The sequence below is a fragment of the Natator depressus genome, chromosome 1 (assembly GCF_965152275.1).
Source record: "Natator depressus isolate rNatDep1 chromosome 1, rNatDep2.hap1, whole genome shotgun sequence".
Taxonomy (NCBI): Eukaryota; Metazoa; Chordata; order Testudines; family Cheloniidae; genus Natator; species Natator depressus.
The window spans coordinates 245,701,517-245,989,874 of record NC_134234.1 but is presented as its reverse complement, the minus strand read 5'-3'; the positions used below and the strand labels follow the sequence as shown (position 1 = coordinate 245,989,874).

Below are 288,358 nucleotides of genomic sequence, written 5' to 3'. Positions count from 1 at the left end.
TAGGCTCTAATTTCAAGTCTGTGAAAAGGCAAGTGATGAGACTTTTGATGCCACCATCAGTCTAAAAACATAAGTGGGATTATAATTTAGGTGCCTGTTCCATGCCTTTCAGCAGCTCTTTATTATTATTAAATATATGTATTATTGTAGTACCTCAGAACCCCAGTCATGGACTAAGATCCCACCATTCTAGGCACTGTACAAACAAAGAACAAAACAGTCCTTTCAACATCAGCTTCATTTGTAGGAGAAATCTGTTAATCTTTGCCTCCCAAAAAGTGACAGATCAGCGATTATGCCATAACAACTGAAAGGCCAACAACTAACTTTAACGAGGAAGTTACTTGGCTTGTGCAGTAACAATGGTTCTTCAAGATGTCTCTCTCTGAGTGCTCCACTTGTGTTTCTGTGCTGCTGATCAGAGAACTTTGACAGCAGTGTCCATTTGGCCCGCACAAACTCTGCTCCCTCCTCGTACCCCTGCCCCTCACGAGGCTAACCAGTGTGCACTGGCAAATCCCACTCAGTTCCTTCCCTATCGCAAAGTCCTTAACAAGAACTCCAAAGTAGAGGGGAGGAGGGTGGGTTGTGGAACACACATAGGGACACAGATCTTCAAGAACTATTGTTACTGCACAATGTGAGTAACTTCCTCTTCTTTTTCAAGTAGTATCCCTAAGGGTGATCCACAGTAGGTGACTTCTGAGCAGTATCCCCAATGGAGGGCTGGGGCTTCGGGGTCAAGTCTGTTACAGATGACAATACTGTGCAACTGAAGATGGCAACAGAAGCAGAATCGCTGGTAATAGTGTAATATTCTGTGAAGATATTTGCAGACTCCCAGGGTGCCACTCTATAGATTTCTGAGATAGGGACAAATTTGAGGAAGGCGATGGAGGAGGAAACCGACCTCATGAAGTGGGTGCAGATTCCGGATGGAGGTACTATGTTGTGAACCAGATAGCATTGTTTGATACAGTTTGAGACCCATTCGGACAGTCTCTGAGCAGATATCGCTTTGCCCTTAGACCTCTCTGCAACGAAAAGGAAAAGAGCTTAGGATACTTCCTAAAAGCCTCCGTCCTATCCAGGTAAAAGGCCAGGGTACTCCTAACATCTAGTGTATGCAGTATATACTCCCTGTTATAGTGAGGTGGGGTAAAATGTTGGGAGGTGAATCAGTTGGTTTATGTGAAAAGGGGAGGTCACCTTGGAGATGAACTTCAGGTGTGATCGGAGAGTGACCTTGTCCCAAAAGAATAGTATATGCAGGGGGGTTGCCATCAATGCTGCTATTTCCCCTATTCTTGCCAAGGTGATTGCCACCAGGAAGGCTGTCTTCATCAACAGGTATGCGAGTGAACAAGATGTTGATGGGGAGGACTATTCTGGAGGAGGAGCAGGAGTACAAGATATCCAGGAGCTTATGATGGGAATCTTTTACCTCCTCTAGAGATATCGGCAGCATGTCTGCTACCCTTCTAGCCAAATTCTGAAATAGCCCAAAATCATCAGCTAAGGATGGTGGAGGGGCCACCCCTGCCTCATTTGGGGAAATACAGATGTTGGTCCTCGACATGACTTCCTCCTTGAATCTGCCCTCCGGTTCCTCTATGATCTCCTCTGGAGGTTCGGCAGTTCTGAATGCCGTGGCTGAGGGGGAGAGTCTCAAGGGCTTGTGGTGAGTTACATGATGGGTGCCTGGGAGATGTAAAGTCTATATGCTGCCCATAGATCCCAGTAGGGCTGCTAGGGCAGTGCAATAGTGCGTGGTGGTGGTGCCCATGGCCGGCCGTACCATGGTGGCTGAGGAGCAGGAGGAGAATATGGACTGGGGAGCCCCAGGTTGATATCGGGCACCAAAAGGAACATGCAAGGAGTGGTCAGAGATCTGAGTCACCACTAGAGAGTGGAGGTGTGTGACACGCTGTCGGTGAAGATTACCATGTCCGGAGAAGACTCTGTACTGGAGCCCCAGCACCGATCAAGGGAGACTCTGGTATATCTGATACCATGAGTTTTCTTGAGTGCCAGAACTCTTGTGGTGCTGACCGAACCAGTGCCAATGGCAGTTGTTGGTGGGTTGGTCTGGAGGGAACAGCGGATTTTGGCCATGTTGAGTGCTCCGAGGCTGGGTGGCTCACTGTTAACAGTGCCAGTGGTGCTGCTCGTACTGGCAGCATCTTCTTAGTGGTGGATAGTCTGTGTCTTTGTCCTTCTCTACCGGTATGATTGGCTCAGTGCCAATGCCCATCAGGCCTTTAGACACATCAACAGTACCTGTCACTTCTGACACTCGTGAGCTGTGGGTACTGTGTTTGGACTGTCTCAGTGCCGACGATACTGAGCATGACAGCGATCTTTTTTGGCTGACTCGGGGCTTACGGCTCTCTTTTTACAAGTCTTACGTGAGGGGTCTGCGGCTGTTTTCTTTGACCCATAGTCCCTAAATGTCCAGGGCTATGTGGAAGATTTGTGCCATCTGGGTGACTCCTGGCATGGGTCCAGCAGAGGCTGAAGAGCTGCCGCCATCAGGATAAGTTTTTGTCTCAGCTCCCTGGCCTTCCGAGACCTGGGCTTGAGTTGCTGGCAGAGAACATGCTTCTGAGAAATGTGCCCTTCCCTGAGGCAGCGGATACAGTGAGAATGTTTAGCTGCTAGAGGGGTGGTTTCTTTACACAAGAAGCACTTCTTGAAGCCAAATGAGCCAGGCATACCCCACACTGGGGGGAAAGAGCCCTAGACAAAGGGGAACTAAAAGTCTTTTCTTTTGCGGGAGGAGGGGAGGAGAGAAAAACAAAGAAAATCTACAACTAAGAGAAAAAGGGGATTAACTAGCTATTGAAATGCTGAAGGGGGGAAGGAAAAAAAAAAAAGGATCCTCAAACGGACCGCTAATGGCTCCGTCTCTAGCCAGCGGCAGTTGAGAAGAAACTGAGGGGTTCGCCTATGTACGCCGGTTAGCCTTCTGACAGAGCATGAGGAGGTCACGGTGCATGTGCAGGCCGAATGGACACTGCTATCAAAGTTTTCTGATCAACAATGCAGGGACACAAGCACACCTACAGTGGAGAACCCACTTCTTCTTGCCTATTTCCACCTTAATTGAATTGGCTCATTAGCACTGACCCCCCACTTGGTAAGGCAACTCCCATCTTTTAATATGCTGTGTATTTATACCTCTCTACTGTATTTTCCACACCATGCATCTGATGAAGTGGGTTTTAGCCCACGAAAGCTCATACCCAAATAAATTTGTTAGTCTCTAAGGTGCCACAAGGACTCCTCATTGTTCAGACAAACAAGTTTGTTTACATTTGCAGGAGATCATGCTGCCCAGTTCTTGTTTACAATGTCACCTGAAAGTGAGAACAGGCATTCTCATGGCACCGTTGTAGTTGGCATCACAAGATATTTACATGCCAGATGCGCTGAAGATTCATATGTCCCTTCATGCTTCAACCACCATTCCAGGGGACATGCATCCATGCTGCTGACGGGTTCTGCTCGATAACAATCCAAAGCAGTGCAGACCGACGCATGTTCATTTTCATTATCTGAATCAGATGCCACCAGCAGAAGGTTGGTTTTCTTTTTTGGTGGTTTGGGTTCTGTTGTTTCCACATCAGAGTGTTACTCTTTAAGACTTCTGAAAGCATGCTCCACATCTCGTCCTTCTCAGATTTTGGAAGGCACTTCAGATTCTTAAACCTTGGCTCGAGTGTTGTAGCTATCTTTAGAAATCTCACATTGGTACCGTCTTTGCGTTTTGTCAAATCTTCAGTGAAAGCGTTCTTAAAATGAAGATGTGCTGGGTCATCATCCGAGACTGCTAGAACATGAAATATATGGCAGAATGCAGATAAAGCAGTAGGGGACATACATTTCTCCCCCAAGGAGTTCAATCACAAATATAATGAATGCATTATTTTTTCAAATGAGCGTAATCAGCATGGAAGCATGTCCTCTGGAATGGTGGCCAAAGCATGAAGGGGCATATGAACATTTAGCATATCTGGTACATAAATATCTTGCAATGCTGGCTACAAAAGTGCCATGCAAATGCCTGTTCTCACTTTCTGGTGACACTATAAATAAGAAGAGGGCAGCATTATCTCCCGTAAGTGTAAACAAACTTGTTTGTCTTAGCGATTGGCTGAACAAGAAGTAGGACTGAGTGGACTGGTAGGCTCTGAAGTTTTATACTGTTTTGTTTTTGAGTGCAGTTATGTAACCAAAAAAAAAAAAAAAAAATCTACATTTGTAAGTTTCACTTTCACGACAAAGAGATTGCACTACAGTACTTGTATGAGGTGAACTGTAAAATACTATTTCTTTTATCATTTTTACAGTGCAAATATTTGTAATAAAAATAATATACACTTTTATTTCAATTACCACACAGAATACAATATATATGAAAATGAAGAAAACATCCAAAATATTTAATAAATTTCAATTGGTATTCTATTGTTTAACAGTGCGATTAAAACTGCAATTAATCACGATTAATTTTTTTCAGTTAATCGCATGAGTTAACTGCGATTAATTGACAGCTCTAATTTAAACATGCCAAACACACTATTATATGTTGTAAATGAAGAGAAAAGAAAAAAATACAGGTGGAGCTAAAAGAATCATCAACAGTATTGCAAAACCGCTGATGGAACACTGAAAATAATTCAATAATGGCTACATATATCCAAGGGAAAACCACACTGCTATGTAATGCTACTGATTCTACAGCTGAAAAAAAACCCAATAAAATATTGAGTTGAATTGCTGAAGATGCCATCCATGAATGCAGACAGAAGCATGACAAGAAGGTCTCTACCCCCTACTCAGACAATGAAAGTAAGATAAAGATGACAACTTCTCAAGGTCATAAGTATTCAGCACACAACTTAACACTTAACAGTCCAAAAGCACATTACTGAAATTCAAAAACTCTTCTGTAATTCTAAATCAGTTTCATGCTTGGCTGACTGCAAAAGGAGGTCTGAGGCCGCAGCTTCCCAGTGACTCCTGGCAGAACTTTCACAATGACAGCCTTGCTATATTTGCATCTACCATTCACATGTCTTTCAACTTGTGCTAAGCACAAGCAAGACTTATCAAAACAGCATGTGTATTACAGAAGAGTCTCTGCAGAGGAGCACTATGCTTACAAAAGCAGTTGAGGGAATGAGAGTAGGTACTTTCCCAACCTGTTTTTAAAAAAAAAAAAAAAAAAAAAGAGTATAGTCAAAACTCATATCCCCATTCCTGAGCTTTGGCTTTATCATCAAAGAAATCAAAACAGCTAAGCTTAAGCCTTTTCAGCAAGCTTAGCGTGTTCTGCACTTCCGTCCTCAGGACTGCTCAGAAAATATTCTAGATCCTCCCTACAGTCACCTCCATCTCCTTTTTACCAGGATGGGATAACAAGCCACCTGCCCCAAACCACACAACACTTTCACTGCAAGATCAATACCTGGAATGGGATGTTTTGGGCAAACATTGCAAGGCTATTACATACCTTCCTCACTAGCGCTCATGGCATATGCACTTCGGTTTCCCTGTTATCCTACACAAACCCCTTTGTGGTCCAACGCTCAAAAGATCCCTACTCAAGAAATCATATCTTGCCAGTGACACTCCAGCATTGGAGTGAGTGAGAGAATTAGGTACGTGAGCAAATTTGGGACAGTTTTTAGTTTTAGATATTGGCCCAATTTGTTCATGAATGGATTTTTAAGATTTTTTTGTACATGTATCTAGAGATTTTAAGACATGAATATAAATAAATAAAATACTACTTTGATTTTCATTTGACCAACTCCTGTTTCCTTCTCTAGCATTTACCTGGGTAGTGCAATCAGGCTCAGATTCTTCTGAATCAGAAATATCAGAGTACTCTGAGGATCCATTCCTGAGTTCTGATTTCACACTTTCAAAGAACACTGGAAATAAAGGACAAAATTAGTTCTTAGATCTATCATTTCACATTCGTCTTCAAAAACAATAATCACATGTATTTAGTTTTCAACATCTGGTTTCAAAAGCCCCCACAAATGTCCAAAAATCAATCTATAAAATCTTATGTTATGTTATTTAGTGAAGCTGCCTTCCTTTTAAGAGAGATCTCTCTCTAGATGCCTTTACCCCAAATTACTGATATGTAGTCTCAATCTTAACTACATCTTAACAGTTTGTGTCTTGGAATTTCCTTGTTGTTTCTAATTAAAAGTTTCATACATGAAAACTAAACAAGAATCTCAAAGAGACTATTGCCATGTGATTTTTTAATGATTTGCAGATATGAACACACAGTTTAGGTTAGTCAAGACCAAAGAGGATTTCAGTCCTTACCAAGTTAGGTGAATGGGCAACAAAAATGGCAAATGAATTTTAATGTTGATAATAGTGAAGTAATGCACATGGAGGGTGGGGGTGGGGGGAAGAGAGGAACATACACCTTATAAGGTTCTAACTACCAACTCAGGAAAGGGACCTGGGTATCACTATAGACAGCTCAATTAAGACTTCTGCTTAATGTGCAACTACAGTGAAAAACAGTAAACAAAGTGTTAGGATAAACAACGTGATGGAGAACAATATGGAAATTATAATACCATTCTATAAAATCTATGGTATAGCCTCATCCAGAATACTGAACGTAGTATTGGTCAACCCATTTCTAAAAGGATATTGAAGAATTAAAGGGGATTCAGAGAAGGATGGCAAGAACATTTGGGGCATGGAAAAATTCATATGAAAAGACTCAGACTGTTCACCTTAGAAAGGAGACAAAAAGGAGCCAAGATAAATATACATAAAATAATGAATGGTCTAGAGAAGGTAGATCAGGAGCTTCTGTTCTCCCTGTCTCATAACACAAGAGTGAGGGGACATCTGACAAAATTAAAAGGTAGCAAATCTGATAAAAGGAAATACTTTATCATACAACATGTACTTGGACTATGGAACGTATTGCCACAGGAAACCACTGAGGCCAAGAAGCGATCAGACAGTTGGTCAACAAAAATATCCAGAATTATCATAGTTCATGCTAGCACAAATTTCAGAAGGGATATTAAACCTTATGCTTCAGGGCTTAAGCCAATCTAATTATGAGACCTAACGTGGGGGACATATCCTACATCTGCCTACTATGGAGTCCTTACATCTTCCTTGGAAGCTTTTGGTGCTAGCCACTGTTGAAGACAGGATACTTGACTACACAGATTTCAGGTCTGATCCAGTATGGCAGTTCCTATAAGCAGCTAGAGCACACCAGCCAGTTTTACTGCTCCTTTGTTTTGCCAGAGCAGTGCAAAGCAGCTAGAAGGTACATCCCAATTTCCTTCTCCCTCCTGTCTTTCAAATTCCCCATGCCTGTTGCAACTTTCTATATTCCCCTGCACACATCCCAAATTACCCCCTCCCCACCTGTCTTCCACAGACCTACTGCAGTTTCCCCCTCCCTGTTGCACCATCTACAACTTTCAGGCGCATGCATACATCCACATATACACTTCTTTACCCCTCCCTCCTGTTCGATCCATTGAGTAAATCTGGTGCAATGGATAGCTTTTGAAAACAAATTTAAGATTTTATTTTTTTTTTAAACTTTTTATAACTGAAAAGTTATCTAACAGCAAAAACTGGTGCATAAAATCTTCCTCAGAGAAACTCACAAAGAACTGCCCTCTTTCAAAATTGCCACCATCACCCGCTGTGAAAATGAAGCCAATCTGCCCCCATGGAAGACGATGGCTCCTTATGTTGTCAAGAGGCAGAAAGGAACATTCTGAGGAACAAGTGAATGGAGACAGTGGCCAATCTTTGCTAAGGACAAACTGTGGCCTTAGCCCCATAAGAACAATGGAAGATGACAGCTCTTTTAAAGAGGGCAATTTCTTCATGTAATTCTCTGCATGAGACTATTCTTTAGCTTCTGCATACAACTTCAGTTATGAAGAATAATGGCAAAAAATTACAATTTGCCTTAAATTCTTCAACTGCAGCCTATGCACAAAATCTCAATGAGTTTTAACTATAAGGGAAGTTCGAAAAGTCTATTATTCAGTTAAGATCACTCGAGACAAAGTCTGACACTGGGTGCTAAATTTCTTAAAGGACCCATTTTCAAATTAATTTTTATTCAAATTATTTACCAGATTTACTTGAAAAGTCTCAGAAAATTTATTCTTTACTCAAAGTAAGTGCTGTAATTTTAGGAAGGATAACCCTGTATTTTTCCATAATTAACAAAGAGGTAGAATTCCTGCTTTAAGTGAAAAGCGCAACTCAACCTTAAATGATGGAGGCACCAGTTTTTGGTTCATAATTATCTACATACCTACATATCACACACTTAGCCAAATGTACCTAAAGCAAGAATCATTTGGTGAAAAGCCATATTCCAGTTGGTTGATACAAAGTTCCACAGACAAGGTGCACAGTACAAGTGGACTTTGTTCTGGTCATAAAAGATGCGGAATTGTTCAGTTCCAGCAAAAACAAGCTTACTGTTCAGTGGTTTCTGGGCATCTGCAGTCCCTTGTCCTTCCAACCCTGAGCTCTGGTCTTCCATCTTAATAGTCTTTGTCTTTTTTGACCTTGTCCTGTCATCCTCATCCTCACTGTCTGCCGTGTAAAGACTTCGATCTGTAAATGGTCGTCGCTCATCTCTATCTCACAAAAAATTGAAATGTTACAAACGCTATTTACTGAATTTTATATTATTTACAGAGTCTTACATAAAACAGTTGTTCACATTCTTTATTATTTACAATATTCTCTTAGAGGCAAGATTCTCATTCTCACACTGTCTGCCCTTTTCTTCTCCTTTTACCAAACATTTTCCCACTGCATTCCCTCTGCAGCAACAGCCACATAGTTCCACATTTTACTTCCTTTTTTGTGTATCATAATTATGTCAGCATGTTTTGAGAAGATTTATTAGTACATTTATGTTCCTCCTGGAACCTGGACTCTGAACACATTAAATTTGACCCTATGGTATTTCTGATGAGAAATTTCCATTTGGAGAGTATTTACTTTACCCTTCTAACAAATCTGTGTATTTAAAAATATTCACAATTTGAAGTTTAATCAGATAACTGAATTTAATACTACCTAAATGCACATGCAAGACACTTCCTCTTTCTTTCCCTCCCACCATCCTAGTTCCTCTTTGCTTCCCCAGCAGTACAGCAAGCACAGAGGTGCTAGTGGATCCTTCTCCACTCTGCTTCCAGCATGAAGCCTTATGGTAAGTGTGAGGGAAGACAAGCTACCAGAAGTAGAAGGGAAGAACTCTGTCAAAAAATGAGACTGCGCCAATCCAAAATGACTGAACAAGTGATCAATAAGCAACTTTTTATACCTAATGATTCTTCCATTTGAAAGCAGAAGGCGTAGATCATTGTCTTTTGTTCTCCATTCAGGTACTGTAGAAGATGGCTGAAAGGGCTTGTTAAATCTTCCATTCAGTTTAGAGTTTGCTATGTCCTAAAGAACCAAAAGCAGGACTATTTATTATTTCCTCAAATGACAAGAGTTTACACAAATTTATTTTCTCTGGAATCCACAACAGCATTTCTCCCCAAAAGATCATAGTGAATATTTCTGATAGCCAGCAGAGGAAAGCTGAAGCTGGCTATCAATGGCTGAAGTGGCTTGGATAGAACAGGCTTGGATATCAGCAATACAGAATTGCTGGATTTCTTTTCCTCACCTGTGGATTTTTTCTGCTTATTATGACCACCCTCCATTGCTATATTCCAAACATCCTTCCAGACAAGTATGTTGCAAACTGCTTCCTCTAGAAGTTATCCTTGTTCTCGAATCATAGGAACAGCAACAGGGTGATGCAAACCAAAGGCTAAGTGGGCAATTGGTATGGCAACTACTACCTAGCCCATCGTGACAATCAGGTCCAGACACTCCAAGAGGAGGACAAGAAGGTTTAAACCCAACAAACTAAACAGTTAAACCAAATGATTACTATGCTATTTTACTATAAGAGTATATCAAGTAAGATCTTTTATGAAAGCTTGAATGCACTGAACTGAATAAGTCATTATGAACTAAGTATACAGGTTATGGTTATGAAGGGTGTATGTGTGTGTGTATAAAAAATTGAAACTAACTGTGGTGCAACTTCAGCAACACCTCCTCTGAGGCAGAGGGGGGCTACCTCCCCAAACAGATGAGCCTGACTTCAAGCACCTAGCCTTTGTTCAGTCCAGGAAAAATAATGAGACACCATCACAGCAAATGAGAACAGCTTAAAACCAAAAAGAAAACCCCAGTCTTTGGAAACTAAGCAAGGGGCAACTTTTCCACATTTGGGGGGGGGGGAGGGGGTGAGAGAGAGATACTAAAGGAGAAAACTCTGCAAATGCTTTTAAAATGGAAGAGGTTTGAACTAAAGAGCATCCAAAACTTAGATGAAAGTCTTTTTGTGGGAGACTGTTCATGAACGCTGGATCCCTCCTGTAGCTAGGATCTATGCTGGGAAACTTAAGAGAATAGGGTAACTATTATTAGACAAAAAGATTTTATCTAATATGAAAGTGTAAAGCCTGAGCTTGCATCTGTTTATTTTCTATGTAACTTGTACATGTTTGCTTTCCTTACTATTTCATCTTTGAATCTGTGTTTTTTCTATTAAATAAACTTTTTGTTTATTTTTACCCCCAAGCAGCTCTCTAATGTGCAAATGGTGTAGAGTATGTATGCCAAAATAAGCTAATAACTGGGGGGGCAGGCTTCATGCCTTGGGTGTGACACACCAGAGGGGAATGATCTGAGTATCTGGTATCTAAGAACTTATGGAGAGGATGTATTTGGGGAGATCTGGAATTGGAAGGTTGGTGTCACTCAGCAAAGAGTAACTAGGCTGATGAGAGCCAGGATGAGACCTTATGCTTGAGGCATACTGGTGTCAGGGAACTGAACCAACACAAAGGCTCCCAAAGTTACAGGGCAGGCAATAACAGAACCCCTTACTGGTCTGGGTGGACCCCAAAACATCACACCCACTAGCTGGTCTCTGCCAGTGGAAAAATCCCACAATGCCCAGTAACCTGCCCATAAGTTGCACTTTCTTCCTAACTCCAAGAATGGCTTATCCTCTGAAACAACAGTGTTTACATCCCTTTTAGAAAATACACAATTACATTAGATGAAAAACTATGTCCACAATTTCCATATAAATGGAGAAATATTTTTGAATCCTTCTCGGCTCTTTTTCAATTACATATTGTGGCAATGAGTTTCACAGGTTAATTATTTTACATATAAAAATTAAATTTAACTCGTTGCCTTTCAGTTTAATGGAATGTCTCTTGATCTTGTATTATGAGAAAACAGCAAATAAGAGCACCCAATTCACTTTTCTCCTTGACATTCACTGTTTTGCATACTTCTAACATACTCTCTCAACCTCTCCTGTCTGAACTAAATATTCCCAATATTTTCGCTGTTTTAGAAGACCTTTCATGCCATAATTATTTTTATCCTCTATCTCCTGTGTTTTGCTATATTCTTTTTGAGATAGGATGACCAGATCTCTATACAGTAATTTAGGTGAGAGTTATGTAATTTATACAGTGGCATTATAATACTTTTTTTATCCAATTTCTTATGTGATTTTTCACATCTTAATATATGCCTTAAACTTTTTATACATTCTAGTTTTTGTCTTTTATGTCCATGCAATGTGATACTTGCCTCCTCCCATGGGGACATCTCCAGCCTTTTGAGTACCTCCCTTGTGTGGAGCTCCAGGATATCCAGATTAGAAGGAACTTTGGTTGTATGATCTCGCAGTTTCCTCACTTTTCTTCTGGAATGGTGAGGAGAGGTTGCTTCATGTGAGGATCGTGAAATTGGGCACATACCAAGAATTCCCTGAGTTTTAACTGGTTTGCTGTTCTCCTCCTTTAATTGAAAACAAATATTTCAGAGGCGTCTGTCAGGGACAAGTCCACACATTTAATTAGGGTTTCCCATTTACACAAATGAATGAAAAATCATAAAATAACAAAACTGTAGGTCTTTTGGGGAGGTACTGTATTTTCTGATGGATCTGTACAGCATCTAGCAGGAGACCCCTCTCCTAATTGGGGCCTTTAGGTGCTACCACAACATAATCGCCTCCACATACAATTGTTAGGGCAGGCTGTTTGTAACAGTGGTCAAAATTTCAGATACAATGATTTTTCTGTTTGCCCCTGATTTTTCTGTGTGTCCATGATCCAACCCAACCATCCCCACAGCGCTCTCCCTTTAAATGGCATTCCTGTGATTTTACACATCATTTCCTCCTAAATCCGGTGACTCTTACTAAATTTACTTTTACTGTGATTTTAAAAAAAAAATTGCCATGACAACTCTGCTGCCTTAACCACTGTTTACACTAAAGAATTACAGGGCATATACCCACTACACTCTCCAGACCACTACTCTCCTTGGTTTCCAGCACTGCTCTCATCACAAGACTATGTTCATTTCAAAGAGACTAGGAACCCTAATCACTGAAGGGCTAAGTAGTAAAGTAGCACGATATGCCCAATACAAAATACAGAGAAGGAAAAATGAAGGAAAAAGAAAAGATTGTGATATACCAGACAAAAGAGCAGAAAATGTTCAAAAGAAATGGACAGATTGGGGAGAAGCAAGGAGACAAAACACTAAAATCTAAGAAAATACAGGGCTCTCAAATGTACAACACTACAACAGCATAATCTAAAAAAAAAAAATTGTAAATATTTAAAAACTAGAACTCTTAGAATTTTCACTTGCTTTTGAAAAGATTTAAGTTTTCTAAATTTTAAAATAAAGATTATACAATTTAAAAATTGCTATGTTTTTGGTTAATCGGAAATACTAGCAGTTAGACAACCGCAAAAAAAATTTTCCACCTGGCCTTCTACTTTCAAAAATAAATGGCAAGGACAATAAGAAAGTGACACTGCAGAAAACAAATGACACTAAAGTTGCAACTACCATAAAGCTATGAGGCTCAAAGTGATCAAGTATCCTTTTTGTAAATATGGCAGCTTTTAAAATAATTAAAGGATACAAGAGAAACACAGTAACCAGTAATGTCTTCCAGTCTTACCTCTACAGAGCGAATCACTTTAGAGAGCTCTTTAATGAGATGCCCAGGCCTAACATTGTCTGGAATTTCAAAGGCATGTTCTGTTACAAGCTGTATGTGAAAAGTGGAAAAAGATAAAATAAATTATACTAAGATAAAAATCAAGCCTACTATGAAGTAGATGAAACTATGAAAAGCCTAGATTCAAAGAAAATCTATTCAAATTAAGCCAGAGTACTTACTGGTAATAGTCAGAGTAGATTGCCAGTATGAATGAATATGCATGCAGGGGAATCCAGTCAGAACTCTAGAAAGCAGCACTACATGTTTGGTCTCAAGGATATTTAAGGGAGTGCAACATCATCAACTATCCATCAGCTCTTTCCATTTTATCAGAATCCTTAGCAAAGAATCTAAAGAAGTGGGGACAGGAAGCCATACTGACAAATCTATTTAACTGACTACTTGTACTGGAAACAACTTCTCTTTCTCCTTTGAGTATGGTCAGTATGGAACCCTACTTGGGGAGATTACTAATAGTAACAACATTAAAAGCAGGTGGGGTCTGAAGAGAATTCAGTTACATGAAGGTCACAGCACTAATTTGAATTGGGTCTCACATCTAAAAGACAAATCAAAAGCAATGCTGAGTAAATGCATGAATTGATCTCCAGGCAGCATCCTTGTATATTTCAGTGATGGAGCCTATTTTAAACCTAGTAGAGCATGATCCAAGGCCTTATGGTATTGAAAAGCCTGCAAGGCCATAATAGTATATGTTCACTTTAATCCATTTAGATAATATCTGAACATAGATGGGTTTTCCCCATAGGTTTATCTTCAGTCAGTATAAGCTGTCTAAATGACCTACATGAAGGCTTAGTTCTAGCTAGTTAACTGAGAATTTGCTTAAACATCTAAACTATATAACCTAACTTCTCCAAAGAGCCACATATAGGAAAAAGCACACCTATACAGAATGACTGGGATGAAATCAGAGACCACATTAGTTAAGAACTGATGCCTTCTTTCTTTACGAAACACAGTGTATGGAAAAAATCAGCCATCAGCCTGTACTGATTTTATATTCCTGGCACCTTTTTGAGAATCTAGTTTTCTTTAGATAGTTGGAAAGAGCAGACTCTCCTTTAACAGATGATGCAATACAATACATAGCTGTGAGGTTAAAGCTGTATTAATATCATGATCATTGATTTTATGGAAAATATTAAATTGACTGCTCTGCAGTTACTTACCAGTAACTGTAGTTCTTCGAGCAAGCGGTGCACATTGGGGCTACTCACTCCTTCCACCCCATCCCACCGGATGATTCAAGGGAGGAGTGGCCCCAAATGCCCTTCAGTTCCTTCCCTAATTTCACATTTATTTACTTGAGGCCTTGTCTACACTCGAAAGCATGTGCCGATACAGCTAATTCAGCAAACTCTAGTAGTGGAGACAGTTTATACCAGCAAAAGAATTCACTTGCTCGTATAGTTTATACCAATCCCCCAAGCAAAATAAGCTATGCCAGCAAAAGGACTTCTTTGCCAGTGTAACTGCATCTACACTAGAGTTATTGCTGGCATAGCTTTGTCAGGCAAGGATGTGATTTGTTTCACACTCCTAACCAACAAATCTATGTCAGCAAAACTTAAGTGCAGAACCAGACCTGAGACTCCAAAGAAGAGGGAAAGGTGGGTGGTAAGTATTAATATGCAGAGGCAACATTCGAAGAACAGTTACTGGAAGAAACCTCTTTCTTCTTTGAGTGGCCTTCTGTATACTCCCACTTGGAGTTTAGCAAGCACTACAACCCCCCTAGAAAAGTGGGCTGAGGCATTCTAGGTAAACAAGGATTGTAAATCTACCACACAAAAAACAAAAACAACAACGCATCCGCTGTTGATGGCAGGCCAAGCTAATATTGAAAACAACCACAATTTCACCCTCCAATTCTTTTCAACATTTCTATGCAGCCACTAAGTGAACCGGTCAGATGCATGGACTCAAGTGCCAGCAATATGCAGACGATACACAGCTCTACCTATCCTTCGCTACATATAACCACATTACCACCATTAAGATGACCCAGTGTATAGATGAGATAAGCTCACAGATGAAGAACAGCTGGCCGAAGCTGAATCCGAGCAAGAAATGGATGATGCAGGTGGACAGATGAAAACATACTAAAGATTAGATACCCACAGTGAAGTCTCTTTTGACCGAAGGCACACATCCACAACTGGTCAATTCACTCTGTAGTTTAGGATTACTCTTGGATTCCTTGGAGACACTAGACTCTTACACAGCAGTATCGTGAGTAGCTCTTTTTATCATCTCCAGTTGGCTAGCAGACCTCTTCCCATCCTGGCAGATGAGGACCTGCCCTCAGTTATTCACACCTTTGTCAACTCTCAGATGGAATAAGCATACCAATATATCTGGGCAAGAAGCTTTCAGCACTTCGGAAGCTCCAACTAGTACAGAATGCTGCAGCACATCTTTTTAGCAATACACGCTACTGTGAGCACATCAAACCTGACCTCTGCTCCCTACACTGGCTTCCCATAGAATAGTGAATTGAATTTAAGGTCTTGATCCTCATCTTCAAGGTACTCCATGGTCTGAGCCCAGGATATCTAAAAGACCGCCTAAAGCTCCAGGATGAAGGCTGAGGCGGACAACTTTGCTCCTCTCATGCAACGGAACTCTACACAATAAAGGTAAATCTCATCTGTGCAGGAGACAGACCTTTCCCAGAGACCACTCCAAAAAAAGTGGAATGAATTCCCCCAGGAACTAAAGACCATCACACATCTTCCCACCTTCCACTCCAAGTGCAAGGCACATTTCTGTGACCTTTCCTTCTCTAACATACATACCAACATGTATATTTTATAAAACCTTAACAAGACTGGCCCCTGCATATACTTTTCCCCCTGGAGAGGATAAGAGAACAAACATGTGACATTGGACATCTTGCTTAATACACTATTGGAACACACTCAGATACAACAGTGCTGAGTGCAGTAAGAACCTATATGGAATCACCTTTGTCTGGCTTGTCCTCATCCATCCCTCCACGAACACAAGTCGATGCCACAACATTCTGTTTTGTTACGAGCACGTTCTTTCTATTTCTGGCCAAAGTGTTTTGTCACAGGATTGGCCCAGCACATTTTCGGTATGCCCAGTGGTCGCTTGTGGTCTCTGGGGATTCAGTCACTGATGCAAGTTGTTCACCTATTGTCTGTGGACTACCTGACCAGCCCATCTCCTCTTTCTGTTATACATCGCCTGCACTACATCAGTCACCTCTGTATGCCTTCTGATCATCTCATTCAATATGTGATCATGGAGCGATACCTTACACATTCACCTTTCCATTGACCTCTGAGTGACAGTGAATTTTTCTTCCTCCGCTTTTGATGAAACTTGCCCACCCCGCCTGTCTCCTCCTACTGCATTCCCCTTCAAATGAGTTGTCTCTGTTCAGCTGCTGACCCAGGTAAATATATTTGTTGACCTCCTCAATTACTTTCTTGTTTACAGTGATGATTCCTGCTGCACAATGCTCATTCCGCATCCACTTAGTCTTCCATGTGTTCATTTCCAACCCGATATCATACGAAAGTGTTTTTAGTTGCTGCAATTTGTTCTCCAGTTCTGCGGTGTCCTTTGCCAATATTACAGTCGTCAGCGAAAAGAAGATGCATTAACTGTTCTCCGTCAATTCTGATTCCTTCTTCCCAGTACAATTTTTTGAACAGTGACTCCAGTACTACTGAAAACAGCTTCGGTGACACACTCATCTTGTCTGACTCCTCTACATATAATAATAATGCACGGGACATTGAATAATGTTATCTCTGTCGAACAACTGCAATGAATTTTTTCCAGCAGGTCAATGTACCTTGGGTCGATTCAGATTTTGTTGAGCACGTTTTGTACAGCTTTAATCTCCACTGCGTCAAATGTCTTTTGGTAGTCGACAAATGCAAGAAACAATGATACTTTGTATTCCTTGCATTTTTTGACGAGCTGCCTAACTGAGTGGATGTGATCAACTGTCGAATACCCTGAGCGGAAACCAGCTTGTTCTCTGCTTTCATGCATTTCAAGATCCTTCTTAACCCAGTTGAGTATGATGCAGATGAAGACCTTATAAACTTGTGAGAGGAATGTGATTGGATGGTACTTGCTCAATTCTTCTGGATCGTCTTTCTTCATCGACAGTATTGTTATTGATTTCTTCCATGCATCTGGAACACACTATGGATGTAGATGGTGAACCATTGCGCCAACGCTTTGAAGAGAGTATCTTCCCCTGCTTTGAGATATTCCAGCCAATCATCCTCCACTCCTGGGCTCCTTCCTTCTCTTTATGTTACGAACTGCGTATTCAATTTCTTCCCAAATAACGCCACAAACTTCTTCTGTAGCCTGCTGCCTTGACGGCGTACACTGGACACTGATATGCGAGGACTAGAGATCACTGTAGAATTTTGTGCATATTTTGTTCATCTTGCTCCTTTCTGACGTCCTTTCATCATTTTCATCTTTCAGGGCTGCTGGAATAACCTGTTTCAGCCTAACATCTCTTTCTACCTTCTTCAGACTCATTCTTTTTGGCCACCTCTCTCAATTTCTTCTCTTTCTAAATCCTCTACGTTCTAAATGCATATGCTCTGGCAGGTCTATATGGAATGGAACAGAGGAATTCCCAATTCCAATCTAAGAAAAAGGGAGTTTGTCAGGAACACTGGGTGGTGTTTGACCCTGAAGTGACCTCTCTAGCAGAACAGGAGAGGATGGATATTCTCCTTGGTAACAAAGAGATCTAGTCTGGTCATACTCTTTACACAATACATAATGGCAGAATGAGACCTAACGAAGACATTTGTGTTTTTGGTCGATGAGTCTCTGGTCTTCGTTAAAGGGAGGAATAGTTTCACGCTAGACAAATGGCATTCAATTCCAGAACCATAATGTGGAGCTTTCACCTCCACCAGAGTCCATAATTCTTAAAAAGGCTAGATAACAAGGTGAAGGTCCCAAGTCCGCCATCTGGAAATATTACTGTAAATGGTAAGGGATGTGAGAAAGGAATTCTCTGATCAGCATGTGTTAGATCACTGAAGATACAGAAAGTGAAGTGAGACGTAAGTGACTCAGGAGTAAGCAGCATCAATGAATCATGGCTCCCGTCTTCTGGAGGCTCTTTGTGTGGCCCGGGTAAAGATATCACCCAGTTACACTGTTAAAGAACCTGTTTGTGGACCAAAGTTTGGAGACACGCAAATACTCTAAGATGGATGAAGTCAGCATAGGAAGGTTCTCTGGTATTTTTTAAAGCACAGTTTTAAAAAGAAGCATCTCATGGACATTTGCGACTAGTTGGACTGATAAAGAGCTAGAATTTGTCCCCTGGAAAAGGTGATACAATCTCAATGTCACCTTACAGGTAGCAATCTTTATTTGCTGTGGCTGAGTAACATTATTCACTAACAATTCTGAAGAATTGGTACTATCTATTTGGGGTTCCCAACTGAGATTAAGAAGTTGAATGCCTTCCCATTGGCCATTGTTGCTATCCGAGTACTCAGGTACAGGTAAATTTAAAATAATAGGAGAAGATTTCTGAGGCATCTGTGCCCAAAGCAGATAATCTTTAGTTTATGCATAGGAGACAAAGACCAAGGTCTTCCTGGCCACCATAACAGAATAGGTTCTAGGACCAAAGTACCAGTTTTGCCAGCACAAGAGGGCCTAATCTGATTGGAACACAGACCTCCGGTGCTAAGGCAATGGGATTCCAGGAGTGGCTGCCAAATTTATTAATTAACTGATTTATTGCGGTTTCCTAGTGGCTCAAGAGATGTCACACCAATGATGTTGTTAGGATATAGGTATGCAGGCCTGTCTGCAAAGGCCTAGACTAAGAATTTAGGCTTATTCTTATCACTTAGCTAGTTATAGAGTTATAAAAGAAAGAATCAAAATCACTGTCTGCCAGCGTAAGGGCCTTCTCTTACTGTGAGTCTGAGGCCCTCTTCTTAGGCTAAGGCCTTTGGCTAAGCAGCAGAAGCAGCCATAAACTGGGACACGAATGGTCACATCCTTACATTCCAAACTAGTCACACTGAAATAAGGAGCTATTGGACTGTTACGAACACAATCCTGTCCTGATAATGCCTATCACCTCCAGAGAAAGGGAAGTACCCAGAAAATGTAAAAGGAAACTTAGTTTGATAGCATCCTGTCTGGCAAGAACTCACTTATCAATAGCTGGGATGTGAAATCCTCACTTCTCTACTGTTTTGTCATTATAGTTCCCACTTTGCTATTGTTTATTTGCATGGTCTCTGTCTGGTTCTGTGATTGTTTCTGTCTGGTGTATAATTAATTTTGCTGGGTGTAAACGAATTAAGGTGGTGGGATATAATTGATTAAATAATCACGTTACAGTATGTTAGGATTGGTTAGTTACATTTCAGGAAAATGATTGGTTAAGGTATAGCTAAGCAGAACTCAAGTTTTACTATAGTCTGCAATCAAATCATTCAGCAAAGGGAGGGAAAACAAGATCTCAATCTTTCCTCCCCCACACAGAGTAACTTTGCTAGAGGTGGGGCTAACAAATATAATACTTTTTTCAGAGGGGTTCCCAGTGTACTAATGTATTTAGGGTCTCCCCATATTCATTTCTGGATGGTTTAATCTCCTTTAGAGCACCTACAAGGAGCCATTTCTGTAGATAAGCTTTTAAAGGCTACTAGGTCTAAGTTACTGTGCACCATATGTGCAAAATGTGGAGGAAAACAAAAGCAAATTCTAAATCAGAATACATTTCTGCCAAATTCTGATCATCTCTGCAGTACAGAAGTGATATCAGTGGACACACAAAGTATGTTGTGCCAACATGCAATAATAATTTCACATGGGGAAACTTCATGTGATTGCCATCTAACTCCTTTATCATACACTGGAAAGAGAAAGCAGGATTAAATGCAATCGCAAGAGTTAAATATAGTAATTGGTCTATAATGACGGATAGTGTCATACAATATAAAACCATCTCAGACAGCTTTCCCCCAAACCATCCATCCATAATTTCTAGCAAGTTTTCCAATACTTACAAATGGATGAAAGATCTATAAAATGGCAATACACTCTAAAAGGACTCAGACTTTCATGTAGTTTTAAAATTAAAAACAATTCACTAAAACAAACGAACAAACAAATACACTTGCACTTACTTCTTTTTTCATCCATAACTTTAAAGCACTAAGTAAAGCCTTCACTCCTTGGACTAAGAAGTTCTGGGGCTGGAAACCATCTTCCCTCAGTTCTAAAAAGGACAGAGGTTTCAGTTTATAAGCATATTACAATGTAAAACCACAAATCAGGTACAGACCTCTCAACCCTTAATAAACCTGCCAATGTATTACACTACCAACAAAACATGCGACAAACAACTGAAATGTAGTACTCTATGTGTTTATGTACATCAAACCATAAGAAAGAATGTTTTAAAGTACAAAATCTGTTTTCAGGGATGGCTTCTTACTGCATGAAACAATTACATGAGTTTTGCAATGTGTTACAGGTTACTTAGGGCTGGGGGAGCAGCATACAACAGACTGCACAAATGGTTTAGAGAAAACATCCTTAATGACAATTTATGCTGAAACAATCTTTACTTTCTAGTTCAACACCACACAAGTGTTCCACATTTTTACTAGTTGGGGCTACAAGAGTGGTGTGAATGGACAGCCTCAATACAAAATGCCTCAATTAAATTCACCCACATAAAATTAATGCAATTCAAGCCAGCTGCCTTATGCCACCCCAAATCTCTGCCATAATCCCAATCAATGCCACACATACACACAACATTAATATGGTCTCCCCTGCAGTGAGTGGCCGCCCTCTTCTTCCCTTAAGGATGATGGCTGCTGCTGCTGGGGTGCAAAGACTCCCAAAGGCTGCTACAGCTCCTGGGGGCTGCAGCTCAATCTTTCCTTTCACTCTCTTCCCTATAGCAGAACTGCCTATGATGAAAGGAGAGCTGGCCAGAAAGACTCAGCAGGTTTTATTCCTCCTGCCCTGCCATTAACAGATAGAGTGGGTGAGGAAGGAGGTGGCTGCTGGGTCAAGACCTTCATGGGGAAGAAAGGAGCAGATTTGGCCTGGAGCTGCTGTGCTCTTTCTGCTCCCTCCTCCTGTGAATAAGGTGTGGGCCCAGTCATTGGCTTTTTCCTCTTCCCTATCTAAAAACTCCTTTCAGCTTCAAAGCAGCTCTGTTTCTTTTTTGTCAGGATGCTCTCTGCTCTTTGAAGGGTGGAAGTGAGGAGGAAAAGAGCAGGGGGGCCCAAAGGTGCAGCACAAACATCTCCCAGCTAGCCCACCAGCTATCCCTTGTAAAGGGAACCTGCCATAACCAGCTGCAATGCAAATGTATTCCATGACTGTGGCACTCTGTACCTCAAAACAGCACCCTGAAACCCCCATATTCACCACTATCATATAATTATGATATGTTACATACAAAGTATGCCTTGTGAGATATCATTTTAGAAGTCTTGATTTGTTGAACATTAATACCTGTTGGATTGTATGTGTTGTCATTCTATGTGAAGTTGTGAAGTTTTTTTATGTGTATGTTACTGAGGTATGTTGTGATGTTAGGAACACCCACCACCACCCTTTCAGGTACAACAATGGAGTAGCCCGATGGGCTGATGGCTCATTAAAAAGAATCTACTATCCCAGGAACTGTATACAATGGAGATTTCTCAGAGAGAGCATGTGGACAATGGAGAATGCTTGACCAATGGGGGAGGACCCCCACCTCATGAGGATAGATCTCTCCAGAAAACTGGAAGAAATTATAAAGGAGCGGAGTGACATCATGACTTGGCTTCACTGCCCCCGCAACTCAACACCTGAAAACATGTCTGGGGGACAAAGACTTTGAACAGGTGAGGGAGTCCTGGGCTGGAGGAGAATTCCAGCCTGTGTATTGAAGATCTGTGACCAGTTTGTACTCTCTATCAGGACAAGACACTGCTTGATTCAAATCCTGTCTAGTTTATAGAACTTAGACTGCAAATTTATGTTATTGCTTAGGTAACCAACTTTAATCTCAGTTTACTACTTATAATCACTTAAAATCTCTTTCTGTAGTTAATAAATATGTTTTATATTTGACCTAAAACAGTGTGTTTTGGCTGGGAAATCTCAACTCAAAATACCAAGGCTAGTGCATGTCCTGTCCACATTGAGGGAGATGCGGACTGGGTAATGAACTTACATTCATCAGGCTTCTGACCAGGACAAGACAGTACTGTTCTGGGGTGCAAGGCTGGGGAGCTGGGGGGAATTGGCTGGAGCCTCTCTATTGTTGGTTCATGAGTGGCTGGGAGAAGCATTCATGTAACTCTGTTGGGTGTGTCCCTGCCTGTGGATGTCTGTGTAAGTGCAGTACCTGCCAGAGGTTTGTAGCTTGTCAACAGCATCACAGTGTGAGAGGGATACCCAGGTTGGTGGGACAGAGGGCTCAGCGGTCCCACAGTTCAGGTTGCACCCCGGGAACCCCGTCACAATGATACAGTACAGTTGAGAGCTCTGTTTAGGAGAGCAATCAATGATTTTAAAGTTCTGATTGTGAAACAGATCAGTTTAATGCATGCTACAACACTCATAGTACCACAAAAGTACCTCTGTCCAGCAAATTGTACAAATTAGTTCAGCACTGAAACTTGGCATGAAAGGTTTCTGTTCAGATACTGATCTCGTTTTTCTAAAAGTACATTTTTATTGTCAGCAAATGACAGAATGAGCTTTATACATGAAGAATGTGACTCTCTCCAAGTCTTAAAAATATTGATCCATAAAGAGGCAAAAGATCAAAAAGAACCTCATACCAAATGGCACATTGTCCATTCATAAAAGGAATTTTATTGGGATGAGGTGGTTACTCACCCTGTGCATTAACTAAGGTTCTTCAAAATGTGTCCCCTTATGTGTCCCTCCAATGTAGGTGTGGCAGCGCCCCCTGCACCTGAGACAGGAGATCTTCATCAGCAGTGCCTATTGGACTGCACATGCACACCTCCCCCTTCTTGCGCTCTGAGCAGGATGTATATATAGCACTGTGAGGTCCAACTGCCCTCCAGGTCCTTCTCTGCCGCAGAGCCTATGTGTTGGCTCTGAAGAAGAGGGGAGGAGGGCAGGTAATGGAGCACTAATAGGGACACACATCTCAAAGAACGTCAGTTACTGCACAGGGTGAGTAACCTTTTCTTCTTCAAGTGATGTCCCTATGGATGTTCCACTGTAGGTGACAAAGAAGCAGTGCCCCTAATTGGAAGGCTGGGGCTTTGAAGCAGCATTTACTTCAAATGATAGAACAGTATGTCCTAGGAAAGTGTCTGCTGTGGTGTCGTGAGTAAAGGTGTAGTGATGGACAAAAGTGTCTGTTGATGCTCATGTGGCCACTTTGCAAATGTCAGCAATGGGAACATTACTGAGAAAGGCAACGAAGGTGGAAAGCGAACCGGTGGAATGTGCTCTATTTACAGTAGGAGGTTGCTGATTGTGTAGTTGGTAGGACAGATGTATACACTGCAAGATCCATTTGGAAAGGCATTGTTAGATAACTGTGTCCCTGGATCTTTCGGTCCGTGAAAAGAGTAAACGTGGTGATTTTCAGAAAGATTTAGTCCTGTCCAGGCAGAAAGCTAATGGCACAGAAGGCATAGAGTAGTGGTGCATCCCATGTGATGAGGAATGCATCTCCCAGAGATGTGTGTCCCAGTCCCGCTCTCGAGCGGAATTGAGGACAGTGGGCATTTTGTGGTGTGTCAAAAAGATCTATGGTGGGGAATCCCCAGCAGTTGAAAATGAGCTGAAGGATTAGTGTATCCAGTTCCCACTCACGGTCGTGGGAGAATCTCATGCTCCATGAGTCCGCAGTGGTGGCAGTGCTGGCAGTGGTAGCAGAGGTGGTGGCCAGGAGCCCCAGGCCCTTTAAATCACCACCGGAGCCCCGGGGCTCCCAGCTACTGCTGCCATTACCACAGCAACAACTGGTGGCAGTAGCAAAGGCTGGGAACCCAGGGGCTCCTGCTGCAATTTAAAGGGCCTGGGGCTCCGGCCACTGCCGGGCACCCCAGGCACTTTTAAATTGCCAGGCCCCGGGGAAGCCACCCCTTTTGGCCCTCCTCATCAGCGGCACTGCCGATACAGTCAGCTGTGTACTGGCTCTTACCGATATGCTGGACCAGACCGGCTTACTTTCACCTCTGGGTCTAGGAGGTTGAGGTGTAGGGTGGATTCGATTAAGGACCATCTGTCCTGCACTGTATGATTGTGAAGGTTGTTAGAATCATCATCAGCGCTGGTTGGAAGAAAGGATCCCTGACACAGATGTTCTTGGACTGTGTCCATCAGAGCAGTGAGTCCTTGACTCTCATCAGCATGGATAAAAGTTTGTGGAGGCTGCGTCTGTGAGGGACATATACTGTACGGAGCCATGCCTGAAAACACTGCATATGTAACCGTGCATGCTTTACCACAAAAGTGGCGGCTGCCATGTGGCCAAGTAGTTAGAGACAAGTCCTGGCAGAGATCTGGGGGCAGGCTTGTACTTTGGATATAAGATCCACTATAGTTGAGAATCTGAGAGGTAGAAGGAAGGCTCTGGCTTTTATGGCATATAATTGTGCACCAATGAACTCCAGTTGTTGTACTGGCATTAAAGTAGACTTCTCTAGGTTCACACAGAGGCCTAGATTCATAAAAAGGTCCATTGTCACCCGGATGGTGCGAAGAGCCTCCGTTTCGGACAGGGCCTTGAGAAGACAGTCTAAGTATGACAACGCCTTATTTCCTTAGGTAGGCAGCGACTACTGCAAGAATTTTGGAGACTACACAAAGGGCTGTCAACAGTCCAAAAGACATTACTTTGTACTGATAGAGGGCGGTGCCCATGGTGAATCGGAGAAACTGTCTGTGGGCAGAGTGTACTGTGATATGGAAAACCAAGTCTTGAAGTCAAGGGCGGAGAACCAGTCGTCGTGTTCCAGTGCTGGGATAATGGTGGAGGGGGTAAACATCTTGAAGCGCTGCAGTTTGACAAACTTGTTTAGGTTTCAAAGATCCAGGATCAGTCGCCAGCCACCGGATTTCTTCTGGGCCAGGAATAAAGGGAGCAGAAACCCTGTCCTCTGTGTTGGGAAGGGACCAGTTCTATGGCTCCCAGTTGCAGAAGAGGATTTATTTCTTCTCGTAGAAGGGGTCCATAAAAGGGGTCCCTGAAGAGGGATGGAATATCCTTTCCAACAATTTCTAGAACTCACTTGTCCGAGGTGATTAGGCTCTATGATGGAAAGAACGGAGCTAAACAGTTGCCAAACTAATGGGATGTTGAAGATGGTTGGTATGACTGGCACAGGGGGAGGCTTCTTGGGCGCTTCAATCACACCTTCAAAATTGTTGCTTGGCTGGAGGTTTGTGAGAGGTAGCCCCTTGAGGAGTGGCCTGTCTGCGTTTGGTAGGGGGCTTTTGTTGTTGGTGCTGAGTGTCATACTTCAGCTGGGGAGCGTACTGCAGTGGTTGGGATTGCAGGAGAAGATGATACTTTCCCTGGACATCTCCTCAGCGCAAGTGTGTAAATGTTAAGAGAGCGGAGAGTAGCTAGGGAGTCTTTAAGGGAGTGTAGGGAGTAATCCGTATGCGCTGCGAATAATTTGGGGCCCTCAAAGGGTAAGTCTTCTATTGTGGTTTGTACCTCCTTAGGAAAGCCTGAGAGGTGTAGCCATGCCTCAGGACTACAGCAGTTGGGATGGTGCATGGGGCAGTATCCACAGAGTCTAAAAAAGCTTGTAGGGCTATATGGGCCATGAGGTGTCCCTCAGATATACGTGCCTGGTATTGTTCTTTCTTGGTTTCAGGCAGGTCTTGGCGGAGTTCCTCTACCTTGGAGTAACTGAGGTAGTTGTACTTGGCCATAAGAGCCTCGTAATTCAATATGTGAAATTGGAACATGGCAGATGAATAAGCCTTGCATCCAAATAAATCTAATCGCTTCAGGTCTCTGTCCCGATGGGTAGATCAAGGTTGATATTGCTGTCTTTTTTCTTATACCCCATTAACTACTAGGGATGGGAGTGGGATGTGAGAAAAGAAATCTCATCTCTTTTGTGGGAACATAATATTTTTTGTCTGCCATTTGCGGTTCAGAGGGATGGACACCAGAGTCTGCCCGAGCACTTTCGTGGGATCGAGTCTCTCTGCTAGGTAGGGCAATTTTTGCAGAGGAAGGTGTGTGCAGGATATTGAGTAGTGTAGTTTATGTTGCTGATCTTTCACTTCTTCCAAAGGAATCTAGGGGGAGACTGCAATCCCGAGAAATAATTCCTGGAAGTGCCTGAAGTCATCAGCAGCAGTAGGAAATGGGGGCATGACAGCCTTATCAGGGGAAGAAGAAGAGAAATGTAGTCCTGGTGGAGCTTTGTCCTCGTGTTCTTCCTCCTCGTCCGGTACCAGGAGAGGTTCAATCTCTGGTGGGTGAGAGACTGATGGAGAAGGCAAAGGTGCAGGTCTCTGGTTCTGCTCCATGGAAGGCTTCCCAAATTGTGCCCTGTATGTTGCCCAAGGGACCCAATATGGCCAATGTGGGGGGAGCAGAACGCGGGATTGCATCCACAGTGGTCCATACCAGGGTTGTGCATAGTGAAGGTATCTAGATGAAGTTGTTTGTTCCTGTCTGGAATAAGAAGGCGCGATGGAGCCCTCTTCCTCCTAGTCGCTGGGGAAGGGAGGTACTGTCCTCAGGGGAGAAAGGGAGGAATGTCGTGAGTCTGGAGAGGAGGGGGGAAGTGAGGGAAGGTCATGTCTCCTGGAGTTGGTGTTTTTGCTTAGGCAATGTCATATGAGCTGCAGCCAAGTGAAATGACAACCACTGTGGGGCTGAAGTGAGGACACATTTTCAATACTTTGGCTTCAATGTAGATGGCACAGGCATCCTGCATGTAGTAGGCAAAACTGAGCTAGTAGAATTCAGCAGGAATCTTGGACTGTGTTGAAACAAGCAGCATCAAAACAGATTCCTAGTCCTCAAAACACAGGGCCTTGACTCTCACTTTTGCTTCCAGGATAAGTTACAGCAGTTGATTACATCAAAGCTTCAACAGAAAAAATGTCAAGAACTATAGGTTTTTTTGGGCAGGGACCTAGTCCTTTATTTACAATGTAAAGCAGATACCAGGCTTTGGGGTGCTATAATAATTAGTAAAAGATTTACTAGAAAATGGGAAGGCAAAGGAGTGGAAGTCTGATTACAGACCAAAGTAGAGTTGAGCAGCAATCACTCACAGGACCCCAGTCATAACTCCTTCAGGGAGCTTCCTGTCTGACAGTCACAAAAGAACTGGGTGGAAGGTGGAGGCAGCCAGTAATGTGCAACTGATCAGGAAAGTGCAGATGCAGTCCTTGTGATCTGATCTCCACTACACAGAGGACCAAGGAGGTCTAGGAAATGAGAAATCCTGGGTTCTGTCTCTTGGATCAGAAGGGCAAGAGTTTCCACCCTGAATGGAGTCTTGAGCACTGCCAACAGTCCAGATCATCAGACTCAGCCCTCTCACCTCCCTAGGCTTCAGAGCCTGAGCTCTAACCTGAGCCCCAACTTCAAAGTGTTATCTACACATCTATTTTTAGAGTGCCAGCGTGAACTCCACTAGCCTGAGTCTGTCGACCCAGGCTGGAAGGCTTTCTGTTGCAGGTTGTGTACACATACCTTCAGAGGATAGACAGGCCCAGGGTCAGGTAAAAGCTCCCCCACCCCCACCATCCACATCCACCCCCCACTTTTTTTTTTTGTTTTTAATTACCACAAAGAATCAGGAGCAGAAACTAAAGCCTCTATTCTGACTGAATGGGTGACTGTCTCAAGGGAAAAAGCTTTTGTGATACTGTTCAAGATAATGTTTCTTTTCACTAGGTCTTGAGAGGGGAAACCAGGAAAGTTAGTAGATTGGGATTTTTTAAATCTTTGAAGAAACCCTTGTTTGACATGGTAGTGGGTCAGGTTTTAAAGATGTTCTTGAGTCTCTTAGAGAAGATGATCCTGGGTAAGAAGGATTTGTCTGTGGAGAAGGTCTATCTGAGACAGCCCCTCGGGGTGGGGTAGGAGAATGTCCTAACCCCAATGGCATGAAAGGAATACTGATTTCCAGGATGACTGGAAATTCCAACTGTAGCAAAATGAATGAAGCTCCCCTAGCATTTCTAGATAGATTTAGTTAAATCTAAGGACTAACATATCTTTCAAAAATCTTCTACAGACTCAAAATAATTCACCCTCAATAGGGAGCCTGAAGAGGATTTCGCTTGGAAGAGGTGAACCAAAACCCGCAGTCACGCATTTACTTGTGCTAGGGTGTTAAAGACAGACTGACCTGCCAGAGAACTGATGTCATAAGAAGCACTGCAGATACAGCCTAATATCCTCCTGACAGAAGGAAGCTTTTTCTTAGCATCACTCTTTCCAATTGTAGTAGGATTTTTTTTTTTTTTTTAAGAGTATTCAAAAGGAGTGATTGATTGATAAGGCCATATGAGTTGACAACAAATGCTACTTCAGCATATAAAGTACTGGAGGAGGATTCAAGGCTCCTCTTAAAAACCTCTTTCAATCTTGCAGTCCACAAAGTATTGTGAGGATACTGCGTCATCTAATGGGGACGAGAGCTTGGGTAAAATTTTCAAAAGAGCAGACATAATTGAGAACCCTAAATCCCACTGCCTTTCAATGGGCTTAGGCTCCTAAATCATTTAGGTGCTTTTGAAAAACTTTACAGTTTAGCATAAGGGCCAGTCAAAGCTGAAGTTCAAGAAGGGTGAATCAATTTTAAGGACATGAGCAAAAGATTCCCATGAAAGGGGAAAATGTCAACGGAAGGGAATAAATGAAAAGAATGGACTTCGTAAAAGTGACACCTTATAAAGAAAGAAAGCAAAAAACTTAAAATGAATTTGTGCTGGCTGTGTCACTAAAAGTGGAAAAAGAAAAGGAGTATTTGTGGCACCTTAGAGACTAAAATTTATTTGAGCATAAGCTTTCGTGAGCTACAGCATCCGATGAAGTGAGCTGTAGCCCACAAAAGCTTATGCTCAAATAAATGTTAGTCTCTAAGGTGCCACAAGTACTCCTTTTCTTTTTGCAAATACAGACTAACACGGCTGCTACGCTAAAAGTGGAGTTTACTGCTTCTACAAGGCAAAGAGACGATCACCAGAAACAATATCCCATGTAAGTTACTTGAGCTCTTTAAAGAGGGTTACACTGGATCAAGAATTTCTTCTCAAACACTTAGTTACAACATATAAACACTTCAAGATGATAATGTGAAACCCTGATCTCTTGAAGGAGTCTCTTTGATCAAACTGAATCAAGAATCTCACCAAGACAGACAATAGGAAGAGTCTTACAGAGATACATAATGCATGATGTTATGTATCTTAAATGCTCAATATCTTTGGAAGATACCTCATTTAGAGTTGAGCTAGAGGAGCTGGAACACATTTTACAACCATCAGGCTTACCATGGTCCCTTCTCTCAGGGAGGAACTAATACTACTATGTTAGATTTAACCTTCCCAGTAAGATCGTATTGTCCCAGGATCTTAGATACCCAGTGTGTCCAAACTTAAAACTTAATACTGTTTAGAGAAATTTATTTTCACAGGCCAATTATGCTGTTGGCATCTGAAAAAAAACACCTGACATTGAGTTTCACTTCAAATGCTAAAAAAAAAAAAAAAAAAAAAATACCAGAGTAATCAATTTATACACCTAGGCTGAGTTCTACTGTTAGTCATTCTTCACGTCAATATGCAGATTTACCATTTACTGAAAGCAAAAATGATTAGATGAAGAACAGTGCAGCATTTGCAAAATCAAAAGAACAGATTTTGGTAAACAAATTATACAAGCTTTTCCCAGTTAGGAACTCAAGCCACACAAAAACTATGTTCCCCAGCTCACCCGACTTCCCCAGATTACGTATTTGTCATGAGATGGAGACCATGACCTTCCCAGTGTGAAAGAAAGCCAAGATGCTCAAAATCTTATTAAAACACGAAATTAGTTACCTTTCAAAGTTTCCAGTAAGTTTTTGGCCACAAACCAACAGATGGCTTCAAAGAAAGGGAATTTGAAAAGATCTGGGGTTTTTAGCCTTTTCTCCATTTCATAACACCTAAACAAATAATTTAGAAAGATTACTATATGTGTACATTTTAGAATTAATCAGTGCAATATCCAACTCGCACAATGTTCAGAAAAAGAAAACCAACAGTCCATGATAAACAAAACAAATCAAGTTCCACATACTCAAACCCCAACAAGACCACATTCGGACAAGACTGAACTATGATCTTATCTAATCTCTGACTATCAAGTCAGACTGCTGTGTGACGGTGCCCCCCATAAGGCTTTATGGAAATATGCTTATGTATATATGACATAATTAGAATATGTTTTATGCTACATATGCCATGGAACATATCTCTGTAAAGGTTATGATCTATTGAATGTATTAATCCTATTTGTATACATGTATCATTTTTGTATTCAAAGTTATGAATATTGGCTGTGTACTGGCTTGATTTTTAAGTAGCCTTTGTAAAGCATTTGGTCAGCTTCTTGAGAAAGGAATATGTAAATTAAGTGCCCAATCAAGAAGCACTTAATGGACAATGGATCTTGGAAGGCTCCAATCCACATAAGAAGTGTGCATGAGGATGTTCAAGGTAGCAGGTAAGCAATGGCTGCTGCCTGTAAAAACTGAGTCATGCATGGACATGTGACTTGCCCATGCGACTCCAAAACTCCATCTTGGAGCTGGACTTTGCATAGGAGAGAGGAAGGGGTCTCCACCCATAAGAGAAAGTCTATTTAAGCCCATGGGAGACCCCTCCATTTTGTCTTCAGCTGGCTCCAGAGAGCCTCTCCACCACCAAGGATACCTGAAAGAAACTGGAACAAAGGACAGTAACTACAGGGGGTGTGAGTGATTGCTGGACCCAGACTAGAAGGAGACTAGTCTGTAAAAGGAACTTCACTGGAACACCACTGAGGGTGAGATTTTGTCTGTGTTCAGTTTTCTTAGACATAGACTTGCATGTTCTATTTTATTTTGCTTGGTAATTCACTTTGTTCTGTCTGTTAGTACCTGGAACCAAATAAATCCTACTTCTTTGGGAGTTGAGCATCTGAGTGTTAAAGACAGGAACACTTCTTAAGCTGCTTTCAGTTTAAGCCTACCGCTGTTAGGGGACGTGGTTCAGACCTGGGGTCTGGGTTTGCAGCAGGCTAGTGGGTCTGGCTCAAACCAGGCTGGGCGCTGAAGTCCCAAGCTGAGAGGGCAGGGAAAGCAGGGGCAGAAGTAGTCTTGACACATCAGTTGGCAGCCCCAAGGGGGTTTCTGTGATCCAACCCGTCACATGCTGCACTTGCAAAAATAAAGTTGGACTTCATAAAACTAGGATACAAAACCAATGTGTAATCTTTTAACAGATGGGATTTAATTGGGATTCCACTGTAATAAATAAAACAGTATGTTTAGAATACAGCTCCACATCTTGGACAACAATCAATATAGCTGTCCTGACAGCAATCCTGACTGAAGGTTGCTCCTTCCATCTCAGGATTTCACACCTGAGCTTGACCAGTTTTAGCAACTTTTTTTTTATACTAATCTCCAAAGTAGAGCTTGTTTGATTTTAGAATGGAATTAAATTTGTGCAGACCACTCATTGGAGACTATTCTTGTTGAAGTGAAACAGATCAAAGTCTGCTTCTGGCACAATCTAACTAAAAAAAGTCAGCAATGTCCATTACCAGAGCCTGTCTCCATTTAATCCCATTTAACAAGCATGATGAAAACTATCTATTAAATAGAAGGATATGCTGCTTGTGGAGGAAAAAGGTATAGTCAAAACAGACAGATGAAACTAACCTGAGCTGCATGCCAATATTGAGGTTATGCAAAAAGTTTCCTCCAAAAGCCATACAGTCCTGAGATGTGAGCACAGCATGAATCCAGCCTGAATTGACAAAAAACATGAAACTTAATATACATCTACACTACAAAATATTGTACCTGGGTGTGGGCACAAAGATATCAGTTCTGTGTGTATACAAAGCCAGAGAGTTACCATTTGCATTTCAGAAAAATACAAGTTAAAGGGACATTATCAATCTGAAATCTAGGTTTGTTTGTGTTTTTTTTTTAAATTAATAGTAGTTAAAGAAGTTACACCTATTCAAGGCCTTTATGGTTTTAAAACCACATTCCTATTAAAAAACAAAACATTTTCGCTCCCTCTGCGCCCCTCTCCCCATTTGGTAAGTGAAAACCCCACAAACCCAAGGAAATTGACTTTCATGAAATAGACTCTACTCAAAGTAATCAAAAGAAAAAGAAAAAAAAAAACCTCTAATCTTTCAGTTCATTGTAATCTTAGGTGTTACTTGTAACAAACAAATACTTCTTTCTGAATGTTTTATCTAACAAGTAATTATAGCCCTATTTAAGTTATTCAGAAAAGAATTAGAAGGTACTTCCACTAATTATCCTAAATCGTAGCCATTATATAATAGCCCAATGAAACTATGATCAAATTAAAACCAAGAATAATAATTACTCTTACACTACTAATTTGTCATGTAATTGGAAGATTGTTCTCATAACACCACAATTTAATATGATGAGCACAGGCCAATAATATTGTACGTCTCTACCCAGCTACTACTGAAACTCAAATAACTTCAAATATGCACACAAAAGTATATATCTGTTGGCTTCTTACTTAAAAGTGGATATAGTTTAAGTTTCCCTTCAACAGCTTTAATTCAGGTAAATAGCATAAACTCATTTTCCTCTTCCCAAACCATTCAACTCTATAGATGTATATTACTGGTAGAATCAATTCAGCAAAGTTCAGTCAACTGTTCCCAGACCTGCTGCTAAATATTAGCCAAACAGTTTAATCTCCCCTAGTACTTATCTGTGAGCAACTTCTAATTTCAGGCTTTGAAGTTCATATCTGTTATTTGCTCCTTGTTCAAGAATGGTTTCTTGAACTATGTTTAAGTGATGACCTAGAACATACCCATTAAGCACTACTTGTCCAAAAGCAAGATTAAATTTGAATTACAACTCCATTTGTGAACATATTTTGGAGGCCACCTAACAATCACAGGAAATGTCCATTTGTACCTGGTCAGGGAGACAGTAATGGCCAAAATGTTGCATGTCCTTAGAAATATTAGAAGTGACTGGACGCCACATAAGAGGAAATATGTTTTAAATGTTTTGCTGCAGAAACAGCTGGCAAATCTCTATCCATGCCGGAAAGTTATCAAACTCTAATCTTGTCTTTTTCTCCTTAAACATTACTACTATGAATCAAGTAACAAAAACCCAAGTCAATTTCTTAAGAAACTTTCCAACTAGTTAAACATTTTAAAGGGCTGATATTTTGCTCTATTTGGGTACCAAATCCAAGTATTTTTAAGACAGACAATTTCTTCTTCAAACTTTAGGATATTTCTAAAAATGATAATTTAATACATATCTTTTGATATCCTGAATTTGCTGGTGATACAATATAAGTGCAAAAAATGCTGGGGGAGAGAGGGGGAAGGAGGTAAAATCTTACCTGTAGGAACAAATAAGGTATGTCCTTGTTTCACCACGCATTTATAACATTTGTCTACCTTATCCCCAAAATACACTTCACTCTGGGTGACAGAGGAACTCCAAGATTCATAGAGAGCCAGATTTTCATCAGTAGGTTTGATCAAGTAGAAGATCTTCTCACCCTGTACACAAAAAATATCCCATAGGAGGTATGGTACAACTTTTGAATCATTTACATGAACAGTATTATTGTCAGGCAAGCCCTGTTATCTAATAGTAATATCCTGTACTTCCATGTGAGTCTCCTAGGTTTTCCAACCCTCTATGTCACTCTTTGGTCTATCAGAAGCTAACCATGTAGTACATTCCACCCTTTTGGTGTTTTGGGACAAGGAAGGTGCCACATTAAGGAATAATTTATTAGTTCTGGTGGAAGTTATGTCCAGTCATCCTCAGCTACATGGTTGCTGCAATTCAGAAAGCAGTGTGAGCTAACGTTTAAGAAAAATTCTGTTTATCATTTCATTCATTTTCTCCTACAAAACGCTCAGGATAGCGTCCACCTCTCTGCCAGAAAGCGCAGATTGTCATTTTCATTCTAGGAGGTCAACTTGTACAGAGGACTGAACAACAGTGCACAGTCAGTAATCCTCCTCTGCCCCCTTCTCAAATTAACAATTTCATTTAAAATGCATGAGGAAATCGATGAACACAGGTTTCTTTTGTGGAAAGATATACACAGGACAAAATCATTTTCAAGTATTCAGGGAGCAAGGACCTTCTTACCCACAGAACATGGTACCAGACTGACGTGCCCCCAAAATCAATATGAAAATCAGTGTAGCTGTCCTGAACTCCCATCAAGCAATATTTCTGAACAAAAGGCTTGGGGAAGACAGAGTCATCTGGCCAGTAGTTTTCCACCCACGAAAGCTTTGTGGCAATGTCAGGGACTTCCACCAATTCAGACATCCTTAAAAAGTAAGTAAATGATGGGTAAGTGCAAGTAATGATGAGAGACATCTTTAAATGTTTACCTTCCCTAAATGTCCATCAAATTGTAAAAATGTTTATTTCTATATGATTCCATACTGTCCCCAAATCCCAACACAAAATAGTCTACTAGAGACCATTTCATTTATTTTAGAGTATTATTATACTTCTACATTTACCCTTTATTTTAGCAAAATCTACTTTCTATTTCAAAGGAGACCAAGTCAAGTTGTCTCAAAGTCATTTACTCACTTTGTGTCTGAAAACTCCAGACTGATCACATTTAACACTTTTGGTCGATCAGAATTCATGAAATACTTAATATAATTATGAAGCTTCATTTTACTGTCTGCCTGCCTTGCCACATCGATTACATCTATCACTTTGTCGCCACCTGTAAAAATAAGAAAATTAACATTTTAACAAGACATATGTTTAATATTTTCTGCAAGATAGGACAATCCATTTCTACACAAAAACTCCACTACCCAACCCTCCCCAAAACAAAGAGGGACAAGAGTAAACCAAGATCTTATCTAGATATAATTTGTTACTGTTACTTAATAATATAACTGAACCTAATCTAAAAATAAAATAAGTCACCACTTTGGTGGTTAACCAAAAGGAAAAGGAGGAACCTAACATGACTGTGGCTAGTTCATGCGCTTGGTTTTGTGGCTTCTGTCACCGTAAGGAAGAGAGGATAGGAGGAAGTTATCAAGAATACATTTATTTGTCTATATTTCTACAGTAGTCAACACCACAGTATCTGAGCACTTATTACTACAAATTTTCTACAAGCAATAATGAAGCTTATAGCCCTGATCCAGCAAAGGTTTAAGCATATGAATAACTAAGCATGGAGTAATCCCACTGGACTTCTTGCATGCTTAAAGTCAGTCATAGGCTTAATTCTCTGCAGGATTTGGTCCTGTGTCTATGTTTAGGGTTTAGTCCTTTCAAGATAGAATGCTAATGGCCATCTAACATCTGGAGTGTGGATCACCTTCTCTTGTTTATTCTCATGAGGTTTAGGGAAGAATGATGGAAGGCGAATAGGTTGGTTCAAGTAGAATGAGGAAGGTATTTTAGGTAGAAATGTGGAATGTGGTCTTAAAGGGACCTTGTCTTTGAAGAAGACTGTATATAGGGGGTATGCCATGAGAGTCCTTAGTTCTCCCACTTGTCACACAGATGACTCTGGATTGTTTGGCTTTTATCCTGTATATCACCCTTGATACCGGAAGAGTAGGAGGACACATATACAGGAGAGGAGCATCCCATTTGATGAGGAAAGCAGCGCCCATAGATCGGTGCCCCAATCCTGCTCTTGAGCAAAACTGCAGACACTCGGAATTCTGGGCTGTAGCAAAAAGGTCTACATATAGGAAATTCCAACATCTGAATATATTCTGTAGGACCAAGGTGTTTATTTCCCACTCCTAAGAAAATTTTCTGCTTAGTGCATCCACTGTGGTGTTCTGACATCCTGGTAGATAGGTACCTCATATGTTGATGTTGTAATGGATGCACCCGTTCCATAATCTCTGTGCTTTGCTGCAAAGGGAGCGTGACCTTGCTCTCCCTTGACAGTTTATATAAAACATGCAAGCAATATTGTCTATAGTACCTTTATGGTCTTGTTCTGATCAGAGGTAAAAAGCGTGGGCATGCGTTGCGGACTGCTCGTAGTTCCAGGAGGTTGATGTGTAATGTTGACTCCAAGGGGTACTCCCTGTCCTGGACTGCGTGGCTGTGCAAGTGTGCTCCCCAACTTAAGAGATGTGTCCATTGTAAATATCACTGACAGAGAGGCTTGCATGAAGGGAACTCTGCATATTGTGAGGTCGAGTCCACCATGTAGAGAAGTTTTGACTTTGAGTGGCACTGTGAGACGTTTGTTCAGGCTGTGTCTGTGCGGTACATATACTGTCCTGAGCCAACCCTGAAGACAATGCATATGTAGCTTGGCATGCTGTGCAACAAATATGGTTGCTGCCATATGACATCATAATTGCAGGCAGGTCCTGGCAGATGTCTGTGGGCTGGTTTGTGCTGTGGTGACCAGGTTAATTAGCGTAACAAATCTGTGTAGTGGTAATGAGGCTTTGGTCTCCAGTGCATCAAGGCGGGCCCCAGTAAATTCTAGTTTTTGTACAGATAATTTTTTTTTGCATGTTTATTTGTAATCCCAGTCGCAAGAAGAGAGCCATAGTCTTTTGAGTAGCTTCTAAGGTGTCTTCCTGGGATGGAGCTTTCAGTAGATAATCATCCAAGCAGGGGAATATCATGACCCCTTGCTTGCAGAGGTGGGCCACCACCACCTCAAGAACATTGGAGAACACCTGGGAAGCCGCAGAGAGGCTGAAAGGTAGCATTCTGCACTGGTAGCGATCTTGTCTCGGAACAAATCTGAGAAATCTCCTGTGCGACGGATGTATGGTAATGTGAAAATATGCATCTGGGAGGTTGAGAGCTGAGAACCAGTCCCCCTGTTCCAGTGTTGGGATTATTAGTTGCTGACGTGACCATCCTGAACCACTGAACCCTCGTGAACTTGAATTTCCTTAAGTCAAAAATGGACCTCCATCCCCCGCTCTTTTTCTGAGTTAAGAGGTAGTGGGAATAAAAGCCCTTCCCCTCTGTGTTGTGTCAGTACTGCTTCTACAGCACCCAAGTGCAGGATTTGGGTTTATTTCCTGTTGTAGAAGGTGTTCATGAAAAGGGTCCCTGAAAAGGGACAAGAAGGGAAGCTGGGTAGGGGGAAGGAGGTAAATGGGATTGAGTAACCAGGGTATTAGAAATTATCAACACATTTGTCCAAGGTGACGGTCTGCCATACTGGGTAGAATGGGATTAGACTGTCTCTGAAAGGATGGACAGTTGTTGATGGTTTCAGCATTTGGAAATGCAGGAGGCATCTTGGGCCCTCAATCAAACCCTCAAAATTGCTGTTTCAAGGGAGGTTACTGGGATGTCGATGGTGGAGATAAGAATGGTCTACTACCTGTAGGCATTTATGTTTTTGTGGGTCAGATTGTCCCTATGGTTGGACATGTGGCCTTGTTCGTTGTACTGAGTGGTATTTTCCTGGCTTCCTTCTTTGTGCAGGTGTGTAAATGCCAAAAGGCCAAAAAACAGTTGCCCTGGAATCTTTTAGGGTATGGGGAAAGTCATCAGTCTTGGCTGCAAACAACTTCGGGCCCTCAAAGGGAAGATCCTCAATAGTAGACTATACCTCTTTCAGAAACCCAGAGAGGTGGAGCCACAAAGCCTGAGGCATAACAATCACTAGCAACAGATTATGCGGCTGTGTCTGCCGCATCCAACGACACTTGTAAAGTTGTCCATGCAAGAAGATGGCCCTCCGAGATGACTGCTTTGAATTTTTCTTTTTTTTTTTTATCACCAGGGACATAATCAATAAACTCAGACATCTTAGAATAATGTATAAGATTATATTTGGCCATCAGTGCACCGTAATTGGCAATTCTGAATTGCAGAGTCGCTGACTAATAGGCCTTACACCCAAAGAGGTCTAACCGATTCCAGTCTTGATCGTATGAGGTGGTTCTGGAACTGATTTTGTCTGCTCAGTTTGTTCACAGCCTATACCATAACAAGCCGGTGGGGGGGCGGGGTGCAGCGCGGAGGGAGATGAAAACAAAAAAAAAATCCAGAAGGGTCGTACTTCTTGTCTCTGACAAGTGGGTGGTATTGTTGCGGGGGGCCTGCCAGATTATCTTGGGTGGATCCATGAGTGCCTCATTTATGGGGATCGCAATCTTCGATGAGGTTGATGTTTGTAAAATGTCAAACACCTTGTGCTGAGACTCTGCAACCTCTTCCAAGGGTATCCTGAGAGAGTAAGCAATCCTTTTAAATAGCTCCTGGAATTGTCTAAAGTCAACAGCTGTTGGGGGTGGAGGAAGCATGACTGCTTCGTCCAGAGAGGATGAAGAGATATTGGTCGGTAAGGTGACTTCCCGATTAAAAAAAGTCTCCTCTTGCTCTTCAGAAGTCTTCTCCGGAGGCTCAGAGGGTCCATGTACTGAGAATGGGGAGCATCTCAGTCTGAATTTCAGAGTGAGTGGCATTGGTGGCAGCATCCATGGATGTCCATACCACCAATGGGTGTTACCCCTGGGGTGATATGTGGGTTGTTCCCAGTTGACCTGGTCTGGTGCTTGTCTGAATGGATGAGAAGTAAAATGTTCCCTTCCTAATTGTCCTCCTCCACACTTGAGGAAGGAGGGGCCTATCTGGATGTGGGTGTAGACTGGCACTGTACCACATATGCCGGAGTAATATCAGTACCAAGAAGGGGAGATTCCAGTGTTGCAGAGATTGGAAGGGCCTTGTGGAAAAGGAATTGTTGCAGTACCACAAGCATCAGTTACCAAGGAGGACGTTGGTGGTGGTGCCGCTGAAGTTGTAGCAGTTGTTGGTTCTGATCTGGCTGTGCTATGCACTAGGTGATTGGTAGGTGGCACAACAGATTACAGCAATGCTAAGCTGCCCAGTGCCACACATTTAAGCGGCTCCATCAGGACCGTGGAGGAGGAGGTAAGCTTCTCTTTGCCACTCCTCTCAGAGGCCGCCCTCTTAGGGTCCTTTCACGGTACCAGCAGTATTGGAGGATCCCGCTCACTCGGAGGGGCTCAGCTGGACTGTGGTCAGTACCAAGAGTGTTGAATGAGCCGGGAGGGTGTTTCTTTTTAGCTGGTTCCCTAGTAGGGGACGTTGTGGCCTGCTTTTTGTCCACCTTTTTTGAGGACTTCCTCTTTGAGGGTGGTGGGTAATCTCTGCCAGAGGCTGTCACTGGGATTGGCGGAGACTGGTGTTCAGGGTGCAAATGGGTCAGGGAGTCAGAAGCCAAGTGCAGTGACTTTTCCATCAGGATAAGTTTCAACTTAAGTCCCTTGATTTTCTGGTGTGAGCCTTGAGGTTGTGGCAATGGTGGCACTTCTGAGGTATGTGTGTCTCGCCCAGACATCGGACACACTGACAATGCCCATCACTGACCAGGATTGCCTCCTAGCAAGAAAGGCATTGTTTAAATCCCAAGGATCCGGGCATGCCCATCAGTAGCCTTCCCCCCAGTGAAGAAGGTTAAAGGTACACTATACTATAAGGGTGAAAATGAAGAAGAAAATAAACGATGAGAGAGGAGGGTAGTTAGCCAACTCTAACTCTAAGAGGTAAACATGAAGCAAGAAAAGAGGCGCTACCATGGCTCCGTCTCAGGTCAAGAACAGATGAGAAGCAATTGAGGGCGGTTTGGTTGCATAGCGCTATGTAGCCGCCACGAGCGGCACGAGACAGGGAGAGCACATGTGTGACCCAAACAGGCACTGCCACTGAAATTCAGCAATCATTGGTGTAGACACACACATTCACCTAAAGTGGAGCACACACAGGGACACTCCTTGAAAAAGAGCCATGGAAACTGATGTGCCAATCTGAGTGTGTGGAAGTGGGGGGGAGGGGGAGAATTATCTTCTGCCCTGGAATAGCCAGACTTCCAAAATAAAGTCACAGAATTGTTGAAATGCCAGCTATTCTTCCGAGCAGCCATGAGCAATTAATAAGGGGACTGAGTAATCAGCATATAGTCAGGTCATTCAGAATACTGCACATAGTGTATTCTAGCGGAGTCTTAAAATACTGATAAGCACAGAAATCCTGTTTGTAGTACATTTCAACATGCTATCAAAAGAACAAAAGAGATGATTCTATTGGAATCCAGGAAGTGCTAAAGGACCTCCCCCCAGCCTAAGGGGAGGATCCACAGGACCTGGAAGCCAAATGATTCCGGGGGACAACTAATGAGATAACAGGGACAGGGGTGAGGTCAAAGGGTCAAATGAAGGAAACCTGATGGGGACACCGAGCAGAGAACCCCGGACAGCACCCACTGCTCCTCGAAGGCACCAAGTGCAAGGCGCACACACAAAACTCTTAGCTGTAGTATATTATGCAGCACATTCCACACTGCAGCTGGCTCAGTCTCACTGAACCACTGAAATACATATTCAGGTGGTCCTGAGGTGGTTAGAGACTGCCCAGCAAGCCTGACGGAAGACTAAATGCTCCTGCTGAAGCTATGGTGCTCCCTGAACTTCTCCCCCAGGGAGCAGAAAAAAAGCTTATAAGGGAAGGATCAGATAGACTAAGGAGCCAACAGTTTACAGATATGAGAGGTTTCAGAGTGGTAGCCGTGTTAGTCTGTATCCGCAAAAAAACCGAGGAATACTTGTGGCACCTTAGAGACTAACAAATTTATTTGTTAGTCTCTAAGGTGCCACAAGTACTCCTCGGTTTTTCTGCAGACATAAGAGGTGAGGAGGGAGGGAACTGATCTGACCCTGAGCTTTCAGTCTCCTCCTGTTCCCTTATCCCCCCCCCCCCCCAACTGTGAATATTTCTGCCCTACAGCTCCCACCCTCCCTCCTCACTTGTCTGAAATCTACTCTCTCTTCCTCTCCTTCCCTCTCAGGCTGCTCTGCTCCTTGGAGGGGAAGGGGCAGAGAGGAGCGGGGGTTCCAGAGATGCAGCAGTTGGGAGTCCCTGGACCCAAACAGCAGCTATAAACCTCCATGTATTAACAGTGTAGGTGGGGAGATTGTATTTTGGTGCAGTTCCCCCCCACCCCCAGAGCCACATAAGAAGCCCAGGCAAGGACCTTCTCCCCAACACCCCAGACACCCTCGGGACACCCTCACATATGCAAAAGCTTTGTTGTGCAATGCATCATCAGCAACAGATAATTGGTAAGTGTAAAACCCTTTAAAAGATGTTCTCACTGTGCGACAAACCATTTTTAAAATCTGTAACAAAGCCCCCCATCCCCATCACTAGACTACAGATTACAAAACTAGCTTATCTGATTCACAGTGTAAGAAAACATCCTCAAAAACCATTACAATCTGTTGCTTATAGTATGTCGCAGAACAAAATACAGCTGTTCAACATTTCAGTCATTTATCACACATTTTGATAGCTTGTGCCACAAGTTGCCAGGTGTGAATGTTGAGAGCTATGGGCATACAATTGTCATATGCATACCCATAAATGAAACCCAAATTTGTAGGTCTAATTTACCCTTGCCAACCTTCTGGTAAGAACTGTTCAATTTAGATTAGGCATATAGTATCCTTTAACTGTTGTAGCTTTGCAAATATTTATTGTATTTAATTCACTCTACGCTGAAGCATTCACACATATTCCAGAAAGTCCCTTACCTACATAGCGTTCCACATCCAGAACGGAGAAGGTAGGGGGAGGGAGTCTGAGCCCAAGACCATCTAATTTAGGAACCATAATAGGGACATCAAACCCATGTTTCTCCAGGTATCTTTGTGTCAGCTGGCTGCCATGCATTTTCAAAATGATTTCATCAGCACTGGGGGGAAAAAAATCAAAATATTAGCACCAAAAAACCAGTAAACCTGTTTGAAAGAGAAATTAACAAAAAAACTTTGGCAGGTTTCAACGAAACATCTTATTGGAGTTACATAGCTAATATAAATCAAATTAAAATAAGTGGATACAACTATATTAAATTAAGCACTCAAGGTGAAGGCAAGCCTGTTGATTACATTTAATGAAACTAAAAGACAACAAATTTAAAACCAATCAAGGAAGTACATTTTTATAAGCATAATTAATCTGCGGAATGTCATTGAAGACAAGAGTTTAGGAGGATTAAAAAAAAAATCACTTATACGGATAAGGACAACATTGATATATTAGAATAAAAAGCATCTTCTTTTAAAAGGGATATAAGTCATCATGCTTTAGAGAGTAAGCCAGCCCTTAACTGTTGGAATAAGGAAGAAATGTCTTTTATGACCAGGTTATTACATAACTGTGCACCAGGGGAATCTCTTTCATCTTCTTCTGAAGCATCTGGGACTAGATAAACCACTGTTCCGATGTTTGTGGTCTATGCTAGAGAGAAAATGGGAAGTGATTTCTGAGTCTCATTTCCTGGACCAGACAGGCTGAAAATGCTGAAGAGGCAACACACCTAACAATATGGGTTGGTAGTGATAGACTCCATAGGAAATTACACCCATGTGTAGTAATTTGATTGATGGATGCTACAATAAGGTGCCTTGAAGACAAATACATGGATATGAAACGCTGGATGAAAAAAAATAGATCTCAGACATGGAGGAAGGGTTTTTTGTGATGGTGGTGTTTTTGTGGAGGCATGTTAGGAAGACCTTTTAGACATGATCAATACCCAAGGTTTTTCCCCTTTTTGTGATTTGACTTCTAAGTTTCCATACCTTGGGAATGAGCGAGCCCGCAGTTGTTTAACAAAAGTCCGTGTTCCAGCTTGGACTGGTTTGGAACCATCCTCAAACTCTGTGTAGTCATGTCTGTGCCAGTTCCTCCTCTTCTTCACTAGATTTTTTTTTTAAAAGGGATTAAATTTAAAATTAGTCAGTGTTGATGGTATGGGTCAGACTGGCTGATGTTCCATCAGTGAACCAATCACATTAATTAGACCGACGGTCTATTTTTAATTCAGTTGACTTCATCTGTTGCATAAACAAAGAGTCATCTTTAAAATATTATGGTGGCAATAACAAAATATTAATCCTTTGCATTTCTATAGCTCCTTCTATCTGGGAATCTCAAAGCAGCGTCTGAATAAGGATTTAAAATTCAACACTCCTGTAATAAGGGAATACAAACACTAACAGCCTGAAGCTTGCCCAGAAAACTAAAGAGGAAGCCTACAGCAGAGCCAGAAATAGAACTTAAGGTTTCCTAATGCTCAGTCCTACATTTTAATCATAAGATCATCCTACAACTTCAAGATAAACTAAATTATTACTTAATATTTATATTACCATAGACCAATACATCCCAATAATCCTGAGTGGGGTTTCTTTTGATATGCTAGCAGTTGTATAAACATACAAAAATCTAGTCTTTGGCCATTATTAAATGGACTTATTTTTGGTTACTCTTCCCTCATCCACTCATCCTATCCCTCACCCCATTTGTTTGCCCCATCCACTGGTTACATCTTGTCTTTTAGTTTGTAAGCTCTTTTTGGTAGGAACTGTTATTTATTATGTTTGTACAGTGCTTAGCACAAGGGTTCTAGACCTAAGTGAAGCCTTTAGGTGCAACTGCAACATACAATCAAGCTCCAGATGGATGATTTTATATTAATAAAAACAAAAGGATAAATAGGTGTTCCTTTATGGTTTTGGGCAATTGACTTTGGTTCTCTTCTATTAGCTACATGGTATATTCATACAAAAGGCTTTAGACGTCTAGAGCTAAACACAAATGTAAAACTAGAGGTCCTCATATAAATTGCTTTGCCAGTTACACCATTACAAATAGCAGACGTTACTGAAAAAATTACACAAAGCCACAAAGGAATTATATGCAGTCTCCCACCTCACTTTTTTTGTTTTAAGAGAACTGAAAAACTGGCAAATTTACTTAATCTTAAAAGCTTCCCAGTTTAACATAGAATGATTGAATATCACCTGTCCTCAAACCCATTTAATACTTCCATGAATTACTCTTAATTTCTATCAACCACTTGGCACCGTAATTCAGACAGAATGTAAGGCTATTGCTTCCTTTAGAAGCAACAAACGTTCAACCATGAATTTGATGGCAAAGAATGCCAACACTTCATTAGCACTTTCTACCAACACAGTGAATATTGTGATTCTCTTTCACTCAGCTTCTATCATTTCAGAGGCTGTGAACCCCAAATAAATTCCCAACCAGGTGCCTCAGCAAAAAGTGTCATACCACATCAGCTTGGAATAAAACTTCAGCTGAGTTTAGCCCTAGTTGCTCACTACCCTTTTATTGATCTGCAATGTACAGTTACCACTTGAGGGAAGTTGAACAAAAACTTAAAACTCAGACTACACTTATTTTATTCTGATAAATTCTAAAACAAAAAAAACTATGCCAAACTGTGATCAATAGTATTTGATAGCTGCTAATAGACAGCTGCCCCCAAGATATATACTGAGACCAAGTGTGTAATGTAATAATTACTACTCTAGTACAGATCAAGAACTTGGTTATATCTGCTGAAAAGGAAAGAGCTCGGGTTACTAGCCTGCTTATACAAATGGTGTCTCAAAATTTGAGAAAAAAGCCTGGCTAACAAAATCTGACAACTAAACAGTTTTATTAATATGATAATATTATTGGATCTTAATTCAACCCAAAACAAATTAACCAAATATTCTATAATTCCAAATATTAAATAAATTTAGGATAAGCTCTTGTAAAAAGTTTATATTGCACCAAAGATTGCAATAAAACCTAGCAAGACTGAACTCTCAAATATAAAACAAAACCAAAAAAAAAAAAAAAAAAAAAAAAAAAAAACACCCACACCCCTATCTTCACTTTATTTTAATAAGCTCTAGTATTTTTTGCTGCTGGTTTTTCAGAATCACCAGCTGCAGTCCAGCACTGATTGACAGCTAATTAATCTATTTGCATCTCCCAGTCGTTATACATGACAGGTAATTATTCCTAATGATGTATTGTTTTCTGTAGAGGCAACAAACTGTGCCCTTTAAAAGACACTTAGGAAAATAAATTGGCTCAATTAAACATGTGATGTTTATAGTGACTTGCTAACCTGATAATCAGTGTTGTAGAGCTAGACTATTCAAATATTCAGCAGTACTTCAAGAATAATGAAGCCAAGTTTTAATAAACTTTCCAAACCTACTTCCTCAATCATAAATAATATTTGAATAATGCAGAGTACTAGCCACTAATTTGATTATGTGCAACATACAGCACTTCCACCAAAATTCATCTGTGATGTAATATACTGCAATGAAAGAACGTAGTAGTTGCATAATACATTTATTTTTACAGTGCAGTACATGTTTACAATCAGTTTTTAAACATTTGAGAGCTGGGAATTAATAATTTTATTTCAGTTAATTCTTTTTCACCACTTGGTACTTAGAGAGGAGGTGCACCATGCTTCCTTGAGCAGGAGAGAATATTCAAGAATACAAAGCAGTATGAAAAGTACCTTTGTATTTAACTGTCAATTATTTTCCATAGTTTGTAAAATCCAGTAAGACACACTAGAACAGTACACAATCAGATAAGAAAATAGGTAAAATAACTCTGTTTAAAAAACAAATTTCTTGACTTTTGTCATTTAGAATGAACATGCCATGTAAAAAATGAACTCTAAGAAGTGGAAGGAAAAATATTTGTCCCCTCACCAATGCAAACAAGAAAGTCCCTGCCACAATTACAACACTAGAAATGGATTAAGGAAATCCATTGGAGACGCAGAGATGTTTTAGGAAAAGGAGCAACAGAGAATGGGCCAGAAGTTTATTTTAAGAAAGTACAGGAGAAAGCATTATTTTGATTTAATTATTATTTTAATTACAATTTTTACATTCTGCACACCAGGCCAGTAACCACTTCTGAATAACTTATGTAAACACACCTTTACTATTCCTACCTGCCCTCCCCTCCACTTGCCTCTTTGTTTGACCCTTGCCTATTGTCTCAGAAAAATCACAATCTAGATTTTAGACAGGGACTGTGAGTGTTATTTGTTTGTACAATGGGGATTTAATACTGTTTGGGGTCTTTAGCTGCTACCACAACAGAAACAGGCTGACCTATGGGATTTGAAAGAGGTTAAAACAAGATGAAAATCAGTGTTGCCAACAGGCATGAGTGTTTTTCTTGGGAGCTCCTGATCCTGCAGTCAATTGACTACATGAGAGTCTCAGATAGAAAAAACATTCTAGCCCTCATGATAAGCGAGAGAAACTTGAAAACATAACCCAAGCGTAACCTAAAGGCTTCAAAACCAGTAGGCAAAGAATAAGAACTCACAATGTATTAATTTTTAAAATACCTCTATTTTTAAGCTACTCATGATTACTCATTTTTTAATGCCTCGGGTTGGCAATAGTGCAACCCTCAACTAAAACATATTTGCAGTGATCTACATGTCTACACAGCAGGAGCAGGAATAGAATATGGTGGCCCACATTTTCAAAAACATGTATGAAATATCTGATAAGTGCACAAGTCAAGCTGACATGTGGATACTCAAACTGCATACCCATAGGATGCCATACATTGTCAAGTCAGGAGCACACACTTGAAAGTTTGGGCTCCTACATATGTGGTTGCTCGGTGAAGCTCCTGTCTACCTGTTGCTTGCTCATTCAGCATCAGAAGTGGATTTAATTCTGGCTGAAGTGTGAAAATAAATTGAGTGATTTTCTCGTATTAGTAAATTTGATCTTTACATCTTTAAACTACACAGCAGAGTTCCTTTAGGTGCTGAAGTTGCCTTTATTAGCATAGTGGATTCTTTGGTGGGCCAGAAGTCAGCCTTAATTGACATTTGGTAATATGAAATTTGCTCTTTTTATACCTTTAGTCCTACAAGTTATATTGTTATGAACAATCGTGTAATGATTAGGTGGGAAAATATCCCTAACATATATACTCCCTGGAACTGCAATACAAATTCCTTTTAATCTGAACATAATTATGTTTAAGCTTCTTTCAAAACAATTTTGGAAAAACATATTTCAAGTAATAGGGATTATTATTATAATAAATACAAGTAATATTTCACACTTATGTAGCATTTCATATGCATGGAGCACTTTTGAAACCTTGCTTAAGGAACCCCATCATCCACACCGCCCACTTAAAATGTAGATGCTTAGAGTGTGGGCTACCTTAAAGGAACAGCCACTTCTCCGAACTGATTGCTCTTCAGTTATAACTAGGGTTGTCAAGTGATTAAAAAAATTGCAATTAATTGCACAATTACAAAAAATAATTGCGATTAATGGCACTGTTAAAAATAATGGAATACCATTTATTTAAATATTTTTGGATGTTTGCTACATTTTCAAATATATTGATTTCAATTACAACACAGAATACAAAGTGTACAGTGCTCACTTTATATTTATTTTTGATTACAAATAATTTGTACTGTAAAAAAAATAGTATTTTGCAATTAACCTAATACAAGTACTGTAGTGCAATCTTTTTATCATGAAAGTTGAACTTACAAATATAGAATTATGTACAAAAAAACTGCATTCAAAAATAAAACAATGTAAAATTTTAGAGCCTACAAGTCCACTCAGTCCTATTTCTTGTTCAGCCAATGGCTCAAACAAGCACGTTTACATTTGCAGGTGATAAGGTTGCCCACTTCTTGTTCACATCACCTGAAAGCGAGAACAGGTGTTCTCACAGCAGTGTTGTAGTCAGCGTCGCAAGATATTTACGTGCCAGATGCGCTAAAGATTCATATGTCCCTCCATGCTTCAACCACCATTCCAGGGCACATGCGTCCATGCTGATGACAGGTTCTACTCGATAACAATCCAAAGCAGAGTGCACTGATGCATGTTCATTTTCATTATCTGAATCAGATGCCACCAGCAGAAGGTTGATTTTATTTTTTGGTGGTTCGGGTTCTGTAGTTTCTGCATCGGAGTGTTGCTCTTTTAAGACTTCTGAAAGCATGCTCCACACCCTGGCCCGATCAGATTTTGGAAAGCACTTCAGATTCTTAAATCTTGTGTTGAGTGCTGTAGCTATCTTTAGAAATCTCACATTGGTACCTTCTTTGCGTTTTGTCAAATCTACAGTGAAAGTGTTCTTAAAATGAACAACATGTGCTGGGTCATCATCCGAGACTGCTAGAACATGAAATATATAGCAGAATGCAGGTAAAACAGCAGGGGACATACAATTCCCCCCCAAGGAGTTCAGTCACAAATTTAATTAACACATTTTTTTAAACAAGTGTTGTCAGCCTGGAAGCATGTCCTCTGGAATGGTGGCCAAAGCACGAAGGGGCATACGAATGTTTAGCATATCTGGTACATAAATATCTTGCAATGCCAACTACAAAAGTGCCATGCAAATGCCTGTTCTCACTTTCTGGTGACACTGTAAATAAGAAGAGGGCAGCATTATCTCCCATAAATGTAAACAAACCTCTTAGCGATTGGCTGAACAAGAAGTACGACTGAGTGGACTTGCAGGCTCTGAAGTTTTACATTGTTTTGTTTCATAACTGCACTCAAAACAAAACAAAAATCTTCATTTGTAAATTGCACTTTCACAACAAAGAGATTGCACTACAGTACTTGTATGAGGTGAACTGAAAAATACTTTATTTTGTTTATCATTTTTACAGTGCAAATATTTGTAACAAAACATAATATGCACTTTTATTTCAATTACAACACAGAATACAATATATATGAAAAATGTAGAAAAGCATCCAAAATATTTAATAAATTTCAATTGGTATTCTATTGTTTAACAGTGCAATTAAAAGAGATTAATCATGATTAATTTTTTTTAATTGCAATTAATATTTTTTAAGTTAATCGCCTGAGTTAACTGTGATTAATCGAAAGCCCTACCTTTAACATTAGAGCCAATTAATGAAAGCCCAAATCAAGATTTCAGCTCAAACAGAGGTGATGTGCTGAAGAATAGAGACTTCACCTATTGTGTCTAATAAATCTAGATTATTTACCCACTTGAAACAATGTGAAGCAATTAAGATAATTTTTACTCTACATCATCGTCTCTTTCAAAGAATTTCCAATGCAAAGTGCACCCTTATCCTTATGTCATATTCCTGTAGTGGCGATCAGTGCAGGTACTTGAGCTGTAAGCCCCTTGATATAAGTGAGGGAGATAGAAATCTGCTCTGGCCTAATTTTTAGGCCTGACCCAGACCCAAGCCCATCCAAACCAAGACTGAGAGGGTCAGGTCATTTTCCAACCCGACCCTTCCCCCAAAACCTGAGTCAGCACTGCCACCAACTCCTGCTTGTGGAGTCAGTTCTCCTCCTCCTGTCCATATAGAGTCAGTGCAGCAATGGATGAACAGCCCACTTCTGCAGTCTGCCACCCTCTGCTGTGTTGTGTATGGTGAGAAGTGCTGCAAGACCCGACACTTGTAGTTGGGTTTCACAGGGTTGAGGTTGGGGTGCAGGGCTCTAAGAAGGAGGCTGTCAGCTGAACATTCATGAGGCATACTTAAGTTTGGAACTTATCTCTCTCCTTGATTTGGTAGATCCAGGATTTATTAGCAGTCAAGGTAGATTACAAAGCCCATTTCCCTCCCCACCCAACCCCCCAAAACCTCCATCCATCCATATATCACATCACACTTTCAGAGACGGCGTGGGAAGAAAGTTGGAGGAGGTTGGTGGATATTTCCATGCGTTATATTGTATTTTGATCCACAGGACAGGTGCAGTGATGAAAGGTTAGAGAATTGATAACCACACCAGTGCAAAAAAGGCATTTAACAAGGCTTTTAGCCCCTAAACTAAACATTGCTAATCCTGAAGCTATTTATATGCTATACAAGAGATTAATTTTCCAAAACAATCAGGGCTGCAACAACTTTAACATCTCATCTCTAACGTTATTAATTGAGGAGCAGATGTCACACCCATACAGATCAGAAACACTCTAGAAAAGGCAGGCAAAGCTAGATTCTTAGCGTGTAATCTCCATATGCCATTCAGAGAAAGGTCGGTTACCCAACCTCTCAGCAATCTTTCAAATATCCTCGGGGAATTGGTGGGGAATCAATGCTGATAAACTCTTAGAATAAAATTCAAAACTCCACCCAAAACATTTCCCTAGGTAAGAGCTTAACAAGAAGAGGGTTAGCCTTTAAAAAACCAAGACCACACCATTATGTATGTAAGTGTTTCACAACATTTACTCTTTTCCATTCAATATTCTTTTCTCCATTATTAAAATGTTTTAATCATTACGCTCCAAGATACATACCTTTTTGCTCTCAGGGCTGAATGAAAAGGGAAGAACCTGCTCCATCCACTCTCGGCACAATTTAAATATGCTCACAAGAGGAAAACATATGCAGTTTGCCTCCAAAGAGGCTACTATTGTCTTTTGATAGTAATTTGAATGCTCTTCATATTCTTCAAAAACTAATTTAATCCCAAACTAGCCATTAAATTACAGGAACAGGTATTGATTTAATGATCCAGAGTATTTCATTTTGAACATTTTCTAGAGACCAAATAAAAGTCTAATAGGAGCCAGTTTCCCAGAAACCTAGGTTAAGAAATTATACAAACTTTACAGTATACAGGAGTCATCCCTTTGGGAGGAAAAACCCAAAATATTTAACACACATCACGTGGTAAGAATCAAACATAACAAAGTATGTTGTATACCAAAACTCCTGTGCGACATGCTGACAAAGTTCAAAAGTTATCAAGCACAGAAATCAAGCTCTGAGTCTAGGGAGTATTGGATGAACCCTGCAGTAGGATGAATTTATGAGCCTTTACTTCAAACAGACTATCTGATCACCTTTGAAACTCCTCCCTGCCCACTTCCTGTCTCAGCAAAATTATAATACAAACCCTGATATCTACCTCCCCTATTAATTTATAAAAAAATATAAATGTGTGATTAAACATGAACCCCACACATCCATCTTCAGAGAGCTGCAAAACTAGGGCTCTATCTTAATAATTCTGTTCTTGCAAAGAAATATGGGAATGACACTGTAAGTCAGTGTAACTGATCCCATAATAATATGGCCACATAGCATAATTTTAAATGAAATATTGCCAAAATTACCCCTTATCAAAATTTATTGTGTCACTTAATTTATAATCCATGAAGACCCAGTCAGGAGATAGAAAAGAAAAACAAAACCACAGAGAAAATGTGTGAAATAAATCCAGCTGCTCAGAACAGATTCAATTTTGCCAATCCATGACCAGAAATCCCTGTTTATCTGCAGGTGAAACATATAGAGGCGACCCATTGTATACAACCTTGAGCTTGGGAGGGTACAGCATGTAGAACTTGCTATCCTTTATTTTTCAGGGCTGAACCATAGTTCACTATTGGATGGGAATCCAGAAGACAACAGGTCATGCTGGTTTTCACCCTGCCTTCTTCTGGAGAAGAGATTGAACATTCAGGGAAAAATCAAGGAACTGAAGATGCCTTCATTGCCTACTAGCAGACAGACAATCTTCAGATTTTTGCTTTCTGTGTATCTTCTCTAACTCTTCAAGGTACTTGGTTGTTCTGGTAACCTGTGCTTTTAACTGGCTCAGCCCTTGGCAAAGATATGCGATGCAATCTACAACTACTATCACTAACTTAAGTTGCAAGTTCCCTGCTTTTTTACTTGCTCAGGAAATCTGTCCACTTAGGTTTGCAAGTAACCCGTCAAGGAACGAAGTGAAGTCTTTCATCTTTCCTCATGATCTGCACCACAAATGGATTTAATGAAGAGGGAATGGATGGAGAAGTCGTCTCTGCTGGCACTGTGTTTGAATGATGGTTTCTTTTGCAATTCCTAGGAGATTTAGGCTAATTCTTATGAGATTTAGGTTCACACAGGGATGTGTGGGGATTTGTTTATAAATCAGGAAGCTGGAATGGAGACAGGCAATGAGAAAAATTAGAAAGATGCAAGAGGATAGTGTGACACTGCACCCCATATTCTTCACAGTAATATTATATGATTATGTCATAATCAGACCCACTTTGGCCTTTGGGATCAAAAAACAGTGGGAGTAAAACTCTTTTCCCCTTCAGTGCAGAGGAACTTCCTTTACTGCTCCCACCTGCAGAAGGCCCTGCACCTCCTGAGCAAGTAGATGCTCGTGAGAAGGATCCCTGAAGACAGACGGGGAGGAAATAAACTGGAGGGTATACCTCCCTGCTACTGTGCTAAGGACCCATGCTCAAGCACACCGTCAAAATGCCTGCATATTACCCAGTTGGGTGCGGGTACAGCTCGAGTGAGCTGAGGAGCCCGGCTGATGGCCTTGCCACGCTTAAAGCCCCTGACCTTTTTACAGAATGAGACTGAACGGGAAGGACCCACAAAAACCTGTGGGACTATTGCGGCTTGAACTGCTTTCTCGTGGGCAACCAGGGTGTTCAGAACCACCAAGCATGAAGGGGCCCTAGAGTCTTTTAGGCCATGCAACTTGCTGTCTGTTCTGTGAACAGCACCAAGCTGTCGAAGGGGAGGTCCTGGATGGACTGCTGAACCTCTGCCACGAAGCCGGATGACTGCAGCGAGGATGCCAGCCTCATTGAAATGGCCGAAGCCATAGACCAGACCGCGGAGTCTGCCGCATCTGAAGCCACTTGTAGGGCTGTCCTGGCTACTGCTCTGCCCTCCTCCAGAACAGCCAGGAATTCCTTCCTGGGCTCCTCATGCAGCGACTCTGCGAACTTGGCCATGGACTGCCAGATGTTATAATCATAGTGGCCAAATAGGGCCTGATGTTTGGCCACTCTTAGCTGGAGGCTGGCCATAGAATAAATCTTTCTACCAAAAAGATCAAGCCTCTTCGCCTCCTTATTCTTAGGGGTCGATCCCAGTTGGGCTTATCTATCATGCTCCTTGGCTGCTGACAGTTCCAGTGAGCTTGGGGCGGGGGGTATATACAGGTATTCAAACCCCTTAGCGGAGACATAGTACTCCCGCTCCACCCACTTAGAGATGGGGGGGCAGGCAGGATGGGCTTTGCCAAGGGCCTTGCTCAGTTTCACAACTCCCTCATGTACTGGTAATTCCACCTTCAAGGCGGCTGCTGCACTCAGCACATTGAACAGGGAGTCTGAAGGCTCCACCGGCAACTCTGCTTCCAGCCTGAGGTTCAATGCCACCCTCTTCAAAAGCTCCTGGTGGGCTTTTGTGTCATCCAGAGGAACCGTGTGAGAGGGCCCCGGTATCGCCTTGTCGGGCAAAGATAATGAGGAGACAGGTACAGATGGGCCTGGTAACTCCACTGCCTCTGCCAGGGGAGCCTCAGATGAAGCTGGCTGTCCCTGGGGAGCTTTCTCTGATTCCGCTTACAAGCCAGGGGGTGGGAGGGAGACTGTGGCCGACCACCTTTCCGATGCCCCTGAGACCGACCGATGCCCCTGCAATGGTTGGGGAAATACCCCGGGGTTCCACAGACGTCAGGGGTTGGCCATGCCCAGGAGTTCCACAGGTGTCGGGGTTGGTCATTGGCCCTGGGGCCATGCAACCCCTGGGGGCCCAGAAGGAAATGCCGATGCCCCCAGCGGGTGGCCTTGGCCTGCGGGCAGGTCTTACTCCTCACTTTTAGAGCCCAAGGAAGGGGAGTCTTGTCTGGGGGACCAGAATGGGACTGATGTCGCCTGTCTACCCCGTTCCCGTCGGCTCTCTCCACGGACCTCTGCTGGGGAGCTGTACCAGGCCCATGTCTCTCGGTGCCATGATCGACACTTCACGCAATGAGAACGGTGCTGCTCCGTGGACTGGGAGCAAGAGGATCGATGTCTTAGAGACCATCAACGCACCCACGGGGATCTGTACTGGCAAATTGGAGATTCGGACACTCCAGGCGCCAGAGCTCTGGAGACGCCTCCAAGGGTCTACACCAGACAGCCAATGATCAATGCCAGTATCCCAGTGAACACTGCCTGCAGACTGGGGAACAATGCCAGGAACTCTGGCAGGTAAGCCGACCCACATCCAGGGGCTGGTGGCACTGTTCAGGAGAGAGCTGGTGGGGCACCCCCTGTACAGACGGAGACTGCTCAAAGGGTCCCAGGGCAGGTTTTCCCCCTTGAACAGGGCACCCCAGTAGCTGGCATGGACAGCACCAGAAGGGACAATATGTCTGTAGCAACCTAAAAGACCTCAGGCATGGACAGCACCGCCGAGTGCCTCTGCCGTTTTCTGGGGTGGCGGGCTGGGATTGAAGGGGGCTCGACAACTCAGAAGGCCACAGTCCAGAGAGAAAGAGCTGCCCCTTGTGGGTCTTTTATCTCCTCCAGCTCTCTCCTTCCCTTCATAGGAAACAGGAAAATGGCCTCTTCCGGCCTTTCTTTGCTTTTTAGCCGGTACCGGGGATGGGACTGTCTGAGGTTGGTGCCGGCGGCGTGCTCAACACCAAGGCTGCGGTTCTCAGAGCAGAGTCCGATCTAGTCGGCTCCGATGCCAGTGTGAGGGCTGACTCCATAAGGAGCGCTCAAAGACGAATGTCCCACTCCTTTTTCGTTCATGGCCTGAAGCTCTTAGATGCGACACTGGTCGCCCACATTGGTTCCCCCAAGCACTTTAGGCAGCTTTTATGGGGATCACTGAGTGGCATAGGTTTCTTGCAGCAGTCACAAGGCTTGAAGCCTAGGGACTAGTGCATGACCCATCCCTAGGCTAAGTTCTGTCCAGGATTAACCAACTATTACTAACTCTAACACTACTGGAACTATAATAGTATACAAGTTTTTAACAAATATATACAAAAAGTTCACAACTAGACACAGCTGAGAGACGTAAGCTTGCCAAGGCAAGGAGACGTTCAAGCACCATCATAGGCGGTAAGAAGGAACTGAGGGAGGGGGGAGCCAACAGCACCCCTTATACCACCGCATATGCACACCACTCCAGAGGGTGCCAGAGCCAGTCCCCTACGGATATCTCGGAGGGAAAAAATTCCGGCACTGGCGCGTGAGACAAGCACACACACCTACAACGGAATGGACATGAGCAATCACTTGAATAAGAACTCCTTGTTTTTATAGTGTGGTCCTTTAGGATTTTGTCAGTTTTCACTTCCCTGCTATATTCACCAGTGTCCAATGAAACCTGAGAAGAATGATGCACCATCGTTGCCTACACTCAAGTCACTTAAAAAGTCACCACCATCCTCTCTCCCCTACAACTCAGTTTTGTTTTCTTCAAACTCCAGTCACAATCCAAATATTCAGTTAAATTTCTCTGTGTTTGATCTTTAGTTGTGGTTTACATTTTTATGGGATAATGAGAGTTAGGAAAAAAGTCTGTAGGTGCTCTAACCCAATTTATCTGCTGCCGTGCATCATGTGAACCTCCCCAGACTACTTTTTAAAACTTAGAATTAGCCATAAATAGCCTGTTACATTTTGAATGTCCTTCCCAACAATTTTTTCCAGTTCCAGGTTGGGGACAGAATATATATAGTCATTTACACCCTTGATCTTTGTTTGAGCATTCAGTACTTACTTAAGGATGGTCCATGCAGAACTGCACAGTTGGGACAGTGGTACAGATCAATGTCAACAGCATGGTGCTCCTCTACTTTGACACAGCTGAAAAGAAAAATAATTGTTTTCAATGCTCATGAGAATAAAAAAAAAAAATCTCAAGAGTCCAAGCCCTTTTATTTTCCTCTCTATCACGCCCCCCTCCAAAAAAAAAAAAAAAAAAAAAAAAAAAGTTAAGTCTAGCAACATTTACCAGACCATACTGCAGCTCTATGCAGTCAGAACTACATACATCAAGACTCCACTCCAAAGCCAAACTATGTGTGTCACTTTCAGCATCTATACAGCTACTTTAAAAATATGCAAATGAAAGTTTAATTGGGAATACCATTAAAGTATCTGATAAAAAGTAACCAGATGGAAGTAAATTCCACAGTCTAACTACACAAATGCTTTGATCTTAATTACATGAAGCAGGGTGTGCAAGGTAATTAAAGCAAAGCCAGAAAAAATGTATTACTCAAGTCTAAGTGCTGATAGTTTACAGAAGACATCATGGAAGCTTTGTTGCTTCCCATGTGGCAATGCATGTCTTTGGTAGCATACTGTACATAAAAAAAAAATTTTAAAAGAACACAGGCCGCTATTCTCTCAAACATCAAAGGGAAATAAGGTATACTATTCATTTTTCCTCATACCCTCCCTTGCAACAGCAGTTAACAGTGACCACACTAAAGTGTATTCTTCTGCTCTGCAAAACATATGCATCCTTTTGAATAAACAATCTTTTTTTATCACGCTTGTTATAAAATACCTACAATTAGGCCAGTTAAAAATAAATAATTTAGACCAAATATTACAGCAGGTTACTTCCTCTCTTGGTAAGATTACACTAACATATATGGATGGCTATAAAAACCCAGCAAGGTTGGAAAAGGTCAGGTTTTTCTATTCAAGATAGCTGGATATGAAATGAAGTACTGATAGTGGTATTTTGCAGGTTTTGCATCACTAGAGATTAATGATTTAAAAAAGCAGTGTTCATATAGAATTTTCTCAAAACAAATTTTATTGTTTAAATACTCTTTTTGCTGAGAGGCATCCAACGTTTGACAGAATTCCTCTCTCTTCAAAGTATGTGACTTGTTCATAAATAATGATGAAAGATTAAAGAACGGTTTTTATACCATAAATAGGGCCCAACCAAATTCACGGTCCATTTTGGTTAATTTCACAGTCCTAGGATTTTAAAAATCATAAATTTCATGATTACAGACATTTAAATCTGAAATTTCACAGTGTTGTAATTATAGGGGTCTTGACACAAAAAGGAGCTGGGGTTAGGTTAGCTGCTTCTCTTACTTCTGTGCTGGTGCTGATGGCAGCGCTACCTTCAAAGCTGGGTAGTCGGAGAGCAGCGGCTGCTGGCTGGGAGCCCAGCTCTGAAGGCAGATCCACCATGAGCAGTAGCACAGAAGTAAGGATGGCATGGTATGGTATTGCCACCCTTATTCTGCGCTGCTGCCTTCAGAGCTGGGCACCTGGCCAACAGCAACCTCTCCAGACGTCCAGCTCTGAAGGCAGCACAGAAATAAGGGTGACAATACCGCAACCACCCTAAAATAACCTTGGGATACCCCTCCCCGCAGCCTCGTTTTGGGTCAGGACCCCCACTTTGAGAAACACTGTTCTCCCCTGTGAAATCTGTATAGTATAAACACACAAAGAAACGGATTTCACGGTCCATGACACGTTTTTCCATGTCCATGAATTTGGTAGGGCACTAATCATAAAAGTTTACCAAACAGACAAGACTGAACATTCATATTAATAAATCCAATGCAAACAGATAATTACCCGATACTATTGCCATGTAAATTAGACCCGAAGCCATAACAGACCCAAGGTCGACAGCAAATTGGTTAAAAAAAGGCAAAGCTCGCGTGCTATATCTGACTTGTCAAGAAGAGAGTGCTCTTCAGCAACATCCACTGCGGTCTAGGTATCTTTTATCACAAGTGTTTATATATGGTAGCATGAGAAGTCAGTTAAAACGTTTGTATTCACGGAGCACAATTAATGAACTCTGCATCAAAGTTGAACTGCTCTGCATTCAAAATAAATAGTTGTATTTACACAAATGTTTATTTTATTGTCTATAACAATACATTAGAAGTGGTCTAAAGATAAAATAGAAATGCTATTAAGTGTAACAAGAAAATATTAAATGCTCCCACTGACCACATAAAGAAAATTTATCATATATAACCTTTTATAAAAATATGTAGGTTTCATTGGGTAATTTCATAGCTATCAAAAAACTCCACAGATTATTAAAAGCTGATCTCCCCCACACCTTAAATTGTGATAGAGTTTTAAGACGGTTTCAGATAGATGTTATTAGGCACATTTTTTATTTTGATTTTTATTATAAAGGACAAACTTAAAAAAACCTTTAAACACACCATATATATTAAAAGAATGCCATGAAACTCTTTAATTCACTAGAATTGAGAGCCACAAGACAAACTCCTTCCAGACAGCATCAGTCTAAACCAAAGGCCAATCCGCCACTGACTATTGCCATCGAAAACTGTTCTAAGTGCATCACAAAGTATCCACAATCTTCGTACAACATGTACACTCAAACTTTAAGGTCAGAAGGGACCACCATGATCATCTAGTCCAGCGGTTCTCAACCCACGGTCCAATTAGCACACAGCTGGAGCCCACCCATGCTGCAGAGGAAGGAAAAGAAACCCATGGTCTGACAATCTGACCCAGGGGAAATTCCTTCCCAAACCCCAAATATAGCAATCAGTTAGACCCGGAGCATGTGGAAAATACCCACCAGCCAGACACCTACGAAAGTACTCCCTGTAGTAACTCGGGGCCCTCTTCATATAGTGTCCCACTGCCCGCCGTTGGAGATATTTGCTGCTAGCTATCGCATATCAGCTACCTGCCATTGTAGGCTGTCTCATCATACCATCCCCCTCCATAAATTTATCAAGCTAAGCTAAGGTTTTTTTTTTTTTATCCTCCACTACTCCCCCTGGAAGGCTGCTCCAGAAAGAAAACATGTACACAAAACATTTGAGGATACCAAACATTCAACCTTTTTTTCCCCAAGCCCCTCTCCTACTCAGTTTCTCCTCTCCTTTCCCATCCAAAAAGAGCTTTAAAGCTGTTTAGGACTAATATTTGACTACAGAAATGAAGTACAAAACTGAAGTTTCAAGGCAGTTAAATGGAGTCTCCATGAGGTGTTGGCAAAGTGAAATAGTAGAACTGTACCTGTAACAACTGATTACAAATATACCTTTCCACCACCACCAGTAATATAATCCTTTCAAAATAAGTAATATTAGCTACGGGGTTTATATAGAGGTTGTTTTGGGTTGGTTTGCTTTTTTGTTCAATTAAGAGAACCTTAAAACAAAATGATTTAGCCTCACATAAGTGTATAGAATGCATATTAAATAAAACTAAATTTTGAAGTGGCTTTAAAACAAATTTTAAAAATGACACCCCCACAGGATTTTCTCTCTCCAAAAGATGCTTTTATAAAATAGAAATAAAATCCCCATTTTAGCTACTTTGTGCTTGCAATAGTTATGTACGTGTTAAAGATTAATACCATACCTTTTTAAATATAAAGGTATTATTGCTAATTTTCAAACGATCACGAATCAAAACAAGTTCTACAAATTTACTATAGAAAAGGTTTTTCTATTAAACAGGTTGTGCAAATAATTGCATTATATTTTGACTAAAACATTGCCTACAGTTCCTATGCTCAGTTTTGTCTCGGTTGCACATGCCAGCTAAACACTTTTACATTAGTTGTACCTTTATTAGCAGTACAAGCTTTCAACTACTGCAAGATAAGCAAAGAATAACCCCTCCCACTCCTTGTCCCGAGAAAAGAATGCCAATGTGATCATTTTTATCAAGGGGAATGGGAGTGGAGATACCAAATCAGTTTGGAGATCCCATGGAAGTCTGGTTAGTCATTAATTCAAGTCAACTGTCTCCAAGTGTCAATAGGACACCACATAAGCAAAATCTGAAGATTCAGACAACAGAAAGTGCTAAAAATGTCACTGTCCCAACTCACCAAATGGCTCTGGGATATTCTGTAAGCAGAAAGTGTTCTGTTTAAGTCACAATTTGTCACTCCTTCAGGGAGCAAATTTAAACAATCAAAAGATTTTAGCGCTTGGGTTGCAGATGAAGACTGAGAAACAGATTGAAAATGTCATCAGATACAAACATTTCCTTCTGTAGAGAAAAAGCAAACTGAAAAAATGAACTGTATTTGAAGGCTAGTCTAAATAACTAAGACAGATCATTAATATTCAGAGAGTAAAACGAAGTCGTCATTTAAACCTTAGATCTAAGATAAAACTGACTGACAAGAAAGTAGCCTTAGATACAAAGGATCCCAAAGATGTTCGTTTTTATATCACTCTACTAAGAATTGACCAAACTGAATTTTCTTTTGTGAAAAGAGGAACCAACAGTCATCCATTATATTCCAGTGTCATTCTAATACTGCATTATTAGTAAACAAAGATAAGAATGGCCATACTAGATCTATCTAGCTCAGTATCCTGTCTTCCAACAGTGGCCAGCACCAGGTGTTTCAGATGGAATGAACAGAACAGGTAACCATCAAGTGATCTATCCCTTGTCACCCATTCCCAGCTTCCGGCAAACAGAGGCTAGGGACACCATCCCTGTCCATCCTGGCTAACAGCCATTGATGGACCTATCCTCCATGAATTTATCTAGTTCTTTTTTGAACTCTGTTATAGTCTTAGCTGTTACAACATCCCCTGGCAAAAGAGTTCCACAGGTTGACTGTGCATTGTGTGAAGAAACACTTCCTTTTATTTGTTTTAAACCTGCTGCCTATTAATTTCATTTGATGACCCCTAGTTCTTGTGTTATGAGAAGGAGTAAATAACACTTCCTTATTTATTTTCTCCACACCAGTCATGTTTTTAAATAGACTTCTATCATACCCCCCTTTGTCATCTCTTTTCCAAGCTGAAAAGTCCCAGCCTTATTAATTGCTCCTCATATGGAAGCTGTTCCATACCCCTAATCATTTTTGTTGCCCTTTTCTGTACCTTTTCCAATTTCAATATATCTTTTTTGCGATGGGGTAACCACATCTACACTCAGTATTCAAGATGTGGGCATACCAGGGATTTATATAGAGGCAAAATGATATTTTCTGTCTTATTATCAATCCCTTTCTTAATGATTCCCAACATTCTGTTAGCTTTTTTGACTGCTGCTGCACATTGAGTGGATGTTTTCAGAGAACTATCCACAATGACACCAAGACCTCTTTCTTGAGTGGTAACAGCTAATTTTGACCCCACTACTTTATATGTATAGTTAGAATGTTTTCCAAAGTGCATTATTTTGCATTAATCAACATTGAATTTCATCTGCCATTTTGTTACCCAGCCACCCAGTTTTGTGAGATCCTTTTGTAACTCTTTGCAGTCTGCTTTGAACTTAACTATCTTGAGTAGTTTTGTATCATCTGCAAATTTTCCCACCTCATTATTTACCCCTTTTCCAGATCATTTATGAATATGTTGAACAGTACTGGTCCCACTAGCAAGCCCTGGGGGACACCACTATTTAGTTCTCTCCGTTCTGAAAACTGATCATTTATTCCTACCCTTTGTTTCCTATCTTTTAACCAGTTACTGATCCATGAGAAGACCTTCCCTCTTACCCCATGACAGCTTACTTTGCTTAAGAGTCTTTGGTGAGGGACTTTGTCAAAGACTTTCTGAAAGATAATATTCAGCTCTTATGTTGACTCATTTGTTTCTTACACCTATGCCAAACTGCTATGAACTAGGTAAATAAGTAGTTCCTCATATAGAAAAAGCATAATTATAGAACAAACTACTCAATATGGGGCCAGTGAATATTTCTGCTTACATTTATCCATTGTCAAAAAAAATCTTTAAAGAGTTACTTACCAGTAACCGCAGTTCAAAAACATTGTATAGATGCACGCTTCAGGTGTGCATGAAGACAAAGAATTACAGTTACTTAAGTAATCCTCCTTTCTTCCCGAGAGTATAGTCTGAGATTTTTGGGCAAGAACAGTACCTTTTTTTGTTTGTGCAGCACCTAGCACACTGCAGGCCCGACCAGAAGCAAATACATTAGAACTATTAGATTCCCCATTACTGGAAAACGAACTACCAACTCGCAAAGAAGTAAGTCTGAGAAATACTACTTTATTAAATATTGCAGGATCCTGTAATGGGCATCAGACCTAGTTACCAAAAATGTAATGTGTGTGATAGTATAAACAGACCTCAGACCTGCTATGACAGATATCACTCAGACATGCTAAGGAAGTTGTCCTGAACCTGGAAAAGGTCTGGTCTCAAACCCTTAGCACTGTGTTACTTGCAAAGTCATAACGGGTTTCTTTACAAAACCTCCTCCATTTAGATAAACTGCTGAACAGACAGAATCAAAAGGAGGAAACTATGTGTCAACAATTTAAGACACAAGAGTACAAGTTCAGTCTATTTTAGATACTGCTATGGGCCCCTAATATCTCTAAACTATGTAGCTTTATCAGGGAAAGCAAGCATGGGAGCTTTGCAAAAATATAGGTGGATTTATAAATTGTTCAGAAGGATCAGCAGGCCTTCTGGTGCTCAGACATCCTGGTTGCCACCAGATTCAAGCTCTTCCATCCTGAACTTACATCCAGATTGTAGGGTTGCCAGGTGTCCATTTTTCGACTGGAACACCTGGTCGAAAAGGGACCCTGGCAGCTCCAGTCAGCACCACTGACCAGGCCATTAAAAGTCCGGTTGGCGGCACAGTGGAGCCAAGGTAGGCTCCCTGACTACCCTAGCTCTGCATGGCTCCTGGAAGCAGCAGCATGTTCCTGCAGCCTGTAGGCACAGGGGCAGCCAGGCAATAGAGACTCCACACGCTGCCCTCACCCAGAGTGCCAGCTCCACAGCTCCCATTGGCTAGGAACTGTGGTGGTGGCGCCTGTGGACTGGGGCAGTGCGGAGAGCTGCCTGGCTGCCCGTGCGCCTTCAAGCCAGAAGGACGTACTGGTCACTTCCGGGAACCACCTAAGGTAAGCACTGAGTAGAACCCTTTGCCTCATAGATGTTGAGGCAATTTGAAACTGAAGCACGGCCAAGGAGTATTCCTTCCTCCCCAGAAGGTCCAAGCACTTCCAGTTCCTATCATAGGCAGTGGACCTCATCTGGCTGTAGGAATTAATAGCGTCCATCACAATGGAGTTGGGTGAAGGGTGGAAGAAGAGGAATTCAATCTCTCTCACTGGGACATAATATTTTTGTCTGCCTGCTCTCAGGCAGGTGCCACCGATGCTGAGGTTTGCCAAATAGTTGTTGCAGGGTCCAGAATTATCTCGTTAATGGGTAGGGCAATTTTTGAGGAGGAAGATGGAGTATGTCAAGGAGATGATGGTGGTGCGTGTCCTTGACTTCTTCTAGTGGTATTTGCCACTCTCTGCCAGGTCCTGGAAGAGGTGAAAGTCATCCACCAGAGATGGTGGGGGAGGCATGACTGCCTCATCCAGAGACATGACAGGGTCAACCTCTTCCTCAACACTGCCCTCCTGTTCCTCCACGATTTCTTCTGGAGGTTCTGAAACTCTGGATACGGAAACAGAAGTGGTGCACCTCAAGGGTTCTTGGGTGGGCCTAAAAGCTCGAGAGGCATGGTAGCTATATGCAGCCCAAGAGTCCCAGTATGGCCACTGGGGTGGTGGTGGCACCGAGCTCAGTGCCCATGGGTGGCTGTATCAGGATGGCGGTGGTGGGGCCGTCCGAGAGTGTGCCTGAGTGCTCTGTTGATATTGGGCACGCTTGGGAGGAGTACTGTGACACCACCTCCTCCAGTTCGCTATCTAAACCCTCACTAGAGGGGGGAGGGGGAGCATGGCAGGGCAGTGGGGTAGTGCTGGGCAGAGCCGGTACAGAGAAGAAGAGACTCCAGTACATCTGATACACAAAGGTCCCTTGAGTGTCGGAATACTGGCGGTACTGACTCAGTGCCATTAGAGGTACCAGAGAGAGGTGGGGGAGGGATGAGAATCTCGCCTGTACCAGTTGCTCTGGTGCTGGATAAGGAGTCAATGACTGTACTGTTGGAGAATCGCGTACCAGCAATGACTTCTTAGCAGAGTGCTTATTCCTGTCCTTGTCCCTCAGCACCATTGACTCTGTGCCCGTGCCCATCAGGTTCGTAGGCTTGTCAATGGTACCTGCCACTGTAGATTTCTGCAAGCCATGGATACCAGGTTGGGATTGTCACGGTGCTGTCGGTACCAAGGAAACCAAGCGTGCTGGAAACAGTTTGTGGCTATCTCAAGGCTCATTATGGGGACTTCCCGCTCTCTTTTTCAACGATTTACGAGGGGGGTCAGTGACTTGTTTCTTCAACCAACAGCGTTTAGATGTTGAGGGCTGTGGGGAAGATGCATGTCTGCCAGGTACCTTGTGGCAAGGGTCCAGAGAGCCGCCTCCATTAACATGATCTTCCATCTGACCTCTCTGTCCTTACAAGACCTGGGCCTGAGATGCTGGCAGAGATCACACTTTTGCTGAATGTAGCCTTCCCCAAGTGTATGCACTAGGAGTGCTTGTCTGCAACAGGGATCGCCTCTTTGCAAGAAAGGCATTTCTTGAAGCCCCATGAACGAGGCATACCCCGTTGGGGAAAGGGTCCCCAACAAGGAGAAAAAAGCAGGAAAAATTATGGGTTTTTTTCTTTATTTGTTTTAAGAGGGAAAAGATAAAAAGGGAGAAAACTATCACTATAACTACACTAGGTACTAGGAGGCCAACTAACTACAGAAATGCAAAATCGAAAGCAATGGTCGTAATGGACTGTGAATAGCTCCGTCGCTAGCCAAGGGTGGTTGAGAAGGAACTGAGTGGGGTTAGCCCATGCATGCTGACTAGCCTCGTGGCAAGACATGAGGAGAGACAGCACATGTGCAGGCTTAACAGACACTGCTACCAATGTTCTCTGATCAGCGGTGCAGGATACAAGCACACCTACCGTGGAGCACCCATAGGGACAGTACTTGAAGAACCACCTTCTCTTCTGTATGCAGACCATGCTACAGTACAGTAAAACCTGCTTTAGTGACCATCTCTGAAGAGAGACCATCTGTCACAAGCAACTATTTGCAGAGGCCATGGAACTTTTCCCCCTATAATTTAACTATGAAGAAACTGTGAAGAGTGACCACCTGTCATCTGCAGCCAGCGACCACATTTTCTTTCTCCCTTCAGACCTGGGTGCCTGGCCAGCAGCCGCTGCTCTCTCCCCTGCCTTCAGTACTGGGTGGATAGAGAGCAGTGTCGGCTAGCTTTTTTCTGGAAGTCTTTTAACAGTCTTATAAATGTCTAAATGATTTGTATTCGGAGTACCACAGAGATCAACTCTCTTGTTTTATACTGCAATAGGGGGGACGCTGGGGGTGGAGGACTTGCAAGGGCTATAGCCACTCCAAAATTTTCCTTTGCCATCCCCGCCCCATAGACACCCCTCGCTGAACAAACTTTACGCAGAAGTAAGGGTGGCATAGTATGATATTACCTCCCTTACTTTTCTGTTGTTGCTGGCAGCTATAGGAGCTGATATGTACAACCTACTTGAACCACACAGTGGCCTGGGAGTGCCTGAGGATATGGCAAGGGATCCCAGACTCTCGTGCGTGTGGTGCAATCTTGCAGAGGAGGTGGAGCTCCTGGTCTGGCCTCCACTCACAACGCCTATTGCTCTTTGCACCGGCTCACTAGCAACCAGGGGACACACATTTAAACACCCTCCCTGGGAGGGAGCCACGCTGACTTGGACAGCTAAAGTGCAATAGGAGGTGGACCGTTCAGGCAGCGGAGAGAAGCTAGGTGTATCTCTTTGGAGCAGTTGGCTACACCCAGTCTCTGTGAAGGTTGTCAGAGGGGTTCCCCGCCTCCTTCCAGGACATCTTTGGGCTGGGTTTGGCTCCACTCTTGGGGGTATGGCTAAAGGTACCTGCCATAACAGGTGCTGGGGGAGGAGGAGAAGTTATGGCCAGTCCAAGGGAGCGTAGAAGCTGTGTGAGTCGGGGGGGAGGGGTCTGGATATGGGCAGGGTGCATGGGTTGGGGCTGTAGGCTCCGCGCCTTAAGGGACCTAGTTTCCGAGCTACATGATGGGCTGCGGATGTGGGTCTAGGGACAGGGATCTCAAACTCAAATCACCACGAGGGCCACATGAGGACTAGTACATTGGCCCAAGGGCTGCATCACTGACACCCTCCCACGGTGCCCCCGGCCCCACCCCCACTCCACCCCTTCCACGAGGCCCAGCCCTGCCTCTTCCCACCCCTTCCCTGCCCCCATTCCAACCCCTTCCCCAAATCCCCGCCCCGCCTCTTCTCCACCTCCTCTCCTGAGCACATGGCTCCCCGCTCCTCCCCCCCCGGAAAGCACTAAGCGTTGCCAAACAGCTTTTTGGCGGTGGGAAGCACCTGGAGATAGGCAGAGGAGTGGGGACATGGTGTGCTGGGGGGGAGGGGAGCTTGGCGGCCTCAGGAAATAACTCGGGGGGGCGCGGGGTGCTTGGCAGGCCACAGCAAATAACTGCGGGCCACATGCAGCCTGCAGGCCACGTGTTTGGACCCCTGGTCTAGGATATGCGGGGCTTTTTTGCAGAGCAGAGGGGAGGGGCATGAGTTGGCAGAGGTAGATGGGGTGCAAGAAGCACTGGAGTTCTTGTGAGTGCTGGGTGGGTATGAAGGGAACTGGGGTTCTCGTGGGGATGGGGACACAGCCACTGCTCTCCGGCCACCCAGCTCTGAGAAGGTGAAGTAGTAAGGGTGGCATGGTATGGCACTGCCACATTTACTTGTGTGCTGCTGCTTGCAGCAGCACTGCCTTTAGAGTGAGCAGCCAGACATCAATAGCTGCTGGGCAGATAACACAGCCCACAATTTTCTGTCTAGCACATCTCAGCTCACTCTTAGGTAAGATAACTGTCCATACGGAAAAATGGATTGAGAGGCAGAAAGCTTCCTTGGAGTCCAGGATGGTAACAGCAGTAGAGCCAAGAAAAACAGAGAGGCTTAGCAATTCCTTCATTTGTAGGGAAAGGTGAGAGCTCCTTCTCGTTTATTTATTTATGAATAAGGGTGAGTGCAGAATTAATTTATTCTGGGGTGTAGTTAGGATAAAAAACTCAATTTTTTTTGTTTTATTTAGGAAGCAGTCCAGGATGGATTAATTGGAGTTGTATGTGATGGAGAGAAAAATATCAAAACTGATTTTATTTGTGGGTGGTTAATACTGATTAGCATGGGGAGGAAGCTGATTTACTGATGAAGAAAAAAAAGACATGTCAATGCAAAGTAAAATGGCACCGTCTTTAAGGACACAGCTCTGCAAGTATATTTCATCCACAATATAGCAGAACCTCAGAGTTGCAAACACCAGAATTACAGACTGACCAATCAACCACACACGTCATTTGGAACCGGAAGTACACAATCCGGCGGCAGCAGAGACAAAAAAAGAAAGCAAATACAATAGAGTACTGTGTTAAACAAAAAGAAAAGGAGTACTTGTGGCACCTTAGAGACTAACCAATTTATTTGAGCATAAGCTTTCGTGAGCTTATGCTCAAATAAATTGGTTAGTCTCTAAGGTGCCACAAGTACTCCTTTTCTTTTTGCGAATACAGACTAACACGGCTGTTACTCTGAAACCTGTGTTAAACAAACTACTTTAAAAAAAAAAGTTTAATAAAAGATTTCACCAGGTAAGGAAACTGTTTCTGTGTTTGTTTCATTTAAATTAAGATGGTTAAAAGTAGCATTTTTCTTCTGCATAGTAAACTTTCAAAGCTGTATTAAGTCAATGTTCAGATGTAAATTTTTGAAAGAACCACCATAACGTTCTGTTCAGAAAAAAACAGGAGTTCTTGTGGCACCTTAGAGACTAACAAATTTATTAGGGTATAAGCTTTCGTGAGCTAGAACCCACCTGCTTGTAACTCTGGGGTTCTACTGTAGTAGGCTTAGGCTTTATCTACACAAAGAAGTTGAACCATTAAATTTTTTTTAATTGATTAAATTAAACTGATACAAAAGGCAGTATGGCCACTTCTTTTGGTTTAAATCAAGCCCTCTTTTGTTTACCTTGAGTCAACAGCTGAAAAGAAATAAACCTGATTTATGCCAAAATAAGAGCATCCACAGTGTCTTTTGCATAAGTTTAACTTAATCAGTTTTAAAAACATTTTATTTTAAATGGTGCAACTTGTGCATGTACATAAGGACTTAGTCTTCGAATTAATAGTTGTCAAGAAAGGTTTCAAGCCAAGGAAAGAGGAAAGAGTGAGATTGTGGACATGGGACAGAGACCAAGACATTGTCTACACATAAACTGTACCACTTGAACTACACTAGTATAGTTAAGTAAAATAAATCCCATCACCACTGACTATGGACACAGTTATGCCAGTACAAAGGTGCTTATTCCAGTACAGGAAGTGGCACTTCTGTATCAGTACAACTGTGTCCACGCTAGTGTTTATAACAGTATAGCTATGGCGGTTTTTAAAAAATAAACTAGAACCACTCATTGACAGTTATTCCAGTACAACTTTCAAAAGTGGACAAGGCCTGAAGGGATTAGCTTAAAAGGAGTACATGAAGAAATACTCTAACATTTGAGCTAACAGAGCACCTGCTAGTAGGCGGCTATCTTCTATGTGGACCAGCCACTAGAAGCATTTCATTGTCAAAAGAATATTTTTAGCAAAGCAAGAAAGTAAACTGGACAAGTGATTCATAAAATAGAATTTTCATCTCTTCACTGTTTGAAAAATATTGCAATATTTTTATCCTAGGATAGCTCAATTTGACCTAGAAATTCAAAATCGAACATAATCTATTACTCTGATAAGAACAAATGCATAGGTCCCAAATCTGTGGAGCACACCCGCGCCCCAGGGATGCACGGAGGAATGTTTGGGGGGTGCGGCTGAGGCCCAGGCCAGTCCCCAAGGGGCACTGACTGCCACCCCTGCACCCACCCCCCACTATGGCCCCAGCCTCAGCCCCCTTGCCTCTGTCCGTTTCCTCCCCCTCCCAGAGCCATGGCCCTGCTCCTGGCCCCGGGGGGCAGGCATGGACAGGGGCAAGGGCAGGGGCAAGGTAAAACGTTTGGGGACCACCAGACTAATGCCTTTGAATGTTTTTGAAATTTTACAATTACATTTTTGTATTATTTAATATATATGCACATCCTAAGCAAGTCTGTACGGTCCAACACAGACAGTCCAATCACTAACAACTTTGAAAGGTGATGTAGGTATTAATCATGGATTTCTAGTCTTTATTATGTCAGTGAAGAGTCTAAAGTTCACAGTCAAACTGAGCTTGTGGGGATTACAAGTGCCTAGGCTGCTACCCACACAGGTTTTTGAAACAGCAACAGTGTAAAACTGACAAACCAATAAGGGCTTGCCTATATGAATGGTTAGTTTGCAGCAAGCTAGGGTTTAAATCTACTCCACACTAGCCTCCCCACAAACTAAGTGTCCGTTTGGACCCTGCTGCCACACACTAAAAGTTCTGTAATGCTCTCTGATCTATTCCCGTTTCAAGCAGAATAGATTAAAGTGCATAGGAGAACTTCTAGTGCACTGCAGCAGGGTCCACACAGACACTTAGTTAGGGTGACCAGGTGTCCCGTTTTTGACCGCAACACCTGGTCGAAAAGGGATCCTGACGGCTCAGGTCAGCAGTGCTGACCAGCTACTGACTGTCTGGTTGGCGGTGCCGCACGGTGGGTGTGGTAGGCTCCCTGCTCGCCTCCACGCTGCGTGGCTCCCAGAAAGCAGCTAGCATATCCCCCATCTAGCTCCTACAGGTAGGGGTAGCCAGGGGGATCTGCGTGCTGCCCCTGCCCTAAGCGCTGCCCCCACAGCTCCCATTGACCAGGAACCGCAGCCAATGGGAGCTACGGGGGTAGCGCCTGTGGACAGGGCAGCGGGCAGAGCCGCCTGGCCGCACCTCCACCTAGGAGCTGTAGAACGGACATGCCGCTGCTTCCGGGAGCTGCTTGAGGTAAACGCTGCCCAGAGCCTGCATCCCTAACTCTCTCTCAGACCCGAGCACCCTGCCCCAGCCCTGATCCCCCTCTGCCGTCCGAACCCCTCGGTCCCATCCCAGAGCACTTCCTGCACCCCAAACCCCTCATCCCCAGCCCCACCCCAGAGTGCACCCCCAGCCAGAACCCTCACACACACCCCTGCACCCAAGCCCGGAGCCCCCTCCTGCATCCCAAATCCCTCATCCCCAGCCTCACATCAGAGCCCTCCCACACCCCAACCCCCTACCCCAGCCCGAAGTCCCCTCCCACACCCTGAACCCCTCATTTCTGGCCCCATCCCAGAGCCCTCACCCCCTCCCACACCCCATTGAAAATGAGAGAGTAAGTGAGGGTGGGGAGAGCGAGTGACAGAGGGAGGGGGAAGGAGTGAGCGTAGGGTGGGGCCTCGGAAAAAGGGCGTGGCATGGGCGGGGGCTCAGATGAGGGGCATGGCATGGGTGAGGCCAGAGTGTTCAGTTTTGTGCAAGTAGAAAGTTGGCAACCCTACACTTCGTGTATGCACAGGCTAGTGCCAAGTAGATTTACACCCTAGCTTGCTGCAAACTAAGCGTTCATGTAGACAACTCCTGAAGTTTCACTGTTATTCAAAGGGAGGACTGGTCAAAATTTGACAAATATTTTCATCAAGAACATGAATTTATTTTAAACTTTTGAATTTTTTCCCTCCATTATTTTTTAAACCTTGTAAAATTGCCCCTCCCCCTTTTCTAGTTGGGAAAAGGGGAATGGGGGGGGGGGAAGAGTGAGAAAAAGGAAAGCAGAAAGTTTGCATCTCAATTTTTTGCCAACAAAAATGAAAAATTTTGAATGAGACTAAAACTATTTTCTTTTTAAACATTTCAGAGCCCTATGGGCAGCTGTGAAATTGCCTAGATTAATGTAAGTTTCACTGTGCTAGTGCTTGACAAAGATATGAGCAACAACAAAGGTACTGGAGCTATTACCCTAGATCTATCTGATTTCCCTCTGGCACATTTTTCAATGTATGTCTTTTCGCTGTTCTTTCTAGATGTCCTTCCCAATTTTCACCTGCCATAGGATTCACTCCTATACTATTCCTCATTCTAGCCACTAAACATGATCAGCTATTAAACAGGCAACAGTTATATAAAAGTGTCATCACTGACAGAGTTAACATTCCAGTAAGATTAGTTGTCCTACACACATCTCGTTGTTCTGGGCTGTCTGCAGACTCAGAAATATAACATTGCATTGATTACACAGTTCATGTTAGGAAGGTACTCTTTGCAACCGTGAGTGCTAAAAACTCATTTTGAAAGCAAAAGCTTGGATTCCACAGAATCTGATATGTCATGGAGGCCACATATCCAAGAGGATGAATCCAACCCATGGTTTGACATTCGTGCCTTAGAGTGAGAGTTTGTCTACACAGCAATTTACAAAGCAGCAAGCTAGGGTGTGACTCTGTAGCACACCATCTTACCATGAAGTAGTGTCCCATATGGACATTGCTACAAGCGCAGTGAAAGTCCCACAGTTCAGTTTGGCATACTACTTTGAAGAGTAGTATGACACCAAACCATGCCCCAAGAACTTTTACTGCACTGTATAGCAGTGTCCACACAGGACATCACTGCACAGCAAGCTGGTGTGTTACAGAATCATATCCTGGCTTGCCACACAGTAACATGCTGTGTGGACAAGCCCTAAGACATGGCACATGATCTAACCCTCCACTCCTATGATACAGCCACTGCTTCCCACAGCACCCATTGGCTGGGAACGGCGAAATGCAGCCACTGGGAGCTGCAAGCGGCCGTACCTGTGGACACTCAGGTAAACAAAGCATCTCATCGCCCACCAGGGACCTGAACAAGCCACAGATCAAGTTTGGGAACCCCTGTTCTAGAATGATCCAGACCAAATCAAATCTGTCTTTAAAAAAAAAAAGGAACATGAAAAACTTCAATTCTCAATGTTTTCTTTCCCTCCCCCCAATTTCATGCATAGTGTTTTTAAGACAGCCTTAAAGTGAATAAAACAAAACACTAATGTAAATAGAAACAACATAATTAAATGTAGGAATAAGTTTAGCAGGCTAGCTGCCATCTGTCAACTGAATTTCAAATGAAAATAGATTTAATACTACAACATATTTAAAATTTAGAATATTTTGACTCTCTGCATTTGACTTTTACAATAAATGTAGAATGATCTTCTACAGAAGCTTTTTGCTTTTGTGGTAAACCTAAGCACTTATGCCCTGCAGAGCAAGAATGGACTCAACGTTTTCAGCAAGAAAATCTACTTTACTTAATGTCAAAGTAATGGAGAGAAAGTATTAAGTATTAATTCAATTCAAAGCAGAACTGACTTGGAAAGACAGAACTATCCATTTAAGCCCATGTTACTGGCATGAAGCAGAAACACATCCGAAGACACTTGAAACTTCTAAAATATAAGTTAGTTCTGTGTATTCATATGCCAATGACAGTATATGGAAAAAAGACTGGTAGATATGAGAAATGGTTCAACAATTTTAAATTCCCTAAATACTTCACCAAAACAACTTAAAAGTTCTTCCGTATCACTAAACAGGTCAGTGGCAATTTGCTATTGTCTCATAGCTGACTGGAATTCTGTTATTAAATGAATAAATTCTTTTTTAGACTGTGGAATATTACTTTTCAAGCCTGTGAACTGAATATATGGAAATCTTTACAAGTTAGTCAAAATGGTTTAGACATGGTTCTGAAAAGAAAGAACAATATACTAGAAAGTACAAGTATTTGTACAACAGGCAAAGTGTTTGTTTAATAAACATGTGCAAAGTAGGGTTGCCAACCTCCTGGTTTTGCCAGGAGTCTCCCAGAGGCTACTGAAGCCAAACCATGAGATTTTAGGTCACTAAAAGTCCAGCAGTGCTCCCTGCCTGCCCTGACCCTACACCGCTCCCAGAAGTGGCCAGCATATCCCTGCAGCCCTCCCCTCCTGGGGGGAGGGGGAGGGAGATCTCCACATGCTTCCCCCCCCCAGCCAAGTGCTGACTCCACAGCTCCCATTGGCTGGGAACTGCAGCCAATGGGAGCTGTGGGGGCGGTGCCTGCAGGCAGGGGCAGTGCATAGAGACCCAACCCGACCCCCCCCTCCCCCACGAGGGGTCGCAGAGACGTGCCAGATGCTTCCGGGAGCAGCGCGGGGCCAGGCCTTAGCCCCACTGCACCGCCAACTAGAAGCCACCCAAGGTAAGCATCACCCAGCCAGAGACCACACCCCCCACTCCATCCTGTAGCCCAGCACCCCACCTCCTCCTGCATCCAAACTCCCTCCCAGATCCTGCACCCAACCCCCTGCCCCAGCCCTGAGCAGCCAGCCCGTCCCAGCAGCCCGCCACTTCCCGCAGCTCCAATTGGCTGGGAACGGTGAACAGCGGCCACTGGCAGCTGCAGGGGGCCCATGTTTGTGGATGGTAAACGTAAACAAAATGTCTCATGGCCCACGAGTGGATTACCCTGATAGGCCACATGTGGCCCGCAGGTTGCCCATCACTGCTCTATCCTAAGAATTAAGGACCATCCAACAAGGGATCCCATTACGTACACAATTACGGACATAAAAAGATTGGATTCATTAAAAGAACAACACGACCTACATCCACGAAAATAAGAGCACCTTCACAAACCATAACTTCAGTTCTTCAGTCAAATTAATTGACAAAGAAACCAAACAGGAAGGTAATGTACTGGCACATTTTCTATGTAACTTATCTAGAGGGTGATGCAATACAAATTCTCTACTAACAAGTTAAATTTCATACTTAGCACTTTACAGGAACTGCCTTCACAAACTCACTTAACATTTTCTGTAAGAAGTGATTACCAAATTAAATTATGCTTCTTTATTTTTTCAAATGGGTACGCTAAACAGGCAAGGCTAACAATATGATTGATACAGAGCAATTAAATACCATATAGATTACAACTAAACTGCTTCAACCAATAATTCTAAAACAAACTCTTTTAAGCAGCATAGTATAGGTAACTATGTAAAAACCCATGCTGTTGTACAAATCCAATTCAGAAAGTGTCAAAAACCAGAAAATGGCTTAGAACTTAATTGGATAGTAACAGACTGAATTCCTGTAACAGTTGAACCTGGTAATATTCTAAACAAAGAACTCTCAACGATGCCTGTAGATGTTTCCATCACTTCACACTGATTTGAACATTCTAGGCTTCAGAGTGACAATCCTGGAATCTTTTTATTTACATAATTCATTTGTACTGTATTACATACTACCAACGTTCTAACAAACATATTATACAGTATGCTCAATATGTCCTGGCCTGATTCTAGTCTGGAAAACTGAGTTCTGTCTACCTAGATTCTCTGACAGATTTTAATTGGATACAGTATTCTTCACTTCCTGACCTAAACTTTGCACTGTTATACATTGTTAAACAGCAGCTATATTTCATCCCAGAACACTCAATATGGATAAATTGATTCCTATGTATACAAGATACTTTGATTCTTCTCACATGAAAGGCACTATTAAAAACTCAAGGTCCCTAACTAATCACCACCTACTTTAGCATAATGAAATCACCTTATTGTCCTCCCACTGTAATTTTAAGAATGATATTATAAAAACATTCACTGAAACAAAATGTTGACATTATTGTCCAATCTAAGGATTCAAAAATTATGAGTAAGGCTTCAGTCATGAGTAGCTTTAAAAAAAATCATAATTTAAAAAAAATAAACTTCAGAGTCTTTATTTACCTTCTGAGTTGAGCCTTCAGTGTTCACATTTTCAGGACCTCCCACCCCCAAAATGAGGGCTAGAAGTTTAATTTTTTTTAAAAAAAGGGAAAGTCAGATTCTCATTGTCACATGACTCAAGGAGCAGGGGCTTTTAAAAAAATCAAATATCAGAATTGGGAACATACTATTGATGTTAAGGGCAACATAATGCATTGCTTCCAAACACAGCACAAACTGGTGTTTGACCAATTTGTATGTCAAAGACAACTGCACTCTAAACAGATATCCACACAATTCCAAGAATTAGACTTTTCTATAGCACTCAACACTGTTGTATAGGAGCACTTCACACAGATTAATGAATTTATTCTGACAAGAGAAGCCATGTCACAGAAGGGGAACTGAGGCAAAGAGAACAACTTGTTCTCAGTTAGGAAATTTGTGGCAGGGCTGGAATCAGATACCAGATGTTCCGAGTACTAGTCTGAAGTGAGCTGTTAAAATGGGGAGGCTTGTTTTTAAAAAATTGTAAAGCCAACAGAAAAACAGTTTTTATTCGGGGGTGGGGGTGAGACAGACATAGCCTTTTTGAACTACAACAGAGTTGGGAGTTTCTATCTTGCTTCTGTGGAAATAGTGCTAAATTAGAGAAAATAAGTTTAAGAAACCTTCCCTCACCTTACTTTTTCCAGTCTAACATCAGTTTCCACAGAAAAAGTCAATCAGAACCTAAAACCAAAAACTCACTTGTTAACTACAGCAACAAATGTGGGAAATGTGAGTTATGAAAACTTAGCTGAGAGCCATAGATTTCTAAATTTAAAATTTAAGGTAACATTAAGGTAAAATTTAATTAAAATTAAAATTTAAGGTAACATTCCCATTTCAACAGGAGTAATTTCTGGAAGGGAAAATTACCAGTAGTTAATTTATCCTGCCCTCGTAATCACACCAGATACCCACACAGTTTGAACCTTTCCTGGCCAATTAAATATCTCCTTTCATAACTTTATTTGTAACTTTCTCTTTGTCAGCATCCATAAATTGTCAGAATGGACACAGATGAGCGTCCAACCTCTTTTTGAAAGCATCCATGACAGGCTAGAGAAGGAATGGTATTCCAAAAGGCACTTCCCACCACCACCACCTTGCATTCTGAGGGTGGGCCCTTCACACCAGACAGTGATTTCAGAAGAGAAAGTCACCATAACGTTCTCCCTGCTTAACCAAGAATGAAGAAATCTCATCCTCAATCTGCCAAATATTGTAATTAGCATTAACATCATATATCCTAACAGCCATGGGAACACACAAAACTGGTTTTGAGGTCGATATCGTATTAAATGAATGGTTCTGATAACATCTTAATGTCTGGTTTCAGAGTAACAGCCGTGTTAGTCTGTATTCGCTAAAAGAAGAGGAGTACTTGTGGCACCTCAGAGACTAACCAATTTATTTGAGCATAAGCTTTTGTGATGCATCCAATGAAGTGAGCTGTAGCTCACGAAAGCTTATGCTCAAATAAATTGGTAGGTCTCTAAGATGCCACAAGTACTCCTTTTCTTTTTATCTAAATATCTGGAAGCAGATATTTACCATCCTCGGACTCTATAGACTATAGTTACTCTAATGAATAATTTTTTTACAAGTTAGAATAAGTGCAATCTCTTGATTTAGGCTTAGACCTGAGAATTGATATAAGGAAGTCTTCTAAAAGGCAGAAGAGACCTTGAGGCATCTGCACTTTTACTAACCAGTCCTCAAAGTACAAAATACATGAACATTCTACCTTTTCAAATGAACTGTCACCACAGACACACATTTGGAAAAGACCGTAGGCATAACTGAAAACTAAATGGCAGAATTCTGTACTGGTAATAATTCTCACCAGAATGGATACGAAGTTACTTCTTTTCAACAGGTTAGATTAAATATGGAATTAAGTTTCTGAGGATGAGAACTGCAGATCAATGCTGCGAATTCAGAGATGACCAAAACTGAAGTTTAATCATTTAAAGTTTCATGTTATACCAAAAGTAATGTTCATTATGCATACAAATGGTGCTGTAGTTTTCCTCTTCATGACCCTCTATAACTCACTCACTTTGAAATAGGGTCACCGAGAATGGGTCTTCATTTGTGAAATTGTGAGCATTTTAAATAGATAAGGATATAAACTTCTAAATCTAAAAACAGACCCAGGAAGAAACACATTCAGTTGTAAAAGGCACCAAGCTTGTAGAAATAGGCATCTCCTTTTGGATGATCAACTAGACACTATTCAATACGCTTAACATTGAAAAACACAAAAGGATCTTCAAACAATTTCAAAAATCAGTTATATTCTGACTGTTTAGCAACAAAGAAGCCTTTCCCTCATAGTACAACCTCTATTATATGGCTTCAGAAATGGCAAATTTATTTCCTTAAACTGCTAGACTACAATAATTTAACCCTTAAATGCCAATAATTTATTTGCAGTGTTAATGACCACCTTGATCGATCAGTCCATCAGCCCTTACAGAGAGAGGGCCCGATCACAACACATCATTCATGCTGTTCTAGACGGTCCTTCAGCTACCCACTGGCTGGGCTGTCAGTAGCATTGGACACCTGACCAGCATAGCACACCGTAGTCCAGAACCCCCGAGTGATCTGCCAGCCTCAGCCTCCCAAGTAGCTGGGATTACAGGCACACACCACCGAGCCTGGTATTAATGACCAAGGAAATATAATGGTTCAACACCATTGTATGCATGCCCTTCTATATTAGAAAGGTAACCTACAATTTAACCCCTAAACTGTGTGGAGATTTGTGTCTATGACTTTATGTACAGCAAATGACTTGAGTTTTAATTTTGGTAAAACATGTATTACACTACCATATGCCCAAATCAATTGGGACGCTAGAAGGATAGCATACCATTTTCTGCTATTTTCTATATGCTATCAATGTTCCAATTAGTACCAGCAAGAGGCAGCTCCTTCACGATGCTGAATAACAAATTCTTCATGGCAGTGGTCTTGTGTGGAACCTTTTTTAAAAAAAAAAAAAAAAAAAAAAACTTACCATAATATTTCATTAGCTAACAGCCTTATGAGATGTGATCGGTCCAGAGGGGAGAGAGGTTGCCTTTCATGGTATCAGGCAAACACTGTACATCCCGATTTAAGAAGAAATTTTAAAAGAGCAGAAGATTCCTTCCCCTCAACCGTCCCCGACCCATTAAAAATTATAAATATCAAAGGGCCTGTGTATCAGGATGCATTGTTTAGCTTAATACAAATTTCTCAAACCAGGTAGGCAAAGGAAAGGTCCAATCTCACTGTGCTCTGAAAAATGCAGAGCAAATAAAATATTATTTAACAGATAGTAGGGCAGGAAGATAATTGGTGATGACATCAAAAAGCTGCAATTCCAAATCTAAACAGATTCTGTATGTGCAGGAGAATAAAGAGGTAATCACTATCAATTTGAAATCTAATCAACTAAAATAAGTAGTTTCAAACCCTACACCTTTTCTCAATCCCCTTGCTAATTTTTGTGGTTTTAGAACTACACTTTCCAATTTTCTCAGGTTTTTTCTGTCTTTTGCTCTTGTGTGAAAGGATCATATAAGTGAAGTCTGATTGAATTCTATGGTACGTGGTCAACAACAAAAAAAGGATTGAAATCATTAATATTCCTCACCCAGTAAAAAAAATTTACTAACATAAATGTTTTTTATTTTCAAACAAAACCTAAATGTGGGGCCTAAATCTACACCCAGCAACTGCTGTCAGAACTGCTGTCAGATTGTCAACGCACACTCCTGCTCACAACAGGACCACATGCTGGGGATATGAGAACACAAGTACACCTGCAATGGGCAAACAAACCCGATAAAAAGTTTCAGAGCTGACTATGCAACAGAATAATTAATTGATTTTTTAAATTTACTGGACACATAACTTTTGAGCTTGTCACTGCCTCCAGTGTCCCTTGAATCTAGAAAATTGAACTGAGCACTAAAAGAATGTGCTCGTTCTTACCATCCACATCCAGCAGAGGGACACTCGCCTGTCTAGCCTGCTTTACATCGTGAGTCTGTTTTTGTTAAACGGGGGTATTTAAATGTCCTGCTGTCAATCAAAACGCACTTCCTACAATCACAACCGGCTCCTCAGTAAATATCCCAGCTCTTGGTCTCTACAAATACCAGACGCCAAATGTGAACCAGGCAGCTGGGGTCAGAACCGAACAGCCAGTTGGGTCGCCGAGCCACCAACTTGTTTCTTTGTTTAAATGTCCGTGAATACCCTCCCCCCCCGACACACACACACACACACACCAGGCTGCCGCTGCTTCGGGCCTCTCTCACGCACACGCACAGTTTCCAAACCACACACGAGCCGGCCGCGGGCCGGGGAAGCCGCTTGGGACCGGACAAGAAACGTCAAACCCAGAAAAGGCAGGAACGGACCCCAAACACAGAGTGAGCCACGAACCCTAGGCACGGCCGCAGCCGGGAGCTGCCGGCCCGGGGCAGGCAGCTAGGGAAGAGGAGGTTATCCCTCACCCCATCTCCCCCACCAAGCGGCCGGCATCCCCCACCCATGCAGGACGGAGGCAGCCGGGGGCGGGGGGAATCCCCACCCCCACACACACACACATTTAGCACCCACTTTCCCCTCCCCCGGCGCGCTCAACTTCTGGGCAGCTCCTGCCCCCCGCTCTCCCGCGGCCCGAGAGCCCCTCATCTGTTGCTCCCTTTACTTTTATGGGTGACACCCCATCAGTGCCGGGCCGGGCACCCCGCACGCGGCTCTCCGCCGAGGCGCCGGGCGGGGAGCGGGGTTCTGCGGCTCGGTGGCATGGGGCAAGAAGGCATCGGGGGAGCTCGCTCGCTCGCAGCTGCCCTGCCAGGAGGTCCGGGCGCAGAGGCGCGAGGGGTCCCCGCCGGGGTCCGCGGCCCCCCATTGTTTCCCGCGGGCGGCGGTTGTTATTACCGGGGTAGCTGCCACCCCCGGGCTGTTCCCCTCATTCCTCCTCCTCCTCTCCCCCCCGCCACCACAGCCCGGGCTCTCCTCGCCCCGCGGGCTCCCCGGCCCCTACCTGCCGTGGAACCAGTCCTTGCAGATGTCGCACTCGATCATGAAGCGGCTCACATCGTAGGGCTCCCGGCACACACAGTACACGGGGGTCGCGGTCGCCGCCGCCGCTCCGGCCATCTTTAAAGAACTCACTGACTGAGCCACCCTCCCCCTCCAACAGCCGCCGCCAGCGGCACCAATAACAACAGCGCGCGCGCGCCACCCCTACGGAGCGCGCGCGCCAGAGGCGACACGAGAGAGGGCGCGCGTGCGCCCCACACAGTCATATAGCCAGTGAACGCTCCACCGCTGAGCATGCGCGCCTGGGAACTTGGCCTCCTGAGAGCAGCGGCAGGTCGAAGACGTACGAGCGGATGCGACTCTTGAGCGTGCCCGCCAGCCGTCTACGCTGTACTGGATGCGCGACAGAAAAGCACGTGCCACAACTCCCTCTGGAGGCGGAGCAGGCAGGCAGCTAGGGCACGCGCTCGCTCCTCCCCCGCGTGACAGTTCCGGGCGGAGGGGGGTAGAGAGGGGAGCGAAGGGTTCCGCGAGGACACAGAGAGAAAGAGCTCGAGCGCTGGGAGGGGGAAGAGCCGTCTCCCTTATGTAACCGAGCGGGGCAGACGGGACGGAGGGGGCCTCCGCCTCCCCTCTACGGAAAGTGCCGACAGCTGCCGGACTTGCCCGAGCTTCTCGACTTTGTTGTTCACGCTTCTGAATGACACGGAGGGATCCCCTGTCGCGGGGGCGGGGCGGCGCGGGGAGCTGGGCGGCGCGGGGAGCTGGGCGCGGCAGTGCCCGCGGCACCTGGGCATGGGGAGCCCGGAGGGAGGGTGCGCGGGGCGGTCCCGTGGGGCCTGGCGTTAGAGGGACATTAGGGCCTGGCGGCAGGGGACACTGGCTGGGATTTCCATGGGGCCTGCCTGGTGCAATACGGGACACATGGTGGCTGGCGCCCGGTGGCACAAGCCATTTGCTGGGAGTCCCATGGTGCTACGGGGACACGGGGGTTGGCGTGAGGCGGCACCGGGCGTCTGCTCAGAGGCCCACAGGGCACCACGCTCTGGGACTGGAGTTCAGCCCCTGGTCTGCAGACCCCTGGGGGACCGCAGATTATGGCTAAGATTTCCAAAGGGGTCCCCACCTCTTTTTGCAATTTTTTAGGGGCCTGCAAATGAAAAAAGGTTGACAACCACTGCGGCATGCAGGAGGGGTAAAAAACGATTTAAAAACAATAAATGAAACCCTTTTTTTTTTTAAATTTAAACTGGACTTTTATTTTGTTATTTTACATATTTTTTTCCATTTAAAAATAAACCTAATTAGAATGAAATCTGATTTTAATACAAAATATGTTAAGGCCTACACTTATTATAATCTTTTAAAACAATAAATAAAAAAATGCTGAATGCATGAGTCTGTATCAAACACTTTTCTGTTAAAGCCTTCTTTTCTGTATAAAGAAAGAGTCAGGAAAACATCTAATGTTTGAGATCAAGCTTTATAAGTATGGCACAATAGGTCACATTCTGTATTAAGGGCTTGATCTTGTCACTGTGCTACTGGGTGAAAGAAAAAGGCATTGGGACCTGACCTCTGACTACAGGAGACACCTTTATGATCTCATCAGGATCATCCATTGAGCTCACCTGGATGCTCTCCTGCTACTGTTTTATAGCTTTTCCCAATGTGACACCTGATTGGCTCAATACTCCCATTATGAATATTATGACTTCACCCACTTTCTCTCCAGCTCATGAAAAAACACTGATCTGCCCAGTAACTACCAGCCCTTGCTTCTGGATGGGTCTGGCCACTGCAAGCAAATGACGTTGCTCTGTTTCCATGCATGTGTACACAGAGAGACAAACAGAAATCCATTAATTTCTCAACTGCCTCCCTCTCAGTCTCCAAACAAATAAAATACTGTAGTGCAAAAGGTATGTGGGTTACACTAGCAAAAGTCTTGGATTGTTTCTTCTTTTGTTTTTCGCGGGGGGGGAGGTGGGATGTAACAATGGAGAAGGAGTAGAGTATGCAACTAGAAAGGAGCAACACTGGTGTCAAAGCAGGATCCTGTGGGAAGGGACAACATTCTTCAGAGTTCAGAGAGTAGCAGCCATGTTAGTCTGTATCCGCAAAAAGAAAAGGAGGACTTGTGGCACCTTAGAGACTAACAAATTTATTTGAGCATAAGCTTTCATGAGCTACAGCTCACTTCTCAAATAAATTTGTTAGTCTCTAGGGTGCCACAAGTACTCTTTTTCAGTCTTCAGAGTGCAGCCTCTAGTATTGATTTCAGTACCTGGGAACTGGTGGGGGAAAAAACTGCCATGGCTGTGGGTAATAAAAAAAAAAAAAAAAACCTATTTGGGAATGCTTTCAAGAAATCCTGTACCTGTGGGTAAAAAGAGAACACATGCCAAATGTAAACAGTGCAACAAAGAGATGCAAGCCCTGGTTGTCAGAATGAAAGAATAACTTTATGAAAAATACTCCTCAGAAGGCAATGACTTTGAAGAAAATGATGTGGACATATCTGAACAATCTGGATCAACTGGTTAGTAAACTTATTTTTCACCATTCTTATGGATTGCCTACCATGTCTCACTGAGCTAGTAAATGATTAAATGATTGTTATACATTTGTGTTTTGGGTGAATTATGTATGAATTTCAAAATGTTTGTGTTTAAAAAATATAATTGGTATGTTAGTTTGTAGGATGAGGATTTATCAATTACATTTTTACTGTCACTGCTGGCCTTGTGAAATGATTTTTATTGCTCAATATAATTAACCATCCTAGGTGAAGATTTCTGGTATAAAAGTAAAGTTTTATTAGGCATTTATGAATTTTAACATTTAAAAAAATGTCAAGCTGTTTGGTATGTTGGAGATAAGAACTTAAATAGATTCAGTTAATTATTATAGAATAATGTTTATCATTTAAATAGTGGTGCAAACAACTGCAGGAGGAGGAAGCTTTCCTTTACAATTTTTTTTAAAAAGCAGTGTACTGTGTAATACTCAATACATGAGTGACTTTTTTTACCATTTTGTTTCAGGGTCCAGCTTAGACAAAAGGGTTATGAACTGCCATAATCTGCAATTTCAGAGTCATCTATTGATACTAAACGGACAACAGACAGTAAATTACCAGTATTGTGAAGAAGGAAAAAAAAGACTTTTTGTCATCCAGTAAAACCATGGATGAGTTTATAATCAGGAGCAGCAAATCTAGAAGAAGATAATGTAGGGAACCTGAAAGATATATGGGTACAGTGCTCAATTGATGCATCTTCTAGCCAAAACTTAAGTACAACTCCAGGAGAAAAAGAAAGTAGTGTTGAAATTGCAAAGTACTTCTGTAACAGCCACTTTGCTTCAGCTTCCCCAAAGAGAGCAGGAGGAGCCAAACTAATTCTCCCCCAAGATGTACGGAGGAATTCAGTGATTGACTGTTTTGAGCTGTTTATTAAGAACTGGCCTATTCTGATGAAAATTTGTGAAGAAAATTGTGACAAAATAGATGGGACTATCATAGACAAAATAGTCAGCGTTGGACTAAAGAGAAATGTAGAAGATATGCTGATGATATTTTAAAGGAAGTCACACCACTGAACTGACTAAGCACCTGGGACCAGATTTCGTTGAAGTGCTAAATCAGCTTTTGCCAGCAATAGCTTTTCCTGCAGGCACAGAGAGAACATTTTCTTCATTTGGACTAATTCATTTCAAGTTGAGAAATTGATTGGGAATTGAAAAAAGCTGGAAAACTTGTCTTTCTCTTCCAGTCTATGAATAAAAATGAGGAGGAAGGGGATGTGATCTACTAGTTTTATAAGTCTGAAGGACAGCCTAAGTAACTTACATAACTGATGTCTCATTTTCAAGAAACTTAGGCAAGTAGGAACTTAAACTCCAGTCACTTTCACTTAGGCATATTTGAAAGTTTTCCAGGGCTGACCTGAAATAATCAATTTAATTCAATGACTACAGTTAATCCTGCTGCTCGTTTAATAAAGCACTTAGTTGTAAATGTGAAACTAAAAGAGAAGTTTATTTAAGGTTGTTTTGTTAAAGAAAAATAAATTTTATATGTTGTTGTGCGTTTAATTAAATTCCAGTTACCATCCTAATGCAGCTTGTCACAAATCATGAGCAAAAACTTAACTATCTAACAAATAAGAGATATCGTTCACTATTTTCTTGCATACTCAATATGTACAATTAATAAGAATCTGAAAAATATTAAGCTATATCACTACTTAAATAAATGTATATAGTGTACCTTCTCTGCCATGACAGGGGGATAGCCAGTCCAAATTTGAGTGAGTGACGTTGAGACCCAGAGCAAATCTATGCCCCCACATACACTTTAAATGGCACTCCGCAGCCAATGCTTTGTTGAAACGGTTGGAATGTCCATCCATTAGTAAATTTCATTCAGTTTGCACACAAGTCCACACTGGTTAAAAAACAACCCCTTTCCCCCCATGAATTTGAGCCTTAGGCATGGTGTCCTATTTGCCTGTGTGTTAATCCAAGTTTGCCTCTAGGGTATGGGTATATAGCAAATACCACACCTATTTAGCTGATTGGGAAGTTTGGAGGGTGGGTGTCCCTTCCCCCCAGTTTTGCTAAAATGAAACACTCCCAGTGATGAAAAGATTACCACCTACAAGCACTTTTTAGAACTCTTACACGTCTGTTAGAATTTGTTTGTTTAGACCATTATAATGGGAAATTGTATGTGGCGGGGGGGGGGGTGCATTAATTCTGATCATCAAACCAAAGCATTTGTATATGTGTGCCCTTTTCACTGGCTATCAAAAAAAGGAACAAACTTGATTTTGCTGGGTTTTAAAAGAACATGGAGGTTGAGTGTTCAAAATGTGTGTTAGATTGTAGGTATGCACCTGAAGCAGTTTCCATCAGAGTGAAGAAACAATTTCACTTTCAAAAGAAGGATACACATTTAACTTTTACTGTTAAAGTACAGCACAAAATAAAATTTCTATGTGTGCCTGTTTTAACAAGTCTGCTCTTTGTTTCAAGATGTAGAATTCAAAATGCATTTTGGTGACACTGCAACTTCATTGCATTGGAACATTGAACTGCAACTTGTAACATCAATACTTCTCAGCACAAACACCAAGATGTTCTGATATGAACACTTTTCTTACAAAGAACAACGTAAAGGTGAAAATCAATCACAAATGCTGAGAAGGGAAGTGAGATCTTCATTCTACTACAACCTCTTCTGGATCCTGGATTCATTTAAATGCAGGGAATGAGTTTGCTAAACAGTAAATGGACAGATAATATTGGGAAGGATAGGAACTGAAATTATTCTGACTTAGCTCAAGCTATTGCTGAGCAGAGAATGAGACTTATCTTCACAGAAGGCCTGAAGTTTTTAATGAAACATATGCTTTATAAGATTGCTACAAGCATAAAAATTTCTTCAAGGTATCTGATTCTCTCCTGTAGTATGTTGCATTTGGTTTAGGTCAATGAGCCAGAAGCACCTTACTTAGATACCACTGCGATATAAGAACCCACACAAAGACCTTGCAAATGCTGTTTGATTACTAGCATTGCCATCTTTCAGAATTTGGTTTGCAGTTAAAAAAAAAATGTCATACCTCAGTGGAAAATTTTTACCAATCTGAAGTAAAATTTAGAAATTTTAATGTTTTTCACATTAGATAAATTTGGGATTACCTTCCAAAACAAGCTGAAGGAACTACTGCTGAGGGAAGTTACAAGAGAGGGACACTTAAGTATTTTTCTGTGACAAAGAAAAATCGTTACAGCATGTGAAGAAAGTAAGTTCTTCCTTTTGAAATGGTGAAGGATTTCTCACCCCTTCGCCCCCCTACCATGTGTTTGAAGAAAGGGACAGATTGCTGTGATGTATTTGCATTTCTTTACATTGCCCAATATCTTCTCTATAAGGGAGCCATTTAAAATAGGAGGAAGTTATGGGACACAGTGGACTGTACAGTGTATGGTCTTGAATAAGTCTCAAAGAGGTAGCAACAGAAGAAAAAAAACTTTGAGTGAACCTATGTATAGCATGTTATAGTTATTCATTTATTTTGATTTTCAGCATCTATCTATGGCATTGGGTCCTTCAGAATATTTAAAACAAACTAGTTCATACAGTTTAAGATCTACAAAGCATTATTTAACTGTTGAATATTAATGTCACACAAAGAACTTTGTAGGCACATCAGTGATGTGAGTATATTACATTTCAAGAATATTAGTTTTCAAATAAAAAACAAATCTTAGAATCCCAGAAAATTCAGTTAAGGTTGCACTTCTCAAACAAGGCACCCAAACAACCGTCACTCTGCCCTCCCCTCCTCCCCCATACAGATGCCCTGTGAAAATCAAAAACTCATACTAGAGATGGAAAGTGGCCTGTCAGGAGCTGAGGGATCCAGAGGGGATGGGGAGGCATGCAGGAGCAATCAGTGGGACTGGAGAAGGGGAAGCACTAGCACTTACCTGTTTTTTCCAGTCAGTGAACCAACTGTTGTTTCCAGAAATAAAAGTGACTTCCGATGAAACATGTGAGGTTTGTCAGCTGCAGAAGCATGGGATGTTGTAATGCCTTCCCCTGTCTTCTACATCTTGAGCTGATTTGGAATATGATCTCCAATCATCAGCTCTTTGGGTATGGCTACACTAAGAAATTAGGTCGATCTTATAGAAGTCGATTTTTAGAAATTGATTTTATACAGTCGACTGTGTATGTCCCCACTAAGCACATTAAGTCAGCGGAGTGCGTCCTCAGTGCCGTCACTAGCATCGACTCACGGAGCGGTGCACTGTGGGAAGTTATCTCACAGTTCCTGCATTCTCTGCTGCCCATTGGAATTCTGGGTTAAGCTCCCAATGACTGATGGGGCAAAAACATTGTTGTGGGTGGTTTTGGGTACATGTCATCAGTCTCCCCTCCCTCCATGAAAGCAACTGCAGACAATCATTTCGCGCCTTTTTTTTGGGTTACCCATGCAGATGCCGTAACACGGCAAGCATGGAGCCTGCTCAGCTCACCGCTGCTGTTGCGAGCATTGTAAACACCTCGCGCATTATACTGCAGTATGTGCAGAACCTGGCTAAGAGACGGCAGCACAAGGATGATTGTGAGGAGGACATGGACACAGACGTTCCTGAAAACACAGGATGTGGCAATTGGGACATCATGGCGGCAGTGGGGCTGGTTGATACAGTGGAACGCCGATTCTGGGCCCGTCAAACAAGCACAGGTTGGTGGGACCGCATAGTCTTGCAGATATGATGATTCACAGTGGCTGCAAAACTTTTGCATGCGTAAAGCCACTTTCCTGAAACTCTGTGAGTTGCTTTCCCCAGCCCTGAAGTGCAGGAATACCAAGATGAGAGCTGCCCTGACAGTTGAGAAGCGAGTGGCGATAGCCCTGTGGAAGCTTGCAACGCTTGACTGCTACCGGTCAGTCGGGAATCAATTTGGAGTGGGCAAATCTACTGTGGGGACTGCTGTGATTCAAGTAGCCAATGGAATCACTGACATTCTGCTATCAAGGGTAGTGACTCTGGGAAATGTGAAGGTCATAGTGGATGGCTTTGCTGCAATGGGTTTCCCTAACTGTGGTGGGGCAATAGACGGACTGCATATCCCTATCTTGGCACCGGACCACCTTGCCAACCAGTACGTAAACCGCAAGGGGTACTTCTCAATGGTGCTGCAAGCACTGGTGGATCATAAGAGACGTTTCACCAACATCAGTGTGGGATGGCTGGGAAAGGTGCATGATGCTCACATCTTTAGGAACTCCAGGCTGTTTGAGCAGCTGCAAGAAGGGACTTACTTCCCAGACCAGAAAATTACCACTGGGGATGTTGAAATGCCAATAGTTATCTTTGGGGACCCAGCCTACCCCTTGCTCCCATGGCTCATGAAGCCATACACAGGCAGCCTGGAAAGTAGTAAGGAGCAGTTCAACTATAGGCTGAGCAAGTGCAGAATGGTGGCAGAATGTGCCTTTGGACGTTTAAAAGCTCTCTGGCGCTGTTTGCTGACTAGGTTAGAGCTCAGCGCAACCAATATTCCCATTGTTATTACTGCTTGCTGTGTGCTCCATAATATCTATGAGCATAAGGGGGAGACATTTATGGCAGAGTGGGAGATTGAGGCAAATCGCCTGGCTGCCAATTTTGAACAACCAGACACCAGGGCGATTAGAAGAGCACAGGTAGGGGCGCCGCTCATCAGAGAGGTTTTGAAAACCAGTTTCATGACTGGCCAGGCTATGGTGTGACAGTTGTGTGTGTTTCTCCTTGATGCAAACCCACCCCCTTTGTTGATTTTAATTCCCTGTAAGCTAACCACCCTCCCGCCTTCAGTCACAGCTGGCAAAGGAAATAAAGTCACTATTGTTTTGAAACCATGCAGTCTTTCTTTATTAATTAAAAAAAAGGGGAGATAACTGATAAGGTAGCCTGGGTGGGGTAGGGTGGGGTGAGGGAGGAGCGAAGGACAAGGCCACATTGCTTATTGTAGCCACATTACAAATCAAAACTGTTTGAATGACAGCTTTCTTTTGTTTGGGCCATCCTCTGGAGTGCAGTGGCTGGGTGCCCGGAGCCTCCCTCACCACGTTCTTGGGCGACTGGGTGAGGAGGATATGGAACTTGGGGAGGAAGGCAGGTGGTTATACATGGGATGCAGCGGGAGTCTGTGCTCTTGTTGACTTTCCTGCAGCTCCACCAGACACCTGAGCATGTCCATTTGCTCCCCCATTAGCCTCAGCACTGCATCCTGCCTCTTCTCATCGCGCTCACTTAATGCTTTCCTGGACTCTGCCACTGAAGGCCTCCATTTATTCAGCTGTGCCCTATCAGTGCGGGAGGACTGCATGAGCTTGGCAAATGTCATTGCAAGTGCATTTTTTTTGCCTTCTAATCTGCGATAACCTCAGGGACGGAGATGATAGGGGGAGTGTAAAAACATTTGCACCTGCGGGGGGATAAAAAGGGAGAGTAAAATTTAAGACGATACATTTCTGAGAACAAAAGGGAGACTCTTTCACAGTGAATCAAGCAATTCACAGCAGACAGCACATGTGCTTTAGGTACAAGGTCACATTTTGCCTTTTATATTGAGTGCCTGCCAGTATGGTGACACATCACACACAGCTGGGCAACAGAATTTGGTTTCCAGGCAGCCATGGTAAGCCAAAGGATACACGGGTTTGGCTTCTAATGCCTTCATAACATGTGGGAATGATTTCAAACTGCAGCACCCTCCTTTCCCATAGCAAGCAATGCCGGTTGGGTTTGCCATTTAAAAGGAGGGGCTGCAGTTTTTGGGTGGATGTGCAGCACGCATCTCCCCCCACCCCTCCACGTGGCCATTTGGGATGATCCCTTCACCCTTCCCTCTGCCGCGTGGCTATTCTCAGGGATGATCCCTTTTAACCAAGCGCAAACAGCCCAGCATGAATGGGGTCCTTTTACTGTTCCCTTACAAAAATTCCCCTATTTCAACCAGGTGACCATGAATGATATCACTCTCCTGAGGCTAACACAGAATGTTGCTTGAATGCGACCAAAACCCAGGACCATTCACTGCCATGCTTTGTGCTGCAATGATTCCAGACCACTTGCTACTGGCTTGGCGTGGTAAAGTGTCCTACCATGGAGGACGAAATAAGGCAGCCCTCCCCAGAAACCTTCTGCAAAGGCTTTCAGAGTACCTCCAGGAGAGCTTCATGGAGATGTCCCTGTAGGATTCCTGCTCCATCCCCAGACACGTTAACAGACTTTTCCAGTAGCTGTACTGGCCGCGAATGCATCCCAAGTCTTCAGGGCAAATCAAACATTAAACACTATTGCTTTTAAACCCTGTACTGTAGTTACAAACGTGCACTCACCAAAGGTGCCTTCTCCATCTTCATGGTCGGAGATCCCGCCTTGGGAGGGTATTGGCTCCAGGACGATGAAAAGGTCCTGGCTGCTGGGGAGAACAGATTCACCGCTTGCCTGCTGCGCATTCACCTCCTCCTCCTCTTCCTCATCCACAAAATCCTCCTCCCTGTTGTGTGAGATCCCCCCCTTGCAGGTGTCCACGGACAGTGGTGGGGTAGTGGTAGGGTCCCCCCCGGAATACCATACTGCTGATCATAGAAGCAGCATGTATGAGGCACTGACCCAGAGCACCCGTTTGCCTCCTTTGTCTTTTGGTAGGCTTGCCTGAGCTCTTTGACTTTCACGTGGCGCTGCTGTGTGTCCCTGTTGTAGCTTCTGTCCATCATGCCCTGTGCAATTTTGGCATATATATTTGCATTTCTTCTTTTTGATCGGAGTTCTGCCTGCACAAATTCTTCTCCCCATACAGCAATCAGATCCAGTGTCTCCCGTTCGGTCCACGCTGGAGCTCGTTTGCGATTCTGGGGGGACTGCACGGTCACCTGTGCTGCTGAACGCGCCACGCTGACCAAACAGGAAATGAAATTCAAAAGTTCCCGGGGCTTTTCCTGTGTACCTGGCTAGTGCATCGGAGTTGAAAGTGCTGTCCAGAGCGGTCATGTTGGAGCACTCTGGGATAGCTCTCAGAGGCCAATAACGTTGATTTGTGTCCGTACTACCCCAAATACGACCCAAGGTCGATTTTAGTGCTACTCCCCTCGCCGGGGAGGAGTACAGAAGTTGGTTTTAAGAGTCCTTTAGGTCGATGGAACGGGGTTGGTTGTGTAGACGCATTCATTTTAAAATCGACCTAACCCCATAGTGTAGACCAGGGCTTTGGTGTGGCTGCCAGGAGCAGAGGGAGCCCGTTTACTTCTGTGCACAGCACCTGCAGCAATCTGATAACTTAAGGAAGTTGTGACAGATGTGGCAATTTCCTGCAATATCCTTGAAAAACCTTATTGAATTAAGTTTAATAATTAAGTTTAAGCCAATGGGGGCTGCGGGAAGCGGTGCGGGCCGAGGGATGTGCTGGCCACCACTTCCTGCAGCCCCCATTGGCCTGGAACGGTGAACCGCGGCCAGTGGGAGCTGCGATCGGCCAAACCTGCAGACGCTGCAGGTAAACAAACCATCCTGGCCCGCTAGCGGATTTCCCTGACAGGCCATGTGCCAAAGGTTGCCGATCCCTGACCTAGCCTTTTGAAGCTATGCCCTGAGAAAGGGACCACTGATTACCTGTTCCCAGAATCTGAATATCAAAGGCTCAGGCTGTATAAAGGGAAAACTAGCCTATGCATGGTGTGCTTATTCTAAGCTGAGACTGTTATGAGCTTGTAATCACAGAAAAACTCTTGGTGGGGTTTGAAGGATGACTCCTACCAAAACCCAGGCTGGAGTTGGGGGGTGATCTCTGGTAAGCTTATTAGCATGTGTGTAGGTTCTTTTCTTGTTTTTAATGTATTTTCTCTGTAAGAATAAATGTTCTTGCTTAGAAAGAACTGTGTGGTAATTTATAACTGTGAGCAATTATGCTGTTTTCAGCCTCTGGAGAGAGAGCAAAGTGCAGATGCTGGCCTGTATAGTCAGTCTGGCTTGCTGGGAATAACACAGTGTAGGCAGGGAACTGTGCAAACTGAAAAAAACGCAGTCAGGAGGGAAAGAGATGTGGGTTTCCATCCAAGAGAAGTGATGGCTGGGAGCCAGAAGCCTAAGAGTGGGTCCCGTTGCATAAGGGGGGAATTCAGGTGCGGTTATCCTGAACTGTGACAGTAGTATTTTCATAAAATGGCAAACCATTATTTGTTCGCCATGTGGCTTCAATGAAAGTGGTTGATGAGCCAGCCAAGGGTCATGGAAACACAATGAAACAGCATTAGCTGACTGTGTGTTTTGGAGAACCCACTGACCCAAGCAAGGATTATCTTTGGAACATTGTATGGCTATAATAGGTCTGCAGTTCCACTTTTCCTTGGGAGATCTGTGAGCTCTGAGACACATCCAAGTTATAAGGAGCCTAGAAAGGTCCATTGCTCTCATACTGTTCGGATGGTTTTGTAATGACTTTTAACTGTTATGGAACTCTCAATGTATGTTTTAAGGCTATTCCATACTTTATAAAATTGTCCTCCATTTCATGGCAGAAAAAGAAATGTTGATACCTGATATGCTACTCTGGGGAAGAGACTATAGTTTAAACCCTTTCAGCCTTCTTGGAATCACCTGTTTTCTATAGTTCTTACTGCTCTATCTGTGAAGCACCTGAAAATTCCTAATAAGGTAGTTTCACTAACCCTGGTTTTCCATCTGCTTGGAAAACCTTGTATTTTTTAGTCTGCTGGCAGGCAGATAGCATCTCAGGTGGGCTGTAGATTATGCTTCCACAGGGGGGCCTGCCCCAATAGTCTTATCTTCCATAATAATTATAGCAAATAAATAGTAGAGCAATAACAATTATGATATGGCAGTGCATGCTACCATGGTCATTATGGTTATAGAATCATATCCAACATTTTTAGTTTACATCCATTGTCATACATCACCAGCAACTGCAAAAATTCCTCCACTTGCATTTGGGTAAGGAACACTATACAGTAAATGTTCCGTTTGCCACCTGCCATTCTGAGGCAAGCTAATGTTAATATTTACAAAGGGTGGTAAGCCTTGATTGTTATATCATAGCTCACTGAAGAAATTGGGAAGCAAAGCATTTTTATACAAACAACAAAAAACCCAACACACAAGTTTCTTGGTAATCAGAACTAATGGAGAAATAAATACAGGAAAAGTATAGGACTTTTAAACAATGATAAAGGATGCTGGTCCAAAATTTGATCTTGTTACAAAGTATATGTAACTATATGAGGGGGAGTTTTTAAAAGTCGCTTCAGTGCCATTTCTTCTGCAAAATATTCCTATATTTCAGCAGCTTAGTACACATACACACACACAAACATGTAATCGTCCTCTAACGAACTAGTATGAGCATAATACAGGTTAAAAAAATGATTAGGGAAATAAATGATCGTTTCAGACCTAAGGGTTTATTATAAACAGTGGGGTAACGATCAACAGCAGAATCTATAATTAAAGTATGAATCTTATGCTAATGCATATCTAATGAGCTGTAGATGGCTGGACCTTACTGGTTGGACCTACAAGATCTTGCAAGAGCAATTATCGCATAATCATACAACGACTAACAGACACACAACAAAAAAAACAGTTCAGCTTTAAGTTAGGGTTGTTATTATGTATGAGTATGATGGAACATCAGTTCAAAGAACATAACCATTTGACGTATGAATCTCCACTCGAGATAAATGTGTCTCCAAAATCCTGTAAAACCAGGTTACCTCAAACTCTTTCATAATGAGGACCACATTATAGGAGTAGAGTGCCCAAGAGCAGGAGTGGATGCTGTAACCCTCAAAACAGGGGTCCAATGTTACCCTAGTGGAAATCTGTGCATGTGGGGGCCTCTGGTCACTCACATTCTATGGGGAATGAGAGGGCCCCTGCCACCACTACCACAATGCAAGCAGAGGGCCCCACTGGAGTAATAGGAGGAGCCTTACACACAGGGCTCTCTGCTTGGTGAGGTGGGGTGTGGTTGGAAGAGTCAGAAAGAGTGATCTACCACTAGGATGGCATGCAGTGCTAGCTACCAATGATCTTCAGGCAGACCATGGCCATTGCTTCCTTGTTTGGGGTGGGTAAGGGTCTGGTCCAGAAAAGAAACCTTAGTCATAACCCCAGCAGAGGGCTGTGTTTGTGGGGAGCCTCTATCCACCTCTCCCGTCACTCCAGTAGAAGACCTGTGGTGGGGGAGAGCATAAATTGATTTTGTATTTATTTACTATGTGGGCGGGATTTGATTTGTTTGGGGATGGCTCAGCATTGGTTGATTTAGTACTGGGGATGGCAATAATTGGAGTTCAGCCAGTGGTAGGCAACTGTCTTTGGCCCAAACAGTGGAGACTGGGCAGGAGGAGGAAAGGCTTGGGCCACCAGTGTCTTTCAGCTCTTCACACGGTCCTCTGTCTATCCTAGACTTTACTACAACATAGAGCTTAGGAGCACTGGATGGCTCCTAACAACTCCTTTGGGTTTTTATAATAGAATTCAGGTACAGTGTTAACCATGAGGAGACTATTTACAATGTAATCTACAGCTACTGAAATTGACTGCTATTTCAAACAGCATTTCATTGTTCATTGAATCATAATTTAGGATGACAGGTTTCAGAGTAGCAGCCATGTTAGTCTGTATTCGCAAAAAGAACAGGAGTACTTGTGGCACCTTAGAGACTAACAAATTTATTTGAGCATAAGCTTTCGTGAGCTACAGCTCACTTCATCGGATGCATTTAGGATGAGAAGATATTGGTGATTGGTGGGAACCCCTCGGGGAGAAAAAAAACCCTAGTTTGTTTCCTATAAAATATGAAAAATAAAATGGTCCCAAGCTAGCTCTACTCTCGAAAGAGCTCCCTTCTGTCAGTCAGATTCTAACTAAACAGGGTACTACTGTACATGAATATTCAGCAAAAAGGTTATAAAAGGCCAAGATTACACAATAGGCGAAAAATAGGAGACTTAAAAAACCACCTTCCATCAATATACTTCCCAGCACTGAGTGAAGCATTCATTTAACAATTTAATCAAATGCATTTAAAAAATACAATTTCATGCCAGTTACATTGAACATAAAAAAGTAGATAATTAGGCAAACTATATGTGGTCCTCATTTAGCCTTGATCTTTGCAAACATTTATGCACTGCTTGACTCATGGTAGTAAAGTTAAGGATGTGAGTAAGAGTTTACAGGATCAGGGTCTTAATCCTCTAGACAACAGTGACACAGTTTGGCAGGAGAGCACTGGTTACACATAAATACTGGAAGTAACGTAAGCCATAGAGCAAGAGATTTAGGATATTGCTGGGAAAAGAGTGAAAAAGGATTCACAGTCCTAAATAGCTTTTCAATGTATTTTTTTGCACATTTTGCAAATTACTTCATTTTGATTTTTTTTTTTTTTAAATCAAGAAGTTTCAAGCTGGCAAAAAGCAAAGCTCTGAAATTTCCTGGATCTCAGCATGAATCTACCCAAAATTGGCTATGTGATCTTTGCATCTGCAAAGAAAAATAGTGAGTCATGTTGTCCTCCCACACAAGTCTTACAAAAATAAAAGCAGCCCAAAGATTCACCCACACGTCATTTGAAGAAAATACAACTCATTCAGTCATGCCTCATGCTTCAGAGACCTTTAGAGAACTCCCAGTGCACAGAAACCCTCACCCACGTTCTGCCTACACACTACTTAAAACTGGCAATGTCATTTTTAAGCTCATTCACTATTGAGTCTTGATTGTGTTTGGTGGGTGTGCCCAGAAGGAAGCAGCTTAAATGCTTTTTGCCACAAATTAACATGTTACTTGCAGCTTCATGTGAGATTAAGACAAACTCTTGAATCTTTATAAGGCAAGCTGAGCAAGGTCATGGATTCTACAAGACTGACTTATTCAAATCCTCAAGGCAGACTAGAAAATGTCTTGTACATCTAAATCCAGGAGAATTGGCAAATTGGAACAATGCCTAAAAGGTGACCAAAGCACCCATTTCTTTCAGACATCTCCATGTTGCCCAGCATTGCTCCTCTGAACTGAAATCTTAGGTACTAAAAGCAACACTATGGCCATACTACATGTCAGTTCAGTATCTCTCAGTGTAAAGTCAGTCATCACAGTGTAATGACTTAGGAGTGTTTGTGCAAATGTCAGCATTTGACTAGTAAATAATTAACAAGGGAAACTACTTGCTTTCTACCTTCTTCCTAAGTAGAATATTACATTAATTACTTTAGCCGAGCAGGGTGAAACAAGTTCTTTCAGTTCAGTCTGTTGATAGAATGAACACTTCCTCCTTTAATGGAAGGAGAGTATTGAAATATTAATGAGTAAAGCAAGTTTCTGCACAAGCCACTTCCGGCTTGTGAGGGAAGGGGAAATGGTGCTTTGAATACAGCAGAATTATGAAGTATTTGCAGCTCTGAAAGCTGCATATGAAACTTGTCAGGAGCCCAAGGGCCGCACCTAATTTGTATCTCCTTTTACATAGCATGATTTTAATCAGAGCAAAAGGCACCCAGTTATGTTTTAGTTACAGAGTGCTGTAAGCATAAACAGTTTCACAGGACACACAGAAAGACAGAACAAGATTTGTGGGCAGCAGAGGAAGAAGCATGAACAGGAAGCCTGGCACTACTTCTCCCAAACCAAATTCTTGATTTATCATTCAAGAACCACATGCAGTACAGAGTGAAGGTCTGAGGCTGGCAGTTAGGCAATTGCAGTGTTTTGATTTGTTCAGATTCATAACATACAAAAGGATATCCCCAAATACAAGAGACTCCTAAATAAGCTTGCATAAAAATAGCCCTCTCCAATAATTCTGGATTAGTCACTAAGCAAGCAAAATGTTTCCTTCATGAAACCTGAATTAGAGATGATCTAACTCAGTAAATCAATTGATTCTAAATGAGCTTTGACCTCCACTTCTTTGGTTTCAGCTGAAAGCAGGTGAACATATTGTCTTGTTGAAAACCCCTAAATGGTTGAGCAAATGAATCTTGTAGTTTCTTGATCCATTTACCAAAGGGGCAACCATCATACACATACTTCTTGAGCATTTATTGGCAGCTTATAAAATGGGGAAGGCCATTTGGTTGAAGCTGTCCATCAAAGATAAGCTCTCAGTTCCAGGTGTCCTCTGCTCACCTGGCAGCTACAAATGCTCACTCCGCTCTCTAGAATCTGCAAATAAAGGCTCATATTCTCCAGACTTCACTGACAGCTGCAGCCGAAGGCCTCTGCATCTCAAACTGTCCTCATCTGTGGCAAGCACAGGTCTTGAGTTTTAATATTTTTAAGTCCATGGAAATATTTGTGTCAGTTAAGAATCAAGAAGTGTCTCCAGCCTTGCAGAGAGGGTGGTGGTTGTTGTTGTCGTCGTCGGAGTTCTCCCTCGTAGTTGACATATGAGAGTCAGTTTGCTTCAGTGTGTCTTCTTGTACAAATGTAATCTGATGAGGGATCTAGACGTGGCCACATGTTTTTGCCACCCCTGCTTTCTTTACTCACGCTTCTCTTTGGCTTTTTCTGTTCCACTGGATTACTTAAATAATTAACAATGAAATCGTGAAAGCTGAGTTTTCCACTATCATCATTAGGCTTCAGAGTTAACATATAAGATGATGGATAATGAGGATTTACATCTCTCAAAACACAATTTTTCACGCTGCATACAGGCACACAGACTACACATTAAAATGTATGAAACTTGGTTTATATTGCCTTGGCAACCAAGGCCCCAATCCTGCAACCGCACATATGCTTAACTTTACCACCCTGCGTGCAATAGTAGTATTCACAGTAGTAAACTTATGCACAAACATAAACGTGTAGGCTTGGGGTCTAAATTAGTACAGTTTTCCCTTCTGTCTGGAGGGAATTCAATGAGTCAGCCTGCTCATTTCAAAGCCTATCCAACCCAGGGTTTGCAGACCTGTGTTTATTATGAGAAACTGAACCCCACTGAAGTTTTTCATTCAATTTTTTCATTCAACTCTTGATTTATATTTTTTTTAAAAAATCAAAACCAAAAATTTTACTTTTTCAAAATGTTCCAGTTTGACCAAAAAAAAGCAAAAATGTTTAATTTTTTTCAGCTAGTTCATCTTTTAGTTTATTCGGGGAGAGAAGGGAGGGAGGCAAATTGAAAAACCAAAATCTAAAACTGGAAATTGCAAGGTGGAGGTGTCAAAAATGGAAAAAATAAAAACAAATAAAAAATAAAAACAAAATTGCAAAACTTTTCAGGAAAGTGCAACAGGAAATTTTTTATGAGACATACTTAACATTGTTCTATGAGCACCATAAGAAATGAAATGTGACACTCAAAATGCTAGTGTTCAAGGGCTTTGCACTGAATTGCCCTTCCCTGTACGCACACCCAGGAGGCAGGACCCTCTCCGTCATCAGCCTTTCTCTAGGATAGTCTTTCTGCTCTCACTTCCTCAAGCACATTTGCTCCCCAAATATCAACAACTCCTGGAGGAGCTAAGAGCATATGTGTTTTGGGATGGGGGAAACAGAAGACTGTCTGATGAATCTGTAAACTATCCCATTTGTAGCAAAGAATTTAGTATCAAGGACTCTGCAATCATGATGGAAGTTTCTGTTTTTTAACTTTTTATTTTCATCATTATTAACATGCATTAACTTTCCATGCACGTAGTAACAAATCTGATTCATAACCTGCATTACCTTTGAAAAACCCATTTGTGTTTGGTTAATCTCTTATCACAATCTGTATCTTTAGTTTGTTCAAATTCCAAAACATTTGAGACATTATAAAGTCACTGGATCCTGATATAAGTCATTTTTCCCATTGAAAGGATTTAATGTACTTTATTTCTCCATGCCACTAATGTTGGATATGGGAGCATTTCCATCTACATAGGAAACATTTTTTGAACGCAGAACATTGCAACTGGAATACAATTGCTTTTGCTCTTTGAGACATCGTGTTTGCAAAGCTGCCTGCCTAGCTTCTTTCCTTTGCTGAGTCTAATGCAGCAGCAAAGACATTGGCCTGGCTGGGAACGTGCAGCACGTGCAGTGTCTAGTGATTGGCAGGCTCCTCCTCTTATTGCCGTGGAAACACAGACACCTCTTATAGCCAGGCAGGAAGTTAAGGCACTGGGCAAAGGTGCAAAGTCTTTTGATAGATGTGAAGGTGGCAGCAGCAGCAGCCATCCAAGATCCAGCAGACAATAGCATCATCCTCATCCCAGGCCTAAACAGTAGCCCTAGAGACTGGGGGTGGGGGTGGAGTGAATCAAATGAAAAGCCTGGTGACAGGCTGGGGAATCTATTAATATGCATCTGCTATAGCATGTCACCAGACTCCTCCCTTGTGCACCACTCACCTGCCTGTCTCACCCTTGGCAGACAGCCACAGCAGGGACAAAGGATCCATGTGAAGGAGGCCACTGTAACTGCCAAAAAAGGAGGGAGGCAAGGACTAAAACCAGCTAATTTATTTGCTAAGAGAGTTTTAAGGAATGCTCTCTTTTGACTCTCTGTTTTTTATTCTTTTGTGCTTCTGAACCAAGACTGTAGTGAGGCAAATGTGAAAGGCTGAGGTAGGCTGGAAATCCCTCTGTTAAAACATGTCTTTAAATAGTGAATTCAGAGCTGTCAGTCGGGTACACTCCATCCGCCCTAAAGGCTCAAGTTCTTTTTATCCAAGGAACAGGTAGAGCAAAGGCTGCAGTAGTGCAAGCTTTCCCATGCTGCCATGGCTACGTACCAGGAATGGGTTACCTAGGGAGGTGGTGGAAACTCCTTCCTTAGAGGTTTTTAAGGTCAGGCTTGACAAAGCCCTGGCTGGGATGATTTAGTTGGGGACTGGTCCTGTTTTGAGCAGGGGGTTGGACTAGATGACCTCCTGAGGTCCCTTCCAACCCTGATATTCTATGATTCTACCTAAGTCCTGACCGGGAAGGGTGGGGGGTTCTAAGGATGAGAGTGGGGTGTTATCAAGCAGTTTGAAATTTTTTTACACACACTGATCCCTTTGCTGTCTGAAGGCATGTTGTCACCACTGGAAACACTACCGTGGCACAGCAACGGCACTGAAACTGCGCTTCTGTGTCGCAGACACGACAGCGATGGGAGAGGTTCTGCCGACGCTCTTGTAAATCCACCTCTCCAAGAGGCGGTCGCTGTTTTGGTGGAAGAATTATTCTGTTGACCTAATGCTGACTAGACTACAATGGGGCTTAGGTCAGCTTAACTATGTCTCTCAGGTGAACCTAAGTTTTAGGTGTAGATTAGGCCTGATTTATTTATAGGACACCCCACACAGCACCACTGTATGTGACCATCTCCCACATATTCCTAGATGAAGGCTATGTCTACACTGCAGATGTTACAGTGGCACAGCTGTACCACTGCACAGAGGCGCCAACTTCCCCTCTACCCCATGGGTGCTCGACCCCCACCCCCACCCCGGCCCCATCCCTGGCCGCCCCTGCACCACCCTCACCCCGCCCCAATTCCACCCCCTTACCCCAAGTCCCCGCCTCTGCCCCGCTTTTTTACCACCTCCTCTTCCTTTGAGCGTGCCACGTCCCCACTCTTCCCCTCCCTCCCGGAAAGTCCTAAGCGCCACCAAACAGCTGTTAGGCGACGAGCGGGAAGTGCTGGGAGGGGGAGGAGTGGAGACACGGCACCCTCGGGGGAGGAGGCGGCGAGGACAGGATGTGGGGTGGGGGAGCTTGGCTGCCGGTGGGTGCGGAACACCCGCTAATTTTTCCCTGTGGGTGCTGCAGCCCCGCAGCACCCACTGAGTTGGTGCTTATGGCAGTGCAGCTGCACTGCTATAAGGTCTCCCTTATGGCCACTCTATGCTGGCGGGGGAGAGCTCTCCCATCAGTCATGAGCAGCTGTAGCTATGTCATCAGGAGAGCATCTCCTGCCAACATAGTGCTGTTCACAATGCTTTTGCCGGTGAAACTTATGTTGGTTAGAAGGGTGTTTTTTCACACCCCTGACCGACAAGAGTGGTGGTGTAGACATAGCCTTATCCTTGCAACAGCCTGGTGAGATAGGGAAGTATTATCCCCATTTTACAGATGAAGATCTGAGGTACAGAGAGATTAAGTGATTTGCCCAAGGTCACACAGAAAGTCTGTGGCAGAACTGGGAGTAGAACCCAGCTCTCCCAAGTCCTAGCACAGAGCCACAATTACAAGGCCATCCTTAGGGATCAAGCCTTGTCTGCAACATGACAATCTCTCAAGTATTTGTTAGAGTAGGCTATTGCATACTATGTAATCAAAAAGGCCCCAATTCTGCATACGCTTAATTCTTCGACATCTTCATTCAGTGAAATCAGTAGACCTACTCACATGAATGAAGTTATCTACATGCTTAAGTATTTAAAAGACTGGGGCCTATTTTAGAAGAACCTGCCAGACTCCACAGGAAATGTTGCTGCTCTAGATAAACAATACATGATGGAGCACATCGCATATGTCTACCTACCCGCTTGAGTGTGACGGCAATTTGGTCTCCAACACCATCTCTGATGGGGTGCCAGTTATGGTGGTTTTGCGATACTTGTGCACTAGGAACTGGTCTGAGACTACTCACTTTCTTTTTACAGGCCACCACAGGGGGTGAAGGGCACACAGGGGGGTGAGGGTGGTTATATGGTGCGGAGCAGGTTTATTTAAAGAATATCTCATGCTTTTATAAAAGGGCATTTTAAAATTTGCTCCTAGAAATCATTCTGCAGGTACATGAGATTTTTTTTCCTGCAGATTTTTCTTTTATACTAAGGATTTTACATCAGGATTTCTGATTTAAAGTTCAGCTTCTCTTCCTGCTTTTGAGCTACATGAAAATATATTTAAGTAACTATAAAAATTAAATAATGCAACTACAATCCTTCATTTGTGCTTCAAAGCCTTTCCATAGCAACCAGCTATAATGTCACAGCGGGTTATGATTTTGATTCAGAATTAAGCATCACGAGAAAGAAGAAACTGTGAAAAATTCTGTTTTTGTCACCCACCTCATAAAAAACGAGGGAATAGAAGTAACAAGCACATAAGCAGAGATGATGTGCTTATTACTCTAAAATTCAAACTTCTCAGTGAAGTTCTTTAAAAATTCAAACTAAAATGTAACAATGTGAATACCCCTATGATCAAAGTAAAGCATGTTACGTACTTTTTTCATCAAGGTCTTAACTGAGACTTGAAAAGCACATTGCACCAGCTTTCAAAGAATAAAAAAGATTTTGGGGAGAAAGCACGACCTTCCCACATCCCTACTACCCTAGACACATTTAATTTACAACCTCCTATTTGTGCTGTAAATTGATCTTGTTTATTTACCTAGCCACCCTCAGATGTAATCTGCTTCCACTAGTGGTACTGGAGTCATTTACATCAGCCGTACATCCAATGCATGTGTCACTGGATCCCTGTTCTCTCACAACAAAGCAGCTTTGCACCTCATTAAAGCATGAAGCAGTTCATGGTATCAGTAGGAAATTCTCAGTCTAAAAGGCAGTTTTTGTTTGGTTTTGAATCAGATGAGCGGATTTGTCAAATTGGAAATGTTGTACATTTTTAATATTTCCTTTATGCCTAGTTGTTAGCCCTAAATAGAACTATGTATCCAGCACCCTAATTTGGAGACAGAAATGTTCAGCAAACTATGTCACTTGGAAAAAACAATGTCTTTGTCACTGCATGAGTAGGGACTGGTAAGCTAGCCAGCACAGACCTGAACATCAGATCAGGAGGCTGAACAGGCTGTTTCTCCCAGGAGTCTGTGCTGTCATGTGCAAGAAGCCAGCTGTGATTCCTGTAGTCAGTAACCTAATGGTACATTAAATCCTCACAGGCTGGTTTACTTATTTTAGAAACTCAGAGCTAAGAGATCAGAGACTACATATGTCTACATACTGTACTGACCACTAAGCCAATGGGAATGACTCCTTCATAGGTAAAGAAAAAGAATAATTTGGGGGTGCTTTACAATTTGATTACCCTGCTACTGGATGGAATCCCTAACCTGTTTGAGAGCCAGAAAGACCATGTCACCCTCTAGTGGCTAAATAGTGCATCACAAACGATAGATAGTATGATCATGCCACACGCTAGTGGTTCCAGCCTACAAAGAACATAAGCCCTATTACCACTCCAGAAATCTGTTATCACTTGGGGGTATAACAGTACTTACCTAACAGGGGAGTAGTGAGTTTTCATTAGCTTTGGCCCTGTGGAGTGCTGGGGCGCAGGGCTCTTTTGTCAGCATCTTGTCAGCATCGGAGCCTAAGTGCCTAACTCAGGCTTTGTGGATTGCAGTGTTGCTCCTGTGATTTTGCAGCACCTAAGTGTCTTTGTGGATCTGGGTCCAATTCCTCAGGTGAAAGATACTAGGTAAGTGCAAATTGTTTTCACCTACCTTTTCCTGGACATTTACAGCAGTGTGTATCGACACATTAATTCAAATGGTTCAAAGAGACACGGGATTGAGTACAAGAAAGGAATAAAAATGAATGGCCCAAGTGAATGGAGGCAAATACAGGACAAAACAGACTATCAGCACCTCCAGTTTCTTTTCACCACACATGATGGCAATACAGGTAATTAACAAAATGACTAAAAATGTTACCTCCTCTAAGTGATAAATCTGAGGAATGTAGGTAGCAATAGGCTACTTATTAACCAAATCAAGGAGGAGGATGCTAGACTAGCTAGTTGCGGTTCAAAGTTAGGCTAGAAGCACTAAAAGATGGACCTGTGAACTTGATATTCTAAAGAGGAGTATTTACCGGGGACTTAAGAAGAACAAAGCTGCAAGCCTAAATTTGTGTATCCAGGAGACTCTGACAGATCACAGTCAAGGAGTGGATCTCTTGCTTTGAATCCTGGCTCCTATTACTGCACTGGGACTACACCAAAAAGTTAGCTATTGTAATCGTTTAAGTCCTTGGCCTGAAGAGTCTAGTAGAGTTTATTTCTGCAAGGCAGAAGCCCAAGCTGCTGTCCTCTCACTGGTCTGAAGCAGGGGAACCAGTTTCTCCTTCAGGTAGTAAGAGAGGAAGCAACAGAACTGGAATGCAGGATAAGTCCAGTACCTTCACCTCCTTCCTTAGAGCAAGATTCCGCCAGCCCTACTCACACTGATTCCATAGACTTCAACAGGACTACTCAAAGGTAAGGGATTACTCAGCATGAGTAAGGGTGGCAGATCTGAGCCCTGTGTGTGTTAAGGGGTCACTGAATTGTGATTGTCCTGCTTTATTGTCCCTGCGTTGTGTTATGCTCTGCAGCTTTATCACCTTGGCTCTGGAAATGCCAATGTTCAGGCCACACACACAAGCTTAACTCTCTCCCCTTGTGCAGGAACCTGCTTAGGATACAAATATACCAAGGGTATTCTCAAGTACACCATACTGTCATACAGTTTTTCTACAGCCTCGCAAACATCAACCTTGTGAAGGTCCTCATTCACTGTGCATCTTGTACACAAACAGCTTTCATTGGATCCTGCTGGTCTGGCATGCAGAGTAGTCAACGGCCCTACAAAACACTACACGTGTATACACTTCTATAAAAATACTGATATCTCATGTAAGGAAAAGCTTCTTGCAATGCATATATGCGGAAGGACAGAGTTAAAGGTGAACATGTAACCTTATCTTAGGCAGGTCCTGATTTCTGAGTGCACACCCAGGCAGCCTAATATTCTTTTCAACAATTTTTTGGTGGCACTAATATGTCCGAGTTTCATTTACTTTGGATCCACTAGGGGCCATTGCTTTCGTCCTGTTTAAATTAGGTGCTAACTGCACTCATAGTTACTCGGGTGCCTATTTCCAAGCCCTTGGGGGCATATAATGTGTGGACTTTTAATCACTCTTAATCACCTGCCAGGTCTAGGGGGAAAGACTCTAAGCTGTGTTCTCTATGTCTATTGTTAAGGGGATGGTTTATAACATATTCATCACACTTCTAATTGTACTTTGAGTCTTCAGGGACAAAGTGTTCCCTATCCCCCGCACTTCTAAGGAGAAGTATAAATCAGAGTGAGGATTTGACTTACTTTTCTACAGCCGTGTTCCAGGACCTACAAAAGGCTGTTTTGTTAATTTGATCTCCCCACATAGGCTTGCTTGCCAGGACTTTGGAAGAAGAGAGAGGAGCTTTGACCTCAAATAAGGATTCAGTCTCTGGGAAATGAGGGGAGGGGAGGGGAGGAGGGGAAAGGACAGCACAAGAAAATTCAGAAAACGCTGAAGACAAGAAATGTGGAGGGCAGTCAGAGAGCCTTGATATCTTTGAATTCTCCAAGATAGAGACACAGAACCTGTTCCACTTGGATAAGCAAAAAAGCTGCAGGGGTTCAGTCTAGGCTAGACTTATATAATATTTTAAGCAATAAAGGATTTGAGGGGAGAGAGACACTTCCTTTGACTGGATTAATTTACAAGTTAAAGGTGATCTGCATAGGAAAAAATTGGTGTTTGCCCTTTTTACTTCTTTATAAGGGATAAAGAATACCTGAAACATTTTAACAAACCCCTGTCTATCCCCACCCCGAAAAGAAAAGTGAGGCGTAGAGAGGGTTCTACTTGTCTTTTACATTAGAAAGTCAGGTCCTGTCTAGCCTGGAAGACTCTATGGTGACTGGAGAATTATTGAAATGGTGACATCACAAGGGAGGAAGCTGAAAGGGATTTTTAATTCAGCTGCTTAAATCTTGGGTTTTTGTAGCACCTTTTTTACCTCAGTGAATAATTAACATTTTGGAGAAAGGAAATCTTCGTTTACAATTCAATACCCTGCCCCTTATGCGAAGATGTGAGAGCTATTAGTATACGTCTACTGAGACTTCCAACAGGACTTCAAGCAAAAACAGAGTTGATATTCCAAGTGGGGGCGGAAGGCAGAAAACCCTTTAAAAAAAAAATGCTGGCCTTCTTTGTACAGCATAAAACAGCAGAAAGAACAACAACAAAACTCATCTGCAGGGTCACACTTGAACATTTCCAAAGCACTTTGAAAATGTAGAACACTGTATAGTGCTAAGTATTCTCACCTCAGTCACTCGCCTCAGGCTGGGCAAGACTAGGTCTTCAGACGGTTCTGATGGAGTTTTATAAACTTACTGCTTCGTGACCCTGCTTCTGAACAGAATTCACCCCAGTCTTCTCCAGTACAGCATGCATTTCCATAACTCTGAAACCAAAAGAGCTGTGCATCCCACCAAACCATCTCCCTCATTCATTTTAATATTGAACTAACCGTAAATATTTCCGCCTCCTGTTCTGATATTCTTCTTCTCATGATTAGGAGGGCGGATACTGGAAGGTGTTTGTAATAGAGCACCACGGGAGTACCCTAAGTGTTAGGAGACTTCTCCATGTTTTGAGCTGTCTATGATGGGGGGGACAGCTAGGATGGCTCTCTCTTTGAATATTAACAGCACTTTTGATACCGTGGAGCATTTACTTACTTTGAGGTTTATGGATGCTTTGCGTTTGGCTGTAGCTTTCTTAAATGGGTGCAGACATCTTACAAGTGACCCAAGGCAGTGGTTGACACTAATTATTATGCAGACATACTTAATTCTGAGTTGGGCCACTCAGCTCTCCCTAAAAAGAAAAGGAGGGCTTGTGGCACCTTAGAGACTAACCAATTTATTTGAGCATAAGCTTTCGTGAGCTACAGCTCACTTCATCGGATGCACATGCAGTAAGTATTCACACTCACCATGGTGACCTTAACAGAAGGAATACCACACAGGGGATATTGGTAAGCAGACATGTAGTGCTAGTGCTCTGAAGGTTTGGTTTTTCTGTCTTCTCTTGAACAGCCTATCGCAGCATTAATGTCCATCCTAAAGGACTTCAGGTTTAGGACTAATTTAATCAGATCAGAAACATTGCATATTTAACAGGGTAGTAGGGTCAAGAATTATCAGGAAAGCCTTCCATTTGGACTAGCTAAAGCAGACCAAACACACCGGGGTGACAATTCTTTTCCAGCCACCTGATGTGTACAAATCATATTATTCCATCTCTGCTCCAGCAGATTCAGGTTGTGCACATGAGAGAGCAAGTTTCTCTTGGAGAAGTGTTGGGGCAGGATTATGGTGGGGAGCCAGCTCCTTTCTTGGTCTTCAGGAGGAGGGAATGATAGCTAACAGCAGCCTCCTTTTCTCGTGATCCTGCTGGTGGGAAGGGAACAGGAGAGGAGAAAGATCACTACCAACAACTTTCCTGCACACCCAAAAGATCTGTGCACTGGTACCAAAGAACCTGGTAGCCTATGCCACCTCATGTGCATCTTGCCTATTGTTTTGATAGGGATGGGCAGGGATTAGAAGATTGAAAGAAAGCGATATGGCTGCACCATCTTGGATATTAAATCCTTTACGCCTTGCGCAGATATGCTGTTTGATGGATTCTCGGCAAAGTCTGGTGTTAATGGCGTACCACGTCCATGCTTATGACTGAAAATGCAGGATTTGGAATTTGCCACCTCGAGGTTTGTTTTGTTGCTTTTAATCCGGAGCTGCTGGGAGTAGTAGCTGAACAGAGTCCCCTGGGGCCTTACATGTGTGCTTAGGGCTTGTGTGTCAGCTGTGAATTGCAAAGCATAGGTCATGTTACAAAGTAAACACCTTCAAGGCACTGGCCTGGAATGTGTCAAAAAAAAAAACAATAGAAATAATTTGATCATTAAACACTTCAGGTGCTGAAGAGAATCAGCAAGTCACTGCTGTCCTGCTATCTGACCTGGAACAACAAATACCATTACTGGCATTCAGCTGTATTACAGTGCAAATGAGGAAGCTACAGTCTATGGACTTGTCTGTTCTGGGGAATTGCCCTGATTTCAACCTTCATGGGCCAGATGCCAATGGAGCTGCACCAAGGCAAACTCATAGCACAGACAGGCAAAGCCGCTATTAGCACCAGTACAATGTAACTGCAGTGGAATTGGGGCAAATCTCCAGTGTTGGCAAGACCCCAGTCATGGGCTACAGGGAGACTTGTTCTAGAAGTAAAATAGTGACTCCAGTTATCATTCCGCCAGCTCGCACCTCTGCTACTTCTCAACTCTTAGGTGCACTGAACAGCTCTGCTCTTTGAAGACTGGCTTTTGGCACTGCAAGCTTAAGGCTCCGTCTGCCCCACACAAACCACAACAATCAGCAATGCTGTTAAATGCGATTGCTGTCTAAGCAGGATCTAAAATAGTTTGGCCTGGCCTGCACTGAGGAGGCCTAACAATATTATAACATAGGGGTTCAGAAACTACCTTCTGGCCCAAGGAAACTTTGGACAGAGAGTGCAGGAGGGGTTAAAAAAGTCCAGTTCTAAAACAATTTGGGCCCTTCCACACTGGGCTGAACCATTTTACATCGTGCTTGGGCAACAACCAACTGATTGTTACACTTAGTTTGTATAGTATAGATGGGGCCCAGAGTCTTTCCTCTTGCACATTTCTCTCAGTGAACCCCTGGGCCATTTCAGCAGAGGAGGCCTGGAGGAAGCTGCCTTCAGAGTCCCATTGGGAATTAAATGCCTACCCACTTAAGAAAACTTTACTAGGCACCTATCTGCATCTTTAGTGCACCTAAATACCTTTAAAAGCTAGCCATTAATCTGTTTCCCATGTGTAAAATGGAACCATAATGCTTCCTATCTCGTGTATTTAGATTCTAAATTCTTCAGGGACAAGCTCTTCTGTGTGCACTATAAAGCCTAGCACAATGGGGCCCGCCATCTCAGAGGGGTCCTGTAGGCACTGCTGGAATACAAATAATCAAAGAACATAGATCAGAGGGGAACCTACAAGGTCAGTCACCCTACTTCAAATAACTTTGATACAGGGTTATTGCTAAGGTAGGCAGCCTAATACATTCACTCCTAAAGTCTTGTCTTTTTTTTTTTCCCCTGAGACGCTGGTTGGTTTGCTTGCTTAATAGAGGAAACCATCTGAGCTAAAATAGCATCCTTAACTGCAAAATAGCAGCAGAGCAGGCATCTTAATGGTATCAAAGGAAGGCCAGGAACTACCATACAGGAAAGAGCAAGAGGAATTCTGTTGAGACAAGGCCAGGAGTTTCTTTCCCTGGTTTGGTGGAGACCCAGAGACTTTTTGTGGCAATCTTAGCTGGAATAGTCGCACTCCCACTTCCTTCTTTGGTATTCCAAACCCACTGAAACGACAAGGTGCTTGAGGTCTTGTAGAGAATTTGCTCACAAGGTAATGGGTGCTGCAAATTATAATCCCAGCTCTGACATTGTCTCTGTTTGTGGCCTTGTGCAAATCACTTAGACTTTATCTGTAGAATGAAGATAGCACTTTTTGTTGGATTGTAAGGTATTATTAGTTTTTATTATCCTAATCTACCTGCCTTACAGGGGTGTTGGGAGTATCAGTTAATGTAAAATCTGTAAAATGCTTTGAAAATAAAACGTGCTTTGTTAATATGTAAACACATTTATTCAGTGTCAATAACCAAAAAGGCACTTGGACATTCTACTAAATATAACCAATAGTTAAAAAGCATAAAACAGACCCAAATCCCAATCCCAGCCCATCCCCTAATCTGCAGAGAAGGGTAAATGGAAAGGAAATAGAAGAGGTTAAATGACTATGGATAAACTCCCTTGGAGTGGAGGACATCGGCCAGATAAACTACCAACATACTGCATAACACTAGGGAAAGCAGAGGGAAATTTTGGTCAGGACTCCAGGGAAAAACCTCTCTCTTACAAAAAGTGCCCCACAATCTTTATTAGTCACACAGAGTAGACAGTATTTTGGTTTTCATGTCTCATCCTCCAAAAGACTCTCCAACAGTAATCTGCAACGACCTCAATGTATTTACCTCAGAGAATGAAAGGGTTGAGTCAATCCAGCCAGGATTAGATTTTGAGAAGCCGAGGAATTTCAGACCTGATGCTTCGAGCATTCAGCTATCCCTTTCAAAAAAGAAATTGTTACTATTCATCCAACTCAGTTTCTACGGTGATGAGCACCATAGAAATTGCCTACAAGTAGAATAAATACATACTCATTGGATTGCAAGCCTGAGGAGTGGCTGCCTCCACAGATAATTTGGCATGTTACTAATGCTCTTAAGGACATTAATGGGAGGGAGAAATCTCTGGATTTGTGTTGTAAACTTCACTTCTGAAGATTATTAGAAGGGAATTTCTCAAAACTGTCATCCCAAATTGTACAAACAGAGCAAGTTAACAAACTAACCATTTTGGGGTGGGGGGGATTCAATTATTTACTCCAACTTGAACAAGATTGTTATAATAAAAGAGCAATTAGATTAATTATTAACCATCAACAAGCAATAGACCTAGGGAGAGCATAAATACCCATCAGACATTGAGTATTCATGGCCATCAGTACCTGACTCAATATCCCAACTTGACTAGAGTTTTACTATCAAAGAATCATAGCCAGAGATGACAAACCACACAGTACAGTGCCTCTATGCCATCAGCCCACTCCCAGCTACCTGAGGCATTAAAACCCGCCAGAATAATAGGGTTGAAAGTCTGGAGAATGGATTTTTCCATACTAAGAAATACAGCATTGAAAAATACACTTTCATTTAAAGTGTAAAACTTTTCAAAGACAAGAGCCAAGTTTAAAAAAAAAAAAAACAAGTACATTCCTTTCACTCCCACAGCCACTTATAACTATAAGGCCTGATTCTGCTCCTTTGAATGAATTGTGAAGCTCACATTGGCTTCAGTGATAGAGGAGCAGAGCAATAGGCCCTGACTGTGCAATTGGATCGGAGTTGGCATATTGTACCACACACATAAATCCTCACTGAAATCAATGAAGCGTCACATGGGCACAAAGGTCACCCATATGGATCAGGCCCTAGACTAATTTTCAAGGATTCATAGATTTTAAGGCCAGAAGGAACCATTATGATTATTTAGTCTGACCTCCTCCAAAGACCCTCACACAATTATTTCTGCATCGAGCCAATAATCTCTGTTTGTGCTATAGCATATGTTTGAGAAAGAGATCCAGTCTTGATTTAAAGACTACAAGTGATGGAGAAGCCACCACATCCACCATAGGCATAGGTGCTGGAACTGTGGGTGCTGCTACAACTCCACAGCTTGAAGTGGTTTCTATCTATAGAGGGTTTACAGTTTGGTTCAGTGGCTCTCAGTGTAACACCAACAGACCCCGATCGTCAACGGGCAGGATCGAACCTGGGACCTCTGGAGCTAAATCCATGAGCCTCTACTGCAGAGGTGGGCAAACTACGGCCCATGGGCCACATCCGGCCCACGGGACCGTCCTGCCTGGCCCTTGAGATCCCAGCTGGGGACGCTAGCCCCCAGCCCCTCCCCCCTACAGCCTCAGCTTGCCGAGCCACCATCTCTCTGGGAGGCGGGGCTGCGAGCTCCTGCTGGGCAGCGAGGCTGTGAGAGCCGCCGGCCTGCCCCGGTGCTCTAGAGACTGTTTGGCGGTGTGGCAGGCTCCAGCCGGCTGGCATGGCTGCCAGTCCTGGTGCCCTGAGTGGCATGGTAATGGGGTGGGGAGGGGGGTTTGGATAAGGGACAGAGGATCCCAGGGGGCAGTCAGGGGACAGGAAGCAGGCGGCGGTTGGATAGGCATGGGAGTCCCGGGGGCCTGTCAGGGGGTGGGGGTGTGGATAGGGATCAGGGAATTCAGAGGACAGGCAGCAGGTGGGGTTGGATAGGGGGTGGGGTCAGGGGTGGTTAGGGGTGAGGGGTCCCAGGAGGGGGCAGTCAGAGGACAAGGAGCAGGGGGCGTTGGACGGGTGGAGGGTTCTGAGGGGTCAGTCAGGGGGCAGGAAGTGGGAGGGGACGGATAGGGGGCGGGGGCCAGGCTGTTTGTGGAGGTACAGCCTTCCCTACCCGGCCCTCCATACAGTTTCGGAACCCAAATGTGGCCCTCAGGCCAAAAAGTTTGTCCACCCCTGCTCTACTGCATGAGCTAAAAGCCACATGGCTCTTAGATCATGGTGTAGCAGGCTGACTCATTCATCTCTAAGTGGTCTTGGTGCCACTAGAGGGGACAGAACAACACACCCAGGAGGTGTGTGGGTTACATCAGAACCCCACTATACAAATTGTTCCAGCATCACTGTCCATAAGTGAGTTATTCCAATAGTTAATAACATTCTCTGATAAAAATTTACACCTTATTTCTAATCTGAATTTATCTAATTTTAGCTTCCAGCCGTTGGATCTTTTCATGCCTATTTCTGATTGATGAAAAACTCGTCTACTTTCAGAAACCTCTTCCCCATGAAGGTACTTTTAGACTGATCACTTCATTGGTTACTGAAAACCAAGCACCAAATCCATCACTGCTGCAATGAAATGCAGAAGCAAAACTACAGAGTCCATTTAGGACAGAAAGTGAAAGAGCCATCAGAGCTGGTTAAAACTGCAGAGGGAATGTAGGCAGGCACGATGTAATTACCAGAGTTGGAATTTGGCCTGGACACCATGGAGATGAAATACAGCAAATGGTTAAAGTATACTGGAAACATATGCATAGCACCTGATTATTGAGGAGACCTAGAAAATGAAAAAGAGAACCATCAAAGGGAAACTTTCCCCAGGAATTGTTAACTAAAAGACTGGAATACTGAACAATACCTACAGACCAGTGAATAAACTAAAGTCAGAGCAGATGGAGAGAGAGAGAGAGAGACAGGCCACAGTGTGTATTAGTCTGGCTAATAAGTAAAGAACTGGGAGATAAAAACATCACCACAATTCAGAGGGCAGATAATGTTCAGCATTTCTACAACATTCCACATCTAAGGCTCATAATGTGCTTTACATGTGTTAAACTAAAGCTCACAACCTTCAGCGCCCTTGGAATATGGAGCCCTAACACGGGATCAGGAGGGTATTTTATTTAAGTAATACATTAAGCCTCCATTGCAGAAAAGACACCTGGGGGCTGTACAGCAATTTAGTTAAAAACCACAAATCTGCCCCAGTGTCCCAGTTTACTTAAACATTGTATCCAGACTTCCACTCATCCCCCCTCCACAGCAGCGTAATCCAGAGGAAGAAGGGACATTAGATGGAGAAACTGAATCAAATGGAAAGGCATTTCCAGGGAGTTCTGAAAACAGACGGCGCCTGATGGGCGTCCTTAAAGGAGGTGGTGCCACAGACAATGCTCTGCTGCCTACCTAATCCAGAATGAATCCTGGGTGATAAACAAGGACAATCCAACTGACTGCAACTGCCATAGGTGCTGGGGGTTCTGGTGTAAAGTAGTAATAACAACCCAGTAGACATGGTTTCTGCCTTCAGCACCCCCATTTTAGAACTTGTTTCAGCTCCACTGGCAACTGCTCTTGAGTGACAGAACATCGCAGACAGTTTCGTAAATACCTCCCTCCTACATTTTTCCAGTAATACCTTTAGATAATGTTACCAACATTTATAGCCCCAGACTAAGGCCCTGACCCTGCAAACAAGACTGCGAGTTGCTTTACACCCAAGTAATTCCATTGAGTTAAGTGGGACTACTCCTGTGGGTAAGGCTCAGGGCCTTGGATGACAAAATAAATAAAATTAAAAGGTAGTAAAACTTGTGAAAGTAGCACCAGAAAGGAGGGGTGGCAACAGCTCCAAGAAGAATAGAGAGAGAGTTGACGATGAGTTTAGTGAAATGAAACAACAGCCAGACCGGAATGTGGTCAGAACTCCCAGCCTAGAAGGGCATCCTGGCAAATTTCATAGAGCACACACACACCATCAAACACCACACCTGAAAATACATTTTCATTAAGTCCTTTTAAAAAAAGATATAGAGAGAAATAATTACCCACCCTTTCATGATGCCTTGTCCCCATACCCACGTACCCCCTCTGGGTGCTCCTCACATAGCCCACTGGCTGCTGGAAGCCAAATTCATAGTAGCCACAGCTTGGTAACCAAACTAAAAACAAACTCTTTTTATCAGTTCTGACTGACTGGAGTTAGTTCTCAGCTTTCCCTCTAAATCCTCAAACAAAAGACCTCCTGTCACTGTATCTTCTATGTAAATCCTAAAAATAAACAAACCCAGAACTGCAGACAACATGTATCACCGATTTTGCAGCATGGCTGCTTGGCGATAAGCCCCCTGACAGGCACCTCTTCCAGCGGTCTCAGGTTTATGAGTGAGCAATGGGACCACTATTGGAATCTACAGCTTACTCTTCATACCTAAGCATTGCCTTAAAGTTGACCTTGAAAATGGAATGAGGCCTTTCATGTACTGTATTTTTCATGATTCCTGAAAAGCTAGTTCCCCCCACACCAAAAAAAACAAAACAAACCAACTTGAATAGACGTCTAAGTCTTATTTAGGCTCGTTGGTGACTCTGCAATGTACCTGGAGCACCGCAGTTTTCTACAATTGCAGTATGTTCATGCACAAATGACAATCTGTTTGCTCTTTTGGGACGTCCTCTTGGGTTTCACTGGCCCTCTCATTGATCACCCCAGATGTTCTAAAGCAAAAATCTGCTTGGAGGCCGCCCAGTTTAGTGATCTGAGCACAGGGCAAGAAACACAGAATTCCTGACTGCTAATCCCAGTTTTGATTCCCTCTCTGGCTTTGAGCAAGTCACTTAACTTGTCCTCTTCAGTTTTTCCACCTGTAAAAGGGGTACAATATTTCCCTCCCTCACCAGGGAGTTGAGAGGATTAGTTAATCTTTGCACAGTGCTTTAAAAGGGGAAAGCCGCTATGTATTAATCATTAGTCCCTGGAAAGGCTGATCTGCACACACAACTCCCATGAGCTGCAACGGAAGTTTCCTGTGTGCCTTGACCCCTTACTCTGAACATATTCCTTTTGAAATCTAGAAACAAAATGACTCAGTATTAACGTTTCAAAAGTCATTAACAGTGCACGCTCAAGAAATACTTATCCTTTTATTGGATCAAGAGTTCAGCTCCATTGCTTTCCTTGCAGAGGCACCTGTTAACATATCAAAGCAGCGAAAAGTCAAAATGGGTCCCTGGTCCTTTGCTGGCAGCTGCTGGATCACATGAGCCAAAAGGCGTCCTCCCGTGCCCAGGACTATAGTAAACTTGCCTCACCTGCAAGATACTCTTTGCTTGATTTAAACCAGCCTGTCCAATCAGAATTGCCCTTGTGCTCATACTTGAGAATAAATACTTAAAAGGTCTGAACCAAACCCCACTGAAATCAGTGGAAAGACTTATTATTTGACATCAGTGGGCTTTGGATCAGGCCCATAGCACTTTTCCTCTATGAGTTGATAACAACAACATTGGTAAAGGCAGGGGAAAGAGGGCATCATTAACATTCCTTTCCACTTAGCCCACAGCCATGTGTTATATATTTCCATGTTTGAAGGTGGGACCTATACTGTACTTCATTGCCCCCAAGGGATCTGAAGGAAGTGATCAACAATAATAATAAAAAAACCCCTTATATTGTCACAATACCTATCATCCTAATGTACTTTGAAAGCTAGGACACCCCCAAACTTTAGGGAAAGGTGAATCTACATTTTGTGTCGTAAACCCATCTGAAAAAAAAAGCTACCTTTAAATGCAGTGTATGAACTCAGTAATGTAGGTGTGTCACTTGCTCTCATAGTGTTGTACATATTGTTTTCTAGCGTGAGAAAAATTATGTGTCACCTCCACGTTGTGTTACTCACAGTCTCATTTCCCTAAACCACTTCCTTCTCTGCCCCAGGATCATTATCTAAACTTGCTCCACCAGCTCTCTCACACTCTAACACAAGTGCACACCCACATATGCATGCACAGCTTCATTTCCCAGTTTTCTTGAGAACATCAGCAAATGAAAATCAAAACACTGTTAAACGTAAGCCCTGTTTGATTCTTCAATACAGAACTAAATTAATGAAAGGGCCTCACTTATTTATATTGGCATTATACCCAGTGTATCAGTTTAATTGGGGAAATAAATCTGTGCTAATAATGGCCATACATACGGTAGTTGTTGACCTTTTAATACTAGGGAAATACAGACTCAGCAGAAAGCCTTTGAATATTTGCCTCCATCAGATGAAAGGAAAGTGATATTACACATATATGCTTTCAGAACACTATACATTCTTGGGCAGAGGAGATAGTGTCTTGTAGAAACACAGGATTCATATATTACACCAATATCATTGTTTTAAAACTAAAAGTTTATTGTAAGTCGGCTGTACAGTACACAGACAAGCACACACACACTCACAAAATAGGGAAAAGGGTACAGTAAGATGCAAAGCACCAATCTACAAAAATATAATAAATCAAGACTGATCTTTCTTTACAGAATACAAGAAACCAGCCACCTCACTGGGAATAGAGCAGATAGGTCCTTTTCTGTATTTTATATAAAGTCCAAGGACAACAAGGTGAAAAACTGACAAAGATAGAAGGCTTCTTTATGTAGGTTTCCCTTTCAGGGGAAACCACTGGTTTAACGAGGTATTTGTTATGTGTATCTATTTTCAAATTGTTGTTTAGGAGCAGCATTTCCTAAACTTCATTAGTCTGTCTGTTGAAGAGGCTTGTGGGTTTCAGCACTCAGCAGCAGTTTACTATGCAAGTCCCTAAGGAACAAAACTATCTAGTGAGCATGTCTGTTTAGAAAGGTTGCCATCCTAGCCTAACAATACTAACTTCAGACTCAACACGATACATTCATTGATGATAAATTCCCATTATTCAGCTTCTAGTCTCTGGAATTCCTGGCTCTGGGGGCAATCTCACCCAAGCCTGGTGACGACAATCAGAAGAGCCATCTCTTCTCCAGCGTGTTTCGTTATCTACTCCTCCCATCATACACAACTTCCTTGAGGGCAAGATACACTGCGTAATCTGATACTGTGTGGTAAAGTGAGAAGTACAGATTGAAATATTGGACTAATCTCTGTGTACCTAAGGCCAAGAGTCATTATGTCTGTGAACATGAATCCACCTCTGTCACAGTGTCATAGGTATTTTTCAAGGGTAAGTAAGTAGATAGTGGACATTTGCATACATACAAAAGTGTATGACTTTTTCATTATTCACATAGAATTGACACTTATTCATGCAGTTTTGAAGCTCTCAATTTCATTGTGCTCAAATTATTGCCTCTTTGGTTTGTAGCATGGTATTTCTAAGCACTCAGCAATGAGAGGTAACTACGGTAATCTGAATTAGTTCTCAATTTCGTCCACTGACAATATTTCATTCTGCTTTATTAATTGCCCAGATTCAGTTATTCCCAATCCTTATCCAACCATTATATTCTGGTTTTCTTGTCAGTTGCCATAGACTGAGGTCAATGAAGATGGACAGTTAGATTCTAGGTTAAAAGAAAAGGAGTACTTGTGACACCTTAGAGACTAACCAATTTATTTGAGCATAAGCTTTTGTGAGCCACAGCTCACTTCATCGGATTCTAGGTTTTTGGAGGGTTTTTTGGTTTGTTTGTTTTCCAAATTAACAATATCCAAGTTTAAGTGGATTTTTTTAATGATTGATACAGAATATCACATTGCAGAGAAAATAAAATTATTTATGAGTTGGATAAATGCAGAAAAAAATATTCAGGCTCAAGCTAGTATTTCTGAGATAGGGCACAGAATCACAGGACTGGAAGGGACCTTGAGAGGTCACCTAGTCCAGTCCCCTGCACTCATGGTAGGACTAAGTATCAGACCATTCTGGACAAGTGTTTTCTAACCTACTCTTAAAAATCTCCAATGACAGAGATTCCACAACCTCCCTAGGCAATTTATTCAAACGCAAATCAATATTTGACTGTAAGGTAATGACAGAAGTGAAGGAGAGTTAAATGTCATATTTTGTAGTCACCAGATGTTAAAGTATAATCTTGTAAAGATTCATTTAGTAGTTTGTAACAAGGTATAATTTTTATTTTCTATATTATATCTATCCTGTGTATTGCCTGACAGAGCTCAGAATTCTGTGTTGCTCTTAAATTGCTAACACAACATATACATTATAAGTAATTAATGCCAATCTATATTAGAAAGAGGCACTTTGGTGCAGTTTCTGTGTGTGATATTTTTGTTGATGAAGCAGTATACACTGAGTTGTACACACCAGTAGAACCTTTCCATAAGCTGCACTTGCACAAGCCACTTCTCAAAGGATGTCTCTGTTAGTACCAAAGTGTATGCAAAATGTCTAGATTATAATAGTTGTATGTGTTATTTCTACACCAGTTCATTTTGCTATGGCATCTTCTCTTTTGGGGCCCTGGAAGCTTGTTCTTTCAAAAGAATTATTCCTTTCATTTGAAAGGGGCTTGTTGCATTTTGTATTTGTCGCAATGTGATGGGGAGGGGCCCAGCCTGAGATCCAGACCCCATTGTGTTAGGTACGTACAACTGTAACAAAAAGTCCCTACTCCAAAGGTAGAGGAGAGATTATCCAACGGTTAGGGCAGCTAGCCTAGGACTTGGGAGATCCTCCTTCAATTCCCAGCTCTGCCACAGACTGCCTTACCCCTAAGGGAATTCTGTGCCAAAAAATTAAAAATTCTGCACACAATATTTTAAAATTCTGCACAATTCTGCAAATTTTATTTGCCAAATAAATGTGGAGGCTCCAGCACGGCATTGGGGAGCACAAGGCCACTGGCTTCACAGAGGTGGGAGATCACTGTGCAGCTCCCCGCTTAGGACATGGATTCAGTGGTGAGGCTGCACCCAACCCTGACAGAGCACAAGGATAGGGCCTGCCCCAGAAACACGCCAGGGCCCTGCCCCTCCATGCAGGTGCACCAGGTGTGGGCAGGCAGACTCAACAAGGCAGGATCCAACTGTGGAGAGGTTGAGCATGGGGGATCCAGGTGTGAGCTGAGAGGGTTCTGTGTGGGGTAATCTGGGTGCAGGCAGCTGAGCGGGTGATCCGGATGCACAGGCTTGTTGGGCAGTTCTAGGTTCAAGCGTAAGGGGACTCTGGAGGGGGATTCAGGTAAAGGTGGTTGGGGCTCAGCGGGGGGGTGGGGGGGCAGTTCTGGGTAAGGGATAGAGTTCAGCCTGGGGATCAGTGGGGGTCCAGATGCTGGGGGAGGAGGGGGCTCAGTGGGGGGGAGATACAGGTGCAGCTGGTTGGGGCTCAGTGGGGTGGGGATCTGGGTGTGGATGGCTCAGGTGCAGGTGTGGGACTTGGAAGGGTTTTTTTTCTGAGGGGGGGGCAAGGTTCAGCAGGAGGGTCTGGATGCACAGGGATTGGACAGATGGGGGAGCAGCTCCCTGTACAGAGATCCCTCCCTCTGCAGCTGAGGGGGGAGAGAGAGAGAGTGTGCGCGCGCGCGTGCGTGCATGAGTTTGCAGAGCTTCCCCCAGCTAGTGGGGGAAATCTGACTCAGCCCCGGATGCCGTGCATGGGAAGAGGAAGTCCCATCGTCCCCAGCCGAGCTGGGACTAGCAGCTGATCCTGACAGGGTAGGAGCCATCAGCCAGGTCTTCCCCAGTCTGGCCCCCTGCCCCACAGTGATTTACCTTTCTGCCGGCTGCCCTGGGCACCCAAAACATAACTACTGTGTAGGGTCGCATGACTGCTCTTGTGGCTTCCCTTGCTTCCCCGTCAGAAAGTCATTTTTCTGTGGGAAGCAAAGAAATCTGCGGGGGATATAAATTCTGCACCTGCACAGTGGTGCAGAATTCCCCCAGGAGTAACTGCCTATATGACCTTGGGCCAGTCACTAAATGTCTGGGTTCAGTTTCCCATCTGTAAAATAGGGATAATACCACTTCCCTGCCCCACAGAGAGATGAGAGAAGTACATTAAGATTGTGAGGCACTCAAATGCTATGGAAATGGGGATGATAATTGTACCCCACATAGAAAGAAACTGATTAGTCTAAATGGACAAGACAAAGGGTAGGAGGAAGAGACCAGTATTATCCCCATTTTATAGATGAGGAATCAAGGCATGTAGCAACAATGCAACTTGGCCGGGCAGTCTGTGAGAGTAGAACCCAGACCTTCTGAGGCGCAGGCCAGTGCTGTCTCCCCAGGACCTCACTTCCTCAAGGAAGCTGTAAAATGCTCACTTAAAACAATTGCATTTTTCTGAGTGTAAACAGCACTGTTGCATTAACAAGTATAAATGTCCTATAAGAATTAGAGGTGTTTCTTCTGAATCCAGTTACCATTTCACTCTCCGCTCTACTGTTGAGTCTATCAAAGCCAGTAAAGCCCAGCTGCCAGCAGGAGAGCCAAAACCCCAGTGCTGGTACGAGAGCTGAAGCAGATTGTTGGTGGAGGGGAAAATCTTCCGTGAGATCCTGCCTCCCCCTGCCTTCAAAGGCCTCACATTGCCCTTCCCTTCTGGTTGCAAAGGACTGGCGGGGTAGCTCTCACCAGATCCTATTACCATTGCGCCTTGGTCAGCCAGAGGGAAATGGCTCAGATGAAGGATCCCCATCCAGAAGTTTGGTGTTTTCTCTGCAGCGCTCTCTAACACTGCCATTCAGAGAGCTGAGGGACCACACCTGAAAGCCCCCTGGACTGGTAATTTAAACAGCTGGGCCAGGCCAGATTTTCTGGTAAAGAAGATAGTCTTCTCTTCTTGATGTCTCAGGCTTGTCCCATGATTGCACCACAGACTTCGGCCTGCAGTGTAGAGTAGCTGCAGGCTGGGTTATGGCTCTGTAGTTCTAGTGACAGTAGGGTAGTGGTATTGTCTGATGATTAGAGCATGGGAGGGGGAGTTGAAACTCCTGGATTCTGTTCCTAGCTCAGTGTGGCCTTGGCCAACTCTCCCAACTACTCTGTGCCTGTTTATCCACAGGGTGGTTGCAGGGCATGTTAAGATCATGGGATGAAGGCACTAGGAGAGGCAAACACCCTGTGTTTAGTAACGTCTAACAGTCTGAATACTTTGCTCTGACGCTACACATATCCGATCCAAGCACCCACGCACGTTTTTGCAGGCAAACGGGGAGGTGACAACATTCTTCTCCCTTTGTAAAGGCAAAACAAAAAACATGCATCAGTTTCAGATGGAGATTCTGAAGGTAACAGTTGCAAAGGAAAGCATCCCAGGGAGGATTTACTGTAGTTAAACCACTTTGCCAAAGGTTATAAATGGGGGAGGACTCAGGAAATTAGACTAAGGATAGATTTAAAAGGAATTAATACAGCTGGGACCACTGCTGCAGAGTGCAGGCACTGCCAGCTAAACATTTCTCAACAGCAGATCAGTCTGACCGGTAGAGAGCAACTCTGTAGTAAAGGCTCTTTCCCCTCCTCCTTTTCACCTGTTAAGTGAGCAAGGAATGTATTTTACCAAGAGGCCAACTAAACTGCATGGGCCACACCGCGCATCTTCCTGGACCATTGAGTTGGGATCGTGGCCTATAGAGCCAAACTAAAATGTTCTCACCTAAACAGTCTTGGTTTTTTTCTACTTGATTTGAACACATTGTTTCTACATAGATACTACCTTGGGCTCTGAAGGATGTTCCTCACCATGGAAATATTTATGCTTTATTAGCACATACTATGTGAATGTATTTACTTCCGACACTTCATTTATCACATTTTTTTCGCCCCCTTTTAATTCTCTAGGGAAGTTGAGTGTGAATTTATGCAATTCCAAAGTCACCTTGGGCTCCAATCCACATCCTACCAGAAGGAATACATCCTTCATCACTCACATCCACCCATACCGTGATTACATTACAACGTTCACTTTGTTAGTACAGGATGTGCCAGTTCCTTCCCAGGCAGCCCGACAACGTAGTGCGGGGGGGATGGAAGAAAAAGGCTGTGGACTAAATTCATCCAAGGGCCTTACAATAGGGATGCATTTGGAGTCGTATTTAGTAGTAGGGCAGAAACATGAACCAGCCTGAATATTTTAAGCTCACTGGGGCAGGGACCATCTGCCCTGTATATCTGGACAACATCTAACACATTTTGGATGCTACTTTAGTAGCAGTCACGCTTTAACAACATCCTCCCTTCCTCAGGGAAATCAGTCTTTGAGAACAGCCGGTGCATGAGCTTCGAGAGAGAAGGCAGTGGTATAAAAAGGTGTCCTCGTTATCAAGCAGTACATCCCACCCCAGAAAATCTTGTTAGGTGCATGCACACGACACTAGATACAAAGAGCTATGCTGCTGTGCCTACCACCTCAGAGTTTGTGCTCCATTACACTTTCCAAGAGAGCCAAAATGGGGCTTGCGGACCTCATGTACCTCTAATTTTACTAATTGCTGGGGCTAATACCATTGCAACACCACACTCCAGTAACACGTTCACCTGTATGGTCCCCCGTACAGCTGCTTCTTCACACGCCAGTGACTGAAAATGCAGTCACCTGCTTCCATGTGTTGTGCTTGTTGTCATGAAGTAGGAGAGATGAAGAGTAGGAGACCAGACCAGTTCCAAGCAGGTGTATTGGAATGCTTTGATGTAAGAGTAAAGATCAGAGAGAGCAGCAACCCCTGTGACCATTACATCCCCAAACCTCCATCCACTTGCAGAACCTCTCTTCCCCACAGTAGCAAATCTGGGGTAAGAACTTCTGTAACCATTACTCTGTTATTTGATGCATATAAGCATCTAGCTTTGAGAAGACACGTTGCTCCCCTCAGACATGTACTTGAGATCAGCAATATCAGGAAGAGATAGTTTCGGAAAGCCCGTCCCACCTGCCAGATTGAAAGAGCCAGTGAACCTGTGCCACTGGGGACAAATAAGGGGAACAGGATTTCTTCCAGCTGCATCTGGAGTCCAAAAATCCAGAGCATTACAACCCATCCTGAATCTCAGAGACTTCGACCAATAGGTTACAAAAGAGAAGTTTTAAAAATACTGTGTATGAATAATCCTGTTCTTGTAAGAAGACAGAGGACTTATATGCTCTGGATCTGAGGGCCACTTATATGCTTCTAAGGATGAATCCATATGGCGTGACCAGATAGCAAGTGTGAAAAATAGGGACAGGGGGTGGGGTAATAGGTGCCTCTATAAGACAACACCCCAAATATTGGGACTGTCCCTATGAAATTGAGACAACTGGTCACCCTAAATCCATATGGGATGAGAATCTGGGTGGTGTTCACATGTTGTTCCTATGTCTGGATAGATGGCTTATCAAGGACAGCGCACAGAGGAATTCAAGGGTCTGAATGCAGAATTTGCCATACCAGATCAGCTACTTGTCTGTCAAGTGCTCATTAACATTCAGACTACTTGAAATAAAACAGCTTTTCCTAAGAAGATAGACTACGTAGGAACCCTACTAAACTGATCTCAGACAGAAGCCCTCCTTCTCTATTGAATAGTTTGAAATAGATTGGAAGGACAAAACAGAGTCCACTAGCATCAGTGGACTTTGATGAAAACGCTGGATCTCACAGTTGCAATGGTTTTCATAGGCACCCCTCCTTTTGTGGCATCCTCAAAGGGCATTTGCCAAATCAGAGACTCGAATCAGTACTCTAACACATGGACTCTTGGGAGAAGCACTGGCTGCATGGGAGTCCAAGAGAACATTCAGAATCAATTTCCCAATTCTTACTCAATATTGTAGTAACCATATAGATGAATCTACCCTAAGCTTAGGAGACAGAGAAAGGTCGCACATTCAGTGTACTTGGTCACACCAGGAATCCAACCACCAGAGAAGTGTCTAGGAATTGTAAATCTTGCTTGTATTTCAGGTTTTCAGAGAATAGTAGGCCATTTTAAAAGGATCAGATGTTTTAATGGCGGGGGGGAGGGAAGAGGAGGCAAGGGAGATTAAGAGGAAATGGATACATGGGTTGAAGGAGAGTATTTAAAGTGCACTTTCCCCTTTAGAGCAAAGGTTCTCCCCAAAAACTCAGGAGAAAAAAAATACATTACATAGGATCTTTATAGGTCCCCAGTGGTTAAGGCAAAATCAGGTTCCTACCACTATTGGAGATGGCAATGGCAGATGATATCCAGCTAAGAAATGTGCCGTGTCTGATCACACAGACCCAGGGCATTAAAGTGAAAGAAAGTCTTCTTAGAGTACCTAGAGGCTAGGATATTCTGATCCTAGTCATTCACAGAAACATGGAAGCAGAGGGAGAAATGAGATAATCACGACTTTTCAGAAAAATTACTGCTATATAGTTTTCTTGTAGGTAGTGAGGGGCCAGGCCCATGACCATGATCTCTGGGTGTCTCAAGAAAGCCAAGGTCTCACCCAAATCCGAGTTTACAGTGTGCTGTGAAACAAGAGCACAATTAAACAGCTCCCCACTGTGTCCATCTAAAGACAGGAGCCAGGGCGAGTTCAGGTTTGTGCTCAGAGAAATGAGCAAAGAGAGCGCCTAGCAAGGACAGCAAACATGTTATGTTTAATACTGAAGGAGTAGCACAGGGCTTCTACATTCAGAGGGAAAAAAAAAAAAAAAAGGTATGTGTGGCTTTTCTCAGAGGCCATTCATCACACTGTTCTCATCCGATGAAGTGAGCTGTAGCTCACAAAAGCTCATGCTCAAATAAACTGGTTAGTCTCTAAGGTGCCACAAGTCCTCCTTTTCTTTTTACTGTTCTCAGTGCCTCTGGCAGGGAGTCTCACAAAGCTGCTTATGAAACTGATCAGGAAGTGAGCCAAACTGACTAACAGCAACATGTAGCCTCTTTCTAGTTGGGATGGGGGTTTGTTGCAAGTGTTCGCAAGGGTTAGGAAGTGAGAACACCGAGGAGAAAGAGGCACACACTGCAGGCGAGGGCTGTGCAGGCCCGGCTCTTCAGAGCTACTTACCAGGAAACAACTGCAACAACACTATTACACCTGTAACTGGGAACTAGCCATAAAAAGGAGGAAGAGCTCTTTGGATGAACTTTATGATTTTAGAAGGGTGGGTGGAGTGGAATAAAGCACACAAAAGAATTCCACATCAGTTCACCAAAAATAATAATTTATTCAGATGACATTGATTTGACATTATCAGAATCAAAACATTTCTCATTGCCACTGCTTGAGGAAACACACCAGCCAAAGGGTCTAGTGTAAAAATAAATATATTAAGACTTGGGTAGGAGAAAGAATGCACAGCCAATCAAGTATTAGCAATAAATATGCCGTGCCCCAAAATACCCTCTGAACAGTTGCACGTGCTCTGCAGCTCAGTGTGCAGATAGAGTTTGCAGCCAATTTGACATGAAGTGATTTGCACTGAAGATGGCAATCTTCATTTCCATCAGAACTTACTCGGCACCTCAACAGTCACCAAAGCCTGGAATCCAAAACCTCCATTCTCAGACACATGAACAACAGACTGGGCAAACAGTGCCACCAACAATTTCCAACATGAATTTCAAGGAGTTTGCTTCCATTTGGAAATGGACTAAGGACTGGGTTGGGATCTGAATACTAAGCTAAGTGCCCCCAATCAGTTGAGGGTACAAGGTAGGTCCCCGAACAGCATCTCCTCAGGATCATCCCGAATTAAAATGGCAAAAATTGGAATAAGGGTGGGAAGAAGAGACAAGAACATGGGTCCCTTATGATTAATGGTGCCTTCTCCCCAACCACTGGACTGTCTGAAGGTTAACTAAAAGCAGAGAGGAAGAGATCTAAAAGCAGGAAACATCTCAGACAAAGAAGGAGGAGGAGGACTTTCAGAAACCATAGTAGAAACAGAGCAACCGTGTTCTCCCAGTAAGTGAAGCTGTGAAAACAGCTGGCACTGCAGGATCAGCAAACAATCTCTGAGCAACAATTCAATACAATAAGGCACTAACAACGTTCCACATTAATCACATGATTAAACATTTACTTTCAGACATTTAAAAAAAATGGCTGTACACTAAGTTTAAGAAAAGGCAATTTTTCTATTTTTAAAAAGTTCCTTCCCCCAGCCCCCAAATTCTCAGTTACGGAAGAATTTTTCCATCCAGGAAATTAATTGGATCAAATATTTGATCAGAAATCTTGATGGTTAAAAAGTGTCTCTGTGAATACAAGAAAAGTCACCCGAGGCAGTGGACAGAAAAAAATATAAAAAGCAGCTGAGAGGTTGTAAAATGATTCAGATCACTTCATTAACGAACGTGTGACAGATGTTAGTCACTTGCTTAATGCACGATGGAAAGGTGCTCAGATGCAATGGTGTTAAGCATAGAATAGAATCACATGCTTTTGTAGCTGGCTTGCATCTATTTTTCTTATGAGTTATCAGACTGACAGCCCTGGAGCCTGCCTGTCTGTCCATCGTGTCAGTAAAGCCTGGGCAATAGCAGCGTCAGTTTCGTCACACTACTCCACCAATGTGCCTCAATCCTAACCCAGAAGCATCACATATAAAGGCAGTGGAATAGTTCAGACTCACTTCATTAAATCCTGGGTCTGCTCTGCCGAGGAAGGATAAATGGTCAACTGTCCACAGAGAACAGGACCGATGACACCAGCTTTTTTCAGAAGTGTCACCTAAATAGCCATCAAATGCAGAGAGCAATAACTGGGTCACAACTGATCTCACAGCCAACTGGTAAAAAGAATCTGTATCCCAGTCCCAATCCTCAAAGCCATCTAAGTGGCCACCGTTAGATCTATAAAATTTACCACACTCCTTGAAAATTAGTGTTAAAAGATTATTATCCCCCTCTTCTACAACATTTGGCTACTTACATATTCAGAAATTGCAGGGTTTCGCAACAATAATAATAAATAGATCAAGCATGGTGTTAACTTCTGATGGAGAAATTATCCGTACATGGGAGGATTAACCAAGGATAGTAGAGATTAATCTGTGTATAGATTTGGCAAAGGTATTTTTAGGACACCTGGACAGCACAAACGCATCCGATTCCAAAGAAACTTTTTGCCCATTCTTCTAAACCAAAGCAACAAAGAACTTCAGAATATTCATGAAGTGGGGTTTACGGTTTCCCCAGCATAACGAGGTCTCACCATTCACTGTAAGACTGACTCCCCATCTTCAGGTTTTAAATATCTGACACTTGCCAGGACATCCAGAAATAATCAGTATAGGTTATGGCAATGGGACCACAAACCAGGAGGAAAGAGTGCACTTGCTGACTTGAAAGGCTCTGGTGGGACTACAGCCAAACTGATTAAATTCCTCTATCTTGAAACAGCAGCTCCATGTTGCAGAAGGCCTGAATCCATTTGGGCATTTAGTATTCCAACAGCAAGTTCTCAAAGGCTGTTCTGCAAAATCTTGTGGGACATTCTGAATTAGTCCAAACTTGCAGGGCAGGAGAGGGAGAAAAGAAAACAAACATAAACCTCCCAGAATTTTGATTTGTCTCCCAGTTGTTGATTTTCCTTGGACAGTCCCTCTGAAGGGAAGTGGCAGTCACCCAGTCCGCATACGCAAGTGTCTCTCATGCAGGAGCAATCTAATTTCCCTCACTAGTAAGGGTGAGATGAACAGGATTGTTGAACTGGTCTGTGGAAAGGAACAACATGAAGGACAATTAGCACATGTACATGCCGCTGCATCTTCCCTCCAACACATTTTAGAGGCATTTGTAAGCACAGAAAGCTGGAAGTGAAATAGGAAAGTCAAAGTTTGCCTATCAGAAGGACAAAAGTTGGCATTAGACTTTCAGGAAAACTTCTGAATAAGCTAAGGCTTTTCCCTCGACTCAATGGCTTTGCACTGCTCTCTCTGGACCCTATCAAATAGCTCTTTCAGTTGTTCAAAAAGGAATCACAGAGCAAAGCAAGGTATCACACCAGCTCTAGCCCAAAAGGAGAGGCAGGTGGATTATGCAACACTCCCAGCCACTACCAACCTGAGCAGCTCAGGGTGTGAACTCTGATCTCCTAGACAGAAGCACTGTGCTGCCACCATACTGGGCCAGCCCTATAGAGCACTTTCATTTTGGCCCCTCAATGTCCGATCATCCCTCCCACCAACCCAAAAGAAAGGGCTCCACAAATTACCGGCTCACCATCAGCTCCTTGGAAACCCTGAATGCACTTGCACACAGTGGAGTTGGAGGGGGCAGAACCTTAACTTGGAAATTAGAGTGAAATTCAACCAAAATGAATGTTGCACACCAGATACAAGAATTTTTAAAGGGGCAATGTCAAGTGCTTCTCTTTCTATCACTTACAAAACCTGCTTTAAAAATCTATTCTTGTTCATTTGGCAATAATAACTCAACATCTGTTTTTTGATTGGTGGAAGGAACCGATATCACCATGGCTGATTTAGATCACACTTCCTGGTGTGCACCAGCCTTACATCAGCTCTGGGAACAGCATTATAACTAGTAGGTGTGGCAGAAACTGTTTAAGGTGTGAAAGTCATTACTTTAAACTCTCACAAAAACAACCCTATTATTCATTATTCTAGGGTTCAGAAATTCTTTTTAGCTGCAGACTCAACACAGGTGAAAAAGAAAGAAGAAAAGACCTCTTACCATAAGAATGAAGAAATAGAAAACCCACATCCATCCCAGATTGTCCTGGATCAAGGAAACTAGATACTGTAAGGAAACAAAATAGGATATTTAGATAATCAACACGTGCACAACTGTGAGGGGTGTGTTTCTGGTGTCACCCTTTCATTTGCATCTCCCTGATTTTGTGGGCATTTATTGAAGAGAGGAAAAAAGAGCCAGTCACAAATCCTCTCTTTCAGTATCTAGCTGCTCCTTGCCTGGCGTAATAAGAGACTTGCTGCCTTAATCCTTCCATAGAAACCCATACAAGATAGGTACCAGCGTGAAGCTTTATAGGTAACTATGTTCAGCGAGGAGAAAAACTAAATACCACTTCAAGGGGTGACAATTTGACTAGACTGAACAAAGGATTTTATTACACAGAACATAGTTACGCAAGTGAATATAAATACCCTCAGAAAAGCTGAACACTCTGGGAAGAAGTACAACTTAAAAAGGACATGCATTTTCAGCAGCTATACAAGCATTAGCTAGTTAACCCTTTCCAGTACCCTGTTATGCAGATAAGATGCTCAAGCTTCTGCACTGATTTACAACCTGAGCTCAAGAGGGCCTTGTAATCTTCAAGTAAAGGCAGAAATTATCCCTTATATGCAGTATTTGAATACAACTCTGCTTAAAGGGCCTCTGTACCTCTCTATTACTGAGCATATTGGCACAAAAACAGGATCATCATTTCGGAAGCGCTCCTGGTGCTTCTGCCGCTTATTCCCCCACCTGGAGTGACACAGCAGCCATTCCCACTGAGATGACTGCAAGCCCAGATAGGGAAGCAGAGGCAGGCAGAACTTTTCAGAAAGAGAGACCCACTTTTCATGATACTCTCCATAAGAAGTGGGTACGTGTGTGGAAAGGGGAAGATGCAGGAAGCATGGTACACTGGGAAATTTGTTTCCAAATAAGATTTGAAAGGTGTTAGCCGCCTGTTAAATGTGGAAAACTAAGACAGCATCTTTCAGAGAGAAAGAATGAACATTTCATTTACTGGGGAGATCCACCTCAGTCAGTAGTTAACAAGTTCTTCTGTGCCTGCAATCAGCACTGCTGATATTCACAGGAATATACCCATAAGTGCCAATTATGAACCCTAATTCCTTTGGGAAATGGGGGTGTGGACTCCAATCCTACATACGTCTTGGTATTTCATGATGTTACACTCTCTCTCACTAGTAGTATGGGGCCAGTTACATCACAGGCCCTGCCCAACCCAAAAATCTGCACTATGTTCTTTCATGTGCATGAATTTTGTTTCTGCATAACAAGTATGTTCCTACTGCCAATGCCCTCAGCTTCTGCTTCAGTAACAATCCGTGGTCAATTCCTATGACAGCACACAGTGTGGAAGATGAAAGTAAGTGATACCAGTCTTACAGGATGTGAAGTCTGCCCTAGATAAAGAGAATGACACTCAAACTAGTCTAACATAAGAATTTGTTATGTTCTATTTAAAGGGGACATTCATCTTAAAAACAGTATTTCGTAAATACATGTCTTCACTGGGGCTGCTAACACCACCTTAGATTATTTAAAAACTGAAAATAAATTTAAAAATCCAAATTTCTTTTCACTATTTATGGAGTGTACATTTTTTCCATTTCTCAGCAGCTCAGGTTATGGAACTGACTAAACGCATTTCATTCTTTTGTAGTGATTAACACCCATTTTTTCATGATTTGTGTGTATAAAAACATCTTCTGTATTTTCCACAGTATGCATCTGATGAAGTGAGCTGTAGCTCACGAAAGCTTATGCTCAAATAAATTGGTTAGTCTCTAAGGTGCCACAAGTACTCCTTTTCTTCAATCTCAAAGTTTGTTGCCACAATATTTGCATTACAAACTCTGCAGAGAAGGTTTGTGTGTTAAAAAAACACTATTTCCATTGGAAATTAAAAAAAGATTAATAGAAATGTTTCAGTTGGGGTTAGAAGCTTTCCCCCCACTCCCAGCCTCCACATCACTCCCAGGTAGAATTTTAAAGGCACATTCCCTCTCTGGTAATCTCACCTGGCCCACTGCAGCTCCAATGCTCCCAGTTCCGTCCACAATTCCTGTGACTGTTGCCAGAGCCTCACTGTTCCCTTTGACCAATTCTTGACGTCCCAGGTCAGCGGAAATCGCCGAGCTGATCATGTTAGATGGGCCTCCAATGAAAAATCCTGAAAACACCAAAAGACCATCCTTCAATTATAGCACTGCAAGGAAGCTACCACTGGCACAACCCAAGAGTTTCACAGGGCAGAGAGTTTCTGCAACCCACATGTCAAAGGCTGGGGATGTTCTGGAAGTCTCAGTTATAGGGGGCAGAATGCTTTGCTCCCAGAGGGCTTAGTTATCCCTCACAGCGGTAGGTGTCGTGTTGTCATGTGCTTCTCTGTGCGCCTAAGGGAGGAAGTTGGGGGAAATTCACAGAAGCCCCTAAAATATGGGTGCTTGAAACCAAGGACCCTCACTCATTCGGGTTAATATAGAGTCCACATCACGGGAAGCTCCCAGGTATGCACTTTTGGTGGCAGAGGAAGCTTACAGCTTCTCATAGTGTAAAGAACGCAAGAGACATTTGCCATCTGAGCTATTCTAGTCTGCAGCATAATTCCTTATTCCACACCTCTGATTGTGAAAGCTTCTTAAAAAGGTGTTCTAAAAAAACCCCAAAACCCACAACCAAACAGTCGGACCTTCACGGTCACTCTTGTTGCAGCCACGGCATTTAGCTGAGAAGGCAGTACACCTGAGTACATTAAGGTTTTACAGCAGTGTTATTGTTTCTTTTCTGTCTACACAGCTTTTGGGGTGAAAGTGGCGTTTATATGACATACCTGTAATGGCCATGATGAACGCGTTGATGGGTTTGCTGTTTGGAGAACCTGCCAGGGGACAGATAGAAAAGAGGAGTGTTAATAAAATAATAAATAATTATATCTAGCTCTTATACAGAGCTTTTCATGTGTAGACCTCTAAGCACTTTAGAGAGGAGATCAGCTTCATCATCCCCCGATTTTACAGATGGGGAGACGGAGGCAAAGAGTGGTCAAGTAACCTGCCCAAGGTCACCCAATTAAAGGATTCCCTTGGTGCAGCCAGAGAGTATATATGGAGACGTGAGATCTTCAACCTTATGATGGCTCCCAAGTCCACTGTTTTGCTGAGCCTAGATGTGTCCTTTAATTAGTTGTCCTAACAGACTGTTTCCAAATCCCATTGGTTGCCAGATGCTAGAGTGCTTCTGTAAATGGCGTGAAGCTTATGAGCTTCTGACATCTCATCCTTTCCTAGATCTTCTCTCATTCTTTGCCCCCAGCAACCCATTGGCTTTTCCTCTTTCAAGATGGTTGCACCTTAGCATTATTGCTTTATGGGTTGTAACTCTGACATGTTGGCAATGCTAGAAAATGCAGCCAAAGGAGCACACCTAATGCCAGCTTCCTCACTGGCACAAAGAAACCCAAGCACTCAACCCACATCTTTCCCCATCGTTAACCAGAATCTGAAGAAAGACTTCTTCCCAGATGCCACGATCTCTTGGCGCAACACAACCATGCAGAGTGTGACTGGCCCAGAAATATACTCTGAAGGGCAATATCCTGAACCAGAAACAGGTTCAAGGTATAGAAACGGGCAAGTGTCCATCAATCTGGCCCAAAAGGTCCCCCCCTGCATTAATGCAAAATATACTCACGACTGTATCCAAAGAGAGACCCTACAGCCAGAAGCAAGCTGATCGCTAGCACTGGAGCTCGCTTCTGTAGCATATCAGAAATCAAGCCTTGGATTGTCCCACCTGCAAAAATAAAATGAAAGCTCACCGTGCCCTTCCAATTAACATATGGAACACACACACCATTGCACTTACTGAATTTGGGTCTTTTCTTTTATCTTTACCTTTGGCACCTCTATTGTAGGCAAAACTCTCACTGCCGCCTGAGACATAGTCAAGGCAATATCAAATCAGGGTACTCAGGACACAGTAGCGAGGATTGATTACTATATCTCGCTCTCTCTGCGTGTAGCCAGTCAGTGCTTCTGCTGTTCGTTCCTTTCCCCACACACCCTTCCTGCAATCTCAGTTCAGGTCTGTGCAATGAAACACTTGGTGGCCGTCTCCTAGAGTTTCCTACTGTTCCTATTAATGGCTCTGTTCCGCTGGTGGGAGCACAGAACCGATTTTAGGCACCTCAGTGACACTGTTAACACTGTCGTCTAACCCTGCTCAGAGTAGATCTAGATATCATTGCAATCACTAGTGGAGCTGCACTGCCGTTAATGCAGTAGGAAATAATCCTGGTGTAAACAAGGCTAGAGAGGCAGCAAAGCAAACCCAGAAGTGTCTTGCAGGAAAGCAGAGCGGACGACTTACCAAGCCAAGAAACAGTGAACATGGGATAGCAGAGCTCTAGCCATAAAGAGAGGCTTTCTTTGTTCTGGCTAGGAGGCACAGGGATAGATTTTACCACTGGCATAAACAAGCACAACTACACTTGGCTCCATTGAAGACAATGGAGTTGTGCCCGCTCACCGCACTGCTGAACTGAGCCCTTTGCTTGCAGCAATGTGGAAACGGCTTCTAGGGTAGAACGTACCCCTAATCCAGGCCTACCCTCTCGCTCAGGGATTCTGGTGGGAAGTAGGACAGGAAACCGGGGAGACATCTGTTTGAGTGGGATACTTTCATATTCACAGCAAGTGAAGAAAAACTCTTATGGCTGAAGTGTACAGAAATAGGGTAGTACCCCTTTAAACAGTCTGTGAGCTCTCTAGTGGTACTCACTGCATCCTACAGCTTACAATGCAGCCAGAGAAGCAGTGTATGTAAGCAGGCCTTGCATGCGGGGCACATTCAGTAAACTGTTACTTAGACCCCACTGGGCCCATGTGGTTCCTTCATGTTAAAGAGCAAAAGACAGAAGAGCTGGGCAACCAAAGAAAGACGTGGTTTGCTTGCTGCACCTACCTATGATTCCGCCCACATCGTACCAAATCGAAAGCTGGTCAGCTTCAGCCTCCTTCCATCCAAAGTTGTTGCTGAGGTAGAACGGCAGCCAGAAGAAGAAGGAGTAATTCACTAGTTTCAAGCAGGCATAGGCCAGTGAATACTAAGACAAAAATAGCCAAAAAACCAGCAAGCAGTTAGCATTAGAAAAACCACAAGCAGCAACTCCTCCTCCTTCCAATAAGCCCACAGCTGAAGCGCCCATGGTAAGTGCTTCTGCATTTCACATGAGAATGCAAGGTCAGGAAAGCCCAGTGCTGAACATCAAAGGGACAGATTGGGGGGAGGAGAAAAAAACCAACCAGGATGTCTATTTTTAGTGTTCTTTTCATTGGACACAATGGCTTGAAACACCAATTCTTCCAGCAGCTTCACTTGAAGCACAAGCTTGTGAAGAGGAAAACAATTCGTTCATCTCCTAGATTGGAGGAGGTGAACCATGTGACACTAAGCAAGCCAGGGGCTCTTCATTATTTGTGCACTACGCTGAGAAAGACTATGGCAAGCACAATTTATCTGCATCACGGCGTGCCATTCAGAATACTGCTACATTCTCAAAGCACCCTATAGAGAACTCCTCCTAATATCCAAACATTTGTATCCCAGAGCTCAAGACACAAGCGCTGGGCATGCTTGAGAGAGCACCATGTCTCCCGACAGCTGAGACTGTCTGTGGTTCTCTTGCTATGGTTCTGGGGAGTGAACTTGCCTTAGCTTGCAGGAGGACGCTCTCAGTGGAGTCTTTACCTGTGGAAATACCTCCCTTCAGGCAGCTCAGAGCCTAGGCTCAGCAGCTTTCAGGGCAGGTGTAAGGTATGCTTATTTTGGCTGACCATCACTGTCGCAGTAGAAGGGAGCCATGTTTGCAGAGTTCCAATGCTCAGTGGCTAGTGCCGTAGCTTTTTAAGGTACCCAAGAGGATAGATTGTGGATTTGTAATGATCAGATTGGTCTAATATGGTAAGAGACATAGGTGATACACTGATTAGTGCCAGAGACATTTTGATATAAAAATAAATGCCTCCGAACACACACCATTTCTTCGGCAGGCGTTTGATTAGCAAGCGGAACAATGGAGGCTTGTCTCCCTTTAAGCCTCCTGTCTTATAGGGCCCAAGCCTACCTGCCTCTGAGCAGGATTTCCACTGAAGTCAGCAAGAGTTCTTCAGGTAGAGCAGGACTGGGCCTTACCAAGCCCACTGCTTATTACAAAGCACTTCAGAATGGTTGACTAGATTGCTTGAGAGATTAGCCATTCTTAATCTCCAGAGACCCGAGAGGAAGGCTGTCAGTGTAAAGACAGTTCCATTGCACTTGTTCGGTCGGAGAAGGGGAAAAACTGAGGAAAACCAGAGTAGGAAAAAAGTTGATTTGCTTTATAAGTGTATCTATCTCTTGGAAGGTATCCTTGTTTCTATTCAGGCATCCACATTCACTTTCCAGTCTCACATCCAAGCTGCTCATAAGGCCCCATTAGTGCAACGAAGTAATTCTGGAACAACACAGGGTAGATGATCAATTTGATCTTCCAGTCCTTTGCCCTGGCCATGCAGGACTGTTCCTCCAATGTATTTGTTAGCGCTCTGACCAACCTAATTTTACAGGGCTCAAGTGAGGGGACTTCCACTACTTCCTTCGGGAGTTATTCCACCATCAGATCACACCATCAGGACCTTTTTTCTGATATTCAGCTTCCATTTCATTCAACGTTTTATCCCATTTCTCCCAGAACCTCCCCCCGCCCCACCAAAAAATTAGTCCTCTTCCTGCATGGCCTTTACACAGCTCAAGGTGGTTATGTTCCCCTTAGTCATCACTTCACCAAGCTGTATACATGGAATTACTCAGTGACAGAGGGGTCTGTACAATACCCCATCCAGTGGCAGCCCGACTCTCACTGTGGCCTTTAGGTGCTACTGTAAGCAGAGGCAGTGCTCACCTCACCTATTATTAAGGCCGTCAAACATGTTACAGTATAAAACCCTGTCTTCGGTTGTCTATAACTTTGCCAAACTTTAACGTTGGGAGTGAAGTCTTCCATGCCAGGTGTGCCCCTCAGGTTAGTGGGGTTTTGCTTTTAAGTTTAGGTCAAAATCGTTTAGCCATTTGTGAGAATAAGGTTGTTTTGCCCATTGTCACGGGGCAGGGTTCCTTCACCCTAGATTCCTGTCTGCAAACAGGCCTCACACACAGCTAGTGACAAGTCCAACTAAAAGGGCTATAGTCACATTGTAAATAAAACAGAACAAGTTCCCCACAGCTGAGGGCTCACACATTCTCCCTAGGCACAGGGTGAGAGGGAAGAGATCTTGGGCTTCTCTGGCCCTTCCAGCTTACCCCTCCCCTCTTCCTGTCTGGCATTTATCTGTTCTCAGCCGGTATCCTGAGCCACCTGGTTAATTGATTAATCATTCAGTCCTTAACCAAGTATCTCCCTAACTTGCCCCATGTGGGGATGTTTACCAAGTGCCCAGAGTGGTGAGTCAGCTTAAGGCTGCTACTCACTCTGTCCTTCCCATGTTAAAAACATTTCTGACAATTTCTTTGAAAAGTTCTAGTGCCCCACACTTGGAACAGGAAGTTGATGCTTCACAGAGGGTGGCATGTGTGTCAGGATCAGGGATGGGCCTTTTGCTATTCCTGTGAATATCTGCCAAGTTATAAGCCTTTGGGGGAAAAAAGTCCATGTTTATACCTGCCTTTCAAAGTTAGCAGCCACTGAGCTAACTCCACACTCCAGCCCCTCACAGGTCCCAGCATTGACCAGACTACACATGTGCCATCCCCACAGAGTAATGGAACATGCTGCATCTCCTCACAACTGCTGCGTGTGACTGGATTGTGCATGCGACAGCTCAGGGGTAGAGAGGCAAAGCCAGACATTCCTTACAATTGCAGCTCCCAGCTGCTCCAGGTTAGGGCTGGGCACCAGAACCGGGCAGGGAGCCCGTCTCTCTTGTGCTCTCAAGAGCCACCCTGCTGGCGCCAATGCAGCATGGAGGAGGAAGCTGCCTGACTCAAATGCAGAGGGGACAAGAGCTGAACCTGTAGAAGGGAAAGGAGTAGAATGGGGGCAAGGAGCCTGGTGAGACTGGGAGAAGGCGGGAGAGAGAAAACTGTGACTGGGAGCTGTGGGAGAGGAGTACTGGCTGGGGTGGAGGAGAGGCTGGGACTGGTGGAGGAAGGAGACTGGGAGTCATTTGAGCGGGGCTGGATGTGTGGAACACTGAGGCCAGGTCTACACTGGTATACATCGGTATAGCTACATCACGCAAGGGTGCGAAAAATCCACACCCCCCGAGAGACACAGCTACAAAGACCTCACCGCCGGTGTAGAGGCAGGAATTCTTCAGTTCACCTAGTGACGGCCTCTCAGTGAGATGGATTACCTTCATCAACGGGAGGAATTCTCCTGTGGGCGTAGGTAATGGCTACCCAGAAGCGCTGCAGCTGTGCCACTGTGGTTTTAAGGGTCGACAAGCCCAGAGATTGGATGAGGTGCTAAGAGGAGGGATGGAGACTGGGACTGGCTGGACAAGGAGATTGGGAACTGGGGTAGGAGGTGGAGGGGAAAAACAGCAAGATGGATCTGACAAGGAGCAAGGCGGCAGGGGAGAAACTGAACTAGAGACTGGGACTGTGAGATGGGCAGGGGTGTGTGGAATAACTGGAAACCAATGGGCGGAGGAGAGGGAAGAAGAGAGAGAAATGAGGCTTCAGACAAGGAGTCCAGAGGAGGACACTAGGACTGGCTGAGTATGAAGACTGGGATGAGATGCCTGAGAGTGGGTAGGGAAGGAGATGGGGACTGGGACAAGGAGCGAGGACTCGATAAGAGAAAGGACTAGGACAGGGACAGGCTGGAGTGGAGGGAACAGAAGGGTATGTGCCCACTAGAACACTCCTCTCCAGAACCTGGAATGGAACCCAAGACAGACCACACCGTTCCTTGGCTGTCAGTAAACATCTGTGAAATTCCCTGGCAAAGTATGTCTCAGCCCCCTATAGTGCTGGTCCACATGGAGGATGACAACCACCTACTACTGCTACCAGTTACTCAGTTAGCTCTTCAGTGGATCTAAAAATTCCACCTCTGTCCATTACCCAGGTGGATGTCAATATGATGCCACCTGATGGATTTTTTTCCCCAGTTTGCTTAAAATAAAAACCTAGGAAATTACACACAAAATACTGTGTTAAAAGAACATTAAGGGTGCAACGTTAAGGGTCGGATTTACAGAAGTGAAGAGCACACTCAGCTGCAACAAAGTCTGTGCTTTGAACATATAATGCTAAGTACTCGGAAATAAAAAAAATATCAGACCCTAAGCATCTCAAATTGGGTACCCAAAATTAGTGGGCACTTTTGACCTCAATCTCTCTGTGCCTCAGCTCCCCATCTGTAAAATGAGGATAATACCACTCCTCACCACATATGGTTGTTATGAACATAAATTACTATTTGTGAAGCATTCAGTTACTGTAGTGATAAGCGCCATTGGAAAGCCCATGAGGAAATTAAAAATTGTGTATTCAGAGCAGGGTTTGAATAGTGTGTAGTAAATACTGTCTAGGGCCATACCTTGAACAACAAGGATAAAACAAAATATTGACTAGCTACTCATTAACTGAGCTCTGTCCATCCTGTGCACTGAATGACACAGGTGTCCTGTGGGGAAAAACTGCAATCATGTAATTAAAGACTACTATAATGAATACACACAAGGGCAGTATTGCCAACCCCAAAAGTTTGATATGTATGACTCAGAGCCCTCAAAATCATGACAAAAAAAAAAGTTAGCGTGACTTTTGCTCTTTCTTGATTTTTGTACTCCCCCTGCCTGCCACGTGCATGTTCGTTCTCCCAAAGTTATGGGGAGAGGTAATTTCGGCCCTCACTGCAGGACCTCTCGCTGGTTGCCTGATGGTGTGGAGTTCCCAGCTTCTCCCCAAGCCTCAACATTCTAATTAATCCTGTGTCCCCCCTCACTTCCATATCTGCCCATCCGCCTGTGTGGCAGTCAATTCTGGTTGCATAGGTAACCTTAATCCTGACATTTCCTAACTTCTGAGTGCTTGATTTTGCAACCTTAACAATGTTCTTTTAACACAGTTTGTGTGTGTCCTGTGATGTCTTCTTTGTAGATGGTCCCTCGACCACCTGATGGCGTCCGACACCATGAGTTGCTGCATCAGCTGAGAGTAGCGTTGATAGATGCCACATTCTCTCGGCACTCGCTCGTTACTGGGATCCCATGCACCCAAGGCTCTGATGATTAGTGCATGTGTCTGAACCTGGTAACCCTTAGCTCTCAAGATTTCAGTCAGAGGTGCGTATTTCTCTACCTTTCGATCTTGGACATCGTGGAAGGCCGGGGTCCTGTTCTCGAAGGGCACTGTGACGTCTACTGTGACGATCTTATTCCGGTCCTTGTTGGTGATGATGATGTCTAGTCACCGTTGGCTGCTGGTTTCGGGGATGGCAGAGTTCACGGCAACCTTCCCCAGGGGTTGCGGGATGGCTCTGGCCAGGCGATCTTGGATGGCATTGTGTCGCAGCTGCCAAGCTCTCAAATGGGGCTTGCTGCTACACAGGATGTGGGGTAGCATCTCGGCGTAGCAACACTTCCTGCATCGCTTGTCTCGATTCCTGTGGTGGACGGCTCCATTCAGTGGAATGCAGTTAAGCTGGACCCTGTGGATGAACCTCCAGTCAGCAAATGGGGTGAAGCTGTCCTGGGGAGGAAGTGGTTGCTGGTATCTCACTTGCACGTCACCTCAAATGCCTTGCCCAGGTCTGGCTTCCGTTTCAGGTTTTCCGTGTATTGGGGGTGGATGGCATCCTTCAGGGTCCTCTCCAGCATGGTTCTAGCTCTCAGAATGATGATAGTGTGATCTGTATTCTTCACTGGACATTGGCAATACCAGGAGGGATGAGCTGGACTGCCGATGAGAAGCGCAGTCAGGAAAGTAACAAATACTTTCCTCATGGACTGTATTTTCTAAATGGACAACCAACCTAATTCTCAATTACTGAGGGACAATCGCCACTCGCTGATATATTTTGCTTTCCACAACCAAATCTCTGTACAACTTTTCATGAGTGATGTACCGGCGTACTCAGATTCTAATATCTAAACTATTGTTAAATCTATTCACCTAAATTTGGGTTATTGCTGATTATGCACTCTATATATCGTATCACTTTTAAAAACTAACTTCATATCTGTGGATAATCTAAGTACTATACCCAGATGTACAGAAACTTTTCCCAACCTATATATATATATTTTAACATTAGCTTTAATGAAATTTTTAAATTTGTAAATCATCATCACAAACAACAATGCTGAGTCCTTACCAGTAGAACACCTGGTAGACAACAAGCTTGGAAAAAGCCAATGGGCTTGGGCTGGTTGATAGTATCAGGTGCTTGAATAGAGTAATTTTGATCATCCTCATCCTCCTCATTATTGCTCATTAAGGGTTTGTTTGCATCTTCTTCAGCACTGCCGTCCTGTTCATCTCCAAGCTCAGGGAGGCCTATAACACATGAGAACATACACTAGAAACAAAGGGCACCACCATTCTTTCCCCACACAAAACCCATGCTCACTCCTTTTAAGCATTTCTCCCTTCTGATACCCCGCTTGCTCTCCCATACCTCCATCCTCCTTTGGCTTAGAAACTCTTCTAGATGGTGCTCTGCAGATTCGCCAGTAGAAACTACCCCTTGTCTTCTAGCGCTCTTGAAAGTATTCTGTCTGATCCTGGCGTCGGCTTTGTCTGTTCTGAGTGTCTGGCCATTAGTTGGAAGACACAACAAATTAGTGCATTTCCCCCTATTTAGTGGCTAGACTCCCTGTGCGTAGGTCCTGCACATATCATCTCAGGCAGTATTTGAACATGGATGCTCACCGTGTACCAGAAGCAGTCCTGACAGATGAACTAACAGGAAGACTCCGTATGGTGGATTTGCTAGAAGCTATCCTAGGCTGTCTGACCTGGAGGACATTCCTATATACACTCCAGCATGTCAACAGTTACCTCCTCTGCAACCTCCCCAAAAACCTAGGAGACTCCACCATGTCCCTGACAACGCCCTGAAGATCTCTTTTCTACTCACACTGGAGACTCTGCCTTGTCAACCATCTTCTCAGTTAAGCCTGTGCCCCCTTCAGAGCCCATATGCCAATCCTTAATCAGCTGGCAGTTTTGCAAACCCAAGGCATTCTTTCCCCTCATGGGATGGAGAGGATTCTGAATCTAGTGCTCAACACAATTTACTCCCATGGTAGTCACTTATATGTTCCTCTATTAATGCTTAGAAAAACACCTAGTTTCCATAGGAAGGACACTTGGGAACTGAGTGCACTCTAAGGAATATGGTTTGCACACTAGTCGGACCCCTCTTTGACACTGTCCATGTGAATAACATTGTCTGCACCTAGCGTGTTGCAGGCCAAGAAAATGTTCACTCGGGTAGCCACTACTGGGCTACGAGGCAAGTTTCGAACAGTGTCAGTGACACAAACTTTTGGCAGCAGGAGTTGGGCTTTTAAAGTGATGTGGCAAAGTTAACCACATTTTTAATGCAACATGGGGGATCTGCAAACCTGTTTGCCGACTAGGGTTTAAGATGATGTGGACCTCTTACTTACCCACTTCTTTCGGGGAAATCAGAAGTCCAAAGAAGACAATGATTCCTCCAGCAAACTGCACCGACGCTGTCACCAGGAAGGCATACTGGAGAGACGAGAGAATAAAAGCACGATCTTTCACATTGCTCTTTGGCATCTTATTCTAAATTAAACATTCATCTCTATTTTTCCAACAACTTTCAGTCACACAGGGTCTCTATGCAATGAGACATGCAATTTCTCTGTACCCCAACTTTGTGCAAGAGTAAGCCATACCAACACAGACTATCTCCATAAAACCTAGAAACAGTCACCCCTGCCTCTGGAGTAGACACTATGCTGTTTACCTCACTGGAGGGGGAGCACTGGAATGGACATATCATGGTGGGGAAGGAGCTTAGACACAGAACACCAGATTTTATTCACTTTCCCTTTAATGCAGGCACATAATGAACATTTTGTCTTACAGTAATGGCCACAGCTGGCACCTCACTGCTCTTGGTGGTAACAAAGCAGAGTAAGTACAGGCATCTACCATTCAGAAGGGTGAATCCTAACAAATGTTCCTGGAGCTTAGCCTCCTGTTGGCAGAGGGGAATAAATTAAAATAATAAGCTATTGTATTTCTATACTATTTTTCAAGTTTGTGCAATAAGGACCTGCAGGCACTTGAGCAGAGCACATGAACATTTCTCCCTTTACACTCTGCTGCATTTAAGATTTCCATGAGAGTGAATACTGGAAATGTGTATATTTAGTCCATAAATACTGCCTTGTTCTCAGGTCACTAGCTATATAATATTGCTTTACAAGGGGCAGGGATGGGCGGACAAGGAGAGAACGTCCTAAAATCAGGTTGTATTGTCCAAAAGGTGAAGACTGGAGTTGCAGTCCGTGGACATGCTCAAGCTGGAGCCCCCTCGGTATGAGAGAGAAAAGGCTGCCAACAGGGGGTTCTCTGTGAAGAGTCCTTGACTTTGGAGCTCTTCCCCAAACTTGGTCCAAAACAGCTCATGTCTGGCCTTTAAGCCACAATGCAAAACCCTTTTCTTTTCTCCCTAGCTTTGGTCATAAGGTAGATTTAACACCTCCTTTTTGTTGCTTGGCCACTGCTGGGTGGAGAAGTGCTGGAGATTAAGTTGTAACTTATAACACTTGTATATTTCAATATTGTCAAGAACACCTAGAGCCTGGGATAGCAGCTCTGTTATCCTATAGAACTCAAAATCAATAAATATGTCTACCTGATGGAACTATTTTTACCCAAGTGATGGTTGGCAGTTGGGGGGAGGAGTTTTGATTTTAACTACAATACTATTGTTCTCCAGCACCAGACTGCACCTGCTCTGCTAAAAATCATACAAGATGTTCATTGAGCACAGTCAGATTGACCTTAGCACTAGGGAGACCAGATGTCCCAATTTTATAGGGACAGTCTCGATTTTGGGGGCTTTTTCTCATATAGGCACCTATTACCCCCCACCACCGTCCCGATTTTTTACACTTGCTATCTGGTCACCCTACTTAGCACAGATTATTTTTATATCCCATCCCCAAAAAGAGAAGGAAAGCACAAACTGCATAGCGAGAACTACATTTCAAATTTCAGCCTATTTAGGCCTAGCCTCTTTAAAAGTATATATAAAAATATGTAGTGGGAAGAGAATTTTTTACTCGTCCGTAACAGAAAAACAGCTGAAGGTATTTTACTCAAACTTTCATAGTTTTTACCTCCAGGAGGAAGCCAAGGATAGACAATTCCATCCCAAAAGGTGTATGTTTTGGGAAGATGAGAGTGGCTGAAAACAGGTGGTTATAATGAAAGCAGTTTTGCTACCTTAACTAGAACACAATTTGGGTCTATTTCTATAAGGAGCCATATTAATTGCTAATCCTTGTTAAATGCTTCCTGAAGCAGTGGCATGCCCATCCCCACACCTGACGGATGTCCGTGCCCAGGGCTGGATTAAGGTTATGAGGGCTAAGGCTAATGGGAGAGAAGGGTCTAAGTATGAATTACATATTACAAAAAAAATTATGAAGTCAAACATTTATCTATATACATATTTATTTATGTAAAATTAACAAGTTTATTCTACTCTGACTACACTCAATTCTTCAAACAAATTTTTTTCCCCTTAGCTTTAACTGTGGCAAAGTCATGAATGATGTCATTGTAGTTCAAAGACCTGACAATTTCATTCTCAATGCTCAAGAGGGACAAAGCACTGAGATGCTCTTGTGTCATGGGGGATCGGAGGACATTTTTGACCCTGGTTAGAAGAGAGAAGGAACGTTCTCCATTACAGTTAGTAATCATTAGTGACAAATACAGGCATAATGCAGTTTCAACATTTGGAAAACATTCTATCACACTGGATTCAGTGACAACTCGGTATGTCCAAATACGATTTACTTTCGTCACCTTTTCTCTCTATATTTGAGAGTGATGCAAATTCAACAAATTGAAGAAATTATTAGTAAAATCTATTGGGAGATCATCTGGGTACTTCTGACACAGACATCTGATACCTTCACTGACTTTGGAACTTGAAATGTTAGGCAAAAAATTTGTCAGTACAGTAAAGGTTTTGTCAATATTTTTGTAAGCCTTGATCCGATGTTCTAATGAACTCTTCAGTTTGTCAATGATTGTGATGAAGGTATTAGCTCTGAAGGCCTCCTGGTCACTGAATGAGTGGGAAGCTGCATTGTCGCATGTCTTCTGTCTTTTGCAGTATTTGACTGACATATTCACGGTAAGCAGTCCTTGCAGCCCCCTGAATTTCATACTCATCAAAACTATCCTGTATTTGTTGAAGAACAGTTCCAAGACTCCTCATTAGGTTTACAGCAGTGGAAAGGTCGATTTGAGCACTTTGCAAGCCTAGACTGCACCTGCTGAATGGCTGAAGTATATCATTCCAGACCTCACACAAAATAGCAGTTTCCAAAGGGTGCATTGCATCACTCAGGATCTTCGCATCTTTTCTTGTTGCTGATTTTTGAGATTCATCATCCTTGATGCTCTCTAGCGCTTCACGGATGTTGGGGTATTCCAGAACAACTGCATTCACAGCTTCAGCATTGGCACTCCACCATGTCCCTGAGAGTGACTGGGCACTGGGCATCGCTTTGGTAGTCAATCTCTAAGAATCATCCAACGACTGGTTGATGCAGAGAAAAAAAACTGTACAATTCTTGGACAAATCCAAAAAAAGAAACTTCTTCAACACAACAATCCACGGCAGACTGGCCAACAAGGTTGAGTGAGTGAGCAGCACATGGTATGTAATCAATTGCGCTTTTTTATCTTTGTCTACATCCCTGAATATTTGCCACTCATTTGCCAATATTTGCCAGCTATGACATTGCATTGTCATAGCTTTGGCCATGACAAAGGCGGATGTCAATCCCATTTTCGGTGAGGAAATCGAGTAGGTACGAGGCAAATTTCTCCCGGGTGGTTGGTGATGTTTATGAAGGTCATGAAACGCTCAACTGGTCCGCTGGGTAGCACATAATGCAAGACGACAATCAGCTGATCTACATGTGACAGATCTGGTGTTGAGGCGACGGACACTGAGAAATATCCCACATCTTTGATCTCATCTACGATGGCTGATAGTGTCTTCTTTGCCAGCAGTGCAATGAATTCATCACAAATAGTCTTTGATCAGGGGTTCTCAAACCGGGGGTCAGGACCCCTCCAGGGGTCGCAAGGTTATTACATGGGGGGTTTGCGAGCTGTCAGCCTCCACCCCAACCCCGCTTTGCCTCCAGCATTTATAATAGTGTTAAATATATTAAAAAGTGTTTTTAATATATAAGGGGCGGGGGGTCGCATCCAGAGGCTTGCTATGTGAAAGGGGTCACCAGTAAAAAAGTTTGATAACCACCGTCATAGAAGGATTTTTTTTATGATAAAAGGAAAATGAAACTTGTCTTGCCATTTAACCACTGTTTCTGGATGAATTCTCTGTGTCTATCACTTCTATGCATAGATGTTGGAACTAGGGGTGCAGCACTCCCTGGATGAAGGGGTAACCATCACATACAACAGCATTTCTCAAACTGGAGTCCATGGAACCCTGAGGGTACTCCAGGGGGTCCACAGGCCCTGCTGATCAACTCCTCCCCTCCCTCCCAGCACCTCCTGCAAACCTCCGTAGGAGGCGCTGGGAGCAAGGGGGAAGAACGGGGATGGGGCACACTTCGGAAAGGGGTGGAAAGAGGTGGGGTGGTCTCTTGGGGGGGGGGAATGGGTGGAGTGGGGGTAGGGCCTGGGGCTGAGTTGGGGTCTTGGTGGGTCCCCCAAAAATTTTAAATTACAGTGGGGGGTCCTCAGGTTGCTAGTTTGAGAACTGCTGTCTTTGATAGATATGATGTATGGCCTTTTCCACAATTTGCATCTTCATTGATGTGCTGAGCTAAGAAAGGGCTGAACTTAGTGATTAGCTCTAGAACGCCAAAGTAATTGCCATTATGTTTCAATCCAACGGTCTCATCTGAGCCACGGAATGGCAGACCATGCTCAGCAAGAAAAACTATGGTTTCAACTACACAGCTGAGAATGTTCTTCCAATAAGCACCAGCTTCCAAAAACTGGTTTTCCATTTGGGTATCAATTCTGCCACCAACTTTCTGTTGGGCGTGGTAGTTGCTAACTGAGAATGTATGCTGCTTACTCATTGCATGATTGGTAATGTATGCAGTATTCTTCCAACCACTGAAGCCTTTGCAGAACATTCCCCACTTCAGAAAACAGGTGGCAATAAAAACAGTACACTTTCTTAGAAGACGAATGGCAAGCGAGAATGGCTCATCTAATCTGTTTGTTAGGCTTCACATATTCAAACACTGATTTGGTCAGATAACTATTCTGATTGGTGTATTCTCGCTTTGTCAATGACAAGTCAGCATCTAGATTCTGGCATTTCTGTGGGCCCTTCTCAGTCCAATATGCAATGAGATCTTGAGAAGTCACATCCTACGCACCTGGATTGTTGGAGAAGGATTTTTTTTGTCTCACTATCACTGGGAAAGTCTTGAGAGGAGTGGGGTGAGACTGCAGCTACAGAAGTCACAGGAAGCTGCTCCTTTTTATCAGACACAGCAGGTTCACTTGGGCTGGTATTGGCCTGGATTTCCTCACCACCAGACTTAGGAGGAGGAAAAAACATTAGGAGTGAAGGAGAACGTTTCAGTACTACATCTTGTCTTTGCTGTCTTTCTTTGGCCTCCTTCAAGTTCTGCCATCCTCCTTTCTTTGACATGGTTTCTACTGTCCAGTGTAGGCCTACTGTGTATAAAGTTCGATATTGATTGGGCCCACAAACAATTACTTAGCCCACAAAGACAAAATCACAACCACCATAAATTGAATTCACAATCTTGATGGATTAATTTGTACAAAACAATATCCAATGAGACAAAAAATTTCCGATGGCCCCACTACCGTCACTCAGCTGTTACTTCAATATGGAATGGAGGGCCTAAAAATAGGAGGGCCTATGGGTTAATCCGGCCCTGTCCGTGCCTCACTGCTGCTTAACAGCAGTGTCTGTCAGCCAGCTGACGTGCAGCATTAGATTTGGCTCCAAACAGCACTCTGTCCTCTCCAACTCAGGAAGACGGTAGGTGACCATGACATAGGCGCTCAGCAGAAATGGGTAAGTTTTAAAGGGATAGAGCCCCTCCAAATCTCATGCAATATTCTGTACTCTCTGGAGTTGAGAAGGAATGGAGAGGATTACTGTGCTCTGTTGCCACAAAGGTATAGGGAGCAGAGTTCCCCCATAGACACGGGAAAGAAGAAAAACACGTTATTTATCTGGTCTCAGTGGGCCAGAGACAGGAAAAGACTCCCTGGGATAAGACAGCCCTTCGCATAACTCCAAATCAGACAGCAACTACTCACCTCATAGCCATACTGCAGAACACAGGAGGCAAGGAACGCTCCCAGAATGTTCCCCACTGATGCACAGGCACTCCAGAGTCCAAAAACAAAACCCCTCCTGAGAAAGCACAGCAAAATGGAGCAAGGGGGGGGGAGAAGATAGCTTTAACTGACATGTAATAGTATTAAATTCTCCACTCCCTCCCCACACAGAAACAGCTTCATTTAAAATAAATCATACTGTAAAATAATCAGCTCATGATAGACAAGTTTGTCTATCATGTCCCATTTTGCTTCACTTGAGTCAAACTAAGATCTAGGTCAGTGGTGTCAAGATCCCAGACCAGATCCAGCCCACAAGACACTTGATACATTTATCCACGTAAATCTGACAAATTCTGATTCTACAACAGGTCAAAGTTTCTATCTAGCCCTTATTAATGTGACTTGCTGTTGCCCTACCTTAGGTGATCTGAAACAGCCTTCTGAGATGTTTGAAACCTTAAATCTAACGACAACACTTTATGGGCAAGATTTTCCAATAACTTAGCTGTGCACTTTATGAGTGCTCACAGTCATTGCAATTGTGCGTTCAAACTGAGTTTTATATATGCCAATGGCCAAATCAACAAAGAACAGAAAACATATAATAATGATACCCAGCTCTTATAGAAGATTTTTGATCCCCAGATCTCAAAGCACTTTACAAAGGGAGGTCAATATCATTATCCCCATTTTACAAGGTAATGCAAGTTTCGGCACAATACAACAGCCTTAATCTGACCCAAAATGAAAACTTATTTTGTCAGAGTTAAAGCTGTTACGTAGTGAAGAAGTATGTATTACTGTATTTTATATCTGATAACAGCACTTTGTTTATTGTTTATTTGGGACATGTAAGATTTGTGTTGTTCACTATTCATTTACTGCTTGTCAAGGCTCAGGTTACAATAGGTAAGTACGTTATTGTTTAGCCACCATAACAGGATTTGCCAGAGAAGTGTTTTGGTTTGGGAATTCAGCCGAGACTGCGGTTCTGCATCACAGATAAGCTACTAAACCAAGGAGAAAGATCAAGTACCCAGCTTTTCCAAACCAGTTGCCCATGATGGCAACAACACAGGGCCAGCCAGTGGACTGCAGCAAGCCATTCACAACCCATAGGCAGCAGTAGAACCATTTGTCGTAGAAATGCAGCCATTCTGTGAGAGTGCCGAATACAAACTCCTGTGGGGAAAGAGAGGAAAATTGTGATCCTGGTACAAATCTTCCAGGCTGACTGGAAATGTCAATGGAAAATTGAAAGGGGAAAAAAAAGAAAAAGAAAAGAGAGAGAGGAAGTGGTTCCAGGCCTATGTTTTCCATTTCATTCAAATGATAGCATCTCCAGCAGCTCAGGTGTTCCTAATATCATGCTCACGCAATGTTCAGTGATGACTCAGAGGTAACAGCACCACCTGCTGAGTCACCAACAGCATGTCCTGCAGCATCTAAACATGCCTCCTCCCAAGTGTGGTACCCAGCTTAGTTATAGCCCACCCTAGGAGTAGTGGCGGCCACTAATTTACAAAAATAAAACTTTAATCAAAGATTAATGGACAAAACACCTGTCATATTAAATATGCAACAATACTGAAATACAGGAAAGTCTCACTAATTCCCACTTTACTGATGCATAAACCCCTGCAAAAAACCTACAGTGCTTTCATGGTCTTTATTAGCAAACACTTAATAGCAAAGAGCGCTAAAATCAGGTCTCAAATTACAAAATCTTCACCAATATAACAGATGATGACTGTACTTTTACTAGAACACAATGGAGTAGAGTAAGTATAGAATCTCAGCAGCGTAAAGTTGAAAGGAACCTCCAACCTCCCACACTGTGGTAGGATTAAGTATACCTAAAACACCCTTGACAGGTGTTTGGTTTACCTGTTCTCAAAAACCTCCCCAGGTAACCTATTCCAGATCTTAACTATCCTAATAGTTAGAAAGTTTTTTCTAATATCTAACCTAAATCCACCTTGCTGTAAAGTAAACTGATTACTTCTTGTCCTGCCCTCAGTGAACACGAAGAACAAAAATTGGTCGCTGTCCTCTTTATAACTACCTTTTACATATTTGAAGATTAACAGTCCCTTCTCAGACCCCCAGTCTTCTCTGGATTAAGGCCTGGCCTGTACCTAAATCTTAGGTCGATCTAGCTATGCTGCTCATGGATGTGAAAAATTCAGATCCCTGAGACACATAGTTAAGATGACCTCAGCCCCATTATTGATATCATTAGGTCAATGGAAGAATTCTGTTGACCTCTTGAGGGAGTGAATCAACTGCAGCAATGGAAAAACCCCTTCCATCGCTGTAGCAAGTGTCTACACTACAACAGCATAGCTGCTGCTGTAGCACTTATAGTGTAGACATGTCCTAAACATGCTCAGTCCTTTCAACCTTTCCTCATAGGCCATGTTTTCTACACCTCTTTTATTGCTCCCTCTGGACAGGGAAACAGTATGACAGCGAACCACTGGTAACTGTTCTCTGAATATGGTTTTTCAACCAGTTGTGCATCCATCTTACAATAATTTAACCAAAACCGTATTTCCTTAGTTTGCTTATAAGAATGTCATGTGGGACTGTGTCAGAAACTTTAGCCCTAACCTACACTATCCAGGATAAACAAAGCACGCTTTGTGATGCAATATACTTGATTTATGCATGTGCTTTTATCGATATTTCCAAAATGTAATAATTCACCAATAGGTCTCCCAGTTATTGGGATGAGTTAAGATATGGGCATATCCATGTAATGTTAATGACTAAAAACCCAATACGACAAAATACATTCAGTGTCTATCCATGGAAGCTTGAAACTGAAGAAGTCTTTCCTTACAGATATTTCCTTCTGACTTATTTCACCCACCGCCAGCTGCAAAATCAAGTAAGTTCATACTAGTTTATTAATGTTAGTGTTTTCTTGTAAGAGAAAAGAAAGGAAGAATTTGTTTGGAAGGAAAGCCATTTTAAAAAGTTATGTGGGTTTGGAAAACAGTACTGATACACACAGAAAACAGACTGAAGAAGAGAACGTGTAGGCCCAGATTTGGGCCCCTTGTAGTCAAGAAACTCTTTTTCAAGTCTTAGTAGGGTCACAACATCCGTTTGAAGGAACGTCTCCACAAATTCATACTGCCACAAAGGCTTTAAGGGGGTTGGGAGTACTCTTCTGTAGGCCTCAGACTCTGGTCATGATACAAAACAGTAAGTCTGGCCCAATGCCAAACTCCATAAACGAACCATTTTTGCCACGAAGTTCAAAAACAAAACAAAACAAAACAAAACAAAAAAAGCATTCTGAACAGCTTAGCATGGCACTCCCCTAACAACACTACTTAGGAAGCACTGGGGTGTAGGGCAAGTATTATTACTATGCCAGCCCCAGCACCCACAGCGCCAGGCTAGGGTCAGATAAATTCTGCCATTTGACTCTAAACAAAAACAAAAGCCAAGTGTTTTAGAGGGAAGGAGAGTTTCTAAATCACAGTAATCATGCTTCATCAAAGCAGAGACATTTTTCAACTTACCACTAAAGCAGAGGAGCACATGCCGAAAGACAAGACCCATCGTAAATTCAGGCGATCACCAACTATGCCACTGACAAAGAGACCCTAAGAACACAGGTAAGTATGGTAAGCAAAGCCACATAGTTTACATTTGTTTTCAGCATGATCTGTAAGAAGAGTCGAAGGAATGCTGGGAACTCAAATCTGACCCCAAGTACAGGTGTGTAGAAGTTTGGTGGCGGTATTTATTTTTACAAGATCTCATACAAACAGAAGTGTTTCCACGAACTTATGCTCCTGAAATTTCAATGACAATGACTTTGTTTTGAGGGAGGCTCTCCTGCAACATTTGCAATGCAAACATGGCAACATTGTACTAGATTGAGAAAGTGACACTGATTGGACTATGAACAGAATGAAAATTGCAAGTCTGTTTTTGGTGTCCAACTGTAGATAAACACAAAGCAAACAGAACAGTGAAAGCTTAGATTTCTAGAAATTCAGCTTTAATAATCTAAGGTGTTATGAACAACACAGGTAAAGAAATTTGCCTAATTTAGAAATATGACTTAAAAGGTTCAGAAAAAGCCATCCACTTTAGAGAGTGATATAATAAGTGTCCCAAAACAGCAAGGGTAAATGTATCAGGAAATATTTTACTTTAAATATAGGCTCCCCATCTTCCACATTCCTTTCCAGCCTCCTGAAGTGCAAATTGCCATGCACCTGAGAGACATTCCAGCATGTACCACATGTACATGTAATGTCACATCATTACTACAGTAATGTCACATCATTACTACAGCAGACTTCAGTAAGGAGCCAGAGTATTGGGGGAAGTGCCCAGGAAGTGTCTTTTGCAGAGTGTTTGTTACCCTGCATGATACAAAACCACTTGAAAAAGCCTCCTTAAATCTGTGCAACACACCAGTGCAAAAGACATTTATTTGATCCTACAACCCTCCTCCCCAAACTCCTCTATTGTCTGGCTCCTTGCTATGTCAGACTTCCGTGGTGGATGTGACATGCCACTAGCGTGTGGTGTTGGAGACTGTGCTGGATTCTAGGAGACCTGAAAGAGGTTGGGAGGACAGAGAAGGTAAATTTAAAGCAGATTATATGCTGACTGCCTTTCACCATTGCTATTTGGAGCATTCAGCATGTAATTCTGAAGTAGATGGATTTCTCTTAAACCTATTTGCAGACCCCTTAAAAGATGTAACATATCAGTGTGAGGTGAGGGCAAAAATAATGCAGCCAAAGGGAATCTGTTCACTTCCAAACCCTTAGTGTTAGTCAGGAGCAGAAAGCAGATCCTGTCCCTCCACTCTCAAACATGATGGGTCATCCTCACCATCCTTCCCACCCAAACTTTGGCAGCTGTGATTAAGTTTTACTCACCACAGCATAGGAAAAGAGAAAGATAGTGTCCAACGTCCCCAGGAAAAGAGTGGCATCTTCTGCATTGGGAAATAAATGGCTACTGTTCCAGAGCTACAAAGAGAAGCAATTGAATCATGAGTCTTCGAAAGAGACAGATCTCATCCTACAATACACAAGAAATACCTTGCTCCAGTAATATCCCATCTCTGAAATACTTTAGCTAATTGATTGAGTCAGGATGAACTTCCACTTCAAATTCTATGAAAAGCACCTTTTTCCTGCTGGAGACCTCAACTAACTTCTAGCACACCACCAGTGAGAAACACTACAATTAATATTTATGGTAACAATGTTGCTCATCTACATGCTGCTTTATATATAATGCCTCTGCTCTCAGGATCTTACAATCTACATTAATCGGGTAACATAACAGGAAATGACCAGGAGGAGGGAGAGAACAGAGGAATCAGGGGGAAAAGATACACTGTTCTTGGGAAAGTGATATTTACAGAGAATTCAGATTACCTGTTTTGTTCCAATTTTGTTTTTAAACTGGAGTTCAATTTTAGTTTCAAAGTGATCTGACACAGGGAGAGAATCAGTAGTCCCAGAGCTGAGATTAGTGACGGAACACAAGCTGAAAGTAGCAAGCTTTGAGGATGGATTTGAAGGAAGAGAAGAAGGAATTAATTAAGGGGGAGGGGGAGAAAGAAAAAAAAAAATCAACCTTAAAGGGGACATTTCCTATGCTCAACTTTCATCAACTCCATTTCAGTTTTTGCCATAGATCAAGTTCTTCAAGGCAGGGACCACCTTTTAATTATGCATTTGCAAAATGGTGCTTTGATCCATGATTGGGGCCCTTAAGCACTATTGTAATAATAAATGACAGCTATGCTTCCACACATCTCATTGCCTTCAGTCAGGACAGGCCTGGCTGTATTTGGAGTGCCTTCTACCCAAGTACTGGTCACACCTAGCCTTATTCAGCTTACGTGATCTGACCAGGCAGCAGCTGACAGATGTGGCTTCTATTTAGTTATGTTTTCCAAAATAATGCAGTGTGTAAAAAATATGTAATAATAAAAGGTAAAGCCACGGAAGAAAACTACTGCTGCCACTAGAGGTCAGTAGTATCCATATGTCGGCCTATTAATAAACTATATTGCTAGCTCAGAATGCTGAGCAAATCAGGAACGAGTGGTTAAATACTGATTAACGGGTAGAATATATATCCACAATACTTCATTTTACAGCACCCACAGGTGTTCTATACCCTTTACGATAACATAATAAAAACCTAAGGTCCCCGAACCAGACAGATTGCAATCCAAAAGTTTACACTTTACATTTTACACTTATTACACAAAGGCGTCCAAGATGGGAGGGGCTGCAAGTGCTTTGGAGGACAAGATTAGAATTCAAAATGATCCTGACAAACTGGAGCTATGGTCTGAAACAAACAGGATGAAATTCAATAAGGACAAACGCAAAATACTACACTTAGGAAGGAACAATCAATTGCATAAATACAAAATGGGAAATGACTACCTAGGAAGGAGTATTGCAGAAAAGGATCTGAGGGTTATAGGGGATCACAAACTAAATAAGAATCAAAATTATAATACTGTTGCAAAAATATATATCTGTCTGAGATGTTGTGACTGAATGAACCCCTATAATCACACCACTGTAATAATCTTTGTACACAATATTCCTCATGAGATATCATTTTAAAAGTAGTAACTCATGGATCAATAATATCATGGTGAAATGCATATCTATAAAACGCGTATATTAAGAGTTATGGATGTAAACTGAAATTATGACTGAAATGCATTTACCAGACAAGTCTGGAAAAATCCTGATTCTCAAAGACAAAGGAGAAGCTGACAGCTCTAGCGGGTGTCATCAAATCTCACTGGCAATCACTAGTCAAGTGGCCGTTCTTTGGCAATGAAGGGGGGCAGGAAAAGATTGATCTGCATTTTAACAAACAACATGGAACTTTTTTCACTACAAGATTCCATGTCTCCCTCTTCACAGGGAGAAGGAACTTTATCTAGCGTAACTCTCACGAAAATGCATTTCAAAGGGTGACTGGGCTATAAAAAGAAAAGGAATACTTGTGGCACCTTAGAGACTAACCAATTTATTTGAGCATAAGCTTTCGTGAGCTACAGCTCCCTTCATCGTTCACAAAAGCTTATGCTCAAATAAATTGGTTAGTCTCTAAGGTGCCACAAGTACTCCTTTTCTTTTTGCGACTACAGACTAACACGGCTGCTACTCTGGGCTATAAAAGTGAGGGACAAAAAGACCTCAGGGATTCTATCTTTCCCCCTCCCCCTCTCTTGCACTCTTTCGCCTAAGATGACAAAGGAAACGGCCCTTTGGAGTGTGGGGGCAAATCCTGCCTTGAGAATTTGGTCAGTTATGTTGCTTGGAACATGTGGTAAAGATATTACCTGGAGCCAAGTCTAGTTTGTTAAGTCTTAGCTACTAGGAAGCGTTTTATATTTATTTCTCTTGTAACCATTTCTGACTTTAATACCCTATAGCTGTACTCACTTAAAATCTCTCTCTTCGTAGTTAAACGTGTTTTATTTTTTAAAATCAAAACTAATCTAGTGCTGTGTTTAAACTGAACTGTTTGGGGAACTCCAGTTAAAGTAGCAAACTGTTGTATAAAGCCCCCTTACAGGTGCAACAAACCTCTAATTTCTGAACTGCCCAGGAGAGGGCTGGACAGTGCAGAACGCAAGTTTTTGGGAAAATTCAGGACTGGGGGAATGTTGGGGTCACCCTGCACATGTTAACCCAGGCTGGTAGAAGCCTGAGTGTGGCTGGTGTGTTGCTGACAGGCTACTGGAGTCAGAGTTGCTGGACCAGGGCTGTAGCTATACACACACAGGGTGTGACCTGAATGCTGTTTAGCTGTTTGTGAGTGGCCCAGGTTGGGAGCTACAACAGCAAAGCACTGTGAGGCACCCTAGATTGCAGGGCAGGAGGTGACAGGTCTGGATTGCACCTGGGAGTGTTATGAGCAAGACATGAGAAGGAATTCTTCCACTCAACTCAGCACTGATAAGGCCTCAGCTGGAATATTGTGTCCAGTTCTGAGGACCACACTCTGGGAAAGATGTGAACAAACTGGAGAAAGTGCAGAGGAGAGCAACAAAAATCATTAAAGGTCTAGAAAACATGACCTACGAGGAAAGATTGAAAAAATTGTTTGTTTGTTTAGTCTGGAGAAGAAAAGACTGAGGGGGGACATTATAAAGAGGAGGGTGATAAATTGTTTTCCTTAATTTCTGAGGACAGGACAAGTAGTAATGGAATTAAATTGCAGCAAGGCAGATTTACGTTAGACACTGGGAAAAACTTCCTGTCTGGGTATTTAATCACTGGAACAAAGTACCTAGGGAGGTTGTGGAATCTCCATCATTGGAGGTTTTTAAATACAGGTTAGACAATCATCTGTCAGGGATGGTCTAGATCAGTGATTTTCAACCTGTGATCCATGGAGCCCTGAAGGTCCGCAGACTATGTCTAAGATTTCCAAAGGGGCCACACCTGCATTTATAATTTTTTAGGGGTCCGCAAATGAAATAAGGTTGAAAACCACAGGTCTAGATAATACTTAGTCCAGCCTCAGTGCAGCGGACTGGACTAGATGACCTATTGAGGTCCCTTCCAGTCCTATATTTCTATGATTTTTATGGTTTATCCTTTAGCCAAGAATCCAACAAAGGAACGGACATTCCTATGGATAGTAAGAACATTCAAAGTTGCAGTAGCAAGGATTTAAACCAACAACACCACCCAAGAGGTTTGGAAGGGTAATATCCAACCTCTAACTAATGGGGTTAGGAAGAAGTTTTCCTTATGTGCAGGCTATTTATAAGATTTTTTGCACGTTCCTCTAAAGCAGTGGTCTCCAAACTTTTTGGAGCGCGCACCCCCAGGGCCAGCTCAAGGGAAGCAAAAAAAAAAAAAAAAAAAAAAAAAAAAGAGCTGCCAGCGGCATGCCGCCAAAGACGGAGCAGGGAAAGCCAAGCTGCACCTTCGGCAGTGCTCCTCCTGCTACGCACCCCCAGGGATGGTCTTGCGCACAAAGTGGGGTGCGCGCACCCAAGGTGGGAAACCACTGGTCTAAAGTATCTGGTGCTGGCCATTGTTGGAGACAGGAATCTGGACCAGATGGACCACGGGTCCGATCCAATAGGGCAGTTCTTGCGTTCCTAATACAAGAAGATCTATCCCGCCTGTGTTGCACATTAATGGGAGTTACGTGTTAGTATGGAAGGGAGAACAAACATGTTTTTCCAATGTGTGAAACGGAAGCCTAAAAACGGAAGCCTAGGAAATGTGCAATCTGAGGAAGAAGAGAGTCAAACTTCCTCTCTCTGCTGGCCTAGCCAGCCAGCTGCTCTAAAAACCCCACACCTGCCATAGTAAATATTTTGCTGGCTCAGGGCTACCTCCTCACACTCAGGTAAGGCCTTGTAGAAGATAATAGGACACTTTCTGTGCTCATTTACCCCTCGTGGAACTCCAGTATAACTGCATGTAAGCAAGTACAGTACATCGACTTCCATAAGGCCAAATCCTGGTCCTACTGACCACAAGGCAACACTCCCATTCATGTCAAAGGAACTGGGATTTTAAAGGCAGTGGGAGCTGCTGGTAGTTCTGCATTTCTGAAAATCCAGTCACTTACTGGAGTGTTTAACTGTGGACATATCAATCTAGTCTAGGCACCCTGTTAGGAATATCTTGGCCATTACACATAGCTAGCTTGGATTGTAGCACAGGTTTCTTCCTTCCCACATCAGCCGTCCTTTCCAGAAGGAGACCAAAAGCACTACCACTGACAAAACCATAGCCACGATGTTACTAACACCTCTGCTTCTGAGGTGCAACTCCCTCCATTGCTCATTTCATGCACAGGCACCTGAAGCTACAGTCAGTGGGTTTTCCATCTTTTGCATTCTGCTGACTGCCATACACAGATGTTTCTGTGGACCCAGTTCCCATCCCAACACCATAACTCCCCACTTCTCAGAAAGTTTCACTCTGTGCACACTACGAAAGGCTCTGCTGACCGCTGGTGGTCCAGAGACTATAGTGTGGGATCTACTGTTTTAAGTCACCTGAGACTCCCACCTATGCAAGTACTCAAGTAGCCAGGGGTATCTCTGGCAAAAAATAAATCTCTTTTGCACCAGAGTTTGAGTTGGGCCATTCACATACTAGCATTCATGTGTCTGTATTAAAACTTGCCAGCTAGGCTGATAGTCCTGACTGTTCTTACCTCATATGGCTGGAGCTCAAGGGCCGTGGTATTTAGGTAGGAAGGAGTCCATTGGCTGGAAATGCTGACCTTAACATTGCTGAATGTCTTTCTGGAAGCATGGAGCAGGGAGTAACTGCAAGACAGAGAGTGAACACACACAGTTTTGACAGATCTTCACTGGAGCAGAAAGCGAAAGGGACCCAAAATTCCATACACAGTCTGCTTCAGGGCCCAGCCAAGAACCTATTCTTTATTTTTTGGTGGGAGTGGAAGCACCCTAATGTGCAGTTACATACTCTGATTGTTGTTAGTGTGGGGAGGAATGCCAGGCCTAGGAGTGTGATCAGCGTCTCAATTTGGAGGGACGGATTTTTATTTTATTTTTTTTTAAGGTGGGGGGAGATGAAATGTTCACCAATGGTTATACACTTCTCACACACACACACACACTTTCCCAGCTAATCACCACCATAGGTTCTTGTCTAAAGACACATCAGATATCCTCTCTCCTCCAGAACTCTGCATGAATCACTGTGTGTAGAATGCAGTGAGGAGAAGAAAGCTACCAACAGCAATGGCAGAGCACTTCTCACTGGTTAGAGCTCTCATTAAATGTGCTCATTGTTGGGACTGAGGGTTTATTTTCCCCGGCTTTTGGAAGGCTCCTCTTGCTTCCACTCTTCTGTTGTGTAAGTCTGCATGCAGTGAGATGGACGGGTCAAAGAAGTCCTCCATCATGAGTACTATTTATGTCAGTGGTTTTCAACTTTTTTTCATTTGTGGACCCCTAATAAACTTTGAATGGAGCTGCGGTCCCATTTGAAAATCCTAGAAATAGTCTGAGGGCCCCCAGGGGCCACAGACCACAGGGGCATTAAGAGTATCTAACTGCACATTACGGTGCTTCAACTTCCACCAAAAAAAACCAAACAAACAAACAAACAGTTTTTAGCTGGCCCTGAAGACCACTATTCTATGGTAACAACCTCCTTTCATGGATCCCTTAGACACAGCCTGCGGTCCCTCTGGGGTCCACAGACCATAGGCTGAAAATCACTGATTTATGTCAGTATTCACACAGGGAATATGCATTTAGTTATCTGAATGCACAGGAAACCCCGGCACAACATTACTGACACTGTGCCTCCCTCCACACATCATTACTACTTGGCTTTTTATAGAACCAATGGTCAGATCTTCTCATTATCCTCTTTTTCTTTCCCTCCACACATGCACCCCCCAAACGCAACTGGACAAATGTCATGCAGATCCAGGAGCGGCCAACCTACCTGAAGAAGGTAAGCAGGAACACAGCTATGTGGTGATGAGTACAATGGGACACAAGGGACCTGTTTGCAGGCTGCCTTTGCAAAATCCCAGGCATAGCCATACTTCTGGCCTCGCCCTCCTTCTGGCCCTTGGCCTCAAAAGCTGGAAGTTAGTTTAGGTCATTTCTCTTCTCACTTAAAAGGAAAGAGGGAAAAAAAACGTTTTAAGAAAAGCTCACGTATAAAACAATGTTGAGCAAGTAGCTGGAATGCAGCAAGGGGTACAATGCTATTACACTCATTCCCAGTGAAGTTCAAGTCTCTAACCTCACCTTTAATGTTCTGCACATCTGTGTCCATCTCATCAGCTTCTACTTTCCCGGCACCAGTAATGCCTGGAACAGTCTTTCTCATGCCCCAAGCACCTTCACAGTCCTACTTCTTTCACATGCACTTCCTATGTCCTGTCTGTCTCGGTTCTTAAAGGGTGCCCATCAGCAGACAAACTCCCCAAGGGTCTCTCTCCCCACTCCCTGACCTGTCATCCATCCCCTACTCATATTTGTCCAACTTAGATTGCAAGACGCTCAGTGAATGAACTATTTTGCACCATACAGACTGATCAAGAGTCTTACTTGCTACTGGTATATGACTTACACGCACCAGTGATCTTAAAGCAATAGTTCACGTTCACATATCTGCCTCTTGCCAGCATCTGCTGGAGTCAAGTGTGAGATTTTGAATTTAAATGGCTCTTCCTTTGCCAATAAGATGTCAATGAGAGGCCATATACAAAAAAGAGTGGACTTACACAGTTGGAAAAAGGGAAACACAGCTGGAAAAGGGGAAGCTTAGCTTAGAAATTATGGGGTGGTGAGGTCCAGTAGATGGGCCTCCTGCCTACCAGTCCTGTGCCCTATATTCTAGTCCCATCTTGGCCACAGTTGTGATGTACAATATCAAGCAAGCCACTTAACTTCTCTGCACCTCACCATCCCCATCTGCAGACTGATGTTCATGCCTGCCCACGCCTCCTCCTTCTACAGTTGCAAGGTATGGTTAGTGAAAGGGTTCTGACACTAAGGTCAAGTCAAAGAATGTAACAGTTTATTTAGAGACTTACAGCTAGATCAGAGAAACCAAAGCAAGGAAGGAGTGTGCAGTGCTTGCTAAAAACTAGGGGAATGGACTAGACCAGTGTTTTTCAAACCGTAGGTCGCGACCCAGTACTAGGTTGCGGCATGTACGGCAATGGGTCGCCTTGCTCTGGTCAGCACTGCTGACCAGGACGTTAAAAGTCCCGTCAACGGTGCTGCTCAGCTAAGGTAGGTTAGTGCCAACCTGCTCCAACACTGCGCTGCGCCCCGGAAGCGGCCAGCAGCGGGTCTGGCCTCTAGGCAGGGGGCCACGGGGCTCTGCACGCTGCCCCCCGCCCTGAGCACTGGCTCTGCACTCTCACTGGCCAGGAACCAGCCAATGGGAACTGGGGGGGTGATGCCTGTGGGCGAGAGTCGTGTGAAGCCGCTTGCGTGCCTCTGCCTAGGACCCGGACCTGTTGCTGGCTGCTTCCAGGGTGCAGCGCGGACCGTGGTGCCAGGACAGGCAGGGAGCCTGCCTCTGAACCCTGGCTGCCCTGCTGACCGGGAGCCATCGGAGGTAAGTCCATGCCCCAATCCCCTGCCACAGCCCTGAGCGCCCCCAAACCTGGAACTCCTTCCTGTACCTCAAACCCCTCATCTGTGGCCCCAGCCCAGAGCCCTGACCCCCCGCAACCCCGAGTCCCCCCCCCAAACGCAGAGCCCCTCCTGCACCCAAACCCCTCATCCCTTGGCCCACCCCAGAGCCTGCACGCCCAGCTTAGAGCCATGACCCCCTCCCACACCCCAACCCCCTGCCCCAGCCGAGCCCCCTCCCACACCCTGAACTCCTCATTCCTGGCCCCACCCCACATCCCTCACCCAAACCCTCTGCCCCAGCCCTGAGCCTCTCCCACACCCCAAACCCCTCATGCTCCGTTGGGTCGCGGGCATCAACAATTTTCTTCAACTGGGTTCCCAGAAAAAAAGTTTGAAAACCACTGGACGAGACTCAAGAGGCTCTTTCCAACCTTGACACTGGCCAAGCCTTAAACTCAACTCAATGGCAGTTCTGTGTTTGCCTGTCTGTAGATAACACAGTAACTTGTGAATTCCACATCCGATCTATTTCAAAATGTATGGGAATAGTTTAGGCATCAATAGATAGAACCGAAGGGGGGGACAAATGGAGCCCCTGCCATTTGATTAGCACAGCCACAGCTTCAAGCACCTCTGCCATTGTCTTTAGATCAAAAAACTGGTTAATGACACCCCCTAGTGCCTTCTTGCATAACACCCCACACATTCTCCCAAAAGAGTTTAACATGTTGATACCCTGATTTATCTCACCAAGAAGAACAAAGAGGGGGAGCATGTACACAGCCCCTGTTATACAGGCGGAGATGTGAACAGGGAATGGGGGCAGCCAGAGCAGTCAGGGGGGAGACTGGGGGACCTGATGTGGGAGGCAAGGCAAATGGGGGGGGGGAAAAGAGATGGTTCACATAGAGTCCCTACCTTGGGGGGGGAGAATAAGGGACTCCTGTTATGCAGAGAGGAGGAATGGGGGATACACAGAGCACATGCCATGGGGAGAATAGAGGCTACACAGAAGCCCTGATATTGGGAAGAAGGTGGGAATGGAGTGGGAGAGGGAATGGGGGCACAGAGTACCCTTGGCAAGGAGGGAGATTGTGAGACCCTGGAATGGGAGAAAAGAGAGGGATGGAGGGCACACACAGAGCCCCTGCCATGGACCTGTGTGATGTGGGATCTGAAACCTTAAGGATAGTAGGGCCTAAGGGTCATCCCACCCATTCTGTAGTGTGGCCCTTTAAGGTTTAGAATGGAAAGGTCTAGGAAAATGACAGAGGCAGGTATGGGGAGAGAGGAAGTGGTCCTGAGGGAAGTCTGTGTTTGCGGAAAACCTGTGCTGTTATTCCTTTAAGGGGGCAAGACAGCTCCCCTCTCTCCCAAGCAACCAGAGCCAGCTCTGGGAAATAGGACTGTATGCATACATCCTGACTCAGCTCTCAGCACAGACACCAGCAGGAGGAGGCAGCCTACTCGCTGAACCCTGGTGGGCAGCTTAGAGACAGGGACTGGCTGAAGGAGCCGCTGGAAAGTCACAGCCAGCCTAAGGTAAGAAACACAGGGCATGTCCTGATTGAAAACCCCAGCCCCTAGGAGGAAGGCTGGGAAGACCCCTGACAAGAAAGGGGTGCTTTTGGGGAAAGCTGTATAAACCGAACCCAGGAGAAGGGGTATATTGTGTAAAGCTTCTGGAGGCGAGTGGCTATTTCTGAAAACCCCCAGTCGAGGAAATTGAGGAAAATGTGCCTGCAGGGCCTTGCTCGGCCAGCAGGAGGTACTACAGAGGAGACATCCCCTATGGCAAGTGAGCGTGTGGGAATCGTGCAATGGGGAACAACGGGATACACAACTCCTTATGGGGAACTGGTGCGCACAGAGAGCTGCTGCCAGTGGGGAGGTTGCGAGGTGCCCAGGGAACAGAGGGGATGGAAAGGTGGTGCACAGGGAGTTTGTGGTTGGGAATGGAAGAATGCAAGGATCCCATGGTGGGAGCAAAGTGCTTGGTCTAGAGAAGCTATGAAGGGTGAGACTGATTCCCTACTGTAAGATCGCCTTTATTCACAGCTGCAAAGTCAACCAAGAAAAATCCCCCTGAAGTTACTGCTAACTAACATCTACTAGCATTAACACAGTGTCGCCAAGCATTTTATGCACCAGATCGCTTTTTGAATTTAATTGCAACCTAGGATCTACCCTACCTGTTCCCCGAGGCCCCCCCATCTCCCCACCCCCAGTCGCTCGCTCTCCCCAACCCTCACGCACTTTCACCAAGCTGGGGGTTGGGGTTCGAGAGAGGGTGTGGGCTCTGGGCTGGTGCTGAGGGGTTTGGGAGGGGACTCCAGGCTGAGCCTGGGGCAGGGGATTGGGGTGCAGGAGAGAGTGGGGGTGCAATCTCGGAGGGAGTTTGGGAGCAGGGGGGGGCTCCAAGCTGGGGCAGAGTGTTGGGGTGCAGGAAGGGGTACAGGGTACTGGCTCCGGGAGGGGGGGGTCAGGGCTGGAGCAGGGGATTGGGATGCAGGAGGGGGTTCGGGGTGCAGGAAGGGGTATGGAGTGCTGGCTCCGGGAGAGGGCTCAGGGCTGGGCTCCCGCCAGGCAGTACATACCTCGATCAGCTCCTGGCGGTGCAGTGGGGCTAAGGCAGGCTCCCTGCCTGCCCCACGCCACTCCTGGAAGGGGCCAACTCCCCCCTGCAGCCCGTGGGGGAGGGGCACGTGGCTCTGCATGCTGCCCCTCTCTGCAGGCACTGCGCCCGCGGCTCCCATTGGTCGCAGTTCCCCGTTCTCAGCCAATGGGAGTTGTGGGGGTGGTGCTTGTAGGCAGGAGCAGCAAGCAGAGACCTCTGCCCCTCCCCACAGGTGCATGCTAGCCACTTCCAGGAGCGGCATGGGGCCAGGGTGGACAGGGAGCCTGCCTTAGTTGCAGCCCTGCTGCACCGCCAGACTTTTAGCAGCCGGAGATCGCAATCAACTGGGAGAGTCTCCGGGATCAACCAGTCACCAACCAGTCGATAGCCATTGAATACTGCTCTAATACATCCCCTCTGCCCCACCAGGGCTGAACTGTTCTCTAGAAAACATATCTTTGACACTGCTATAAAGTTGGCTCTGGGAATATTAACAGTAGCTATTAGTATTACCAGCCAATTTTCAGCTAGTTAACACTCCCTTTCCCTCCCACAGTTTCTTTTATGTAAATAAAAAAAAAGTGTCAATACACTGTGCTATACAAACATTTAAAACACTGCATGGGTGGGGAGACTTGTGATTTAGCCGTGTCAACATTGGCTAGCCAAATCAAACTAGAAAACCATTCAGTGGGAGCAGTGTTGCAAAACAGCACTGAAACCCACCACACATTCTGAATTCCAGCTATGGAAACATTCCTCCTTTGGGCTGTGAGCCAGTTTACCAAAGAGAACTTAGTGGGACAGGAGAAACACAGAATTCCTCTGTCTTCCTTCACATGTGCAGATGCCTTTGTGATGCTTTGCATGCTTGACAGGACGAAAGTAAAGTGGACGCATCTCAAATTTTCAGCCACCGATCCAATTTGGAGCGCTTAACACTCACCACCCAGTCTGTCTCCCTCCCTCTTTTCTGAGTTACTGGCTGCTGCATTACTTCTCACTTGAACCCTAGGGCAGAAAAGCAAAATGTTTATGGAAATCCCATCCCATGGTTACTCCACAGGTTCCTCTTTTCCTCTTCTGTCCAATATTTTTTTAAAAAAAGATTCCATTAAATGAACCTCCGCAGTGAAAATCTTACTGCTAAGGTCTCCTAAGGCAGACATGCCTGGCACTAAATATGCTACAGCCACTAACTGCTGATGAATATTAAATGGCAAAGTGTTCTAGGGTTGGTTCGTTTCTTTAAATAGGCAAAGCACCTACCCTGGGAATAGTGGAAGAAGAGAAATATACAGCGACAACCATCTTTTGACTGCAAATCTACCTGCAGGTTATAACTAGGGCTGGCTGGGGAGATGGAAGGATACAGCGTGTACATGTGCCTCAGAATAGCCATTAGCCTGACAGTGAGAGCACTCACCTAAGACATGAAACTCTGGTTCAAACCAGACAATTGGGCGAGTCTTAGGGCTTGGCTACACTTGCGAATTAGAGCACATTAAAGGAGCCCTGGGCACCCTAGCTCACTATCCGTCCACACTGGCAAGGCACGTAGAGCGCTCTGACTCCACGGCTAGAACGCTCCTGGTACTCCACCTCGGCGAGAAGATTAACGCTTGTTGTGTCTTGGCTGAAATGCCCGGGCGGCAGTGTGAACGAGGTGTTGCATTACTGCGCTCTGATCAGCCTCCGGAAACGTCCCATAATCCCCTTAAGTGGCCACTCTTCTGATTGTTTTGGAATCGCTGCAGGAATGCGGATATGCCCTTTGAAAGCCCCATTTCTGCTTATCTGCTCCGAGACAAAGAACCATTACTGTGGAATGCTGTGTGTGAGAGAGGGAGGTGGGGAGGGCAGGGGAGGGGGGCGGGTCTGCTGCTGTCTGAACTTACAAGACAGCATGCGGACATGCTCTTAGCTCCCGCCCCAAAACCCACTCTCTCCCCCCACATACACACAACACACTCCCCGTCACACTCCACGCCCCGCCCCCCTTTGAAAAGCACATTGCAGTGACTTGCATGCTGGGATAGCTGCCCATAATGCACCTCTCCCAATGCGGCTGCAAGTGCTGCAAATGTGGGATCTCATTTCCCTTGTCCCAGCACACAGGGCTGTACACAGACAACTGCTTGGAGACTGGGGTAGCTCCCTCCATAGGCAAGTCAATACCCCTGACAGACACAGGCACAGTTCCTTCACTGTCACAATTCTCCATACAGGTTAACAGGTAAGGTATAGGGACACTCATCTTCCACTGTCCTCACCTTCCCAAACTACTGACTAAACAAAGCCATCAGCTCATAAGGCTGCCTAGGCTCATCCAAATTTTCCTTACCAGGCACATTGCCACTCCCCACAGATAAACTGCTGCTCTTCTCACTACCCTGAGCTACTTCCAGCAAATCAGAGTTACCCTTTTCCGGTTCACTTTTACAAGCGGTACTAGCCAACAATCCAACACCCATCAAAAAATCTACCCTTTCCTTCCTCAGTTAGGGCTTCAACCTGACCATCCACTTTAATCTGCTCCTGAGAAACATTGTCCTGACCAATGAGTTCTTTCTGTGCTTGATCTAATTCCAGATTCACTTCTGAGACATTAGACAGACATTCAGAAACTTCATTCACAGACAAACAGCTACTTTCCAAAGACAAATTTTTGGAAAAGCCCTCCATATACACAACTTTAGGATTAATCCTCTCGTTAATCCTTGCGTTAACTTGACTGAACATAGCTTTAATATCATTTCCAATCATAAAATCCTTAGGGATTGTGTTCTTCATTCCTACAACCATGGTGCCCTCAAATCCCTTCCATTTAAGGTGGATTTTAGCCAAAGGCACCTTAACAGAATACTCAGATAGGGCTACAACAGTTACACTTTCATCTAGCCAATAATCTTCCTCCCTGACAAGACTTGCTTTAACCAAAGTAATATCTGCTGCGGTGTCCCTCCATGCCATACGCCTTACTCCATTCACTTCTGCACTGCTAATAAAATCTGCATTATTTTTCCCATATTTAGCTTTAATGAGTTTTAAGGTCAAATTCTTCAGAGACCAGAAACAGCATTTGCACACAGGGCAGCAGCGCCGGGCTCTGTGTGGCTTGCCTGTGAGTTTATAACAACATGATTAGCATTTGCCACGGCATTTGGGGTTGCTGGTTTTGGGCTGCCCTTCAGGGTTGGGCAATCTGGTCTCATGTGGCCAAGCACACCACAGTGATAGCATTCAGCCTGTTTATTCTCGTGGTGAGAGTTCCTACCCTCTGGGCCCCCATGAACTCCTTTATAATAGTCAGGGCCAGGTTTACTTTTAAATCCTTCCCTCCTCTTGAACTGGGGAAACTGGTGATTAATTTTCCCCTAGGGTTTATACCCTTCCTGAGCCCTGTTTTGGGTATGGGCATCTGCAATCTCTGCAGCCCGTAGGACTGACTCAGGGTCCCTACCACACAGTCTGCTCTCACATGGTCAGGCACAATGTCTAAGAACTGTTCCAAAGTTATTAAATCCAGCAGTTTTTCAAAACTCCCCTGTGCCTTTGCTCCCACAACCCACTTTTTAACAAAACCCATCAGCTTATGAGCACATTCTACAAAAGTAGAAAGAAAAGGAGTACTTGTGGCACCTTAGAGACTAACAAATTTATTTGAGCATAAGCTTTCATGAGCTACAGCTCACTTCATCGGATGTATTCAGTGGAAAATACAGTGGGGAGATTGCAGTGTTCTCCAACTGGTTTTTGAATGTTATAATTCTTGACGTCTGATTTGTGTCCATTTATTCTTTTATGTAGAGACTGTCCAGTTTGACCAATGTACATGGCAGAGGGGCATTGCTGGCACATGATAGCATATATCACATGTGGACACCATCGTAGGGCCTAATCACATCAGCCACACTATCAGAGGCTCGTTCACCTGCACATACCAATGTGATTAGGCCCTACGATGGTGTCCACGTGTGCCAGCAATGCCCCTCTGCCATGTACATTGGTCAAACTGGACAGTCTCTATGTAAAAGAATAAATGGACACAAATCAGACATCAAGAATTATAACATTCAAAAACCAGTTGGAGAACACTGCAATCTCTCTGGTCACTCGATTACAGACCTAAAAGTGGCAATACTTCAACAAAAAAACTTCAAAAACAGACTCAAAACAAGAGACTGATGAATTGGAATTAATTTGCAAACTGGATACAATTAACTTAGGCTTGAATAGAGACTGGGAGTGGATGGGTCATTACACAAAGTAAAACTATTTCCACATATTTATTCCCTGCTTCCACCCCCCACTGTTCCCCGGACGTTCTTGTCAACTGCTGGAAATGGCCCACCTTATCACTACAAAAGGCTTTTTCCCCCCACTCTCCTGCTGGTAATAGCTCACCTTAAGTGATCACTCCGGTTACAGTGTGTATGGTAACACCCATTGTTTCATGTTCTCTATGTATATAAATCTCCCCACTGTATTTTCCACTGAATACATCCGATGAAGTGAGCTGTAGCTCACGAAAGCTTATGCTCAAATAAATGTTAGTCTCTAAGATGCCACATGTACTCCTTTTCTTTTTGTGAATACAGACTAACACGGCTGCTACTCTGAAACCTACAAAAGTACAATCATTAGACATTTTAAACTTTCTAAACTTAACTCTGTAAGAATCGGGAGTAACCTTGAACCGCCTCAACACAGAATCTTTAAACCGCTCATAATCCAAGGCTTCTTGTTCCCCCAGTTCATTAAATACCTCCCTGGCTTTTCCAGTCAGTCTGGTCAGCAGGACAGGCATTCGCTGATCATTGGGGATCTGGTACAGACTGCAGAGCCGTTCAAAGGTAGACAAAAACTCCTCTATATCCTCAAAAAGAGAACTTGTGGCACCTCACTTGAGCTGTAGCTCATGAAAGCTTATGCTCAAATAAATTTGTTAGCCTCTAAGGTGCAACAAGTCCTCCTTTTCTTTTTGCGGATACAGACTAACACGGCTGCTACTCTGAAATCTATATCCTCAGTATCATTGTAAATGGGACACATCCTTTCCCAGTTTTTCTCATGGCAGTGGGGAAGTGGAGTACCAGGTGGCGATGACTTTCTCCGCTCTTCCATGACTTAGAGCTGAAGTTTGGCCGTCTCCTGTTCCATCTTGTGAGTCTCCTGTTGCCTCTGTTGAGCCTTCTCCTCAGCAGCCAGCAGTTCCAGATGCACTTTAGGAGCTTTTTCTTCTCTCTCAGCTGCTTCTCTTTTGAACTCAGCATTCTTTTGCTTTTCCAGCAATCAAAGATCTACTAGATTCCGTTCATGCTCAAGTTGCAGTTTATTTGTTGCCTTTTGTACTCTAATTTTTTCTGCAGCTTCTGTAGCCTCAGGTAAGGGCTGTGCTCCTGCCTCCTGATTACTGGCCAAGAACAGATTTCTCAGTTCTTGATTTGTAGCTTTCTTTCTAAAGCTTATCCCCTTTTCTGAACACAGATCTTCCAGAGCTTTTTTGCCAAGGCCCTCATATGCTCTTTGCTCACCCACTGCAACTGCTCTTTAACCAACCAAACTCTCAATACCAAAATTCAAATTTGGATAGCGTGGGATTCTGACCCAAAGTTTAATTGACCTGGTTCTGTGGATCCTGCCAACTATGCCACTGACTAATGATGCTGGCTCTGGCGGGACCCAACTGAGAGTGCCAATTCAGGACAAATTGCTTCAAGCAGGGCAGTTACAGCCCAAGGCTGAGGTTTTTCCACCTTTAAGGCAAACCAAACCTGACAAACAGAGAAGAGACTTTGGTCTCACCCCACTGGCTAACCACAAGTCACACAAGCAATTCCCTTAGACACGCCAGTTTCCCAGTATCTCCACCAGTGCCACTCATTCTGGGGATGAATGGTTATGAAAACCAATACTCCAGTAAAAGAAAAAGGTTCACTCTATCTCAAAGGACCAAGCCCCAGACCCAGGTCAATATACAAATCAGATCTTACCCACAAATCACGCTGTTGCCAATCCTTTGGAATCTAAAATCTAAAGGTTTATTCATAAAAGGAAAAGATCTAGATGAGAGACAGAATTGGTTAAATGGAATCAATTACATACAGTAATGGCAAAGTTCTTGGTTCAGGCTTGCAGCAGTGATAGAATAAACTGCAGGTTCAAATCAAGTCTCTGGAGTACATGCACAGCTGGGATGGGTCTTTCAGTTCTTGGTTCAAAGCTTCAGTGTAGCAAAGTTCAGCAGCAGCTTTTTATATTCTCTTGCCACGTGGTCTTTCTTTCTTTATTCCAAAGACAAGCTGTCCCACACATGGCATGGAAAAACATCAGAGTTCTGTCCGTAGGCACGTCCCTGCATATCTTGCTAAGATGCAAGGCGTGTCTGCCTTCTCTCAATGCGTCATTTGTATATCTGATGGTCCTTAATGGGCCATCCAGCAGGCTAGGCAGAGCTGACACCAACTTGTCTGGGGTGTCACCCAGAAGAATAGCATAAGTTTGAAATACAGACAGTATAGACACAATATTCATAACTTTAACTACAAAAATTATACACACATATAGACAGCATAATCGTAACCAGCAAGCCATAACCTTGTCTGAGACACCTTATTTGACCCCCTTTATACAAGATCTGGTGCCACTACAGGACCTTGGTTGCAACAATGTTCTATGCTGTCCCAGTTCAAGTCAATAACGTCACATACATCAAATTAGATATCCTGACATCTTTGTCCATCCACCCACCTAGCCACCAAGCAATGAAAAATACCCAGTTCTTTAGAGGAAACCTAAGCACCCTATAATGCAATTTGTCAATGGCACAGAGAGGAAAAAAAATCCTTCCTGATGTGATCAGTTTACAGGGATAGTCAATTATTTTTTTGTGAAGGTCCTAATTTCTTGGTCAATGTATAGTCAAGGTCCAGACTTCAGAGAAAATAAAACACAACATAATAAGTAAACAAAAAGAATTCAAAAGCATCTGGTGGTCCAGATTTGACCCTCAGTCCATCTATTCCAGAGGTGGGCAAACTACAGCCCGCGGGACCGTCCTGCACGGCCTTTGAGCTCCTGGCTGGGGAGGCTAGCCCTTGGCCCCTCCCCTGCTGTCCCTCCTCCTGTGCAGCTAGGCCGCACGGCTGGCTCCGTCCCGGTGTTGGGGCTGTGAGCTCCTGCTGCTCTGAGCGGCATGGTAAGGCGGGTGGATAAGGGGCAGGGGGTCCCGGGGCACAGTTAGGGGACAGGGGACGGTTGGATGGGGCAAAGGTGGGGAAAGACAGTCAGGGGACAGGGTGGACTGGATAGGGCGTGGGAGTCCCGGGGGGCCTGTCAGGGGTGGGGATGTGGATAGGGGTTGGGGCAGTCAGGGATGGGGGGGGTGGATAGGAGGTGGGGTCCAGGGAAGCCTGGCAGGGGTGTGGATAGGGATCAGGGGGGCAATCAGGGGACAGGGAGGGTTGGATAGGGGGTGGGGTCCCAGGGTGGTGGTTTGGGGAGGGGGGTCCTGGGAGGGGGCAGTCAGGGGACAAGAAGCGGAGGGGCGGGGGAATTGGATGGGTTGGGAGTTCTGAGGGGAGCAGTCAGGGGGCAGGAAGCGGGAAGGGCTGGCTACCGGGCGGGGGCCAGGCTATTTGCGGAGGCACAGCCTTCCCTATCCGGCCCTCCATACAATTTCACACCCCGATATGGCCCTCGGGCCAAAAAGTTTGCCCACCCCTGATCTATTGACTACTCCGGCTTACGCTCTGAAACATGAGTATTATTTGACACTGCTTTAGCATACACCAATGCAAATCTTACTGGTGAGAGTTGCCTCACTCTTTTCAATATCTAGCCACAGTTTTGACCCTGTGACCTCTATGGTATTTACAGAGCACATATCTTTATTGTATCTAAGGTGCCCTTCTCTGGAGCTTTTCAATCCCAGCTACATTTCCTGAAGGTGACCTGCAGGTATATGGCAAGGGAAACATACTTTATGATGTATAAAAGAAGGTCTGAGCTTTTTTTTTAAACCAAGTTTTTTCCTGACTTTTACACATTAGGAATTAATGCCCTGTCTAGGCTAGAAAATACTATGGCGACGAGCAAACTAATGAAGTGACAGGAACCCAGTAAGTGAAAGCTAAGCCTTTAAGAGGGGACGGTATTAGTTAAGACTGTTTAAAATGGTCTTGTCTGTTTGTTTATACATAGTTAACTTCAACCAATTAACATTCTGAATAAGCCTTTGTTAAAGACTCAACACCCTCCTCCCCCACTTCAATTAAGGTGTTAAGAACTCAAACATTCCTGATACCAGCCAGTGATCCTCCAAAGCAGCTAGGGAAGACCCAAGTTAATATTCTTCATATTTCCAAGGTGAAAAACTAGAAGAAAAGCTTTTTTTTTTTAAAAAAAAAGTCTTTTCAGACTCACTCTCTCTCTCTCGCCACATGTTAAAGAACAAAAAAAGGGTACAAGAGCAAATCTCTCTATAGCCATTTGCAGGTCAGCTCTTAAGCCAGATTATTTTCAATTTTTAACACATCCAAGTTTTCTAATTGCTTTAACTGTTATTGCAAAAGGGAGAGATTTCTTCACATATCTACAGTGACTGCTAAGTAGAGATGAATAAATGCTACAGTCAGTGAATTCACTCAAATTTTTGAACACTTTCTTTTAACTGTTCACTGTTCTTGACTATTTTAACAATTGAGTTCACTGGAAAAAATCTTCATTGAAACAGCCAGTGCTAAGGAATTGTTAGTAAAAAGTGATTGTTGAGTTTGATTACCAGTATTTGCATAGCATCATTACTTGCTATTTCATTAACTTTTTCAAAATCAGCTATAACCGTTTAGCATTGGCACTACTCCTGTTAAAGCAGTTTGCTGCAGAACACAGAGGTCATTAGCCTAAATTCCAAAGGATACTGCGTTGTCTCTGGTTTCACACCTGCAGCGGAGGGCCTGCATTTCTGCACACAAAGGTTCTGAATGTGTGCATTAGGAGCAGGAGTACTGCTTTTTTCTTCTTTTTTTAACCTCAGAGGACTCACGAAGCACTACAGTTCGCAAAGCATTTCGAAATTCTCAGCTGGAAGACACTACTGAGTATAAGCAAGTTTTGTTTCCGATCAAGGATCCCCAAACCCACTCTTCCAAACCTGAAAACAATGACAACTCCTGAGCCATACAGACCCTAAACCCCACACGTGGAAATAAGGGGGAGCCCAACTGATATGAACAAAAACAGCAGAGATCGTCTGGCTGAAGAGAAGACAGGGGAGCCCATGGCTCTGGAGCAACAGAAGAGCTATCATCTCCCAGATGGCACCTGGGAGAAAAGCTGGCAATACCCCCATCGAGGGTGACCAGCTGTCCCGATTTTATCGGGAGACTCCCGATTTTGGGGTCTTTTTCTTATATAGGCTCCTATTATCCCCCACCCTGTCCCGATTTTTCACATTTGCTATCTGGTCACTTTACCCCACCCTGGGCAAAGAAGTCCATTATTAGAGAGGGTGAGGCTCAGCCCCGGCTGGAAGCAGAGGGGCCACATGGCAGCTGCAGGCAGATCGCCCCCCACCCACTCCCTGAGTGCAGTGAAGCGGGGGGCTTTTCCCTTCCCTTCCTTTCCCTCCCCAGGCACAAGGCCAGGCCCAGCGCTCACCTCCCTCTTCACGCGCTCAAAAGCTTCCCACCGACTCCTTCCACGTCAACGCAGCTCACCTGCCAGCACCTCCAGGCCAGCTACAGGAAGTCACGTGATCCCGTCTCTTCCGGGGGCGAGGCCGCCCGCGCCACCCTAGCGCATGCTGGGAGTTGTAGTCCTTGCCCAGCTACATCGCTCTCTGCCCGGCTGAGCTCCGCCCCGCACGCAAGCAATAGCGGGCACGCTACCGAGCTGCCCACGGGCTGTGTGGCTGCTGCTGCATCCCCTTCCCAGTGCCACTCCCACGTCCCGCACCGTGCACACCCATGGCACTGTTATTTTTAGTCCTTCTCCTCCCACCAGACCCCCGCGGAGCCTTTTAGAAAGCGGGGGCAGGGTTTGGGCCCCCCAAAGGGCTTACCCAGGGCCAGGGAGAGACGATAAAGCCCCAGGACCGTTGTAGTCTGGGAGGGCTGCTAGCTGGACAAACGTTTAAGGGAAACCCGGTTCTTAAGCCTGGGGTGTGACGTGTGACCCAGTAACCGCGTTGCCAGGGCAGCTCGGCACACAGTCGCTTTCCAGCTGGCAGCTGTGCCGGAGGGGGGCAAGCCAGTGTCCAGCGGATAATGACGTCACGGCAGAAACACCTCGTCCAGCGGCAAGCCCCTGGCAGCCCCGGTTACCCCGTTCCCAGTCGCAGGGGAAGCCCGGGTCCCCCCATTCCCCACCACCAACCCCCGGCCCCCCTTCCCCGGCTCAGCTCTTCGCCGCCGGCCCTGCGCCGCCGTGAGAAACGGACCACCCCGGCGACCCTCCCAGCTAATCATTTCATCGCCCCTCGCACGTGTCACACGGAGCCACTACTGAAGGCCATTGAAGAAGACTCTGATACATGAGCTGTAGCTCACGAAAGCTTATGCTCAAATAAACTGGTGAGTCTCTAAGGTGCCACAAGTACTCCTTTTCTTTTTGCGAATACAGGCTAACAGGGCTGCTACTCTGCCATCTGCAGGGAGGTGAGAGGTCTGCCACAGAAGCACATGGGGGCTGCTGTGTGAGCGTTTGCTGCGCTCGTTTCCCCGTATTCTGCCCGCACGCCACAGCAGAACTATTCCGGGGGGCGGGGAGACTTGGCAGGCGGCCTGTCTCCACACCGGCTCGCTCGCTCCCACTGTCCCGGGGCACTGAGCACCTTGTTACGCGGTGGCGAGAGACGCTGCCCGAAGGAGCTCGGCCTGTCTCCGAACTACGTTTCCCGGCAGGCAGCGAGGAAAAGGCCAGAAGGGGCGGGCGAGGGTACAAAGCGAGCCAGCGGCACCTGTTCGCACAGGTAAGAGAACGGGGTGAGTAACAGGTGAGTAAACCGCGGCGCGTACAAGGTGGCTGGGGCGTTTCTGGCTGCGTGCGGCTCAACGCCCCCGTAGCGCCCAGCCCCGCTTGGTCCCGGCGGAGAAGGCAGAGCGGGTCGCCGGCCGGCTAACATCAACGCCGGGTAGGAGAAGTTGTGGAAGAAAACAAGCTAAGATGGACTCGGTGCCGTGGGGGAAAAGGGCGCGGGGAAGACACGTGGCTTCGGCACACTCTGATGTGGAGGTGAAGCTGCGCTTTCCGGAACTAGGGCGGGGTGGGTTTTTTTCCTGTTTTTCTGGGTGTTTAAGCCACTTCGCAACGCCAGGCGCGTGGTTTTTTTCCCGCCTGTCTACAAGGGCAGGCCGCAGCTCTCATTAAACTCCCCCCCCCGAAGCGATTCCTGAGGGAGGAGGCAGAAGCCTTTGGCGGGAAGGGGAAGGAAAGGCGGCTCCGTGCTCGGCGGGAGAGGCGTGTCCCTCGCGTGCCAGCGGCTCTAGAGCAGCCCGCGGGCTCTGCGCTTTATATGGCCTGTGGGGGAAGCCGCACGCCGCAATTCTCGCCCCACGGGTGGCCATGCCCTGGGGCGCTCAGGGCTCTGAAGGCCGTCTCTGTGCTCCCTCCCAGTGGGGTCAGGCTGAGCCGAGGGGAGGAGGATGATGTCCTTCTCCAGCTCCGAGTCGGAGGAAGCCTTCGACTACTTGTTCAAGATCATCCTGATCGGAGACTCCAACGTGGGAAAGACCTGCGTGGTGCACCGCTTCAAGTCGGGGCAGTACCACGAGAAGCAGCAGAACACCATCGGGGTGGACTTCACCGTGCGCTCGCTGGAGATCGATGGCAAGAAGGTGAAGGTTAGTGGCTGTCACAGGCTCCGTGGTGACTCAGAGCAGGGGACAGTTAGGACTGGACATCCTGATCAGCACTGAGGGAGGAGGGGCGGCAGATTTGTAGACCTTTTGGTGGTGCCCAGAACCCGCCCCCCCCCCCCAAACTCCGCCCCCCACCTGCCTAAGGTTCTGGGAGGGAGTTTGGGTGCAGAAGGGGTGAGAGGTTGGGCTCTGGGATGGAGTTTGGGTGCAGGCTCTGGGGTGGGGGTGCAGGCTCTGGGAGGGAGTTTGGCGGTGGAAGGGGGTGTGTGGGCTGGGGGTGCAGGAGGAGAGGGTGCAGGCTCTGGGAGGGAGTTTAGGAGCAGGAGGGGGGGTGTGGGAAAGAGGCGGAGGTGCAGGCTCCGGGAGGGGGTGTGGCGCTTACCTGGGGTTCCGAAGCAGGGTGGGCAGAGGGGCCTCAGTGGGCTGCTACCCCCAGGCACTGCGCCCCCCCCCCCCCCCCAAGCTTCCTACTGGTTACAGGAGCAGTGCACAGCTTCCTCCCAGCTCAGCCCTGAGTATTTGGCTATAGAATAGACTGATTGATTTTCATTCTTTTCCATACCTGGGCTGCACAGGATACTGTCTCTTTTCTTCCCTCCCACTCCTAAGGCCACAACATGTTAGCCCTCTTCATAATACAGTTACAAACCAGTTAGGGAACATAATTGCTCTGGAATAATGTCCAAGCCACATTATAGCATGGTTTGGTTCTGTCTGCACAGACCAGCCTGAATTGTGTTATAACCATGCTGCACCTTGGTTATAACATAGTTTTTCACATGTACACCAGCAAAACCAAACCATGTTGTCAGTAGGTTCACTAAAGCGGTTGTAGCCTTGGGCTTTGTCTACACTTCCACATATATCTGCAAAACTTATGTCACTCAGGGTGTAAATAAGCCACCCCACCCCTAGTGACCTAAGCTACACGGACCTAAGCACTGGTGTGCGCAGCACTATGTCGGCAGGAGAGCTTCTCCCGCTGACATAGCTGCTGCTGTTGGTTGTGGGTGGATTAATTAAGTCAACGGGAGAGCTCTCTCCAATCTGTAGAGCGTCTGCACTACAGAGCTTACAGCAGCGCAGCTGCATCAGTGGAGCTGCACTCCTGTAAGATCTCTAGTGTAGCCATACCCTGAGGGTAGATAACACCTAGGAGTATTGAATATCATAAATTCCAGTGCAAACTCTGAAGTGGCATTCACTAGACTTCACTGGCATTACTTCTTTTTTTTTTCTCCTCCAGATTCAGGTATGGGACACTGCAGGCCAGGAGCGCTTCCGGACGATAACTCAGAGTTACTATCGCAGTGCCCATGGTGCCATCCTTGCCTATGACCTTACCAAGAGGTCCACATTTGAATCTATTCCTCATTGGATTCATGAAATTGAAAAATATGGAGCTGCTAACTTAGTCCTGATGTTAATTGGTAGGAGTCAAACATTTTGCTATTTGAATTTTTATTTTTGATACATAGCCTTAACCCCCCCCCCCCCACCACCACTTCATCTCAGGTTCTAGTTACATCAATTTTTCAAAATACATAGAACAGAATGAGTGTAGTAACTTGAGCTATTTTTTTTTTTAAGCTGGAAATGGGAATTAAGTGATTGTCCTCACAACATCAAGTGTTCATATCCTATTCCTTGTTTTTTTCCCCATTATAATGGAACAAACTTACTGCTAGTCTAATCGGGGCAACTCTCTTGAGGTCACTGGACATGGGCCCACTTTCAGAAATGATGAATTTGGCCCAATGGTTCCAATACACACGAGCATAACAAGTTGTCAATGGGCAAAAATGCACCCATCTCAAACCCCTCTCTGATATTCCATATGTTCTCCTTCTGGTGTCCTTTCTACTGATGTGATCTTGCTTCTACTGCCCAGCAGGGCTGATCCTAAGTGGTAACAGGCTGGCAATGGGGACCCTCTTCTAGAGCAGGAAGGCTGCTGCCTGTCTCCCCCCCCGGCCTTCTTTCTCCACAGAAAAGGAGAGTGGTTGATGGGAAGCAGGGTTATTCCTCCCTTCCCTCCCTCCTGCAATCAGAAGTTGTAGTTATTGCTCTTCTCATCCACAGGAAAGGGGGTTGAGCTGGCAAAGTGAGAGAGCCTGCTGCTTTTGCCTGTTCTGTTATCAGCACAGTGCTGACAGCAGCATATTTATACAAGCCACAGAACAACAATCTGACTTGGCCCCGTAGCTTGGCAAGGCTGGGCCCCCAAGCTTGGTAGCTGTGGCTCTGGGAGCTGTGAGCCCCTGCTAACATACACTTTAAAATACTATACTCCTAATTCTTCATAAATAGGTAAGTCCTTCTTAGTCCTCTTCTGAAGAAGTGACATGAAAAAAAAGGTCTGACTTGCATGGAGCTGTAGATCTTGGTGTCAACAAGGGAATAGGAGTCATTTGAACTCTATAGCCCTTAGTCTATTTATTTCTTTCCTGAAATGGAAACACAATCTATTACACTCAACAAACAAATGAAGAAAGCCCTAAATCCTTTGGAAATTGTCCAGTATAGATTCATTGTCTCAGGATAAAACATTGACTCTGTATTTCAAAGGTTGGTACTGCTTAGCTTTTACTTGCTATTCAAACTGTCTGAACCTTTCCCATTTATTCAGTTATAATTCATTCTAGTGTAAATTTCTAATGCAAAATAACTTATGATTCCTAACCTTTCACATTTGAAATGGGTGGCGGGGACAGAGAGGAGACATGTAAGAAAATAAACAGATATGCTATGAAGCTGGGGTGTGGGATTTTTTTGTTTTGTTTTTTATAAAGCCCCTTTAGAAAAATGACTTCTGAAAGAATAAGTTTTGAATTTGCTGAAAAGACAAGTTTCAACATCCTTGAGCAATTTGAAACTTACCACTAGTAAAATATCGTATATGCCAGGAGAATATGGAAGTTCAGGCAGGGGAGGAAAATCTCTTTTATAAGAAGCCTCTGTGTTTGGATGGATATGCAACTTTATAACCATTAAAACACACATTGTGAAAACAAATATAGATATATAAATTAAATAGCCTTAAATCAAACTCTAATAAGTTCTCAAGCAGCAATTTTCCTACTCTGTCTGTAGACTGTTATTATCAATGGAAATATTTTTCATTTTGTGTGTATACGGTGAAATTGATGTTTAATGACACTTACTGATAAATCTAATCCTTCCAAGTCTATTTATTAGCTTGAGGTGCATTCTGGTTTTGGACTAAATTTTGATTTATACTGATAGAACTGTTATACAGTCAATCTGCCTATGCAAAGTTGCTGCTTATTTATATTTAAATTGTAGCTCATATTAAGCTAGCCAACAGTGATAGGTTCATGTATCTTCTGACTTTACCTAAAAACTCCTTAATTGTAATACTGGATCTTGTTAATATCCAAAACTGGGAAGGTAGTCCCTTACCACGGGCTGAGGCTATAAACATTCCTGTTTTCACATAGGAGACCTGAATTAGTCCAGCAATATCCCAGTATTGGTGCTGGGATCTCAGCATCCACCTAAAGATATAGGCCAAATTAATTGGTAGTACCAGAATATATATGGCTTCCATTAATGGTCTTCTGAATAGACATTTGATACTGATGAGAAAATTAACAGAGATATCTGGAACATGTGGAGATGTGTTTTATAAGGAGCTATATTGTGCACAATATATTGGCATTTTGTGTGAGATCACTTTAACAGTTAACCTACCTAGAAAGAAAAAATAGCCACATTAGAAAACACCTATCTAAACTGAATTATCTAACTCGGCAAAACCTCTAAGAAGTTACAAAGTAGTAGGTGAATCTAATTCTTTCCAAGTCAGTGCTTTGGCACCATTTCCCTAAAGCAAATCCATGAGCAAGAAAATGTATTAACAATTTGCAGCATGAATTTGGTAACCTTCACCACAGGCCCCAAAAAGTTGATGTAGTTTCCATGCATGAAACTTTCTTGATTTTAGTGTTTCATATTCTGCTCACTAGAAATCTTGTTTGGCATAATTTTATTCCTCAGCACAAAATCTCTTTAAAAAATAAATATTAAAAAAAAAAAAAATAAAAAATTGGGAAACTAACCAATTGCATTGTCTGCAATTCATACGTTAGAATGCAGACCATTAATGGAAGCCTTTTTATTTAAAGGGAACAAATCGGATGTAGCGGAGAACCGCCAAGTCCTTTTTGAAGATGCCTGTACAGTGGCAGAGAAGCATGGGCTATTGGCTGTGTTGGAGACTTCAGCCAAAGAGGCCCAGAATGTAGATGAGGTGTTTACATTGATGGCAAAGGAGCTGATAGCCCGCAACACCTTGCAGCTTCATGGGGAGCATCCTCCAAACAGCATCTATCTGGACTCCAGGCCGGTGATTGATAGTCCAAGAACAGAGAAGTCCCAGTGCTCTTGCTGATGAGATGTCTCAATCATAAAAGCTGTGAACGTGTGGCTGATGATTCCATATATTTCCTGTTTGGCCTCAAACCATCATTATAATGTATCACTACCTTGCCATTTTGGCCTGTAACACACTCCAGGAGATAGGTGTTGCAATAGTCAAATGTGCTGGATTGCCTTGAACATGGCAGCTGTTGGTACTTAAGCAAAGACTATGAGCTGAGAGGAGAAGACTAGGTGCTGCTAGCCTGAAGAGAACTGTGAAACTGCCTTTGAATAGACTCTCTGAATAGTCTTCTGGCTGTGCCAGAGGCTGACTGTAACCAGGTTTTGTGCTGTTTCCTTTAGGATACATATCCTGCTGTAGATCAAATTCTTTGGTCTTCATAAATAGCTTTACAATGTGTGACACGCGTACTTACACTTTTTTTATTCATGGCTGTTTGGCTTGCATTACTCAAGTGTTCAGATCTCCATTCAGGGCGATGCTGATGGCAGATCTGTGGCAGATACAGCGCCATAACTTATTACTGGTATTTTGATCAGGTAGACAGTACTGCCACATCTATTGTCCTCCCTTTGCCACACAACTTAGCCTCCATCCCTATTGCTTATATAGCAGCCAGAATAATCTGCCTGGTATGCGAGTGGCCCTAGGGGTACTCCCAAGACTTTTTCCCAACTTCAGTGGGTGAGAAGAGCTGCCTTCAGTCTTCTTTGGTCTTTCTGCTGACACTGACTCGTACCAGGGCCACTTTTTGGTGGTTGCAGTTCATAATTCAAATTTAGAGCTGAAAGACTCCCTATTATTTCTTACTAATCCCTTGCTTAAAATGAAAGGAATTGACTAAAAATCATCCCATCTAAAACCGTTGCTGTTCAGGTTGTGGAAATGACACCATAGTTTAGTCTAGGAACTCAAAGATAGCTTTCAGGCTTTTGGTTAGACAGGTAGAATGGCTCACTATAATTTATTTTCAGTAATGAAAGAGGATGGGGATGCCCTTAGTACTGCTATTGGGTTGCATTTTTGCAGTAAAACATTGTCCACCAAAAGCTGGCCCCAATACTGGTTTCAATCAAACTTTTGTATTGTGAAGCTTATCTTCAGCAAGTGGGTGTCAGTGTTTCCTGTCATGACATTTCAAAACTGTATGCTCTGCAAATTGATTCTAGCTTTCTCCGTAAACCCAGAATTTCTTCACTGCTTTGGGAGAAGTCGCATGAGAAATTTGAGGGGAGAGCTGCTATAATGTTAACCGTACACACGTTTCTGCCATTCCTGACAAAGAAGCTTCTACTTGCATAGGTCTCCTGTTCCAGTTCAGTGGAAGGCTTCAGGAAACTGTTCCTTTAACTCCATAATATCAAACTAGTGGTTGGGGGAGGTGAGACAATACCAGTTTGTAACCCTTTCTGAGGAGATTGCCCAAGGGATACTCAAAGCATGGCCCTAAAAAATATTAACTGTGTCCCTCTGTAGTCTACTCAAATACCTCTTTAGTTATGCTGTCACTGGTGAATTACAAGCTAGAATTCCCACTTTATTAGAATAAAATACAGGCCTGCTTATAATGCACAGGGGTCCTAGAAGGTGGTGTGGTAAAGTGCCCTTGGTAGCTTAAGGTTCACATTTTCTGCTCTGCTTTTGAATAACAGGTGGCAGAATCTCTCCTTTATGAAAAGGCTTGTCTGATCAAGCACAAAGAACTTTAAAAGTTGACTGTTAGATTGAAGGCTTGTGGTTTGTTGGTCATACATTTAAACACAGTGAAACTTCCTCTGGCCCAATTTCTTCTTGTTTGTTAAACAGAACTGTTAACGTTCCTAATGTTAGTTCATACAACAGCATGGCAGCTAAGATCTGAAGTAATGGGGGATTCCTACCACTGGCTACAGCTAGAGCAGTCATGTTTGCCACTTGCTATTTAGCCTACATTTACCTCATCAGCCCCATACTTGTCTGCATAATTCTATTCCCCCCAGGTGGGTAGACCTAATGGAAAGTTACAGCCTATGTTGGTTGTCAATTAGTTACACCAACCTTGCTGCTTCAATTAGTCTATCCAGCCCCTTTAATCACTTATTCGTCTTTACAATTCCCTCCTATTTAACTTCTTGGTGATTAGGGGCCTAGAATCAAATGTAGACTTAGTTGAACAGAGAGGTAGTGCTGCTCCGACTGCTGTAATGGGTGTTTTAACAATCCAAAAACCACTTGAAGTTTTTGGGCTGGTACAGTGATCGATGCTTGCTCCTCTGACATTGTTAATTAACAGTGTAAAGGCAGGGGCTGTAAGTGTTTTTTGTTTTTTTTTTTTAACTAAAGTATTCCCTTATGCTCTGCATGCAAACCAAATCCTACTCATGTGAGAGTCCACTTACATCTTTGTACATCATCCCTCCTTGAAAGCAACTTTCCCTCCTAAAACAGCCTTAATATTAAAATAAAAACAAAAACCATTTACTCTTGTGCACATTATCTGGCCTCTTTCTTTAGATAGCCACAACTGATGAGCCAGTCCATGAAAGTTACCACGACGAGTAGCCTTTCCTAATACTTCTCTTGTGCTGATAGAGTGGGTGGAGACTAGGTACCTACTACCAAAGGCTGCAGGACTGTTAGAGAAGCCCTTCAATGTTCATCAGTCCATTTGCTAGGTTAATTACAGGTCCTTACACACCTCCAGCACTACTGGACCTACTGTAACTTCCCCAACCTGATATTCCACTAACCCGTAATTGTCCAGTGTAGGCAGCTTCCACAGTGCTTGCTTTGCCTGAGAGACACAAGCTATCAAGGGTGGTCTCTTCTCTCATCAAGGGGTTCTCCATGTGGAGAACACCAACTGACCTGGCACAGGTCCCCTTCCCTCTACCTTGTAGAGGAGGGAGCAGAGCCTTTTTGCATGAAGTGAGTGCATGCCAACTCTTGCTGGGGGGCTCTTAGCAAATCTTCAGTAGCTCAAACAAATAATCCTACCACTGAGGATTCAGACTAGCCTCCATTTTGGGATGATATTAAGGAAAAGGCTACTCTTCCCTGGGACTTTTAGGAGTTTGATCCTATCTCCCACAATTCCACTGAATCCTTACTCATAGACTCCATTTTGAAATCTCTCCCAAGCCCTTGAATAAAGTAATCATGCTGGGTCAGAGGCCAAGGGGCAATGTGTTTAACACCACTTTACTACACTGCTATGTGTGAATGCACAGAAAAGTGCATTAGGATTGCTAATGCAGAAGCTCTAGTATCCTGGGCAATATTAATGATTACAGAGAATATTTTTCCAGTGTAAATTAAGCCATAACAGTGAGAAACTTTATTGAAAATGGAAGCTTAGATTCTGGGACACAAAATGGCCACCACCACAGGAAAAATACCCATCTGCTAAATTAGAAAAACTTAACTCTATCTAGCAAGTGTCTCACTGAAAAGCACAGGGGTATATAGCCTGTGCCAAGGCAAGGTGATTTTTTTTTTTTAAACTGCTATGGGATTCTTTGTATTTGTTTGTTCCACCTCCAACCCCTACCATCTGTAACTGTATTGTTTAACATCTCCCTTAACAAGCGGGTAGAAAATGAGGCTAGATCTTCATTGTGCTATTTCACAAGCTTGCTGGTATTCCATGTTCTCTATTTAAAATCTCTTAGCTACAAAAAGATGGAGGGAGCCTTTAAAATCCCATAAAACTAGTTTCAAATGGTTGTTACACTCACTAACATCAGACCTTTACACTAGTGTCAGATGAGAGTGTCTGAGACAAGCCTATGATTATCAGTGGTGTCCATAACAGGTCAACTGCAGTCTGGCCAATCCTGAGCATTTAAAAGTAAGTCAGGCCCCCAAAATATCATGATTGGCTTAAAAGCCACAAGTATTAAACGTGGGGTCTTTTCACTTGCCTTCTGGCTTTTGAGTCTTTAGGGTATGCTCATATTTTCAAGTTTTTTTTCCACAAACATGAGGGACAGAACTTTTTTGGGGGGGGCAAGGACAGGGAAAGAGGGGTTTATAATGAAAGATGAGGTTCTCATGTAATCACTGTAAGAGCTGGGGCTGTCAAACATAAAATATTACAAGACTTAGAAACACAACAACTCTTCTTCCAAATGCAAGAGTCAAGTAAGGCCAGTCAACAGGAGAGTTCAAATGTTATCCAGAGTCATGCTTTAAAAGGTTCTAAAAGGAATGATGACAAACACTTATATTCCCATACAGACAGGGGCCCTGAGCTTTTAGGGTCTGTTTACACTGGGAAATTAACAGGGTTTAGAACTGGTTACACCTGTAGCATAGAGCAGGATCGATCTTGAAATTTTCAGTACAAACAGGTTAGGCCATCAAAACCCAGTTCTACATAACTGCTCTGTTTTAGCTGAACTGGAGAGCCTAAGGGTAATTTTTTTCAAAGGCACATAAGTGAGTTAGGACCCTAACTCCCTTTTCAAAAGGCATTTAGGAGCCTAAATATCACTGCAAGTCAATATTTTAATCTTACGTTATTAGGCAGTAATAAGGTTTTTATAAAATATGGTATAAAAAGAGTAAATACTACCAATGAGATTTTTAAAAGCAATATTGACCACTTCCTAGAAGAAGTGTTTACGAAAGCGTATGCTCAAATAAATTAGTACTCCTTTTCTTTTTGCGAATACAGACTAACATCTGCTACTCTAAAAGGTAGCTCCAGTTAAGGCTGTACTCCATTACGCTTGCCTGCATCAATCTTGTCTATAGTATGAAACTGAACCATTATTGATTGGACACCGAACCCAGATTGACTGCAAAGGACAAGCTATGTTCAGCAAGCCAAGATTTAGTGACTGCATTGTCAATTTTATCTAATTAAATCATTTTTTTTATTTAAAAGGTAGCTGCCATATAATTTCCTGTCTGCCACACCAAAAAAGTGTCCAAAAAAAAAATCTAGGGACCTTGGGCCAGAATTAAGATTAGTTTACTGCAGAGTATTCCAGGAATTGAGTGTGGTTCAGCTCATGTTCACACACAAAACAAATTACCATGATGCACAAGTTGTGCCATCGCTGTTGCAATTTTACTTGCTTGGAAGCAGATTCACCACAATTATGTACATGCTTGAGGTTACTACACCATTCTAATTCAATTAGACTGAAAGAATGGGCATTGCAGTTGCACAGTTGCAAGTGGTCCTTACAGCATAATCCAACAAGGCTCCAGCAATCTCTGCAGTCACTGCTCTTTGCCTTAAGTCCCATTCTGATGATTTTTCCAGGTTTGAGCTACTGCAGTGCTGGTCATTGTATGTATGCATTGCTACTTAGAAAACTCATGCCAATTTTTATTGCTTAAAAATAAAGGATATTGCTATACAATATTTCATTTTACAAAATGAATGCTATTTTAATATGTTAAAATGTTAATATATATTATATATCTATATCTATATCACCTGTCCCACTGTGGTTTGCTATGGCAAATAATCCTGTTCCCAGGAGCTAAATTCCCTGTAAACCACGCAACCAGCAGGCTATCAGGGGCCATGCAGGCAGGGAGAGGTGCCTTGCCCAGGGCAGCCCAGCCCTGCCCCACCAAAGCTGCCAGGGAGAGGAGCCCCTGGTGGAGCCCCTCCCCTCCCCGCCCTCCAGAGCTGCCGCAGGTGGGGAGAAGTGCCCCCTCCCCTGGCCCAGCCCAGCCCCACCAGAGCTGCTGCAGCTGTGGAGAGGCATCTCTCACCCAGCCCCGAGCTGCTGTGGCAAGAGAGGGCTGGGGGGAGTTCTCTCCCCATCACAGCCCTGGGGCAGTCTGCACTCCAAACCCCTCATTCCCGGCCCCACCCCAGAGCTCACACCTCCTCACCCCAACCCTCTGCCCCAGACCTGAGCCGCCACCTGCACTCCAATCCTCTCATCCCTGCCTCCCCCCTGAGCCTGCACCTCCAGCCAGAGCCATCACCCCCCCACACACCCCCAACTGTCTGCCCCAGCCCTGAGCACCCTCCCACACTCCAAACCCCTTGACTGCACCCCTACCACACATCACCTCCATATTGGTGCACATAACAAAATTCAATCCACACATGGACGTAAAAAATTAGAGGGAACACTGTGCCAGGACTTATGTTGGAATATTTACTCACACTGCAACAGCAGGAGTGCTGTGTGAGCACATATGAACAACTTTATACTATGTGGGATGAGTTGTGTGGACCCATTGCACTACCATAAGATACAAAAGTCAAGTGAACCAATGTAAATTTCCATTGCATAATTCTTTAGCAGAGGTGAAATTTAGCAAGGGCTAATCCAAGATGCCAGAAGAAGGAACATGGCTGTGAGAAGTTTTTCTAATTCCAAGTTTTCATTGGCAGGATTATGCCTTGAAGCATGAGAGGTTATACATCTTTTATACATTTTTATCCTGAAATTACTGTGGATGTTATTAATCTCATCTATCTCTGAATCTAAAGCTTTAAAAAAAAAAAAAAACCCCCCCAAACCACAGTAATAGTACATTTCACAGATCAATTTTGTTTACAAACATTGTCGCTTAGCATTTCAAAATCTGTTGCCTTTCAATCATATTTAAACTTCCTCTTACTCTTGTATGCTAAAGAAAGGGCACGCAGAAGCCAATGATTGATTATACCATTTTTTTTGGTATACTGCTCAAATATCCTCTTAGCCTCTTCTCTAAAATGTAATCTGTCGCACTGCTAACCCCTTCAGAATCTGAGTTGATTATAAACAAGTCTGGTTATTAATTAATAATCAGACCCATAGCCAGCCAAGTTCAAGTGGAGAGGCTGTGCAATGATATAGGAAGGTACCTCCCCTTGGGTGGCGGGGTGGGGAGAGGTGCAATTTCTTGCATTTTAAAAAATTTAGGAACATTTCATAAGAAAAAAAAATCAAAGAACGGAAGTGCCTACCTTGTATTGAGCTGTAATTCTATACTAGGAGAATCTGTCTGTGGCCAGCTAGATTCTGTTGATACACCAATGAATGAGCACCCAGAATAACCCAAGTGCATCTCACATCAGATGCAGAAACAAACAGTGCATAAGATTTTCAAAAGCCAAATTCAACATCTTTCAGTGCGCACAGCTTATTCTCAATGAAGATGAAGCATACTATTCTATCCCTAACCCCTACAGAGAACATTGGGCTCCCTTTTCCTTTCCTTTGCACAGCCAAGTCTGCTACCTCCCTCCCTCCCCTCTCAACACTTCCTCCTTTCCCACAAAATATCCTACAGAACCACTTTTTTTGTTATTTAAACAGTATGTGCACATTTGTAAATGATTTGGCACCGAGCTTTCTACAGGGAAGTTAATTTGTCCATCATGTTTGGTTCTGCTTTCTCTTCATTAACCCTTGTTTTCCTCCTCTCCCATTTCCTTCCAAAATGGTTGTTACTCTCTCGCTGCATCCTTCCCTATTTTTCCTATGCTTTTGTCTCCCCCACCTAGCTCTGTATCCTTTTCCCCCCCACTCTGCCTGGCCTCTCCCACCCCCACACTTCTCTCCCCTATTTGGGATCTGTGCATTCTACTAGCCACCACAATGTGTGTGTACAGGATAAGGTATCTGGATAGTCTAAGACCAGTTTCAACAGTACTCACCTCTTCCTTCATCCCCGCCCCCCACAGTCTATTTGAAAACATTTTCACTGCCGTTTACTTAAATATCTCCTGATTCCCAGTGACAAAGGTGCTTTACAGTGTAATATACACAGTGGCCCATAAAGGAGGGTGTGGTCCACCAGGAAGTAGTTAGCCTACAGCAGTGCTTTGAGTTCTCTGGATAAACAGTACTAAGTATGAAGTATTATAGCAGGCATTTGTTATCCACTGACACCACAAGCAATATTTGATGTGCATGTTGTAAAATGTACAGCCCAGAACAAACTGACAGAATTGAGCCAGTCTTAGACCTCAACTCTGAGAAGGAAAGCCACCTCTGTTATCACTCAGTGGTAATCCCAAGCACTTTCATAGTTTGGTGGTCTCAGCTGTCTTTGTTCATAAAAATGTTCTCTCTCTTTATATATTATAGAATTTCCTGTTTTGCACAAGGCTGTTGACAAGATACAGTTGTGTATTAATGCTGCACCATGACTATGGCATTGCACAGGACTCAGTAATTACTAGTAACCAGACTAGTTTACACTAAGGGCATACAAACAGAGGCTGAGATCTAGAGACTCCCAGCTTAAAGAAAGAACAGACTTCTTGTTTAATTGTTTGTTTGTTTTTTATTTGGGAAAAGTGCTTCTTACAAAAGGCAGCTGCAACACAATACATCATAGACCTCAGCAACAACTTCTTATTCCATTTTAAAAGTGAAAGGAGAGGCTGTCTCAGGCAAGAGAAGCAGCAAAACAGATCATGGGGCATCCATGAGTCATTAAAAGAGCAGCAATAATTTAACACAACGTTAAAATTCCTGCACTGGAGCTTTGGTGGCAAAAGATGAGCTCTTATCAATGGGATTCTATCTTGCTATTGCATGACTGCTAGTTATTCGCTAGGTAACCCAACAACTCACAACAAGTTCGCAGCTCTTCCAAGCAACCTGCATAACTCAGATGGGATATGAGCCCGGAGTGCCTTGAACCAACTAAGTAGTATAGTGATTTCCTAGATAAGCTCATGGCTTGAGTGGCTATCGATGGTATAAAACTATGTGAGCAATGCAATTAAGGGATCCCGACCTGATGTTCTACTGGATAACAATATGGTGAGAACCCTCTTCTGGCTAACCAGATTCCTACTTTTAGTCAGCCCCTATAATATACATTAGAGAGAGCTGATGTATTAAGGAATGCCAAGTTATATCTGATGGTTAAGACCATAGCCACAGACTGGGCTGAGACCACTAAACCAGTTTCGTGTCCAATTGGAGATTACAATTCATGCACCAAAATGTGAGGAGAGTTGGTTTTTGATTTTTTAAACATATACAGAGAGTCTCCCAGCCCTTGAGATCCAACTCTGCATTTATTTGTTTATACACATTGAAAGTTCTCCTTTCACGTACAAACACATTTTCCTTTCATGCTAAACACAGTAAAAACCTGGAACAGTCACACCTGGTTCTGGTTACACAGTAGTAATAGTAATGTGCAAGTAAACAAGAGACCAAAACCACAAATGAAGATGTGTACATCAGGGGGTTGGAACAGAGCTGAAGCCAGCAAGATGTACATGTGTCTGGCCTGAAATCGGAAGTACTGATTTGAAGTCCACAGCAGAAAAAGGCCACTGGCCAATTTATATCCCCCCACTGCATGGCCACTGCTCTCATTTTTGTATCTGGGCTCTTCAAGATGAGTGTGGAAGTCCTGTAAACACTTTAACCCTGGAACTGGGTGAATCCTGTCAGGAACACAGATGAAGCAACAAACCTAAGCTAACTGTTTGACAGTTAATTCATTTTACAAAAACTAACGTTTTAAAGATTTCTTGTTATTTGTTTAAACAGAGAAAAACAAACACTCCTGGGGCAAGGGGAGGAGACAGACCCTGGGTAAAAGTTATTACAACAGCACCTGGAATTGATAGGCCTGCCTAGGAGAAACACAGGCACTGCCACACCACAGGAAAGAGCTACTGCCTGATGCCGAGCAGACAGTCCAAACTCCGCTGACAGGTGCTATAGATCCAAGTCATAATAATCTTCCAGCTCGTCGTGAAACAAGTCCCACTCGTCCTCGGAGTCTGTCAACTCATCATCACCTCCTGCTGCCAAAAGCATGAGCAACATCTCGCCGAGCTCAAAGGTCACAACCTCATCCTCGTCGTTCTCGAAGGGGTCGCTGCTCTCCCTCTCCTCAATGAATTCCCAGAATCGATTCCTTCGCTGGGCCTGCAAAGGGAACACAGTTATTGCTCTTGTGTGACCGAGAGTTACAAGATACATATGCTCCTGGGGCTTACAATGCTCAGCTCCCAGATATATATGACATGCAGCTAGTCATGCTTCACAATGGGATCTGCATTTACTCCTGCTATAGCTGACCACCAACATTTCTGCCTCAAGATACAGGTGACATTAGGAAATATGTCTCTTCCACAGTCTGCCCTCCATCACTTCCAGTCTTTGGACCACTCTCCCCTCCAATCCACTATGTATGTTTTACTACATAAGCAAATCTGAGGTATTCACACCTTTTCCTTCTCTCTTCCAAAAAGTCTACCCCTTTGTTTTAGAAAGCAAAAGCAGTGAGACTTACTCGATATCTACTCGATGTTCCCACTTTCTGTCTCTGTGGCTCCTCTCGGCGACCATCGGGATATGCATGTTTGTAAAAACAGTTCCCTCCAAATGGACAGCTCCCACGGCCTTCATCAAAATACCTGCATGGCTTGTTGCTGGAAAGGAAAATATCGCAACCCTTACTCACAGCAGAGCCAGTCAGAATTCAGTATTGCATTTGCCTATCGTCCAGGGGGTCTCTTTAAATATGCACCATTTGCCGCTGACACCATTTTATCAATAAAAATACATACACAGAAATGATGTATTACACTATGTGCATACCCAACAGATGTGTGCGTGGGTAGATGCATGCATAGGGAACCTGATGACTCACAGTGCACAAGTCTACCACCTTATGACTGTATCAATTATGTATTGGGTGGGTAAGGAAAAAGCTTGTGAGGTCAATAAGTACATAGGAAAGCTAGGTGACTGTGTGGATGCATGCATCTGTGGGTGGATAAGTAAGGATGCACTGTGGGGGTGGAAAGGAGGTATGAGAGGGCTTTAGATGAACACCCTTGTTCTCCAGGTGTGCCCTTATCTCTGCAGTCTTAACTTGACAAAAGGCTGCAGCGCTCGTACCTCATTGCCTCCTTGTATTTCTGAATGAGTTTCTGCTTCTCTTCCTTCTCCTCCACCCAGTACTCACTTGGAATGACAAAGTTAGATGTGATCCGACATTCTGGGCAGGACCTGGGGAACGAAGAGACTGCACTGCAAAATTCCACATTACAGGGGCGCTCTGTCCCATTATAAAACATATCACAGCACATATCCCATCTTTAAAGATGTATCCTAGTGTGCCTGGGCACTTACTGCCAGGACTTTGTACTTCTTTTTCAATCTACGTTCTCTTTTGCACAAGACGACAACCTAAACTCTTCCTCTTCTTTCAGAACTCAACTCAGCAGCTGATCGTTTTGTCTCCAAAGAACTTGGGGGAGGGGGGGAAAAAAACATTTCACACAGACTCCTTTTTCTTTAGATTTAGATAAATTTATTTTTTTTGTAGTTTTGTTTGGTTTTTGTATTTGTTTGTTTGGGTTTCTTTAGAACACCTCAAAGAGGGTATGGGTCATTGGCTGGCTAATAAGGGCAGTGAAAAGTTAGGAAACATACATTCAGAACTGGTTAATCTGTTTTCACCATCTAATCTGGGTGTCTGAAACCTTTAAATGGTAACTAACTGAAGACAAAACATGACTTTCATCCAAATAAGTGGATTTTGCAAACTAATCTAGATTAACTAGGTCAGACTGTAAATACAAACAAAATGCTACCCCTGGAAGATGACTTCAGTTCTGGATTAATGTTAGTTAGGATGCATTAAATGCAGTCTTTGTGGGGGGACTTTGTTGCAAGTTGTCACAAGATACTAAATTCTTCCCACGTAACAAAGCACAATCAAGATGGGGAAGTGCCTCACTTTATAATCTTGCTCTCAAATTGTTTAGCGCTTCTCCACTTGCGGATGCATTTGAGACAGTAAGTATGGTTGCAGTTGGAGAGGATCCCAAAGCGGCGCTCGCTGGGGTTGGCTTTTTCATATACCACCTCCATGCAGATCCCACACACCATGTCTTTACTACGCTGAACGGCAAATGAGAGCTCCATGTCCTTCTCATGAGCCTCAATGCAAGACTGAAGAGGAGAGAGAGAAAACCAGCCTGTAATCTTGTGCACTATTTAATACGTTTTGACTCACTAGTTTCATCTTAAATGTATTCTCCCCACATTCTACACTAAAAAGGATATAAATCATCTGGGAGGTTCAGGTCCTCAAAAAACAGTCTTTCAGGTAATAGGAAGCAATGGTCAACTTCAAGTTCAGGCTCTTTTCCAAGAACCCAGGCAGAAATAGCTGAACTAAAACTTCACAAAAACTGACCTAAGTTACCCACATTTGAGTGTTTGAAACAAGCATTAGTACAACTATACAGACTTTATCCTCAATGCAGACAGTGTCCAGCTTCTTTTAAACAAGGCTGCTTTGAAAACAGCCTTGACAGGAAATAGTTCAGTTTGCAATGTGGACCTTCTTGTTAACTGACTGACTCGCATGCAGTCAACTTCAGAAGAAAGGGAATGAATGACAAGTGATTGCACAAGGCAAGGGAGTAACTTGAAGCTATTCAACACACAAGCCATTTGTATGCTTACCTTTATGTGTTGGGATCTCTGGGCAGCATCAACTGGATGTAGAACCTGCAACCCACACATGTCGCACACATCCCCATGGATATACACGCAGTTCTCTCCATAACGACATTCTCCTACTGCAGCGTAGGGGCACAGTTGCTTCTTCATCTCCACATTTGCTTGCTGCTTTTCATACTCTTCCTCAATTACCATTCCCTGCAAGGGTGTTTCGATGCAGGAAGGGGCAGCTGCAGGGGGAAGTTAGAGATGGTAAATGTGTTACATTTGAGTGTTAGGGTTTGCAATGCATGCTTTTCAGCTATAAAAACTTTCAGTAAACCAACTCAGTTTATCCAAGGAACATAACAATAAATCCCTCAAAACCTCGCCCTGAAATGACGTAGCAATTTCTTCACCCTAGAAGGAAGTGCGGAAGTAGTTTCAACTCTGATTTTCTCAGCTTTCAATATAAGCAAGGCAAGGCAATCGGTGCATTAGTGGTGAGATTCAACCTTATCCAACAGGACAAGGTCAATACTAAGAAAACTGACCAGTTCTGAAAGCGGGTAAATACTCTTGTGGTTCAACCATGCTTGTAACAAGGCTTGGTTCAAGTATGAACTGAATTAAATCATGCTGACAGTAGGTTAAAAACCCTGTCCCTCTTGCTTTTTGAATCAGTTCAAACATGATTTACATGGGCTGAAACAAGCTTCAGTACATGGTGGTTAAACTCTTGTGCTTCAACCACTAAAACTGGTGTTTTGTCCCTATACAGCCAACACCTAGGCCCTGTAGAAGAGGAAGGATACTTACCAAGAGGACTAACTTGGAGCTACAAAAATACTGCCTCAACAGATTCTTATGCTCATGAGTCATGTTAGTTAGCATGCTGTTGCACAGGCTGCAGTTCTTAAGCAGTTAGTTGCTGGGGTGGGTTTCACTGCTGGAGTCACAGGAATGTTCTAGAACAGAGGATAAGAACCCTGCCCAAGTCTCTTACTACTTCTCTGGCAAATCTCAAATCCCCCTTCTGAAGTGTAAGGCGGGATAATGAGCGTGGATTTGTTGAGATCATACCTGCAGAGAATTCTGATCACAGATAAGTAATCTTTGTTTCCTCTTCATAAATTGCCTCGGCTGTTCTTCACTCTGGGGAGAAGAACTAGCAATATTAGTCCCCCAGGAACTAGCTGAAATAGTGATTAAAGGACTTCTGTTCCTAAACAGCCATAGGATTTGTCCTGGTCGTCAAGAGAACACTGAGTAAGTTTGTAAATTAAATTTAAAGAAAATGCTCTCCAAGTTCCTAGATATGTCTACAGACAGTTCTAAATTAAATTGGCAGTGTTGCAGCAACCCTAGTCAAAGGAGTCCCAGCAACTTTTGATTAACAGGATCCCTGCCTGGTCATAAATTGAGCTGAAAATCTTATCCATTTGTCTACTCCCTCTGGGCCGAGATGGATTCCTCTTGAGATTTCTCCCTCTGTGCCAGGAACCTACAGGATGATTTGTGAAATGGTATAACTGAATTTCCTTTTATCATCCAAATTATGGAATAGCCTCACCAACTCAGTCATGAGCCGAGAAAAGACAATGGTTCAGTTTAAATGACAAGTGAGATGCCACTTTGGCATGAGGACAAAACTTAAGTTTATCCATATTGAACACTAAGGAAGATCAGCAATGGCACCTTGCATTTCACTTGCATTTCTGATCAACATTACAAAATAAGCAAAGAAGAAAACAGTCTAGGTTCAAATGGATCTTCTGTTGACCTAGTGAGCACCAAGTTCAGATAGGTGAAAAAAGACAACTATTCTTAAAGGCTTAATAGATGCTTAATTTAAAGGCTTACTTTAACTGTGGGGAAAGATAATCCATGATTTGATATGGGAAAGAAAAAACAATCCAATATAAAACAAACAATGAGGACAGGATCCGGAGGCTCTTTCCTTAAAGGAATGAGAAACAGTTCCACTTTAGGGCATAAGATTTCCAATGGAAGGCTTACAAGATTCTAACGTAATTTGCTGGGTTTCTTCCAAGAGCAGTCTTCATCTACTAAACTCCAAGATGTAAAATGCCATAGGGAGGAATTATGGATCTGGGTGCAGGTTCAATCCTCCCTTGTGAGATAACAGGTCTGGAAAAGAAGAGAAGAATCACCTATTGCTCCTCTGCCAGAATGAGGCCTAGAACCAGAACTACTTTATAATCTGGTACTACAAGAATTGTGTGTTGCCTCTTGCATCTTCTCTACAAGAACCAGAGGCAAAAGAGGGGGGAAAAATAAGGTCTCCACCCCCATGGAGCAGAAAAGTATGGGACAAGCATCACTGCTTTTGTGCAAATTGTCAGGCATTTGGTATACTCTGCAGAAGCAAGTAAGTATTTCTGGATGCCCCCACTTTGAGGTAAATGGAACCACAAAAGGCTTACTTTAAAGTTCAGTCATATTGATCCTGGCTCAGCTTGTTTGCTATGGATTTTTTTTGCCCCAGGCAAGCGAAAGACAAAAGAATGACTTAATTCTCGACTCACTAATCCCAAAGACTTGCTTTTCAACAAAGAGAAAGCTCTCCAGTTGCTCCCATTCTTCAATCCTCCATGCATCATGATACTACTACATTGGGATGAAGGGACCTCCATTGGTTGCCAGAGTACCTGTAACTCTCCTGGCTGAGAAAAAAAATTGGTCCAGCAGGCTGTTGAGTAAGCCTGCAAGCTATTCTTTCATCTGCATCACGGGAAGGAAGGAAGGAAGCAGCTTTCAAGAGGTTTACAATGGAGAAATGGGGTAGATCCTGGATCATGACGTTTTCCCCTCCACACTGCTTGGCTGTTCTTCTCAGCCACTCCAGAGATTAGTCTGGCTTGCCGATTATACCTAAGTGCTGGAAGTGAATTGCCAAGCTTGAACCTCAAGAGTATTTCCTGGGTGTTTGCTACTCCAAACATACACAAAGCATACAACTCAAAGACCAAGGCTTCCAGACTAATCTTGAGGAAAAGCATTGTTGCTTTTCAAGTTATTGTGCATAATTTTCCATGAAAGCTTGAATCTGAACTTTACAGAAACAACCTGGAAGCTCTGAGATACAGGTGTCTTCTTAAGGTCACTTTCAGAACATCACATGTATCAGATATATTGTTAGCAGCACACAACATTATCTTTAGCTGCTTCTTGACATTCCCAAGCAACAGCTTTCATTTCTCTTGGCTAACAATATTCCAAGAAGGGCAGGAGCCTGGACTAAAGGTGCAAATCATAATTCTGCCACAACGCTGATAAATGACAATCTTCATTAAGAACCAAAAAAAAAGAACAACTGCCTTGGCTCTTATCCATTTGACCTGGTGTCCTTGAATTACTGTCCAGAGGTGCTGATCTTACAGCCTTGAAAGACCTGATTTTCTGGGCCAAATAATGGCTGTCTACAACCAAATGAGAACCTGGAGTCAGGGAAGTCCTTGTGGCCCTGAAAAAGCCCATCAGGTTCTTTGCTACTGAAACAAATGGCTAGCTGCAACAAAAGCTTTTTTGTAGACTCCATAAGGCACACTAATACAGAACTATTTCCCTCCTTTGATTCCCAGGGCTAGATTTTTAAAGCTAGCTATCTTTTAAAGTTGTCTTGGTACCTAAAAATGCAGATAGTCCTCTTTGAAAATCCCACCAGATGCTTATCTGCAGCTTTATGTGCTGGATACCTTTAAAAATCTCCCAACATACTAAAGATTTTGTCTGTTCCTGAACTGCACATACAAAAAGTTTCCAAGAGTCTAGTGTGATTGGCATGTATTAAAATAGGAAGAAGCTGAGAGGTGTTCCTCATGGAACATGGAAGGAATCTCCTCAGTCATGAGTTCCTCTTCCCCTCCTATTCCAAAGTGCCATTTTAATTCGTAGGTACTCGGGAGAAATCTCCCCTGGAGCTAGTATATTATTCCTACCCTCCGTACGGCTCAGAATCCAGTGACCGATGAGCACTTTTTACTTCTGGGGGAATCCTGCGTCACTGGTCACGCACAGAATTCATGTCCCCTACAGATTTCTTTGCTTCCCCGCAGAAAAATGGACTTCTGATGGGAAAACAAAGGGAAGCTGCAACAGCGGTCATGCGCCCCTCCCCGGCAGCACAGGCAGGTTGGCTCGGGTGCCCAGAGCAGCCGGTAGAGACATAAATCACCGCCAGGGGAGGGAGGCAGTTGTGCAAATGAGACAGATGGACAGACACACTGTCCCTCTCACTCGCTATTGCAGCACACTCAGCATGGAGGGGCAGGGCTTCAGGGTGTTTCTGAGGAGGTAGGCATGGGGCAGGCTCTGTCCCCTCAGGCAGAGCAGAATGTAGCAGCCTGCCTGCTTAGTGAATTGTTCCCATTGTCTTTGTGAATTCCCCCAGGAGTATAAAACAGATAAAAGTTAAGGCTCTTTCACATTGAGAACTACTGCTTTACACCACTCTGGCAAAGCCAGTCCGCCACTTGTTCAGGGAAAGCCCCTGGCAGGCCAGACCGATTTGTTTGCCTGCTGCGTCCGCAGGTTCGGCCGATCGCAGCTCCCACTGGCCGCGGTTTGCTGCTCCAGGCCAATGGGGGCTGCAGGAAGGGCGGCCAGCATGTCCCTTGGCCTGCGCCGCTTCCTGTAGTCCCCATTGGCCTGGAGCGGCGAACCGCGGCCAGTGGGAGCCACAATCGGCCAAACCTGCAGACGCGGCAGGTAAATAAACTGGTCCGGCCTGCCAGGGGCCTTACTGTAAAAGGACAGTATGGCTTTATAAATACTTATGGTGCTTTCATGATTAGAACTGGTCTACATTTTTGGATTGAAAAAATTTCCTATCAAAATGTGCTCCATGAACTGTTTGCTACTGACCTTTCTGGAGATGGTCAGTAGCCAATATAAATTGCGAGTTTGATTCCCCAGCCCTCACTTGCTCGTCTGTTGCCTATGAGGTAACACCAAGCATATGGCTGCATATATTTGTTGACTAATAACTAGAAATTAAGGGTCAAACCTAGCTACATTACTATTTGGCAAGGGTCTTGGGGATTTCCTCCATTACTCCCGACTCTCATTCACCATCCACCTTATTGTAGTTTAAATAAATTACCAAAATAATTGAAATCAGAGTGATTATATTGTGTTATTTTGACAAATAAAATATGAAGAATTTTGCAGAATTTTAAAATATTGTGCGCAGAATTTTTAATTTGTTGCAGAATTCCCCTAGAAGTAACTTTTATAAATTAAAAATAAATACCCTGAAGAACTCCAAGGAATAGAAAGTATTTTTTAAATAAAAGGATGTGGAATGAGACCGGGGGAAATAAAGTTATTTAGGAACATAGGACTAGGAGAGGCCTCCTGGGTCGAAGCCAATCCCCCGCTATTGCAGACAACCCTCTCATATATAGTTCTATTCAGATACTTACCAAGCTCCATCTTAAAAACTAGTTACGTTGTTAGTCCCCATTGTTAACTCCCTACTGGGAGGCTGTTCCAGAACATCACTCCTCAGATGGCTAAAAACCACGTTCTAATTTCCATCCTGAATTTATGGGCAGAGCTATCCACTCATTCTATGTCAACATTATCCTTTAGCTTAAATAGCTCTTCTGCTGTTTAACTCCCCCAGCACCTGCAATGTATTTCAAGAGCAATCATAACCCCTCTCAGCCTTCATTCTTCTAGGCTAAGCAAGCCATGCTCTTTTGGTCTCCTCTCATAAGTTAGGTTCTCCATTCCCCTGCTCATCGTGGTAGCCCTCCTCTGCACCTGTTCCAATTTTTAATTTTTTTTTTTTTTAAATGGGTGACCAAAATTGTACATAGTACAGATAAGGTTTTACCATCACCTCTATTAATACTTCTCATCTCTACTGGAAATGCCTTCCCTGATGGATCCTAGGATTGCATTTGCCTTTTTCACCACCACATCACACTGATGGCTCAGTTATCCTGTGACTGACGAATACGCACATGTCTTTTTATCATTTCCACCTGATCTAGGGTGACCATATTTCTCTATGCTGAATACGGGACACCTGGTAAAGATACTCATATTCAAGCGAGTTCAATGGCAATTAAATCAGAACTATGCAGTACAAACATTCAAACAACAAGTTGACTGAGTCCGTTAAAAAGAAATCCTGTATCGTTGGCTTCTTTTGATTTACCCTCTTATCTTTAAGGTTCACATGGGGAGGGGTGACACACACACAGTCCCGTACACCTCTCTCACACAGGGAGGGGGACCAACCGACCTGACCCTCCCTGCCCATCGCTCTCCACCCTCCTTGCCTGGCTGGGCCTCCGACATGGACCTGCCTCTCCTGGTACCTGGCGCCGCGTCTTCCCGAGGCAACAAGTGGGGAGGCATGGAGGGTCACATGCTCCCCTCCCCAGATTTCTGCCAGGGTTCACACCAGAATGTGGCCAGCAGCAGCCTTCTGGCATTGTGTTGGAGGGAAGGGACGGGAGCTGCTTCCAGCCACAGGGGTAGGGGTGGGGGAGGGATGACCTGTAGAGTCTTTGCAGAGCTCATCTCTTCTCCCCCCACCCACCCCATGTAGCTGGAAGCAACTTGTCCCTTCCTGCCCACATAGTGTCGAAAGACAGCTAACACTTCCAGGCTGCTGCTGGCCACCAACATAACCCAGCTGCCTCTGGCTACAGCATGGGCAGGAAGGGGTTAAGCCCTAAGAATGCATTGTGCACCAGGGCCCAGGGAACCTGACTGCATGGGCTTCAGCGAACCTGGCCAGAGAGGTGGCTCAGCAGGGGAGGATGCCTAGGGGATGGAGCAGCCCCACGCTCCCTGGGGGCAAGACCCAGGGTGATGGAAAGGGTGGGTGAAGAGGGTGCTAAGTCCCTGCCCCGGGGGTTGCTGTGGAGCCTGCAGGTTCGGGGCGTGAACAGGCTGGAAATCGCTTCCCCCCTCTCACTCCAGAGCTTAGCTGAGGGGTGGAAAGGCTTCCCTGTGCCAGCGCTGTGCGGGGCTTTGGCACATACAGGACTCTGCTCCTCCAAGTCAGCACCCCGGGCTGGAGGTTCTTGGGCTTTCCTGCAGTGGGAGAAGGAAGGAGCCTGCCAGCCAGGCTATTGGTGAGTTGAGCGCTTTGACCAGGGGCTGGGGGACAAAGCAGGGCGTGGACAGCGAGAGGAGGACCATGTAGAGGGCCAATGGATAGGCAGCAGAGGTGACATGTAACCGGCTGCCGCCTGGCGCCTCCCCACACTCACCAGCCACCACAGCGCACAGCCAGCATGAAATGGGACGGGGCCCTGCTGGCCAAAAGCCAGCACACAGCAGGGGTTGCGCTGATGGACCAGCAGGGGGAGCAGGCAGCCCCACGCGCTGCATCTTCGCCCCACCACTAGCCTTTCACATCCACCCCCATCAACGGCCACTAGACCCCACCCCCCTCACCACTGGGCAGGAGGCTGTCGAGCAGGGATCCAGCCAGTGGGAGGACCCGCCAGTACTGATGTAGGGGGGACAGAAAATATGGGGCAATTTGCCCATTTTAAAGAAAAAGTTGGGACACCCACAGGAGGGCTTAAATACGGGACGGTCCCTTTAAAAATGGGACATCTGGTCACGCGAACCTGATGACACCCCAGTTCATAGCAAAAATTCTTGTTAGTCCCTAAATGCATGACCCTGCACTTTATGCTATTAATTTTAATTCAATTTTATTACTCCAGTCCTCAAAGTCATCCAATTCTTCCTCCTCTGTATTGACGATGCCTCTCAGCTTTGTTAGACTCATGCTCTGGTGACCCTGAGTCTCCATAAATTGTGTCCCTGACCAAGCATGGAGAGGACCCAGCCTCAGTAAGACCAAGCAGGTTAAGAATGTTGGCCAAACAGCATTCCTAAATGTCAAGGCACTGAAGAAGAAACTTCAAAACACACAGCTCTGCTCTTAGATCCAGTATTCAACTGATTTCACAAGCAGAAGGTTTTTTGAACTATGTGCCCCTTTGCCCCAGTGAAAACAGAGATCTGCATACTGTGACTATAGAGAAGCAGCACTGTAAGGGAGAACAGGTGGATCTTTATTCCTGTGGACCTGCTGGCACCGCCAAGCTACATAGACCAAATGATTATCACAGTCACCAATTCTGATACCTCCAGAACAGAATTCAGCCTGCAAGATGACTGCCTTCAAAATCAAACAGCACCAAAAGCTGCCCTTTCCTTGGAGTCTTAACTGTGAAATTATTCTCTGTTCACACTAACAGTAGAGGTAGATGGTGAACTCAGTATGCAGATATGAGGGCATCAAGGGTTGCTGCAGGAACAGAATGCGTCTAATCTCAGAACTATACTGACTCAACACCAAAGTTCCCTCCACCCCAGCCATGATGGTGTGGTGTAACAGCTACTCATGCTCCAAGGTCTTATTTGGAGTTTTTGTTGCCCTGATTCACAGATGCTATATGGCCAGGCAGTAGAACCTCTTTTAAGTAAGCATTTTCAGCCAGCTTGTTTCCTCCTGGGCCTGGGAATAAAGGCAACACAAAGATTCTCCAAGGCAGACCAGACAACAGATGTACTGATCACATATATTTTGGTAACAAGAGGGGCACCCTCTTGAAATCTGATTTCTTGCCAACATCATCCATGGTGTCCTATGAAAAGTCAATTATAGAAAGATAAACACTAGAAAGAAAAGAATCTAATATTGTTTCAATTAAAAAATTGTATATGTACAACACACACATTTACCCCTTCTCTAAGGGGAGAGAGAGGGAACTTGAAGGAGAAGGTTCTGCAACCTACTTAGACCAGGGAAAAAAAGGAATGGAGGAACTACAGGGCGAGCCCTTCATTATATAAGTTCTAGAACATTTGGGTCCGTGCCCCAGGTGCTCCCATTGCCCCCAGTAACTGCTATGGAATCACTGTGCTGCCCATGCAAGAGCATGTGAGCCAACTTCAGAATAGGGGGATCAACTAAAAACAATTCATGAAGAAGAATATATTCCACTTTAAAAACAAAACATTCACACTCATTACAGATGGCTTAAGATGACAAAACACTGAAGCAGTTTGCACACTGCATGTAATTTGTGAACCCACAAAAGAAAATTACCGTTATCCCATGATCAGCTTACCACGTCCACAATATGGCTGCCCAGGGACAAATTCTACAGCATTCACCCAGTCTTCAGCACCTGCTCCTGTAGCTGCCAGATCTGTATCTTTAACTTCAGTCTCACCACTGCTTGCTTCAAGTGCTTCAGGGAGAGATGGGAGGTCTGAAGATGCTGATGGATAAGTTTTTGCAGCTGGATTCACAGTAGTCACTTCTTCCCGCTTCAATGGCTTGGTATGTTCATATCTAACAAATTAAATGCTGCATGTGAACTCAGTAAGAAGTCACCCATACAACAGTCTTGTACAAAGGACTGATATACAAGCACAGGGAAATGGAGTCACTGGAGGCATAATAGCAGAGGTGCCCTAAATATCCCAGAGCTAGATTAGAAAAGTGACCCTTTACATAAACAGAAACAGTTTACTTTAAAACCTACCAGCACTGTTTAAGGGGACAGTAGCTATTGGTGATTTTGCAGGAGATACAGCAGTCCACAGCAAATTTGCCTGTGTGCTTCTTACAACAGCTTATTTCAACCATATCTGAAGCTAGCCCTTTCAAAGCACATGCAGATATGCTATTATTGAATACTTCCTACTTGCTCAACATTAATCACTGTGCCTCATTCAAATATCCTTCTGTCTAACTTCAAACATTAAAAACCAAACAGCTACTCTGACTCAGTAAACATACTTTCCCCATCCAAACTCCCTGGCCTTACATCCATGATGAGCACAAAAGATGTCACTATTTCCTAATGAGAGACCTTAATCCCCTATGCACCAAGAGACTGAAAATGTTGCTTCCTTAGAAGTCCAAGTCCTGACAGCCCTCAGGCTCCATAGACTAAAACATTAATTTCATTTGCAGATCTGCAATTTATTTTTCTGTTAATATTTCAGAGATATTTGCCAAAGATTTTTACACTGATGAGAACTGTTAATGAAGAAGATACAATTGTTAAAACATAAAAGGCGAAGAAGTACTCAGTCTGACTGGAGTGGGCGTCCTAGTTCTGTGTAAATCAGTAACATTCTCAAAGGGAAGTCAACCAAGCCTCTCAGCATGGTTCCCTTGCTCTTTCAATTGAGAATCTTAAGCCTTCACACATCTTCAAATGGATGATGACTAAGCCCTGGTCTACACTACAGGGTTAGGTCGAATTTAGCCACGTTAGGTCGATTTAAAAATGTCTGCCTCCACACAACCAACCCCAGTCCGTTCACCTAAAGGGCTCTTCAAATAGACTTCTGTACTCCTTCCCACCAAGGGGAGTAGCGCTAAAAATAGACTTTGCTGGGTCGAATTTGGGGTAGTGCGGACACAAATCGACGGTATTGGCCTCCGGGAGCTATCCCAGAGTGCTCCATTGTGACCGCTCTGGACAGCGCTTTGAACTCCGATGCACTAGCCAGGTACACAGGAAAAGCCCTGGGAACTTTTGAATTTCATTTCTTGTTTGGTCAGCATGGCGAACTCAGCAGCACAAGTGACCATGCAGTCCCCCCAGAATCGCAAATGAGCTCCGGCATGGACTGAACAGGAGACACTGGATCTGATTGCTGTATGGGGAGAAGCATCTGTGAAGGCCGAACTCTGATCAAAAAGAAGAAATGCAAATATATGCGCCAAAATCTCACAGGGCATGTTGGAGAGAGGCTACAATAGGGGGACACAGCAGTGCCGCGTGAAAGTTAAGGAGCTCAGGCAAGCCTACCAAAAGAAAGGAGGCAAACGGTCACTCCGGGTCAGAGCCCCATACATGCCGCTTCTATGATCAGCTGCATGGCATTCTGGGGGGAGGAGACACCCTACTACTATCCCACCACTGTCCATGGACACCTGCAAAGGGGGGAGAGGGGGGAGTCTCACGCAACAGAGAGGAGGATTTTGTGGATGAGGAGGAGGAGAAGACGCAACAGGCAAGCGGTGAATCCGTTCTCCCCGACAGCCAGGACCTTTTCATCACCCTGGAGCCAATACCATCCCAAGGCGGGATCCCCGACTCTGAAGCTGGAGAAGGCACCTTTGGTGAGTGCACATTTGTCACTACAGTACAGGGTTTAAAAGCAATAGTGTTTAATGTTTGATTTGCCCTGAAGAATTGGGATGCATTCGCAGCCAATACAGCTACTGGAAAAGTCTGTTAACGTGTCTGGGGATGGAGCGGGAATCCTCCAGGGACATCTCCATGAAGCTCTCCTGGAGGTACTCTGAAAGCTTTTGCAGAAGGTTTCTGGGGAGGGCTGCCTTATTTTGTCCTCCACGGTAGGACACACTACCACGCCAAGCCAGTAGCAAGTATTCGGGAATCATTGCAGCACAAACCATGGCAGGGAATGGTCCTGGGTTTTGGTTGCATTCAAGCAACATTCAGTCTATATCTTTCTGTGTTAGCCTCAGGAGAGTGATATCATTCATGGTCACCTGGTTGAAATAAGGGAATTTTTGTAAGGGAACAGTAAAAGGACCCCGTTCATGCTGGGCTGTTTGCGCTTGGCTAAAAAGGGATCATCCTGGAGAATAGCCATGCGGTGGGGGGAGGGGAGAAGGGATCATCCCAGAGAATAACCACATGGAGGGGTGGGGGGAGGTGTGTTCTGCACATCCACTCGAAAACCACAGCCCCTCCTTTTAAATGTGAAACCCAACCAGCATCGCTTGCTATGGGAAAGGAGGGCGCTGCAGTTTGAAAACATTCCCACATGTTATAAAGGCGTAAAAGCCAACCCCACGTACCAAAAGGCTTACCATGGCTGCCTGGAATTCTGTTGCCCAGCTTTTACCAGCAGGCGCTCAATATAAAAGGCAAAATGCAACCTTGTACCTAAAGCACATGTGCTGTCTGCTGTGAATTGCTTGATTCACTGTGAAAGAGTCTCCCTTTTATTCTCAGAAATGTATCATCTTAAATTTTACTCTCCCTTTTTATCTCCCCCAGGTGCAAATGTTTCTACGCTCCCCCTACCATCTCCGTCCCTGAGGTTATTGCAGATTAGAAGATGGGAAAAAAAAACGCACTTGCAATGACATATTTGCCAAGCTCATGCAGTCCCCCCACACTCAAAGGGCACAGCTTAATGCATGGAGGCATTCAGTGGCAGAGGCCAGGAAAAAATTAAGTGAGCATGAAGAGCGGAGGCAGGACACAATGCTGAGGCTAATGGGGGAGCAAACAGACATGATAAAGCATCTGTTGGAGCTGCAGGAAAGCTAACAGGAGCACAGACCCCAGTTGCATCCAATGTATAACCGCATGCCCTCCTCCCCAAGTTCCATATCCGCCTCACCCAGATGCCCAAGAACGTGGGGGAGGAAGCTCCGGGCACCCAGCCACTCCACTCCAGAGGATGGCCCAAGCAACAGAAGGCTGTCATTCAAACAGTTTGATTGTTAGTGTGACTACAATGTGGCCTTGTCCTTCCCTCCTCCCTCACCCCACCCAGGCTAACTTGTCCGTTATCTCTCTTTTTTTTTAATTAATAAAGAATGCCTGGTTTCAAAACAATAGTTACTTTATTTAGAAGGGGGGAGGGTGGTTGGCTTACAGGGAATTAAAATCAACAAAGGGGGCAGGTTTGCATCAAGGAGAAACACACACAACTGTCACACTATAGCCTGGCCAGTCATGGAAACTGGTTTTCAAAGCCTCTCTGATGTGCAGCGCATCTAGCTGTGCTCTTCTAATCGCCCTGGTGTCTGGCTGCTCAAAATCAGATGCCAGGCGATTTGTCTCAACTTCCCACCCCGCCATAAATGTCTCCCTCTTACTCACAGACATTATGGAGCACACAGCAGGCAGCAATAACAATGGGAATGTTCGTTGCGCTGAGGTCTGACCTATTCAGCAAACAGCGCCAGCAAGCTTTTAAACGTCCAAAGGCACATTCTACCACCATTTTGCACTTGCTCAGCCTATAGTTGAACTGCTCCTTAATACTGTCCTGGCTGCCTGCGTAAGGCTTCATGAGCTATGGGAGCCATGGGAGCAAGGGGTAGGCTGGGTCCCCAAAGAAAACTATTGGCATTTCAACATCCCCAACAGTAAATTTCTGGTCTGGGAAGTAAGTCCCTTCTTGCACCTGCTTGAACAGCCCAGAGTTCCTAAATATGCGAGCATCATGCACCTTTCCCGGCCATCCCACGTTGATGTCGGTGAAAAGTCCCTTGTGATCCACCAGTGCTTGCAGCACCATTGAGAAGTACCCCTTGCGGTTTATGTACTGGTTGGCAAGGTGGTCTGGTGCCAAAATGGGATATGCATTCCATCTATCGCCCAGCATAGTTAGGGAACTCCATTGCAGCAAAGCCATCCAGTATGACCTGCATATTTCCCAGAGTCACTACCCTTGATAACAGAACGTCAATGATTGCATTGGCTACTTGGATTACAGCAACCCCCACAGTAGACTTGCCCACTCCACATTGATTCCCGACTGACCGGTAGCAGTCAGGCGTTGCAAGCTTCCACAGGGCTATTGCCACTCGCTTCTCAACTGTCAGAGCAGCTCTCATCTTGGTATTGCTGCGCTTCAGGGTGGGGGAGAGCAACTCACAGAGTTCCAGGAAAGTGGCCTTACGCATGCGAAAGTTTTGCAGCCACTGTGAATCATCCCATACCTGCAAGACTAAGTGGTCCCACCAGTCTGTGCTTGTTTGCCTGGCCCAGAATCGGCATTCCACTGTATCAACCAGCCCCACTGTTGCCATGATGTCCCAATTGCCACAGCTCGTGCTTTCAGGAACATCTGTGTCCATGTCCTCATCAAAATCCTCCTCGTGCTGGCGTCTCTGCATATAGTCCAGGATAATGTGCGAGGTGTTTACAATGCTCACAACAGCAGCGGTGATGGCGAGTTGAGTGGGCTCCATGCTTGCCGTGGTATGGCATCTGCACGGGTAACCCAGGAAAAAAGGCGCAAAACGATTGTCTGCCATTGCTTTCACGGAGGGAGGGGCAACTGACGACATGCACCCGAAACCACCCGCGACAATGTTTTTGCCCCATCAGGCATGGGGCACTTAACCCAGAATTCCAATGGGCAGCAGAGACTGCAGGAACCGAGGAATAGCTACCCACAGTGCACCACTCTGTAAGTCAATGCTAGCCACGGTAGTGAGGACGCACTCCGCCGACTTAATGCGCTTCGTGGGGACATACGCAATCGACCATATAAAATAGATTTCTAAAAATTGACTTCTATAAAAAAAATAAACCTAATTTCGTAGTGTAGATATACCCTTAGTGGTATAGGCCAGAGTATAAAAATGGCTGTTCAGAGATTTCCCCAGGTTTACATTCATATAATAGTAATTCCACTACCCATGAGAGAGAAAAAAAGATTAGATTTTGTACTAGGTTTTATTTTGATATCATTAGTGTTTCTGCAGTGTGCAGCTGTATACAATCATGCTATAAATATTTGACTATATGCAGGTTTCACTAACTAGGGTGTTAAGTCAGAGACCTAAGAGTAGCCTTTGGAGTTTATTAATTTATGACTGTTTAGCCTTGCTAAACCTGTTCCACATTGGGACAATTTCAAAATCCTTTGCATGCACACTCCTCTTGTCAGAGAGTTACAGGCCTCTTAATTTAAGTAAGGTTAAGTTTGCATGAGCAAGTTCGCATCTGTTTGTACAGACAATACTTTAGATGCCTCGCTACTATACTTCAAAGTTATATTCCCTAGAAAGGGCCTCAAAAGCATCACATGCTCACTTTTCAACAGCTATGAGTACAATCAGAAGCAAGATGAAAAGGGAATCGGTTATTTCTGAAGATAACGACCCACTTACCAAGTGTAACTGATTATCGCACCAGCCCTGTCAGTTTGAAAAAGTCATCTAGATTTTGACAAATAGGTCTAATTATGCAATTGTTATCACATGCCAGATCTGAATTCTGCTTGTATCTGAACAATGGTCTCCTCCCTCCCTTTCCCTGTTTATTCCTGCTGTGAAGTAAGCAATACATTTGAGACATCACTGTAGGACTCAGCAAAAAGGAGGAGGTGGGTTGTGAAGGAGAGAGATTCTTATTGAAACAATTTGGCAGTTTCAATGGAATATAGGAAAATATTGCTCAAGTTTTGTTTTTTCTCTCTTATTTTCTCCCATTAATAGACATCCTCCATTGAGTCTTCCACACTGGAACTTGAGGATGAAAGTCCCTCTTTCAAAGAAGTAACATTCAGTAATCTTTCCTTACCGGCAACGATCTCCGTAAGCACAGCATCCTCGCTGATAATACCTGCACACCATAGCAGACTGACTTGTGGAGAGATCATGGGAGTAACGGCAGTTGTTCCCTTCCTTGCAAACCCCATGCATGAAATACCTGCAAGACAGAAGATTACAGAAATGGACCGATGGAAGAGCTATGCAGATTAGGATTTTCAGATATATTACCATCCAAAGTAAATGTAAATGTAAATGAAATGAAAGCAATGTTGAATTAATAAGAACTTCAGTATTAGAGAGTGATGAGCTCCTGGACCACATGCCACTTTAAGGCTATAAATAAAGTTTTAATGAAGGTGATTAAGAATAAATCATGGTGAGAGGTACCCCATTTTAAATGCACCTGGTTTGTACTTGTAAATTTAAGATTATGTTGAGAGACTGCAAGGGTAGACTGCCAAGAAGAAAAAAAAAAAAAGAGCCAGTGAGCCACATGCTGCCCCGACACTCTGGTGCAGAGGGTAGCAAAACCCAGGAGGAGGAAATTGGAACACCAGTTCTGTGAGGAGAATAGCAGCTTATTCTCTTACTTTGACCCAAGTACCACAGAAGCCCATTGATGGCTCTGGGCCAGGGAAAAGCCAAAACATATTCCCCAGGGGGCTGAAGTCTACCTGAAAGATACTGTTTGTACAACCAGCTGTAACACCCACCTCTAATAATGCAGTCTCTACCACTGAGGCCTTCAGTGCGGTCACTGACAAGATGATATCAGCAAAGTTTCTGAAGGAGCTAAGCTGTCATAGTGAAGTCAGGATCCGAAGGAACCTTGCAGAGGTACTCTGCCTCAACAGTATGTGTCTGCTGCCTGCAAGCATCATGAAATCAGCACCAATTTTGGGCCATCAGTGAATTCAGATTGCTGAACTCCATGGCAATCCTGCTCCTTGCTGGATGACTTGGAAGAAACTGAGTTTCCTACCCCATACAGATAGTGAAGCTCTTCACTCAACCTTTCAAGATAATCAGAACTGGAAGGGATCTCGAGAGGTCATCAGTCCCCTGCACTCAAGGCAGGACTAAGTATTATCTATACCATCCCTGACAGGTGTTTGTCCAACCTTCTCTTAAAAATCCCCAATGATGGAGATTCCACAATCTCCATAGGCAATTTATTCCAGTACTTAACCATTCTGACAGATAGGAAGTTTTTCCTAATGTCCAACCTAAACTGCCATTGCTGCAATTTAAGCCCCTTGCTTCTTGTCCTATCCTCAGAGGTTAACAATAATTTCTCTCTCTCCTCCTTGTAACAACCTTTTATGTACTTGAAAAGTATCATCATGTCCCCTCTCAAAGTTAGCTTAAATATTGTAAACGAAATTCACTTGAATATCATGGTTATAATTAAACACAATTAAACTTAACGCAACATTGTTCTTGAGATTCAAAAAAGTCAGGAAATTCAAAGTTCTGACTGCATAATAGTCACATTGCACATATTTTAGAATACCATATATGGTGCTTACATATGCCTACATATGTCCCTGAAAGGCAGCTTGAGATAACATTATGGTTCAAACTGTAAACACAAGTATAGATTCATATTCCAGATACTAGAAATTAAGTCATGACACAAGTGTTCAGATTCCAAAGTGAGCATTTATAAAATTTATATTAAAAGGTAAGATAATCTTTAAAATTTAGCTGGAAGCAATAAGCTAAACAGAACACTATTACATCCTGAGAGACTGAACTGGAAAAAGTAGCCACTCAAACTTCTTACATTTTATAAGTAATGTCACTTCTCAAATTTAGTTATCAGAAAACTTTAGCTATCAGAAACTCGACAACTATACTGATTTCAATATATTCAATATGTTTGAGAAAGTCAATAAATCAGAAACATTCAAGAGAAGGTGTAAATTTGATGACACCCCCCCCCCAATTTACCAATCTCAGGATCAAGATATACAAGTTGGTTTATAGCAATGAATCCTCATATGATCCTTCTTCATCAAAGACCAATTTAGTCATTTTACTTAGGGTGCCCCTGAATTCTAAGTTAGCCCTAATGACACACTGCCTTGTAGCAACAGCTGTTTCTGAAGGGTTGGAATTACACATACACGGAGAACTAATTAATTTGGTTGTAACATGATTCAAATACAGATTCTTCGTGTCCTTTCAAGTTTAACCATGTTTTATGAAACCTGAACAGATCATCAAGGTCTGTGGGAGATTTTGCTGATGTGTCAAATGGAAATTAGCATAGTTGGAATTAGTAGCTGGACCAAGCAGATTTCTTTAGGAGCCCACCCCTCTGATTCCCAGCATGAAGGCCAGACTCCATCTTTGAGCCAGTCTTCTTTCTCGTCACAGTAAGCAGAACTGGCTTGAAAAGCTGCATGGGACACAATAGCACATGGAGAGGAAAACTGAAAATATACTCAAAACTCAACTGAGTAATTTGGATGGCCAGGACTGAGGCCAGAGTGGAATATGTGAAATGACCAGAGCCCAACTGGAAGAGGCTACCAGGAAAGGTTCAGAGCGTGTACAACTGTAACTGTCAGTGTTTCAACAACTCCATATTAAGCACCAAAATGATTCAAGTTCTGGAATTCATCTTAAGACAGGAAAGCCCAAACTTGTCAGATGCAAAGCACCCTCAACTCCCATTGAAATCAATGGGAGCTGAGAGAACACAATATCTTGCAGGACCAAGTCTCAGATTTCTACAGATGTTTATAACAATTTTTTTTAAACTGGATTTAAAAAGTGATCCCTTGCACACTGAAGAGGGTCATCTAATCCCACAAGAGAGAAAGCATGTCACATAGCAGTGGCCAAGACTTGCGTCAGCCCAATTTGGAACATGGAGGATGCAAGTAGCCAGCTCATTCACGCTTATCTCCTGTGAAGCCTGTTTAGAAATGAAGATATGGCAAACCAAACATAGTGAGATGGTCCTCCTATATTCTACAGCATATTGGACACAAATTCTGCAGACATTTCAAATGCCTGTAGCAATGTAAAATGAAAAAGCACAAGAAAAAAACAAGCCCCACATCCACCCCAGAGAAAGACTTTGCTTCTAAATTTTGAATTGTTGGTGTTGTCCTTAGACTATTTTCCTCGCTTTATTTTATCGTGAGCCAAATGCCCCAAGATGCTCCAGAAGTAGTTCACGCTCCGTCTGCAATCCACCTGCATATCACCTATTAAGCCTGATCTCTACTTCACCCACTTTTCACAAGACTTAACATAGTGTTAGACTTTGACTGCTACTGTGCAGTAGAAGTTTTTCTGAGAACTATCCACGGTGACTCCAAGATCTCTCGAGTGGTAATAGCTAATTTTTGACTCATCATTGTATACGTATACTTGGGATTATGCTTTCTAGTGTGCATTACTTTGGATTTATCAACACTGATTTCATCTACCATTTTGTTGTCCAGTCAGTCACCATCTTGCGAGATCCCCCTGTAACTCCTTGCCGTCTGCTGTGGACTTACCGATCTTGAATAATTTTGTACTGTCTGCAAACTTTGCCACTTCACTGTTCAGTCTCTTTTCTAGGTCATTAATGAACATGTTGAACAGCACATATCCGAGTACAGAGCCTTGGGCGTATCGCACTGTTCACCTCTCTGCATTGTAAAAACTGACCATTTATTCTTACCCTTTGTGTCCTATCTTTTAACCAATTACAGATCCATAAGAGGACCTTCCCTCTATCCTGGCTACTAAGTTTCCTTAAAAGCCTTCGATGAGGGACCTTATCAAAGGCTTTTTGAAAATTCAAGTACACATCAAGTAGGTCACCCTTATCCACATACTTGCTGACTCCCTCAAAAGAATACTAATAGATTGGTTGAAACTATAGGGAAAAAAGGAATTAGACACATACATAAACTCAAATTGTTGGTGAAGAGTCAACATGGCTTTTGTAAAAGAAAATCATGCCTCACCAATTTGTCTGGTACTGAAGTTAGGCTCACTGGCCTGTAATTATCAGGATCACCTCTGGAACCCTTTTTAAAAACAGGCATTGCATTAGTTCCCTTCCAGTCATCTGTTACAGAGGCTTGTTTCAGCGACAGATTACATACTACAGTTAGTAGTTTTGTAATTCCATATTTGAGTCCCTTCAGAACTCTTGGGTGAATACCATCTGTTCCTGATGAATTACTTTTTAATTTATCAATTTGTTCTAAAAACCTCTTCTATTGGCACATCATTGCTGGACAGCATTTTACATGTGTCACCCGAAAAGGGTAGCTCTATGTGGGTACCTTCCTCATATCCTCTGCAGTGGAGACTGAAGCAAAGAATTCATTTAGCTTCTTTGCAATGGCCTTGTTTTCCTTGAGCACTCCTGTAACACTTTGGTCATCTAGTGGCCCCCCACTGCCTGTTTGCCAGGCTTCCTATTTCTGAGGTATTTAAAAGAAAATTAAAAAAAAAATCTTAATGTTCGTTTTTGTGTCTTTGGCAAGTTGCCTCGCCTTATTATATTTTTACACCTAACCTGCCAGAGTTTGTGAATGTTAGCCTCACTAGAATTTGACTTCTGAATTTTAAAGGATGCTTTTTTGCCTCTAATGGCCTCCATTATGCAGCTGTTTAGCCATGGTGGCATTCTTTTGGTCCTCCTACCATCTTTTTGATTTGGGGTATACATTTAGTCTGAGCCGCTATTATGCGTTTAAGCAGTCTCCATGCTGCTTGCAGGCATTTTATCCTTGTGACTGCTCTTTTTAATTTCTGCCTATCTAGTGTCCTCATACTTGTATAGTTCCCCCTTTTAAAGTTAAATGTCATTGTGGTGAGGTTTTTTGGTAGCGCCACCCCAGAAGGATGCTAAGCAAAATTTAATTATATTATGGTCACTATAACCGAGCTGTTCAGCTTCTGTTACCTCTTGCACTAGATCCTGTGCTCCATTTAGGACTAAATCAAGAATTGCCTCGCCCCTTGTGGGTTCTAGGACTAGTTGCTCCAAGAAGCAATCATTTATGGTGTCTAGAAATTTTATCTCTGCATCGTGCCCTGAGGTGACTGTCAGTCAATATACGGATAGTTGAAATCACCCATTATAATATCATTTTCTGGTTTTGTAGCCTCTTTAACCTCCCTTAGCATTTCACAGCCACTGTCACCATCCTGATCAGATGATCTGTAGTATAATCCTACTGCTATAATCATATTATTCAAGCGTGAATTTTCTATCCACAGAGATTGTATGGTACAGTTTGATTCATTTAAGATTTTAATCTTGACCTTTTTTTTAAACATAATGCCACTCCTTTACCAGCATGACCTCTTCACCAATATGACCTACTCTATCGTTCCTATTTGTACTCTACTTCCATTTTTAATTTTTTAAATTTTAAGTGTAACCAACTGTGAATTGCCTGGATATAAGACTAAAGTATTCTATTGAAGATTTTCACTTAATCGAATTATTTACAACCTTAACTCTAACTTAAAGCTCACCTGAGAGGAGAACAAGTATGTTTGTAACCCACTGTTCCAAAAAAGTGGTCACCTTTGAGTGCAGATAATCATAGTCTTGAATTCTAAGTTTCTATTTGCTTTTCCAGTAGCTCCTGTTATACATCAAATGTTTTATCAATAGTACAACTATTAGTCAAGTCAATATGCAACATTTCCTTTCCATGGATTTGCAATGTCTTTCTAATAGATTTGTCTGTTCAAGTATATCAGTTCTGAATTTAATGCGTACTGCATTCTGTCTCCAAATAGCTCCATTTTGTTTATTCAGCCACTGCCTCCACCCTTTTCACTTCAGTGATGTTGACCTCTATGTGGGCCCTGTGAAAATGGATCTATTTCCTCTTCAGAGGATGCCCAAATGCCAACTAAGGAGAAAATATGTATACAATTGTTATTAGCACCTTTTGATATTTTTAAGGTGCTACCTGGGGACTGTGCCAATCTTTAATCTCAGAAAGCCACACAAAGCTGTCAGATCATGCTCATTTGTATTTGTTTAGTGTCCTGGGACTCAGAGAAACTTACTCGCTTGATATGAACTAAAAAAACCTCTCATTTTATTTCCAGACATACTATCTATGTTTTAACGGAAATATTTTTCTTCCATTCTTTTGTCTTATCCACCTGAAAAAAAATACATTTTTCTATTTGTTTCAGATTAAGTTAACAAGCTAACCAGGCTCCATGGCTACTTCATTGTACTCCAGTAACAGATACCAGGGATAGAATTCATTAGTTAAACAGAGTTCCCTCTGCTGGCTAGGCAGCTGCTTCTAAACCATAAATAAACGGTCTAAGTTCTCAGCAAAAATGGTGAATTGAGATGTGTATGTGTATACAGATCATTCAAAAGACATTATGAGCCAGTTCATATAATTTTTATAGGTAGCAATATAAGACTTCACTAGGATCAAAGCAATTGAGTTAGTAATCCGTTGGGGGGAAAACCAATAAAGAAATCTGAGAACACACAAATACATTTGAAGTTAACATTACAATTCCTAAATCAAAGAATCCAGGTCAATTAGAAATCTACTATAGTCATTTGAACACTCTTTCAAAGTTATCCTTCTAAAAATAAAAGAAAAACAAAACGAGTTTAATAAAGGCTAGTATTCTCCTTTCAGGAAGACAGCATTTCATGGAAGGATCAGGATACTCAGTAAAAACAGTCTTTTAAAATACAGTTGTTTCAGGAGTTCTCTTTATTCACAAGCTACGATTAGTTCCTGAATGGGAGGGTTATATGTTATTCACAAAGAAAAACAAGACTATATTCAAATACAGATATGTAACTAATAAAATCTAGATATTTATAATTTATTACCAAGATACCAAGTCATTCACCTAACAACTGTCCATCTGTTTCCCCCCCACAAAAAGTTGTCATTCTTCTGCAAGTCTTACACTGTCTAAGGAAGCAGCCAAACAGCAGTCAATGCTGCTGTTATTCAAAAGAACGAATGCTAGATTTGTTCTACTCCATTCCCCTCAAGAACTACCATCCTCCAACAGGGTATGCAAGAATTTACTCAAGGTAGAAATGGAAAATTGTTTGTTCTTAACATACAGAACACTTTGTACAAACTACTGACAGTGATCTAGGAAGCCATCATATCAATTTCATTCAAATCCTCCAGTCTGCTTATGGAAAAAAGGACAGGAAAATTTAGAAGTCTGAGACACCGCAATACATATCCTTATCTAATGATTAAGTTGGGATGCCTCAAAATAAAAGGAGCAACAGGACCAATATTCATATTGCACTGTGAAAGTGTTGGAAGATATTAACAAATGGTGGTAGTTTTCCAGAAAAAGAAAGTTGAGGACAAAACTTATTATAAATATAAAAATGGTGCAGTTTAAATGACAATAGCTCTTAGTACAGTTAATATTTGTTTCTATATTCCTATCATATGGTTTGACAGACTCTGCCATATTTCTTGTAAACTGAGATTAAGGAAACATTTCATGGGACTCATTAAGAAATTCTACATTTTAGTTGAGTGCACAAAAAGTACCCCTCGATTTATGGTGCACTGCTTGTAGAATTACCACCAACAAGAAGAAACTCCACAGTAAGTTTCTGTTTCTGGTAATTGGTCAAAGCATCAGTTAATACATAATTTTAACCCCTTCAGTGTTCCTTCAGTCTTGGTTCCAGAAATACATAAGCGGAAGAGCCGCAGAAATGGAATAAAAGGGACAAACTAAGGTTCTTCACCCTGTTCACCTGGCCTCCCCACAATCATCTAATGGACACCACACTTGTAATATACCATGGCTGAGTAATCAACAGATTAACAAATCATACATTCAAAGGAGAGGTGAAAACTCAGATGAGTGATCATTTCAAACCCAAGTGACATGAATATTTTGTCCACCATTCTAGGCACTTTCCACCTCTTTGGATGAAACAATGTCATTTAAAGTTACCAAAAAGAACAGGAGTACTTGTGGCACCTTAGAGACTAACCAATTTATTTGAGCATAAGCTTTCCATGAGCTACAGCTCACTTCATCGGATGCATACTGTGGAAAATACAGAAGTGAGCTGTAGCTCACGAAAGCTTATGCTCAAATAAATTGGTTAGTCTCTAAGGTGCCACAAGTACTCCTGTTCTTTTTGCGAATACAGACTAACACGGCTGTTACTCTGAAACCTGTCATTTAAAGTTAGGAAATTCTTCATACCTATGGCTAGTTAGGGAATCTATACTAGAGGCTTGAACTGCCCCCCCCCCCACCTCAAAAAAATCAGCGAAGAGTAGTACAATACAAACCTGCTTGAAAAACATACAAGAATTCAGGCAGACTATTTGTTGGGTGACAGAGTCACACTATTACTAAGAAAGGAAGTTGCTCCAAATACTTGGGTTTAAGAAATATTCTATAGCTAAGAGAAAGTTTTACTGAAAACTTCAAAGGATTGGAGCATGTCTAAAGCATCCTCTTATTTGATTAGTTCTAGCCAAGTGGCAGATCAGTTTTCCTTGGCGTGCCTAAGAGGTAATTTAAATTCTCAGAGTCAAAGAACGAGTTGTTTATGGAAGGCATCCAACTAAAATTTATGTATTTATTTTAAAAAATTTCTATCCCACTTGTGATCTACAACTTGATCCTGCAAGATGGATTAGTCTCATGCTTAAAGTTAAGCAGGTGCTTAACTGCGTTGTGACTGGAGCCAAAGAACTGAGCATCTTGCAAGAACAAGCCCCTGGCTGCTGATGGCATAACAAACAATACTAATGTGGGCACAATTCAATCTCTTCCCAAGACAAAACTGCTGTGGCGCTCCCCCCTACAATGATTTGGGTGCAGCGGATTATCCAACAAAACTTGAAGTGCAACTGTGACGGGATCCCCACGATGCAACCTGAACTGTGGGACCGCTGAAGCCTCTGTCCTCCCAACCTGGGCTCCCTCTCACATTGTGATGTGCAACAAGCTGCAAACCTCTCCAGGTACTGAACGTACATAGACATCCACAGGACTTACATAGACATTCACCCAGTTGAGTTCCAGGAATACTTCTTCCAGCCACTCATGAACTAACAATATAGAGAGGCACCAGCCAATTCACCCAGCTCCCCAGCCTAGGACCCCAGAGCTGTACCATCTTGCCCTGGTCAGAAACCTGACCAGTGTAAGTTTATTACCTAGCCCATACCTCCCTCGATGTGGAGAGGACACGCACCAGCTTTCGTACACTGAGTAAAGGTTTCCCAAGCACTTCAAGCAAAATACACTGTTTTAGATAAAATATAAAACAGGTTTATTAACTACAGAAAGATAGATTTTAAGTGGTAGACATGAAAGGACAGAGATGGTTACCAAATAAAAATAAGTGCACAATCTAAATAGTAAACCTTATCATACCAGACAGTATTTAGATCAAGCAATGTTCTCACCCCCCTGCATGTTAAAGTGTCTAATGCACAGCCTTCCCTCCTGAAGCCTGGACCAGTCTCCTCAGACAATCTTCATCTTCTCGGCATCCCTGTTGTTTCCAGCGTAGGTGGAGAAAGGCCGCCTCACGCTGCAACAGTTCTTTATTTTATACCCTTGGCCCATGTGCCTGGGCTAGTGTCTGCCAGGCATGTCCTGGTGGGCTCTGCTGAGTCACAGTGAACAAGCAGCCCCCATGTCACAGTGCAGTTCCCATTATGTGGTACTTGCATAGTTGAGACATATAGTTTTAATGGGCGGTCAACATCCACCTAGCCAGGGATCCTTTGTGTGCCACTAGCAAACTTACAGCGTATATCAGTAACAATACAGCACAATCTCATAATTGTATACACACTAGTGATAAACATATTTAGACAGAACAACAGGTTTCAGCAGATCATGACCTTTCATATAAGAACTCACATGGCATGCTTTGTATGAAATATCAACCACATATGAATGATGAATATGGGGGTTACAGGGTGTCATTCTGAGGTACAGTGTGTCACAGTAACCATTATTCCTTTCATTTCCACCCATAAGCATTTTAGTGACTACCTAACATCAAAAAGAACACAGATCTACAGGGCATACGGTCTTACACAGAGAAGGTGTTAAGATAGATGCAGTTCCACTATAAAATTCCAAAGCAACAACTAGAAGCCTTTACCACAAGCTGCAAAGTAGAGGGAGAATTCCCTATACACAACTCTTGAATCTCTGTGGATAACCATCCCAAAGTCTCACACACGACTGAAGAGCGTTGCTGACAACACTGACAACTCATCTAGAATATTTCAACCTTGTTTCTTCCTCCTCCTGCTCCCTAACCTCAAAATATTAAAACCTCAAGAATCTTCCCGTCTTTGTTTCAATATTACGCTTTGTACCACGGACTGAGAACGTCTGCCGAATAGCTGATATCCATCTGAAGTTAAGCTCTTCAACACGATGCAAGAGATTAAAACATCTGTCAGAGCAAACTACTTGCTCTGGACATCCAGGGTAGGAGAAGCATTTCTCATGAGTATTTAAGATCTAAGATCAAAGAAGCTGCTTCTTGAGACAAGCCAGTAATCATCTTTATTTAGGAAGACTATTATGTCCTGTCACATTTCATGGTAAGATTCAGGCTTGTTTTACTAGAACTAAAATAAAACTTCAGAGCAAGAACCAAGCCTTTTTACCCCAATTAACAAGGTACAATAAAAACCTCTCAAAAGCAATGGCAACAAAAATTCTCTACTACTGAACCCTAGTAGCAAATTGAACTTAGGCAAACTATTCTTTTCACACATTCACAACAGCTCGGAAGTGCAACGTACATTTAGCTTTAAAATCAGTGCTTCAAGTCGACTGAATCCGTCAGACTCAAGAAATTCACCAGAAAAAAAAAAACCAACCACCACCACCACCAGGTAACTAGAAAGTTACTGAAACAGAATGAATTCCTCCCCATCACTCTTTGGCTCCACAGCTAATATCACAGTTTTTCTGCAAAGCTTGCATTAGTGCACATCAGGTTAGCAGTTATCAAAGAGCAATTTTTGACAGCTTACTATTAACTTGGGGTTGCATACGTCTGATAAATTTTATAATTCCAGGTCTATTTCTACTACACTCAGCAAAATTCTGTGGGCTTGAATACCTTTACATACAAGTAACTAGGTATGGTCATTAGGCTGAGCAATACTGACACTGATAGGTGTGATACTTATGTACCATGGCAGTACGTGCTTTCAAAATGACATGACTAGATAACTCATCCATTCATCTGAGCGAACTGCAACAAAAACGAACATACACCAGATCACTAGTTTATTTAATTTAATGTAACCAGCTTGGTCTTCACAAATTAATAGGCTACTGTCAAGATTCCTTCCCCACTCTGAACTCTAGGGTACAGATGTGGGGACCAGCATAAAAACCTCCTAAGCTTATTTTTACCAGCTTAGGTTAAAACTTCCAAGGTACAAACTATTTTCCTTTTTCCCTTGGACTTTATTGCTGCCACCAAGCGTCTAACAGATATATAACTGGGAAAGAGCCCGCTTGGAAACGTATTTCCCCCAAAATCCTCCCCAAACCCTACACCCCCTTTCCTGGTGAAGGTTTGATAAAAATCCTCACCCATTTGCATAGGTGAACACAGACCCAAACCCTTGGATCTTAAGAACAATGAAAAAGCAATCAGGTTCTTAAAAGAAGAATTTTAATAGAAGAAAAAGTAAAAGAATCACCTCTGTAAAATCAGGATGGTAAATACCTTACAGGGTAATATAGAGAATCCCTCTAGACAAAACCTTAAGTTACAAAAAGACACAAAAACAGGAATATCCATTCCATTCAGCACAGCTATTTTATCAGCCATTTAAACAAAACAGAATCTAACGCATATCTAGCTAGATTACTTACTAAGTTCTAAGACTCCATTCCTGTTCTGTTCCCAACAAAAGCATCACACAGACAGAGAGAGCCTTTGTTTCTCCCCCCTTCCAGCTTTGAAAGTATCTTGTCTCCTCATTGGTCATTTTGGTCAGGTGACAGCGAGGTTATCCTAGCTTCTTAACCCTTTACAGGTGAAAGGATTTTTCCTCTGGCCAGGAGGGATTTTAAAGTTGTTTACCCTTCCCTTTATATTTATGGCAGCTACATTCTGTATACTGAAGACAAACTGTTTTCGTCTCTTCCAATCTACTTAGTACATAGCTAGGCACAGTTCTCAGCCATTTCTCCTCCTGCTGCTGCTTCACATTCAACAGCTCCACACTGAGTCTATAAGCGTGGTTTACTGCCTTTGAGATTCATGGGAGTTTCACTTGTGAATAGAGTACAGTAGACCCAATGGTCCATGCTAACACCACACTTACAAAAATGCACCAGCCAGCTGCAATATTCCCCCAAAATTCAAAATCTGTTTTCCCACTATGTAATCTTATCAAATTTGGGATTCCTTCAACCCCAAAGTATCTACACTAATAGCACAAATGAGACAATCTCTTACCTTCCAAGGTGTCAGGCATGACCATGGCTCACATTATTTTAATTAGACCAGTTTTCCAGCTTGTCATTTCTCTTACAGGACCTAGCTTTCCTTGTCCAAACAGTCACATCATTTTACAGCTCACCATCACTCAGAATGGAGATATCCAATCCTAAATATCCACACCATTTATAATAGCAGGCTGTGGACACTCCAGGCCACATCCAAATGAGCAAACATCTGAAACATGGTCAGCCAGCTTCCTAGCTAGCTTCTTACAGTAGAACCACAGAGTTACAAACACCAGAGTTATGCACTGACCAGTGAACCACAAATCTCATTTTGCAACCAGAAGTATGCAATCAGCAGCAGCAGACACGAAAGAAGCAAGTACTGTACAGTACTAAAAAAAATAAAGACAAGGTAAGGAAGCCATTTCTGTGCTTGTTTCAAATAAATTAAGATGATTAAAAGCAGCCTTTTTCTTCTGCACAATAAAGTTTCAAAGCTATATCATATCAACGTTCAGTTGGAAACTTTTGAAAGACCAACCATAGTGCTTTGTTCAGAGTTACGAACATTTCAGAGTTATGAACAACCTGCACTCAGGAAGTGTTTAAGTCTGAGATTCTACCGTATTACTTTCAGATAATGGTTTTAATATTTCAGGGTGCATTTGCTCTACTAGAAGAATATACAGGAGAAGAGACATGTAGTATGTGATTCAAAGCTAGAATTTGTTCTTTATACTTCCTCCCAAGAATAGTTCTCTATTTTACCTCCCCAAGTGGTTTTGGAATATTTTTACAATAGTATATTAAATATGTCCATTTTAATTGCAATTCAACACAGATTTTGCCTGCAAGATGAGCAGCTCCTTAATTATGCTTCTATATAACTTGACATTTTTACTTTCTAAACAATGGATTTTATTTAAATGTTTAGATCAAACTCTTGACAGTTTCTCTTTTGCTAATTTCTAAAAGCCTGATATAATTACTTAATGTTTTCTAGTAGAGTCAGCAGTTGACTTTCAAGACAGAAAATTATTTGTCTCTGTCAAAATACTCTTCAGTTTTCAGTGAGGTTTTTTTGGTAATCCCACTTATCACATTTTACTGTCACTTCTTTAACTATATGTCAAATTGTCACACCCCTACTTTAATGAAACAAGTGTTGTATGTTTCACTTAGACAGATTTTAAAGTCAGCAAAACTCAAAAATTAGCTTGTGAAATGAAATATATTTCTCCCCTCTCTCTCCTCTTAGCATAAGAATTAGAACAACAACATCCACTCATATCAATTCTGATTATCAGAACAAAACATTAAGGATTAAAGAGCAGAGAAAATTTTCATAGACCTGCTCATGACTGCACTGTCATCCTGTATATCTTATTATCAGAATGTGAATATAAACTCTTCAGGTCAGGAACCTGAAGCATCTTTATGGTTTGTAAAGCTCTATGTACGTTTACAGAACTATTGTTATAAATAGGCAAAACACTCCAAGCTACACTCTCTGATAGCAACTGCAATGTTGCACGTCTTCTAGCTTAGAGAATGGCCACACAAATCTTTTGTTTAATTGCTGTACAAAGCGACAAGGCATATGGTATTGCAGAATGCCATGATCTACCTCTTAATCCAAAAGAGGGATACCTTTTTACCTTTGCAATGTCCGACATATTTATATGCCAAGAAACTGAGCCCAGATATTAGCTTGAATTTTCAGTTTGCTGTGTGATACCGTAGTACTTGAATTATTGCAGATTGCAGTATGACCTGATTTTTAGCTTAATTATTGTGAATCAATACAACAATATTTCATATTTATTTCTACTTGCAAACACCCCTCCAATATAAGGTTCAAAAGTGGCCCAACCTGCCAATCTTGGCCTGTAGAGTTTATGATTTGCAGATTTCTGTACACTGAGAAAGTCTCAGCAGAATGTGTCAAACCTCTGTATTTCTGATGGTTCTGCAGAAATAAAATAAGCTTGAAGAGAGCAAAATTATATAAAAGAATCATACAGTGTGTTAAAGATCTACATAATGTACTACAAAAGTGAGAAATCTCCCTACTTTTTTGTAGCTTTCTCCTGTGTCCTTGTTTAATAAATGTCAAACTTTGGGCATAAATCCAATATTTTAGTAAATGCTACATTATTTATATCTGAAACTGAGAATGTAACGCTCCCACATTTTACACTTCCTGACTTTATCATCTTCTTTGGAACATCGCTGTGGGTCTTCCACATTGTGTTCTGACAGCTATGTGCATCCACCATTGGTGGGACATAATCCCACACAACAAAAGAGTTCCTGGTGTCTAAGCAAGAACAGCCAATTGGCTCAACTACAGTCATTTCTCCATGCAAATACCTGCCTAGACACTTTAAAAAGATCCTCAGAATAGATCATTCCTGCAGTTGAACAAGGTAAGCCAGCAGCCAGGAAGAACACCCTCTCCCTCAACCCTTCCCCACCCATCTGCTGCAGCAAGTTCCATCTGCCCTTCAGCATTTTCCATCTGGAAGAAGCTGAAATTAAATGTATCTTACATGAACTGGTATTTTCTGCTTGGGCAATCCTACTTTTCTCCCACCACTCCAACTTGAATGAGGTAGGATAAGGTCTACCTCCGATTTAAAAGAACAAACAAAATCCAAACACACTGGCTAAGATTTTTCATCACATCTAGCCATTTGGATTGCTTTGATTTTTGGTTGCCCAACTTGAGAGATCTTAAAAGAGCCAGATTTTTAGACTGCATGCACGCTCAACTTTTTCTGAAAAAAACCAGGCCTCTTTAAGAGATCTCCAGTTGGACCAGCAAAATCTCTAGTCACTTTGGCAAATCTGGGTCACTGTGATGTTGGAGGGGAGGGAGGCGTTTAAAAAAAACACCCCACACAACTCACCCTCCCCCAGCCTTAGAGACCACATCCGAGTCCTCCCTCTCGTTCACACGGCAGCGCTCCGAGGGCAGGCAGCTCCAGCTTCTTCACAACAACATAAAAAGTTTGAACAATTGTACAGCGGGCCGGGGCGGCGCCGGGAGCGGCTGGGTTAGAGGCGGAGGCCGGTCTGGCGGGGGCCCCTCCTGGGCACAGCCACGGGTGTGCAAAGCTACACGCAGACGATGCCTCCCTGGCCAGACCGCTGCCCGGGAAGGCCCGGGCAGAGGCGACGCGGGGGCAGGGACTGGGAAGGAGCCGGCCGGGCTGCAGCCGCAGGGGGACCCAGGCGGGGAAAGGGCAGCAGCCCCGAGGGGTCGCCGGTGTCGCTCCGCTCCCCTAGCAGCACGTTACCTGCAGGTGACTTGCTTGGTCCAGCCACCCCCTCCTCCCGACCCCGCTGCGGCCGGCGGCGCGGGGGGCGCGGCCGTGGGGCCGGAGGCCGTGGCCGCTGCTCCCGGTGTTGCCGCTGTTGTTCCCGGAGCCGCAGCCTCCGCCATTACTGTTTATCCCACACAGCGACGGCACCGGAACTTCCGGGAGCACATCCTTCCGGTCAGGCGGGGGAGGGAGGGCGAAGGGACGAGCCGGGAGGGCCTCAGGGGACCCCTTCGTGGCCCCGCCCCTTTGTTCTGCTGGGGCTAGAGGGGGGGGCCGCCGGGAAGGCGTAGACTCGGGATGAACACCCCCGTGGTATCGCCCACTCGGAAGGACAACGCTGATTGGTGGATAGGCTCGTTAGTAACGCCCACTCCGGCGCGCGACATGCGAGGCTGAGAGGGGCCCGGTCACGAGCTCGGTGGGCGGGGCGCTTGGAGTCACTTGGCCACGCCCACTCGACCGAAGAATGGAAGCCACGGGAGCCCAGAGAGCGAAGGGGTTGGGCAGTCTCCGTAGCCTGCTTCCCCCTGCTGGGCCCCGACCCCCCTCACTGCCTGCCTGGCTGTGGCCGGCTGACCCGACCCCAGAGCAGCAGCCGCAGGATGGGGCTGAGCCTGTGGCTAGCGGCTGCTTCAGGGAGTGACCCCAGTGGCTGGGCTCAGGAGCTGCAGGGCAATTTGAGGCCCAGCACATTATGTTTGCTGGGGCCCCAGTGGTCAGCTCTGTGCACGGTGCTGTACACCACAGTATGGTGATGCCACATTGCCAGGCACACATGCAGCTGCGAGACAGGGATCTCCCACAGCATCAGGGAAGCCTCGGCCTCCATGGGAACAGAAGCATCACAATCCTCTCACCCTAGAATTGGGGAGGCACACTGGCCAGCCATTTGGGAAGCCCACACGTATAAATATGAGGGCATAAATAGAGGCCTTCAGGGCCAGCAAGCCAGTAAAGCTGTCATGAGCAATAAATTCCTGCACACAGTGAAACATTCTTGGTCACACACAAAATGTCCACCTACACAAGACACAACTGAAATGGCCTCAGTGACATGCACACAACTGAAATGTTCTCAATCTTCCTCACACACACCCTTGAAATGCCCACAGTGACAATGGATATCTTCATTTCTTTTTTATAAACTTGCTCTTCGAGTTAGCTCATGTGATGTGCAGGCTTCCTGACCTCTCCCCTTGTCTATGCAGATTCAGAAACTTGGGCAAATCTCTTCAGAACAGCAAGAGGATTTGCCTAGCATCCCTAGGAACGGAATGGTTCCGCTTCAGAACCCTTCTTTGACTTTTTATATTATATAAGTAATTGGATATGTCAAAGGTATGAAATGGCTTAAAAGAAAAAAAAGTTTGAATAGAAGTTCAATAATTTAATGGCATTTGCTCTTTTCAGATACATTATTGATATTTTAATCCACAGGCTTTTGTTTTTTTCCAGGAGAGGCTGAAATACGGGGGATGCCAATTCCTGACTGTAATAAATATGTTAAATTTACTGAGTCCATTTACTTCCAAGTTTTATTTTTGAGATGTGCACTGGCAATTCTGTTTCCACAGACATTCATATAAGCACATTCATTTAAGACCACAGAAGCAATCTTATAATCTATGATTGCTTTATAGTGCCCAAATGTGTGCTAAGTCCTTCACAGATGATATAAGAAAGCATGGTCCACCCGACAAAGAGTTTACAGTGAGGTAACCTAAGAAGTCCAGTGACAAACCAGAAGGGACAGGGTGAAGAAGGATGCGGGTTATAACAATACAGTTATATGGGCACTTTGTTTATGTACTTGAAAAGATTTCATAATTTGAAAAGACGGCAAAAGGGAAAATACTTAAATCAGGGAAGATAAATTCTTTTACCCCAAGTATGCTTTGCAAATTAGCCATCCCAGAGAGAATCTGAGTGGCCACTAAGTAAACCTTTCTGCTCAATCCATGTCTTGGTATTATTTATTATTTGTATTATCATAGCACACGGGGGCCCTAGTCATGGACAATGACCCTATTGTGCTAGGTGTGTACAAACACAGAACAAAAAGACAATCCCTGCCCCCAAAAACTTACAATCTAAGTACAAGTCAAGAGAAAAGAGATGGATATAGACAGATCAACGGGGGGAGTACATGAAAACAATGAGACAATATTAGTAAGCATGATAAGCAGTACTTTCAGCACACTGGCAGCCAATTGCTATTCAAATTTTTATTTTTTTTCTTTTAAGTCCTTTCCCTACTGCAGTAATTAGGAACTTGAAGAACAATGTATATTATCCATGTCAGTGTTGCCAACTTTGCAATTTTATTATGAATCTCGCAATAGTTTTTGGTTTACTTAAAAGCCACAGCTCCTGGAGACAAATGAATATTTGAGAATCTCAGTTTTCATTAGCCCCCCCACCCAAGTTATAGCCCTCACAGCTGTGGTGAAAAGCTCAAACATGTGACCCAAGTGTATCTTAAAGGCCTTTAAAAAAAATAAATAAATAAAGGGAGCAAATAAAACCCCTAAATGTATTCTTTGCTTTAAGCCTCAAGATTTTTTTGCATCTGACCTATGATTTTTTATTATTTAGGGTTGGCAATACTGCTCATTTCATCTTTCTGTCAAATACCTTGTTCAGGGCCAGGTTGTAGTTATTCTGTGGTGAAGATCGTTTAAAATTTGTGCTGAGTTGTCAACCTCTGATTTATACTCCATCTGGGACTGGGAGGGTGTCAAATTTAAATTTACTCCCTCAAAACAACAATGACCAAATTAACTGGCCTCTAACCCAGCCTTTCTATTTTAGTCATTTGATGATAATACAGTACCACGCTACTTTATTTTCATAGTTTCTTTCATGCAAGTTGTATCTCAAAGTGTGTACAGAGTTAAAACAATTCAGTTACAAAGTTACATAGGAATAGCAGGAGAAAAGAAGAGGTACAGTCAAGGGAGAAAACACGTTGAAATTAGATTTGAAAAGAGGGGAGTTAGTAAGACGGAAAAATGCAGAGGAGCTGTTCCAGATAGCAGGAGCTGCAGAGGAAAGGCTCTTGCATCAACAGTGGTGAGTTTGTCCACAGGGGCAGAGAACAGTTTAGTGCTGAATGAGCAGAGGAAGATTCAGAGAAATACAAGGTCCATTAGGTAATGAACGTTTTTAAAAATAAGGCAGTCAATTTTGAGCTGGAGAGGGAAATGAATGTTGAGTGTGTGACAGATCTGGAAGTGGCTGTAACGATTTATCGATGTTACATGTTGAGTGGGTTATTGTGATGTCTGCTGTATGCATATATAAAGTCAGTGCCATAGCAGGTTGGTCAGGAAACGCAGGCAGGAAGGAGGACAATAGCCTAAATAACAGCATCTCAGTGAAGTCCCAGGATGATTGACTTTAATGTTGCTATTCCAACACTCCACTGAGTCACCTGACTGGTTTAACCAGGCTCAGAAAACATAGGAGAACAAAGGACTCATTCTGGATTCCAAAGGAGTCCCTGAGGGCGGCGGGGTGGGGGGGGGTGCGGTTGGGGAAAGCAGAGACTGTTGGGGAACTTGCTGACATTCAAACCCCAGAGATTAGAAGTCTGGGTTAAGATAGGCCTACCTACGATTATAGGTAAAACAGTCATGCAAGATATACTTTTAAAAATCTTTTTCTCCTGTTATTGGAGCTCGTTGAAAGTTGGAATTTACATTCTGTAAGAAATTCTGCAGAAAGATCCAGTCCACTTTTGAACCAAAAGTAGAATTTTCAGAATTTCTTGTGGAAGGGAAAATCTGAAAAAAATCATTTAGAAATGTTAGAAACTTTCCATTTTGAAAGTTTTGAAACAAAATTGAGCCAGGGAGTCCAAGCTCTGAGGCTTCTGACTCAGTCATGGCTTCTGGGGCTTCTAAGTTCCCTAGTCTTTGGCTGCGTGGACTGATGGGGAGCTGGAAGCCCAGAAAGCCATGCCTGAGCCAGAAGCCTCGGAACTTGGGACCTGGGGTTCCCTGGGCTTCCAGATTCTCTGTCACAGAAATGGGATCCTGGAAGATCTGGCATCACTGGGATCCCTGACCTTGGGGCAGCCTGCACACCTAGATGCCCTTGTGAACTAGCAGGAAACCTATGGACACCTCCATGTGTTTCATCAGAAGTGAATCAAAACATTTCTGTTAGAGCTTTCAATTGGTTGCAGTTAACTCAGGCAATTAACTCAAAAAAATGAATTGCAATTTAAAAAAGTAATCATGATTAATCACAGTTTTAATCACACTGTTAAACAATAGAATACCAATTGAAATGTATTAAATATTTTGGATGTTTTTCTACATTTTCATATATATTGTATTCTGTGTTGTCATTGAAATCAAAAAGTGTACAAAAACAAAACAATGTAAAATTTCAGAGCCTACAAGTCCACTCAGTCCTCCTCCTTGTTCAGCCAATCGCTAAGACAAAAAAGTTTGTTTACATTTACAGGAGATAATGCTTCCCTCTTAGAATCATAGAAGATTAGGGTTGGAAGAGACCTCAGCAGGTCATCTGGTCCAATCCCATGCTCAAGCAGGACCAACCCCAGCTAAATCATCCCAGACGGGGCTTTGTCAAGCCAGACCTTTAAAACCTCTAAGGATGGAGATTCCACCACTTCCCTAGGTAACCCATTCCAGCGCTTCACCACCCTCCTAGTGAAATAGTTTTTCCTAATATCCAACCTAGACCTCCCCCACGGCAACTTGAGACCATTGCTCCTTGTTCTGTCATCTGCCACCACTGAGAACAGCCTAGCTCCATCCTCCCTGGAACGCCCCACTTCAGGTAGTTGAAGGCTGCTATCAAATCCCCCCTCACTCTTCTCTTCTGCAGACTTAATAAGCCCAGTTCCCTCAGCGTCTTTTCATAAGTCATGTACCCAAGCCACCTAATCATTTTCGTTGCCCTCCGCTGGACTCTCCAATTTGTCCACATCCTTTCTGTAGCGGTGGGCCCAAAACTGGACACAATACTTCAGATATGGCCTCACCAGTGCTGAATAGAGGGGAATAATCACTTCCCTTGATCTTCTGGCAACGCTCCTACTTCTGTAGCAGGCATTGCAAGGTATTTACGTGCCAAATATGCTAAACATTCGTTTGCCCCTTTGTGCTTTGGCCACCATTCCAGAGGACATGCTTCCATGCTGATAATGCTCATTTAAAAAATAATGCATTAATTAAATTTGTGACTGAACTCGTTGGGGGAGAATTGTGTGTCCCCTGCTCTGATTTACCTGCATTCTGACATATATTTCCTGTTATAGCAGTCTCAGATGATGACCCAGCACATGTGGTTCATTTTAAGAACACTTCCACTGCAGATTTGACAGAACGCAAAGAAGGTACCAATGTGATATTTCTAAAGATAGCTACAGCACTCAACACAAGATTTAAGAATCTCAAGTGCCTTCCAAAATCTGATCGGGCCAGGGTGTGGAGCATGCTTTCAGAAATCTTAAAAGAGCAACACTCCGATGCGGAAACTACAGAACCCGAACCACCAAAAAAGAAAATCAACCTTCTGCTGGTGGCATCTGACTCAGATAATGAAAATGAACATGCATCAGTGCACTCTGCTTTGGATTGTTATCGAGTAGAACCTGTCATCAGCATGGACGCATGTGCCCTGGAATGGTGGTTGAAGCATAAAGGGACATATGAATCTTTACCACATCTGGCACATAAATATGTTGTGACACCAGCTACGACAGTGCCATGAGAATGCTTGTTCTCACTTTCAGGTGACACTGTATACAAGAAGTGGGCAGCATTATCTCCTGTAAATGTAAACAAACTTGTTGGTCCGAGCGATTGGCTGAACAAGAAGTAGGACTGAATGGACTTGAAGGCTCTAAAATTGTACATTGTTTTATTTTTGAATGCAGTTTTTTTTTGGTACATAATTCTACATTTGTAAGTTCAACTTTCATAATAAAGAGATTGCACTGCAGTACTTGTATTAGGTATTAGGTATTGCAAAATACTATTTTTTTTGTTTTTTTACAGTTCAAATACTTGTAATCAAAAATAAATATTAAGTGAGCATTATATACTTTGTATTCTGTGTTGTAATTGAAATCAATATATTTGAAAATGTAGAAAACATCCACAAATATTTAAATAAATGGCATTCTATTACTGTTTAAAAGTGCGATTAATCGCGCAATTAATCACGATTAATTTTTTTAATCACTTGATAGCCCTAATTTCTGTGAAACATTTTGGTTTCAATGAAGTCATTTTCCAACAAACACCTCAGAAAATTTCCAGCCAGTTCTAGCTACAAACTCCTTTTCCCTAAGGCTTTGGGAAACAACTTACTTCAGTTTAGAGCGGAGGTGGGCAAACTACAGCCCGCCGGCCACATCCAGCCCATGGGACCGTCCTGCCCGGCCCCTGAGCTCCCGTCCAGGGATGCTAGCCCCAGGCCCCTGCCCCGCTGTCCCCCATCCCCCCTCCCCCACAGCTTCACCTTGCCATGCTGCCAGCGCTCTGGCCCACTGCTCCTGCCGGACAGCGCGGTGGCGTGGCTGCGAGCTACAGCTGCTTTGAGAGGCATGGTAAGGGAGCGGGCGGGGCGGTGGTTGGATAGGCGTGGGAGTCCCGGGAGGTTTGTCAAGGGGTGGGGATAGGGGTCAGGGCACTCAGGGAACAGGGAGCAGGGGAGGTTGGATGGGGGTGGAGTCCCAGGGGGCAGTTAGTGGCAGGGAGTCCTGGGAGGGGGCCATTAGGGGACAAGGAGCAGGGGGGGTTGGATGGGTTGGGAGTTCTGAGGGGGGCAGTAAGGGGATGGGAAGTGGGAGGGGGCGGATAGCGGGTGGGGGCCAGGCTGGGGAGGCACAGGCTTCCCTACCCAGCCCTCCATACAGTTTCGCAACCTGGATGTGGCCCTCGGGCCAAAAAGTTTGCCCACCCCTGGTTTAGAGTCTAATCTGCTGGCTCCCAACTGACGGTGAGTTTTCCTCTCTTTGACTGACTCCAGCTGTGACAGTATTTTGGACTCCCCACACCACTCCTGCCCCTATCTCTGGTCCTTCTGACATTACTCACTGTATTCCCCATTCCAGAAGCTTCTGTTCTCTCTAGAACATTGCTGCCAGTCTGCCTCTTATATGGGGGAGTATTCAGTATCAAAGTCATTTATTCTCTTTCACTGATTATGAAGCCTAATGGGTTTAAACTGAACTGAGGGAAGAACTGGTCTTGGTGTATTGCTCACAAAAGTTCATATGTTCGTTATGGCAAACCTAAAATATGTACTCCAGATATCTTGGGTGTAAGGTTACAAGAAGTGTAAGGTTACCAGCACATGACCAGGGTAGTATAGTGACACCTGTGCTCTACATGGCTAAGTTGCAGAGCTGAGCTGCAATCCTGACACCCACAGAGAGAATGGTTTTCATTTGGTTTGGGGAGAAAAATAACAGAAGAAAACATACACTGAAGGCTGCATTTTCTTCGGAACTGTTACACTTGGATTTCCTGATATGGTGAACTGCATGCTGAGGTCACATTGAATGAGAACAGCCTGGGCTATCCTTGGCTAAAAGTGTCAATTTACTAAAACAGGGGTCAACAACTGGGTATGCAGCTTGATTACCAAATTGATTTGTATGGTAGCCTGCAAAGATTTTGACTGTGACACTTTGAGTACCTTTCCCAGACCTGAAGAAGAGCTCTGTGTAAGCTTGAATGTGTGTCTCTTTCCCCAACAAAAGTTGGTCCAATAAAAGATATGACCTCCACCTGGTGTCTCTAAAAAATAAAGTGATATCCCAGATAAGTTTCTTCAGTACTGCAGTGTTTCCCAGAAGACTTTCCTGAAAATAAAATAAAATAAAATAAAATAAAATAAAGCATTTGTACTATGTATACTCCCCACAAAAGATGACATTAATTCCAGAAATGTGCAAAGCCCCACTTACTATATTTGTGGGCACATCCTATCTTTCCCTGCAGATAAATTCCCTTGCAGTGTGTACAAGTCAGAATTGGATCGTGTAGATATTTTTGCATGCTTTGCATGCAGTTTGCTTGAGGTGTTTTATTGAAACAGTGGAGGGAGAAGGAAACACTACTGCTATAATTAATGCTGTGCTTAGCAAAACTGTAGAAAGGTCAATTTGGAAAGGGTAACTGCAAGGCATAAATGTTACTTTCCAAAATAATCTTCTAGATTTACTGATTACTGGGTTTCAGTGGAATCAGTTACATATTACTGATTACTCTGGTACAGAAATAATAGGCTACTGATTACTTTAGTTACTTTTGTGTTATGCATGGAAGTTGCACAGAAAGATTGTGGCTGTACTGGATCCCATGAGATCATAATTCATGTCAGATAAAAGGATTGCCAACAAAAGTAATGGATAGTAACATATGTTTAACCCTAGGTTGCACACTAGCATCCCCTTCAGAAAAAAGTACATAGAAGAAAAAGATAAGGCAGCTTGTGTAGAACCTCTTCCACCCTAATAGCTCGGGATTGAATCACTGATCATATGGGACTCTGTTAAGGTCCTTTTGGTAGTCGCTAATAGGAGGAACCTGTGATATAGATGAGTAAGATTGACTTAGAGTCACTCATTGTTCTCAGGAAGGTACCGTAGGGCAGAATTTGTGTGGGTGACTGTATATTTGTATCCTCCCAAAGGTTTCAATTTTGTTTGTTTGCTTGTTTTATAAAGTGGAAGTTTAACTTGAAATTTACTGAGCACTACATGGGTGGACCCCTCTGACTGTACAGAGCCCAGTTGATTTCAGTGGGGCTCCCTGCAAGTGCTCACCCACACAGAGCTCAGGGTAGGATCAGGGACCCAGGCTATAAGATATGTGTGGCAAACTAATTCCTAGTGTAAGTGGGTTCAACTCCACTTGAAATGAATGGGAGCTACACCTGCTTATGACAGAATTTTAAATTCCCACTGAATTTTAAAGTTTTCAGCTTCTTTTGAGTGGGTTTAAACAATCTTAACACAAAAACCAACATTAAATGGATGAACTATCAGTGTGAAAATGCAACGGGTGGCCAGCGACACTGGGACTACCATTAACTATGCCTTTTGTCTTTAGCAAGACAAAGGAGATGGAAGAAAAAAAATCTGCACCTTCAGTGTCAGAATGGATTAAGGGAAGAAAGGATGCATATAAAGACATACTGCTGATCAACTCAGAGGTCACCCGGAGTCATTTGTAGAAGTTATGAGATCCACCCTGACCTTAAATTTGATATAATCTCTTGAGAACATGACATATTGTTTATTTTAATTGTTTAGTTCTTTCTAGAGGTTTTTATTTGATTCATCTAAGCAAACACTGTGTTTTAAACAGCTACATGTAAGCTTTTTTTTGGAAAGGGGATAAAGACCATTTCATTTCTAGGTCCAAGTCTGAGTCCAGCTCAGATCAGTAGCGTCTGAAAGTAATTATAGTTTGAGAGCTATCCAGTGGCCTTTGTGAAATGAGCTTGTGTTCTCCGTAAATGTCCCAGGGGACAGGTATCCACGTCAGAAAAAGCATGACCAAACCTGGCACTAAATCCAGCGGCATTCCTTGCGGAGCCTCCAAGGACTGAATGGGCATTTAGAGTGAACTACCTGCGCTCCTCCAAAGGTGGGTTTAACACCTCCCATGTTGGCAGGGCTGTAAAGGAAGCTTGTACTGCTACTTTCTTTGCTGTCTGTGGATCAAAGAAGTAGAACTTAGATCTCCAGGGATCTGTCTTTAGTGGCTTTCACCAGCACTAAGTTCATGTTTAAAACCTAGTACAAAGAACAAAGGAACATGAAAAGTGGGGGAAAAAGTAATGTGAAAATAGGGAAAAATATTTGGCACCGAGTTAGCAAAAGAAATCCCCATCCAGTTGTAAAATCTTCTCCTATCCCCTACGCAGGGACCAGCCCCAGCTGCTTATGCTGTTAATGATAGATAGACATGTTCATGTGGCTGGAATGTGGAACAGCTCAAGCCAATTCTGCTGCAAGTCCCACCTCCCTGCAGAGCTGCTCGAGTGAAAATTCAGTGCAGACAACAGCCCATGTATGTCAGACAGAAACCCAGAGGTAAGAGACTGATAATATACCAGTCCACCACTTAATGAAATCAAATGCTGATGGTGCGTAACAAAGGGCTTCTGGCTTGGAGGGTGTGGGGGAAGGTTACTTGGAAAAAAACTAGTTTGAACTAGAACTGTGTGAAACTTTTGGAATGAAACTCCATATCTTTTGTCATAAACCAAAAGGTCAGGCAGGGTTTGCTAAAATATCTGCCAAGTTTCAAAAACCTCTCAGAAACCTAGGCTGAATATTAAGTGAATGTTGGCTGAGTAGTTTCTAGTAAACTGGAGGTAATGTAGGGTTTTGGGTGGAAACAAGTTGGTTTTGATCCACAAACAGGTGCAACTTGGCAATTTCAGCTGATGTTTCACATTCGGTTTGTGGGTTTGTTTAAAACTGGAAACTCAGCACAAAACTCAAGTGACCCGATATCAATCAAACTATCTTCAAAGGAGTTACACGAGGGCTGAATTTGGCCTGTGGGTGGCAGGCTCACACAACTAAAACTAGAAAGTTTGTGCAAACCCTTGGGGAGCCCAAACTGTTGGAGTTTAGCACAGATCTAATAAAGAGCACATATATAGAAGGGGGATTTTGCTACCTATGGATCATATCTGATTCCAAACATTTAATGAAATGAGGGTTTTGTTTTAGTAAGGACAGATTAAAAAAGGAGTATGGACACCTGGGTTTTGCCCACTGTTTAGGTCAGTAGTGTCTCATCTCTCTTGGCAACTGCTGTTTGGTGGCTTGAGAGAGGATGTCTATAAGAACTATTCCCCCTCTTTGTATCAAACAGACCCATCCCTCCCTTACAGGTGGATTTCTGAGATTCTAGAAAAAAATGACTGCATGTGTAAATATTTATTATTATTAATTATTTCTATTATTGTAGTGCCTAGAGGTCCCAACTGAGAACAGGGCCTCACTGTGCTAGACACTACATGAACCCATAGTAAAAAGACACTTCCTGTCCTAAAGAATTTATAGCCTAACTGGACGAGACAGACAAAGGAAGTATTATACCATTTCACAGCTGGAAAACTGAGACCCAGAGGGTTAAGAGACTTGCCCTGGGTCACACAGGAAGACTTCCTGACTCCCAGGAATAGTTTCACAGACATTAACAGAAATTGTTCAGAGAAAAGAATAGCTTCTGGAGAAGGACTGAAGGAGCTATTGCTGGAGTTGAATTGAAACTCCCCATTTCCAGCCCTTTGTACCTTTGTACGTAATGATTACATAAAGTAAGAGATTAGTCAGACCTCTTGTTTCTGGGGAAGCTAGTCTGTCTCTCCATATTTACTATCTGCCATCTGGCTTTCTCTTTGTCTGCAGGTTTCTTTCTTTGCACATTTTACCATACTGCTTACCACTTTGTTTAAGGCACCCAAAACCCCAGTTCATCTATACCTAGGATTTTTTTGTCTGTTAGGCCATCCTCTACAACACATACAACTTGGTTTCTCAGTCTGGAGGTCACAGGGAGTCAGGCTGCAGTTCATGATTAACAAGCAGTTTGGGAAACACTGCCTTCTATACTACTTTCATTTGACATGACATTGCTCTCCTGACAGTGCCATCCCTCCACACAGCATGATTGGAAATCTGGCCTGTACCTTGGGAAGACAAACAGCTTCTGTGGCTCCTAGAATCATTCAGATGAGAAGATTCCTGCATGGTGAGTAGTGTCCTCTGAAAAAGTCCCTGTGATCGGAATGCAGCCGGGATCCTGAACTGGCAGCGTCTGGGAACAATGTAGAGGCAGCTTACCCAACGTAGCCTGAGGCCTTTTAAAACTCATTTCACAGAGAGCTTCTGTTTTATGGCATTTATAGGAAAATATATGGGCAAGGGAACTTCGGTGCATGATACTGTAATATCTTGGCTGTGGTGATATTTTTAGCACTGACAGCTCCACTCTTTTAATGTGCACAACCTTCTCAAATCACAGCAGACTTGCAAAGCCCAGTTCTCCTCCCACTTACACCAGTGTAAATTGGGATTAGCTCCTTGAAGTCCCTGGAGTTACACAGCTGTAAAATTGGTGGGAGAGGATAATGAGGTCCATAATGTTCAATATGAAATTGATTGGCAATTGACTTCACAGTTCAGATTTTAGGAGAGGCGTGACTGGGAGCCTTCGATGCTAGTGCAATACAAAAAACAATAATACTAGGGTTAAAAGGATCCTAATCACTCTTCAAGCTCTACATTACTCCTAATAAAATTGTTTGTCTAAATCTGATGACACCTTGGGCATAGATCTAAACTTGGGCTATCTGAATTCCTGCCTTTGGTGAGTGCTGTAGGTGCTGAGCTGATATAGAATAAATTCACAGCATTCTCTTCTCAAAATTTCCCCTAAAATTGGTCTCAAAATGATTAATTCTTTTCTGGTTTGTGGCACTAAGTAGTATATTTACTTGAAAAGTCTGAATAATTTTTTAAACCATTTATCTTTAAAAAAATCCTGTAAATTCCATACTGAATTTACCATATGCAAAACAATTCTACATTTGCTCTTTTTACAATCTGATGCCATTGGAAATATGGAATAAAACTCTCTTTTCAGCCCTTTGTGATTTTGTTGGGTTTTTGGTATATTCAAGAGAGGCAGAGGGTTCAGGATTCCAAATGCTGGTGTGTTCCCACCTTTCCCATATCGTTCTGCAGGAAGAGAAAAACACTCTGATTATGGGATGAAACTACGCTGCAAAGCATAAATGTTTTTTTTTCTTACCCAAATGATTTAATCATTTCAGGAGGCTTTGCTTCTTGCAATGGCTTTGTAGGACACAGGACAGATCCACAAAAATTGGGACTGTCCCATAAAAATTAGGTTGTGTGCTCATCCTAGTGTGATCCTCCAACTCCCTGAATAGTTATTCCCACACTGCCTAGTGTATATCAGTTTGATAAATCAAGAAGTCTATTGCCGCCTTAAAATATAAATGATTTTCCTATATTTTATTCCTAGGAACCCATTTCAGGGTTTCATCTTCTGTGGAGGAAGCTCTGGCTGATGGGAGACCGATCGTAGCCTTGGAGAGCACCATCATTACACATGGCATGCCCTATCCCCAGAATTTGAGGTTGTAGATTTGATGATTTGATGACCCTAGCGCAGCAAAACTGTACGGTTGTGTCTGATAATCTATGGGCCTGTTTCTGTATTTGTGGTACACCCAAAGCTGCCACTACAATTAGTGGGAACTGAGGGTGTGACACGCATGCAGAATATGACCTCAGTTACAAAACAGTTGCATCTGGGCTTCCAAAGATAGCAGAACTACATGACAAACCCCAGATTTACATGTACTATACATATCCATCTGTAGCATCAAATCCCTGGCCTTCTTCACAAAGTGGCAGCAAATGATGACATTCCCTTGTCTGGACAGAGATCTCTGGCATTTGTGGCTGGATGGCTTGTGGAGACCTTGCAAGTACTCATAAGTTTCTTTGGCTACATCTTTTATAATGTAAAAGTTACTAGAATACAGTGATGACCTCTGCTCATCTGTACCCATAAGAACATTGACTGTAAATGCCACTACAATGTTCTGCTGGACTCTCTTGCTGGCCTATGCTAAGACAGCACTGTGCCAAGGAACCCCATCTCTGCAACCAACCCTTTACTTGTGGGTACCCTCTATATCAGTATTCCCCTGAGTGGCAGTGCCAAAAATGTAAGCAATCTCCCATACTTTTGCTTAGCTACTGAGCCACGACACAGGAAGGTTACTATACTGAATTTTCTATTTCTTTCTTATACAGCCATTATTTTTCTCTGGTGCTGTTCCTTAGAGATCAGAATGCAGTAAGTTCTGGTTTTGTGAGAAGACAGCTTGAGGCTGTTTAGGGCAGGTACAGAAGCCGCGGGGCAGAAGGACCTGCCAAATCTGCATTCTGCTCAACAAGAAATGAAGTAGTCTCACAAATTAGTAAATAAAAAGCCTGCAAAGATGACGAATCCCCAGCTTGCAGCGCTTTAGTATCCCACGCCTCTCACTGTCCACATCTCAAGTCAGCAGTATGAGAGCAGGAATTTGAGTGTTTAATGAAGACTTGGAATAGATAACTATCCAGTAAAGGTGAATGAGTTGTGACTCATTAGCCAGTTGATACAAAATGTTTTATAAAAAACAATCCCATCCTTCAGGAGGATCATTTACACTAAATACCCTCGCTTTTCAGGGAGCTGACAGCACTTGGCCTCTACATCTTCAGGTCTTACAAAACATGGCAGGCATGGAGGTACCTACTATAAACACATACCAGATTATCTGTAATTGCTTCCTTAACATACCAAATCATTGCCCTTCATTTCTCCATGATATTCAAATTCAGCTGTTTGGTGGAGAGAAAAGCTGGCAGGGTACAGTAAATCAAGTTAATGGAAACAAATCCCATCCACACCTGTTTGCTCTGCCATGTGGAAAGCCACTTTTAAACAAATAATCTATGGCACAGTTTAGGAAGAGTTCTCAGTCTCTTCCACCCACACCTGCCCTGGTTTACCCTTTAGGATGAAGTCAGAACTGATAAGTGACCTGGGACATACAGCACTTTTTTGCTCACTGGCCACAGAATAGACATGGCTGCATATTAGGGAGGGAAGACTATAATTAAAAACCTCCACCACAAATCATATCTCTAATCTATGCAACACAGACAGGCAGGTCAGACCTTCAGACACCCACTGGAAACTAAACATATAAAGGGCCCGATTTTCAGAGCTACTGAGCATTGGCAATGGGAGCCGTGGGAAGATCTGCACTCTGGCAATGAGATCCAAAGACTTCTGTTAGTTGTTAGGTGCAGGAGAGGACCCACATTTAGCAGAAGTTGAGGGAATGCTATAAAGTAGCAACTGGAACATGGTGGCAAAGAGATCTGAAGATATTTCCCACCTGTTCATTTTTCTGTTTTATTTTTTGTTGCTCTGTTTGTATTATTCCAGCATGGCTAGAGAGGTGGAAGAGATTGTAAGGACAAATGGGTCAGTACCTGCAACCGTGGGCATTTTAAATGGCAGGATCCACATCGGCCTTAATGATGAGGAACTTCAGTTTCTGGCAAAGAGCAAAAATTTAGTTAAGGTATCTCGGAGGGATCTTCCCTACGTTCTCAGCCAGGTACTGTATGTAGATATTCATTGTCATCAAGTTTTCTTTATAGTAATGTTATGCTGCCCTAGCCTAAAGCCAGGTGGGAAAAGTACTTCTCAGTGTATTGGAGATGTCATATACAATTTTCTATTGTTAAGATGACATATTCACAAAACATGTTCCTAACTAGGTTCCACACTAGTAGAGCTAGGAAACCACAATTCAATAGCCATTTCCCCAAGGAAATCATTCTTTGCTGGCTCACAGCATGAAAAGTGAGGCTTGGCTTAGAGTATGCACACTATAGTGAAAAAGCACGGTGTGTTGCAAATGATGGTCAATGCAACTACAATGATAGGCCATACACTTTAAACATGCACACAACTGTTGAAGTGACTTTAACTGCTCAGGAGAATTGCCAGTTTGAAACCCTGGTGCCTGAAATCTTCTGTTTATCAGCAAAGCGCGCATTGCAAAATTGGCAGCAGTACAAGACTTGCCAACCTGCCTTAATCCTGGTATAATGGGAACACTTCCAGGAATGAAGAGGAGTTCATTCTTTGCCCCCTCTGCTGGGACTGTTAACAAGGGTGCCAATTATTATGGTGGGTTTTTTGTTTTGTTTTTTTATGATGTGGATGATTGTCCGGTAGGAATCAGACTGAGACCATCTGCTCATTTTGCATAGGCCAATGAACAGCAATAGGACAGCAATGACTTTAGGTTGTTATTTGTCTGGACTGGATTCAGTTTGGTGACCAGCCATTACTAAGATTTTTTAAACAAATATTTACAGTATAACCTCATGAATTTGGGGCTTCTTGCTTGTCTTCCTTCCCAATAGCTTGGACAAAGATTTGTGACACAGATGCTCTATCTGAATAGTCTATACAGGAAGACTCAAGAGACTTCATCTCCATTCATGATGAGAGATTCTCCTTTCTCTTCCTGGTGTTATTATGGCTCGTGTGTCTACTGCTGACCTCTGGAGCCCAACATCAATGCACCTGCCTGCATGAATATCTAGAGACCACTGTACCCATGAATAGCAACACTGACAAGAAAGGATGGCTGACAGAGAAATGATGGATCAAATTCTCTGCTGGTGTGAATGGGCACAGCACCACTGATTCCATTTGGCCTGATACCTCTGGCAACAGCATCCACGTAATGCTATCCTTTGCGAGCCACATCATTTCATTACTCCATATCTCAACAGCAATATCTAACAGCGTCTTATCTCATACCAGTCACAATCATTCCTCTTCTTGTATGAATCATGCCTCATTAACCTTTTTATTAACCAGGTAATCACTACTGCTATCCAGAGCACAAGCTTACCTGTTAGTGTCCCCTATAGCAAGAAAAGCAACAACCATCAAGGTGCAAGAATGTGGAAGTTAAAGACACTCTGCAGTGTGTCAGTTACATCAAAATAAGTTTCCTCAGCACTTACTTTTCCATCCCAGTCCTTACACTGCACACACCCACCCCCTGTACTATTTGAGTGCCCTGAGGAGTCAGGCTGCGTAAGGGAATTTAAGGTATTCCACCTTACTCAGCATCTCTGCATATGGCCTTATAGTTTATTATTGCAAATGGATGTTTTTGGTTTTCCCTGAGGGTTTGTTAAAAAGAATACTGTAGCAGTACTCTGTTACCCGCAAACTGGGCACAGCAGAATGTTTTGCAACTGCTGGTAGCTTGTCCCTGAACATACAGTTCCCCTGGTCACATAGTGTGTGGATTATGACTGGCTGTTCCATGACAGGGTTTGTCTGGCGGTACCACTGTGTCAGGGACGATGATTGTGGCACACAAAGCAGGAATCCCCGTGTTTGTGACAGGAGGAATTGGAGGGGTCCATCGCGAAGGAGAGAAGAGTAAGAGGAGCATTGCACTTCATATTGTCTCTTTGTTGTTGAATTAATGTTAAAGTTTCATTGTTTACGTCCACCTTTTTTCTCTTTCCTGATTAGTCTGTATAGGCCCACAGTATTCTCCTGCTGGGAAGAGTAGAACAATCACCCCCGCCTCATTCCAAAGATGGGGATAAATCTACACTAAGGCTCTGACCACACTATGCTTGGTATCTATAGCACAAAGTTTAATTTGCACACTTCTCAGAAAAATATCCCTGACTACACTGGTCAGGGAAATCTTACAAGAACCCTACCAGGAACAGGCCTGTAGACACATAGTTGATGCTAGTAGCATGGTTTCAGAATGAGTGTCGTCAGGGCCTCTGATATTTCACCTGCCTTTCTTTCCAATTCTTTCTCTCCACAAGGCTCAACTTCTTCCTCTGGAACACCTATATTTCCCAAGGGAGGTGGGAGCTTCTCTTGACCTTTCTCCCATCCACAGAATGGTGTGTATACCATTTGATGTTGCTTGCTAGCCAGTAATTCAGTCCAATGGGAGCTGGCTGCACCCTTTGTAGTAGCAAGCTATGCTGATACAGAATATCAGGGAAGCTGAAGTTATTGGGGATACTGATAAATATGCTTCGCTCTCTGTACTCAGGTGAGACTCTCTTGCAAGCAAGCAGGATTGGGCCCTGGTCAGTGCTTAGGATGGGTGACCCATAAAGGACAACCTAGGATGCTGTAGGAACATGACTTTTTAGTGGCATTCTCCCTTCTGAATCAATACTAAACCAAGTGCTCCAGCACAGTGCTGGAGGCTCTGTGCTGCTGAAAGTGCTGCCTTTTGGATGAGATGTAAAACCAAGACCATGATCCCTTACGGTCAAGAAAGATCCCACAGCACATTTTGCAAGTGAAGGGTTATCACTCATCGTGTTCTGGCCAATGTCCAAATTTAGAGAATTATATTCCTCTTATGTAAAATTTGCACTGCAATTTTAATTGGACACAACATTCTTCTTCACTTCTATCTCCCCAGCAAGGGAGGAGAGCATGACGATTAGGAATGCAACTCTCACTAACACAAAGGCTACTTGTCCCTTAACAGCTATGGATGTGAGTGCTGACCTGACCGAGCTAGGACGCACTGCAGTTGCTGTGGTTTCCGCAGGTGTTAAGTCTATTCTGGACATTGGTAGGACGCTGGAATACCTGGTAGGTAGCACAAGCTGTTGTGTGGGCTGCTGAAAATGAAGGCAGAGAACCAGTCAATCCCCAATAGCCCCATTGTTCTTGCCAACATTGTCTCACCAAGCCAGGTTCTAAGGTCATTGCATTTTCCTCCACAGTTACGTATCTGACTCTTTGCTTTGAAAATTACTGTGCAATATCTAGACTAGAAAAGAGGATGTGTAAAACTAACCAAATTCTATTCTACAGTGTAGCAATTCTTAGCTGTGTAGGTGGGAAAGTAGCCACTGTTGGTGGCTCTTCATTCCATCTGCTGATTATTTGTTCATCTCATCTTCACTGTTGTAGGAGACTCAGGGTGTCTGCGTGGCTGCCTTTGGGGAATCAAGGGAATTCCCTGCCTTCTTCTCCCGCCAGAGTGGTTTCCAAGCACCATGTCAGGTGCAGAATGAGGAGGAGGCTGCCAAACTTATTGGTGAGTTTGTGGTGGAGAAAGGCCCAAGCTGTGAAGTTCAGATTTGGATCAGAAGGCAGAGGTTCATACAAATTGCTCTGTTTTAATTATTTATTTTCTGTGTTAATTTCACCTGGCGAGGAGGCTGTCCAGAAGAACAGCTTTCCTGTCCCCTTGCTTTGGAAGCAGCCAGAAAAAAAAGCCTCAGCCTTTAGATGGAACCAACTAAGCAGAAGTTACATATGCCCTGAGTCAAGGGTGCTGGAACAACTGGTATAGTGGGGGTGCTGAGACCCACTGAAGCAAACTGTAAACCCTGTGTATGATGGAAACCACTTCAAGCCAGGGGGTGAAGCAGCACCCCCAGCAACCCCAGTTTCAGCACCTATGCTCTGAGTTGCATAGAATTATTTGCACACACCCTGGCACTCTCACATACATGCAGTTTGCCTGCTCTGAGGATCTGGAGGGGTTTCAGGTGAGCCCCTTGTTAACAAAGCTGGCCTCTGGACCTCAGGAAGGAGAATCACAGCTTTCCCAAAAAAAAAAAAAAAAAAAAAAGTCTCTGTCCCTTTTCATTGCAAAGATGGACTTGAAAACATAAGCTGGTGCAAACTGATTGCTAGGGCTGAAGGGACTATGCAGCTGGTCTCTACTTCTGGAGCAGGTTGGGAAGACAAACAGATTTTCCCCCCACCACACACACACACGGTCTTCACTTCTGGAGCAGGCTCTGGAAATTTTCCAATGGAACGTTTTCCCATTGATTTGCTGAAAGCAAAACGTTTTGCAGAAATGCATCATGTCACCTTTGATGAAAATTAGTTTTGAGACAAAAATAGAAAAAAAGCATTTCAATAAGGTTGAAACATGCCATTTCGATTTTTTCAAAACAGAATGTTCTGATTTGCTGTTTCAAAATGACTTTTTGTTTCAATTTTTTTGATTTTCTCTTATGAAGTCTAATAGAAAATAAAAAAATTGAAACAAAAAGTCATAAAAAAGTCAAAATCAGAAAAACTATTTTACTTTATCAAAACAAAACACTTTTTTTCTTTTTTGGAATATTTGTTTGTAGGGAATGTTTTTTGTTTTCAATCCCTTCTGGAATGAAACAATTTTGAAATCGTGAAACTCCCCCTGGAATGAAAAATCTAGGTTCAGCACAGCTCTGGAGTTTAGTTTGGGTATATCCTGAAGAATCATCTCTCTAACTCTCCCCCAAAATCCTCAGTGTAACTCTGTGCATGGTATAATTTTGGAAAGAAACTGGTTACATATAAGGGGACAAGAAATTGTTTTGCAATCTGCCCAGGAGCATGAAGCTGGCTCTGCTTGTTAAAATCTTCAGCCCTCTCTGAATTCAACCACTATTGCTGCGATCACTGCAGCTACTGCAAAGGGAATTCCTTCCTTATATTCCCTGTCACTGGGGAGACCCCACACGGTCCCTGCAGCCCCTCCCAACTTCCACCAGCAGTCACAGAATCATAGGATCGTAGGATTGGAAGGGATCTCAAGAGATCATCTAGCCCCTGCACTCAAGACAGGACCACTCATTTTCTAGACCATCCCTGACAGTGGATGAGGAGACAGGGCCAAGCTGCTATAGCACTATGTGGGAGTCCTGTGGCCACAGCAACCTATTATTCTGGCCAGAGACTGTGTGTCTGCCCAGTCCCAGCCTGAAGTCAGAAGAGCTGGTATGAGGTGCGAGTGTGGAGCCACGTTCTCCCACTCATCCTCATACTTCACCATATTGGGGAAACCGTCTTGCTTACATACAAACCAGCTAGGAGGGACCTCCAGTGGCCAGGGGAGACCTGCCCACCTTAAGAACCAGAAGGAACTTATTCCCCAACTGACTACCCAGCCCACCGCCAGCAGGGACCTGCTACCCACCCACTCAACCATCCCACAATCAAGGCCACAGGAAATCTTGCCTGCCAGCACTGCCACTGTGAGGACAAGCTGCCAGGCAGGGGAACTGCTTAGGCAATATGTCTACACTAGCCATTTTCGGGAAATCTCCCACTGCTGCAGCACAACCATTGGCAGCAACAGCGGGAGCACTAGTGTAGACAGAGCACAGATGCACAGGTGTTACCACCACCCACTCATCTAACCCTGCTCAAAGCAGGTCTAGACAACAAGGGAGCCCCTTCTTAAGATAGGAGTACTTGTGGCACCTTAGAGACTAAAAAATTTATTTGAGCATAAGCTTTCGTGAGCTACAGTTGTAGCTCACGAAAGCTTATGCTCAAATAAACTGGTTAGTCTCTAAGGTGCCACAAGTACTCCTTTTCTTTTTGCGGATACAGACTAACACGGCTGCTACTCTGAAACCTTCTTAAAATGTTGTCTTCAAATCACTGCTTTCCTCACACATATACCTGACTTATACACAGACCTCCCCTCCCCGCATCAGAGTTTACACATACAACCTACAGGCTCATGTAATTTACATGTCCCCAGCTGCGCCTAACCCACAAAGGATGTGTATGTTATAGCCCCCCCGCTATGAGGCCTGATTCTTCTTTAGCTCAGTCGGCAGAGACTTGTGCTTTCAGCTCTGGAAATCACTGGTTCAATCCTTTATGTCAGGGAACATTCCATCACACTTATGTGCGCATACGCTCTCTCTCTCTCTCTCTCTCGCTCTCTCTCCTATGCCTTGGTGCTTCACAGTTTGATTGGATTATTCAGCTCACACAGACACAACTAACAGCTGTCTCTCCTCTCTCAGCCAGCACCTTGGCACTGGGCATGGGCAGTGGAGTGCTGATTGCAGTGCCCTGCCCTGAGGAGGAAGCTGCTTCAGGACAGGTCATTGAAAATGCCATCCAAGAAGCTCTGAGCAACGCCCGGTGAGAAACACTCCAAACTTTGTCCTTAATTCACTCTGTGATTGTGACCACATAAGAGGCTCCAGCACTGATTTAGGAGAGGAGATGGGGATATTTAATTTTTTTTAATTAATTTTAATTTTTTTGTAATCAGCGCCTTGGCACAGACCAGGGATGGGCATTTTAAAAGAGAACAGCATTGCCTTAAAAAAAATTAAATATCTCCATCTCCTCTGCTGAATCAGAATTTATGGGCAGACACAGAAACTGTAAATACATTTGTATTTCAAAACAAAAATGATTTAAAAATTAACTCTCCCTTTCACTTTCCCCTGCATCTATTAATTGTGTGTGAAATTCACCCTTGTGCAGATGGCCAAAACAAGATCTATGGAATACTTGAACCCTCTTCTGCAGAGAGAGGTGAATTTCACTCCACATCAGTAATAATGCCTAAGCCCAAGCTAAGGAGGTGCAGAAAAATACTGTTCTCTGGGGGTGAGGGAAACCCAGAACACAATTTTTAGCAGCTAAGTAGAAGGAAGAAATATCATTCTAACTACTTTGCTTTGAAAAATGAGTAGTAATTTAAAATCTATACTTAGATTATGTTGCAGATCTCAGGGGCCCCAGACTATTCTTGCTGTGATCATTTCTCCAGACTACACTGCAACAAGGATATAGTGCAGACTATGTCCTTAATCTCAGGTCTGGGTGACTCCTTGATATGATTTTCACTATAGTTCTATGTACTGTGTACTGAGGCTTGTTTACTGGACCTTAGACAGCATGCAGTTATATAGCTAGATTATCTGTTAGTAACCAGTGCGTCCACTCTGATGCCCTGCTAGCTCACTTCTTCTTATCACAAGGTATTTTCTTTTTGTTTGCAGGTCAAAAGGGATCATAGGGAAAGAGCTGACTCCCTTTATGTTACAGAAGGTGAATGAACTGACTAGTGGAAAATCGCTGGACTCCAGTATCCTTTTACTAAAAAAAAAAAAAAAATTCCACAATCCCCTCCAAGAAATGTCATTGGACAGGTTGACCACAAAATACTGTCACTGTTGCTAATCTGGAAACTTGAAAGCGCAAATACTTTAGCATTTCAAAACAGTTGAACGCACAGAAATAGTTGTTAAGCTTGTTAATAACACTCTGTCTCCCTCAACTTCTGCTGTAAGAACTAGTGACTGGCAAAGAGAGGAGGTGTTCTAAAGCCAAGGCTCCCCTGCAATTTTCAGGACAGGCAGTACACCAAACACCCAAGCTGCCAGGCTCTGTCAGTCTTAGAGAGAAGACTCTGGGCATCGTTATTATATGTCACTTGAGTAGCATTTGTGCTTGAGCGTACTGAAGTATGGTCAATCACCCTGCATATGGAGCCTGATTCCCCTCTGCTTTGGGCAGTCAGTTACACTGATGCAAAGTGAGAGTTAAGTGCCAGCACATCAGTGTGTAAGTCTACTTGGTACAGGTGAGAAAAAGGATGGCCCAGCAGTTAGGAAGTGCACATGGGAGACATGGATTCAATTCCCTAGTCCACTACAGACTTCCTGTGTGATCTTAGGCAAGTCACGTAGGGCCAGATCCTCAAAGGTATTTAGGCACCTAACTGTTAGGCTCCCCATCTGATAGCGTTTCCCTGCGTCCGAGGTGCATAGTAAAGATAAATGCCTTTAAAGACTGTGAGGTGTCCACGCACTAGGGGAATCTGGCATATGTACAATAACTAGAATGGGGTGAATCAGGACCAAGAGGTCCCCCTGTGTCGTTGTCCCAGCCTCCACTTCCTGTTCTCTCCCCCTTAGGGAAGGGAATTTCCTACACAGGCTTCTCCCAGGATAGTTTCTTGCTGTTCATTTCTTTAAAAAAGAATATCCATTCAGACATCGCTCTGATCCAGAACAATGCCAGAGTGGGCAGCCGCATAGCTGTGGCCCTGTGCAAGATCCAAACTGCCACAGGGAAAGGCAACCTGTCTCAGCGTGAGAAAGTAACTGCACTTAGGCCTGTGAGTCCTCTGCTCTTCCGTCTGTAGTGCCTATCTACAAATAGCATTATAGATAAGTTCACAGCCAGTGTCCAAAACATGGTAACTCTCCACTGTGGGGCAAGGACCATCCATTCTGCTGTAAACAGCTGGAAAGTCTCTCTCTCTTCACTCTCTAATTTCCCTCAGGTGCTTTTTAAATCCTCTTCATTCTTTATTTTCATTCCCTCTTTCTAAAAGCTTCTCTGAGCCAAAGTCCTCAGTGATTAGCAGAGGCACTGGTCTTAGTCATCGAAGTGGATCCCTAGGACATTCAGCTTGGGTTTCCTACAAATCCCTTTAAGGTTCTACCTTGTTTTCACATTTCTCCCCTTCCCAGCACATATATACCTTTCCCAACACGTCAACTTAGTTGATGTCAATGCAAAGTAAAGTCATGTCTGCACTATAGAGCCTTGGTCAATATAGCTATGCTGGCAGAGCCCCCTAGCGTAGGCACAGTGTAAACTTGCAGAAAGAGTTCTGCAGGCATAGCTACACCCCTTCCTCACACAACATTAGCTAGGCTGACAGAAGCACTCTTCTGTCAGCCTAGTTGCATTTACACAGTTTGTTTGGGGTTTTTAAATTATTTTTTCCCACACTCATAACCAACATAGCTATGCCAACGAAACTTTGTACTTTTGGTGTTGTGTGTACACGTGTGCGTCTAATACCCTGCATGCCTCAAGAAGTTTATTCTTCTTCTGCGGCTAGCTGTAAGGAGGAGTAGTTCAGAGGGTAGAATTCAGAATAGATTTTCCTTTCTTTCCAAAGGCACTCTGTGGAAGGACTGTCTGGTCTGGCCTAGCCAGATAAGATCAGGCCTTCACAGTATGATTTTCATCTACTTTGATAGGTTGGTGGGAGAGTGAGCTTGAGAAAAACAAACAAAACTCAGCACTTCTTCTGGCCAATTTTTCCCTCCACTTTCTCCTCCCCCCACCCCACCCCCATTAAGGTGGTGATTGGAGGCATCAACGTGGACTTCATAGCCAAGGCGAGGAATACCACCATACAGGTACTATATCTAAAGCACCCGTAGACACTACCATTCTCAACTACTTTCACACGAGTTCCAAGCCAAAAAAATATGTGTGTGTGTGTGTGTGTGTGTGGTGTATCTGAATATGGAAGTGCAGAGTGGGTGCCTAATGTGCCTTTATCTTTGGGGAGGGTACAGTGTCATGTATTGGTGTAATACGGTAGTCAATAATAGGCGGACTGAGGGTCAAATACAGACTGCCAGATGCTTTTGAATGGACTCTGGAATATTTTTATTTACTTATTATCATCATCATTGGGTTTTTTTAAATTATTTTCTCTTAAGTCTAGACATTGACTATACCTTGACCAAGACATTGGGACCTTGACCAAAGATAACTGACTACCTCTGGTGTAATGTGAGTGTGTGTGAGCACACATAATAGCCTAATCTGACCTGCATCCAAGCTGATCTCAGTGCACTTCATGGCAGGAAAGGAGGTACAAAAGTGGCAATATACCACCTTTGTGGCCCTCATGTTCAGGGGCTGTCTTCTGGCGGCAGCTCTGACCCACGTGTGTAAGTTAAGGCTGATCAAATTTACATCCAGCTGCCCCCAATCCCAAGGGGCTGTTCTAGTAGACCAGCTCATGCACAGAGCTGCCCAGCCAGGCTCCCCTTTTCTCCAGCCACATCCCTGGTACCAGATGCTAGAAGTGAGGTTATGGAACAGCTACTTCTGCAGCACCCTAGGATAACCCTTATACAGAGGCACTTCCCAAGAGGAAGTTTTTTGTCCTTTGTGCTGCCAACCATAGCGATGCAAACCAATGGGAGCAGGAGCCAAAATCTGGTCCAATGTCTATATGTAGAGTAGTGAGGGTAGGTTTATTTTTGTTTGTGTGTATAGCACATGTCAGTGTGTCAAACTGTACAGAATACAGCGTGGCGAGTGAGTGTATAATGCAGTTATGGGGGTGTGTATAGGAAGCATGTGGGTATGGGTAGAGAACATTTACGTAGGGGGAACTCCTATCTGCGCAGAAACAAATCTTAAGAAGCCTTTCACAAAAGCTGCGGTGTTACAGTTACAGCCAATCTGCTTAACTAACTTGGATTTGGATGGGAAATCACTTGTAGTTTAAAAAAAAAAATATGAAGTGGTAAATGTCCCCAGCAACTCATTCTCTCGCCCCCCCCTTTTTTTTTTAAAGGAAGTATCTTTTAAAATCTATTTGGTATCTCAAGAGTCTTGTCTGGAGCAGAATTGTGTCATCTCCATTTCAAAGCATGTCTGCTTGCCTTTTAAGTGTACATGTACTTTTTATTTTTTGTTTTCTGATGGGAGGTAGTGTACAGTACAGCTGAATATGGCGTTATGCGTTTATGTGAGTGTGGCAAAGTACCTTGTTCTCCTCAGCAGACTCAGTCATTTTTAGCCTTGGAGACACCGGCTTGGGCAAGGCAAATCCTTACAGGTAGCACAGGGTCCAGTTATTGCTTTCCCTGATCAGTCCCTTGTGTTTGTTTTCCTTCCTTTCTGGGGCGGAGGACTGTAGCCTCCCTTCCTCGAAGGGTTTGGTGTCTTGCTGCCCTTAGCCTACTGGCAGCCTCCCTCCTTCTCTCACTCTCTCCTCCCATGCCGGGAGGGGTTTAAAAAGGTCTCCACCAGTTGGAGCCAGCTGAACCTAATTAGCTCCCTAGCAACCCCTTTTCCAGCTGAACCTTATTTCCCCCTGGTTATCTCCTCAGTGGACAGGGAGAGGCTTTTTAATACCCTGGGACTAATTACTACCCCTCCCTTTTTTGTAGCTGTTTTTCCTGGATTTACCACAGTGAGGTTGAGTGGGACTCCTGGTTGGCCTGGTTTAAATTACAGTGCACTGACTGCTGAATTAGGGACTAGGGGCAAAATCCTGCTCTCAAATATGGTATCCTGCTCTCCACACCTATGCAGGGGAGTAATTGCTGGAGGAATCCAGCATTCATAGCTAGGGAATGTGAACAAAGAGGTTATAATGAACACAAAAGTGATAAGATGTGGGCCATGCCAGATCACTGAGAGTGAATTCTAGAGCTGATAGCACCCTGTTTCTGGTCCCCAGGAGTTTTAACTGGGAACTGACATCAGAAATAGCTTTACTGACAGCAGCTGTGACAGGGCACAGAGGAAGAAGCCATCTGTAAAATACAAGATCCCTAGTCTATTTAGGCTTTTAGGGCCAGATTTTTAAAAGAGCTCTCATTGTTCTGCATTGCCGATTCATATCAGAGCACTGGTGTGATGCACTCTCATCATGCTGTCCCTTTTAACAAGAGGACAGCTGCATTCTGTACTGGTTGTAGCTTCTGAGTGGCTCTCAAGGATAGCCCAAAATAGAGCACTTGAAAAGGAAAGTAATCTAGCCTGCAGCAGAAAGGCCACATTTTTTTAGCCAGATAAAGATACAGGGGGCGGCAATGCAGCTACCATGGTACGTGGAAATCCAGGAGCAGAGAAGAGTCTATTCTTCCCTCCAAGAATGCACACCACCTTGACAAGAGGTGGATAAAGACCCTCAACAACAATAAAATCATAGTCCCTATTTAGTTCCCCAAAATGCTTTCTCCTGCCAGCAAGCATCATCTCTGTCTTGTCTTAAATAAGCTCAAGTGAGCAGGTTTTTATCCAGTTTCTATCTTAGAAAAACACAAGGAAACAGGCTCTGTCTGGACTCAGCAAAAAAGAGAGAGAGCTGAGTATCACCTGCATAATTGTCCAAGGAGATCCAGAAACTGTTCCACATGGAGTCATCTCTTTTTGCTGTGAAAGCAGGTTGCTAGTTTTTCCATAACAGTAATCACCTGCTGCTTTAAAAAGATGTTCTGTTTAATTTCTCTCTATTGCTGTACTCCTGACCAACATTGGGGGGCGACAAAGCTTCACGTGCTCTGATCTATGTACAAAGTGACGGTAAAAGAATTGTAGTGGCCACACTCTGTTTCAAGAGACTGACCAATATCAGGAATTTGAAGGGTTTGCTGTGATGAGAAGAATGAAGTAGGGATTGAAGAACAGGGAGTGTGAATGTAACCCACACACCTCCTGGCACCGAGAGCACTTAGAGAGAGATAAAATGAGTCTGCTCTACAGCCTTAGCTAACAGCCAGTTGACTTTTAGCTCATGTGGTAGAGGCTCATGCATTAAGCTCCAGAGGTCCCCAGGTCGATCCCACTTGTAACGCCAACAGTGTGTGGGTTATATACTTCCTTAGCTGAGGAAGCGCATCCCGAGCTTCAGAGACTTCCCAGTTGAAATCCCGGATGAGCCCCCACTTGTAATGTCGACAGACCCCGGTCGCCTGTGGGCAGGCTGGGACCTCTGGAGCTTAGTGCATGAGTCTCTACCGCATGAGCTAAAAGCCAACTGGCAGTTAGCTAAGGCTGTAGAGCAGATTCATTTTCTCTCTCTCTCTAAGTGGTCTAGGTGCCATTAGATGGGACAGAATGCCACACCCAGGAGGTGTGTGGGTTACATGAGCACCTTTCAATATTCTTACTGGAGCCAGTTTTGAAATCTATGTAACTCGAATTGCTGTAAAATGGATTATTTGCTCTTCAGTGTGCTCACGCTGTGAGCAGGTTGATTTAACATTAACATAGGGATGAGTTTTCAAAGCAGTGCCTTTGACTCACTCAGAGAGGCACTCTGGCTTTTAACTCCTTGGTGGGATTTTTTGAGGCTACATCTATTGCTGACAGTGGGTGTCAGAGTAAAAATAGCCAAGCTTGGTGCTTTGAAAATCTGCTGCTGTCAGATGGGGCTGTGTAAACCTTGCAACATTCATATAGGCAAGCAATTAGGGGAAGCAGAGGGGGAAATTCTTTACTCCTGGTAGTGCTGAAAGCAAGCAGGAATTCACAGGTACCATTGACAAATTTAACCTATGGGCCAGGTGGGTCAACGCCAGAGGCAATAGTAAATGAGGGGCAACAGTCAATGGTGAGGGGAGAAAGACTGAAGGGATACCCAGGTGCTTTGTTATAAAATGTTTCCATTTTGATTTGACTCAGTTGTGTGTTTCTCTATACTAATCAGCTAAGTGTAAGCGGGGGAATGGTCCCGCTCTTATGGGGAACTTTCCTGTTTTATATACTACCCCGGTGAAATGGGCTGGTGAAAGGATCTGAGCCCTCGCTCCCATTCCCTTTACCCAGAGGCCTTCCTGACCTCAAGGGCTCCCCTTCCACTCTCCTGTGTGGCAGAGTCCTCATAAACCCAAGAAGGCTTGGCCCAGGATTCCTGGGGGGCTTGACCCCCAACCTTGTTGTGGTCACTTAGGGCAGGGGCTCGGGTGTCCCCACTCCGGGGTGCTCTCTCTACACTGGATGCTTCCCTGTCCCACTGTCATTACATACAGTTAAAAGCAAATATAGTTTATTAAACAGCAATCAATTAAAAAAAATAAGGAAAAAATGGGAAAGGTGAAAGGAAAACAGAGAACCCTGCTCTGTGGCACAGGGACATCACAACCAGCGTATCTGGAATGTAAGGGAAGTTCAGTCTGTTCCTTACAAGTACCAGGCCTCCCACCCAGGCCATGGCTGTGCTGCAGGGATGCTGCGGTCAGACACTTGCTCTGGCGGTGGCCACACACCCTCAGGCTCTAGGTGGCAGGACCCTTTTTCCCAGCCCCTGCCCTGTCTGGCCTGCAAGGCCTCTTGGCTGGGGGCGTCTCCCTGGGCTGGGCCTGCTGCCCAGGATCCTCCTCGCTCTCCCCAGCTGCTCACTGCACCCAGCTCCAGACTGCTCCAGCTCCCTGGGCTGCTTCTCTGGCCCCTCTGGCTCTGGTTGCTGCAGCTCTGCTCCCAGGACAGGTCTGCTCTGTGGGCTGCTCCCGTGACTCTGCTCCCAGCACTAACCTGCTTCCTGGGCTGTTTTTCTGGCCCCCCTGGATCTGGCACAGCTCTGCTCCCCAGCTCAGCTTAGGCCCCTGCTTTCTCCTTAGCTCGGCCCCACTCTGTCTGACCCAGGCAATTCCAGCTCACACAGAGGACGGGCTCTTCTCCCCCCAGCTGCCTCCTGACTCCCTGATTAGCCTGCCCACCCTGTCAATCAGGCTGACCTGCAGCATTGGTCTCTTGCCATTGTTCCTGGGGACTGTCAGTCTCAGGGTCCTGATTTCCCATGGACCCTTCCCCTTTCTTTTGGTGCTGGGAGCTAGCCAACCAAAACACCCCCATTGAGTTTTAGTAAGGGGACAAGAGTCCTCTTACATAAGGCTCTATGATCTCTGGGACAGCATTCAATGCACATTTGTGAATATGTGAAGTTTTGACTGTTTGCCAGATCCGATGCTGGTGCTCTCAGGGACAATACTTTTACATCCCAGTCTTATGGGCGGTGGGGGGGGGGCAGAGGAAAGGAGCAACACTTTTAGACTTGGCCCAGAACAACTGAAAAAGTGTAAATCTCTCATCAATGGGCCCTGCATTCTGACACCATTTCCCTGCAGGAGTGAAGTGCCAGCACTTTCTTTTAAAGTACCATAAAACAGCTTTATTGAAAATGGGGTCAAAATATAAAAAAGATACAAAGATGTAATAGATGCCAAAGGATTAGGTCATTGCTGAGTTGGTCATTGCAGCTAGGCAAAATGAGCATTTGCTGTTTGGTATATGCTATGGACAAGACAAGAGTTTCTTTCCTTTTAAATACCTGTTTAGCTGTGTGTGTTACAGGATTGTACACAACTGAGAAAGCTGTTAGATTCACAGACTATATAGGCAGTTACACAACTAAATGATGAGAACAGGTAGTAACCCTAGGGTATTAACAATTTATTGTTACTGGCTTTTTTCCAGCTTCCAGTATGCCTAGTGCAATAGAGCATGAACTGGTAAACAAGTAGCAGGCAGAAATGCAGGTGACTAAAAACTTGGGAAGGTAGGGTAGCCTTGTGATTACAGCACTGACCTAGAAATCAGGAGATAAGAGTTTAATTCCTTGAGTCTGACACAAACTTAATTTCTCTGTGCTTATTTTCCTGGATCTAAAATGAGGATAATAGTAATTCTTTCTTCCTGCCTTTCTTTCTCTCCTGTCTAGTTTTTAGTACAATGGGGCCTTGATTTCTGTTGGGATATTTTTCCTGGAAGGCTGGAATTATTCTGTGTCTGTATTTTAGTTTGAAATTATATGTTGTGAGTAGTAGATTTTTCTAAAGCCCCCTTTTCCTTGTATGTAGTCTAGTCTCACCTTAAATCATAAGATTCTTTTGTGAGCTATAGCATAGCAATACATTTCTCAACAACTACGGTTGCTATTGTGAATAGGTGGCATTCTGCAGTGGGAAATAATCCATAATATTACATTCTGTATCTGGAAATATTTCCTTGAATACAGTAAGTTGGATTTGTATTAAACCACATTCTAAAGGTATAACACATGGGCTATGTTTTGACCCTCTCTAATGGCTACTCCGCATAGAGGATGAGCCTACTGCTCCTCTACCAGTTAAATGAGTAAATCTGGTAGTTGGTAGCAGTAATAGGCGTTTACAAGATAAAACCCTACTTGTAATACCAGCTAATGGCATTACATGTATAGCTCATGTGGTAGGGGCCTGGCTTTTGGCGCTGATGCTCCAGATTCAATCCATGCAAATGACCCAATGTGAGGATTGTTACAAAGGTATTTTTCAGGCTACTTATGTGACATCAGAAAGTTTGGTTTGGATGGCAGTGCCAGAAAATGTGTCTAGTAACTTCTCTGACTGCAAGCATCTCCAGCAGCCACTGGGAGGCTGTGTGAGTTCATTTTGTTAGTGATAACAGCTATGTAGCCGAAATAGGTGGCGGTGTTCCACTGGAATTCTCTCTCAGGTGGCAAAGACACGGTGGTATGAAGATGACTGAGTATCTTCAGGACTCTTGGAACTCAATTGCTCATTTCACTTTTATATGCAGCAAACTGCCTGTCTCTGAATCATTGTGGGCTGCATGCAGTCTGGCTATTAGTCCTTCAGTTGATCCTCTTTGTCTGAGCCTTTGCAGACAACGTTTCCCCATTTAGATTTACAGTACAGTTGGTATAAATATTTATGAAAGCATGACCCTTCTAGTTTGTTCTGTTAAGTCAGAGATTCGAATGATTGCAGATGCTGCAGGCACATGGGGTTCCACGTGGGGAGGTCAGTCATGGCTCTCCGAGTGAGGGCAGTGCTCTGGAGCAGCCCTGGGGTCAGTTTAGCGCACCAGCTGCAGCCTGTCCTCCCAACTCAGGGGGAAAGGGATGCAGTTTATTTGCAACCCAGGGAAGCTACACTGCGCCTCAGTCAGGACCCCCCAGGATGCAGGATCACTGGGCGGGGGGCAACTGCCCTTCCACCTAAATCATGCCCCTGGCTATGAGCATTTCAGGTTTTTTAAAAGGGGTGGGGGCAGTGGCCCTTTTGCCCCCGTTTCTGGCACCTACCGGGGGCTGGCTGGGGACGCATTTTGGCACTTGGCACCCGTGTTTAAACCTATGCTTGGAAAATATTCCTCCCTGCCTTTAAACCTTTTACTAAAAATTTACTAAATCTTTTACTAAAATGATTAGGGGTTTGGAATGGGTCCCATATGAGGAGAGATTAAAGAGGCTAGGACTTTTCAGCTTGGAAAAGAGGAGACTAAGGGAGGATATGATAGAGGTCTATAAAATCATGAGTGGTGTGGAGAAAGTGAATAAGGAAAAGTTATTTACTTGTTCCCATAATATAAGAACTAAGGGCTACCAAATGAAATTAATGGGTAGCAGGTTTAAAACAAATAAAAGGAAGTTCTTCTTCACGCAGTGCACAGTCAACCTGTGGAATTCCTTGCCTGAGGAGGTTGTGAAGGCTGGGACTATAAGAGGGTTTAAAAGAGAACTGGATAAACTCACGGAGGTTAAGTCCATTAATGGCTATTAGCCAGGATGGGTAAGGAATGGTGTCCCTAGCCTCTGTTTGTTAGAGCGTGGAGATGGATGGCAGGAGAGAGATCATTACCTGTTAGGTTCACTCCCTCTGGGGCATCTGGCATTGGTCACTGTCGGTAGACAGGATACTGGGCTGGATGGACCTTTGGTCTGACCCAGTATGGCCATTCTTATGTTCTTATGTTAATCTCTGGGACTTCCAGAGCAATGATAATCCTCACGACCTCCCTGGAAAGAAGCCTACTGCAGAACAGGAAAACGTTCTTTCTCTGGTTCATGCGCTAAGAGCTCTAAGACCTTTTGATAATAAGCGATGACACCCCAACTGACTTGAGAGAGATCTTTCACCTGCCAGGTCAGGGAGGCAAGTAGCCTGTCCTGTTTCTAGCTGAAGAATTTGGGGCTGCTGCATCTCAGCAAGAGCCAGGTGAGGTAATGTACTGGTGGGGGAAAGCAGAGTTTGTTCCACAGTCCAGAATCTGGCCATGTGTGTGACAGACTGACAGAGCACTTTAAAAAAAGCGAGAGAAAGTTGAAGAAATGGGCAGGAGGAGAGAGAAAGCAGCAGCCAGACAGATGGGACAGAAGGGCATTTATGAGGACAGAGACATTTAGGAAGAGAATGGAGAGGGAAAGGATATATAGATAGTGAAGCAGACACTTCCGGGGACAGAGAGAAGGATGCACAGCATAGGCAGACATCGATATCTATTAAACAATTTAAGAACGATATTTCTACACTGCTTAAATGAGGGACTTAATGGGTTGGAGGCTGGTAATGGAATACAGGGCCTTTTGCCCAAGGCCCAGTGGTTCAACTCCGGTCTGAGTTGGTCACTATCTTAGTACAGAACTGTTCAGATCACATAAAACACTACAGTTGGCATCCTTGTAAATAACCTCAGCACATAAGGCCAAAATAGTCAATGAACTAGGAGCATGAACTGCCCTCCGACCTACCCCCCGAAGTGGTCCTTTCTGCTCAGAGTTGAAGCAGGCGAATAGGATAGGAAAGCTTGCACTGTTTTTTGTTCTGAAGCTAGAGGACATCAGTCTCCACAGCTGTGTCAAGCCTACCATTTCAGAAGCATTCAGTTCACTTTAAACATATTCAGAGAAATTCTCTCTGTTCTATTCAACTTTCCCAACTCTACTAACTTCCGATTTACTCTTGCAGGCTGGCGGACAGACAAATGCTGGGCAAGTGAGCCAATCTTTCGGAGGTGTGGGGAGAAACCTGGCAGGTGCTTAGTGGTGGGTTTTGTTTGTGGGGGCATGTAAGTAATGGTTTATTGTGTATTGTTTGTATTGCAGGAGTGACTAAGCCCTAATCAGGATCAGAGCCCCACGGTGCTAGACACTGTACAAACACACAAGTGGACACAGTCCCTCCCCTGAAGAGCTTACAATCTATTAGGAAACGAGATGCAACAAGTGGGCATTACAAGAAATAGAAGGGGAGGGCTGGAGGGCAGGCAAGGGAAATGAAAATAAGGTCTTGTAATTACATGCAGTAACTATTTCACAGCACAATGGCTCCAAATCAGAATTAAACCAAGAAACATCAGTCTTCCCTGATTAATGCTGACTAGGTTTGCAGCAATTATTAGCTGACTTCCTACAGGAGCCACAGTAGCTTTAGAGATTAACTCAGGGAGGATATTTCCACGCATAAAGGGCAAGCATGGAAATATTTGTGGGAGAAGCAGACAAAGGGACCTTCAAGGCTGTGATCATTAGGGTGACATCATAAGATATGTGCTGTAAAGTTATGGGCACCACTCCAGTAGCCCAGGTTTACTGGTGCCATAATGAGCAGAGCTTGAAATGTTGTTAATTTGGGGAAAGGAGAGAAGGTTTAAAGAAAAAACCCTAATGTAGCTCATGTAGGAGCAGAGAAGTTATTTCACCTCTGCCTTTGGCATTGGTTTGACTGCTGCTGGAATACTATGTACAAAGTTCTGGTATCCACAATTCAAGAAGGATGTTGATAAATTGGAGACAGTTCAGAGAAGAGCCACGAGAATGATTAAAGGATTAGAAAATGTGCCTTATAATGATAGACTCAACAAGCTCAATCTATTTAGTTTATCAAAGAGAAGGTTAAGGGGTGACTTGATTTAAAAATTGTCAGTGGTGGAGAATCCACCATAACCTTTGGTAAGTTGTTCCAATTGTTAATTACCCACACTACTCAACATTTATGCCTTATTTCCAGTCTGAATTTATTTAGCTTCAACTTACAACTATTGGATCCTGTTATACCTTTCTCTGCTAGATTGAAGAGCCCACTACCAAATATTTGTTCCCCACATAGGTACTTACAGACTGTAATCAAGAATGGATGTTTTTCTAAAAGATCTGCTCCTGGAATTATTTTGGGGAAGTTCTCTGGCCTGTGTTATACAGGAGGTCAGACTAGATGATCACAGTGGTTCCTTCTGGCCTTGGAATCTGTGAACTCTGGAGTTTAAGCTTTGTGGTCAGTCCCCAAAGCTTGCTAATGTGAATCTGCCATCACCTCAGAGCAAGGAACGGATGGGCTTTAAAAAAAAAAAGGCCATACAAGTGAAATATTTGTGATAGCTTGGGAAACTCATTCTCCTCTCGGAGTCAGTTCTAGTCCAAGATACAGCTGGAGCAGTGGAATAGGAAGTCTAGCGGTGATAGGGTATGTCTACACAGCTTTTTGGAGTGAGTCTCCCAGCCTGAGTTGATAGATTCAGGTTAGTGGGGCTTGCGCTAGTGCTCTAAAAATAGCTGTGTAGACAGTGCTCTGAAGGTGCAACTCACACTGGAACTTGGGTTCTGAAGCCCATCCCCTTCCATAGGCTTCAGAATCCAAGCCGCATCTTCAAAGTGCTGTCTACACAGCCATGTTTAAAGCACTACCCCGAGTTTGTCGACCCAGGCTTAGAGGCTCACTCCAAAATGATGTGTAGACACACCCACAGAGTCCACGCATAGAAATGATGGGGGGAAACTCTGGGTTGCAATTCTGTATGTAACCCTTCTGCCAGGCCAAGTTGATAGCAGCAAGGGCCGGGTTCAGTACACAGGGGTTCCCTCTCATCAAAGCAAATGCAAAACTGGCTCGAGCCCCCACCCAGTGACCTGGGAATATCTTACACACCCCCTGGGCGCCTCAAAGAGGCAATACTTCCCCTCTCGCAAGCACAGAGTCTTGGTGTAGTAGAGAATCTTTAATAACATGAGGTAAACGACATCAGCATTAAATTGGGGAAACACCACAACTAGTGTTCATTAACCAAACCATGAGCAAAGACCCACCCCAGAAAATTGGGCCACATCCTTTCCCTCGGGTTCTTGAGTCCCAGAACCCAAACATCTCTTGAGTCCAGCAATCCACAAATCACCCAAAGTCCAAAAAGTCCAGCCCCAGAGTTCAAAAGTTCATCTGCATAGTGTTACTCCCCAGTCTGGCTAAAATGTGCCTGTGTGTGGGGGAAAGAGGTAAGGGGCACCTTACGTGTCCTGAAGCTGACTGCCCCACAGGGCTCTGCTCTGCTATGCTGTCTCACGAACGGCTCTGCTCCACCACGACCGGCTCCGCTCTGCACAGCTCGCCGTCTCACGAACAGCTCTGCTCAGCTCGCTGTCTCACGAACGGCTCCGCTCCACCACGACCAGCTCCGCTCTGCACAGCTCGCTGTCTCACGAACAGCTCTGCTCAGCTCGCTGTCTCACGAACACACCGCTGTCTCACGAACGGCTCCGCTCCACCACGACCAGCTCCACTCTGCACAGCTCGCCGTCTCACGAACAGCTCTGCACAGCTCACCGTCTCACGAACAGCTCCGCTCTGCACAGCTCACCTCGCCGTCTCACGAACACTCCGCCAGCCTATCCACAAACAGCACCACTGCACTCTAGATCTTCCGGGTCCCCACTACTTGACACAGTGCTCAGTGATTTCAGCTCTCAGTGACTTCAGCTCATAGTAGTAGGAGCCTTAGTGCTGGTGCACCATAAGGCCAAAGTGAATGCAGCGCAGGACCTGTAGCAAGACTCTTAATAGACCCAAAATTAGCACTGACATTCCACAGTGGAGAGAGACAGAGGTGCAATTGGTGCTTCAGGCCCCCATAAAGGGGGCCCACACCATCAGGTACTAATACCTGTCTCAAGTCTCTCTCCAGTCACAGAGTTTTGGAACCCATGTCCCTTGCCTAGCGAGTGCTACTCAGTTGATGGTGAGTCCCTCCATCATAACAAAAGGCCAAGTACAGTTCCAAGCACAGTTCCCATAATCAGGGTAATAACAATTTATTCTTCCCGCCCCAATAACAAAGACACTGGGGATCCCACAACAGCCAAAGTGACCATTTGGGCAGTTATGGCCTCATTCTAGGAGGGGTGGGTGTGCCTATGCAAATGAGATCAGCCCCTGAAGTTCTTTTCCACAACTTGCTACACCTCATCACCAGATGTCAGGATGGAGCCCATCCTGACTCTGCTTACATGTAGGTGGGATCCCAAGGAAGAAAGGTGTTGTTTGCGGGTGTTTCTTCCTTGCCCACCTTTCCACTTCCCCCATTACCAAACCAAACTAGCCACACAGCCAGAAGTTTCTGTGGCAGAAGACCAGCATATCAACTTGTCTTTTCCCCATGCCAGACAGACTGATGGGCAGCCACAGGGAGCCCTGATAGAGCGTTCTGCTGAAGACATACTAGAAAGGGACTGGTGGATGGGGAGAAGGGCACCGGTTTTTCCAAGAAGAGCCTTCCTACAAATGCTCAAAGGTTTCACCCTTCACAGGCTGGAATTTGCGCTCAAGCACGCTGTCCTCTGCTGGGATTATAATCTTGCCATTTGTTTTTAGATTGTTTAAGCCGTCTTGGGAAGACCCCTCTCTTTATCTCAGCTCTGGGGAAGGATGAATATTCAGAGTCCATCTTGCGTTACTGCCACCACATGGTAGGTCACGCAATGACAGTTCCTCAGAGGAACAGAGATGATAATTGAACTTCTTTGGTGTACAGAAACCCCAGAGTTGCATGTGTATAATCCCCTACCGCATCTAAATGCACACAGCTCTCTAACCTGTGCCATCATTCTCCTGAATGCAGGCAGAACAAATCTACCTAGGATAATAGCTCAGTGGTACTTGCTTGCATTAGAACATTGGACCAAAACTGGCAGGACTGGGAGGGAACTAGCTGGCTTTCTTCAACCCACTGACTGTATTGTGCATCAGTGGGATGTGTCTGGCTGATCATCCATATAAATACGAGAAGTCAGAGACCCCCTTCCTTCCTCAGGCAGAGCATCAGAAAGAGGCGGGGGCAGGGTGCAGGCAGGGCTTTACCAAACTCTATTGGAGAGATCTATCACTTCCATTTGCTAAATAATGTATTAGGTACTCATCTCTATGGAGCCTGGGTGCCTTACCCCCATTAAAAACAAACCACCAACCAGTACTGCCCACTTTGGGTATTGTGGGATTCCTCACTGATGTTGCTCAGCTCAAGACAGGGAGGAAGTGGAACTGAGAACAGATAGGTGGGCTGCCATGAGGCTGTCTGCTGGGAGAAGAGAAACCTGAAGTCAGCTGAGTGTGACAGAGAAGGGAAATTTACTCCATTTATGACTCTTCCTCCTGTTTTAGGACATGGCAGGAGTCCTTCAGCTTGCGGGGCACAGTACAGCCACCTACTGTGCAGTGATTACAGGCAGCGGGGAGCTCAGCCTTGGCTTGGGAGACATGGACATCCACCAGCAGATAACAGAGCAACATGTAAGGACTCCCTCTGACCTGACTCATAAGGAGGAGCCTGGATGTGTGACAGCTGCAAGTATCTAGTGCACATGTGTGCACGTGCTTGTGGGTGGAGGATGCCTAGATAACATAATTATACATTGCAAGTGGCGGCATACTGAAAGCAGCATCAACCTGTGGAAGCCTAAGGGTAGCCTCAAACTTGGGTCAGTGAAATGGCACTGCAGCAAGCTGCTGGCCAGCCAAAGCTACTTATTTCCATCTAGCCAGATGGAAACAGAAAACGTTCTTTTCCCAACTGAGGGTCATCAATGCTGCCCTATCCACAACGTCTGTGCCACAGACTTCTCGAAAACTAATCCAAGGCAGCCTATTTCTCAAGGCCCCTTTGAGCCCTCAGTAACTTCATGCCCACCGACCTGGAGATGGTGTTTCTCCTTTGGAAACCAAAATAGGAAGCATGGATAGGTCCCCGAAAGCCCATTTTCCTGTCCCATCACCTTCTCTCTACTCCCCCGTCCTCTCTGTTTCTACATGCTGAGCTATTTAAACACAGCTAAACAGATTCTGCTTCTCAGCCTGGTGGTTAGGGAAGGTTTTAGGACACTAATGAAAGTGATGATTAAAGACTGATTCAAACAAACAAACCCCCACAGCCCTACCCCCTTCCACCACTAATTCCACTGTTGACAAAACAAGAGCCTGTACTTAACAACTGATGGTGATTTGGAAGGCAAGTGTAATTTACTTATCAGCGAGACCCCCAGGAGGTTCAGAATTCCTAGGAGGGAAAAGTGATCACTGCTCCCACTTCCATCTCCACCCTTCCCCTCCCCACACCTTGCCATCAGACAGGAAAACAAAATCATTACATGATGGGTTAATCCTCAGGAGCTTTGCAAAATAACCAGTGGAAACTCTGAGCCTAGCTACTGATGAAAGCTGCATTGTGGTGATGTTTACTTCAAGGAAATTTAGCAGAGACATGTGTGAGAGAGCGAGAGACTGCTGGAGTAGGGATGGAAGTCGACGGCACGTGGCAGCCATTTGTGCAACGTGTTGTCACGCCAGCCACAAAGAGCCACAACAGGGCTGGGACATACATTATCACAGTGTCTCTGAATTCTGCATGTCTGCCTCAGGGATGCCATGGTTTTGGGAGATGGCTACTGTGATAGGAAGCGTTTGCTAAAATGAACATGTCGTACCTTAATATTTCTAGCTGAGTAACAAGAAATACTGGGCTGCTTACTTAAGTGATCAGTCCCTCTGCTCTCTGCTGCCATTCACCCCCAGGTGGTCAAGATCTGGAAGTACCATAGAGACAGTATCTTCAGCCCCTGGGAGAGGGAAAACTTGATCTCACACCTGTGACCCCTTTGGGTAATTAGGGAGCAGCAAAGATGATGCATGCTGAAGAAAATCTCAGTTCAGTTCTCACTGGAGGGAAAGATGAGTGCATTGAGGTAAAGCCTCAGACCTGAGAGATAAAGGCAGAGGGGAAATAAGATTTCCTGGATGGATGTTTAAAGGCCAGTTAACAGGTTATGCATAAAAAATTGGGGGCATTTGAAGGCCTGCAAATGGAGTAATAGACACAAACACAGAAAGAAGGGGAGTGATTTGAAGATCCAGGAATATAGAGGGTTAAGTATGAATGTGGGAGTTTGAAGGCCTGTGAGTGGGATATGTTCAGTGTAACACACATAGGAGCTCAAAGGCTTAAGACAGTGCTTAAAGTTAGGCTCCTGTGTCCATATTCAGGCCCCTAAAAAGTTGTCTGATTTTCCAAGGTAGTGAGCACTTAGAGGCTCCTATGGGCTAAGTATGGCGTTTGGAGCCTAACTTTAGGCACCCCACTTCTGAAAGTCTTGGCTAGAAAGTTGGTCTGGTTTTGGTGATTTCTCCATGGCCTTCATAGTGTGCAGGCAATTTCTAGCTAGCTCCTCTCCCCAAATGGGTTGAATGCTAACCTCTTTTCCTTCTGACATTCAGCACAGGCTTCATATGCAGGTAGTGCATTTGGTAGGATTTCTTGGGTGGCAGGTACTCATTATGATAAAGGAATCTGGTGCTAGACTGACGGCTCTGTCACCATTATATGTTGGGATGTCCTCTTCTAACTCAGATCAGTCTTTTGTCACCTTCGTACTCCTATCTTCTATTTATACCTTCACAAGGCTTCAGAGAGATACATGTTAGGCTGAATTCAGACCCGGTGCATTTGTTTAGATCAGGTCTGAATGTGGCCAGTTATTTCTATTGTTTTGGTTTAGACCTGTTATTGAAAAAGGGCCAGGTCTCAAAAGGTATTTAGGTGTCTAGCTGCTGTTGAAATAAAATATTTTCAAGGGTCTGAATAAACTGCCCTCTCTAATCATTCTGGCTTGACTATGAGACACATTGTAAGTATTAATAGCTCCTCTCCAAGATAGTCCTGCAATTTAGTGTTGGTACTGCAATGGACTGACACATGGGGATCTGAGAATGAGATGTAGTCCCTTGCTCCCTGGCCTAGCAGAGATTGGGAGCCCTGCAGAGGCACCCCACTGGACCTCAAAGGGGAGGAAGCATCTCATTTTGCTCCCTAGAGACCTTCAGTTGATGTAGGAGCAGCCGTAAAGATCTTGAGGGGGAGCCACCAGCAACCTTCCTCTGTGAGGAGGACAGGCTGGTCTGGTACAAGGCTTGGTAGTGGAGGATGGGAAAGAGAAGGAAAAAAATTGAGAACCTGTAAAACCTGCTTTTTCTAGGAAAATGTTCTTCTTGGTTCACGTCAAGCCTGCATCTAAGAGTTTCAGCAAAAATTGATATTTCAAATACATCCTAGCCACCTGAGTCTATCAGCAAGATGCGCTAGGTTTGCAAATCTCATTCTTGTCCAATTGTGTCAAGCTGGATCAAGTTGGATCAAGCTGCCCCTGTTCTGTGTTCTGTATTTTCACTAGGTGTGCAAGTTCAAGGAGAGTCTATGCTTGGCCCCATTGGTATGTATTGATGGGAACATGCCAGTTGCCACCATTCAGTACGTCTGTGAAATTGCTAGAGAGCACCAGATAGCAGGTAAGGAGAACTCACTGCAAATGGACCCCTTGGGGCATAATCATGCATGTTCTGAAATAAGACCCGCAAGGTGCTGAGCACCCTCAGCTCATGCTAACTTCAATGAGAGACTGAGAGTTGAAGGCACCAACACTATCTTGCATCTCAAGTTATTCCCCTCCTCCCCCATGGTTTTTAAAAAATATATGAAATATGTTTTCATATATTTTTAGTTTTTCTTATTCTGCAGCTACATCAGATTTTTATAAGGGTAACCTATACTGCCCCTAGCACTGACAGAAAACCAGCAAAGGTTAAAGGTGAACTGAAAAGCTAAGCTGAAAGCTGAGGCAGGCACAGACTTGTATGCTGTATGTCTCCCATGGTTTGTGGCATTCAGCAAAGCAATACATTTTAACTTACCTATTTTTTTAAATGATTTGCCCCCCTGCTTCTTGTGAAATACACTGGCCCCTTCTTGGTTTGCTGAAGGCTCTTCACAACCCATCTTCAGACTTCAGAATTGTTCCCTCATCTTCTTCAGAAGTAAGCTCTGCAGGGGGAGACAGTTCTCTAGATTCAGCCAGTGAGCAGAGACTACAAAGATAGTTCCTGCTGGCTGGCTGGCTGGCTCACTGGCCTGTCTATTAAACTAAATGCCCATTCCTGAATCTGCCTCTCATCACATCACCCCAGAGCCAGAAGCAGGTGAATCATTACTGTTGCAGCAGAAAGGGAGATTGAAGATAGCTAACTAAAATAAAGTGTAGATACCAAACATTGTAAAAATCACCGTGAGCATTCCAAATATCTGCCTGTCCTGAAGCAGAGAGATTGTTATATCGGCTAACCAACTACAATTTTGTTTTGAAGTGTGCTATGAGCCGACAGATGAGAACAAGGCTTCTAAGCCATTCCTTTCAGACAGCTGGAGAGCGCTGACCTACATCTCCCCCAATCTGCGAGAACTAAGGGCAATAAATCGGACCCTCGGGCACCCTGTGCCAGCAGGTACAGTACAGTGATGTGGTAGCGAGAGAGCAATACTTTCAGATTAACCTAGACACTGCATAGGGAGCTGCGTTTTCCCCACCCCTGCCGCCATTCCAGACTGACTGCTTCCACTGACCGCAAGTCCCTCACTATGCTGAACCAGCCCTTCTAGAAACAGCAGAGCTGTTTGTCATAGTACTGCCTCCAGAAGAGTTAACTTTGGTTACCAAAACAGCTACAGCAGCTGGAGATTTTACAAAGCCCAAGAAGCAGGGAAGGCCAGCTTTGGGCAGAGGAGTGATGAACTAGCTTAGAAGCTGCAGTTCACTAAACAGAGGAGCTGGTAACCATTCTGTGTGTTCTGAAAGAACATGGATTTTCTAGGGTTAGTACACAGACTTGTATTTTAATTAATTTCTATTTCAGTCCCCCTTTGGTTGTGTGTGTGTGTGTGTGTGTGTGTTAAAATAAATGCACTGAACCTAAAGACTGTGGTTAACTAATGAGGCACCTAGACCACCTCACAAAATCTTCGCAAGCTCTGAAACTTGACTCAGATAAGGCAAAAAACTAGTCCAGCAGAGACTGCTGCAGGTCTGGGATTGCTACATATCCTAGAGTTTGAGTCACTGTTTTTGTCATGCACGCTACAAGCCCAACCAAGCAAAGAGGATCACTAGTTTATTTCAGATGTCCCAATGAAGCATCACAGTATGATGGTATTTGTCTTCAGACTGTGATGCTGTCTCTATAGGAGATGAAACATCGCCCTATGCTGACACCAACGCAATGACATTAAGACACAGACAACGTAACACAGTTATTTTGTCCCCTGCACACATACACAGGTGTAAACTCATGAGAGATGGTATCCTCATTTTGGAGTGGAGGTGCACTGGAGAGGCTACGTGGAAGACCAGAACTGGAATAGGGATGGGGAGTGTTGCAGGTCAGGAATGAGAAGCACAGGGGGGAGCTGTGAATGGGAAGTTTGCACAATATGTCAGCTCTGTGGCTGCCTGTGCTCATGCTGTCAGCGTTTTCCAAGAGCACAGTAAACTCCCAGCTAGACTTTGAAAACCACTCACAAATAGGCCAACATCCCAGTGACATGAAAAGCTCAAGTCAGCAGCTTTGTGGTCTGACGTGATGTCATGGCTTTTCTTCCATTCTGTCTAAAGAGCTGCCGTCCAGGCTGGAGGATGTTGTCAGGACTGCGATGACCCTGACCCGCCCCTTGCTGACACAACTGCACTGTGTGGTGGTGACACTCGGCATGCATGGAGTCCTCTTGTGTGGCAGGAGAGTGGAAGGGAGTGTCTCACTGTGCCCTGGAACTCACAAACAGGTAGGGGGCTCAGGAAGACCAACTGAGTGGCAAGGAGTTCTCATTCCCTTGTGCCTGGGAGCACCAGCACAGTAGTGACTCTTCAAGCCTCTCTCACCAAGGTTAATGCTGCTATCCATATACCTGACCCTGGAGGACTGGCTGGCTCCGCAGATTAATAATGGAAATTGAGCCTTCCTTTCCTATGCCACTGGGTGTCACAGGGTGGTAAAGGAAGCAGGTCCAGGTCCACTGTGCCAGAGCAGGTGCTCTCAGTTTGGCCAGTTAAGAGGCCGAGGCAGCACCTGGGACTATAAATAGTGCCCTACCAAATTCACGGCCATGAAAAATGCATCCTGGACTGGGAAATCTGCTCTCCCCCTGTGAAATCTGGTCTTTTGTGTGCCTTTACCCTATACTATACAGATTTCACAGGGAAGACCAGCCTTTCTCAAACTAGCGGTCTTACCCAAAGGGATTTGCAGCAGGGTCGCAAGGTTATTTTAGGGGGGTCATAGCATTGCCACCCTTACTTCTGCACTGCCTTCAGAGCTGGGTGGATGGAGAGCAGTGACTGTTGGCCGAGCACCCAGCTCTGCAGGCAGCACCCCGCCAGTAGCAGCGCAGAAGTAAGGGTGGCAATACCATACCATGCCACCCTTACTTCTGTGCTCCTGCTGGTGATGTTTCTGCCTTCGCAGCTGGGCTCCCGGCCAGCAGCCGCTGCTGTCCAGCTGCCCAGCTCTGAGGCAGAGCCACCGCCAGTAACAGCACATAAGTAAGGGTAGCAGTACCGCAACCCCGCCTACAATAACCTTATGACCCCCCCCCACAACTCCTTTTTGGGTCAGGACCCCTACAATTTCAACATAATGAAATTTCAGATTTAAATAGCTGAAGTCATGAAATTTATGATTTTTTAAATCCCATGACTGTGAAATTGACCAAAATGGAATTTGGTAGGGCCCTAACTATAAAGGATCAAGGAGAAGCTGAAAGAGGAGGGAGACTGGGTGGCACAGGTCTTAGAGCACAGACTGAGTCCGTCAGGAAAAGGTCAGGTGAGAGCTTCCACACACCAGGGGGATGGTGGAAGATCCTGGAAGGAAGCTGTAGTTGATTCCTGGGAAAAGGCTAGACAGGAGAGCAGCAAGAGGGGTTTGGTGGCTGGCACATGTCCCCAAGCCAGAGGGCCAAGGCTGAAGGCCAGAGAGCAGCAGTGGGAGTTGCCTGCTGATGTCTAAGCTGCAGCCCAGGGCTGGAGAGGGCTGAAGATGGGAATAGCAGCAGGGCTTACTCCCCTCCACACTGGAGAGCTGGCCCCAGGGAAGCAGTGAGAGGGCCAGGGGAAGTGAGGGATGCTCCCCTGGTAAGGCTCTGGGGGCTCCTGGTGGGGAGAGTAGGCAGGGCCAGCTCCAGCTTTTTTGCCACCCCAAGCGGCGAAAAAAAAAAAAGAAAAAAAACCCCAAACCGATTGAGCTGCCGCCGAAGTGCCGCCAAAGACCCGGCCATGCCACCTCAATAACTGATGGAATGCCGCCCCTTTCTATTGCCCGCCCCAGGCACCTGCTTCCTTCACTGGTGCCTGGAGCCGGCCCTGAGAGTAGGATTTATTCTTGCTGGAAGGGCTGGGGTGGCTGTCTTAGCAGAAGGACAGAGGAGGACTGACGAGAAGCCTAGGTGTGGTGGAAAACTCTGGAGTGTAGTATGTGGGGTGCCATGTCATTGGATTTTTAAAGACTCTCTGTACTGGGATGTGAGAAATGGACTGTGTATAATACTTTTGTTTTGGATGATTTGAAATATGTTTTTGGTAATAAATCAAAGGACTGGAGGATAAGCTTGCAAGGAGTTACTGGGGACTCTGAAAGGGAAACTGAGGCAGGTGCCTCAGTCATGCTGTAGCTTGCCACAGGAGAGTGCTCCAGGAAGGGCCATCCTATGATACAGTGATTCATATCTGTGGAGTGATCACAGAAAGCACATTTAAAATGTGCTTTTCCCTGAGTAATTAAGAGTGGAAGTTTAAAACACACTCTCCACGAACATACACACTCTCAGCTGCAGAAGTCTTGGTGGAAAGCGAACCCCAAAAGGGCGCAAACATAGGCAAAGTGAATGTGATTCAAAATGTAAAAAAATATTATTTGGACTCTAAGTATTGAGGCAGCTGTGGGCAAGATCAGCCAGGTCCAAATATTGCTTCTAGACTTCGGTGAATTCCTAGTAATGTCACTCCTCCTCTCCCTCTCTACAGAATGCTGCCGGCGAGCTGTGTGCCGCCCACTACCCAGCAATCCCCATCTCCAGGGAAGAGATAGTGAATGTCTCAGGAGCGGGTGACAGGTATATTACTAATTACCCAGAGAAAAGATGCAGTTATGGGATTCCTTTATTTTCTGCAGCTGAATTCCAATCTGGAATTTTTAACACTACCATGAAGACAGATTTCACTCTGCTGCTTGGAAATTAAACATTAAATCCACCCGATAAGGAGTAAGGGACATCATTCCCCACAACGCATACTAAGAATTTGCCCATAACAGCTTAATATCGATTGAAGCCCATCTGGCCACTCATCCTCCTTTTCCCAGAACCGTCTTGAACATATGCTACAGCATCCTAGGTCCCAGCAGTACAGCCACAAGTTCTGAATTACTCTGAGCTGGGCTGCCAAACTTCTTGAAGTTAGTGGCTATTGAAGTACTACAGCAGTAGTCAAAATAAAGTAAACTACCTTAAGACAAACCTGAATCAGTTTCTCTCCAGTGGAAGTGAGACTTAACCTTCGTTGTAAGGTTTGCTAAAAGTGGGGCCCAGCACAGCCAGGAAGTGCCTTAAAGGCAGGAGTTGCCATATAAGTTCAGTTCATCAGGTTCAGTTTTCTGCCTTTGGGAGTGGCTGGTACCTTATGCTTTGAGTTCTCACCATACCTTACCTAATCATTGATGCAATGCTGTACACTGGGGTCGGAGGGGACAGGCATTACTTACTGACCCCATATTGATCAACTGACATCTTTATTATCCTCCTTGTCTTGTATAACTACATGTGATACAGTCATAATTATCCAGACCTTTTTTCGTAAGCTGCAATGACTTATATTTTACTGCAGTGAACTATCTGGGAAGTCTGTATGAGGCAGATTTTTCCACATTTATTTGCCACTAATTGAAAGGAGTGATTAGCCTCCCCCTTTCTCATGCTAGAGGACAGCATAAAAAGGGACTGATTAGTTTCATTGAAACCTTAGTAATTCTAGGTTTCAGAGTAGCAGCCGTGTTAGTCTGTATTCGCAAAAAGAAAAGGAGGACTTGTGGGCACCTTAGAGACTAACAAATTTATTTGAGCATAAGCTTTCGTGAGCTACAGCCCACTTCATCGGATGCATTCAGTGGAAAATACAGTGGGGAGATTTATATACATAGAGAACATGAAACAATCATGTGTTACCATACACACTGTAATGAGAGTGATCAGGTAGGGTGAGCTATTACCAGCAGGAGAGCGGGGGGGGGGGGAGGGATGGAACCTTTTGTAGTGATAATCAAGGTGGTCCATTTCCAGCAGTTGACAAGAACATCTGAGGAACAGTGGGGGGTGGGGTGGGGGGGAAAAACATGGGGAAATAGTTTTACTTTGTGTAATGACCCATCCACTCCCAGTCTCTATTCAAGCCTAAGTTAATTGTATCCAGTTTGCAAATTAATTCCAATTCAGCAGTCTCTCGTTGGAGTCTGTTTTTGAAGTTTTTTTGTTGAAGTATTGCCACTTTTAGGTCTGTAATCGAGTGACCAGAGAGATTGAAGTGTTCTCTGACTGGTTTTTGAATGTTATAATTCTGGACGTCTGATTTGTGTCCATTTATTCTTTTATGTAGAGACTGTCCAGTTTGACCAACGTACATGGCAGAGGGGCATTGCTGGCACATGATGGCATATATCACATTGGTAGATGTGCAGGTGAACGAGCCTCTGATAGTGTGGCTGATGTGATTAGGCCCTATGATGGTGTGCCCTGAATAGATATGTGGACACAGTTGGCAACGGGCTTTGTTGCAAGGATAGGTTCCTGGGTTAGTGGTTCTGTTGTGTGGTGCATGGTTGCTGGTGAGTATTTGCTTCAGGCTGGGGGGCTGTCTGTAAGCAAGGACTGGCCTGTCTCCCAAGATCTGTGAAAGTGATGGGTTGTCTTTCAGGATAGGTTGTAGATCCTTGATGATGCGTTGGAGAGGTTTTAGTTGGGGGCTGAAGGTGATGGCTAGTGGCATTCTGTTATTTTCTTTGTTGGGCCTGTCCTGTAGTAGGTGACTTCTGGGTACTCTTCTGGCTCTGTCAATCTGTTTCTTCACTTCAGCAAGTGGGTATTGTAGTTGTAAGAATGCTTGATAGAGATCTCGTGGGTGTTCGTCTCTGTCTGAGGGGTTGGAGCAAATGCGGTTGTATCGTAGAGCTTGGCTGTAGACAATGGATCGTGTGGTGTGGTCTGGATGAAAGCTGGAGGCATGTAGGTAGGAATAGCGGTCAGGTTTCCGGTATAGGGTGGTGTTTATGTGACCATCGCTTATTAGCACCGTAGTGTCCAGGAAGTGGATCCAGGCTGAGGTTGATGGTGGGATGGAAATTGTTGAAATCATGGTGGAATTCCTCAAGGGCTTCTTTTCCATGGGTCCAGATGATGAAGATGTCATTAATGTAGCGCAAGTAGAGTAGGGGCATTGGGGACGAGAGCTGAGGAAGCGTTGTTCTAAGTCAGCCATAAAAATGTTGGCATACTGTGGGGCCATGCGGGTACCCATAGCAGTGCCGCTGATTTGAAGGTATACATTGTCCCCAAATGTGAAATAGTTATGGGTGAGGACAAAGTCACAAAGTTCAGCCACCAGGTTTGCCGTGACATTATCGGGGATACTGTTCCTGACGGCTTGTAGTCCATCTTTGTGTGGAATGTTGGTGTAGAGGGCTTCTACATCCATAGTGGCCAGGATGGTGTTTTCAGGAAGATCACCGATGGATTGTAGTTTCCTCAGGAAGTCAGTGGTGTCTCGAAGATAGCTGGGAGTGCTGGTAGCATAGGGCCTGAGGAGGGAGTCTACATAGCCAGACAATCCTGCTGTCAAGTTGCCCATGCCTGAGATGATGGGGCATCCAGGATTTCCAGGTTTATGGATCTTGGGTAGCAGATAGAATACCCGAGGTCGGGGTTCCAGGGGTGTATCTGTGCGGATTTGTTCTTGTGCTTTTTCAGGGAGTTTCTTGAGCAAATGCTGTAGTTTCTTTTGGTAACCCTCAGTGGGATCAGAGGGTAATGGCTTGTAGAAAGTGGTGTTGGAGAGCTGCCTAGCAGCCTCTTGTTCATATTCCGACCTATTCATGACGACAGCACCTCCTTTGTCAGCCTTTTTGATTATGATGTTAGAGTTGTTTCTGAGGCTGTGGATGGCATTGTGTTCTGCATGGCTGAGGTTATGGGGCAAGTGATGCTGCTTTTCCACAATTTCAGCCCGTGCATGTCGGCGGAAGCACTCTATGCAGAAGACCAGTCTGTTGTTTCAACCTTCAGGAGGAGTCCACCCAGAATCCTTCTTTTTGTAGTGTTGGTAGGAAGCTCTCTGTGGGTTAGTATGTTGTTCAGAGGTGTGTTGGAAATATTCCTTGAGTCGGAGGCATCGAAAATAGGATTCTAGGTCACCACAGAACTGTATCATGTTCGTGGGGGTGGAGTGGCAGAAGGAGAGGCCCCGAGATAGGACAGATTCTTCTGCTGGGCTAAGAGTATGGCACAAGCTGTCAGCATAGTCTGTGTGGTATGTAGATTGTAATGGAATTTTTACCTTCAGTCCTTTTGGTATGATGTCAATCTGTTTGCATTTGGAAAGGAAGATGATGTCTGTCTGTATCTGTATGAGTTTTTTCATGAAGTTGATGGATTTCCACTCCGTACGGCTAAATTCAGTGCCTTGCATAATGACAGGTTTCAGAGTAGCAGCCGTGTTAGTCTGTATTCACAAAAAGAAAACAAGTACTTGTGGCACCTTAGAGACTAACGAATTTATTTGAGCATAAGCTTTTGTGAGCTACAACTCACTTCATCGATGCATTCAGTGGAAAATACAGTGGGGAGATTTATTTACATAGAGAACATGAAACAATGGGTCTTACCATACACACTATAACCAGAGTGATCACTTAAGGTGAGCTATTAGTAATTCTGAGTACCTCAGTCAACACTCCTCTACTTTCTCCTTTCCAGACTAAATAATCACAGTGTTTCCAATCACTCCTCATATGTAAATCCTGCCATATCTCTTTCCCTCAGCACTGCATTTCTCTAGACTTTTTCAATCTCAGCCACATCTTGAAGGTGGGGTGATCACAAGTGGGCACGATACATTGAACAATGACCTAGCCTCCTCCAGAATAATTGTTATACGTGGCCTAATATCTTATAATTTGTTCTCTTTTAAATTTTACCTAAGCTTCCTATTTGCTTTAAGCTGCTCCCCTGCCAGACATTGTCCAGGATATGTCTGATGACTACTAAACTTTTTCTTCCTAGAGGACCCTGGAAGTTCAGGCCCATTAGTATCTATATTACTATAGTCCTATTAAATTTAAATTGATCTGCTCTCATGAAGCTCAGTTTCTTTGAGTCCATTTGGCATTTCTTAGAATCTTTCAGTTTCTATGGTAATTTCCTTCTCCTGCTATCCAATGGCTGCTCCTTCACTCTGCAGAAATCCCCTTTTTCATACAGTGCTGGATGCAAGAACAGACTCCTTGTGAGACCTTTAAGACCAGTGCTCACACAGGCTACATGCAGGCTACAACCAAAGCTGCATACACTCACAGCATACAGGGTGGCCGTGAGCAGTTTCAAGGGATTGAACAATGGAATCTAACCAGAAGTAGCCAACACATTCATGTCTCAGTTAGTTTCACCTTCCAAATGCTGTGCTGGGATCCAGCAAGGTTCACTGTGCTGTAGTTAATGGTGCCAAAGCTCTGGCTTGGGGAAGGTGCTTAGAGCTACACCAGTCTCAGTCTCTCCCAGCAGGAGCCACTGGAGGGAAGGGGGTAGGTAGGGGCACTGGCTCAAGAGGAGCATGCAGCTCATTTGTATCGTAAGGTTCTCTTGGAATCCCTGCCCAGATGGCTGGGTCCGTTGTCAGTCTGTGGAAGCTGTTTGCTCCCTGCACCCTGGTTGCTGTAACAACATAACAGTGCGTGCACGTACACAGCACTGCTAAGGAATAATCCCCCCCAAATATTTATTCCAAGTCTCAGGAGCTGTTGAGAGATTGAAAGGTCATCACAAACCACAATGTTCTGTGCCTTTTGTTAAGCAGAAACTGAGGTAATTTGTCTAAGTAAGAAATGGAAGTTTTTCCTTCGCACCCCTAGGATGTAGTGAGAAGCACCTGGAAGCTCTTGGCAGTAGCCGCTCTCCAGAGTGGAAGGCCATGCTGGTACTGAGTGTAAATCTCTGCTGGCCCATAGCTACAGGGCAAGGGTAGCTAAGTGCAGCTCCCCAGACCCGAAGAGGCCCTAGCACTACAATGCCACCTGCAGCTGCTGTAACCTTTACTAGGCAGATGAAGCCTGCAGAGACCTTAGATGAACTGCTGGCTGAAAGTTGACAAGACTACTTTATCTGAAGAGGACTCCCTCCCCCTGCCAACATGGGAGCTCTGATTTAGAGCCCTAAGCCCCTCCCCTGATATTAGCGCTATCTCTCTGCTTTTTTTAAACATCGCCTCCATTCTCCTAGAACTTCCCATTAATCTTACCCACCCTCCATCTCCTTCACATCACCATCCCTTTTCTCTTCTTATGATCACCATCACCTTCTCTCTTCCTCGTCTTTCCTTTTTCCTCATCTTCACTGCTGTTTCCTCTGTCTTATTTCTTTAGATGTGTACAAATGCTAGAGAGAGGCTTCTATCCATATACCCAGGTCCCCTTGATAGAACTTGAATACATCACCCAGAATGTCCCACATGCAGCAGCAGAAGTCAATAGAACCAGCCACCAGCAAGTCAGGCAGCTTAGAAGCTCATGCTCCCATCCCCTATCTTCCAACTCCCAACAATTCCCTACCTTTATCCTAACTATTCCCCACCCCCATTGTTAAACGCCTAGAGGGGAAAAGATCTTGAATGGTCTCTTGCAACATGTGGTAACTCCTTACACTAAGCAGTCTGCTCCACCTTGTACTTGGCTGTGATGCTGGGAGTACCTTTCCCAGATGTGAAGAAGAGCTCTGTGTAGCTCCAAAGCTTGTCTCTCTCACAAACCGAGGTTGGTTCAATAAAAGATATTACCTCACCCACCTTGTCTCAGAAAATTAAAAACAATTTCACAAACATCTCAGAGGCAGGGCACTCTACCCCAGGAGACTGGGAGTAGCCCGGCTGTGCGCATGACAGAGGAGGGAATTTCTCCTGTTAACTCCTCTGTTATGGTAAGAAACATTACTTAGAGTCTCTAAAGGAAGTTCTGTCTCCTTTTTTTACGTCCCAATGATACTGGGAGCTTCTTAAATTCAGGCACTGAGGCTCAATAGTGAGCTACATATCAGGGGTGCTGGAACAATTTGTATAGTGGGGGTGCTGAGAGCCACTGAACCAAACTGTAAACCCTGGATATGATGGAAACCACTTGAAGCCAGGAGGTGCAACAGCACGCCCAGTTCCAGCACATGTGCTACATATTCTGAGCTCTACTGGTCACATCTGCACTGAGTAGCCATGCAGCACTGACTAACCTCCCAAACAGAGCTGCCAATTTTGGTTGGACGTATTCCTGGAGATTTCATCACATGACATAATCTTTAATTAAAGGTTAATCTTTAAATCGTGGAGACTCCAGGACAATCCTGGAGGGTTGGCAACTCTATTTCCAAAGTATGCTGGGATAGAATAAAATGAGGAGGCACTCACTGTTTTAAAGTCTTGTGAGGAATCTGGGAAGGGACATCTCCAGGACATGACATCTTTCTCCATTAAAAGGATAATGTCTGTGACCCAGCGTCCTGAGGTTGGGACACGACAAGAGAGGGGACTTTCAGTCTTCCTTAGGGATAGTCAAACCCCTTGTTAGATCCTCTTCTCCCCCATCCCAGTTTCTGTTGCTTGTAGGTTGATTTGCTGTAGGGACCCTTAGCTTTTAGCTTTGTTTTGTGAATAGAGACACTTTAGTGTCTCTTTGGGACGGCAAGGTCTGCAGAATCAAAACCATTCCCCAATGTCCGAAGCTGCCTTTTCTTTCTCTTCCCAGTTTAATGGCAGGGATAATCGCTGGGCTACTTGCTGGGCACGACACAGATACCTGCGTCCGGATGGGCCTGCTCTCTGCCTGCCTCTCCCTCCGTTCATACGAGCCCGTCTCCCAGGAGATCAGTACTGTCAGCGTGAACCTGGAACAGGTCAAGGCTAGGAGCTGGCCAGAGGTGAAGATGTGGAAGATGAATTAGAGTTTATGCTCCAGAGCTCTAGCAGATGTTACCTCCCCACTCCAACCACACCTGAAGTGCAACATTACTTCAGATTTCCACCCCCCACTGTCAATCCCCCAATACCACACAGCCAATATCTCCCAGAAAGCAAAAAAAAAAAAAAAAAAACAGGGTGCCTAAACAGCTTGGGTTGCACCTTCCTGAAAAAGCTTGTATTTCTTCCTCCCATCTTCATAGGGTAGACACCAAACTCCTTTCAACAGCCCTGCTCAGCCACCACTTCAGCAAAATAATGGATATCTGAGACAATATGCTTATTATATATGGGCTGGCCGAACAGCAACCCACTGGCACACAGTTCTACGATATGGCCCAGTGATCAAAGTGGAGCATTGTATGCTGGGACTTAAATATCTAGATACTCTATCGCCCCTCTGCAATGTCCATGTGCTTCCAAAACACACATGAATATAACCTCACATCTCCTCGCTGAGGTGGGGAAGCGCTGTTCTTGTATTACAAATGGGGAATGTGAGGCACAGAGATTAAGTGAATTTCCCAAGGTCTCAGTGAGTCTGTAGCACAGCTGGGAACCAAACCAAGATTTACCAGCTCCCAGCCCAGTGTTTAACCACAAGACTATTCTTCTACCTGTGGCTCTTCTGGCATCCAGCTTTTTATTGCTGAGGCAGTAACAAAATGTACCATTAATACAAATTAGATACTGTCCTTCAGCTTCTGGCAAGTTGCTAATCCTCTGACCACTGAGCAAACAAACCTATGAAAAGTAAGTTTATTCCATCCGGCATTGGGGTGCTCTCAGGATCACATCCCCCCCACTTATAAAGCTGCAGGAGGATTAGCCACTGGCTGACCTGGAGGCAGCAAGTCAGATCCCCCTTTCCTGAATGGGACATCTGACACCATATTCTGTTCCCTTCATTTGGAAAAAAGATCTGTTTTATCTCCTTTGTCTGTTCAGTCTCCAAGACATAATATCAGAAAGGATCTATAATCTCACCTACAGTGTTGTTTCAAACATTTCACAGTGACATTAATGACCAGTGTGTTAGTAGATTTCAAACGATATATTGCATGTCACCTTTTATATAAATATAACTGGTGTGAGAGGTGTATGAGGTTGTCAGGCCTGACAAGAGTCGCTGAGACAGAGCAGTGAATTACTACTGGGCCTCTGTGTCACAGGAGCCTAAATACCTCAGAGGACCTGGGGCTGGGTATCACCACTCAAACAATGATCAGGTCACAAGTGACACTGAAGGTGATGATTTTAACCCAGTTCCTAGCTCACCTCACAAGAGCCACTATGCAAGTCCATGTGCTTGCAGTTCCAAATGCTCGTAAGACACCCATGGGGTTTTACAAGTTAGATGGAAGTATATGGTTAGCAAAACACCCTATTGCTGTTTCAGCCTGAACTTGCTGGCAGTGCTTAAAGTGGTCTTAAAAAAGTGGCAGGTTTCACATAAGCTGGGAGCAGCAGCTGTGGTAAGACAATGCTTAAAGTGTGTGTGTGCCCCTCAGTGATCCAGCTCGATTTTTTTCTCCACTGGGTCTAGAACCCCCAACCTTGCAACTTTAAGCACTGCTCGTTGGGGTTGTTCAATTTTCAGCTTCAGAGTTCAGTGGACTGGTGGTTGTCTGTGCAGTTAAACCTCCTTCACTGGTACCCTTATGGATAGACAGCAGTTGGGGGGTGTGTGTAGCATTAGCCCTCCAGTATTACAGTGGCCCAACCTTCCTCCTCTTCAAAACCAGCAGGTGGTGTTTGTAATTCATTGGCTAAATTCAGCAGCAAGGCCAGCTAAGGTGGATGATTAGCTTTTCTCTCACCTGTAAGCACTGGAAGTTGTGTTTTGCACCACTGGAAACAAAGCGGGAATCTTCTCTGCCTGTTATACAGTCTCAGGAATATTCATTTTTCACTAAGGCTATGTCTACACTGCGAGCTGGGGGTGTGATTCCCTACTTGTGTACACATACTCGCACCAGCTCGCATCGAGCTAACACCTTTTCCCACCACCTTTGTGTACTCAGGGGGCAACCTCAGCCTAACCAAAAAGTGGGGGTACCAAGGGTCTTTCCATTGGAAGCAGTGAAAGAAACACCCCCCCACCCCAACATCCCAGTGCTGAAAGTGCATAATCAGTCACCTAAGGTATTTAAAAATGTATGGTTGTAAAAGATGCCTTTGAGACCAAATTAACCCCTTCCTCTCAAGCACCTCCCCACACCTGATGTGCACAGTTTGCCAGCAGATCCATTTATTTATCTCAATCCTGCCTGCAAATAGTTTAGCCAAAATATGCCATGATCACAACTGGGAAAGAGTACGCTAGACACACACAGATACCCTTGGAAAGAGGGAGGGGGTGTTGCTCGTGGGAGGGCTATGAGAGAGTTTGGGGGAGGGGGAGTTTCCCAGCAGTAGCAGCCAGGTTTGCAGGTATAAGACGAAAGCTAGAATTTCAGTGTCATTGACACTCAGAAAGAGGGGTGGGGTGGAGGGAGATCTCTGCTTTATAAAAGGGTTTCAGCCACCAACACTGAGCAAGAGGCAGCTCTGATCCTACCTACAAGCACCTGAGCTGGGCACAGGAACACACAGTAGCTGAGAGGAAGCCAGAGCCCAAGGATGAAAGTTTATGCAGTGACCACCATTGCTGTCCTCTTGGTGCAGCTCTCGTTCCTGGTTCAGGCTGGGGATGAGAAAGGGTTGGTAGCTCCAGAGAAGCAGGTGGGGGCTGAGAGAGCAAGAAAAGCACCTCAGCCATCAGATGGAGGAGAGAAAGCTCCAGAAGGCAGCTCAGTGAGGTGTCAGCCTGCTGCCAGAGTGCAGAAGAAGGCAGGAGAAGATGGAGTTGGAGCCAGGTCCCACAGCAAACTGCTGAGCAAGCCACAACGAGAAAGCAGTAAACAGAAGGCCACTAGCAAGCTGCAGCCCCCCAAGAGCAACAGCCCAGCATCTAGCAACCACTTGGAAGGCCATGGGAAATTCAATACTGACACTGTGAGTATAACACCACACCACTGCCCCCAGCCTGTGTCTTGCTTCCACCTCAGAACCTGTCCCTGTCTAACAGCTGCCTCTGGGGTGGTGGGGAGGTGGCCCTGGTTCATCTCATCAGAAGGTGAAATAAAAACCAATGATTAAGGTCTGGGGAGACAACAGGATAGGATGGCTGATGGTTGTCCTCTCGGCCATCCCATCCTGAAGGAGCCGGCATACTGAGGGTTTGTATGGGAGTGTCGGAGCGAAAGAGTTCTTGGGGGTCTCTGTGCCTGCCTAACAATCAACTAAAGCCATCAAGTGGTTCTCCTAGTCTGTGTGGTATGCGTGTATACAGTTTTGTGATCCAGTCTAGTTAATCTGCCTGCAGGGCTTAAAGTGGTCTCACCGAAGATCTGGGTCTGTCATTCACTAGCTCATAATCAAATTACAGCTTTTTTTCAATATTTCTAGGGAGATGGGGAGATTAATACTTTAATACTAAACAGCAGCCATAGCTCAGATAGGAGTGTGAGATGGCCTGTCTTTGCTAGTCAGGAACCTCTACTCCCGGCTCGTAGGTTAGCCAGGGATGGGTGCAGAGCACTGACACAGCAGAGCTTGTCTCTTCTTAGAGTTCAGCATAAACAGACGAGCCCAGTTCTAAGCTGGAAATGCAAGAAGAAGTGTACAGAAATCTCATTCCCAGGCCAGTAGTTCCCATCTAAACAAATGCGTTATGATTAAAACGGAGTGAATAATTTGATTTTTCGGTTTGGTGGCTGAACCAAAAAAATCCCCCCCAAAATATTCAGTTTGTTTTAAACCAAAACAGGGGTTTTCCCCCCAGTGTTCCCTTGCCAAAACAAGACAAAAACACAAATTTTCTTCAGGTCGAGTGAAACGTTTTGAATGTCGCTTCAAAACAACATTTCCTAAATGACATGTTGACACAGTTCATTTTGAAAAATGTCAGAAGGAAACTTTCAACATTTTTGAATTTTTTTTTCAGCTGAAACTATTCACTGACTTTGCCCCAAATTCATGAACAGTTTTGGGGCCCTGAATAAAACATTCTTTGGCAAATTTACTATTGGTTGAAAAAAATTCACCTCACGCTAATTATGGCACCGTTGCTGGTACCATTCACCAACATAGTTTCAAAACACAAGTGCCTGGACCTGGGCAACTAAATATCAACTTTAAGCAGCTAAGTTTAAAAATAGCATCTTGACAGAGCATGTAGCTTATAGGGGCTGTAGCCCATGGGGGCTGAGCTCCCTCTCCAATCGCGGTGCTACTATGGACTCATTGAATACCTGACTTGCATCACATCTCACCGCAGTGGTCTCACATCTGCCACTCAGCTTCACCCAGGCCACTTTAAACTTTGGTATCTGTGTAATGTGAGTCATCCAGCCTTGGCCAATCTATAGCGACAGGGCTTGCTTTATACCAGCATGGACCTCCATCAGTGCCTCATCATAAGGCTGGAAACACAGCTCCTCCTTAGACCCTATGACATAGTGTGATGGGGCCACCATCCCACACTGGCAGAGAAGGGGTTAACAGAGCCCTGGGGAGGCTGTGTGGGACACAGCCAATAGGAGAGGGACTGTGAGGGACAGCCAATCAGGGCCCAGAAGGTCCATATAAAAGAGAGTTGCAGGGTAGGGGCAGTTGCTGCTGAGAGCCAAGGGAGTAAGGACTGTGTGCCTAGATAGCTGAGTGAACTGTAAGCACCTTGGACAGGGCAGTGACCAGTTCCCCCCACCCACCCACCAGTGGGGAAGTGGCAGGACAGTTGGACAGAGATATCCTTCTCCCCCTCACCCCAGAAGAGGGGAAAAGCGGATGGTGACCTAACTGGGGGGCTGAGTTGAAGAGAGGATGCTGTGGTTCTGGGAGCTGAGAGAGGAGCCATAGTCAGAAGCAGAGACAGAGTGCTGGTGTGCACACCATGGACATGGGCATTGGCCTCAAGCTAATTCCCAACACGACGAGGAGGAGGCACCAGTGACACACAGCCTCTGCTGTCTGTCAATAGATCAAACTTATCCTACTCAGTATTAACAGTCAAAGTCAAATTAGAGTTGCATTTAAACAGGATACTGTTTAAGAGAACGAAGAAATGGATAAACCAAGAAATATGATAAGGAAAGGATCTCCTTGAACCTTGTCTAGGTAATGACTGCACAAACCCAGCTGCAATGGGTTGTAATTGCAAAAACTAAAGGGTGGTAGAGGTAACTGTACAAGCCAGAGTCCCCTGTCTGCACCTTTTGCTTTTCCCCCTTTGCCCTCCCCAGTTCAATGGCAGGTGCCCAGGAGAGAGCAGATCAACAACGTCTCCCACAATTGCACGTCCTCCTTCCTGGAAGGGACTGTTTCTTATCTAATCAAACCAGCTCATTGTCCATATCCTTGCACTGGGTGTCTACATGTAGTATTTTCAGTTCATCCAAGCCTACTCAGACTTCTTCCTCCTAGCTCTCTACATCGGAGCTCAACTCTATAGAGAAATGGGTGGTTTCTTCTTGCAGGTTCATTCCAGCAAATTTCAAATGGATGAGGTTATATATATATATATATATAGAGAGAGAGAGAGAGAGAATGATAACTCCTCTCTATAGGCACACTGTTTTATCACAGTAAACAACACCACAGCACAAGATATGTGGCTGTACTAGATAGCGAGGTTCACTGGGAGGCACAGTATTGATGGAAGAGAGCTACGCCACTTGGAGAGAGTAGGGATCTAGCACCATGGTCCTTCCTTCAGTCTCATTTGAGTTATGGCTTTTAGAATTTTTTTTTTTTTTGCTTGTTATATTGTTTATAAAAATGGGAACTGAAGCCCCCAGACCTTTCTAGATCCTTGTAATCTACCATTTTCTGTCTCTTAAATAGAGCCAAGGCCTAGCTAATGTAGATTGTACATCCAGACCATTTAAGAACAATAAAGTGAGGAGCCCAGACCAGGCAGCAAATGCTCATCACATTATTGCACAGTCAACTTTGCAACTTGGCTCATTTTCTCCTGGATTCATTAAAGATCCCTCCAGCTGCCTGGGAGAGATTAAGTGGATCTTCTGAGCTCATCTAATTTCCAAACATCCTACTGCTGTCAATTTGCAAGTGCTGGAGACAATGGCCCACCACAAGTGCAATCCTGGAGATTGACTCACTGGCACGGATAAAACTGAATAATGAACTGAATGGCTTTGCGCAGCTCCGTTTAGAAGCCAGCCACAATTAGTAATGGCACAGTAGCCATACAGCTTTAAACAGAAGCTCCCTTTAGTGGCTTTGGGGTCGATATTAGGTGCCTACCTGCCCTTTGTGCCTGTGAAAAATCGACCCTTTTGCCTCTGCCAGGAAAGTAGTTAGCTTTAAGAGAAGCTGCTGTCATGTTTCAGCCCTGGGGCAAGTAATTAAATGTGGTAGTAGCTAAGCCACCTACACAAGATAGGTCTGTTATATAATTTGCTAAATTAAAAACAGGAAGGAGCTGGTTTTTTATGAAGTCCATGTGGCGCTAGCCTTATTAGTCCCTATTATTGATTTGCAGCTATGCCTAGAGATGAGGAGAACTTTATTTGGATGGATTATTATTTGCATTGCTGTAGCTCCGAGAGGCCCCACAGCGCTAGGCACCATGCACACTTTACCAAAAAGACAGTCCTGGCCCAGATCAATCAAACTCTGAAATCCTCACCCTGCAACATTAGAGAGTTTAAGAAGAAAGTGAGCACCACCAAGGGGGAGGAGGGAGGAATCAGGGGCTCAGTTCCACCTCAAAATGTTTAAATATTAACCTGAAGTGCAGAGACGGGTCTTAACTAAACCTCCAACTGTGGAAACCCCAAACTTTGGAGTGAAGGGAGCTTTGGAATTTGACTCTAGATCCCGATGTCATGTCTGTTCCTCAGTGCTAGAGCAAGCCAAGCCAAACCAAACCCTCAGAGCCAAATACTGGGGGTAGAAGGAGGAAATGAAATTTGGATCAGGATCCACACTTTCATGGCTCAGGCCTATGCAGAAAGGCAATGTTTATGTTTAGAGATAACCCTCCCCTCAACTGTGGGGAATTCAGTGCACTTACTAGTGTAACCACTAGAAACCTGAATTAAAGTTCGGTATAGTTTGAGGGTGTGGGGATCACTTGGGCTGGGAGTTGGTTGCAGAGGGAGTGTGTTAGTATGACAGCCTCTCTCTCTTTCTCCTTCCAGTATTCCTGTCCCGGGATTCAGTCTAAGACCTGCCAGAAACCCTCAGACTGTGATGGCTGCCTTGGCCTCTACACCTGCAAACTGCCTCAGGGGAAGTGTGGTTTGAAAGCTGTTTCCAGGAAAACAGGTACTGTACAACTTCCATGTCAGCCAGCCCAATGCAGCAATGAATGCGTCAGGGGCCCATTACAGATGGCCAGACGGTAGGGGCTTTACGCATGTCACTTAAAAAACCCCACGCCAAAATGCGACACAGGACTTTTTCAAAACCTCTCCTCGTGTTGCACACAGCAGCTCCTCCGAGCTTCAGCAAGTGAGCTACAGGCAGGGCAGTAACGGGGGGCACTAGCTAGCTTCCGTTAACTCTGTAACGAAGACAAGCCCTGAGTGATTTGGGTTGCAAAATTAAGCACTCAAGTTAGGAAATGCCAGAATTAAGCTGGCGTGTGCAATCATCATTAAGCCCCCTTGAGCCTATGTGCACTAAGATACAGCTTTTAACTAGGATCACATACTAGTTTTTTCCTCAGGCTGACTGCCACATTAGCTAACATGATTGTAAATGTGTTACACTAGCTTAGCCTTAGCTGCTAATTGGTGTTTCAAATGGGGTTAGTTACCCTCAGGTAAGTAAAACAAAACAAAAAACAAAAAAAACCCTCCAATCAAACAGACCGCCACCTTTTTTCCTGAGCCTGGTTTACACTCAGAAGTATACTAAGGCCTGGTCTACACCTAAAACTTAGGTCAACCCAGCTACGTCACTCAGGGTTGGGAAAAATCCACCCCCGACAGACTCAGTTAAACCAACCTAAGCCCTGGCCTAGACACCGTTAGCTTGACAGAAGAATTCTTCCAGTAACTTAGCTACCACCTCTTGAGGGTGTGAATTAATCACAATGACGGAAAAAACCCTCCCATCACTGCAGCAAGTGTCTACGCTGTGGTGCTACAGTGGCACAGCTGCAGCACCATAGCTGTGCTGCTGTAGCATCTGTAGTGTAGACAAGCCATAGGAGTGATTTTAAACAGATTTAATGAAACCAGTGCAAAACCCTGTGTGGACACTCTAGTCCAGAACACCAGAAGACCAACAGAATCCCAGTGTAAGTGTTCTTTGTCAAGTCATAGGAACAACATCGGGAGACCTTAAACAGCATATCTATCTACTGTCATAATAAAATTTGGATATTCTAAAACCTGTTCTGTGTAGGAACAATTTTTCTGTGTAACCTAAGGTCTGAACTTAAACCAGTATAGTTACATGGACATACCACCACCACCACCACCACGTGGACAGTCTTATTCTAGCATAAGAGCACCTTTTTTTAGTTTTTCTTTGTGTCGCTTAGAAAGGGATTAAGCTAAACAGCAAAAAGCCATTCCTATACTGGAATAAGAGTGTCCGCACACAGGGGTTTACACTAGTATAACTATACTATGGCAAAACTCTCCCATGTAGACAAGCTCCAAGTAGCTGCATTTTAGACTTTAACTTAGATCATTCAAGCTATTGAGTCCTCACCCTGTGCGATTTAGTGTTGTGTGTGGTGCAATCCTGACTTGTGCCTTTAGAGGGCAGTCTTTTGGGGGCAATTTGATAGGTCAGCTAGAGTAAGTCTGCGCTTGGAGCTTGGGGAGACATACTCAAGCTAGGCTTGATCAGAGCTAGTGCGCTAAAAATAGAGCATAGCTGCAGCAGCGCGGCAGGCAGCCATCCCCAGGACATGCCTATCGTCTTGGATGGGTTAAGTACTTAGGGCAGCTAGCCCATCCCACCACTTGTGCTGCCGGCAGCCACGCGATTTTTAGCATGCTAGCTTAGCTTGATCAGAGCTAGCACAAGTATGTCTCCTCAAGCTGGGAAACACCCCCACCCCAGCTCCAAGTGTAGACATACTTTCAGAGCAGAGTAAGACTCTGCCTGGCTAGGTGGAGTGTGCACAGCCTTGTGGTGTTTACAGAAAAGGACATGTAAAGAGTGTCCTGTCCCTTTGAAGGCCAAACACAAAACAGGGGTTTCCCCAGCTAAACTGATGGCATAAGGCCTGGCTTGCTGCAACCAAGTCCAAAAAAAGATCTAAAGGCCAGCTCCTCTCAGTCAAGTTCCAGAGAGGATGAGGACATGATCTGACCTAAGCCCCCAGCCTCTCTAAACAGCCTGACTCTCACTGGCAAACTCAGTGCTCAGTTTCCCACAGCATATCCTTATTAAAGGGTAGTGAGGGAATTGATTAATTCCCCAGAGCTGGCTCAACCCTGCTCGCCTTGCAAGTGTCGCACTCAGGGCAGCAGAACTGCAATCCTTTATTTAACATGAAACCCCTTCCCTATCAACCCCTGGACCAGGTCTGCATAGCCTCTCACAGGCAGGGACCTGTGAAGCACATATATATTCTGTAAGGGCCCCAACCATTCATAGTGCCATATAAATCAATTTTTTTAAAAAGATCTGTGGAAAGATGCTGCTGCTTTCCTTAGATTTGTAATAAGATCTCAGATTTGTCCTCTGACCCTCCATCCCATCACAAGATGCTAAGCATGTCAGTGTAAGCAAGGTGAGGAGGAAAGATGGTCTCGAGGTTTAGACACTGGAGTAGCAGTCAGGAGACTTTGGCTCTATTCCCAGATCTGCACAGGTGTATTGTGTGAACTTGGGAAACCGCTCTGTGCATCAGTTTCCTCATTTGCATAATGAACATAAAAGCTACCTTACTGCATGGTAGGAAGCTTAATTAATTACTGATTGTAAAGCAAATTGAGATTAGGGGATGGAAAGCATTATAGAAATGCTGAGTGTTATGAATACAGAAGCAAACAGATGTTGTCTATATGAATTTGCTATAGGTGTTTAATTAAGGATAGATGTTACTAGAGCTCATTTTTTAAATTTTAACTTATTTACACATTGACTGCTTCTGTTTCTTTGACTGGCAGCTCCGTTAGCTCTAAACAAATCAATACAAGCCCCAAGCCTGAAGGAGGAATACAACTGAGATTACCGCTAATCAATTCCTCATCATGCTTATTTCTTTGTGTGTGTTTTTTCTCTGTAGGTGGATTCTACCAATGCATACAAAACACCTGAGGTACTTGAATGACACAGCACGATACCAAGATAGAAAAGTCGTACTGCAGCCTAGAGCCCCAAACTTTCTGTATTTCTTCATAGCTCTCATTTTAAATGTGGAACTAAAAACTTCAAAGCTGTAAGAATTCCATACAAGAAACATTTCGCAGTCTTGCTTTTCAGTCCTCAACATTGCATTTGGTACATAGATTTGAATTGCTCTTTCCTTAAGTCTACCAAGGAAACTATTTCCGTGGCTACTGAGCCCCTGGGATTTAGGAGCACATTTACATTAGTCTTGCTAAACATAGGCCACAAAGTAAGAGGAACATGGCTGTAATTATTACTCCTGAGGGAATTCTGCACCAAAAAAATTAAAATTATGTGCACAATATTTTAAAATTCTGCAAATTATATTTGTTAATAAATAAATGTGGCTCCAGCATGGCAGTGGGGAGCACAGGCCACTGGCTGCATTGAGGTGGGAGATCACCCGAAAGCCCCCACCTCCCCTGTACAGGATCTCGGCAGTGAGGCTTCACCTGACCCTGATAGTGCAAGGGCTGGGCCAGCCCCAGAAACACCCTGGGGCCCGGTCCCTCTGCACCAGGCGCACGAGGTGTGGGTGGGCAGGCTCAACCCAGCAGGATCCAATTGTGGAGGGGCTTAGTGTGGGGGGATCCAGGTGTGGTTGAGAGGTTTCTGTGTGGGGCAATCTGGGTGCGAGAGGCTCAGTGTGAGATTAGGATAAACAGGGGCTAGTTGTGGGTTTCCGGGTGCAGGCACAATGGGACTCTGCAGGGGATCCAGGTGAAGGTGGTTGGGGCTCAGCAGGGGGGGGTCTGGGTGTGGGGGGCTTAGTGGGCTGCGGGTGCTGGGAGAGTGGGGCTTGATGGGGTGAGGGTCCAGGTGCAGTTGGTTGGGGCTCAGTGGGGTGGGGGTCCAGGTGTGGAAGGCTCATTGGAGGGGTCGGCGGTAGGGCTTGTCCTAAGGTGAGGGTTCAATGGGCCTGCGTAACGGGGGAGCCCCAGCTGCTGCCGAGGGGATGCTGCATGCCGGGCTCTCACTTCCCCCAACAATTCCTCTATCCCCTTTTCTTCTCCATCGCCCTCCCTTCACTCCCACATTCCCCTCCCCCAACCCTATTCCACCCCCTTCCTTCCCCACTGCCTCTTCTGCCCACCACCTCACTCCCTCTTTCCCCCCCACCCCTCCGCTTACCCAGCCCCACCACTGGCACTCACTGTTGCAGAGAAAACAGGAAGGCGCCCACCTCACAGAAGGGGAACACAACTGGCACTAGGACCCAGAAGGCGGCGTTCAGCTGCAGAGTCAGCAGAGTGCAGAGGCAGCCTCCTTCAGCTGGACAGCTCTGCGCGTGCAGAAATGGGGGGGGGGGCAGTGGCACATAACCTTGTGTGCCCCCACCATGCCTCACCTCTGTTTGGGGGGGTAATCCCCCTCCCCCCCAAAACCTGTGCCCATGGTTGTCCCACCCCCACCCTCCGCGCGGCTTCCCTGCCGTTTTCTGCAGGCGCACAATCATGCAGAATCCCCCCAGGAGTCAATTATGGCCTGCTTTATCCTGGCTACTGTCAGGGGTGTTTCGCTAAAAGCTGCCTGGTTCACAACACCAGTTTCAGCATGTCCATCTGCAAAATAAACATGAATCTAGAAGGCAGTTAGCATTTTGAACACGTCTGGAAACTTTCCTAGTTCTTCCCCCACTCTGGCTCCAATACAGCAAAGTAGCCAAGCACATGCTTATGTCCCACTGACTTCAAATGTACTTTACTCAGCTAAGCATTTGTGATGTGTAGCAGCAACTCTGGGTGCGTCATTGGGAGTGGAAACATAACTTGAGACCTCGGGGTCTAACAGCATGAGCCTCTGTTACCCGCGCTAAGAGACCCAGATTTGTTCACCAATGCCCTAGCATGTTCATCAACCGCCCTATGTGGCCCTAGAGGGGAACAGAACACTGCACTGCACAGGGGTGGGTTAGCCATGTGCTTTACTGTATCTGTAAGTGTTTGGCTGGCCTGGGGCCTGTAATACTCATTTCTCCCCATTTATCTATCACTACATTTCCCTGACCCTTTTTTTAAAAATATAGAGAAACAGCTTTAGGTTAGTGAGGATAAACTTTTCAGTGGAATTCGCCACAGCAGGAGTCCACCAAGATTTTTGGTAGCTGCAAAGTTCTTTTGATCGCTTCCAAAATTACTCTTTACAAGTCCCAGAATCCCAGAGTTCTTGGGGATGAAGAAGGTCCATAATCTTGATCCAATCTCACTTAAGTAAGTCAGAGTTTTCCAACCGACTTCAGCGGACAGTGGATCGGACTCCTAGTGCCTCATCCCTGCTTTGTGTGTGTGTACATTCACACATCGCTCATATCTGTCAAGTCCTTGCAGTAGTCACACACTTTGATTACAGATCTGGATTCTGAGCCCCACCTCACCACCTGTCGACATACACAAGGTTTCAGGATGTTTGGACTAAAATGGTTGAGGTCTCCCTGTAGTTGACTCGAGAAATGAGTACACTGTAAACAATCCCAAGAATGCTTGGTTTCTTTGGTTTATAATGAACAGGGGACTCTCTTCAGGCCGTTGCAAACAATGTTATAGCCCACAGTTGTCTCTAACTTTTTTACCTGATTATTTGTCTGATTGCATTATTGTGGACAGCTTGCATCTCTTGCAATACAGAACAAAATCAGTGACTTCAAGTGAGCCATTCACCTAACCCACTAGAAGTCACTGCTTGCAAATGTCATTGATTTTCAAATGGCAGGTGGAAGATATGTAGCTTATCTGTCCTATACAGAATGATTGTAAGTGACAGTACTTGGAAGTGGAATCTGACATGAAGACCCAGGGCATGGATTTGTCCAGGTCTATGGGAAAGCTTCTGAATAAAGCAAAATGATACATGCCACTTGCTGTATTATTT

At 43.9% G+C, this 288,358-nt stretch overlaps 5 protein-coding genes and 1 long non-coding RNA gene across 16 annotated transcripts in view; 2 read left to right on the top strand and 4 right to left on the bottom strand.

Moving 5' to 3' along the window:
• KDM7A (lysine demethylase 7A) overlaps positions 1 to 80,100 on the bottom strand; it is a 93,265-nt gene extending 13,165 nt beyond the window's left edge. For both annotated transcript variants that reach the window (XM_074940282.1, XM_074940274.1), the window contains exons 1-15: positions 79,911 to 80,100; positions 55,898 to 55,983; positions 43,107 to 43,224; positions 42,054 to 42,214; positions 35,062 to 35,203; positions 34,603 to 34,789; positions 33,836 to 33,998; positions 32,131 to 32,218; positions 30,263 to 30,369; positions 20,359 to 20,450; positions 13,118 to 13,207; positions 11,725 to 11,934; positions 9,374 to 9,498; positions 8,515 to 8,675; positions 5,845 to 5,942 (exon numbers count right to left, since the gene is read on the bottom strand). In XM_074940282.1, coding sequence (XP_074796383.1) covers positions 5,845 to 5,942; positions 8,515 to 8,675; positions 9,374 to 9,498; positions 11,725 to 11,934; positions 13,118 to 13,207; positions 20,359 to 20,450; positions 30,263 to 30,369; positions 32,131 to 32,218; positions 33,836 to 33,998; positions 34,603 to 34,789; positions 35,062 to 35,203; positions 42,054 to 42,214; positions 43,107 to 43,224; positions 55,898 to 55,983; positions 79,911 to 80,026 — 1,944 coding nt within the window. In that variant the 5' untranslated portion in view covers positions 80,027 to 80,100. The remainder of the gene's footprint in view (positions 1 to 5,844; positions 5,943 to 8,514; positions 8,676 to 9,373; positions 9,499 to 11,724; positions 11,935 to 13,117; positions 13,208 to 20,358; positions 20,451 to 30,262; positions 30,370 to 32,130; positions 32,219 to 33,835; positions 33,999 to 34,602; positions 34,790 to 35,061; positions 35,204 to 42,053; positions 42,215 to 43,106; positions 43,225 to 55,897; positions 55,984 to 79,910) is intronic.
• A 44,241-nt stretch (positions 80,101 to 124,341) lies between these two features.
• SLC37A3 (solute carrier family 37 member 3) lies at positions 124,342 to 172,034 on the bottom strand. 5 transcript variants are annotated; one of them, XM_074940164.1, is made up of 15 exons: positions 171,983 to 172,034; positions 157,989 to 158,162; positions 156,718 to 156,832; positions 151,419 to 151,511; positions 150,039 to 150,122; positions 147,539 to 147,684; positions 146,479 to 146,575; positions 140,580 to 140,664; positions 139,280 to 139,461; positions 132,880 to 133,021; positions 131,608 to 131,709; positions 130,748 to 130,795; positions 129,936 to 130,087; positions 127,888 to 127,953; positions 124,342 to 126,905 (listed from the first exon to the last, which is right to left on the bottom strand). In XM_074940164.1, the coding sequence occupies exons 2-15, from the start codon at positions 158,087 to 158,089 to the stop codon at positions 126,813 to 126,815; spliced, it is 1,506 nt and encodes a 501-aa protein (XP_074796265.1). In that variant the 5' UTR covers positions 158,090 to 158,162; positions 171,983 to 172,034; the 3' UTR covers positions 124,342 to 126,812. The 5 variants fall into 5 exon arrangements, with proteins under 5 accessions (XP_074796265.1, XP_074796255.1, XP_074796273.1 ...); XM_074940154.1 differs by having other exon boundaries at positions 171,924 to 172,030; XM_074940172.1 differs by lacking the exon at positions 171,983 to 172,034 and adding an exon at positions 168,369 to 169,004.
• A 702-nt stretch (positions 172,035 to 172,736) lies between these two features.
• Positions 172,737 to 207,183, top strand: RAB19 (RAB19, member RAS oncogene family). Of its 6 annotated transcripts, none has more exons than XM_074940263.1 (4): positions 172,737 to 173,235; positions 173,880 to 174,106; positions 175,371 to 175,554; positions 206,157 to 207,183. In XM_074940263.1, the coding sequence occupies exons 2-4, from the start codon at positions 173,909 to 173,911 to the stop codon at positions 206,168 to 206,170; spliced, it is 396 nt and encodes a 131-aa protein (XP_074796364.1). In that variant the 5' UTR covers positions 172,737 to 173,235; positions 173,880 to 173,908; the 3' UTR covers positions 206,171 to 207,183. The 6 variants fall into 6 exon arrangements, with proteins under 6 accessions (XP_074796364.1, XP_074796354.1, XP_074796345.1 ...); XM_074940253.1 differs by lacking the exon at positions 206,157 to 207,183 and adding an exon at positions 200,933 to 201,025; XM_074940244.1 differs by lacking the exon at positions 206,157 to 207,183 and adding an exon at positions 187,994 to 189,630.
• Positions 186,816 to 222,115, bottom strand: MKRN1 (makorin ring finger protein 1). The gene is made up of 8 exons (XM_074940204.1): positions 221,984 to 222,115; positions 206,242 to 206,370; positions 200,047 to 200,273; positions 190,934 to 191,160; positions 190,200 to 190,414; positions 189,356 to 189,466; positions 188,745 to 188,883; positions 186,816 to 188,377 (listed from the first exon to the last, which is right to left on the bottom strand). Exons 2-8 carry the CDS (start codon positions 206,361 to 206,363, stop codon positions 188,165 to 188,167), a joined length of 1,254 nt encoding a protein of 417 aa, XP_074796305.1. The 5' UTR covers positions 206,364 to 206,370; positions 221,984 to 222,115; the 3' UTR covers positions 186,816 to 188,164.
• Positions 222,116 to 228,979: 6,864 nt separating this feature from the next.
• On the bottom strand, positions 228,980 to 251,570 carry LOC141978218 (uncharacterized). The gene is made up of 3 exons (XR_012636354.1): positions 251,488 to 251,570; positions 233,714 to 233,841; positions 228,980 to 229,859 (listed from the first exon to the last, which is right to left on the bottom strand). It is a non-coding gene; the product is annotated as an uncharacterized LOC141978218 (long non-coding RNA).
• On the top strand, positions 232,020 to 285,798 carry LOC141978212 (uncharacterized). Its single transcript, XM_074940136.1, has 21 exons — positions 232,020 to 232,100; positions 233,672 to 233,775; positions 235,075 to 235,189; positions 237,061 to 237,235; positions 238,980 to 239,091; positions 240,185 to 240,291; positions 240,616 to 240,742; positions 243,468 to 243,588; positions 244,461 to 244,546; positions 245,457 to 245,581; positions 246,561 to 246,620; positions 255,705 to 255,771; positions 259,374 to 259,468; positions 260,160 to 260,288; positions 263,219 to 263,333; positions 264,186 to 264,323; positions 265,487 to 265,653; positions 267,890 to 267,978; positions 274,911 to 275,082; positions 282,331 to 282,457; positions 285,387 to 285,798. The coding sequence occupies exons 2-21, from the start codon at positions 233,691 to 233,693 to the stop codon at positions 285,416 to 285,418; spliced, it is 2,244 nt and encodes a 747-aa protein (XP_074796237.1). The 5' UTR covers positions 232,020 to 232,100; positions 233,672 to 233,690; the 3' UTR covers positions 285,419 to 285,798.
• The last annotated feature ends 2,560 nt before the right edge of the window (positions 285,799 to 288,358 follow it).

What these genes read in the sequence shown, in the direction of transcription:
- RAB19 (XM_074940216.1), top strand. Translation starts at nt 173,909, where the DNA reads ATGATGTCCTTCTCCAGCTCCGAGTCGGAGGAAGCCTTCGACTACTTG. An exon ending in TCGATGGCAAGAAGGTGAAG is followed by an intron (nt 174,107 to 175,370) that starts GTTAGTGGCTGT and finishes TTTCTCCTCCAG; the next exon opens with ATTCAGGTATGGGACACTGC. An exon ending in CTTAGTCCTGATGTTAATTG is followed by an intron (nt 175,555 to 178,272) that starts GTAGGAGTCAAA and finishes TTTTATTTAAAG; the next exon opens with GGAACAAATCGGATGTAGCG.
- SLC37A3 (XM_074940164.1), bottom strand. Translation starts at nt 158,089, where the DNA reads ATGGCTATGCCTGGGATTTTGCAAAGGCAGCCTGCAAACAGGTCCCTT. An exon ending in TTCTCTTTTCCTATGCTGTG is followed by an intron (nt 150,123 to 151,418) that starts GTGAGTAAAACT and finishes CTGTGTTCTTAG; the next exon opens with GGTCTCTTTGTCAGTGGCAT. An exon ending in TTCTGCAGTATGGCTATGAG is followed by an intron (nt 140,665 to 146,478) that starts GTGAGTAGTTGC and finishes TCGTCTCTCCAG; the next exon opens with TATGCCTTCCTGGTGACAGC.
- LOC141978212 (XM_074940136.1), top strand. Translation starts at nt 233,691, where the DNA reads ATGATTGGAAATCTGGCCTGTACCTTGGGAAGACAAACAGCTTCTGTG. An exon ending in GATGAGAAGATTCCTGCATG is followed by an intron (nt 233,776 to 235,074) that starts GTGAGTAGTGTC and finishes TTTTATTCCTAG; the next exon opens with GAACCCATTTCAGGGTTTCA. An exon ending in AAGTAACTGCACTTAGGCCT is followed by an intron (nt 245,582 to 246,560) that starts GTGAGTCCTCTG and finishes ACCCCCATTAAG; the next exon opens with GTGGTGATTGGAGGCATCAA.
- MKRN1 (XM_074940204.1), bottom strand. Translation starts at nt 206,363, where the DNA reads ATGCATGGGGTTTGCAAGGAAGGGAACAACTGCCGTTACTCCCATGAT. An exon ending in GCTTACGGAGATCGTTGCCG is followed by an intron (nt 200,274 to 206,241) that starts GTAAGGAAAGAT and finishes TTAATTTGTTAG; the next exon opens with ATATGAACATACCAAGCCAT. An exon ending in AGAGATCCCAACACATAAAG is followed by an intron (nt 190,415 to 190,933) that starts GTAAGCATACAA and finishes TCTCCTCTTCAG; the next exon opens with TCTTGCATTGAGGCTCATGA.